This window comes from Erpetoichthys calabaricus, chromosome 2 (genome assembly GCF_900747795.2).
Source record: "Erpetoichthys calabaricus chromosome 2, fErpCal1.3, whole genome shotgun sequence".
NCBI classification, from domain to species: domain Eukaryota; kingdom Metazoa; phylum Chordata; class Cladistia; order Polypteriformes; family Polypteridae; genus Erpetoichthys; species Erpetoichthys calabaricus.
The window spans coordinates 189,628,575-189,916,932 of NC_041395.2; the positions used below are offsets into that span (position 1 = coordinate 189,628,575).

Here is a 288,358-nt window from a genome sequence, read left to right on the forward strand (position 1 = left end):
TGTATGTGACAGTAATTGTAATATGATTTTTGTTGTATACAGTTGTTGTTTTGAAATGTTTTGAATGCTGTTCTATTAATTTTGGTTATGTGTTAACGCGTTCAACAGCCTTTCCATGTGGTTTTCTTTTGTTAATAGTAGGAATCACAGAACTTAAATTATCACTTTTTATGTTCTCTGTTTAATATTTCAGGTATGTTATTTTTTATTTGTATATTGAGCTATGCGTGGTTATGTATGTCATTGCAATTTAGATTGAGCGAGTATTCGTTGTGTTACTGTGAGAGGAGGAGGAATCACAGAGCTTGAATTGTCACTTGTTATGTTCTCTGTTTAATATTTCAGACTATTAATAAAAAAAAGAAAATATCAAGAACTAAAGGGTGTTTGCATTACTCTTTCATGACGGTTTGTACAGCACGTTGTATATATATCGCAACACAGAAGCTTTGAGGGTTAACCAAATCCAAAGGCCAGAACACAACAGTGCAGCGCATGCGGTGGAGACTGGTTACAATAGCACTTCTTGAGCATTGGAAATGCAGTATGTAAATAAAATGTGTTCTTACGAGTTTAGTTTTGTTTGACTTCATGCCTGTTTTACTTTGATTGGAATTGGTAGCTAAGTTTATTTTTGTTAGTTTTAGTTTCATTTTCATGCTCTTTTCCCAGGTTAGGTCAGTAGATAATCACCTGTGCACTTCTCAGAAGGACACCCCTAAAATGATGTCAAAATAATATTTAGAGGTCAAGGAGAATTTATTCAAAATCTAAATCAAAGTCTCATAATGACAGCCTTGGCTGGTAAAATTGATTGTTATGTCATTAAGCATATTATTTATTATTCATAGTATCAGTTTATGTTAGTGAGTCAGTTGTAGTGTACATTTAGTCCAGGGTTATCCCAAAGTTATTTCATTTTTAGAGCATATTTGTGGTAACAAGACTGTCAGGTTTAGCGCTGCTGCAGAGTGCACTTGCACAGCATAATGCAGCAGTTCAAAATTAGTTGTGAAAAAAATAACTGCTTCATGGGGCCTGTGAAGGGGAACAGAATTGGGTAGTACCATAAAACCCCTTGTGAGCAGGTCATACGGAATTAGTACATTGGCGAACATTATAAAATAAATACCTGCAGACATTGAATAGACTGTTGCAGACACCAAAAAGCAGGCGTATTTAAATACATACATTTTATCTATTACAAAGGAAGTAAATCATAAAATGTATACAGAGTATGTCTTGATTTTGACTGAAGTATAGCATTGTAGTGACTCAATCATTTAATATATAAAACTGATCAATTCAAAGTATCCTCTGGCTTATGGAAAAAAGGGATTGCTTTATACATTTAACTGCTATTTATTCTTCAATACTTCCAATGCTGTTAGTAAAGTACACTTAAAGCACTTTCAAAAATGATGTAGGAATTCTTCCATTATTCATTACTATTGTTGATCAGCTAATTTTGAAAAAACTTTTTTTTCCACAGCAAACATCCTGTTTTCACCTGTGACCTTGTTCACTGAATATTTTCCTGAAAGTGTGTCATGTGGCTGGCTTAGACATACATTTTTTTTTTATTATTCCTCCACACCCTATGCTGTTTTGCGAACCCTGCATGTAGCAGGAACATTTACGCATTTCTACTGCAAATGTCCAGCTCAATTTGCTTCTGACATGTAATGTTACTTACTCTTGGCACTTCAGTTGGATACATTAGCTGATCATAATAAGACTATTATGAGTACTGCCACCAAATATATAATGATGGTGCCTGTGTGCTCACTCAGTCACTGCTGCGCTGTGTCATTGGTCATACATGTCGACTCAATGTGCAATTAACCACACAGCATGGTAGTAGTCAAAACAAAGCTTGTAGGAGCCATCCTCCTCTCCTCACAGAGTCAAAAAAATGCAAAGCACTTCCACAGGTACAGTAACTCAGAAACAAAAAGACACGGATGCCACCGTGCTGTGTAGCTAATTGTGCATGCTTTCCAAAGTGCAACTTCAAAAAGTGCTGCTTGGCACAGTTATACAGAGCACAAAAAACTGTAACTATGTGAGCATAATGATATTTTTGTTTTTATTTTTTGCTACTTAGTTTGTGGCCATTTGCTTTATTTTGTTTGTAGTAAATATATAAAGTTTCAGATAAAGTCTCTGGTGATGCCAACTGCCAGTCATCCCACAATATTCCATTTAAGGCACTGCTACACACACACACACGCACGCACGCACACACACGCACACACACATACATCCATCCATCCATTTTCCAACCCGCTGAATCCGAACACAGGGTCACGGGGGTCTGCTGGAGCCAATCCCAGCCAACACAGGGCACAAGGCAGGAAACAATCCCGGGCAGGGTGCCAACCCACCGCAGCACACACATACACACACACACATACATTGAGGGATTTAATTCAGACAAAATCTCGGGTGATACTGGTTGCAAATCACCCTGCAACATTCTGTCACTATGTAGAGTGATCTCAAATGACTGTCACTCTTAGGAAGTCTCTGTGTAGAGTACTATCACCAGAACTAACAAACATTTGGATGTTGATGCGACACACGTAAGCACAATCACTTTGGTTATGGGTCTACCTTCTAATCAACATTGTCTTATTTCTTCAGCTTTGATAATGCTGGAAAGCGGCAATCTTCCCAAACTAAGAACTAATGTTTACTTCAATCACACAAGACAGATTGACTAAGTATAGAAATTTAAAAAGCAATGTGGGAATGAATAAAGTATAAAAATGGCCAAATAGAAAAAGATATAATAGAAAATAAAATTGTGAAGTCTGGATCTATATACTCCTCAAAACGTTTACTGAAAAATTTGCACTGTCAGGAGTGGGTGCTGTCCTGGGCTGCATTTTCATTAGGTAATCAATGTTATTCATAGGTTATGTTCTCTGACATCCAGATGGAATAGTCACACGTGTCTTGATATGTGACGTTACTTCCTATGTCATTGCTATGTTCTATCATCGCTCATTGGTTCCTCAGTCACATTGATGTTAAAATTTTCCCTTGAAGCTTCAGGACAAGAGAAATTGCACACAACTTATTGGCTGGTTAGCCTTATTATGGATCACCCGACACAGCGTTTTTGATTTCTGTACCACTTTTCTTCCCCAAGATATAAACTAATTGAAACAACTTTTTATCCATACTTTTTTCCATTCTCAGGATATAAACTAATTTAAACAACTACTGGTCCATACTTATTTTCCATTTTCACATTATAAAGCAATTGAAACTGTTGCCTTAAGGTTATAAATTACTGGTGCAATACAGAAAGAATTCGAGAATTAAAATTAAATATAGGGGTAGCACGGTGGCGCCGTGGTAGCGTTGCTGCCTCGCAATTAGGAGACTTGGGTTTGCTTCCCGAGTTCTCCTTGCGTGGAGTTTGCATGTTCTCCCCGTGTCTGTGTGGGTTTCCTTTGGGTGCTCTGGTTTCCTCCCACAGTCCAAAAACATGCAGGTTAGGTGCATTAGCAATCCTAAATTGTCCCTAGTGTGTGCTTGGTGTGTGGTGCCTTGTGGTGGGCTAGCACCCTGCCCGGGATTTGTTCCTGCCTTGCACCATGTGTTGGCTGGGATTGGCTCTAGCAGACCCCCACCACCCTGTGTTAGGATATAGCGGGTTGGATAATGGATGGATGTGAGTAGGCTGCATGATAATCTATAACAGACCGATAAAAGACTAACTATATTACAGATCTAAATTTGTGCATTGCATGTTTAAATGTTAATGGCATTATTCAAATAAAAAAAAATGCTTCCTTTGAATTGCCTAGTTTAATTTTTAAATGTACTATTTTGTTTATAATAGTCCCAAAGCACTTAAACCAGTTATGCAATTTGAGTGGTGTGAAGTGCACTTGGCCGCAAATGGAAACTGTATATATGAACAACACGGGGAGAACATGCAAACTCCATGCAGGGAGGACCCAGGAAGCAAACCCAGGTCCCCTAATGCAAGGCAGCAGCGCTACCACTGTGCCACCATGCTACCCATATAAGAACATACGTTGGAAATTTTTTTAAACCTTGTTTATATGCAAAGATATATTGTGAATTTTGCAGTCAAAAAGAAAGCTATAGCTACTGCTACTGGTGGGAGGGCCTAACACTGAATGTCACTCCTGCTGATTAGAATAAGTGATTGCATAGTTGAACCAGCAATACACATCAGTGTTATTTGAAAAGACTGTATATTGTATATCTGTATTTTGAGGCTATGGAATTATTTACTATATATTTTATGCAGTAAGCCTTCATTGAATTTTGCTAGGCTGTTATTTGCACGAGTGCAGTCTATTGAGCATATAAAGTAATATTTGAAAAACTTAAAGAACATCATCTAGTATAGTGTTTGGGTAAATGTATTTTACCAAAAGAGTCTTCTTGATAGTGTGATGGTCAAAAACCTCTTTAGTGCAACTTCTTTTACTCTGCAAACTTCTGATTCACCAGTGCCTTTCCAAGATTGTCTATAGTGCAAACACTTAACAACACACCAGATGCTGTTGGAGTGTAAAATGCACCAGAGATTCTCACCTTGAAAGGAGGCTCCAGGAGTCGAAGGATAGGCAAACAGTATTATTAGTTTTATTGCAATAAACAATAAGGTGGACTCAACCCTATCAAGCTGAGATGAGCCCCGATCAAGCCAAAAGTTACATCATATATAACCATTTCTTATCACCCTGACCTCGCTAGCAGCAGCTCATTCCCTGCTTACCCTGACTCCCTATTCTAGCTGGCATCTTTCAGGCCGTCCTTGTAGCCACCAATATTTCTCATATCTTGTCATTCCGTATCATTCCTTGCCACCCTTATTTCCTGGCCGGCTCCCAATTGGTATGTGTTCCCCCTTTTCTGACCTCGGGCTGACTCTATTCATCTTTCACCCACTTCTCCATTCTTTGGGTTATGAGATATTGGTAGCTCCTTTCTGATCTCATTAAAAAAGAAATATGTCATATGCCTTAGTTGCTTAGCATACCTAATTTATGTAAAAGTTCAGACTAAGTTTAATTCTCATAAAAGGTCATATTCAGTTTGCATCTACTTGTGCTAATACTTGACTTTTTATTTTCCATAATGCAAACCATTTGTGCAATGGTCAGGCATTTCTTATACCATGTTAACTTGGCAATATATGGTTTCCAGCAAATAAAAGTGACGTTTTCAATTCTATAGTCATGATATGCCAAGGGGTCTGTGCTGTCCATTAACAATATTTTTATGCAGTGGTGTAAAACCCTGATGTTCAATCTGAGCTCTCGATCTGTCGGATTTTAAGAAATGGACACCCCATGGCTAATCCAACAGCATTGTTAAAAGCAAACTGACTCTTAAGTATTGAATGTAACCACAAACATCTGTGTGAAAATCTTTCTCACAAGGACTAGACCAAACTTTTCAATTTTTAAACTGAGTTGTTTGCATTTAACTGGCAGATCCTCAATTAAAAAACATTTTCTCTTTTTAAAATCTCACTAGTGAAAAGAGAACAATATGGACTATTCTGTTGTTGCAAGGATAATAAAGAGGTCAAATGCAGTGAATTATTGAGGTGTGCAATTGAATCTATGCAAAATGTTTCTGTTATACAATATTTGTACAAATATTGTAATGGCATATTGTACAGTATATTTTAAAAATAGCAATAGGCTTGCTTTCTAATCATTATTTGTGGTGTTGGTTTAAAAGCTCTATGTAGTACATGAGCACCCGTTTCAATGAGAGTTTCAAGGAAGGGACACCCTATAGTTGATCCTAAGTTTCTGAAATGTGTTTTTTTTCTTATATTTTTGCATGACTATGAATGAGTATGTGCTGCTTAGTTTTAGTTTAATTGTATTTACTACCTTCTATAATTAATGACTAACTTCATTAAAGACATGTCTTTATAATTGTAGCTATGTTTACCCAAAATTAGCAAAGTTCTGCAGCTTTAGATTGCTTCATGGTATTCTGGCAATAGCTTGACGTGCTGAAATGATCCCACAGACAATATCTTCGTTTTTTAAAAGCTTTAGTAAAATTTCAAGGTTTTTAAGTGCAGCAGTATATCTTTAAACTTGAGGAGCCAAGACACTGCTTTTTTCAAGAATAACCAGTGTGAAAAGTAGGTCATTAGTTTATTGATGGGCTTGGTTACTTCTTCTACTCATGTTAACTGCACAGATTTTAATTTCTGGATTTTTTTTTGCCCACTCACATTCTGGCTTCAATAAGAAACTTGGACCCTGTGACCATGTGCTGCTTCTGATGAAGCTTTCTATGCTTAACCTTCTGGATACTTAATTTGTTGGATTTGGGGCAGATGTAACATACTTCCACTATGAAGGTCATGAATGATCTCTAATCACTGCGCTTCTGTTGGCAACAAAGGTCTTAAATTGAGTGTTTTCATTTGAGACGTATTTTAGCACTGAGGTGCTATCAGTCCAAAATGTAGCTTCTTGTAGGGATATTTGAAGCTCACCTTTTAGCATTTTGTCCATGTTGACTGCCACAACAGCTGTTGTCTGCACCAATCATGTAATCGTGACATGCTTCAATGGTACAACTCTTGACTTGCCCATCAAGAATGAACAATGTTTTTCTCCTTCTTCATTAGTCAAGAGAAGGTATGTGACAGGTTCATATCCATCTTCACTGGCATCTGCAAAATGGTGCATTTGTACTTACCTTATGATTACAGGTGCAGGTTTTTTGCATCTGTAGTAACTGTAAGTAATCCATCCATTTTTTCCATTTCTGAATGTGTTTGAGTTCCACTTCTTCATCCCACCCACATTTATCTTTGAACAAGTCTCTTAAAATAAGTTTTGCTGGCAGTATAATGCGTGCTAGAAATCCAAGGGGGTCATAAACTGAGCTAAGAACAGACTGAATAGCACGCCTTGTAGCAGGCTTGTTTTCCAACTTTATCTGAAATTTGAAACTGTCTGTTTCTGTGCACCTTTGGATGCTCAGGGCACATTCTGTGGGAAACAGACTGTGGCTCAAGTCTTAGTCGCTTTGTTCCAGAGCTCTGTCTCTTCAGGAACAGACAATAAAACTACTCTGTTGTTACTCATCCACTTGGTCAGGTGGAATTCCCTCTGAGGCATAGAGCTTGAAGGTCCTTTGCCAGCTTTATTTCTTGCTGTTCTGTTGCCACTGACTTTAAGCAGTTATCTACATAGAAATTATTGAGTACAGTGTTAACTGCTTCCTCAGGAAATGTTTCTCTGGCATCTTCGGCTGTTCTACGCAAAGCATAAGAAGCACAATTGGGTGAAGTGGCACAAAAAAGATGTACTGTCATTTTAAATTCATCCAAGTCTTTACTTAGGTTACCTTCAGGCCACCACAGAAAGAGTAAGATATCAGTGTCTTTATCTGGGACTTTAACTTAGTAGAATATTGATTTAATGTCTGCTATTAATGCCACTTGCTCCTTTCTGAATCTTGTAAGGATGCCAATGAGTGTGTCAAAATCAGGGTCTTTTAACAGTTGTTCATTAAGCGAAGTTCCATGGTAGGTGGCTGTGCAGTCAAAGACCATTCAAATTTTATGTTTCTTTGGATGATACACACCATGGTGTGGAATGTACCACACCCTGCCTTCATTGCAATTCAGGCTTTTTTTGGGTACTTTGACAGTGTATCCATTCTCAATAATGTCTTTCATGAAGGCTTTATAGTCTTTGTGGAAACCTGAATTTTTGTTCAGTTTTCTCTTAAAAAAAGCTTGCTTAGACAGTCAACAATTGTTTTTCTTATGCAGAAAATCTTATATATGAGATTGTTTTTATAGATAGATAGATAGATAGTGAGAACGCAGAAAAACATTATTAACTGTAATGTTTATAAGTCTAAATTGGCCCTAGTGTGTGCTTGGTGTGTGGATGTGTTTGTGTGTGTCCTGCGGTGGGTTGGCACCCTGCCCAGGATTGTTTCCTGCCTTGTGCCCTGTGTTAGCTGGGATTGGCTCCAGCAGACCCCCGTGACCCTGTGTTTGGATTCAGCGGGTTGGAAAATGGATGGATGGATGTTTATAAGTATCCATCTGTCCATTCATTTTCCAACCTGCTGTGTCCTGGCTGCAGGGTTGCGGGGGTCTGCTGGAGCCAATCTCATCAGCACAGGGCACAAGGCAGGAGGCAGACACCGGGCGGAGAGCCAGCCCGCCACAGATGATTATAAGTATTTAACTCACAAAATACCAATAACTGGATTTGTATTAATCATGCTGCAGAGAACTATATGATTTTATCTGCATTTAGATAGGAAATGAATTATGTTTATGCACAGAATATGAGACTGATTTAATTTTTCTATGTGTAAGTGCTAACTTTCTGATATTAACAGAACACCCTGTGATATTATAATTCAATGTGATCTTTCTTTATTATTGTTTAATATTATAAGAAAACAAGTTACTTATGAATTAATAAATAAGAATTATTAATCTAATCAAACAAATATAATCTAATGAAGATATAAAAATTAAAAGAATGTAATCTCTTTATTATTAATGCAATGAACTTTGAGAGAACTGCTTAGGGTGGGTTGTAACTGAGACGGGCACATTCTTTTAATTATGTAGGTGCCTGGTACTGCTGTTGTTTTTCTGTACTCCTATGTCATAAATTTAAGATGTCTCCTAATCTATGGAGACCTCAAAATGAACTCTTATGTTTTTTTTCTGTTCTCTCTTTAGCTAAATGAACAAGCTAGGTGATAAAAGGAGGACCTGTTGTTTTTTCTTGAGAGTCTGCCCACATTCTCCAACAGGGCAGTCTCACAGTTTTTTTTACTCACCAAGAATAAAGAACAAAAGAATAAAGAAATTGTTTTTTTATTAAAAATTGGTTTTAGACTCCCGTTGTTGATTTCGACTTCAGCGCTCACAGTTTTGGTGCCCCGTGTGAGGACGGAGACGGCCAAGCGACTCCTTGAGCGAGATCGTCCAGAGGACCGGTAAAAGGACCGACACCGGCCGGGTCGGTAGGACCAGATCCGGAAAAAGTTAGGACTGGCCTTCCTCGGGCGAATCCTGCGTAGGGAGCTCTTGACCTCCTCTGATTCTTCCTGAAAGTCGAGTGAACTGGGAACTTCCAGACGGGAGGAAAATTCTTGGTGAGTACCTGGGGTTTTCTTGACTGGGAAAGATAGTCTTAGCCGATTAAGGCGCCTCCGGACGGAAATAAAGGTGCCAGAATGTTAGTGAGTACGCCCCTAGGAATTGAAAGAGATAATAAAGAAAGAAGGGGTTGGAAGAACAGAAAGTAGAAAAGGAGCACTTTTGATCTGGGCGCCGAATAAGTGAGGTGTTGTGAATGCTTAGTTAGTACGCTCCCTGGAATGGGATGGAGTCTTTTACCGGCTCGGAAAAATAAAATAAGGCGGGGAGTGGGAAGAATAGATAAGTGGGAAAACACCTCACGGGCGGGACATCAAAGCACTGTTGCGGGAGGGCGAGACTCTTTGCTAAAGGTCTGATTGTATCCTGAACTCAATGGGTCACTCAGGGAATCGATCACCTAAACAGCGGTAACTAGTGGCCTTCGGGTGAAACTGTCAGTCCGCTAATCAGGTTGATCGTCCCGGGGGACAGGAGGGACCGGGAGTGAAGCGACAATTGAGGCTGGTTTAGCAAAAAGTGTGGAAAACTCACTGGCCATGGGGAAAACGAATAGTGCAGTTAAAGCTGCTTTGGGAAAACAAAAGCATGAATCCACGTACTCATCTGTGACTGAATAAAGACAAATTGAACTATTCCTGTCTTCCTCGGCTGTTACTTCCACAGTTTATTAGACATGTGAGCAGTTCCCCTTCTGTCGGAGAACCCGAGTGAAGGTGCGAATTGCAGACAGGAATAAGATCGGTGACCGGTGAGCACAACTGCTTTACCGTCCGGGATAAGTATTGGGTTTCGTAACAATAAGAGAGCCTCTTGGAATGAGACGGAGTCCTAAGTAGACTCGGAATTAGAAGAGAGAGGTGGAAGTTTAGTAAAAAGGGAAAGTACCTCCCGTTAGGGGATTCGCTAAAGAAAGAAATTGAAAAACAGGGTGTGAATGAGGAGCCTCTGTGCGGAGGATTGTTTTCGGAAAACGTGCCAAGGAAAAAAAAAAAAAAGCGTCTCTCTGAGATGCTACATAGAACTGAAAACAGGCTTAGATTAAAAAACAAAAAGTGTAAACTGTGGAATAAACAGAGCGGGGGCAGGTGGCCAGAAGGCTCTGGTGATTTGAGTGAAATACTGGAAGTTAGGAAGATTGTACATAGAAATGCACGAGGGTGCTGTAGTCGAGAAAATGAAAATGTTTGAAAGATGGGAATTGATAATTAAAGATAGAGCCCTGAAAGCTATGCAGAAGTGCAATGAGGGACTGCAAAACCAAATGAAATTTATAGCAGAAAAAGAAAAGTTGTTATTGATAATGCAAGAACCGTCCCAAAGGTCTGGCAAAGAAAGGAAGAATAAGTAAATAAAAATAAAATAAATAAAAAGGAGAAGAACAGATTATGCCTTGATTTAGCGACAGCATGCGTTTCCCCTCCCTTTGAGGACAATAGTCCGTCACCACCCCTTGGAACAGCAGGAGGAATTAATGAGGGAGAGGAAGAAGATGGTCCCGATGATTTTTAAAATTAACAGTTTCAGCCAGAGAGGGATGAAGAAGGGGGAAAGGAATGCATAATAAGCCCCGATTCTGACCCCTCAGGGTCAAACATGAATATGAAAGGATGGAATTTTAAGCACCATTAATACAAGTGACCATTTCGCAATATAATGTACAACACCCTGACTCAGATTAAAACCGTCACATCTTGATTGTGAAAAGAAACTGGGATCTGCAAGAATTAAAAGAGGTGGTGCAGGAATTACTGAACCAGTTCATGACGGCGGAGAAACAGTTAGATGACATGAATAAGCCAAATGCTGCAGAATGGATTCAGGTCCTTAGATGAAAGCTAATTCCAGGCTGGAATGATGTGAGAGTGCAATGGAATGGGACTCTGGGACGACAGGGGGTTGAGAGTGGCCAGTTCAATATTTGGTGGACAGTTACAAGCACAAATAAATGCAAAGTATATCAGCCCTCTAATGCCCAGTGAACTTTATTAGACAAGACTTGATGGCTCGCCTGTGCCTTTGCATCTCAGTTACGGAAAAGGGAGTGAAGGTCACATCAGAACAACACACTGTCCTTTGACCGACCACCACCATTACATGATCTTATGCTGCCTTGAATGTTCATGTTTTTCTCAAAACAGCAAAAATCTATGCTGTCCTGGGTTCCTCTTGGATTACAGTATTTAAAATCTTTTTACTGTATTGCATGATTTTTGGACTGTATTATGGTGAAGTCTGGCTCTTGAACTTTTTAGCTTCTGCTGTCAGAAAAAGAGACTATTTGCATAATGGACTGTTATATCCCAGCAGAATTGGCTGGAGCAGTATCTCTCTTGTTACAACAACTGCTTTTCTTCTGGAGTGGTTCTATCCCACATATCCCCATTGCTAAATCTGCTTGCTTTCAGTGGCATAATGTGAGACAATGGGTATTAGCATGTCAGGAAGGAGAGGATTGGGAGTATGTGGGACCTAATATTTGGTCCACCCCAGATAGAGATGTTAAGAAAATTGCAGTAAGACGAGTTGTACCTGTAACCCGATCGCTCTGTCATTTACCTTCCACCTCTCCACCTACACCCATGCTGTTTACCCTTCAAATCTTTTAGTTAGATTCGCTCCACACATCTCTCTGGGTACAAGGGAAATAATATTTTGTCTGAATAGCTCATGTTGAACCCTTGGTCGTTTTCCCAAAGTCATCCTTCCGTTTACCTTGTGCACAATATCTTTTTTCGCTTGAGGCTGAGGCCTGTATTTCAATTGCTTATGCTGACTTAGTTAAGCGGGGTGCTATTATTCCGATCCAATACTCTCCTATTCTTCTAGTTAGAAAAGGCTCATGACGCTGCTATACACCCTAGGACTCCTATAGTCCCGAATCCTTCCACTATTCTCTCTATAGTCCTGTCCACTGCTATGTGGTTTTCTGTTACTGATTTTGCAAATCACTCTGACTCCCAGTTCTGGTTCGCATTCACTTTTAAAGGGAAGCGTTGTGATGCTGCAGGGATATACAGAGGCTCTGCGTGCGTGCCTGAGTTGTGGCTGTGTGTGCGCGTGTGTGTGTGTGTATGGACAAGAATTAGAACAGAAAAAAAAAAATTGAAAGGTTATTGGCCAAAGGGGGGTGGTGTCCTGGTGTAATATGTAGCTGAGTTGCTTTTATGCTTTGAGACTCGGGAATAATGCGAAGAAGACACAAAGGCTTTGTTGGTCTTCCTAGCGGAAATCGGGCACAAAGTGTTCCGGAAACAAAAGTTGCAACTGAATAAAGAAAAATGAAATACCTGAGTCATGATTTGACTGAAGGGGAATTAATGTGCACAATCTGCAAGGCGGCAAATTATGTCCGTTCTTGGAATGTTAGGATATTGCCGGCAATGGGTTAGAGAAAGAGAAAAATAAATAAATAAATAAATAAATAAATAAATAAATTTTTGCTTAAAAAGCACAGCCACTCCAACATTTAGCGACCTCTTCTAATTTGGCTTTGACTGATAAAATTTCATGGACGGAGCGGGCTGAGAAGGCTGTAACTGATATAAAATAAATTTTGATGTCTGCGCCTGCGTTGACTTCCGGACTAGTCTCGTCCTTTCACTCCGTTCGTGGACGAGAAAGGGGGGTGTATGACTGCAGTATTAACTCAACAACAAGGAAATAGACAAAGACCAGTCGCATACTATTTTAAAATAAATAAATAAAAACTGGATCCAGTGGCCGCTACAATCCCAGCCTGTTTTAAAGCAGCTGCTGTAACAATAGAGACCATATTAGCATGCTCAAATATTGTGCTCATGAGTCTATTAACTGTTAAGGTACCACAAGCTATATATTCCATCTTAGTACAGACATTTGACAGGTGCGCTTGCGGTAGTGAAGTATCAAGCTCACAAGGGGAAAACAAATCCAGTGAGTGAGGGAAATGCGCAAGCAGACATGTGGGCAAAGAAAGCCACCCGGGATTCTACTTCACTACTAACCTCTTTATTTTTTATAACAGAAGGAGGAATAAGAGTCACCAGAAGATGCAGTTTTATTTTCACAAACTGTAGCAACGGGAAAGGAAATAAAGACGTGGCAGAAAAAGGGATCAGAAAAAAGATCCTAAAGGAATTTGGATCCATCCATTAACTAAACATCCTTTTTTCCCAAAAGTTTTCTTTCTAGGTATTGCAAAGGCTGCACATGTTTTGGTCCACCCTTCAGAAGACGCAATGATGGCACAGGTGTAACAATCCTGTCACGCCTGAGGTTTTTCTAACTTTGCTGATCAGTTCTGTAAGAAGTGTACACTATGTCAAAAATTTAATATAGGAAAAGGCTTGCAGGTAAATCTGGCTGTTACACCAAATGCCAGATGGCCCTTTGAACATCTGCAGATAGATAGATTTTTAACTAACTCAGTCTCATGGATAGGAAACTCCACTAGGAACAGGAGAAGTATTTTATGTGGATGGTTGTTCCTTGCGGTTGGACGATGGGACACTCTCCATTAGTTATGCAGTGGTCAAAGGAGACCACTTACTTGAAGCAAATCAAATCTCTTCTAGTTTAAGCACACAAGCAGCTGAGCTAATAGCTCTCACCTGAGCTTGCCAGTTGTCCAAAGGGAAGGTCATAACCATTTACACAGATTCCAGATATGCCTTTGGAGTCTGCCATGACCATGGGGCATTATGGAAATTAAGGGGATTCAAAACTAGTACTGGTAAGCCCATACAACATCAGAAATTAGTGGAATCCCTTCTCGAAGCTATAACAAAACCATTACACCTGGCAATAGTTAAATGCCAAGCCCATACTGGGAAACAAGACCCAGTCAGTCTAGGAAACAAACTGGCTGATCACTTTGCTAAACAGGCTGCCTATAATAACAGTGTCTTTATTCCAACAGACAGATGACAAAGACCCTGATAATCAAATTATTTCTTTACAGAGCGCTGCCACTGACCGAGAAAGGATAAAGTGGTCCTGAGAAGGATCCCTCTCTGATGGCGTCTTGACCCATAAGCAAACTAACAAACCTTTCCTTCCAAAGGCTTCTTTTCCAGGAATGGCAAAAATCGCATATGGCCTGGACCACGCAGGAAAAGACGCTATGACTCAGGATGTCGAGCGACATTGGGAAACCACAGGGTTCTCTGCATATGCTGAACAATTCTGCTGACAGTGTGCCCTATGTCAAAGGTATAATATAGGCAAAGGTACTCAGGTAAGTCCCGCCGTTACCCCGAAACCAGTGGGTCCGTTTGAGCATCTCCAAATGGACTTCATTGAACTAACGCCGTCCAAAGGATATCGATATTGCCTTGTGATTGTTGATGTGTTCTCCCGGTGGGTAGAGGCTTTCCCCTCTAAACATGCTGATGCAAAAACTGTGGCTAAAGCTTTAATAAAAGAAATTATTCCAAGATGGGGAATACCACAGAAACTGCAGACTGATAACGGTACCCATTTTGTGAATTCCGTAATAAATGAGCTGACTACTTGGCTCCAGATAGATGTACATCATTACTGCAAATACCACCCCAGAGTGGAGGTATTGTAAAAAGGTGCAATGGCACCCTAAAGTCAAAATTGGCAAAAATTTGTGAGCAGACAAACTTAACCTGGCCAGACGCTCTACCCCTGGCCTTGATGGGGTTGAGAGGAAGGACACATCGGCAGTTGGGACTGTTGCCATTTGAAATTTTAACTGGACGTCCCATGCCCGTTGGCATGGTTATCGGAAATGTCACTTTGTAGACTGTGGATAATGATCTTTTCTCCATTCTTACAGGTCTCCGAGCATCCCTGAAGGAAGTCCACGAACAGGTTAACAAGGCTTGGCGGACCAGTCCCCCACCGACGGAGTTCCAGATCCCCCTTGGAACCTGGATATTGGTCAGAGACACCCGAAGGAAACATTGGCATCAACCTCGCTGGAGGGGACCATTCCAGGTGCTATTATCTACACCTCACGCCATTAAAGTCGAAGGACTTCCTGCTTGGATCCACATCTCACATTGCAAAAAATGGCAGTCTTAGTCCTGTTATTAATAACTTTTTCTGTCCTCAAATATGGGACAACAAACTCATGGGGACCTTCCCACACTAACTTTCCAAGTAGGGAAGACCGCCTCATTCCAGATTGACTTTTGTGCCATCGCTCCTTGTGGAACCGGCAGACATGACCAATGGACTAAGCCCGAAAAATATGTGTGTGTGACTGCTGTCTCCACTCATTATGGCAGTAATTGCGAAAAATGGCAGTGGGTATTTGCAAATACAGGTACCTATGACTGGGGTTATCGGCCCTGGAAGGCTCAGCAACATGATCTCAGAACAAGGTTCTCTATTATTAAGGGACATACTAGCGGAACATGCTCACATGATAATTGTAACCCATTAATTATTACTTTAAAAAATCCATCACTCTATGATGGGGGTGTTTACATATTAGGGGCAGATGTCTCTGGAAGAGATCCTCTGGGGAAATTCATTATTCGAGTCACAGCACCAAAGTCCGATTCTGTCACTCCTACCTCCTTGACCTCCCCTACTACTGTCATTCCAGATGACTCCCCATCACACCCTGTGCAGTACTTAAATATTACTTCCTTGTCATTCACCTTTGCAGTTGAAACTGGTTATGGGGACCAGAACCGATGGCTCCAATGGGTTTTTTACTCTGCTAAACAGGTGAACCAGTCAAATTGCTATGCCTGTGCCACGGCCAGACCACACCTGGCCACAACCCCTTTCCCCTTAACTGACCCATTACACCCTGCAGGTCTCTCTTGTGTGTTGCAGCTGTTCTCCTCTCCGACTCCCCCTAAGGACCCCTTATGCACATTCCTACACTACCTCTTCACTCGTCTGATTCAGTTCGTCCAGATAAAACTCGGAACCGTCGGGCTACCCTTGAAATGTTCGATTCTACTGTATATATAGATGGTATCGGAGTCCCCAGAGGTGTTCCAAACCGATATAAAGCACGTGATCAAGTGGCCGCTGGATTCGAATCAATTATATTCTGGTGGTCAACAATAAACAAAAATGTAGATTGGATTAATTATCTTTATTACAATCAACAGCGGTTTCTAAACTTTACTCGCGAAGCCATCGAGGGCATCCATGAACAACTTGATAAAACTTCTCTCATGACCTGGCAAAACCAGATAGTACTTGATATGCTTTTAGCTGAGAAAGGTGGTGTATGTGCCATGTTCAGGGATAATTGCTGTACCTTCATCCCTAATAACACCGCTCCTGATGGCTCAGTAACTTGTGCACTTGCTGGTCTTACTGCCCTTTCTGTAGAACTTGCAGAAAATTCTGGTATTTCCAATCCCCTTGATGAACTATTTGAAAGGTGGTTCGGAGTTTGGGCCGGATGGTGTAAGACTATTTTCACCACTGTCCTAATTTCCCTTGCAATTATGGTTATTTGTGGGTGCTGCCTCATCCCCTGTATTCGCGGCCTCCTTCAGAGGCTAATTGACACCTCTCTCACAAAAGCCTATTTTCTCCATGCCCACAATTTCCAGGACCCTGATTACAACCATTTACTTCCGGAATCCTCACCTCCTTTAGAATATGAGGATACTGTACCCGATGATTGGGTCTGATCATTTTTATGTGCACATTTTATGTGCAAAGGGGGGAACTGAGAACGCAGAAAAACATTATTAACTGTAATGTTTATAAGTATCCATCTGTCCATTCATTTTCCAACCTGCTGTGTCCTGGCTGCAGGGTTGCGGGGGTCTGCTGGAGCCAATTTCATCAGCACAGGGCACAAGGCAGGAGGCAGACACCGGGCGGAGAGCCAGCCCGCCACAGATGATTATAAGTATTTAACTCACAAAATACCAATAACTGAATTTGTATTAATCATGCTGCAGAGAACTATATGATTTTATCTGCATTTAGATAGGAAATGAATTATGTTTATGCACAGAATATGAGACTGATTTAATTTTTCTATGTGTAAGTGCTAACTTTCTGATATTAACAGAACACCCTGTGATATTATAATTCAATGTGATCTTTCTTTATTATTGTTTAATATTATAAGAAAACAAGTTACTTATGAATTAATAAATAAGAATTATTAATCTAATCAAACAAATATAATCTAATGAAGATATAAAAATTAAAAGAATGTAATCTCTTTATTATTAATGCAATGAACTTTGAGAGAACTGCTTAGGGTGGGTTGTAACTGAGACGGGCACATTCTTTTAATTATGTAGGTGCCTGGTACTGCTGTTGTTTTTCTGTACTCCTATGTCATAAATTTAAGATGTCTCCTAATCTATGGAGACCTCAAAATGAACTCTTATGTTTTTTTTCTGTTCTCTCTTTAGCTAAATGAACAAGCTAGGTGATAAAAGGAGGACCTGTTGTTTTTTCTTGAGAGTCTGCCCACATTCTCCAACAGGGCAGTCTCACAGTTTTTTTTACTCACCAAGAATAAAGAACAAAAGAATAAAGAAATTGTTTTTTATTAAAAATTGGTTTTAGACTCCCGTTGTTGATTTCGACTTCAGCGCTCACAATAGATAGATAGATAGATAGATAGATAGATAGATAGATAGATAGATAGATAGATAGATAGATAGATAGATAGATAGATAGATAGATAGATAGATAGATAGATAGATAGATAGATACTTTTTTAATCCCAATGGGATTAATTTTATGTTCTTGTAAATAATTTTGTTACAGTTCTAGTTTACTTTACACAGTGTGTAACAAGTGCTTGTTAACACCTATACTGTTTACCTGCTATGTATTTAAATGATGTGTACTTTTTATTTAAAGTTATGTTGCTGTTTGTAGCTGCTTTAAGAACACTTGGAGTGCCTTGTCTCATGTCATGAGCGATCCCTCAGGATGGCAGTGGTAAAAAGGCAAGCGCAGTCTCCAGCAGGAGTATCTAGTGAAGTGGAGGTTCTCAAAGCACTAAAGTCTTTATCTGAGCATCACAAAGCTTTAGATGAAAAGGTATTGTCTTTTTGTATCTGATCTTTGTGGATGGTTAAGCATTGCTTTTAAATATGTTTTAGGATGGAAAGAATGTAATTAACAATTTGGATTCTTTTTTGGTCTTGTTTGACTATGGTATGCTGTTTTAGAAAGTTCCAGCAAATTATCTGTTATAGCAAATGCATATTGTGTCATGTTAAAATTGTGCTACAAAACATAATTTGGCCTTTCTGCTAGTGTGATAATGAATTTGTATTATTTGTTTAATGTGTGTCTCTCTTTTGTATGGAAGATTATTCAAAAATTTAAAGAAGATTTATGCAAAAATTAAATGTAATCCAACTTGTTAACTACATGACACTGCAATGTAATACATATGCATATGGTGCATTTAACTTTGGCATGGTTTTATTGTCATAAATTAAAAAAAAATAATAAGCCAACCAAATGATAGATTGCTTTTTACTGTGGTACACAGTTTAAAATGTAACGCAAAAGCATTTTAATTCATGTTCATAGAATGTTTGCCATAACCAAAAGCAAAACAAACTTTTTGCATTTCACTCTGAATGTATTATATTTCTTTTCAAGCCATCACGTTAATCATGCCTAAACTGAACGTAACCAAATGACTAATCAGCATCAAAAGTTGGGACAAGGTTTGTCCACAGTTTGAGCCAGAGATGTTCCAAACAAGTGTGTTCATCCAGCACTAAAGATGGAGAATGGGGAGTTGATAACACAGTAGACACACAGTCTTATTGAACAGTTGGAACATGACAGTAGAAATGACAATTGTATTCTCTTCCATGTTGACTTGTTGCTGGAAATGGCTGGTGTAGGAGGTGCAGCAACAGGGGAAGAATTCCCACCTGCTTCAGTAACAACCTTAGAATGCGTTCAAAAGTTGCAGCATACAATTATGCATGTCATTAACTGGGATGTCCATACACCCATGTTCCCCTAAATATGGTTTGTGAATAGTTAAATATGGGGTTGATAGTACTGGCTGTTGGTAAACTTCTTGACATATCGGTCAGGACTATCAGAAGAATGGTACATTATGATATAAGGCAAACATAACATGTTTCATCAACATAAGAGTTTCTTCAGCGAGACCTAAAACATACTTTTCACTGTTTTGGTTAATGTGCTTGCCCTCAGAACACAAATGTTTAGAAATGTAATTTCTTGTCCTTGTTACTTAGGTTCATAATATGTTGCTGCATACTGATTGTATGTTGCCATTAGAGAAAAGGCTGCAGAGAAAAGTTCAGATTGCATATCTGCCCTTTAGCTCTAAATGTTTTGAATTTAACCCCCCAATTACCCACCTTTCATGCTTTTTAATAAATGGCTGCTGCAGTGACCATGCACAAATTACATCCTGGTGTTCTCACAATTGGTTGCATATAAAACAATCCAAATGAATAAGCAAAGGAACCAAACACATATCCTTTACTTATTCCTGTGTAACAGTTTTCTATGAACATATTTAAAATCAAATGTGGAAAATTAGGAATGTTTTTTGTGCACTATCTTATATTAAGAGAAGATTATCTAAATTGTATAATATGGAAATTAACACTGGTAAGTCGCTATTTTATTTTTCTCTAACACAGGTTAGAGAAAGACTAAGAGTTGCACTAGAACATTGTAGTGCCTTGGAAGAACAGTTGACTGCACTCATAAAGAGGTGAGTAATAAACCTCAAATCAAAGTTTCTCCTGCATCTGATATGTCTGACCATTTTATGGTGCCACTTATCCTGATCACTGATATAATGGCAACATCCTGAGGTGTGTTAGTCCAGACATATCATAAATAGATCATGGTGTTATTAAATTTTAATACAGAACAGGTATGCCCATTCATTGTCTTAATTGGATAGCATTAAAAGTTCTGTTTTGCTTTGATATTCCATCTCTGAAAACTTCAATCAACTGTTTACATTCTCCCTTAGAGGAATTTTAATGGCACTCTTAAGTTGTTTTTTTTTTGTTTTTTTTTTAAACCATGAATGAAAGCATAACTCTTGGTCCTCAAATTCTGGAACTGTATAGAAGGACTGCAGCTGAAACCCAAGTATTAGAAAATTAGAACAGTTTTGATGAGAATGGGTCATTCAGCCTAACAAAGCTCATCAAATTGCATTTTGAAAGTCCTGTTTTCTACCACATTACTTGGTAATTTGTTTCATATTTCTATGGTTCTGTGTGAAGAAAAATATTTCTAATATTTGTGCAGAATCTACCTTTAAATTTGTCTGTGCCTCCAAGTTCTTGTTGTAGACCTTAATATAAAATCACTGAGATCCACCATAGTAATTCCTTTCATAATTTTAAAAACTCAAATCATATCTTAGTTTGGAGACCAAAAGTACACACTTTTTCTCCTGATGAAGTCTCTCTAATGCATTAAACATACTTAGCACAATTTCTCTTAACTTGTACTCTACACATCATACTATGTAACCTACCTTCCTAATAGCCACCTTTATTGGTTCTGTACACAGTCTGGATATAGACAGTGACAAATCAACTGCGACTCCTAGGTCCTTCTTATGAGTTGCATATTCAAGTTTTCACCTCCCATTGTATGTTTCAGTCTAGCATGTTTTTCTTCCTGCGGTGGGCTGGCGCCCTGCCCAGGGTTTGTTTCCTGCCTTGTGCCCTGTGTTGGCTGGGATTGGCTCCAGCGGACCCCCATGACCCTGTAGTTAGGATATAGCGGGTTGGATAATGGATGGGTGGATGTTTTTCTTCCTATGTGTATTATCTTACACTTACTTAAATTTCATTGGACAAAGCTGCCCTCCTGTAATGTTTAAGTTGATTCTTGATTATTTGTCATTCTACCTACTTGGTTGGTATCATCTCCAAACATAGCCAGCTTGTTGGTAATATTCTAGAACAGGTCATTATTGAATAATAAATGTATTAAAAGGAGCAACAGCCCCAGCTCTGATTCATAAAGATCATTACTTTTTATCACCTAATTTTGAAAAAGCTCTTCTCACCCTAACCTCTGTTCCCAGTGTTTAAACCAATATTGTATCCATCTACACACTGCACCTTGAATTTCCACAACTTTTAGTTTTATGACTTATCTAATGTGGTACCTTAACAAAAAACATCTAAAAATCCAGAAAAAAATATCCTATGCACCTTTATAGTCATGTTTTTGTTGCTTCCTCATAGAATTCCAGCATATCAGTGAAACACAATCTCCCCCATCTAAGTCAGTGCTGGTGGTGAACCAATATGTGACTCTTCATCTCTTCCTTATTGTTTCCATCAATTTACCACAGTGTTCATTTTGCTTACTGGTCTATAGTTACTTATAAAATGAATATAACATTTGTTATCTTCCTGTTACTTAAGAATTCATGCAGGGTGCAGTTATTTTTTTTTCTCCAAAAATTATTTGAACTTCCATATCCTTCCATAAAATATTTCATATAATCCTCATTGATCTTGAGGATAACCATGAAGAATGTAAATGATTCTTGAAATGTTTTTGAGGACTAAGAGCTAGTTAATGCTTTTATGTCTAAGGTAGTCTTAACTGTCCCTCCAGAACTCCATTCTAAAGAGTCAGATAAAGCATAATTTCTAGTATCCTGTTAATTGCTTTCACAAAGAGACTTATGAAAAACTTCCCATAGTTGGAACTTGCTTGCTGTTTACCATTTTTCAAATGTATACCACATATTATTTCTGCCAAGATGTGTGAAAGACCAGGACCATAGCTGAATATTTAGCTCCTTTAATATTTGTGACTTCTGAACCTGCAGCCAAGCAAACCTCGACAAATTTGAACACTGCTGTAGACTGGGTTGATAAATCGTCTTGAAAAAGTTCCCTTTGAAGCTACACACATTTAGTGTACTGGGTATGTTGTATGTATTTTAGTGTTACTTAAATTGTAGGTACTGGTTACTATATTTATAGTCAATTATATATGCAACTTAACAAAGTGTAGTAATTCAGTCATTTTAAAAATTGCAGCTATCAATTTTAAAAGAGCAAAATAACCTCAAGAAACTGGTTATCAATGATGGAACAGTGGAAGTGAATCACAACACTGGAAGCTTACCAAGCACAAATGGAAATGTAAGGTTTAAGACTGTTTGTTTTAGCATTTGGTTTTCATTTTGGATTTTTGTTTGAAGCAATACTGTACATATTTGGTGCTCTCTTTAAATTTATGAATAAAATATACAATTAGCAAATTATAAGCCATTCAAATTATTTTTAAATGAAAATGTGAATTGTAGAACAGAAAAATGACTCGAAACAAAACGGTGCATATTGTAGCTTAAAATAATCATTCTAAAAGGAAATGTAAAATCTTTAGGTTTGCAAAGTATTTAAACGGTGCTCTAAAACATTGTAATTGAAATCTGCAGAAATCTATAGAAGTACATATTGACTTAAATGAGCTGGTAGCTCAAAGTTGAGTTATAAATGTATAAGCAGCACAAGAGGAAAAATAGTTGTAAAATAGTAGTAGACTGGACATAATTCTGGCACTTATCACTTCAGAACAAGGTATTGTGCTTTAAAAAGGCTGGAGTTATTGATGTTATTTAAAATCAGTACAATTTGTTTTTCTAAGCAATAATATGTATGACCAAGGAGTCAAGGTATTCATTTGCTGTTGTGTTTGAGGTCTGCTCTAAAAGGATTTTAAGATCCTGAAGCACACAATGAATTCACAAAGGCATCCAGAAATCAAAACTATGTATCTTGACAGTAGGAGAATTAATGAAGAGGAACACGCAGTTGCTTAATTTGCATTCCCTGAATGAAGAAACCCCTCCTTTAACCGTCACCTTATCGTGGTGGAGGGGTTTGCGTGTCCCAATGATCCTAGGAGCTCTGTTGTCCGGGGCTTTATGCCCCTGGTAGGGCCACCCAAGGCAAACTGGTCCTAGGTGAGGGATGAGACAAAGAGCGGTTAAACAAACCTCCTATGAAGAAAAACCATTTTGGACGGCGTTTTCCCTTGCCCGGACACGGGTCACCGGGGCCCCACTCTGGAGCCAGGCCTGGAGGTGGGGCTCGATGGCGAGCGCCTGGTGGCCGGGCCTGCACCCATGGGGCTCGGCCGGGCACAGCCCGAAGAGGCAACGTGGGTCCCCCTTCCCATGGGCTCACCACCTATGGGAGGGGCCAAGGAGGTCGGGTGCAGTGTGAGTTGGGTGGTGGCCGAAGGCGGGGACCTTGGCGGTCCGATCCTCGGCTACAGAAACTGGCTCTTGGGACGTGGAATGTCACCTCTCTGAAGGGGAAGGAGCCTGAGCTAGTGCGCGAAGTTGAGAGGTTCCGGCTAGATATAGTCGGGCTCACCTCGACGCACAGCTTGGACTCTGGAACCAATCTCCTTCAGAGGGACTGGACTCTCTACCACTCTGGAGTTGCCCCCGGTGAGAGGCGCCGAGCAGGTGTGGGTATACTTATTGCCCCCCAACTTGGAGCCTGTACATTGGGGTTTACCCCGGTGGACGAGAGGGTAGCCTCCCTTCGCCTTCGGGTGGGGGGACGGGTCCTAACTGTTGTTTGTGCGTATGCACCGAACAGCAGTTCGGAGTACCCACCCTTTTTGGAGTCCCTGGAGGGGGTGCTAGAGGGCATACCTTCTGGGGACTCCCTCGTTCTGCTGGGAGACTTCAATGCTCACGTGGGCAATGACAGTGAGACCTGGAAGGGCGTGATTGGGAGGAATGGCCCCCCTGATCTGAACCCGAGCGGTGTTTTGTTATTGGACTTCTGTGCTCGTCACGGATTGTCCATAACGAACACCATGTTCAAGCATAGGGGTGTTCATATGTGCACTTGGCACCAGGACACCCTAGGCCTCAGTTCGATGATCGACTTTGTGGTCGTGTCGTCGGACTTGCGGCCACATGCCTTGGACACTCGGGTGAAGAGAGGGGCGGAGCTGTCAACTGATCACCACCTGGTGGTGAGTTGGCTTCGATGGTGGGGGAGGATGCCGGTCAGGCGTGGTAGGCCCAAACGTGTTGTGAGGGTCTGCTGGGAACGTCTGGCAGAGCCCCCTGTCAGAAGTAGCTTCAACTCCCACCTCCGGCAGAACTTCGACCACATCCCGAGGGAGGTGGGGGGACATTGAGTCCGAATGGGCCATGTTCCGTGCCTCTATTGTTGAGGCAGCTGACCGGAGCTGTGGCCGTAAGGTGGTCGGTGCCTGTCGTGGCGGCAATCCCCGAACCCGCTGGTGGACACCGGCGGTGAAGGATGCCGTCAAGCTGAAGAAGGAGTCCTACAGGACCCTTTTGTCCTGTGGGACCCCGGAGGCAGCTGATAGGTACCGGCAGGCCAAGCGGAATGCGGCTTTGGTGGTTGCTGAGGCAAAAACTCGGGCGTGGGAGGAGTTTGGGGAGGCCATGGAGAATGACTTTCGGACGGTTTCGAGGAGATTCTGGTCCACCATCCGGCGTCTCAGGAAGGGGAAGCAGTGCAGTGTCAACACTGTATATGGTGGGGATGGTGCGCTGCTGACCTCGACTCGGGACGTTGTGGGTCGGTGGGGGGAATATTTCGAAGACCTCCTCAATCCCATTAACATGCCTTCAATGAGGAAGCAGAGCCTGGGGACTCAGAGGTGGGCTCCCCCATCTCTGGGACTGAGGTCACCGAGGTGGTCAAAAAACTCCTTGGTGGCAGGGCCCCGGGGGTGGATGAGATACGCCCGGAGTTCCTCAAGGCTCTGGATGTTGTAGGACTGTCTTGGCTGACACGCCTCTGCAACATCGCATGGACATCAGGGACAGTGCCTCTGGATTGGCAGACCGGGGTGGTGGTCCCCCTCTTTAAGAAGGGGGATCGGAGGGTGTGTTCCAACTACAGAGGGATCACACTCCTCAGCCTCCCTGGAAAAGTCTATTCAGGGGTCCTGGAGAGGAGGGTCCGTCGGATAGTCGAGCCTCGGATTCAGGAGGAACAGTGTGGTTTTCGTCCTGGTCGCGGAACAGTGGACCAACTGTATACCCTTAGCAGGGTCCTGGAGGGTGCATGGGAGTTTGCCCAACCAGTCTACATGTGTTTTGTGGACTTAGAAAAGGCATTCGACTGTGTCCCTCGGGGAATCCTGTGGGGGGTACTCCGAGAGTATGGGGTACCGGCCCCCCTGATAAGGGCTGTTCAGTCCCTGTACGATCAGTGCCAGAGCTTGGTCCGCATTGCCGGCAGTAAGTCGAACCCGTTTCCAGTGAGAGTTGGACTCCGCCAGGGCTGCCCTTTGTCACCGATTCTGTTCATAACTTTTATGGACAGAATTTCTAGGCGCAGCCAGGGTGTTGAGGGGGTCCGGTTTGGTGGGCTCAGGATTGGGTCACTGCTTTTTGCAGATGATGTTGTCCTGTTTGCTTCATCAGGCCGTGATCTTCAGCTCTCTCTGGATCGGTTCGCAGCCGAGTGTGAAGCAGCTGGGATGAGAATCAGCACCTCCAAATCCGAGACCATCGTCCTCAACCGGAAAAGGGTGGAGTGCCCTCTCAGGGTTGGTAGCGAGATCCTGCCCCAAGTGGAGGAGTTCAAGTATCTCGGGGTCTTGTTCACGAGTGAGGGAAGAATGGAGCGTGAGATCGACAGGCGGATCGGTGCGGCATCCGCAGTAATGCGGGCGTTGCATCGGTCTGTCGTGGTGAAAAAGGAGCTGAGCCGCAAGGCGAAGCTCTCAATTTACCAGTCGATCTATGTTCCTACCCTCACCTATGGTCATGAGCTATGGGTAGTGACCGAAAGAACGAGATCGCGAATACAAGCGGCTGAAATGAGTTTCCTCCGCAGGGTGTCTGGGCTTTCCCTTAAAGATAGGGTGAGAAGCTCAGTCATCCGGGAGGGGCTCAGAGTAGAGCCGCTGCTCCTCCGCATCGAGAGGAGTCAGATGAGGTGGCTCGGGCATCTGATCAGGATGCCTCCTGGACGCCTCCCTGGTGAGGTGTTCCGGGCTCGTCCAACCGGGAGGAGGCCCCGGGGAAGACCCAGGACACGCTGGAGGGACTATGTCTCTCGACTGGCCTGGGAATGCCTTGGGATTCTCCCGGAAGAGCTAGAAGAAGTGGCCGGGGAGAGGGAAGTCTGGGCATCTCTGCTCAAGCTGCTGCCCCCGCGACCCGACCTCGGATAAGCGGGAGACAATGGATGGATGGATGAATGAAGAAAGGACGGTTACAGAAATTTACATGTTACAGAACATGCTTAAATGCTCAATTCAGTATTAAAATGGTCATTAATGTGTTGTGTACCTAATGTAATTTAAGATGGAATTATTTGAAGATTCAAGCAACATAAAGACTGAGAAAGTAACATTTGGCCTGCTTGATCCCAAGTAAATGGAATTGGAATTTATTAGAACTTTTTTTTTCCCCGGGGAAAAATTTGGATTTTTGCAGAAGCTCATCAAATAAATAAATAAATAAACAAAGCAAAAGTTCTGACTTGGCAGTTCCAGTCACAGTGAGGTAGTATGCAGACATATTGCTATAAATGAGCCCCAGTAGCGTTTCTTAACACACTTCTGCTAAATAATGTGCTGGCTGAAAGTACTCCATGTTAGGGTGTCAGAGAGAGAATGTGCGGCAATATTTATAATGCCACTCAGTTTTGTTTTAATTCTCCAGGGGGTCCAGTGTGTATCCCATAACTGAGCCTGACCTTTTAATTAGTTTGTTGATTTGGTGGACCTCTCCTGAAGTGATGTTACTGGCCCAGCACACCACCGTGTAGAAAATTTCAATGGCCATTAGAGTTGTAGAAGATGTGAAGGACATTGCTTACACTAAAGGATTGTAGTTTCATAAGAAAAGTCTCCTCTGATCTTTCTTCTATAGTTCCTCATTGATTTGGAGCACCTCTGGATCCACTCCCTGAATAATGATTGGACATAGGGAGTCTTTGGTGTGGCTTAATTTACTTTAATTTTTTCAGAATATCTGAAGTTTGTATCCTATCAGTTGTTCCCTGGAGAAGGCCTGTTTGTAATGATCTGATGTTTACTTTTTTCAGTTTTTGCTAACCTAATCTTTTAAATTTAAACCTCTGGTAGTTTTACTGCTTGCATTTTCACCATTTCAGGCCATTCATTGTATTTCAAATGATTAAATTTGAAGAAAAACTGGTAAAACTAAGGTGTTCTAAAACTTTTTACCAGAAGTGTAAGTGCCACTGGTCTCTAGTTATCAGATGAAGAGGCACCTGCTTTCTTTGGACCTTGAATCAGTGCAGGATGTTTTTCCACAGCAGCAACAGTTTCAGGAGCCTTAGGGGATAGACTGAATAGGTGACAGAGGATAACACAGAAGTGGTCAACACATGCCTTAAAAACTAGAGGACTGACTCCTTCTGGTCCTGTGGATTTTCCTGTGTGTAGCTTCCTCAGTTGTTTCCTCACTTGTCATCAATTTTGATCAGCCTGTACTGATATTCAGAGGTGGACTCTTCACTGACCATTTCAGTTGAAGCAGTAGGTCTTTGCCAATTTTCTCTCATATACAAAAGAGGTATGCCTTAGATTAACTTAATCATTATTGGTTTAATATGAGTCAGTATTATAGTGCATTGTTATGAGGCTACATAGAGAGTTGGTTGACCTTACGTTCCCCATGACTGTAGAAATCAATGTAAGGATAAATAGATGAATTAGTAACATTTTTAATTATAGGTTTATTGAAAATAACTCTGCTGTTGTCGCAAATTTGCATTTCACTTTAAAGATCCTCTGATGAATCACTCAAGCATGAAGAAGATCTTGCAAAAGTACTGGAGCTTCAAGAGGTCATTGAAAGGCAGAATAAAGAACTTTGTCAAATGAAGGAGAGATTAGCAACTCTGTCAAGAAAAGTAGTAGAACTAGAAGAGAATCTTGATACGGCTCGTAAGGATCTCATTAAGTCTGAAGAAGTTAACACCAAGTTTCAGAGAGACATTCGAGAGGTAAGAACACAACTTATACAAACGAGAACACAAGTGTTCAGTCTATAAAGCTTTTTCTTGCATTGATCAAAATGATATATAGTATTTTGTGTGTTGTCTTAATATACAGTTCATTTAAGCCCAATAGCACGCTGTTTCAGCAATAAGGCGATTGTTTGGCATTTTAAGTGTTTCATCCTTTTAAGGCAAATTTAAGCAATAGTGGCCACCTACCAGTCTCACAGATTCTGAGGCTATGCACATGAACTTGATGTCCTCCTGCAACATTTCTTCCTTCTCTTCACAGCTACACTCAGGAAAGTCTGTGTTGTACTGTTGATGCAACATTTCTTCTATTTCTGTTATTGACAAGATTGAGTGGCAGCATACCATTGTGCTTTGCGAAGTTGTCTATTTCTTTGTATGTGTTACCAGCCTCAAATCTAGGGAACCTGGGCCAGGTACTAGCCACTGTTGCTACAGGGTGTAGCCACAATGCTATGCTGTCAAAAGCATAAAAGAAGCAGGCAGCAGTAATGAGTCTCAGACCATACTTCTCTGTTCTATTTTTATTCTTATTTACTCAGAAATATATAAATGCTTCAATCTCTGCATAGATCTATGTAACGATCAGTTAAACAATGGTGCATGCCAATTTCCTCTGCAGAACTAATGTGTAAACACATTTACTTTGGTTCAACGATGGTATTATTGTCAGCTATTAATAAGTACCTTATTAAAAACAAATGTCCCCAGAACTCGTTAATTTTCAAATGAAGCAGGCAGTTCTGTATCACCATATGTGGATGAGATATTAAACAAAGCAGTCTGATTATTCAAAGCAGGTAACTCTTTTGCAAGACAGGTAAATACAGTATTTATGTCCTGTAGATAATAATAACAATAATAACCTGTATCAGAATTTTCCAGGAATTTTGCCTTTTCTTTACAACACTGATTTATAGCCCATTACACTAAGCAACAAACAGAAATGTTATTTTCTTTAAAACACTGAATTCTAGCCCATTACATATGGCCCACCAATCATCTATCTAAGTGCAGTCTTCACAACCTGACGTCCATCTGGTTTGCTAGGTATGATGGTATGAGGTATGATGTTGACACCTATTAAAAGATCAATTTCAGAACCTATGAAATGCTGCTGCACGCTTTTTAACTGGCATGTGAAAGAATGAACACATTACACCTGTATTATCCTCACTGCACTGGCTGCCTGTTCAGCTTAGAGTTCATTTTAAGATTCTTTTATTTGTTTTTAAGTCCTTAAATGGGCTTGCTCCGCCCTACCTGGCTGAGCTGCTGCATATGCACTCTCCTTCCCGCTCATTCAGATCAGCTGGTCAGCTGCTTCTGGATGTGCCTAGGACCCAGCGAAAGCACAGGGGGGATAGGGCTTTTTCCGTTGTGGCTCCAAGGCTCTGGAATTCACTGCCGATCCACATTAGACAGGCCTCCTCACTGCCCATTTTTAAGTCTGCTCTTAAGACTTACCTTTTTGGTTTGGCGTTTGATCCTGTGTGAGCAGTTGATTTTTCTCTGTTTTAACTCTGTTTAGTTGTTTTTACTATGTTTTAAATTAGTTTATTTATTGTATTTTATTTACTTATTTATTATTTTGTTTTTGTTTAAAATTTATTTTAGCCTATGTTCAGCACTTTGGTCAGCGGCTGTTGTATGTAAAGTGCTTTATAAATAAAGTTGACTTGACTTGACATGAATGGTAGACGCACATCCTCAAGATATTGTATGTCTATTTCTCGATGTCTCCTTGTTGAGGAATATTTTCTCTTCCCAGTGCAATAGAGACCTTTTGCAAATCAATATACTCATTATCATTGAGACCACAGACTTGTAAAATCTGATAAGATAGAACATTTAGTTGGCACTTTTGAATCATCATTATGATTATTTACAGTGTGCAGGAATTCTTGAGTTCGTCTTCCATGAAGGTTTAACCGTGTCTGAAGATTTTCAGTAAAAATTGTTAGTGTACTCCCAGAGTCTATAACGGCTAATGTTTCTACATATCTTTCGCTCCTCTTAGATTTTACCTTATCAGGGAGCACATATGTAGTGCATATTCTTCTCCGACCCCAGTAAGGATACAAGTTCCCTTCTCAGTTTTCTCTTCAGTTTTCTCTTCAGTTGTTGTTGCCTCACTGGAAGTAGTTTTAGTGGATGTTGCTCCATCGTCTTTTTTCATGTGCAAGATGTCTGGGTGCTGCAAAGAACATATCTGACACTTCCTTCTTTCTTTACAATTCTTACCAAGGTGCCCCTGTTTGAGATAATGAAAGCATAAACTTTTAGATTTTAGAAAGTGAATTCTGTCTATATGTGGCAGTTCTTTGTTTATCCTACATTCAGCAAGAGCATGCTGGCCACTGCAGAATACACAAGGCTTTTTAAATGTACAGACAGCAGTTGCAGTCTTTTTGACCAAGGTTTTTCAATTCCCCTTTTCAGCAGCATTGGAAATACTTGTAGTGAAAATACGTCCCCCTCTGGCCACTCTTCACAGTAGACTTACCCTTGTTGGTCTTTTCTTTTTTCTCTGTGCTACCTTGTGGAACATCTCCATAAAAGGGATCCATCATCATTTTAGCCTATTGATGCAGAAAGGTAATTAGATGATCAATACCTGCCCTTCTGTCTTCCCTTTCTTTAAGTTCTTGGCTCAGTTTCGCCATTTATCTCATAAAGAATATGGGAGCTTCGGGAGTATTATACAGATATTTGGATTGTTGTTGAATGCGTCACGGCTCCGTGCATTGGCCATGGCCTCCATACAGCTATCTAGAAAGGTTGCATAGTTTCTCAGGCCCACTCCATCATTCTGCTTTATTTGAGGCCACTTCAATTCTTTATCCAAGTATGCATCAGCTATGAATATTTGGTCACCATAGTAACTTTCAAGTTGCTTTCTGGCCTTTGCATAGCCTTGACATGTGGGCAATCGTGCACAGCCCTTAAACATTTCCTAGGCAGGACTCTGGTACATTGGATTAGGTAATCTAATTTATCTTGAGGGTCCTCAAACATATCGCCTACACCGTGATTAAAGGCCCTAATTAAATCTGCATAAGCCAATGGGTCGTCTGAAAATAAAGGGACCTGTCTGTGTGGTACTTTATCATGACGTGCAGGAGATTAATTTTGCTTTTCTCTTTGTTAAGCAAACATTTTAGCAATTTCAACAACTGTCTTCTGACTTTCAGCAGCTGCTTTGTAACTTTCAGCAACTGCCCTCTGACTTTCAGCTTGATTCTGCATGAGCATATCCACCAGATCTTGTCTGTAACTCTGCAAGTTGGCAGCTGCATTAATGGTAGGTTGTTCTGATCATTCCTGCTTCCCTGTTTAGACTCAAACTCTCGAAGACTTTTTAGAATTCTATTGAGTGGTTATCATTTGATTAAAACTGCCGAAGAGGGTGACAGTGCTGCAGTGCCTATCTCGGATAACGAGCTACATTTACTGTTGAGAATGTGCTTCAACTGAGAGGTTTGTGGAACTCTGGGATCTGTGTGATCTCTACCTTGTAGCTGTAACTCTTTGAATTGATTAATAAGCTTTTCGTCAGGTGGATTTGCTAAAAAACATTTTGCATCTGCTGTTGTAGTATGACTACATTCATTCCAAATCTTAAGAGTTTTCTACAAACACCATTTTCTGTTTTTTAATTGTGCTTTCTTTACTTAGCATAGATATTCTTCCATACAGCTCCTCAGACTGGCTTCCCATCTCACGAAAGGTTTCAAACAGCTGTGCTATGTTAGTGAAATTTTCAAGAGTGTCTTATGATTTCAGCCATAAGATTGGAGAGTAAATCTTACCTTTCATTTTATGGTCTTTAAGGTCCTTGAGCACATTCCCTGTAACTTCACTTGAGCTATGCTTGGACATTGACATCTTCACAACAGCACAATACAGCATGTTCCAAGGCAAGCTGCTTCTTAGCAACAGCTACGTCACAATCAAGATGATCCAATAAAACAGACCGCTTCCTTACAGTCAGGTAAAAGCACAAGCGATCATTCATGATGCCTTATATTATATCTCAGTCTCTTAAATCTCAAATTCAGGTACAGCAACCTTGCTTTCATTTACGATCATGCAGAGATAGAAGATAAGAGCACAGTGCCTTGCAGTAGCTCAGTTCTTTTTCTTTTGTTGATGAGTTCTGGAGCACAAGTTCTCAGATGGTAGTTTCCAATTTCAGTTCAATGTATTTGGATGGCAGTTTTCTGACAGAAAATTGTAGCTGCGTTTTCCCAAAATTACCAAAGTTCTGCAGCTTTAGTTTGTTTCATGGGATCCTGGCAATAGCAATAGCATTGAAATTATTCCACAGACAAAATATCTTCATTTTTTAAAAGCTTTAGTAAAAATTCAAGGTAAAACAATTCACACAAAAATAAAGAAAAAAATGATATAGGAAGGAAAAGAAAAGTTTTTGTTTAAGAAAAGTTCTGTTTAAAGCTTATATATTGTCACGCTTGGGTCACAGAATTGCACAGGAAACAGAGGAGGTTGAAGATACTGGAATTTTATTCAAACACTGCAAACAAACATTTGTCTCTTTAAAGGGTTTCAGACGTGCTCCCTGAAAGGAAAGAGTTGACACCTCCGTTTGTCAATTAAAAGTAAGCACGGGGTTCTTCTTCGGAGGAGGAATATGAGCCAGGATCAGGAGAAGTCTGAGAGAGAGAAGGAGAAGCAAACAATCAATTTAACAAACTGAAAGAAGCCCATACAGGCTTTTTAAGTAGGCGGAGCACCGCACGAGCGGCATATTACGCGACAGAGCCGCCAGAAAGGTAAGGAGGAAGGTAGTCTGTCAATGTTTTTCAGGGGTTTTCCCAGAGGCGTCTGTATTCTCTGCAGCTCCGCAGCTCACAATATCTTGTTTCATTCTTTAAGTTTGCTCATACTGTATATCTATCCCATTTACAAACTGCAAATGGGTCTTTCAGTCCATGCTAGCTATAAGCCTATTCCAAAACACACTGACTTAATTAACACACTGTATTGCAGATATAGATCATATTAACTTATAGGGGGTGAAAGGCTATATCATAAAGTATAGCTATGAAAGAAAATTGTATTCTATTCAGATTAAGCAAATACTAATTTGACTTTAACTTACAGCATTAACTTTCTAAGATTGGCTCTTACAATAATGAACAGTATAGAAATGAAAGTCATACAAAATAATCTGTGTTAGGATATAGCAGGTTGGTGACTGACTGACTGACAAAATTATCTTCTTTTAGCTGCTCCCGTTAGGGGTTGCCACAGCGGATCATCTTACTCCATCTCTTCCTGTCTTCTGCACCTTGCTCTGTCACACAAATCACTTGCATGTCTTCTCTCACCACATCCATAAACCTCATCTTAGGCCTTCCTCTTTTCCTGTTGCCTGGCAGCTTCTCCAAACTGTCCAACCTGAGTCGTCCCTCTAATGTACTCATTTCTAATCCTGTCCATCCTTGTTACACCCAATTTAAATATTAGCATCATTAACTCTGCCACCTCCAGCTCTGTCTCCTGCTTTCTGGTCAGTGCCACCATTTCTGACCCATATAATAAAGCTGGTCTCATTACCATCCTGTAGACCTTCCCTTTCACTCTTGCTGATAACTGTCTGTCACAAATTACTCCTGACACTCTTCTCCATCCATTCCACCCTGCCTGCACTCTTTTTCACCTCTCTTCCACAATCTCCATTAGTTTGTACTGTTGATCCCAAGTATTTAAACTCATCCACCTTCGCCAGCTCTACTCCCTGCATCCTACCCATTCCACTGAATTCCCTCTCATTCACACACATGTATTATGTCTTGTTCCTACTGACCTTCATTCCTCTCTTCTCTAGAGAATATCTCCACCTCTCCACGGTCTCCTCAACCTGCTCTCTACTCTTGCTACAGATCACAATGTCATCAACAAACATCATAGTCCAAGGGGACTAACCTGCAGGAAATCTTTCCCATCTTGGTCCCTCTGTCTAGCCAATCAGTACAGGTCCTTTTCTCCCTCCTTAGAGTCCCACCTCTCATACAACTCACCATATGCCTTTTCCTTAGCCTTCAGCACCTCTCTCTTCACCTTGCACCTTACCTCCTTGTACTCTTGTCTACTTTCTGCATCTCTCTGACTATCCCATCCTCTTCCTCTGTATACTCTCTTGTACTTCCCCATTCCACCACCAGGTTTCATTTCCTCCTTCCTCTGTCCAGATGTCATGCCAAGCACCATTCTTGCTGTCACCCTTACTACTTCTGCTGTAGTTGCCCAGCTGTCTGGTAAGTCTTCAATGCCATCCATTGCCTGTCTTACCTCCTCCCTAAACTCAACCTTGCAATCTTCCTTTTTCAACTTCCACAACATGATCCTTGGCTCTGCCCTCACTCTCCTCCTCATTTTGATCTCCAAAGTCATCCCACAGACCACCATCCTAGGCTGTTTAACTACACTCTTCCCTGCCACCACTTTGCAGTCTTTAATCTCCTTCAGATTGACTCTTCTGCATAGGATATAATATACCTGTGGGCATCTTCTTCATCTCTTGTACATCACCCTATGTTCCTCCCTCTTCCTAAAATATGTATTCACCACAGCCATGCTCATCCTTTTCGCAAAATCCACTATCATCTGACCTTATTCATTCTTCTCCTTGACACCATACCTACCCATCACCTTCTCGTCTCCTCTGTTCCCTTCACCAACATGTTCATTGAAATCTGCTCCAATCACCACTTTCTCTCCCCTAGGTATATTGTCCATCACTTCATCCAACTCACTTCAGAAATCTTCTTTCTCATCCATCGCACACCCAATTTGCAGGGCATGTGCAACAGCATTCATCATCACACTTCCAATTTCCAGCTTCATAATCATTTCACTCTTTTCACTTCCAAAACACTCTTGACCTACTGTTCCTTCAGAATAACCCCTACCCCATTTTTTCTCCCATCCATCTGGCTTTACTCCCCTTCCATTTAGTCTCTTGCATGCACAATATATCAACCTTCCTTCTCTAAATCATATCAGCTAACTCTCTCCCCTTACCAGTCATACTGCCAACATTCAAAGTTCCTACCCTCAGTTCCACTCTCTTTACCTTCCTCCTCTCCTTTTTCTTCTGGACACGTTTCCCCCCTCTTCTTCTCCTTCTTCAGCCAACAGTAGCTCAATTTCCACCAGCACCCTGTTGGCTAAAAGTACTAGTGGCGGTCATTGTTAACCCGGGACGCAACCGATCCAGTATGGAAATATGTATTGTTGTCCGCATGTAGATTTGGCAAAATTTTACACCGGATTCCCTTCCTGACGTAACCTTCCCCTTTTATCCGGGCTTGGGACCGGCACAAAGAAATACACTGGTTTGTGCATCCCCCGTTTATTCTAAATAATACTGCAACTAAAATTCCCCTTGGGGACTAATAAAATGTATTAAAAAATACTAAAGGGGAAAAAAAGTTGTCAAGTTCCTTAGAGGTAGCATATCTCATTGTTCATTAGGTTCATGATCTCTCAGGCCATAACACTGTGCTATGTTTCCTCTTTAGCCTGGTATAGAACAGGATTGGAGGTGCTGCTTAGTTGCCTGTTATTAAGCATAACTTACCACAGTCCTCCTTGGTTCACCTGAAACTAAATGAAATAACTTTGGCTTGCCAAGTAAGCAAGACTTACTTGCTAAGATGGCTTTGTGAAATACCCCCCTGATCATCTCCCTTTGATTGCAATAGCTCTTAGAGTCGAGAGTCATCACCTTCTAGCAAGATATGTAGTCTAGCCTTACAGGTATACTTCAGCTGGCCCAGTTGGTCCAATAAAATGGCTCTCCTGAGCAGGGAGAAGATGGGAAAAGGAAGGAATCAACACGAGTTGAAAGTGGCAAGAGAGATGTAGGAAGGAGGTGGTGCAGAGTTATGGAATTTTAAGTACTTGCTTGTGGGCATCTGTGAGAAAATTTCTAGTGTTTACCTAACTAAGAATTTATAATTCTAATCAACTGCTGAGAAATGGAGACAGGAAAGGTTCATGAACCATGCCACAGAAAGAAAAGTGTGGCCTGGAGCAACATTGTAAGCTTCATGTTGAAGATGCCATTGGACTTTGAGGGTACTGTGGAAGAGAGGAAATTAACTATGTGAATTGTATTTTGAGAAAGACCTGCAAAGACTATGAATGAAGTAGCTGAGCACTTTTAGTAGAAGGAACTGTAAAAGGTCTGTTCTGGAAAAAAAACTGGAAGTATGATCATATGAGGGAAGATCGATAACCAACTCAATAAGCTTTTTTAATGAAATTTGCAGTGAAGAAGAAAAAGAAAATGTATTTACACTTTAAAAACTGTTTTCTGTAATTATATTTTTGAGGTTTCATATTAAAGTTTACATAGTTAAATATTTGCTAATGCATTGTTTTTGTTGCTTCAATATTAATATTACTATTTGTTATTTAATGATTTGGAGTGTTTTATTTTTCAGTTATCTGAAGTAGGAATTCTTAAAATGAAAGCAGTTTAATTAGGACTACACCAACTAACGGATGTTAGTTTGGTTATCCTGTTACGTGTTCTGTATGTGTACATTGTTTTCGTTAACAAGGAGTAATGCTAATCATATTTTGAGATATGAGGATGGTCAAAATGAAGATCAAAGTGCTTGAATCAATGTTGCACTACACAACTTCTAGTCTTTTGGAATGTGAGACTTGCTGACTGTAGTTGCTGATATTTTCACTGGACTCTGTCAATTTACACAACTGAAAATCATTGGCCATGTCAAATTTAGAGACTGCGTGCCAACCTACCATCACAGTCATGCTCAACCCTTTTTGTGACAGCCAATAATGCTGTAAGAAGGGTTAAGAGATATACTGAATTTGGTTGCAATCTTGACCCTTTTTCCATTCTTTCATAGTACATAAAACATGAGAAAATCAAACGAGCCTCTTTTCTGTTTTTGAGGTTCAAAACACCTGCATACCTTATTCTTGTTGCTGTATTTTATGCATTGTAACTCCAGATGAGCGTTCATATTTTGACAGCTCTCGTGCATAGAGAGCCCACCTCTATGACTAACAACCTAGAGCAAGTCCCAGTCTAGCTGGAGTGAGTCACTGGGTATGTCACACTACACAAATAACCTTCATGGGAGCGCACTGTCGACTGTCTCTGACTTGCTAAGATTATGTACATTTGTAAATGAAGGCTATATCTGTTCAGACATGGTGCTAAAGGAAGGCAACACAGTCTCTGTTGTTTTTGTGACTTTTGTTGGGAGAAGGATGCTAAGGATAGAGCTGCCAGGCAAGAGAAAAAGAGGAAGACCTTATGGATGTGGTGAGAGAGGACATGCAGGTGATGGGTGTAACAGAACAAGATGCAGAGGACAGAAAGATATGGAAAAAGATGATCCGCTGTGGCGACCCCCAAACAGGAGCAGCCGAAAGAAGAAGAAGTTTATAAATGTAGTTCATTGTTTAACTTGTAACCATGCAGACTTATTGCAAATAAGATACTCAATGCTGAATGGACTGTCTACAGAGTTTTTAGCTACACATCTGATTTCACCAGAGGATCAGCACTAGATCAGCAGTGCACACATATACCCCTCAGTGTGACCAGGGATGTAATTGTGCAGGAAGAGGTAGTTGCAGCCAGAGTGCAAGCAACAATAGTGGCAGAAAGCAGAGTCATAGAGCTGGAACTCTTCTCCACTTCAGAAGACTGGCTTTTGACTATCACTAGCTAGATCGCTATGCAATAAAACGGATGAGCTTTGATTACTTATGGGCCAGAGGTTTCCAAGCTTTTGTTGGTTTGTGACCCCATCTTGAAATCTGAGCTTTTTCTCAACCCCAGCTATTTGAAATATTGACATTCACTTCCTATTAAATACATTATTTCATGTTTTTTTCTATTTTTAAATATTTTCTCGCAAACCCATTAGCATATCAGGTGACCACAACTGCAGTTTTGACCCCAAGGGTGGGAAACACTGTTATAGGCTCTGGAACTGACAATTCATTTGCTTCGGTGTTTTACTTTACTGAGGCTAAGCTGACTGACTTAATTTGTAAGGAGGCTGTCAATTGTCCTGGGTACAATCTTTTTAGAGACGATTGATGTTATGACCAATGGAATAAACATAAACGTGGCAACCTTTCTTTATCAACAAGTCTTGGTGCACAGATGTTAAAGTGCTGGGTAAAAGCTACTCACCTTATGTGGAATTTCAGACAATTAATTGCCAACCTTTTTACCTCCCTAGAGAAATCACATCTGTCCTTCTAATTGGAGTATGGTAGCACCTCAATCACATAGCACTATTGCAGTGCAGCTTTTAGCTGACCATGTCTTAGCTACTGAGAATAAATATTTGGATTTCGTAGATATTATCTTGGGTGACTTTAATAACTCCACCTTGGTATCTGAGCAACCCAAATACAAACAGGGAAATGTGCAACCAGACAGGAGAAACTCTTTATCACTATTACAGCACTAACTAACTGATAATAATAATAATAATAATAATAATAATAATAATAATAATAATAATAATAATAATAATAAAAGTTGCATTTGCTACACATGTAGTTGCATGTGTAGCTAATCCAATTTCACAAATCCAAGATCGAGTTACATACAGAGTAAAAAAAATAATAATTACACAGAAGACAAACATTCATAGAAGAGGAAAGTTTTCAGTTGAGATTTAAAGGTGGAGGAGCAATCTCAGAGAGACCGAGGAAGACAGTTCCAGAGTTGAGGGGCTATAGCACTTAAGGACCTACCTGCCAGGGTGGAGAGTCTGGTGCGTGGGACAGTAAGGAGATTACTGCTTGAGGAACTGAGAGAGTGACAAGGAGTGTATGAAGCTATGAGCTGAGTGAGGTAGAGGGGGGTAAGGTTATATAGGGCTTTGAAAGTGAGAAGCAGAATCTTGGATTTAATCCTTGATGGAACTGGTAACCAGTGAAGCTGAGAGAGAACAGGGGAGATGTGAGCAGAACACTTTGTGTGGGTGAGGACTCTAGCTACAGAGTACTGAATGGACTGTAGCTTCTGTATAGATTTTGCAGGGAGGCCACTGAAGAGGGAATTACAGTAATCAATACAAGACATTATGAAACAATGAACCAGAGTTTGAGCATCATTTAAGGACAAAAATGGACAGAGTCGAGTACTGTTACGGAGATGATAGAATGAAGTTTTAGACAGAGACTAAATGTGTAACTCAGTTAAGTGATAAATCAAACAAAACACCAAGATTTCTGACAACAGAAGCAGGTTGTCATCAACAGAAACAGAGATGTTGGATGCCTTAGAAAGTTGAGAGTTTGGGCCTTCCAGTAACACTTCAGTTTTATTGCCATTAAGTTTGAGAAAGTTATTTGCCATCCATAGCTTAAGATCAGTGATGCAGTCAGTGAGTGTGCTGGGAGGAGAGTCTGTATATTGTCTGCATAACAGTGGAAGTTAAGCCCATGTCTGAGAATAATCTGAACCAAAGGAAGGATATAAAGTAGAAAGAGTAATGGCCCAAGGACTGAACCCTGAGGGACACCACACGACACAGGTGAGGTGAAGGATTTATATCAGCCGAGTGTGACAAACTGTTGCTTAATAGAAAGATATGATGTGAGTCATTGTCACTCCATGAGCCCTTTTGTGAAACTCTGGCTGTGTTCTGATATTTCTTGTCCCTTCATATAGACAGAAATTGAAATCCTCTAAACTAGAAATAAAAATGGCACATTTTTATTTCTGGACTAGTGGACTAGTGGACTAATGGACTAGTGAAGCTGTATAGCTGTATATGCAGCTTACAGGTCAACTGGATTCTATTGTCTGGGAGATATTCAGATGCCTCTAATGGATTAGATGAGTACACACACATGGTTACTTCTTACATAAGTTTTTGTCAGGAAACCTGTATTAGAAGGGAAACAATTATAAAATACTAGCTGTGTAAGCCAGTGCTGTAAAAAGCCCAGGGTCCTGGAAACTATTGAAATCGTCAGAAAAAAAACTGAAATGTAGACATGTCAGGTAATTGAAAGGAACTACTCTGGGCATCTCTCTCCTAGAAGAATTTGTTTTGCCAACATGCTGGCCTTGCTTGTGCATTAGCGGCGGGAGGAAAAGTAAATGGGATACTGTCGATGTCAGCGGCTAAGTGACTTTGTCTTTCTTCTGAGGTTTCGTTTTGCTGACATGCTGGCCCCCCTTGTGTTATTAGTGGCTAAGCGAGTCTTCTGTTTCCTCAGAAGTGGAGTCCTTACCCCGACTACACCTCTCACTTCTGGACCGGACAGACAGACACACGCATTTCCACACGTAGACATTTATATATAAGACAATAATGACAAACCATGTTTTTCTAAAAATCTGAGAAAGTTAAGAAAAACTAAAGAGGAAGCTTACAAAGTGGAGTCAAAAATGTTTGCAAAGAGGCTAAATATTACCTAGACAAAGCCATTAAGGATGCCCAAAGTAAACCTGAGGGCAAGCTGGAAAAGAGTTTCTCCACAAACAACTGTTTGGCTGCCTGGAATGCTTCAAAAGTGCTCTCTGGTTACATATGCAAGCCATTCACCCCACCCATAGCTACAATGAGCAGTTGAGCAGTTTTTTTTATTAAATACTAGCTGATTACCCAGTGGCTTCGCTCACTGAGTGCAAGGGAATGGCTTTATACACAGAAGTTCAATATGGTGTCCCACAGGGCTCAGTACTGGGACCTTTACTGTTTTCACTTTACATGCTTCCACTGGGATCTCTCATTAGGAAACATAATGTTAATTTTCACTCGTATGCAGATGACACCCAGTTATACCTTTCATTTAAATCAAATGAAGTTTCTCCAATGTTGTCTTTAATTAGTTGTGTTAGCGAATTAAAGGAGTGGATGAATGAGAACTACTTTTCTTTAAATACAGATAAAACAGAGATGTTAATTGTTGGAGGGAATGATGCTGATCACAACCATATTTTGTCATCATTTAACTCATTTGGAATCCCAGTCAATTTTACTGAATCAGCCCGCAATCTAGGAGTTATCTTTGACTCTAGCATATCATTTAAAGCGCATATTACAAAGTTGTCCAAAACATGTTTCTTCCATCTTAAAAATGTTAGGAAATTAAGGCGCTTTTTAAATAAACAGGATTCTGAGAAACTAATTCATGCATTTATCTCTAGTAGGATTTACTACTGCAATGCGGTGTTCACTGGATGTTCAAACTGTTCTTTATACAGCCTCCAGTTAATCCAAAATGCGGCTGCAAGAATTATTACAAGAACAAGAAAATACGAACACATAACTCCAGTTCTTAAATCCTTACACTGGCTCCCGGTTAAGTTTAGGGCAGATTTCAAAATCCTTCTTTTAACATATAAAGCATTAAATGGTCAGGGTCCGGCTTACATGTCTGAACTTATCATGACTTACAAACCTGAGCGCACATTAAGATCTCAAGATGCCGATCTGCTTATGATTCCAAGGATTAATAAAATAACAGTGGGAGGTCGAGCTTTTAGTTACAGGGTCCCTAAACTGTGGAATGGTCTGCCTGCTACTATAAGAGATGCCCCTTCGGTCTCAGCTTTTAAATCCCGGCTGAAGACTCACTACTTCAGTTTAGCATATCCTGACTAGAGCTGCTGATTAACTGTATAGACTGCATCTCTGTTGTTAGTCATTAGCACTTAAACATAAGTAACATGACAGTTATAATTGTATAATAACCCTCGCTTATTCTGTTTTTCTTCTCGGTACTCAAATGTGGCACTTGGTGCCATGGCCCACCTGCCAAGTTGTTTTGCCTGCCTAAGGAAAAGTCATCCCAGATGGAGGATCGCAGGAATCGTGGGAAAGAGGGGTCCTTTCATCGGATTGGCTGGCCCAGCACTGTTTCAGCCGTGGAATGGCCAAATGGGGGAGGCAGCTTGAAGGATGAGGTCTCCAGGACTCTACACAAATCCAAATCTTATTATGGGATATATCATCTACTGTTAAATTCTGCTCTGTACTTCTAAAATTTATATTTTTTATTTCTTACTATATTGAGGAATTGTTCTGTTCTGTGTACTGCATTGTATTGTATTGACCCCCTTCTTTTGACACCCACTGCACGCCCAACCTACCTGGAAATGGGTCTCTCTTTGAACTGCCTTTCCCAAGGTTTCTTTCATTTTTTCCCTACAAGGTTTTTTTTGGGAGCTTTTCCTTGTCTTCTTAGAGAGTCAAGGCTGGGGGGCTGTCAAGAGGCAGGGCCTGTTAAAGCCCATTGCGGCACTTCCTGTGTGATTTTGGGCTATACAAAAATAAACTGTATTGTATTGTATTGTAAAGGAAAAAAATAAAATATAGTATTTATAAAATAAGTCTGTTAATTGCCAATTTTACGGGCACCGTTCTCATTCCCTACCACCTTCGCTAATCATTCTTGAGGCAGATTGAAGAGTTAAGTGCTAGATTAAGTGAAATGTTAAAGAAAACGTACTAAGTAATTGCAACACAAAAACTAACAATCAGTTTTAACGTGAACAGATGCCAACGAAAGAGAAGCAGCGGGCCACTAGGGTGGAGTAAAGAACAGCTGCTCAGGAAGCAGCAAGCACATCAACCTCTGAGAAAACGAATGCTAAACGTACAGAGAAAGAGGATGAAAACTATGAATGCTCAAGTGTATTCACTGTACGTTATCGTGCAGTGCGCCGTTACTGGTATTTTGATAAAAGAATTTGAACAACATATAAGAAGCGTATAAATTATTAAACAGTAAAATATTAACATTTAAGAAGTAAAGATACATTGAGCACTACTGCAGTGCTTTCGGGTATACTACATTTTTTATTTGCCCATTACGTGCATAAATGTATACATTTTTTGGTGTACCTACCCGAGAACATGCGACATATAACTGACCGTGGGAGAGTTCATCTGCTGGTGTCCCTCGTGGAATAACTGGTAATGTTTGAAGAAAATCTCCTGCGAGTAAAAACGACAGTACCTCCCATTATTTTGGTAGGATCTCTGAGATCTTGCATTGTTCGGTTCAAGGCTTCATAAGCTCTTTTATGTGCCATGGTGCACTCATCCCAAACTATTATCTTTGAATGTTGCAAGACTTTTGCCTTTCCAGAGCCCTTGCATATGTTGCAAATTGGACTTTCGTCGTGAGTGAGGTTTAATAGTAATTGCAACGCCGAATGTGCTGCACAGCCTCCATCTAATAATGTAAAAGTGATTCCCGATGACGCTACAGCCAGAGCTATGTCACCATTTGCTCTCTCGGCAAGAATCAGGTTTATTAAGAATGTTTTTCCTGTTCCTCTGTGGTCATACGTAATTTCCGTTTCAAATGCTCATACATAATTTCCGTTTCAAATGCGAAAAGAATTTTATATATACAAAATTGCAAAAGTGCCAAAGTTTTAGGCAGGTGTGAAAAAATGCTGTTAACAAAGAATGCTTTCAAAAATGGAAGTGTTAATCATTTATTATCATCAATCAACAAAATGCAGTGAATGAACAAAAGAGAAATCTAAATCAAATCAATATTTGGTGTGACCACCCTTTGCCTTCAAAACAGCACCACTTCTTCTAGGTATACTTGCACACAGTTTTTGAAGGAATTCGGCTGGTAGGTTGTTCCAAACATCTTGGAGAACTAACCACAGATCTTCTGTGGATGTAGGCTTGATGATGTTGAGATCAGGGCTCTGTGGGGGCCATACCATCACTTCCAGGACTTCTTGTTCTTCTTTACGCTGAAGATAGTTCTTAATGACTTTGGTTGTATGTTTGGGGTCGTTGTCCTGCTGCAGAATAAATTTGGGGCCAATCATACGCCTCCCTGATGGTATTGCATGATGGATAAGTATCTACCTATATTTCTCAGCATTAAGAACACCATTAATCCTGACCAAATCTCCAACTCCATTTGCAGAAATGCAGACCCAAATGTTCAAGGAACCTCCACCATGCTTCACTGTTGCCTGCAGACACTCATTATTGTACCGCTCTCCAGCCCTTCGACGAACAAACTGCCTTCTGCTACAGCCAAATATTTCATATTTTGACTCATCAGTCCAGAGCACCTGCTGCCATTTTTCTGAACCCCAGTTCCTATGTTTTCGTGCATACTTAAGTCACTTGGCCTTGTTTCCAGTCAGAGGTATGGCTTTTTGGCTGCAACTCTTCCATGAAGACCACTTCTGGCAAGACTTCTCCGGACAGCAGATGGGTGTACCTGGGTCTCACTGGTTTCTGCCAGTTCTGAGCTGATGGTACTGCTGGACATCTTCCGATTTTGAAGGGTAATAAGCTTGATGTGTCTTTCATGGGCTGCACTAAGTTTCCTTGGCTGACCACTGCGTCTACAATTCTCAACGTTGCCCGTTTCTTTGTGCTTCTTCAAAAGAGCTTGAACAGCACATCGTGAAACCCCAGTCTGCTTTGAAATCTTTGTCTGGGAGAGACCTTGCTGATGCAGTATAAATACCTTGTGTGTTGTTGCTGTGCTCAATCTTGCCATGACATGAAACTGTCTTCCACAACCTCACCTTGGTAGCAGAGTGTGGCTGTTCCTCACCCAGTTTAAGCCTCCTACACAGCTGTTTCTGTTTCAGTTAATGACTGTGTTTCAACCTACGTGTGACATTGATGATCATTAGCACCTGTTTGGTATAAGTGGTTGATCATACACCTGACTATAATCCTACAAAATCCCTGACTTTGTGCAAGTGTACCTATAAGAATTGATGCTGGTTTGAAGGCAAAAGGTAATAACACCAAATATTGATTTGATTTAGATTTTTCTTTTGTTCACTCACTTTGCATTTTGTAAATTGATAACAATAAACAATCATTATTTATATTTCTGAAAGCATTCTTTGTTTACAGCATTTTTTCACACCTGCCTAAAACTTTTGCACAGTACTGTATAGATTTGAAAACCAACCACCCTTCCACCACTCAGGGCATCAGTTCACCTGATGTATCTCTCCTACAGTTCAACTGCACCACTCCTCTTGGCAATTCTGAAAATTAAGTCCAGTTGGTCTTCCGGAGACAGAACTGCCCTAACGCTCCTGGTCCAGATAACATCTTTCCATCTACACTAAAGCATTGTTCTGATCAGTTAGCACCCAGTATTTACAAAAACTTTCACTCAGCTGTTGACTCAATGCAAAGTCCCTGCCTGTTTCAAAAAATCCACAAACATTTGTGTATCTCAGAAGAAAACACTTAATTTAAATTATTACAAGCTAGATGCACTAACCTCTACACTAATGAAGTCATTTGAATATCTGATTCTTCAGCATCTCAAATCTGTCAAACATTATCAGTAACTAAAGACAAGAACTACTAGTCATAGAAACAGTTTCTTTCCTACTACAGTCACTATAGTTAAACACAGTCTCTGATTCTTCAGTCTCTTCCTGATTTCCATTCTCCTCCATTCAATTTAAATTATGTGAATTATTATAGGACTTACCTAATACATTACAGAGTGTTTACTGTATATAATGTTGTGATGGTGTCACATATTTTATACTGTGTTGTTTAATGCTATGCACCTTGTTATGTGAATGGATGGAACACCAAGAGAGGTTCCTAGCAACTGTGACTTGCAATAAAGTTAAAAGTTCAGTTCAGATGTGGCATGGCCTTCAACTTCACACTTGAGAAGACAATGTATATGTGAAAACAACAGTGATGTGGGAGCACCTGAAAAGAAAACACATAAATACACTTGGGGATAAATCCAGTAGCACTCTCAAAGTGGGCTTCTTCTTAGTAGTTCCAAATCCACATCAGACAGTGCAGAATCCTAGTCATCAACAATAAGCATTACTTACTGAGTACAAACTTATTCTACAGAGTATTTGTTTTGACAACTATTGGCCAGTATGAGATGCTGTACTGTAAAAAAAAAGTGCATAACATTCACTTTATCAGGCTGTCTCTTCCACCGTCTAGCACAGTGTTTCCCAATTTTGGCCCCGGGGACCCCCTGTGACTGCAAGTTTTTGTTCCAACCAGATTCCTAAGTAGTGACAACACCTGATAGCACTGATCTCATTTAATTAGCTGGTATTATTTTTGTTTTATTCGACATTCAGAAAAGCACAGCAGCATGATTTTTGCTTTTATAAGACATTTAGAAATAGTTCTGCTTTTGCTATAGATTTAAATGCTTAACTCTCTTTTGTTGATTTCATTATATTTTGCCCTTTGTCTGGGCAGTTTTTCCCCTTCATTGTATCTTATTAATGACAATTAAAAATGAGCAGAGCAGACACGCTGGCAAACAACACTGAATAATCAAAGGCTGCAAGTACTTTAGCATCTGACCCACTAATTAGTAAATAATGGATTAATTAAACAATTACAACATCTAGAAAAGTAGAATGAAAATCAAGATGAAAATATTGTTAAAAAGAAAAAAATTAATTATTCCCATATAACTGCTTGGTACATTTTAATATTATATATATAATATATATATATATTGTAAAATGAAGAGACTCAACACAGAGATTTTGGGAGCGGTATTTACCCATCTGACTTTCCTTGCGTTGGGTGTAGTGTGTCGAGTCTTTGTTTTGTTCTGACTTCCGTTCTCTCCAGGAGGTCACCATCCTGCCGGCTACGCCACTGTAAAATGAGGAGACTCGACACACTTAAAAAGGTTTGGGGCAGCCACCCGTATATTATTCCTGGCTGCAAAAGAATCTTTTTTAAGTACAGACATGTTCTCTATACCGAGTCCGAAACAGAACTGACTATGGTTTGTCAAGATGGCGGTTTTAAGGGATAGGACAGGAAGAGATTTAAGGGAGCTGGAAGTGATGATCTTCATTAGTCAGAGTAGGTGCCGGAAGTGATAATCTTCTAGGCACCGGAACCGGAAGTGATGTCTGCTGTTCTAAATCAGACAGGTTTTCCTGCGGCTGGTCTGTAGAGATAACAAGAGAAGGTTTAGTGCACCCCACCACCCCATGGCCTGGCATGGAATTATCTTTACTTGGTCCATACAACTTCTTCCTAGTCGCACATGTGTGACATGCCCCCCCCCCCCCCCCTCAGCCCAGACCCATCGGGTCGGGCGTACCTGCCCGAGAAGTCGTGGCATCGAGAAAGGGCATCGGCATTGGCTTGCAGTACACCACGGCGATAAATGACTGAATACTTATAAGGCTGCAGATCCAAAAACCATCTCGTGATGCGTGGATTGGACTCCCTATGCAAGGCCATCCACTGTAAAGGCACATGGTCCATCACAACAGTGAATTCATGCCCCAAGAGGTAATATCTCAGCTGAGTAATCGCCCATTTAATCGCCAAAGCTTCCCGCTCCCCTGCCGCATACTTGGTTTCACGATCCAGCAGTTTCCAGCTCAGGTACATAATGGGGTGTTCAACTCCATTGACACTTTGGCTCAGCACAGCTCCAAGACCTGTGTCCGAAGCGTCCGTCTGGAGGATGAAAGGCATAGAAAAGTCAGGCGCTTTCAATATAGGAGCGGACATAAGGGCCATTTTCAGGTCACTGAATGCAGCCTCTGATGTCTCATCCCATACCACATGATTAGGTTTCCCCTTCCTTGTGAGGTTTGTCAAGGGCGTTGCTCTCTCAGAAAAGCGGGGTACAAACTGGCAATAGTAACCCGCTAAGCCGAGAAAGGACTGAATCTGCCTCTTGGTCATCGGACGGGGCCAATTCAAAATTGCATCTATTTTAGAACACTGTGGTCTCACCATACCCCGGCCCACTAGATAGCCTAAATATTTGGCTTCAACCAACCCAAAGAAACATTTCTTCGGATTAATATGAAGACCAGCTTTTGCTAGTGACCGCAATACAGTTCGAGTGTTCATCCCATGTGTTGGAATAGATAACAACGTCATCCAAGTAGGCAGCACTATATGAATTATGAGGACGGAGCACTTTGTCCACCAGATGTTGGAATGTTGCAGGTGCCCCATGTAATCCAAATGGGAGAACACGATACTTCCAGTGCCCACTAGGGGTGCTAAACGCTGTCTTTTCCTTAGCTGAGTCCGTTAAGGGAACCTGCCAGTACCCCTTAGTCATATCTAAAGTAGTCAAGAATTTAGTGTTACCTAGCCGCTCGAGGAGGTCGTCCACTCGCGGCATCGGATAGGCATCGAATTGGGAGACTTGTTTAAGCCGACGGAAGTCATTGCAGAACCTCCAACTTTCATCAGGTTTACTGACCATGACAATGGGACTGGACCAGGGACTATAACTTTCCTCAATCACACCTAGTTCCAGCATTCGTCTGATCTCCAGCTCCATTTCAGTCTTTTTTGCTTTGGGAATTCTGTATGGGCGTTCTCGGACTATATATAACCCCAGGTTTCATCACAATGTCATGCGTAATCAGGGAGGTCTGTCCTGGATTTTCACTTACTACCTCAGAGACAGACAGGATAACTACTTCGAGCTCCTGTCGTTGTTGGCAATTCAGATTATCTCCGAAATTAAGGTTTAATTTATGAGCAAAGAAAGAACAGGGCTGTCCGGAGGAGGGCTCGAGATCCCTGTCCTTCCACGGTTTCAGCAGATTGACATGATAAATCCGCTCGTTGGGATGACGATTTGGTTGTTTCACCAAATAATCGACCAGTTCCTTCTTCTCCTTAATTTCATAGGAGCCTTGCCAATGAGCCAGTAATTTAGAATGTGAGGTAAGAACTAAAACCATGACTCTATCTCCCGGGCGGAACTCCCGAAGAGACGTACCACAGTTATAGCATCGGACCTGGGCTGCTTGCGCCTTTTCCATATGTGTTTTCAATATAGGTCTGATTTTTTCAAATCTATCGCATAACTGTGTGATATATTCCAATACATTTATAGACGGGAGGGCCTCTTCCTCCCAACCTTCTTTTAAAATGTCTAATATGCCCCGGGGTTGTCGTCCATATAGTAATTCAAAAGGCGAGAACCCCGTGGAGGCTTGTGGGACTTCCCGATATGCAAAAAGGACGAGGGGGAGGAGCTAATCCCAGTTCCTTCCGTCCTCATTGACTACCTTACGTAACATTTGCTTGAGAGTTTGATTGAACCTCTCTACAAGACCGTCGGTTTGAGGATGATATACTTTTAAATGTTTTATTTGAAGTAGCTTGGCAGTCTCTCTGAAGGTCTACGAGGTAAAAGGCGAGGTAAAAGGCGTCCCTTGATCTGTCAGGATTTCTTTAGGGATGCCGACACGCGCAAATACACCCACTAATTCCCGTGCGATAGCTTTTGTAGTAGCTGAGCGCAGTGGAACAGCTTCTGGAAACCGGGTAGCATAATCTACCAGGACCATTATATATTTATGACCTCTGGCTGAGTGTTCTAGGGGTCCTACTATATTGACCAAAATACGCTCAAAAGGGACATCTATTAAGGGTAATGGAACTAGAGGAGTACGGTCCCTCCAAGGAATCTACCTCAATTGACACTCCGGACAGGATGTACAAAAGTGGCGGACATCCTCATTAATTACGGGCCAAAAGAATCTGAGCTTAATTCACTCAAGTGTCCCAAATGGACTCCCAGGAGATGGGTATGTGCTAATTCACAGACTTGTCGCCGGTAAGTCCGTGGTTTTAACAACAGTGACCTCATTTTCCCCTCATGGTCAGCTACCCAATATAACAGATCATTATTTAACACAAAGTGGGGGACCTTGTGGCATTGGATATAATGTGCGTTGGCCATCTATCAGAACGACTGCATTCTTTGCAAACTTAAGGGAGTCGTTGTTCCACTGCTCCCTTTTAAATGAAGCCGGGGTCTGCCTAAATTGAAACTGCAGGAGTGTGAGGGGATTGGATTCGAAATCAAGGGGCGGGGTTTCATCCTGAGTCGACTCCGCGCTTGATGATGACGTTTGTGGCTGAGACGTCCCGGGTGTTTCCCTGTCATCACCAGAGGCTGAACTCCGCTCCCCAGCTGGCTGTAAACATGGCGTGGAAGAAGTTGAGGGCGCTGATTCCGCGTCCGTGACTAGACCTAGTGATTTTGGGGAAGAAGCATCTGTGCTACCGCTTTTAATGTCTACCCAATCTCTGCCTAATATCACGGGGAAGGGAGGACTATCCATCATCGCCACCATCAACTTTTTTAATACGCCGTCCTGACATATATAACACCTGGCGGATTTATAATTCCGGACATTCCCGTGAATGCAGGTAATGCGGGTTTTAATCTTTAACCATTGTTGCAGTAGTACCAGATGGTGAGCAACAATAGAAATGTTACTGCCGGAATCAAATAAAGTTGTAGCTTTAATTCCATTAACTAACACTTCTCCTGTATGTGTGAAGGCCAGAGGGTTAGCGAGTGAACACCGTGCCTACCCCCATATCACTCCACAAACCCCGTCGTTGCTTCATGGAGCCGGCCGACGCGTCCCAGGCTCCACTCGAGTACGCTTCGCATTGTAGCTCCAAGACTCTATGTTAGGGACGCAAGTATGCCCGGGTTCACACGAGTCCCGTTCTGATACTCCCAAGCCGGTTTCTGCCCTGAGGAGCTCTATAGCCTCGGCTAGCGAGACCATATCAGTAAAGCCCCAGGCCGGCTGAGCTATTTTTTCAGGTAGGGCACAGAGCAACAAGGCGTAGGCTTCCTGCTCCGCTATTTGATGGCTTGATTGTTTGTGTGGTTGTAACCACCTTACCACTTTAGCCCATAAAGCCATGGCCTGCTTTTTCACTGTTTGAGCCGGTTTATAGGTCCAGGCCAGCCTGGGTTTCTCCCACTTTTATCAAAAGGCTTGCCTTTTGTGGGGTATTTAGGGGCAGTCCCCATACTCAAGAGACCATAATAAGTCCTCGATGTGTTCCCAAACACACCAGGCTCTATCCTGTGGTTCCTGTTTCTACTTTTCCCCAGACCTTTAACAGGATGATGGGTCGAAGCATACTCGAATATTCCCTGAAACGCCCCGACCGACCCCCACTCAACAATTCGGGAGCGGTACTTACCCATCTGACTTTCCTTGCATTGGGTGTAGTGTGTCGAGTCTTTGTTTTGTTCTGACTTCCGTTCTCTCCAGGAGGTCACCATCCTGCCGGCTACGCCACTGTAAAATGAAGAGACTCGACACATTTAAAAAGGTTTGGGGCAGCCACCCATATATTATTCCTGGCTGCAAAAGAGTCTTTTTAAATACAGAGATGTTCTCTATACCGAGTCCAAAACAGAACTGACTATGGTTTGTCAAGATGGCAGTTTTAAGGGATAGGACAGGAAGTGATGTAAGGGAACTGGAAGTGATGATTTTCATTAGTCAGAGTAGGTGCCGGAAGTTATAATCTTCTAGGTGCTGGAACCGGAAGTGATATTTTTCTGGGCGCTGGAACCGAAAGTGATGTCTTCTGTTCTAAATCAGACAAATTTTCCCGCGGCTGGTCTGTAGAGATAACAAGAGAAGGTGTAGTGCACCCCGCCACCCCCTGGCCTGGCGTGGAATTACCTTTACTTGGTCCATAGAACGTCTTCCTAGTCGCACGTGTGTGACAATATATATATATATATATATATATATATATATATATATACAGTGGAACCTCGAGATACGATCACCTCTGTATATGAGAAATTCAAAATACGAGGAAAGTATGAGCGAAAAATTCAGATCTAAATGCGAGCATTGGCTCGCGTAACGAGCCACGAGCCAGGCTGTGGGTATAGCTCTCAGCTTAGCGAGGGGGCGTGGTAGCAGTTGCGAGCCGCGATCTGCTGTGTCTGCGTTTCTCACTTAAGTGCACAGGTGGGAAACTGCCCACATCCATGATTTGTCCTGTGGCTGATGGGCTGCAGCTGCCATGTCCTCCCCGCATATATAGAGAAGCGCGAGCCGGTTAAGGGGGAGAAGAAGTAAAAAAAAAGAGAGGAGAGAGAGAACGGAGGTTGCAGCAGGCAGGCAGGCAGGCAGGCATGCAGGCAGGCGGTGCGGGAGAGCGAGCGAGCGAGTGCAGGCTCGCGTGTAGCTGAATAGGCGAGCCAAACAGCTGAAGCAGGACGGTGTAGAGAAGGTCAGCTGCATTAAGAGTGTCTCGCCTGTTGCAGAGCCCGCAGGTGAGACGCTAACAGCGAAGAAGCACCGGGGATTGTCATCTGTTTTTTAAAGACTGCATCCTTTTGACGTTTTAACCTAGTGTTAAAGGATTGTTATTCTTGTGTATTTTAAACCACCACTTCACAACTGTTTTAAGGATTATTTATTTAAAGATTTATTGAATGCTCTACTGCACTTTAGACACCTGTTTTGATTCTTTTAATAATCAGTTATATTATTTACCAGTGTTATTTATTAAAGGTAGACTACAGTATATATAATTTATCAGTGTTATTTGTTAGGAAAATTGATTTTTATGTTAATATATTTGGTGTGCGGAACGGATTAACTGGATTCCCATTATTTTCAATGGGGAAGTTTGTTCTAGATACGAGAAATTCGCTATACAAGCTCAGTGCTGGAACGAATTAAACTCGTATCTAGAGGTTCCACTGTATATATATATATATATATATATATATATATATATATATATATATATATATATATATATATATATTACCAAGTTTTCTAATTTCTATATTGTTCCCAAAACACAGAACTTGGGAAATAACACATCGCTTCATTAGTCCAGGAGTCCAATTAAAAACAGAAGCTGGTTGGGGGCCACAGGACCAAGGTTAGGAAACACTGGGCTAGCAGATAAATTCAAACAAGGCAAGTCTAGGCAACTTTTATTGAAGTTTAACAATGGGTTTCTACTCTTTGACATCCAGGTTTGTTGAGAAAAGCTTTGAAAGAATAAATCTAGACCTTATCATTTTCTGTGATGCACTTTTTTGACAAATTTAATTTTTGAGCATGTTTGTACTGCTGTTAGTAAGGAGAGCATTGTGCAAGGAATAATGCTTTTCATTTCTAAACCAATGCTTGTCCTTAAAGAAACATGGATTTTTTTTAAATCTTTGATTAGATAACAATTCATTAACAAAATATTTTTAGTCACATCTCTAGTTCTAATTGAAGTTATTCTCTGATTGAAAACTACTGAAAACCTAAAAATCCCATTTGTTTTGGTAACACTTGTACCCATGCCACAAACTAAGTAAACTGCAGAGTGTTACAAGTGTTTGTTGTGGACAGCAGTCATGGTTGCCAGTCTTGGCTTTGTGAGCCACTGCTCTTTATAATTATCATTATTTTCTGTTTCATATTTAGACATACCAGCAAATTACTCAGACAAGTTAATGTGACTAATGAGACATTCAATAGCATTTAGACATGAAACAAATAAAAACCACAGCTGCAGATTTGAAATGGATTACTACTATCAAATCAAATCCAATTAAATCAAAATATACTGTATTAGTCACATACAAATTATACATACAGTACAATATGTAGTAAAATGCAAATTTTCAAGGCTATCATTTCCTTAGTTCACAAAGTTATACTAGATGAGGATGGGAACACATTAAATCAGACGTGTCAAACTCCATGCCTGGAGGGCCGCGGTGTCTGCAGGTTTTCATACTAACCCTTTTCGTAGTCAGTGACCAGTTTACACTGCTAATTTATTTCTTTTCCCCTCATTTTAATAGCCCTGGTTTTAAGGATTCAGTCTTCTGAATTTATTAATTTCTTCATTAAAATGACAGCCAAACACAAATGAGATGTGAAACAAGCCAACAGATGACCAGCTAAATTGCGTGTTCAAACTCCAACCAATTTCACTCCAACCAGTTTCTTAATCAGATGCCAAGTGTTGCTGTTACTTAAGCCTATTATTTAATTCTGTGGCCTATTGCTGCTCTCATTCTACCACAGCAGACATTTCCAAAAACTGCTAATTTTCTGCTTTTTCTAAGAACACAGTCAAAATGTTCTGGTGAGCTGAGAGATCAACCATACTGAGACCTTCACATTTTTTTATTTTCAGATATTGTGTGATGGGCACAAATGAGCTGGGGGGTATTTTCCGTACGTCGCTTAAATCATCTGAGATCAGATGCCTCATCTTGGATGAGTTAATGCCAGTGAAACTCATCTGGGATAAGTCGGTTTTTCAAACGCAGCCATGTAGTAAATTAGTTTAGCTGGATCTAATCATACGAGATGAATGCACGCGCCCGCGCTGATTGAAAAGCCCATATATATTAGCTCTTAGCACTTAAACATAAGTAACATGACAGTTATAATTGTATAATAACCCTCACTTATTCTGTTTTTCTTCTCGGTACTCAAATGTGGCACTTGGTGCCATGGCCCACCTGCCAAGTTGTTTTGCCTGCCTAAGGAAAAGTCATCCCAGATGGAGGATCGCAGGAATCGTGGGAAAGAGGGGTCCTTTCATCGGATTGGCTGGCCCAGCACTGTTTCAGCCGTGGAATGGCCAAATGGGGAAGGCAGCTTGAAGGATGAGGTCTCCAGGACTCTACACAAATCCAAATCTTATTATGGGATATATCATCTACTGTTAAATTCTGCTCTGTACTTCTAAAATTTATATTTTTCATTTCTTACTATATTGAGGAATTGTTCTGTTCTGTGTACTGCATTGTATTGACCCCCTTCTTTTGACACCCACTGCACGCCCAACCTACTGGAAAGTGGTCTCTCTTTGCACTGCCTTTCCCAAGGTTTCTTCCATTTTTTCCCTACAAGGTTTTTTTTGGGAGCTTTTCCTTGTCTTCTTAGAGAGTCAAGGCTGGGGGGCTGTCAAGAGGCAGGGCCTGTTAAAGCCCATTGTGGCACTTCCTGTGTGATTTTGGGCTATACAAAAATAAACTGTATTGTATTGTATTGTATATTGAGTATAGAAAACATGATCAGCAAGTCTTTGATAGGCTGTAACAAAATGACGAAAGAACTGGCGCATTTATTTTTTTCACACAAGCTCTGTGTGTGTGTGTGTGCGTGTGCGTGTGTGTGTGTGTGTGTGTGTTAGTTAGTTAGTTAGTTAGTTAGTTAGTTAGTTAGTTAGTTAGTTAGTTAGTTAGTTAGTTAGTCGAAGGATTTCAAGATTTAATATGCACAAAAAAGCAGCCCAAACCAGAAAAGACGGCTGGCAAAAAGTGGCCAACAAATTAAACGCTAAGTAGTGTGCATTGTGCTTACTGAATGCAACGTTTCATTTCCTATGTGTCAGAGTAATTATTATTTAATATGTGATAATTCCAGATCAAATGTGAGCACAAGGAGAACACAGGAACAGGTTAAAGTAAAGTACAAGAATATACTTCCATCCATCCATCCATTTTCCAACCCGCTGAATCCGACCACAGGGTCACGGGGGTCTGCTGGAGCCAATCCCAGCCAACACAGAGCACAAGGCAGGAACCAATCCCGGGCAGGGTGCCAACCCAACGCAGAACAGAATATACTTCAAACTGGTAAATATTGGTATATAACTATTTAAAGAATTGTTGACATAAAGAATCATATATAATGTAAAGAACATTAATTTTAAAGCTAATAAGAAGGCAGACAAGCAAAAAACAGGTGGAGGTCCACGTGGTCCAGACCTAACCCCTGCAGAAGAGTTGGCTCTCCAGCAAAATGTCCATTGCCCTGTTTCTGAGGACATTCCAGGGGGAAGCTCCTCCTCAGAACCAGTGGCAGGATGCAGTGATCACTTCATTTCAGGTAAAGGACGATCATTGCATATATTTGTCCTGAATTTGTGCCATAGGTATGTTCCACATAGCCCTCTGTTGGGTCAGTTGCAGGGAATGTCATATCCCTAGAACCTGTGTCTGACCAACAAGATATTGGCGAAGGTAAAATATTCGATGAAGACACTGTGTCTGATTATTCATAAGGAGGAGAGGTACATTTTCCAAATCAAACTCCACTCTGATAAGTCCCATGTGCCCCTATCACATTTGGAAACCCTGGGTAATGAGAATGTTAGGCTGATTGTGAGATTCTTTATGGAACTGTGGGTGTTTTTGCCTGTGTATTACCTACCTGCAATGGCATGAAACACCTCTTTTATTGTCTTCACACGCAGGTGTCCAGGAAACACTATGAAAACCTGAAGGAAATATTTCAGAGCCAAGCAGACTTTACGAATTGCCTGGCAAACTGCACTTTTAGATAGATTTTCCGCAAGTGCCGCTTGCAAAAAACCTCAAAGCAATGCATACTGTCTGTGTGGTTGTGAGAGCCCAACTTTGCCGAGTTTGACTTCGAATATAAGGTCCTAATAAATTTTTGAGGTACAATATTCCCCCTCGGCTAAAGCGGTAACTTTCGAAAAGAATTTCCTCTGGGAGCAATAAAGGATCTTGCTGATTGCGCAAAACCCTCTCTATAGGAAATTCTCTTCTTATAATTTGTGTACCAATATTAATTGGTCACTCATTCATGAACGTCGAAGCCATGACTAAATGAATTCCATGCATGGACACTGATTAAGTATGTGAGTTAATCCTTGTTTACATAGAACAAACCTGCTCCGAGCAGGTTTGAGGATTAGGATGTGTTGCTATGACAACACATCCAGCAAGAATTTCAAAAAACCGACAGATCCAGGATCAGGCCAAATCGTCAACAATTGCATCCGGCTAAACGAGTAATCCACGTATGAAAAATACCCCTCTGGTCATGTGGTGGCTTGTTTGGTTTCTCATTATTGTTTGGCTGCTAATTATGGAAAAAGAAACAACTAATGGACCTGAGTCAAGTTAATTAAAATTAAAAAATAAGTTAATTAGCAGCAAAAAATGGTCACTAATTAAGAAGATGGTTAGAATGAAAACCTGCAGCCACAGTGGCTCTCCAGGAACGAAGTTTGACATCTGTGCATTAAATCATTACAAAAGACACGACCTAACAACCAGTCCAGTTAACAGTGTTATTTTTAATGAAGTTAAACATTGGAAAGAACCTGAGGAAAAGAAATGTTCTTTTGACCCTCTATGCATTTCTCTGTGTTTTGAAGTGATAAGAAAATGCAATTGTTATGTTGTATCACTCCACCTGATGAGCCTTTTTCCAATACAAGAACCTTTAGTCAGAATACCAAGAATCAAAAACCACAATGAAAAACAATAATCATGACTGAAAAGAAAAAAAAAAAACCTGATTGTATGGCCTACTTGAATTCAAAGTGAATACCACTAAAGGGATTGAGAGTTTTTACCCACTGAGGAATAACTTGAAAGTGTGATCACTGCCCTATTTATATGTAGCACAAGGTGATGTCAAAGATGTGATGGTCCCGATCATATGATCAAAGCTAATATATTACAGGATCAGGAAAAATTAAAATTAACTTTTATATTTTGGCTAAACATGCAAAATAAACATCAGGGGCCTCATGTATAAACGGTGCGTACGCACAGAAATGTTGCATACGAACCTTTCCACGCTCAAATCGCGATGTATAAAACCTAAACTTGGCGTAAAGCCACGCACATTTCCACGGTAACTCATTCCTTGGCGTACGCAATTTATCCACCCGGTTTTGCAGACTGGCGGCACCCAGTGTCAAAGCAGTGCTACTGTTCCTGTGTGGTTACCGTTTCTTAGATCCACATCCACGGCGGCGGCTTAATCAAATACACTGAAATTAACCGCATATCGTTCATAAATTTAATGCATCTGATTGTAATTAACCTGTAACAATATAATGGTCCACAGAATGGTCAAACTTCTGTTCCTGTGTGCTCATCCTTTCTTTCTTAGCTCCACATTCCTGACGCGGCTTTATAAATATACTGAAATTAACTGCATATTGTTTATTAGTGTAATAAATCTGATTGTAATTAACCTGCTGCAATATAATGGGCCAGGGAATAGCCATAGTATTCCAAATACCAGAACTGCTTTAGCGTTGTTACGCTCACTGCATCTTGTTCTTCTTTTTGCTGTTCCCGTTAAGGGTTGCCACTGCGGATCATTTTTTTCCATATTACTCTCACTGCACCACTCGGAGTATTTATATCACTGTATCTGAGTGTGAATCACAGCAGCAGATGATCGGAAAGAGAATTATCGGTATACAGTTTCAAGTACACACTACCTCAACCACGGCAAAAAGCGTCAAACCCTTTCCTGTACGGACCTCGCGTTTCAGAAACAGTTTCATCCCAAGAACTCTAAACGCACTCAATCACCTCACTGTAAACTTGCACTACAGTTATAATATTGCACAACCTGCGCTACTTTATAAAGCGCGTATGATGACAATATCATTTTTAAGATGAAATGCAGCAAAATATGTTGCTTATAGTATACAGATAAAACTTTAACTTCATTTAAATAATCTGTATTGCTAATAATTAAACATGTGAGGACACGGTGCTGCAGCGCTAGCTAGTTCACGGATAGCTCCTGCCTTGCGCTGTATTCTTGCTGGTGCTGATGCGACACTGGAAGGATAGACGAATAGAATAATTAAACATGTACTACGAAGATATTTCAATGTTCCTTAAAAGTTTTGAAGAATCGGCATTCTAAGCTTACAAATGGCTTCACGTCTATTACAGAGCTGATTGTGTGGCGATTGGAGAAAGAAAAGTATGGACAGGAATTGGAGGTTAGTACGTTTGAAAGAGACAGTACTTCTGTAATAAATTATTTCATCGAAGGTCACACATGGTGCAACAAGCCTCTTGCGTGAGATATGAACAATCACTGCGCCACCGTGTTCCCATGTTTAATAACATGCTTTCATTCCTATCATCATGAAAATGATATCACGTATACATCTCAGTATTTTAATTATTCAGAGAGCTGTAATATCTCGAATGTAATGCATTCTGTGTCCTGTCGGAGAAAGAGAAAGAACGGAAGCACGTAGTGATTCACACACATAGAGCACATAGAAGATCAAACACAGAAAAAAGCATTTAACATGCTACTTGAGAAACTACGGTAGTAAAATAAACGATTTTAAGAAATTTCGAGATTAAAGTTGACATTTCGTGCTTTTTCCCACTGTGTGCCTATGTTTTTTGTTTGTACCCTAATACGCTTTCATATGACACTCAGACGGTGGGCTACAACTCGCCTTTTCACAGCGACTTTGATATGTGATTTCTTTTTTATTTCGGGCACTGTGCGACTTTGTGAATTTGATCTTTCGAGTTTTTCCGACACTCTGTCACTCGATCAACTTTCTTTTGTTGATTATACCACTGTTTAAACCAACAAATAGTACGTTTTTCCTTTGCCTCCACTTGGTATTCGCTGAAATTCTTATATTTTCCCCTGTGCTTTTCACATTGTCTTTTCTCAGAAGGCTATTTATATTGATTTGCATATTCAAAGAGGCGTAATTCTGGGAGGAGTTGGGGCGAGACAGAAGGCGCGTGCACGTGCGTTACTTTTCACCCAAATTGGGATTTATGTAGTGGAAGAACGTGAAAGTATGCGTGCGCACAGATTCCTGCATCTGGATTTTTCTGTGCGTACGCACAATCCCGCTTTTGTGCTTACGCCATGTTATAGTGTGAGTTCTACGCACGGCGTTATACATGAGGCCCCAGGAAACAAATTCTGCATGTACAGTATAGAATAACAAATTACTGCATAAAGGTGTGTGAATATTACATGTTTATAATACTTTTAATTGCATTAAGAAAAATGAAATGTATTTTGAAGCAAGTTTGTAAGCAAGTGATATCCATACATGTTCAAACCTTTAAAATCCAGGTCAGTGATCATACCAGGAAGAGAATCTATCCTGACAGCATTAGGTACACGGCAGAAGCCACTCTTGGCTTTCCACTCTTTTGTAACTCTTAGCTCCAGTAGAGTATTTGGCCCCATCATAATGCCTCCAAGTCCTGGTTCTACATATTTTATACAAGGAATGGCCCCAGACCTTTAGACAAAATGCAACATTAGGAAAAGAGAACCTGAGTGAAATACCACAAATATTTTTTAAATAATTATTTTATTTATTCAAGGATCAAGTTATCCAATGCTCCTATCACCCATGTGAAAAACTAATTGATCCCATAGCTTCACAGCTTTGTTGCAGAAAGAACATTTAGCAGTAATAATCACAACTACAGTAAATGCCTTCTCTAATTTGATATATACAGAGCTGCTTTTAACTCAAATACATTGATAGGCTTGTAAGTATGAACAGCTCACTACAGGTTCTGCCACAGCATCACTATTGGGTTCAAGTGAGGACTTTGACTGGGACACTCGAAAACTTTTATTTTTTTTCTTTTGTCTGAGCCATTCAGTGGAAGACTTTCTTTTGTGCATGGATCATTGTCCTGTTGTCCAATTATGATTGAATTTCAGGTCCCAGACAGATGACCAGAAATGGCACAACTTTCAATATGTGGAACCCTCACACTAGTGGTGAATGGGCCCTAACTCCAAAAAAACAAACAAAAAAGAACATATTTAGTGTTTGGCTGCATTCAGTTTTGGATGTTGTTGTTGACGTATTAAAAAAGTAAGCCTGTCTGAACAAGTGCAATAAACACACTTAAGCATACATTCATACTGCAGCTAAAAGTGAATCTGTTCTGATTTTTTTTTTTTGAATGCTGAAATTATTTTTGGCAGTAATTCAGATCTAATATTGTAGAGATTTGTTTTCTGAATGTGCACTGTCAGCACAAAAGAAATAAAAACAATAGTGTCCCGCATGCAACCTAAAAGACAAATGCTGGTTGGTACACTACTTAAAGTTACTTCATTCCAGGATGTCTACAATTTCATCAGCTCACAATTATTTTTGCATTTTTTTCAGGTATACCTTTATGCTTGTGATTGAGTCTCATTACACAGTGCACATTTATAAGTACTAATCATGTAATAACTACCGTTAAACTATAAAAGCAAAGCCAACATAGACCACTACTAATGTGATCCTGACACATCAGCGTAGTGTATTTCAAACCCACCTACCTCTTAGATGAATGTAGAAGGTTTTCAAATAAATGTTTTTCAGAGGCTAAATTAAATTAAACACATGCTGTGTGCATGGTTAATTAATTGCAATTTGATGGGAAAACTGCTGTGCCATTGACATAATGTACATTTTGAAACTAAACTGTTTTTATTTACTTATTTCTGTTCAAATACTGAATCTCATTTATTTCTACCCGAGCCTGGGGCTGACAGGTCACATAGAAAATTTTTATTAATAGGACTGTGGTCATAGTCAGTGGGAAGGGAAGCCTTTTCTATCGAGCTCACCACCTTATGTGATCAGCACTGTGGATGGAACTGGTAGCATTTTATCAGCTCCTGCTGTGGAGAAATGTTCTGTCTTCAGAAAGGCAGTCAGAATTTAGACTTTATTGCATAGCATAGGAAACAATTGCAGTGTACATAAAGCTGTCTCAGTTCATGAAATGAGCCTGGTGGTTTGGGCAGGGTTCGTTTTTATTTCAGTTCTAATCACAAAACATCTCCATTTTGTACAGTACATATTTCTCATGATATAATGACTTTGTGCTGTACCTGTTTTCATAACAATTACCTTGCCTGTAAAATTCTTTCCCCCAATAATCATCAATCTGTTCATAACAATCATTAGGACTCAAAGGTCATGCTTGCTGCCTGGCCTGCCATATAGCCATCACCTAATCATGTTTTATATTCCTCACATTCTCCCATTCCTAATATTGAGCTAATAAAAATTGGAGGCCCTTTAATTGATCAGTCTTCATCATTAAGTTGGAACCAAGGTGACCCACATATGAGAAACTGAAATGTTCAATTAGCTTGTTGCACCAGCATCCAGTAAGACTAAAATCCTAGGCAGCTATACTGGTAAGTGCAGCTCTGATAAGGGCTGAGCTGCTAGAGCTGAATGCAAAGGGCTGTTTTGATAATCAACTCTTAAACTCTTGTAAAGCTCGATTTTAGCTAACACAACGCAGCTTGGTTTTATGTTGATCATCTAGAACGGGGTGCCCACACTTTTTTGGCTTGCGAGCTACTTTTAAAATGACCAGGTCGAAATGATCTACCTACATTAGAAATTATATATATATATATATATATATATATATATATATACTGAGTATACTTTATACATAAAATATATGTTATTGTACCTTGCATAACTGAATAACCCTTATGGCACAATAACAAATCAATACATTTATGGTCACTAAAGTATTTGGATTTAATAATGTTCATGTGGGAAAAGGCTGACTCGCATAAATAAGTAGAGCCGAATAATGCAGTCAAGGAGGTAGCACATTTCCTCATGTTTGGGTACTTTTCCTCTGTGAGTAAGTTCCAAAACTGTCCATGAGCCCCGTACTTCAGCTGAAGGTCATCCTGTAGTGTCAAAATCTCATCCTCCACTGTAGAGGAGTTTTAGGTGAAACAGTGTTGCAATTTTTGATGTGGGTGAATCACCCTCAACATCTTCCCTAAATGCAGCATTTCTCAACCTTTAAGTATTTGCTACCCGAGTTTTCATAACAGTTTAATCGCACCCCCCTAATGTTTTTTTGAAACCCTAGAAAAATTTATTCCTATATTTTTTGCTGCCGATACACCGCTACAAGTTTAAAATTTTCCAACAAATAGCGAATTTACGCCACATATGGCAACATTCGAGCCCCCTTTTGCTTCGGTGTGTCTGCCTTTGCTTTTGAATTCAGCTGAGTGTAAAATGATGGCTGTTCGATTAACTGCGATTTTAGTTCCCTCTCCTTTCTCTTTCTCAAATCGCTTTTCGGAAGTAAGTCAGTTTTGTAGTTTTTATGAACAGTTCGAAAGTGCCTTTCCACATTTTCCTTCTTTGGAATATCAATGATAGATTGACAGATCAGACAAACGCACTTCGATTGTGAGAAAAAAGAATCATCTTCCAATTCCACATCCAGCCCATACCACCCCGAACAATTTTTTTTAAATCCCTTCTTTAGTTGATATAAATTGGAAGGCTAACTAGATCACTTAGATAGCTGGAGTTTTGCAGTAGCTCACGCGTTTGATCGTGCATGCGGGATGACCAGTGTGTTAGAAGAAAAGAGATCTCAGACTGGCCGCCCTGTATGTCAATCAAATGGCAAATGCCATAGGGAGGATATATGATAGACTAACATTTAAAAAAAAATTTTTTTGAATGCAACGCGATCTACCTGCACTACCTTTCCGATCTACCGGTCGATCGTGATCGACGTATTGGGCACCCCTGATCTAGAATATTCATAAGCCTTAACAACATACAGTTATGAAATTTAAAATTTTTATATGTTTAAAGTGTTTAGCGCTAGCATGCAAGTTTACTTAGTTTACTTTAAGTTTAAAGGCCTTGAAGGTTTGCAGAAACTTGTTTGGTCTTTTAACAGCCAGAAGGCCCAGCAAGGCCACCATATCTTGTGGACAAATTTAACATCTCGCTATTATAAAAAAAAATCCTAGAGAAAGATTAGGGATACGAGACATGATCTTCACGTGAAGATCACGGAAGACACTTAAAAGACCTGCGAGGCGAAAGAGATTGGCCACGGAGCGTCTCACGGGAACCTTAAACATGAAACTTTGTGCCAAGAGATTGACCCAGGACCGTCTCACGGGGACGTAGAACATAAGATTCTTGCAAGACGCGCCCTACTTACAACCAATATCAAATAAAACCATGGGCAGCAAAACACTCAGTCATGTAAAGGCTTTGAGCACACACAGATCCAGAGCTCTCAGCGCATATAAAGCGTATAAGGACAATATGTTATAGCTGAAACATCAACGACTAAGCGAAGAAGAAAGAGCAGCATGGAGAAAACAGACCCAAAAGCGTTGGAGAGAAAAAATGCAAAAAAGAAAAAAAATAATCTAGGTGCAAATTCAGAATATAAGGAAAGTAATAATGAGCCCGAAACAACTGGATTTGAAAAAAAAGCACGTCCAATCGGGCTCAGAATTAAAAGACAAAGAGTAAAAGACAAAGTAGAACTTCATAAAGACGTTCAAAAACGTTGGCGCTATACTCATGAAGAGCAGGTTAGAGATTATGAAAGCACTGGAATTCGAAAGGCTCAAAAAAAAAAAATGATGGCGTGATACACATGTAGAGAATGGTAAAGAATATGAAAGCAGTAAAATTCGAAAGTATTGTAGCGTCCCAGGTAGGTTGAAGCCTTTTTTTTTTTTTTTTTGAGTGACTGCTAGGTTCGATTGAGGGAGGGCGGAGTACAGCACGGAAGACTGACAGCAGGGTATTGATTGTTGCGGTAAGGGGAGAGGGTGCTAGAAGGTTATGTTTGGGGTTACGAAGTCGATGTTCTTTTTCTTGATTGTTCAAGTAAAACTTTTGTGAGACTTTACTACATCTGTCTGTTTTTTTTTTACTTCTTCTCTTTTTGAGCTGGATGCGGAGGTCGCTACAGTATCAAAAAAAGATAGTAAAGATCGCGTTAGCACAAACGAAAGGAAATTATTACTCGAAAAAAGGGAAAATAATCATCACAGACCAGGTGTAATTGAAAAAATAGCAGGACAAAGCAAGGTCAGAAATAGAAGACAAATAGTATAAAATAAAGTAAAACGTCATAAAGAGGTTAAAAAACAAGGGGTCCAAACACATGCAGAGCAGGTTATAGATAATGAAAACAGTGGAATTCAAAAGACTCAAAAAAACGTAGGCGCGAAACACATGCAGAGCTAGATACAGAATATGAAAGCAGAAAAAAAACGAAAGTGTCAAAACAAAGAAAGTAAACATCGCATTAGCGCAAACAAAGAGAAATTATTACTCGGGGAAATAACAAAAAGGCGAATAGAGATTGAATATATGGACATACAGTAGATGATATGTCTGAAGTGTGTAAATATTGTAAGGATTTTTAAGTTTAAGTCAGAGAATTTCAAAAACGGGGTTTACCTGACATGCATTTACTGGGTACTTTGCATAAAAAATTAATTGACTGCTGATGATGCAGATCGTTTTGTCTGTGCTGAAATTCCAAACAGAGAAACCCATCCTGAATTATGGTACAAAATAATTAAACACATGTCTCACGGACCTCATTTAAAAGATTCAGTATGTTGGGACTCTAAAGATTCCAAATATTGTTTTTAAAGAAGTTCTGAAATAAAGGTGAAACTAATGAAATAGCTACAATTCAAAGAAAAAAAAATCTTAAAAGTGTGTATCTGGAAAACCAAACAAGAGGGATGGCGAGCGAAGCGAGCAGGGGGCAAAGCCCCCTAGTTTTATTAAAGAAAGAAACATCCTCTAACAGGACAATTCAGTAATGAGGCAAGAGAAAAGCTGTTCATTGTATCTTTAAATTACTCCTCAGCAAAATGCCTTGGAGGGAGCATTCTTCAGAGGCAGTCCATTACAGCATGGTCAGAATGGTCAGAGAAACAGAATAGAGGTTAATTTTATAAATTGTTGAATTTACATAGTGTAAATCAATGCACACATTTTACTCTGGTTGGTTCATTGGTTTACACCCAAGTGATTTATTTAAAATAAAAGTTTATTATATTATATTCTGGTTCTTCTTCTCATACCTTTTGAGTTGAGCTACCACCCCTGAAATTTCTGTGCATATAACAATTGTCCATTCTTGTTTAGAGGACATCTGCTGATTTCTTAGTCATCACTTAGTCAAACTTCAGTGAATTTTGTATATTACATCAACCTTTCTTCTGGTACATTCTTTATTTACTTGACCATCTCAGTATTTTCCTATACCAGTTGTTGTTCACTTGACCTTTATCTGGTTTCGTGGTGTGCCTGAACAGGTTTCTGATATTTTTTAAGCCTTTATGCTATTTCTTTAAGATGAATGCTATGTTACACTAAATTATTCTTCCACAGTTTCAAGACCAAAGCTTGTTTACTCAGCTCCCTAAAAACACAGTGTTTTGGGTTCAGAGAAAAAAAGGTAAGTGAAAAGCAAGTAGGCCACATTAAAAACAAAAACAGTGGCCTGTAAAATAATAGTGCCTGTCTAAGCCACGTAAAAAGATGTCAAGCAACTTTTTTTAATAATCAATAGTTCTAAAACCAATAACAAGGCATATTGATCCTCGATTTAAACCTCAACACTCCCTCTCCCCCGATGATTTAAATTTAAACATAATCTTTAGTAGGGTCGCAATGGCTTGTTTTTCTAGGGTGTTTTTTTTATTTTTCTTATCATAATGGGACTCTGCTTTATATACTAGCTAACTTGCAGATATTTCTTACTCACTGTAACAAAATACACAGGTCATAAACAGTTAGGGCACCTACATGATCCCTGTATATTTGGCAGATTTTAATTTGAAAGAAAATCAAAAAAGGAATAGTGATATTGTCGACTCTAGACAAGAGTCAAAACATGACTGCCCCAAGATGGCATTGGAACATATTTTTCTGCACTGCAAGGCAGAAGAGGAGGGTTCAGGAGGGCAGAAGCAGGAAGTGATGTCATTGAGGTTCACTCATCTGTTCTGTAGAAGGAGGAAGAGAAAAGGAATTAGGCAACATCGCAAGAGTGAAATTACCTTTGAATGAGCCCTGAAGTTGTTCCCCATTGCCTGGAATGTCACACACCACGACTCAGCAGCTTCTCATTGTTTTGTTTTGATTAAAAAAGTGCAATATATTTATTTCTGTTTTCAAAATGTAAATCATATTTTGGGGTGGCTTTTTAGAGGTCTAATGAGGGGGCCCTTTGGCTCTGGAGGACCTCCTGCATTGTTGGTGTTGAGATCACATCCACTATGCCAATGACAATTGGATGTTATTCCTTGGAATAATTTGGTAAGGAGAACAGTCTAACATTCCTTAAATCATGACAAGTCTTCCAGGTCCTCAGGCAACAAAGCATCCCCTCACAATCACACTACTGCCCCCATGTTTTATTTTAGGTATGATGTTCTGACTGTCAAACTCTGGATTAGTATTTACACCAGACATAGTGGGGCCTGTGTCTTTTTATTGTGTTTATAGAGTATTACTCCAAAAAGCTTGGGGATTATCCAGGTTTTAATTGCTTTTGGGTAGCAGAGGTTTTGAACTTGCTAATTTCTCATGAATGCCATTTCTACTCAGTCCTTTTCTTATCATGAAGTCATACACACTGAACTTATCTGGGGCTAGAGAACCCCATGGCTCCTTGGATATTTAATTAGGACCCACCCTCTTTGATTTCTTGAATGAGCCATCGCTGTCCTTCGTATAGTTTTGGCAGGCTATCCTTTCCAGGGAAGAATCGCCACCATTCTAACTTTTTATCCATTTGCACATAATTATGCTCACTGTTACCCTTTGATTGAGGTATAGTGTTCTTGCAGAAACCTTGTGGTGAATGCTGCACTCTTCATGGTAATGATCAGCTTCTGGTGAGGTTTAGATTCAACAGGCCTGGATGCAGTTAGGTGTCTGGCTCAGTTTTTTAAGTTGAATTATCAAATGTCATCTGTTTGAGTGAATAACTAAGGAGGTGATTACCTTTTCACATGGGCAAGGCAATACAGGTGGCAGATAACTTTATTAATTAGACATACTAAGTATCAGTTTAGAAATGGTGTTATATATTTGCTGGAGTATGTTTTATGTAATATTACATTTTGTTTAAAGATCTGAAGCCATTTATGGTGATATTGCAGACTCAGGGAGAACATACATACTTCTCACAGTCTAGTGACTGATGTTGCAGTCAACCAAACTGATTTGGATCATTTAGTTTAGTTCATTGAAAATATCCATGTGATTTATTCAATAGTTTATTAATTGCATTAATATTTTTCCCAGATCTACATTCTTTTTACTTATAAACAAGAAACCTGATTGAGATAAATATCACATGTACAATAATGAAGTTACATAAAAGAATATTCCTTTTAGCGTTACATGCATGTATACTTTGAAAAGAGAACTTCACACAATTGTGATAATTTTGATTCATTGACAGTTGCATAACTGCTGAATGAGGTGCCATTTAGGACATTCATTAAATATGCAATAAAATGCATGCACTTTATAATTAAATGAAGTTCATAAGTCAGCTGCTGGAGGTGGGAGTTGAAGCTACTTCTGACAGGGGACTCTGCCAGACGTTCCCAGCAGACCCTCACAACACGTTTGGGCCTACAAGGCCTGACTGGCATCCTCCCCCACTATTGAAGCCTACTCACCACCAAGTGGTGATCAGTTGACAGCTCCGCTCCTCTCTTCACCCGAGTGTCCAAGACATGTGGCCGCAAGTCTGACGACACGACCACATAGTTGATCATCGAACTGGTGCCAAGTGCACATATGAACTCCCATATGCTTGAACATGGTGTTTGTTATGGACAATCCGTGACTAGCACAGAAGTCCAATAACAAAACACCGCTCTGGTTCAGATCGAAGGGCCATTCCTCCCAATCACGCCCTTCCAGGTCTCACTGTCATTGCCCACGTGAGCATTGAAGTCTCCCAGCAGAACGAGGGAGTCCCCAGAAGGTATGCCCTCTAGCACCCCCTCCTGGGACTCCAAAAAGGGTGGATACTCCAAACTGCTGTTCGACGCATACGCACAAACAACAGTCAGGACCCGTCCCCCCACCTGAAGGCGGAGGGAGGCTACCCTCCCATCCACTGGGGTAAACCCCAATGAACAGGCTCCAAGTCGGGGGGCAATAAGTATGCCCACACCCGCTCGGCGTCTCTCACCAGGGGCAACTCCAGAGTGGTAGAGAGTCCAGCCCCTCTCAAGGAGATTGGTTCCAGAGTCCAAAATGTGCATCGAGGTGAGCCCAACTATATCTAGCCGGAACCTCTCAACCTCGTGCACTAGCTCAGGCTCCTTCCCCTTCAGAGAGGTGACAATCCACGTCCCAAGAGCCAGCTTCTGTAGCCGAGGATCGGACCGCCAAGTTCCCACCACCCAACTCATACTGCACCCGACCTCCTTGGCCCCTCCCATAGGTGGTGAGCCGAGGGAAGTGGGGGACATTGAGTCCGAATGGGCCATGTTCCGTGCCTCTATTGTTGAGGTGGCTGACCGGAGCTGTGGCTGTAAGGTGGTTGGTGCCTGTCATGGCGGCAATCCCCGAACCCGTTGGTGGACACCGGCGGTGAGGGATGGCGTCACGCTGAAGAAGGAGTCCTACAGGACTCTTTTGTCCTGTGGGACTCTGGAGGCAGCTAATAGGTACCAGCAGGCCGAGCAGAATGCGGCTTCAGCGGTTGCTGAGGCAAAAACTCGGGCGTGGGAGGAGTTTGGGAGGCCATGGAGAACGACTTTCGGACGGTTTCGAGGAGATTCTGGTCCACCATCCGGCGTTTCAGTAGGGGGAAGCAGTGCAGTGTCAACACTGTATATGGTGGGGATGGTGTGCTGCTGATCTTGACTCAGGACGTTGTGGGTCGGTGGGGGGAGTACTTCGAAGACCTTCTCAATCCCATTAACATGCCTTCCAATGAGGAAGCAGAGCCTGGGGACTTGGAGGTGGGCTCCCCCATCTCTGGGACTGAGGTCACCAAGGTGGTCAAAAAACTCCTTGGTGGCAGGGCCCCAGGAGTGGATGAGATACGCCCGGAGTTCCTCAAGGCTCTGGATGTTGTAGGACTGTCTTGGTTGACATGCCTCTGCAACATCGCATGGACATCAGGGACAGTGCCTCTGGATTGGCAGACTGGGGTGGTGGTCCCCCTCTTTAAGAAGGGGGACCGGAGGGTGTGTTCCAACTACAGAGAGATCACACTCCTCAGCCTCCCTGGAAAAGTCTATGTGGGGGTCCTGGAGAGGGGGGTCCATCAGATAGTTGAACCTCAGATTCAGGAGGAACAGTGTGGTTTCTGTCCTGGTCGTGGGACAGTGTACCAGCTCTACACACTTGGCAGGGTCCTGGAGGGTGCATGGGAGTTTGCCCAACCAGTCTACATGTGTTTTGTGGACTCGGAAAAGGCATTCGATCGTATCACTCAGGGAATCCTGTGGGGGGTACTCCGAGAGTTTGGGGTACCGGACCCCCTGATAAGGGTTCTTCAGTCCCTATACAACCGGTGTCAGAGCTTGGTCCGCATTGCCGGCAGTAAGTCGAACCCGTTTCCAATGAGAGTTGGACTCCGGATTGGGTCACTGCTTTTTGCAGATGATGTTGTCCTGTTTGCTTCATCAGGCCATGATCTTCAGCTCTCTCTGGATCAGTTTGCAGCTGAGTGTGAAGCGGCTGGGATGGGAATCATCACCTCCAAATCCAAGACCATGGTCCTCAGCCGGAAAACGGTGGAGTTCCCTCTTAGGGTTGGGAGTGAGATCTTGACCCAAGTGGAGGAGCTGAAGTACCTTGGGGTCTTGTTCACGAGTGAGGGAAGAATGGAGTGTGAGATCGACAGGTGGATTGGTGCGGTGTTCGCAGTGATGTGGGCTCCATATCGGTCTGTCATGGTGAAAAAGGAGCTGAGCCGTAAGGCAAAGCTCTCAATTTACCAGTCGATCTACACTCCTACCCTCACCTATGATCATGAGCTATGGGTAGTGACCAAAAGAACGAGATCGTGAATACAAGCGGCTGAAATGAGTTTCCTCCACAGGGTGTCTGGGCTTTCCTTTAAAGATAGGGTGAGAAGCTCAGTCATCCGGGAGGATGTCAGAGTAGAGCCACTGCTCCTCCGCATCGAGAGGAGTCAGATGAGGTGGCTCGGGCATGTGATCAGGATGCCTCCTGGACGCCTCCCCGGTGAGGTGTTCTGGGCACGTCTAACCGGGAGGAGGCCCGGGGAAGACCCAGGACATGCTGGAGGGACTATGTCTCTCAGCTGGCCTGGGAACGCCTCGGGATTCCCCTGGAAGAGCTAGAAGAAGTGGCCAGGAAGAGGGAAGTCTGGGTATCTCTGCCCAAGCTGCTGCCCCCGCAACCCGATCTCGGATAAGCGGAAGAGGATGGATGGATGGAAGTCAGCTGTCATGTTGTGTCTGATACTGTTTGGATATAAATGACTGACACACACAGTCTTGTTAGTGGTTAAAATCTTATCCAGACTCTAACTGAGACACTGTTGTCGTCTTGGGAGACATAAGCACTCAGTGTTGCTCCCTCTGTTATTGAAAAGAGAGATGGCAAATGTTTCTATAGCCTCACCTTTTTCTGGATATCTGATTGTTTTCACATTGCTCCTCCAATTTATTGTGTTGTAAGAATTACTTGTGAACGCTTTTTCAAATCACTTCTGTTGTTTTTGTCTGCTGCCTTCTGACTCAGCAGTACAAGAAAAAACCCTACATACTGTATAATATACTGTTTGACTTGTCTTGATGCCTAACTATGCAAGATGTTATGCTCTTTGACCCCCCCCCCCCTTTTTTTTTTGCCATTTTAGACCTAAAAAACCCTACTTTTTAGGCAATTGTTGAACCATATTTTGTACAGGAAATAACAACCTCTTATGATAAAGAGGAAACCAATAGGTGACCTCAACAAAAATATTTGGAAGGACTTGAAGTTATGCATGCCACATTAACTGACCCTAGGGATTTTCCTCCTATGAGGGGTCAATGTAGCCTCCTTTCACAAAATTTTTGAAAAAATAGAGATCAGTATAACAAGGACGCTTAGTGTTGTTTTATGCCATTTAAAGGTTGTTGATTAATATGATGGTATTTTTGATATTTGATTCTTTACTGGTGGTCCTAGCCCTACAAGAGCCACTCCTAGAAGGTTAAATATGACAAACTTCAGACATAAGCATGTAGGGTATCGTTTTAGACAATTTCAAAATCAGTGATTACAAATATGACATTATTTTTGATTTTTGTTCCTTTAATAGGAGAGTGAAAAATGAAAATTTTCTATTACAATTGAGAATATTTACTTCTTAAACATTTAAATTGAAGTACATATTTTAATATTTCAAATATTTGACACAACTGTTCTTGTTTGTCATGTACTACTACCACATTAAGTAAATTACTACATTTGTTATGAACACCCTGCATTAGAGAGAGAGGCTTACGCTAATTTAGACTTTTAAGTTTAATTTAGTTTTGTGTATTGCTCTGCACTGAGTACAGACTCCTTCATACACTCATGAAGCTCCTTCTATATACTTTGCGTCTCCAGTCCTGACTAGTCCATGGCTATGCGAGGTCCCCCTTTCTTCACTATACAGTATAGTGAATGTTAAAGAGCATTGCTTTCGCTTACGGCCACACCAGTGTGAATGTGTCTGATCTCGGAAGCTAAACACACTTGGGCTCGATCAGTACTTGATTGGGAGACCGCCTGGGAACCCCGAGTGCTGTAAGCTTTTAGTCATTAATGTTGTACTTAACCTAAGCATCAGTGTATTAAAGTGTTAAAACGCATCTTTATCTTTTCTATTGGAAGCATGCTCCCCCTTTCTTCACTATATAGTGAACGTTAAAGAGCATTGCACTCGCTTACAGCCACACCAGTGTGAATGCGCCCGATCTCGTCTGATCTCAGAAGCTAAACACGCTTGGGCTTAGCCAATACTTGGATGGGAGACCGCCTAGGAACACCGAGTGCTGTAAGCTTTTAGCCATTAATATTGTACTTAACCTTAGCATCAGTGTATGGCTTTAAAACGCATCTTTATCCTTTCTATTGGAAGCATGCTCCACCTTTCTTCACTATATACTGAACGTTAAAGAGCATTGCTTTCGCTTATGGCCACACCAGAGTGAATGCGCCCGATCTCGTCTGATTTTGGAAACTAAACACGCTTGGGCTCGGCCAGTACTTGGATGGGTGACCGCCTGGGAACCCCGAGTGCTGTAAGCTTTTAGCCATTACCATTGTTCTTAACCCTGGAATCAGTGTATGTCTTGGAAACGCATCTTCATTCTTTCTATTTGAAGCAGGCTCCCCCTTTCTTCACTATATACTGAATGTAAAGTAGCAGGACTTTCACTTACGGCCACACCAGTGTGAATGCACCTAATCTCGAAAGCTAAACACGCTTGGGCTCGGCCAGTACTTGGATGGGAGACCGCCTGGGAATCCTGAGTGCTGTAAGCTTTTAGCCATTACCATTGTTCTTACCATTGTTCCCCTTCTTATGACACCCTCACACCGTTAGTCTGCAGATGTCCCCTGTGTGGTTTCCACTCTGGTTCAGTTGACAGTTCCTTCTCTAGACATTAACTAGGCTTTTCAGTTAGGCCAGAGCATTATAATATTCTTCTGTCTTATGAAGGAAGTTAGTGCAAGTGTTAAGCTCCGACCACAAACGTTACAGCACAGTGGTAGCAGAGTGGTAGTGAGGTGCATTACTTATGTCGTATTGATATGAGTACACATGGCTTTAAGACAGCTAATACACTGGGCATTTAAAGTCACAACTTCCTTGATTTTTTCAGTCGTTTATTAATTTGATTTGAAGTGAAAATTAACTAAGCACAAGTGTGTTATATAAAAATGTGTTTCATAAAAGGTCACTATTGACTGTTATATTTGTTTAGTTTAACATTTAGAATACGAGAAGAGCACAGTGTAGAGTGTGAGCATTTTGGGGAAGAGTGTATCTTTGTAAACAGCACATCAGATTGCAAGGACTCTTCTCCTCATTCACAAATGCATATTGAAAGAAACAATTCCAAGGCATTAAAATGTATACAGTATATAAATATAAATTATATATATATTACATTATACACAGTTCAATTGTGCTATGCATCACAGTGAAATCTAAACACAACCAAAAGTACCTCTACCAGTACCACAGTACTGAGAGCACGCAATGTGAGCATTTTGTTGTATGACACTGACCTTTTCTCCTGATGGAATATTTCCATGAGCTTGGTAAAGAAGCATGAGGATGGTTTAAGGGAGATTTGGTTGGTGCCTATGGCTTTATTGGTATCTTAAGGGTTGAGAAAGGGAGAGTGGGGAAAGAACGGTGAATCTTCTTCTTCTTTCTGCTGCTACCATTAGAGGTTGCTACAGCGAATCACCTTGTTCCATATCTTCCTGTCCTCCACGTCTTGCTGTGTCACACCCATCACCTGTATTCCTTATCTCACCGCATCCATAAACCTTCCTCTTTTCGTCCTGCCTGGCAGCTCTATTCTTAGCATCCTTTTCCCAATATACCTAACATCTCTCCTCTGCACATGTCTAAACCAACGCAATCTCGCCTCTCTGACTTTGTCTCCCAACCGTCCAACCTGAGCCGACCCCCTAATATACTCATTTCTAATCCTGTCCATCCTCGTCACACCCAATGCAAATCTTAGCATCTCTTAGCAACTCTGCCACCTCCAGCGCTGCCTCCTGCTTTCTGGTCACTGCCACCATCTCCAACCCAACTCCAACTCCAACTCTAACCCTAACACAGCTGGTCTTACTACCATCCTGTAGATCTTCCCTTTCACCCTTGCTGATAACCATCTGTCACAAATTACTCCTGACACTCTTCTCCACCCATTCCACCCTGCCTGCACTCTCTTTTTCTCCTCTCTTCCACAATCCCTGTTACTCTGTACTGTTGATCCTAAGTATTTAATCTCATCCACCTTCGCCAACACTATTCCCTGCATCCTCACCATTCCACTGAACTTCCTTTCATTCACACACGTATTCTGTCTTGTTCCTACTGACCTTCATTCCTCTCGTCTCTAGAGCATATCTCCACTTCTCCAGGGTCTCCTCAACCTGCTCCCTACTATCGCTACAGATCACAATGTCAGCAGCAAACGTCATAGTCCACAGGGACTCCTGTCTAACATCGTCTGTCAACCTGTCCATCACAATTGCAAATAAGAAAGGGCTCAGAGCCGATCCCTGATGTAATCCCATCTCCACGTTGAAGGCATCCATAACTTCTACCGCAGACCTCACCACTGTCACACTTCCCTCGTACATATTCTATACAACTCTTATATACTTCTCTGCCACTCCTGACTTCCTCATAAAATACCACAACTCCTCTCGAGACACGCTGTCATATGCTTTCTCCAGGTCCACAAAGACACAATGCAACTACTTCTGGCCTTCTCTATACTTCTCCATCAACACCCTCAGAGCAAACATTGCATCCTGTGGTGCTATTTCTTGGCACGAAACCACGAAATCATCACCTCACTTCTTAACCTAGCTTTCACTACTCTTTCCCATAACTTCATGCTGTGACTCATCAATTTTATCCCCCTGTAGTTACTACAGTCCTGCACATCCCCCTTATTCTTAAATATTGGCACCAGTTCACTTCTCCACTCCTCAGGTATCCTCTCACTTTCCAAGATTCTATTAAACAATCTGGTTAAAAACTCTACTGCCATCTCTCCTAAACACCTCCATGCTTCCACAGGTATGTCATCTGGACCAACAGCCTTTCCATTCTTCATCCTCTTCATAGCTGTCCTTACTTCCTCTTTGCTAATCCATTGCACTTCTTGATTCACTATCGCCACATCATCTAACCTTCTCTTTCTCTCATTCTCTTTATTCATCAGCCTCTCAAAGTACTTTTTCCATCTTCTCAACAACAACATTTATTTATACAGCACATTTTCATACAAACAATGTAACACACCCTCCTCGCTTATGAGTATGTTTCCATATTTATCCTTTATGACCCTAATCTGCTGCACATCTAGCCAATCGGTACAGGTCCTTTTCTCCATCCTTAGTGTCCAACCTCTGATACGCCTTTTCTTTAGCCTTCGCCACCTCTTTCTTCACCTTGTGTCTTATCTCCTTGAACTCTTGTCTACTTTGTACATCTCTCTGACTATCCCACTTCTTCTTCGCCATCCTCTTCCTCTGTATACTCTCTTGTACTTCCCCATTCCACCACCAGGTTTCCTATTACTCCTTCCTCTGTCCATTTGTCACGCCAAGCACCCTTCTTGCTGTCACCCTTACTACTTCTGCTGCAGTTTCCCAACTGTCTGGTAACCCTTCACTGCCATCCAGTGCCTGTCTCACCTCCTCCCTAAATTCAACCTTGCAATCTTCTTTTTTCAACTTCCACCATTTGATCCTTGGCTCGGCCCTCACTCTCCTCCTCTTTTTGATCTCCAACGTCATCCTACTAACCACCAACCTATGCTGTCTAACTACACTTTCCCCTGCCACCGGTTTGCAGTCTTTAATCTCCTTCAGATTGACTCTTCTGCATTGGATGTAATCTACCTGTGTGCATCTTTCTCCACTCTTGCATGTCACCTTATGTTTCTCCCTCTTCTTAAAATACATATTCACCACAGCCTTGCCCATTCTTTTTGCAAAAATCCATTTTCATTCCTCTCCTTGACAGCATACCTACCTATCACCTCTTCGTCTCCTCTGTTCCCTTCAACAACATGTCCATTGAAATCTGCTCCAATCACCATTTCTGTCCCTTGGGTACATTGTCCATCACTTCATCCAACTCACTCCAGAAATCTTCTTTCTCATCCATCCTACACCCAACTTGCGGAGCATATGCACTAGCAACATTCATCATCACACCTCCAATTTCCAGCTTCATAATCATTACTTTGTCTGACACTCTTTTCACTTCCAAAACACTTTTGACATATTGTTCCTTCAGAATAGCTCCTACCTCATTTATGCTCCCATCCACACACCATGATAGAACAATTTGTATCTAACACCGATCCACATGACCTTACTCCCCTTCCATTTAGTCACTTGTACGCACAATATATTAGCCTTTCTTCTCTCCATCAAATCGGCTAACTCTCTCCCTTTACCAGTGATACTGCCAACATTCAAAGTTCCTAACCTCCAGCTCCACTCTCTGTACCTTCCTCCTCTCCTCTTTCCTCCAGACAAGTCTCCCCCCTCTTCTTCTCCTTCTTTGGCCAACAGTAGCCCAATTTCCGCCAGCACCCTGTTGGCTAACAGTACTGGTGGCGGTCGTTGTTAACCCGGGACTTGACCGATCCAGTATGGAAATCTGTATTGTTGTCCACATGTTGAGCTCCTGTTTTGCATGAAAGCCATTATGGGCAATACTTCCTCAATGACCTTCCATGCCAGATCCTTGCATCTGTTGGTGAGGCTATTGGAGGCTATGTTCTCCCAGACAACCAGTGCTATGGCAGCCAGAAGAATTCCAGTGTGTGGCAGTGTTTGATATTTGATTTCCAGATTATCTCTCTTAGTGTACCTTAACAAACCAAGTGATGTCCAAGTAAAGGATTACAGAGATTCTCTCTTGATCCAGCTGCACTTCTTCCAGGGAGATAGGAGCAAATAATGAGTCATAGAGCTGACTTTGGAATGTTGCTAAGAGTCTTCTTTACCTGGACTAGAGCAAGGTGTGGATATCTGGGATCTCATTTCTACTTTGCATCCAACTTTGTACATACCTAATTACTGAACTGATAGTGTCCAAAATCCCAAAGCCCAGGCTTAGGTGGAAGGGTCCAATTTTTCCAGTACTGTATGAAGCACCATGAGAGCCTCAACCAAGGTAACCCATTAACAATTTGTCCTGTGGTACCACTCTATACCAGTTTGAGCCTTGGGTATGTCAAGTCTGCAACAAAGTGGTGATTGGTGATTGAATAGCAGATGATAAAAAAGAGGGCTGAGTCGAGCATGGAGTACTCGGTATGCATGTACTTAATATGTACGCCTTAGTATATTTAGGAAAACCCATGTAGTGAACATGTAGACTCCACATGGATAATGACGAGTCAAAGAATTTGAACCTAGGATGTTAAATTTGTATGTCAATGTTGACAACCACTATGTCACCATGTAACATTCCTTAAAAATATTAGATAGGAATGTATATTAAATATTAAAAACTTTAATTTTTTTCCATTGCTTTTTATCTTGATCTATCTTGTATTCTAATTTGTCCTTAAGTTACCAAACAGATGAGCTTAAATTGCTCCTCTGAGGTGAGACAACATGGGTGCAAACTTGCCTAGTTTTGTTTTTTTGCTGTTATTTTTCAATGTGTAAATCTCTGTAAGTATGACAAGATTGTCTTCTGGGGAGAGTGCTATATATGAATTAATTTACATATATTCTTTTAACTGTTTAATGTTTGTAAATATGTGCATTGTTTTCTAAAAGGAAAATGATTATTAAAAAATGAATATTTGGCACTGTAATGCAATGGTGTAATCCGCAGTGATCACTATGAATCAGTGTATCACTTTGATCTGTGTATTTAATAATTCTTGACCTTGCATAAATAGCGTGCTTATGTAGGATTCTTTTTGCTCTCATTATTATGTTACATCAGCCTTTGAGAATGTTTTCCAGAGATTTCTAACAAATGGGGATTAAACTCCTAGTTAGCCACAAATCTACTTTTTGTACTAAAACAATGTAATCAGATTAGATAAACTGTATTAATCCCATAGGGAAATTCAATGTTATCTTAAAGTTAAAAAAAAAAAAAAAGTGCTACCATACTCTGGTACTTGAGAACCCCACTACAACTGGACCACAAACATGTTGCAGTGCTGAGCTACTTAATCCTGGGACTTTTGAATTATGACCCTTTGTAGCCCCTCAGATGTCTGCATGCTCTCATAGCACTTGAACAAGCCAAAAGTTGGAGTTTCAAGCGCACCTAACCTAATAGTGAGAGAGAGAGAGAGAGAGAGAGAGGAAGCATTATGACCGTTATAACATCGTTCATCCTGCTGATATTTATTTGTTGGTCTCCCAGCAGAGCCTCATGAGGACTGGGCTGAATGATTCTCTAATGCAAGCTAAGTATAATATTATTTGTTTTGTGATTTGATTGGTGGTGGTTGTCTTGCCATTGTGTCTTTCAGACAGCACTGTATGTAAGTGGAATAACTTTAACATAATCACTGAACCCGGCTCATTTGTGGAGCTAACATTCACTGGCTGTGGACGTGCATGTTAAATTAAAATTGCAATCTATAAATGTGCCTGGTGTGAGTTGGCCTTTTAATCTAGTTATGACTTTAGCATTGTTTCCTGCCTTACCCAGCAAAACTATAGGCATGAGCTCCAGCTTATCACAGCCCTGGAACAGGTAAAGCTGTATTGGTATTATATCAAAATATACATTTCATCTAATAAACCTAGTTAAAACACAAACGAAATATGTGATAATCAGCAAATCAAATATTTTTGTTTCTGACAATGCAGGGTGCCAAGAGTTGGATATTTCCTTACATTGCTACTTAGTTTGCAGAGCTATGAACATAACACCACTATAGAGTACCTGGTGCTGCAGATTTCTATCCCATAGACACCTGGGAGAAGCTAAACATTGTCTGTACACCACTTCTAGTAAATATGCATTTAGCTTTGAGGCGCCACTACAAGAAATTGTCCTTTTGCATTTACATTTTTTTGCTTTGGAAATGTTTGTATAATAGTGACTTACAAAACAGGTCAATAAAATGGATTAAATCAGGACATTTTTAAAAAACTGACCACTACAAGTGAGGAGCTCAGAACAAAATAGAAGCGAATTATACTTGGCCAGTCATCAAAACCTAACCATGCCATTATCAGCAATACAGAAGTTCACTAAACAATGGAGACTTCCAACACTTCTTAAATACATTGAGAGAGTGAGATGTTCAAATGAAGGTGTACAACTCATTTCACCAGCTAGAAGTTACACATGAAGAATCTGGATATCTGTCACTGTCATGCTTAAGTCTAGTACTCCTTAACTTGTCAGTTTAATGACAGTGGGATTTATACTTTTGATCTTAACATTCTAATAAGACTAAAAACTTGAAAAACTAAAAATAAAAAATACTGATTACTATGCTATAGTGGTTAGTGCTACTGCCTCACAGTTCAGTTCCTGGCCTGTGTGGAACTTAAATGTTCTCCATGCGTCAGCCCTAATCCAAAATCCCCCCATACTCCTGCAATTTCCCCATCCCCTTCACCAATAAATGCCGGTTGGCTTTACTGCCCTAAAGTTGCCCTCTGTGGATGTGTCTGGTGATGGACCAGAGTCCATCCACTGCAGGTTTTGTTCTTGCGTTACCCTCAGTGCTTTTGGGGTGGCTTCTGGTTCTTCACAATCTTATAGCTGACAAAACAGGGTTAGAAATTAGATGAATGATAAGATCAATGATTAATACAGTTTAATCTCTCTAAAATAGTTTGGATGTACAAGTCTGTGAAGCTATAGCATCTGGCCAATTGTACTTATTGTTTGTGCATTTCTAAAGCTTACCTGCCACATTGGGAGGCTGGAGGAAAAAATACTGTGAGGCATGCAGCATGAAATCAATCTGACTGTGCATGACTGGTAAACGCTAAGAATGTTGGGAGGCTTGTCAGAGTAATAATGAGTAATTGACTTGATTTCACTAGAATAAGATTTAAAGCAGGATAATTAAAGAACCAAGATTAGGGCAATTAAAATTAATTACTACTTCTGTCTTCCTGATCCTTTTAAAAGTCTGACCAATCAACATTCACACATAATTTACTGTGAGAAACAGGAGAATTCTTATATGCATATTGCGGCAGCAGCTACTGTAGACTGTTATTCATGAGAGGCCCCAACAGTCTTGCCGCAGAGGCCGCATTTTATATAATTGTAGCAATCACAATGATTGACTGCTATTAAATCTTTCCCATTCTGCTTCTCTTCTTGGTGGCCTGTGTTGGCACTGCCAATTTTGAAAATGCTGCCTCTCCTGATCTTCAACATGGCATTGGAGGTGATGTGTCAATGCCAGTGGTGAGCCCAGTAACCTTAAAAAGGCTGGGTGGACAACAGTCCTAAGAATGTTGAACTACAATCTTCGTTCTCTCTTTTCTGTGATGTAGATGGTTTAAAAAAGGAAGTCATCAAAAAATAATCATTCTCTGTACATATTTTGTGGTGTTTTTTTGCATGTCATTTTAATTTAGCTATAATGTAACAGTCATATTTTATATTATTTTGAGCATGTCAGTGGAACTGTTATTCCTAACAATGAATAATACTGAACCACATTCCAGAAACTTTTTTTAGCAAAATCTGCATTACTTTGGATGTTGAAAAAAGAACCCATGTAGATGAAGGGAGGATGCAAAAAACTTCCCACGTGCCACTGCAAGTGTCCAACTGTCCAAACTTACATTTAATCCCACAACTCTGGAGTTATGACTCAGCACCACATTATTTACAAATCTGCTTGCACAATTAGAAGGTCACCACAGGATTTAATAAATATATGCCTGCACAACATTTTCTTTTATGTGTGAATTTTATTAATGACAAAACCCCCAGAGAATTAAAGACAAGGCAGTCAAGTTAAAAATGACATTTGTTTATTGATGGCTGGATGATCCATTTTGTAGGAACAACCTCAATTCTCAGAGCAGTGTACAGTAAGAGCAGAACACATACGGTCTTAAACTGTCATGTCTCCACACCACATACTACATTCAGTAAGAACACTCTACTCAGGGATCTCTCCACTCAAGTATAGCATATTCTGGAACATTTTTTTTAAGCACAGAAAAACAAAGTGTGGGAAAGGCAAACTGTATGCGGGAAAAATTAAATCAACACAATGACAGAGTACATTAAGTTTGTTGCTTAAGTTTTACACTAGACTATTTTTTTTCTTGTTGACTATAACTGACAGTCTCCCTGGTACTGAAACTGTACACTATAAACTGATGGAAATGATAGCATACATGTTGTGAAAGTCAAGCCAGAGAGTTTTACATGTGAATGAGTCTCTTCCGCTGCATGAGATGCCACTCTGATTGGGCTGAAAGATCAAACCATTGTCTTCATCAGAAAACCACTTTAAGTGACAATCAGTGATCACAATTAATTGATTGTATTAATGAATGTTAAGCTTAAACTGAAGGATGCCACATTATATTTAAGAGTGGAAAAGTAGACTACCAAAATCAAAGAGGGATTTTGAAAACTTAAGGAATTAGGTGATCAAGGTGTTATACCAGCTTTATGTTCTGTGGTGGTGCCTGTGATTTGAATTTGAATGCTGATTTACACATCAACGATAACAGGGAAGGAAGGCGGATTCTGTGTGAATGAGAATGTTCTTCATTCAGTGTCCAAGAGGCCCAATTTGCACAGTATTTGTAAGGGCTTTACACACCTTATACAGATTGTAGTTGTTTACTTCTTGAAATGCAGGGGGACCCCATTCTGTGACTTTTCAAAATATTGGTTATGTGTCATGTGATTGAGCACTCTGCGTTTTTTGGGTAAATTCTATAACAGTAACAGTACAAGTGATTTGTTTGTTCCCTCTGGGATGCAAACAGTTAGAATGGGAATGCCCCAAACATAAGCAAAAAGACAATTTTTGAATAACTTCCATGTTCAGATACCAGAAATACATATGCAATACTGGACATATACAGCTGAGGAGGAATGTCTCTGTGAGAAAATCTGAGAACAAGTAAAATTTGAGAAGAAAACAGAAGAGACTTGAATGTATGACCATGGCTAAGTGGGTTATTTAGAAAGAGGGTTGCAAAAGAAAAAATGCAGAATATTTATAGGATTAAAGAATCATATGGGAGACGGACAAGAACGTAGTTTTATGAGGTAGGCTATGAAGAACATGTTTACAGAGCTCAAGGGACAAATTTAACAACAGAAATGCATGTGTGACACCAAACACAGACAAAGGGAAGACTAGCTAAAAGCTAAATTGCAAAATATAAAGCTGTTTCAAGAGAATTAAATATTTATGACCAATAAACTTCTCAGGTTTATCTCCCCCCCCATTGATGAAAAGTTGAGTCCCTGTCCAACAATGTTTACATTTTTGCATATGTATTGGGACAAATTACATCTTAGTTAACTAACCAGCTCTACTTTGGCAATATTTTAGCTTATATGCTCTTTTCTAAAAAGTAAACTATCAGCCAAAAGCTCTTTTGTAAAACACTCTTAACACAATGTCATTGAGTGTTATGACCACTGACAAACTCCACTGAAACATTTGGCTGCACAGTGAGAGGTGACAACCAAGCCACAAGAAATGCTACACAAAGCTGGGGGAAATTAAAATGGATACCTCATTGTCCTAGCCATACTCCATTGTGTGTTGGCTAGAACACACTACATGTCACTATGAATGTAGCAGATGGTCATCTCAGTATCTGAAGTGCTCATGTTTAGCAAAAGGTTAACTTGCCAAATTTTATGCCATTTAAAAAAAAAAAAGAAAGAAAAAAATCTGACATCAACAAAAAGAGACAGCATGTTGTCATACTTTCAGTTTGCTTGAAGAGATTGCCAACAAATTAGGGATTCTTGCATATTGTAAGGCCTGATTGTTGGATTCAACCATATCCTACCCAATGCTGTTCAGTTCTTGTAAGGTGACCCCGGTGAACTGTCGTGAGTTATCTATGGCATGTTAACGCATAATTCATTCTTAGCAAAGGCAGTCCAGTTAAGATATTTGGATTGTTTTAAATGAATCACTTAATAACTCAAGGTACATTTATAACATAAAGAATGTTACTGTGACTTTTTTTAATTTGCTCATATCAGAAATGATAAAAAAGAAAACCCAATCTTGTCAAGATGGAGTATGGCTGGGAAAATACATGTTTTAAAGAAGCTAGTACTCCAGAATTTGGACCTAAAACTTGGAAACAACCTTTTAATGCTTTGCAGGCTTTTCTGAGATGACTGAGAAGAAAGATTTGCAAGTATTACTAAAGTGAACTGGTCATGACATAAAATTACTGACCCTATAATTATAATGGCTACAATACCTAACATTGTTATTTTTTTTAATAAAGTAAACAGAAAGGTCGCTTTTAAAGTGGGATATTGTGAAACCTAGCAAACCCAGAATTTAAATTTGACATTTCTGTCGAGATATCGCTGATGTTTGAGTCTGGTTATCCTGAAGCCCTGTGACCCCAAACAGCAGTGTAACTAATTAGAGCAAAGGTGTTCAACTCAGTTCTTGCCAGTCTTTTAATTAGAAGCCAATTACTGCTACTAATGCAACATCCATTTTTTGGCTTTACTTCTGTTTACTCACTTGTGTTCTGAACCCTTAATTGCTTAAACAGCTTAAACAACAATCTTAAACAGCTGCATTCAGAGCCTTTAATTGCTTGTTTTTTTTTTTAACAGATGCCAATTAACAAAGAGATTCAAATAACAAGCCTCAGATACCCATCTATTTATTAGTCCTATTTGCAGCAATTTGTTTTGTCCAACTTTCATTTCTATCAAGAATAGGGAGAGGAAAAGTGAATATCTGAAAAGGTAAAATCTGAACTGGTCCACAAAAATTGTCAGAAAATGGAAGGTCTACAATATTAGAATTGTCCGATGCGGCAGAATGAGAGCATTAAATAGTCCTAGAATCACATGATGTTTCACTAGCAGAAAAAATGTGTTGAGGGAAAATCTTCAGCCACTACACACATTCCAGAACTGAATTTCATACTTTTGCATTTAGGAAACCTGCAAAGACACGGCAGATCATAAGACAAGAAGGGATTTTTCTCTTTGTAGCAGAAAACAAAAACTTTTTGTTTAGTCATTCCTTTTTTGTGCAGTAACTAGGACAAATGTACTTTTTTCTATTTGTGTAATATTACTCCATAAAGATGAGATGCTTCTGCATGCTACCCGTATAATTGTCTGCATATAAACATCTTAGAATAACATTGCTGTTAAAACCTTTCCAGTGGAAGAGAAGAAATACAGTAGTTTGCAATGGGCTGCTGCATTCACATTTTTATAACTGTTTTGAATGTCAAAAAGTTAATGGCGATAAGGATGTCAACTGGACTGCACTTAGCCATCATCACATTAATCATTTAGTAAGAGACAACAGTTTGATTCCTTTTAAGGTTTTAAGGCCACCAAAGTAATCAGGAGTTATTACACAAAAATAAAACAGCTTAAATCATTAAACTTTATAAAATCTCGCCCATTTTAGCACATTATCAATACATGATTAAAATCTCTTGTTTTCACCCAAAATGAAGATCAAAAGGATTTATTTGTACAACAGGAGTAATGTGCTAAAGAGGTTTTTTTTTTTTTTTTTTGAAAAAAGAAAAAGAGCATAAAAATGCATCATTAAATCCCCTGTGCTGACATCTTTGTTCCCATATTGAAACATTAGTGTGTCAGTAAGACATCGGTTTTAACCCTGAGAAAGCATCTCTCACTGAGATTCAAGCCACAATAAATCCACAAGAGATTTTGCACATGTGTACAGTATCAAAGAACTCAATTTCCACACAAAATTCAAACAAAAAAAGAAAGTCCTGTCTGGAAACTTTAAGTGTACCCAATTAAAGAAAAACATATATAAAAACAGATTCAGAGCAAGGTTATACAAATGTAAAACAATACCAATTTTAAGGCCAAATCATTTCTTTGAAGTGCAGTGGGGTTGCTTTTTGTAGTGTGCACAAAAAGGGACACTCAATATTTCTAAAAACAGTTGGGTGGGAAAGACACAGGATTTCAATGTCAGGAGCCAAGAATGAAAGGCAATAAAAAGAAACCATAATTTCTGTGTTGATTATAGCTTCCTTGTATTCAGGAATTGATAAAAAAATCTCTGAAGAGTATGTGTGCTTTTCAACAGGGTGAACCCTGTTGCTTTAAACAAAAGAAAGCCTCTCACTGGCTTCTGTGGAGTAAGTGCCTCTACTGGGGCATTTCTCTCAGTGCTCCCCACTACAGAGTATACTGCTGAACATAAACAGATGTTTCAGCGAACAATATTTGACCTTACTATCAAAGCAAAATAGGTAGATTGTAGGTAGATGGATTAATTCAATCCTATGACAGGACAAGGACAAGTCTAGGACTAGGAGTATTACAGGTAAAAAGTCATTTAACTTGTTAGTATAATGCACAGCATAACTTAAAGTGATTGCAGATTTAAAACAAAGAACATTTTAAACAATGACCTGTCCATAATGCTGTTAAAATAATTTTTTGAATAAAACCAAAATAAAAACAATTAAAGTCTTACTTTAGTGACTTGAGACCAGAATGTTTGGACAGAATCTTATTATTAGGCTGCAGTTTGTTCTCATAATTTATAATTAAATTATGTGATCCACTTAAAAACATTCTGATCACATTTTACTGTCTGTTATTTTTGGATATATATTTTTAGCACAAATAATCTCTGTTTAACAGATTTTTTCTTACATTTTTAAATTAAGTTTGTAGGTTTGTTTCACTTCCATGGTATTTCACAACCTGGAAGACGCAAATGAAGTCATTGTGGGCTCATAGTCTTGAGAACATTGAGAAGTGCTATGGTGACCAGTCAATATCTTTGCAAGCTGGCCTTACAGACGAGTATTTTTGAGTAGCAATACTTGTCACCAGAGTCAACAGACTTCTCAACAATGCATCAACCCTACTGTCTTAAAGACAGAGCATATGGGCACCAGAGATGACAAGCTCTGGTACTAGTTTTGATTATATAGTCATTAAGGACTTTAGTGATTTTAAGATGTAGCCACTGACTTGGCTACCATTTTTCAATTATGTGACTCATGTAGTCCTCGGTAGGCAGACGTCCTTGCTCTTCCGTTTCTTCCTGGGGGAATTCTTCATTGGAACGGTGCATCCGCCGTTCTTCCCGATTCTTTATTCTCTGTTCCATGCGATCCAGCTGTCTCTTATACTGATACCGCTGTTGAAAGAGGTCTTTAGCATAGTCATACAGTTGCATGTCAAGGTCATTAAGTTCCTCAATACGTAGTATAGTGTCATTATCCACATCCACACCTGCTGCCCGTGTGCTGTTGTACTGCAAGAAAGGCCGGATGAATTTCAGATTGAAGGTCCTCTCAAACAAGTACTGGGTTTTTCGTTGGAACTCTGTTAGGCCAAAAAAAGCCATGTCTTTCAGATTTTTCTTTGCACTTTCCAAAAGAATCTGGGCCCGCTTTTTTTCAGGAATAAAGGACATATTATAGCATCCCACCAAACTGAGGTCAGCCAGCATTCTCACCTGTCGATTGTTTGCAAGATTGTAGGGACAGTCCATGAACTGCTGCAAAGTGCAGCCAGACCAGTCTGTACCTTCATAACAAGAGGGCAGCTCTTCTGGGGTGGGGGTCCGTCCATCACACATGTGGAGTGAGGTCTTCCACGTGGCCCCTCGCTGGACATGCCTCCATTCACTTAAGTAACGTGAAACTGGGTCTCTCAGAAGAGTGATATAGTAAAACTTTCTAAAAAGACAAAAAGGAAATGTGATTAGTTATTTAATGTTAGTTGATATACAAATACATACATACATACATACATACATACACACACCTGATAGAAGTGTGTACAATAACAAGCTGAATAACATATTCACGTTGTTTAAGTTATTTTAGGCCAATTTTTCTTTGGAAAAATTTAATTTTGAAACAATACATTTATATGAGCAACAATTTTCCAAAATAGTACACATCATGGTATTGATGAATAAACCCAACATATGGAAGCAAAACCTTTTTGTAGTAAAGAAGTGCTAGGTTTTTGTACCGTGTTAGTCATTATGAATGTAGTGAGAAGTCAAGTAAAATGACACCTTTTATTGGCTAACTAAAAAGATTACAATATGCAAGCTTTTGAGGCAACTCTGGCCCCTTCTTGCCTGAAGATGGGGCCTGAGTTGCCTCGAAAGCTTGCATATTGTAATCTTTTTAGTTAGCCAATAAAAGATGTCATTTTACTTGACTTCTTACTGTAATAAAGAAGTAAATGCAAAGTAAATACATGTCTAGCCACTCTACAATAAATGCAGGATTAAAGGAGTGCTAATGAAAAGGTTGCTCTCCCAACTGTTTCTCCCACCTCAGCAGAGCACTTCTCAAGCTCTGTTAGAGTGACTATTTGGGTCACCTCCCTGACCAATGCCTTTCTTACATGGTTACTTAGTTTGGCAGAACTGCCAACTTCAGGAAGAGTTCTGATGGTTCCATTCCAATTCAAAGCTTTAGAAATAGTTTATGCCCATGTCCTAATTTATAACTTACCACAATTTTTCACTGGACTTCATGGCTTGGTTTTTGTCCTGACATGCACTATAAATTGTGGGACCTTATATACACACGTGTGCCTTTCTAACCTGTGTCCAAATATTTCAATTTGCCACAAGTGGAATCCAATCAAATTTTATACACATCTCAAGAATAAAACAGGACGCAACTGGCCACAATTTGAAGTGGCTCAGCAAAGAGTCTGAATACTTATATGTAGATTTCAGTTTTTGATTTTTTTAAGTTCGCAAACCTTTCTAAAAACATAGTGAACATTGATGGGCAAAAAGGGAAATGAATCTGTTTAAAATAAAGTGTGCAGAGAATGAAAGTCTACACATATACATATAGTATATGTGAATATCATTTCTGTGTGAATCATATATTGGGCAAAATGACTTCTGAATAAGATTGTTAGCCACTTCCCCAATGCTTATAATACTTCACTTAATTTTCAGTTGAGAAAAAGGCGCATATGTTGTTTGTCTGGTTCTTAAGTATGAAAGAAAACAATTAAGATGAAGAATATTTTTAAAGACGATTTAGAATTTTCACATGGCAGCTAATACAAATAAATGTCACTTCTGCCCAAACCCATACACTTTGTTTTCACTTAGTATATAAAAAATAGGAAGTGTATATAAATAGCAAGATTAAGTTAACCCTTACAATATATTCAGGTCAAAATTGACCTAGTTTTGTGTCTAGCACCCTAAACTTCATCTGTTCAGGATGAAGCTTTGTCACTTTTCTTGAAATTAAAGAAGAACAATTTGTACAGTTTACAAAGAATGGTGTACCGTTGCATGTCTTTTGGGTCACTTTTGAACCACCATTGCCTTTAATGGATTTTCACTGCAGTTATAGTAGTTTGTTTATTCACCATTCATAAAAACATCCTAAAGGTTATCTATGAATCTCAGAAATGTGAAGGCTTTAAGCAAAGTAACTTTACAAAAAGTTTTATGTTTATAACCCATAAAAAAAACATCATTTGTATTAGAGGTTAAGATGGTCAATAATATATAATGAGTTGCAGGCAAAATATCTGATGGCTGGGTAACCTAAAAGTGGTGTCCATGTAGGGTTAAAAAAGATAGCCTTGAATCAGCATTTGAAGACATTGTAAGGGTTGTGTCATATTCCTCCTTTGAAGACAGAAGAGAAGTTAAGAGTGTTATATGATTTTACCTACTTTTTTATTATCCAATGGGATAGAGGCTACATATATACACACACACACACACACAATTTAAACTCCTCCTATTGTTCATTATTGTGTGCTTAAATATGAGAAAAACTTTATCAATAATCTAGCTGATATACTTAAGTTGAACTGGTGTCAGAGATTCAGTGGATTCACTGAAAGGTGAAGAAGTTTTACTGGAATAGCCTACAGGAGAACAGTGAATTCAATCTACAGCAAATATCCACATTTTTTAAAGCCCATCACCAGGTGCACCCCAATGCCTGGAAGATAACCTGGGTGTCCCTCCAGGTCCAGCTCTAAACAATGTCTCTATTTCTCTCTCTCTCTTTCTCTCTCTCTCTCCTTCCGTCTCCCAGTGGCTATTAAATGTTTTCCAAGTCTTGCAAATGTATTCTGCAAATCCTATTACAAACAAGAGGAGAGGATCAAAATATACTTTACTAATCTTGACCTTACTGTCCATTAACTGGACATTATAAATAATTATGTATGATGAAAATGAGACTGTAAAGACTGTACTTCACCATCTTCTAAAACTATTAGCTGTGATGCTCTATCCTGATCTATTATGCCACTGTACTCACAAGGACACATTAGCACATTTATTCACTGTTATTGAAGCCATCACCCTGAAGTTGTGTGTTTTTTTTTTTTTTATTCTTGGCGTCTGGTATGTTTTATCTTCGCTGTTAAATTTCAAGGTCCTTTCCTCATGTTTTACTATTTATTCTTTAATTCCATCCATAAAATTCTACTGGGTAACATTGTTGCAAAGATTCTTCTGATGTCAAGGTAAGAGGTTTCTAAGCAGATGCCTCTTTGACATTTATCTCTTGTTCATGTGGAGGTTTCCATGCGAGTTATGAGAATTTCCAAAGGAAGCTATCAAAAAAGGAGGAAGGAAGGAAGGAAGGAAGGAAGCTATCCTAAAACATAAAACACTTTTCCAGTGGAGAAAACAATGTGGTCAGAAAGACCAACTCCACTAACTTTGGATATATTTTTCAATCCCCTTTTCCCTACCATTTTATTCTCTTTTGTAAATTGCTTCTACCTCCCATCCTCTTTGTATCTTTACTTTTTTAGGACAATGAACATACTCTGGGCTAAGAAATTGGATGGATGAGTTGGCAATAAGAGAATTTTTGATGCTATAAGTATTTGATTTATCTTAAATTCCTGTGTGGGTGCAGAATTTTGCAACAGTGAGGTTAACATTTCATATGGATGCACTTTAAATACCAGTCTCATCAAAAATAGTTTCAGCATGTCCCAGTACACTGGGTGCAAATAATTCCAACAGGATGGGAAAAGCTACCTCCATTTTATTGCCCACCATGCAGTATATAGATTCCAGCAACTGAGGTTTTCCTTAATTAAGGAATCACTCTAAAGTAGTCAAAATGGCTCAACTAATGCAGCCTCCATTTTGGAGCCAGTCTTAAACCTGGATAAATAAGGAGGGTTGGCGTCAGGAAAGGCATCTGGCTGTAAAAATCACGCTGAAACCTATAAAACCTATAACCCACAATGAAGTAGGAAAAGACTAATAGGAAAAAGAAGTCGTCAAAATGGCTCGACTATGAACAAGCAACAAGACAGCAACCACTGAAGGGATTTTTTAATATACTGTATGACACGAGTAAAGTACATAAGGAAGGAATAATCAACTTTATTTTAAAAACTTATCTTTGGAGAGTGCATATTGTGAACAATTTATATTTTAAAGGTAGCTATCCGAAAATGGAGACTTTGATTGCAACACAAATAACATTCTTAGGGTCTCAATCTATACTAATAAAAGGCAAAGCCCTCACTGAATCACTCACTCACTCACTCACTCACTCACTCACTAATTCTCCAAATTCCTGTATAGGTGGAAGGCTGAAATTTGGCAGGCTCATTCCTTACAGCTTACTTACAAAAGTTAGGCAGGTTTCATTTCGAAATTCTACGCGTAATGGTCATAACTGGAACCTCTTTTTTGTCCATATACAGTAATCCCTCGCTACTTCGTGGTTCACTTTTCGCGGATTCACCACTTCGCGGGTTTTTAAATACAAGTGATTGCCCGCCTAAGTTATGTTCCAGACCCATCAGCAACAGGAGAAAATCCGCGATATAGAAAGACCATATAAATAAACATTTTTATAGTTCAAGCCTTAAAATACCCATCCCACATGCTTTAAACACATGTAAACTTATAAAACACACTTTGTTAACACATATGATATGTGGATGTCGGGCTAAGGATATGAGTAACATCTCACTATTATAAAACATTTTAACTTCACGCAAGACAAGACAGTGAGACAGTAAAATAGGTGCTGTACAGGCTTTTAAATTATTGACACGCAGAGTGACAAGCAGCACAAAGTCCACTTCTCCTTAGCGTTCATTCAGCTCCCCACCCCCTTGACAATGCGAAGTGGCAGGAGCATACTGCGCTTCCGGGGAGGGGGGTTTGAGCTAACGTGCGTTCAGCCCTCACACACCCCCACTCCTCCTCCTCCTTCCGAACGCGCAGAGCGACAAGCAGGCATTTTGGCAGAAGCAGCACAAAGTCCATTTCTGCTCAGCGTGAGTTCAGCTGCCCCCCTTCACAAAGCGAGTGCAGACACATCGACGTCTGATCGCTGCGTGCAGTGTGCAGTGTTGGTCTGCGGTGTTTAAGAATGTAGAAAGTGTTTAAGAGCATAGGAAGTGTTTATAAGAGTGTGGGAAAGGTTAACAAGAGAGTGAGAAAGGTTTATAAGAGTGTGCGAAGGGTTTATAAAGCCTTAAAATATGTATAAATAATAAAATAAATATAGGTCGCTACTTCGCGGATTTTCACCTATCACGGGGGGCTCTGGAACGTAACCCCCGCGATAGGTGAGGGATGACTGTACTGTAATGGAGGAGGCGGAGTCGCGTATCGCGTCATCACGCCTCCTACGTAATCATGTGAACTGAAAACAAGGAGGAGCCCCAAAGAGCGCTGAAGAAAACATTCTCCGTCAATTCCCACACCCCCCCCGCCCTTCCGCACATCACGGCATTTTCGTTAATGAAGTGACGCAATACTCCAGCTCCACCTTCTTCACAAGTTCATTCACCAAATTATTTGTCAATTATATTTCACAGTAAGAATTTACAGCACGACTCGAACGCGGGAACGAAGGTAAATGACGTTAATTGTTGAGTGTCTTTTAACACTAGAATTACCAGAGCCTACGAAAAAACTCGTAAATCCGTCCCACCTTAAATCGCGTCTTAAATCCGTTTGCACCTCTCCGCCAGAGTCCTTTGTCATCTAAATGTGCTGATAAACAAAAACTACTAGCAGCCAGCTATTCCATCCCCCCACCGACTTAGAATGAACTTCTCCTAGCTCAAGCCTTGCCTTGATTTGATTACCTGGGATTGAAGTGGAGTTTTAGAGTGGAAATAATTCTAGCGTTATTTGGAATACACGCATTTCATGTGTGTTCCATTTCTATAGTAGGCTGTGCAAACACATTTTTAAAACAGAAACGTTTTTCATATTCTAATAGTAAATGACAAAATGTAGGCATAAACTATATAACGTATGAAGCCTGAAGTCCATATATCAAAGAAACACTTTCACAAAAGGTACAAATAAGAGAACACGTGCGCTGTCATTCAAAAAATTTAAAAAAAAAAGCCGCGTTAAGCATGCCACATTGACATTCTTACTACAACCGCCGCAGTGGCGTAATGGTATCAGCTCCTGACTGGGAATCAGAGGGTGACGAGTTTGATCCCGCACGGCTCCACTTCGAGAAATGAACTGCTCTTATTCTTACAATTTTAGAATAACAACATAAATTTGATTTCAGTCTGTAACAGCCGGTGTAACTTATGATACTGGTAAAGGTTAGCTTTTTTTTTTTTTTTTTTTTTTAATTCACTTTTCATTCTCGCAGTCACATTCAGAATCAATCCATACAACCCCATCTGACACAGCTGGTTTCACATAAATAAAAGTGCACTTTTATTCAAGACTATAACCGAAGAATAAAGAAAGCAAGTTATAGTTGGTGGTTGATACGACAGCTTGCGTGGTGCAATGTTAAGAACTGCTGATTTCCGATCCGTGCTATATAAAATCATCACATTCAAATACTAACAGTTCCCACACACCCAAGGTCCGCCATTCCTACATTTACGACATGTGTACTTGTTGCAGTGTACACACCTCTCTGTGCTATGGTTCCTATTACAGTGAATGAGCACCTGACACTGTACTTTCTTCCCTGGGGGAAGCTGAGGTCTTAGAACGGAAGTTTGTTGATGCTGTATCATCTTTTCTTTTTACATCGCCTTTTCCTGTAAGAAGCGACGACGAAGTTCCTCTGCAAGGTGAGCCATGAACACTCTTCTTTTCTCAGTGGACCCCGTGCATGCCTTATACAGTACGTGTGCGTTCATCGCTGCTAGGTCAAGGATGTTGTAGAACACAGCAACCGGCCACCTGCGTGTTCCTGTTTGCACTGAACAAGCACGCGCCTTCTGGTCCATGATGTCAACGCCACGCTGGGGAAAAAAGAAAGACAAATATATGTGACATTTTGAAGAAATCATTTTATCACCAGAATAGCACCAGAATACTTCGTCACACTAATATTTTTTTCATTAGCATACCTTCATGTGGTTGTAGTCTGTGACCGTGTTTGGTTTTTTTTTTTTTATCTTGCCCAATCTCCACATCATGGTGCATTGTGCTGAGAATGCAGACAGACTTCATCTTTTTGGGCACATACACTGTCAGCATGGCACTGGGAGATCTAAACACCAGCGTGGAGAATTGTTCGTGTACTGAACTGACTTTAGCTGCAGGTGGAAGTTCCCGTCGCACTTTATTCATGGTGCCAAGCAGAGTTGTATTGCGGTGTAGCAGTCTATTAGCCAGCGAAAGTGACGTGAAGAAGCTGTCTGTTGTTACGGTTCTGCCTTTTTGGATTGCGGCAGATTTGGAGACAAAGTACATGTGCAATGCCACTCCTTATTTAGGAAAATATCCCAGTCGTCCCACGGGAGAAAGACTTTCCGAGTCTGTGGTCATAAAGCTTATGGAGCCATTTCTGGACAAAGGCAGAACCGTAACAACAGACAACTTCTTCACGTCACTTTCGCTGGCTAATAGACTGCTGCACCGCAATACAACTCTGCTTGGCACCATGAATAAAGTGCGACGGGAACTTCCACCTACAGCTAAAGTCAGTTCAGTACACGAACAATTCTCCACGCTGGTGTTTAGATCTCCCAGTGCCATGCTGACAGTGTATGTGCCCAAAAAGATGAAGTCTGTCTGCATTCTCAGCACAATGCACCATGATGTGGAGATTGGGAAAGATAAAAAAAAAAAAAAACAAACACGGTCACAGACTACAACCACATGAAGGTATGCTAATGAAAAAAATATTAGTGTGACGAAGTATTCTGGTGCTCTTCTGGTGATAAAATGATTTCTTCAAAATGTCACATATATTTGTCTTTCTTTTTTCCCCAGCGTGGCGTTGACATCATGGACCAGAAGGCGCGTGCTTGTTCACTGCGAACAGGAACACGGAGGTGGCCGGTTGCTGTGTTCTACAACATCCTTGACCTAGCAGCGATGAACGCACACGTACTGTATAAGGCATGCACGGGGTCCACTGAGAAAAGAAGAGTGTTCATGGCTCACCTTGCAGAGGAACTTCGTCGTCGCTTCTTACAGGAAAAGGTGATGTAAAAAGAAAAGATGATACAACATCAACAAACTTCCGTTCTAAGACCTCAGCTTCCCCCAGGGAAGAAAGTACAGTGTCAGGTGCTCATTCACTGTAATAGGAACCATAGCACAGAGAGGTGTGTACACTGCAACAAGTACACATGTCGTAAATGTAGGAATGGCGGACCTTGGGTGTGTGGGAACTGTTAATATTTGAATGTGATGATTTTATATAGCACGGATCGGAAATCAGCAGTTCTTAACATTGCACCACGCAAGCTGTCGTATCAACCACCAACTGTAACTTGCTTTCTTTATTCTTCGGTTATAGTCTTGAATAAAAGTGCACTTTTATTTATGTGAAACCAGCTGTGTCAGATGGGGTTGTATGGATTGATTCTGAATGCGACTGCGAGAATGAAAAGTGAATTAAAAAAAAAAAAAAAAAAAAAAAGCTAACCTTTACCAGTACCATAAGTTACACCGGCTGTTACAGACTGAAATCAAATTTATGTTGTTATTCTAAAATTGTAAGAATAAGAGCAGTTCATTTCTCGAAGTGGAGCCGTGCGGGATCGAACTCGCCACCCTCTGATTCCCAGTCAGGGGCTGATACCATTACGCCACCGCGGCGGTTGTAGTAAGAATGTCAATGTGGCATGCTTAACGCGGCTTTTTTTTTAAAATTTTTTGAATGAAAGCGCACGTGTTCTCTTATTTGTACCTTTTGTGAAAGTGTTTCTTTGATATATGGACTTCAGGCTTCATACATTATATAGTTTATGCCTACATTTTGTCATTTACTATTAGAATATGAAAAACGTTTCTGTTTTAAAAATGTGTTTGCACAGCCTACTATAGAAATGGAACACACATGAAATGCGTGTATTCCAAATAACGCTAGAATTATTTCCAATCTAAAACTCCACTTCAATCCCAGGTAATCAAATCAAGGCAAGGCTTGAGCTAGGAGAAGTTCATTCTGTCGGTGGGGGGATGGAATAGCTGGCTGCTAGTAGCTTTTGTTTATCAGCACATTTAGATGACAAAGGACTCTGGCGGAGAGGTGCAAACGGATTTAAGACGCGATTTAAGGTGGGACGGATTTACGAGTTTTTTCGTAGGCTCTGGTAATTCTAGTGTTAATACTGTGTAAGCATACATATTAACACATGTGCAATTAAATGTGTGCATTTACGGGGTGATTTCTCAGGCTTAAAAGCTCGCCTTTTATTAAAAAGGTAAATGTAAACTGTTTTCATTCTGAAGGGCACAAACCACGTTGGATTTCAGCCGTTAAACGCGCAAAAATGTTGGTACACCAGATAAATAAGCGCAACATATTATCAGTTGTATTGTATGCTTACAATACATATAGAAATGTGTTAATCGTTAACTAATAGTATGGGATGGTGTTTTTCGACTCAGCTACAGATACCGATGTAGATCAGAACTGCTTTGGAAAAATATGAACGCCTTGGGGCCGATCTGGAAGAAGGTAGCGCAGCTCCTTGATTTAAACGATTCCATGTTTTGGTGGGTTTGCGTAGCTTATTGTCAATATCTTTACACCTGTTTTTAAGACTTATTGACTGAAACGGGCTTTCACGAAAAAAGTTAGGGTTTTGCTACAGGATACACCCTCCACAAGTTAAGGAAGTAAAAATAAAGGTATATATTTCTGTTTTATTTAAACCTTTTAAGTTCGTATGCATAGCCCCATTTGGCTGTTTTAGTTTTTTTTTTTTTTGTTCTTTCTTCAGTAATATTTAATCTCCTTAAAGAAAAACAACATATGCATTTTACTTTTTTTTGTATCTCTTTAGTAATATTTTAGTGTAAAAGGATAACCAGTATTTAAACCTTTTATGTTACTTTATAAAGTTATTTTACACAATGTTGAAAAATTAATAAGAAAGCTACATATTTTGGCAGCTGCTGCTTTAATTTTCAATGAAATGAATAATGCTCTCCAAGAGAAAACGTCAATGAAGAAGAAACAGTTTGCACTATCTAAAAAGGAGAAACCCTCATTTATAAAGGTTTGCTGCAGATGACTTAACTGAAAATAAATGAATATTTCCTATGTGTATAATACATATTTATCTATTTGACTTATGCCTTTATTCCAGCAACTTGCAACATCTGAGGTACAATTTGTTACATTACTTTTGTTTTTTGCAGCACAAGCAGGTGAAGTGACTTCCTCAGGGTCACACAGTGGTGTCAGTACCAGGATTTGAACTGACAAGCTCCAGGTTTGCTGAAATATTACTGAAGAAAGAAAAAAAATGAAAACGGGCAAATAGGGCTATGCATACAGATGTCCATCCATCCATTATCCAACCCGCTATATCCTAAATACAGGAGCCAATCCCTGCCAACACAGGGCACAAAGCAGGAAACAAACCCCGGGCAAGGTGCCAGCCCACCGCAGGGCGCACACACCCACACACACCCACACACCAGGGACAATTTAGAATCGCCAATGCACCTAACCTGCATGTCTTTGGACTGTGGGAGGAAACCGGAGTACCCGGAGGAAACCCAGACAGACACGGGGAGAACATTCAAACTCCACGTAGGGAAGCGAACTCGGGTCTCCCAACTGGCACCTTTCACTGCGCCACCATGCCACCCGCATACAAACTTAAAAGGTTTAAATAAAACAGAAATATATACCTTTATTTTTACTTCCTTAACTTGTGGAGGGTGTATCCTGTAGCAAAGCCCTAACTTTTTTCATGAAAGCCCCTTTCAGTCAATAAGCTTCAAAAACAGGTGTAAAGCTAAACTTGCAACACCGCTATTCAATTACACTTGCCTAACGCCTCTCCTAAGGAGAGATACTGTGGGATCTGGGCATCAGTCAAAGCACCAATCACAGGCCCGATTAGAAAGCGGGAAGCTGTGATTTGTCGTCTCCCTCCCATGTAACAATCACAGCCCGTGTTACAACGCACTATGTATGTATGTGTATATGTATATGTGTGTGTGTATGTATGTGTGTATATGTATATATATGTTGATATGTGTATATATATACAGTAATCCCTCGCTATATCGCGCTTCGCCTTTCGCGGCTTCACTCCATCGCGGATTTTATATGTAAGCATATTTAAATATATATCGCGGATTTTTCGGTGCTTCGCGGGTTTCTGCGGACAATGGGTCTTTTAATTTCTGGTACATGCTTCCTCAGTTGGTTTGCCCAGTTGATTTCATACAAGGGACGCTATTGGCAGATGGCTGAGAAGCTACCCAACTTACTTTCTCTCTCTCTCTCTTGCGCTGACGTAGGGGGGTGTGAGCAGGGGGGCTGTTCGCACACCTAGACGATACGGACGCTCTTCTAAAAATGCTGAAAGATTATGTTCACGTTGCTATCTTTTGTGCAGCTGCAGCTGCTTCCTGAAACGACATGCTGAATGGTGCTTTGCATACTTAAAAGCACGAAGGGCACGTATTGATTTTTTTATCTGTCTCTCTCTATCTCCATCTCTCTCTCTCTCTCTGCTTCTGACGGAGGGGGTGTGAGCTGCCGCCTTCAACAGCTTTGTGCCGCGGTGCTTCGCATACTTAAAAGCCAAACAGCCCTATTGATTTGTTTGCTCCTTTGAAGAGGAAGATATGTTTGCATTCTTTTAATTGTGAGACTGAACTGTCATCTCTGTCTTGTCATGGAGCACAGTTTAAACTTTTGAAAAAGAGACAAATGTTTGTTTGCAGTGTTTGAATAACGTTCCTGTCTCTCTACAACCTCCTGTGTTTCTGCGCAAATCTGTGACCCAAGCATGACAATATAAAAATAACCATATAAACATATGGTTTCTACTTCGCGGATGGCTCTGGAACGCAACCCCTGCGATGGAGGAGGGATTACTGTATGTATATATATATGTGGATGTGTATATGTATGTATGTATGTATATATATATATATGTATATATATATATATATGTATATATATATGTATATGTAGATATGTGTATATATGTATATGTATATATATGTTTACATAACCTCTTTAACACACTACTTCTCCGCTACGAAGCGCGGGTATTTTGCTAGTCTTTTATAATTGCTTTTTTTAATCTATGCTTTGTGGAACGCGGCTGGGGGTGGTACCCAGTCGGGACGCCCAGGAGGACCGGAGGAGGGCTTGCACCTCCTCCAGACCACGAGGGGGCGACCGCCCTGGTTGCTTTGGGGGCCACGGGTACCGAGCTTTGAAGCTCGACCCTGTAGGGGCCCGTGGTCACCGCCAGGGGGCGCCCCGATGCCTTGGCAACCCTGGGCCTCAGCACTTCTGCCAGACCAGGAAGTGCTGGGGGGAAGAGAAGCAGGGACACTTGCAGTGCTTCTGGGGATGCAGCCGGCACTTCCGCCACACTGGGGCGTGTTGGTGGAAGAATTCGGGGAATCACCTGGAGCACATCCGGATGCATATAAAAGGGGCCGCCTCCTGTCATTCAGAGCTGGAGTTGGGTGAGGAGAAGGACGAGGTCTCTGGAGGAGGTAAGGAAACGGTCTGAAGAGATAAGGCATTGTGTTGGCCAGGAGTATGGGGACTTTTGGGGGGTTTTGAGGTGCACTTGTGTAAGTTATATGTATAATAAATGTGTTGTGGATGACGTCAACGTGTCCGCCTGTCTGTGTCCGGGCCAAGCTCCACAACTTTATCATTCAAAGAGATCTCCAAAGGGGAAAGAGAGTACTTAATCTGTTATCTCATCTGGATGTTTTTTAAAAGTCATTTGAGTATTTATGTCACCATCATGACCATTTATTGCAGATTGCCAATTAAAATTTCATGTCATGATGTGCTTCCTGCTTTAATGTTTTAACTGAATAAACTCTCCAGAATCAAATGAAGTTTTTGAAGATTTCTAAGACCTAGATTATATTCACAAAAAAGCCCATTTTAAAGAATAAATAAGGTTGACTCTTTTGAGACATGCCTTTTTTTCTTTTGATTGGTGCCGTGTCCAGGGATTGATTCTGCCTTGAGCCCTATTGTAGGCTCCAGCTTCCCTCTGACCCTGACCTGAATATTCAAGTGAGGCAAATGAATGGATTTTTTTTTTTGTCATGGGTGTATGCCGATTTATTTTTTTTTAGAAAGACTCACTTGTATTTTTTTTTTTTTGTTATTCAAACTGTGGAAAACTAATAATGTATGAACATTCTATAAATTATCATTTTGAAATTTATGGTGCCATTCAAGCAACTAATTGAATGCATTGCTTGGTCATACTGTTTGCAATATTTGTTACACTGTAGACGTTGTTTTTCAGTAGCACTCTTATTGTCACTTCCTACTGACAGCTCAAAATTCTAATCTGACAGTGCAGAATCTGAGAGATCAACAATAAACAAAACATCTTGTTATGAAGTGAGAGATTTCCCTGCAGGTTGGAGGAGATCGTTTAAAGGAAATGGATGGAGATGGATGCAAAACAGAAGTAACCAGGAAGACAGAAGATCTGGCACTAAATCCGAACTGCTACTCAATTTGAAAATCATTAACTATTTTAAAGATCAGAACCCCTAATGACTCCTACAATTTGTTGGTCAGATGTCCCAGTGACAGCTCATTCATTGGCCACCATGGCAATATCAGCATTTCATACCATGGTCTGAGAGAGATGTACAAATATACAAATAGAGATTAAAAGTTAAAAAAAACAACATTATCAGGTAGAAAGTACACCTAGTATATTTATTATAACATGCAAAGATGCATGTTTTCAGAATCTTGTGAGTAAATTACTGAATACTTTATAAGAGGACTAAACCTTACAAATTATAAGATGTGACCTTTTGAATTACTTCTGCATGTTTACCAGGAAGACATGAATATTATTTGAACAGCAAACCCTAAATCCTTCTCAGAGTTTGTTCCTTGTAAGTTGACATCACCCATCTTATGTTTAAAATCAATATTCTTTCGTGCTTCATGTATTAGTCCATAGTTGTCGACACTGAATTGTATTTTTTAAAGTGTTTTTCCAGTTTTGAAAATTAGATACAGTATTTTGTTCCAGGAATACTGTATGAATATGTTAAACATTTGAAGAAAGAAAAAAAAAAACTTTCAAAAGGTGTTTTAGTTATGCAGTAGTACAGACAGAGATTTCAGGAGCATAGGGTTAACCATGTTTGACTCTATTTTGTTTTTGCGTGCTGTGAAAAATAAAATGTAATGAAAAGGACTTTATCCTTACAATAATAGAAATCTGGAGAATGGACTCCAAGTGGCATTATTTCTTAGAATGAATGTATCATCAGGTTGTGTGCCAGTGGTTCACTTGTCTGATAAGCCACAGATTTCAGCATGGAATTCCTTCAAATACAACGCCTAAAAGCATACTTGACTTAACCTACTGCAAGATTTTTAGTATCTTTGGTCTTGATCATGGGTTACTTTTTCCATTGTTCATGCCATTATAGTCCAATGCCATTATATTCTTAAAATTTCAATGAAATATCCATTCATCCATCCATCCATTATCCAACCCGCTATATCCTAACTACAGGGTCATGGGGGGCTGCTGGAGCCAATCCCAGCCAACACAGGACGCAAGGCAGGAAACAAACCCCGGGCAGGGCGCCAGCCCACTGCAGGGTGTGCGCACACACACACACACACACACACTAGGGACAATTTAGGATCGCCAATGCACCTAACCTGTATGTCTTTGGACTGTGGGAGGAAACCAGAGCACCCAGAGGAAACTCACGGAGACACAGGGAGAACACGCAAACTCCACGTAGGGAGGACCCAGGAAGTGAACCCGAGTCTCCTAACTGCGAGGCAGCAGCGCTACCCACTGCGCCAACGTGCCGCCCTCAATGAAATATATATTTAAAAATGTTGGCATTGGGTATGATCTTTTGTCCAAAGCATAAACAATGTTTTGGCCCCATATCTTGACTTGTCTTTACCTCCTGGAAGACTGTTTAGATTTAAGAGCAATGTACAAAAACAAAGAACAGATGATCACAAACCAATTCACAGCCAATGGATCATATGTTCAGTAAGGAACTTTGACAGTTAATATGTCATAGTTTTTAATCATTGCCCAGCAAATTGTTTTTCGGGCAAAACAGTAAAGACTAATGAAAACAGAGTGCTGCAAGTTGAGGGCAGGAGTGTGGGTAATAACAGCCAACAGTGCTGAAAATTGTAAATTTTCCTTTTTCATTTTACAACTGCATGCTGGCTTCCAAGACCATGGAAAGTGGCCACACTATATATATTTTTTCCACATTAAACAAAGTGGACAGGGATAGTTCACTATACTGTGCATACGGGTACACTGTGCAGAGACAAACAAATCCAAACAAGAAGGCAGAATGGATGTCACGAAGATTCTCAATAAACTCTCACATGGAATTTATTTTAATGTGGAATGAAAGTTAAGTGTTTGTGCTGCATTCAGGAAAATCTTTCATGGCATACAATTAATACTTTTAACTTTCATGTACTGAATACATTTTAACTTGACATCACACAATTTCTGAAATTTAAACGTTCAAACTAGGGAGTGGAGCAGATAAGTAGTTTTCATTTTATAGACAAAAGGCAAACAAATCTAACAAGGTGCATAAAGATTTGTTTATGGAAGAAACAAAACTCTTGGGAATGACTATGCATATAAGAAATTCTCATTTGAGTTGCATTCTAAGGAATTATATATCCTATATAAACACAGAGAATGAACAACAGATTGAAAAAAATCTAACAACAGTGAAATCCTTCAAACCATGAAACACATACAAAAAACTGAATAATTGGGTCTGACTGACATACGTTTCAGAATGGAAGATGACAAAACGGTTTTCCCCTCCGAAATGCTATTTCACTGTATACAGTAATCCCTCGCTATATCGCGCTTCGACTTTCGTGGGTTCACTCTATTGTGGATTTTATATGTAAGCATATCTAAATATATATAACGCTGATTTTTCGCTGCTTCGCGGGATTCTGCGGACAACGGGTCTTTTTACTTCTGATACATGCTTCCTCAGTTGGTTTGCTCAGTTCATTTCATACAAGGGACGCTATTGGCGGATGGCTGAGAAGCTACCCAATCAGAGCACGCAGTTAAGTTCCTGTGTGCTGATTGGCTCAGCGCCGGAGCACAGAATTCAATTCTGCTGCGTTAAACAGGAAGTCTCGTCTCGCTCATTCAGCATCAACGTGCTCCTGCTACTGCTTCAGGGGCCGTGCCCAAGCACCAACGGAAGATGCTAACGATTTCCGAAAAGGTAAAAGGTTTGGATATGCTGAAGGAAGGGAATAGCTACACCGCTGCAGGACACCATTATGGAATCAATGAGTCCACGATTCTTTTTTATTTAAAAAGGAGGAAAAGAATATAAGATCTACGGCCGCAGTGTCCTTTAACCAGGGCACAAAACGAGTTGTAAGTGGATGTAATAAGGTGGTAGTCCAGATGGAATCTGCTTTAGGGATCTGGATTGAAGACTGCCAGAAGAAGAACAACTGCGATGCTACGCAGTCGCCTGAAGAGGCTCCTTTAGAAGAGCTGTAATGCTCTCCTTTGGTGTGCAGTAAAATTAAACTCCTCGTTATCGCCGTGTCATTGTTGGTGAGTAACATAATTAATTTTCTATGTACAGTACTTATTACATGTACATAGTTTAGTGTCACTGTACACACATTTTACTGTATACAATTTTTCTTGCATTGTACGTATTTATTGCTGGTGGCCTGCCTGTCGTAATGGCTGTAACATATGTGATATCGGAGACGCTCGATATCTTTAAAATAATATTTAGGTTTTACTGTATATAAGCAGTGTGTTTACATACATAATTTCAATGAATCTTACCAAATATCTAAGAGAATACAAAGGGTTTATGCTGTATAATTGTGCGGGAAATGTTTATAAGAGTGTGGGAGAGTTTATAAGGGCTTAAAATATATAAAAATAACCATATGAACATATAGTTTTTACTTCGCAGATTTTCACCTTTTGCGGGGGGTTCTGGAATGCAACCCCCGCGATCGAGGAGGGATTACTGTACACCATTTAGCTTTTTGTAATGTGATTTATCAAGATTAAGCTCAATAAGTAATATGGATAACTTCCAAGGATTTAGGTCTCTTAATGCTGGCAATGCAAAGTTCAACAAACAATATCATAGAATTTAAGAATTATCAACCTCCTATTTATTAAGCCAAGTTTGTAGTAATTTTTAGCTCAACATGGTTACTCACTCATATGACATCATTAGGTAATGTATGGGTACAAAGACTTAACCACTCGCTGTTGTTACTGTGTGCACCCTGAGACAACACCAAGTTACCAAGGAAACAGTAGGATTTTAGTTACTTTCAAAACTCGACTTGATGTTATTGTGAAGGACTTAACACTAGAATCCCTGAAGCCTATGAAAAAACTTCTAATCCCAGCCCACCTTAAATTCCTCCGCACCTCTCCATCAGCGTCTTTTGTTTTGTAAATGTGTCGATCAGCACAAGCAGCAAGCAGCCTGTTGTCCCATCCCCATCCTTGAGGGAGCTCAGCTTGGGCAAAAAGTTCTCCCAGCTCAAGCCAAGTCTCCTTATATGCGTATGATGTGCCTGGTGTTGTATAGGGTAAATAATACAGTATATCGTTATTTGCATTTCATTTGTGCTACGAAGATCTGGGTAAGTGTAAGATGAAAGGAAATATGAGAAATGCAAGAAATGCTGAAGACACACCTAAAGCAGAAACCTTTTCCATGTTATACTAATAATGATGTGAAGTGTATAATGTGTGAAGACTTTATTCCAAATAAACATGTGTGCTTTTATTCAAAAATATAAACAAAGAAAAAAAAACATTCAATTTACATGTTGCTGTCAATGAGTTACAAACCCAAGCTCAAATGTCAATTGACAGAAGGCTAAAATGTATTCTTGGATGGTGCAGAGGTAAGAACTGCTGCCTTATAACCAAAAGGATGCTGGTTTGAGTCCTGGCGTTCCACGTTTTGAGTAGTGAGCTACTATTATTATTATTACTATAATATAATAAAAAATACATTTGATTTGAGTTTGTAACACCCGGTGTAAATTTTGGCTACTTGTAAAAGTTAGTGCTTTTTTCTTATTCAGTTTTATTCTCTCAGTGACGTTCACATGGTACAACGAACTTGCCATTTCCTCTCTGAGTTGATGGCATTTATTTCCATTCTTTTCACAATAGCAGCGCTGTGGCTGATGCCTGCTCGGAACTATTTGTTGTACTGGCAATCAAAGATACGATGTCCCGTGACCACTATCAGACTGGACAAAGGCAGGACCGTAACAACAGACAGCTTCTTCACAGCGCTTTCACTGGCTAATAGAATTCTGCACCACAACACAACCCTGCTTGGCACCATAAAGTAAAATGGGAGTTCCACCTGCAGCTATAGTCACTTTAGTAAATGAGCAATTTGCCATGCTAGTGTTTAGATCTGGCAGTGTCATTCAGGCCCTTTAGCTGACTCCCATGCGCACATGTGTGACAAAGGTGAAAGAGCAAACTTCATAAAGAAGACACCACTGACAAGATTTAAACGAAGGGTTTGAGTATCGTGAGACAACAAAACTAACTTTCATGAAACAATGTAGCCCAGAAAGTCAGCATGCTTTGAGATAATCTTTCTATATGTGGCACGTTTATCCAGTAGAATACTATAGTATGCTTCATTAATTGTTCTGGTAAGGCATGTATCACCAAGGTTAATGACCAAGCTATCAATCAGTCAACAATTACTTTTTACACTGTGTTCCACAACTACCACCACTTCAAGATAAAAGGTACTTTTTAAACAGTTATACCATGCAAAGCAACACGTGATAAATGGACCAGATGACAATCAGAGTCTTTATACTTGGGATTGACAATAACTGCTGGCAAAGGACAATTTAAGTGTTTTTTCAAATGAAACAGTCAAAACCATGATAATGTATTGCTCCAATTTGTTTTGTTCAATAGCCTGTTTCCTGAATTATTTTAATTAAATATACTTATTTTGCAAACTAAGCCAAAAAATAACATTATTTAAAATTAGCATATTCTGGCAGGCCATAGATTTGACAGAACTTGGAGGTGATTTGTATCTGGGGAAAGCGATGGATACAAGGTTTCCATGTCCTTCAAGAAACCTTGCTGTAACTGCTGGCCATGTGCGACTGCTGATAATTTATAGAAAAGCTTTCCAGCAAAAACGTCAGTGCCTTTTAACAATGACTGTACTTTATTAAAGTCCTTCTATTGTGTTAGATAAATTTAATTTTGTTCTTGTAGAAAAAAAGTGAATTTGATTTTAATTAACCACAGAATATGCACTACTCCTTTCACTCTTTTTTTTTCCCTATCTTGCAATGCCATACACTCTCTTTATAGGTTGTAGATGTGAGAGTCTCTATTTTCCACAGTGTGAAAACCACATTAATTAACAATTTCTGGTCTTAATGGCAAATAGTATAAATGTATATAAAAATGGGCCCCAACCTTACTCACAAGACAAAGAACAGCCCAATGGGTAACATAATGTATGTGAAAATAGACACCCTGGTGACAAATGTCTCTGCTCAAACCTCAATGCCTGACAGTGACTCCCCACTCTGTGTACAGTAACTGCTTATCCAGAATGAAACTCACCAAGTGTACAAAGTTGCAATGGGGCATTGGCAGGATGCTGGCATTATTTTCCCAAGCCACCAGTTTTCAGCAGGTAGGTGAAATAGAGTGGCAGATGTGGTTGTGCTACTTATAGCACAGGGAAAGAAGCCTAGAAGAAGCACTGGGTGCAAGGTCATAAAATCACCCTAAGCCAAAAACAGAGAGAATCTGAAGTGTGTGATGGTCTTTTAGAAATGCGTTTTGCTCTGTCATCTACTGACCCAGTGTAACGTTTGTTCTTGTCTTTTGTTTGTTTTCACACTTTGTTGACCACACTTACTGTATTTTATTAAATTAAATCAATGCTTTAGGTTTTTGACATGAGGGAGAAAGATAGTATTATGTTGCTGATTACCAGCACAAATTTTGTAACTGGAGTACAGGAAGCTCAGGGTGACATACAGTTTGAGGCAGAAATTAAAAAAAAAAATCAGCTTTGCCTTTTACACTAGCAAGTATACAACACTGCTCGTCTATGCATAGCTTCTGTTTGTAACACTTTCGTTTTTACAGGCATTCCATTGTGACAAACTACAGTATTCCAGGTTGTGTAACAAAACCTCAATTTCACCTACAGGTTTCCAAGACCCTGCAAATAGATTACGCTTACTAGTTGGTGTAAAGAAGAGTGATATGATCTGAACCACAACAAACAAGGACCACCATCTGTCTGAAGTATTGAATGGGGATGAAATGGTAAGGCATACACCAAAGGAGGAACTGAAAAATGTCTTTTAGGTAAGCCATACATATTCAGTACCTTCTAATAAGATTCCCTGTCAGACAACAGGAATATAATTTCCCACATTCTCTAGTAATTCCCTCTTAATCCAGAGAATTTGTCACCATTCTGGTTACAGAGGATTGATTAGCAAGTGTCATTCTGTAATTCGTCATTGATCTGATTTAATAAATCCCAACCTGGTTGCTCAGTGGAAAGCTGTTTTTTCCAAAGTCAGTACTTGTTATGCAGTTGCAGTGAAAACGAACATTTCAGTAAGTCACAGTCCCCTCATGGTAACTCATTACTGTGTGTCTCTGTTTTATCAGTAAGTAAATAATCAACTATTTCTTTAAGTTTAAAAATTTTAACTTGAAAACTACCTAGGCTATAAATAAATGTTGTCATTTAGAATAAAATATTTTAGCTCTGCTGGTTAGATTTCATTAATTTGTCAAACATTTGTAATTATATATTTGCTTATGGCATATTACTTTAAAGAGATGTGGTTAGAGTTGCTGCTTCACAACTTCATAATCCCCAGTTTCGGTACCAGACTGTATGTGATCTGTGAGGAGCAGTCATGCTCCTGGTGACGGTGCCAGTCTTATGCCTGCTACTCCAGCACTCGTTACACATCCCAAATGCACAAAATGCAACGTTAATTGGTAAGTCTGAACAGGCCTGGTGTGAGTGTGCCCTACGACGGACTGATCCAGAATGGCTTCTTGTGTTAAGTGCAATACTGTGGCACTTGTGACCCAAATTAAGCAGATTAAAAAATGGATAGATGAATAATATGTACCAAAAATTAAAAACGCATGAACTATGTGAGGGATTGCCGGCCATATATTCTGGCCAACACCTCCAAGCTGCCGGATGGAGCCTTGCCTGCAACATAGAGATGCCCCGAGTTCCAGCAGGGCATCATGGACAATGGAATTTTTCACCAGAGCCCTGCTGGATACCATGGGGGCCTCCAGGGGTCGCTGCTGGAAGGCCTAGAGACTATTACGTGCCCTATAACCTGGAAGTACGTCTTAGTCACAGCGACAGGGGGAATGACGTGCTTCCGGGATAAAAAAGAGAACTTTTGGATCTGACCCGGAAGTGCTAAGATGTCACATGGACTGAGGCCGAAACACTTCCGGGTCACGGACTATAAAAGGACCATGGGAAATCCCAGACAGCGAGCTGAGCTGGGTGGAAGAGTGGCAACGCGTCTGGGAGTGGAGGATTGGTTATTGTAGTGATTATTGTGTAGTTAGTGTTTATTATATAATGTGGAGTGTAGAGTGCTTGGTGCACATTATTATTATAAAATAAAGTCATACTGGACTTTTATCTGGTGTCTGGCATCTCGAACAAGGGTTCAAGGGAGTGATAGCGCCCTCTATCTGTTACAACAACTATTTTTTATATAGAACACCTGAAAACTTCATCTAGCTTATTACTCAAAATAAAAGCATTAGATTCATAGCATATACAGAAGTATTTCAAAATTGAGGCAAACTTTTAATCATTACTCAGTTAATTGCTTGAATAAATACATTACTTAGTACAAGGTGGAGACACATTTATTTAAAAGGAAGTAAAGCAAACTCAATTTCCATTTTGGGTTGATTTTGTTCTGTGCTGCTTCAATATGCCCTAATTCTCAGAAGTCTAAATTAAACACAAAAGGTATACTTAATGGATGGATGGATAGACGGACGGACGTAAGAGTCTACATGCATAGGTTTATTTCATGGTGTTGACAGTGTCAAATTTAATCAAGATACACTCAACTTTACAAACCACATTTTTAGGGATGGAAAATAAAACCCTACAGATGGCAGAATCACATCCCATGACTTCACCCCCATTGATTTTCTTACCTGAATTATGCTTACACAGAGGAACTAGTTTGTCTGGATTTTTTGCTCTCTCTGATTTTAATAATAATCATAAAACATTTTATTTATATAGCACCTTTTCCATGCTCAGCGCTTCAGAGTCCCAGAAAGAACAGCAGGGTATATGTAACACTGAATACAAATATTTTTTGCATAGAACACTAAGTACAGATACATACAGGATAATAGAATAAAAGACATTAAACCAGAGTAAAATACTAAATTCAATACTAAAAGAAAAGCCTGAATAAATAAAATAATTTGTGATGCAACACAAACACAAAATTATCATGAACATCTGGACAGAGAGGTAAACTGGAAGAAGGACCAGAATGTCAGGTTAAGTTAAACACCTTCCTGAACAGTTGAGTTTTAAGTTGTTTTTAAAAGAATAAATTGAGTCAACTGATCTAATTAATTCACAGAGTTCATTGCAAAGTCTGGGCGCTAGTGGGGCACAAGAAGATTGCCAGAATCAGAGGACCCTAGTGGGTGAACAGGAGCATAGTAATGGGGAAGGTCAATGATGTAGTCTAGTGCAAGGCCATTTAAAGCTTTGTAGGTTAATAATAGAATTTTATATTCAATCCTGTAAGACACATGGAGCCAGTGAAGGTGAAGCAGTATGGGTGTTATGTGCTCGCTGATGCTAGTTCGTATATGGACTCTTGCAACAAAGTTTTGAATCTGCTAGAGTTGTGATAGAAGATTAGAAGTACAGTAGCACCTGCCAGCAGGGAGTTAAAATAAACAATGCGGTATGTGATAAAGGGATGGGCAAGTTTCTCAGCATTTGAAAAGGACAGGAATGAGCAAACACTGGAAAGTGGTTTATACGGCTGGAATAAGAAAGGGAGGAATTAAAAATGATATCAAGATTCCTTGCATTAGAAGAAGGTCTAATGAGATCATAGTCAGGAGTGACTGAAAAGGAGCTCATTTTCTTAAGTTGTGCTTAAGTGACAATTTGCATGAGTTCAGTTTTGTTGCAGTTTCAAAAGTTATGTTGCAACTAGGTTTTAATTTCACTGAGACAAGTTGTGAGCTGAGAAAGCTCTGATGAAGTTTCACTTTTAACACTAAAGTTGAGCTGAGTATCATCTACATAAAAATGATAATATAGTCCAAAGCTATGAATAATATGGCCAAGGGGATGCATATAGATACAGAAGAGCAGAGGGCAGAGAACGGAACCCTGAGGAACTTTGTGTGTGACTAGTGCCGAGATGAATCTGCTGTTGCCAAGACTAACAAACTCTTGTCAATCAGTCAGACATAACTTAAACCACTTGAGCGCAGTGCCAGAAATACCCAGGATGTTCTCCATTCTGGACAGTAGGATGTTATATGTGACAAATCTTTATTAAATCATTGATTATCTTCAATATGTTCAATTAAACTAACCTAACTTAAACAAAAGCTATAGCTTGTATTACTATGGACAATATTGCTTGCAAACTGCTTTGTGCATAGAATGAATTTGGAGAAATTATGTCCGAGTGTAGGCTCTAAGTAATTATGAAATATCTGCACTATACCAACAATGAAAACTTTGATGAGAATACCATCCAGCACCCAAAATGAAGAACATTTGGGAGAAATACCAGGCGATTGTACTAAAACTTTGGAGCATTTACATTTCTGACCACAATGTCAGCATCAATGAAAATCTCATGGCTTATAAGTGCAGACTGTCAGATATACAGTACTGTGCAAAAGTTTTAGGCAGGTGTGAAAGAATGCGGTAAACAAAGAATGCTTTCAGAAATATAAATAATGATTATTTATTGTTATCAATTTACAAAATGCAAAGTGAGCAAACAAAAGAAAAATCTAAATCAAATCAATATTTGGTGTTACTACCTTTTGCTTTCAAACCAGCATCAATTGGTACACTTGCACAAAGTCAGGGATTTTGTAGGATTATAGTCAGGTGTATGATGATCAACCAATTATACCAAACAGGTGCTAATGTTCATCAATGTCACACGTAGTGTGGCAACCTGGACGGGGCTCACGCCCGGCCTGGACGCCCAGGAAGACAGGAGGAGGGCTCATTCCTCCTCCAAACTGCAAGGGGGTGTTTGCCCTGGTTATATTGGGGGCCATGGGTACAGGGCTTGGAAGCTCTACCCGGTAGGGGCCCGTGGCCACCGCCAGGGGGTGCCCCGATGCCTTGGGGACCCTGGACCCCAGCGCTTCCGCCACACCCGGAAGTGCTGGGGGGAAGAAAAGAGGGGACACCCGGAGTGCTTCCGGGTACGCAGCCGGCACTTCCGCCACACTGTGGAGTGCCGGTGGAAGATTGCCGGGGAGCACCTGGAGCACATCCGGGTGTGTATAAAAGGGGTCGCCTCCCTTCAGACGGAGACAAGACTCGGGTGGAAGGTAGATGATGTCGGGAGGAAGGCAAGGAGGTGACCTGAAGAGAGAGAAGGCATTGTTGTGTGGCCAGGACTTTGGGGTTTGTGGGCACTTGGACTTTGTACATAGTGGAATAAATAAATGTGTGTTGGGTGACATGAGCGTGTCTGCCTGTCTGTATCCGAGCCTCCACAGTAGGTTGAAACACAGTCATTAACTGAAACAGAAATAGCTGTGTAGGAGGCTTAAAACTGGGTGAGGAACAGCCAAACTCTGCTACCAAGGTGAGGTTGTGGAAGACAGTTTCATGTCATGGCAAGATTGAGCACAGCAACAAGACACAAGGTAGTTATACTGCATCAGCAAGGTCTCCCCCAGACAAAGATTTCAAAGCAGACTGGGGTTTTAAGATGTGCTGTTCAAGCTCTTTTGAAGAAGCACAAAGAAACGGGCAACGTTGAGGATCGTAAACGCAGTGGTCAGCCAAGGAAACTTAGTGCAGCAGATGAAAGACACATCAAGCTTATTACCCTTCGAAATCAGAAGATGTCCAGCAGTGCCATCAGCTCAGAACTGGCAGAAACCAGTGGGACCCAGGTACACCCATCTACTGTCTGGAGACGTCTTGCCAGAAGAGGTCTTCATGGAAGAGTTGCAGCCAAAAAGCCATACCTCCGACGTGGAAGCAAGGCCAAGCGACTCAAGTATGCACGAAAACATAGGAACTGGGGTGCAGAAAAATAGCAGCAGGTGCTCTGGACTGATGAGTCAAAATTTGAAATATTTGGCTGTAGCAGAAGGCAGTTTGTTCGTTGAAGGGTGGAGAGCGGTACAATAATGAGTGTCTGCAGGCAACAGTGAAGCATGGTGGAGGTTCCTTGAATGTTTGGGTCTGCATTTCTGCAAATGGAGTTGGAGATTTGGTCAGGATTAATGGTGTTCTCAATGATGAGAAATACAGGCAGATACTTATCCATCATGCAATACCATCAGGGAGGCGTATGATTGGCCCCAAATTTATTCTGCAGCAGGACAACGACCCCAAACACACAGCCAAAGTCATTAAGAACTATCTTCAGCATAAAGAAGAACAAGAAGTCCTGGAAGTGATGGTATGGCCCCCACAGAGCCCTGATTTCAACATCATCGAGTGTGTCTGGGATTACATGAAGAGACAGAAGGATGTGAGGAAGCCTACATCCACAGAAGATCTGTGGTTAGTTCTCCAAGATGTTTGGAACAACCTACCAGCTGAGTTCCTTCAAAAACTGTGTGCAAGTGTACCTAGAAGAATTGATGCTGTTTTGAAGGCAAAGGGTGGTCACACCAAATATTGATTTGATTTAGATTTCTTTTTTGTTCATTCACTGCATTTTGTTGATTGATGAAAATAAATGATTAACACTTCCATTTTTGAAAGCATTCTTTGTTTACGGCATTTTTTCACACCTGCCTAAAACGTTTGCACAGTACTGTAGTACATCAAGTCAAGAAGAGCAAGATTTGGCATAAAGCTTTATGAGCTTTGTGAATCTAAAATGGTTTACATTTGGAATTCATTTCTGTACACAGGGAAAGGGACAATGTTTGATCCAAAATACAATCAGTATGGCGTCAGTACGTCATCGGTGCCGACTTTGATAGATGCTCTGCTGAATCAAGGTTACTGTGTAACCATAGACAATTTTTATAGTTTGCCAGAAATATCTGACATCTTGCTGCAAAGAAAGGCTGATGCATATGGAAAAGTGTGTCCTAATCATTGTGGCATGCCTGAAGACTTTGGCAAAGCTAAATAACAGTGAGGTGTGCTAGTAGCTTGGCAGAAGGGTAAAGTGCTTGCACTGAAATAGAAGGACAAGAAAGAAGTTTTGTCTTCTTAGCACCATACATAATGCAGCTACAGTCACTGTACAGGCAAAAGGCAACAAGCAGGTTATGAAGCCTTGTGCTGTGATCGACTACAACAGCACGATGGGCGGCGTAGATTGTGTGGATCAAGAATTGACTTTCTATCCCGTTATGCAGAGGCAACAAAAGTAATATTACAAAAAGATATTTCATCATCTGGTGAAACTGCATTTGGAATACATTTGTGTTATACAAATGGTGGCAAAAACTGTACTTCAATACAAACATTACACGCTAGGATGTGTGATATTTGCCTGGACACCACCAGTCGGAGAACACATCTTTATCCAAATGCTTCTTTATTTGTCTTTCCACAACACAACTCACAGTCACGCACAACAACACAGTGCCTCTAGCCCCAGTCTCCCTTCTCCTGGGCCTTCTCTCTCCTTGTCCCTGGACCACCTGCACTCTCTCTCCAGGAGCTTCGTCCTGCTCCTGCTCTCGACTCCAGCTCACAAAATATTTAGATAATGGGTCCCATGCCTTGGAACAGGCAGAAGGTCCCATCTGGGATGCCATTGTGATATTTGCCCGGACACCACCAGTCGGAAACCACATCTTTATCCAAATGCTTCTTTATTTGTCTTTCCACAACACAACTCACAGTCCCGCACAACAACACAGTGCCTCTAGCCCCAGTCTCCCTTCTCCTGGGCCTTCTCTCTCCTTGTCCCTGGGCCACCTGCACTCTCTCTCCAGGAGCTTCGTCCTGCTCCTGCTCCCGACTCCAGCTCATTGATTGGAGGGAGGCGGCCCCTCTTATCCTCACCCGGATGAGCTCCAGCTGCTCTACCTGACGTCACGTCTTGGTGTGGCGGAAGCGTCAGGAGAGCACCTGGAAGGACTCCGGGTGACCCTGGAAGGATCGTCCTCCATGGTTGTGGCGGAAGTGAATAAGTCCCGGGCTCCATGAGGCTCGGGGCGCCCCCTGGCGGTGACCTGAGGCCCCAACGGTCTTGAGCCTCCCTGCTCCCCTTCCGTGGGCCTATTCTACTCCAGGGCGGTTGCCCCCTCGTGGCCCGGAGGACAAATATGCCACAACCCAGCCCTTCCAGGCGTCCTGGCCGGGTCTGACCCCCAGCCATGTACGACAGATGCTACACTGCTATCTCCTCAGAAATTCCTCGATCTCAAGAGAATCTTGAAATCCTGATATTGGCTTTGTAGCCTAAATGTCCGTCTAACACACCTCATGGGGACTTTGGAACCTAGCTGTTCGCCGTTCCCCTGATCCCACTTCTTACGCCAGTGTAGTCATGTAACCATAATGACTAAAAAATCCGATCAGATACATATTTAGAAGTTTTTTTCAGTCTCCTCTTTGCTATTTCAAAGCCTAATCTATACATATTTTCAATCTACTTAACACTAGAATTACCAGAGCCTACAAAAAAACTCGTAGATCCGGCCCACCTTAAATCGCTTCTTAAAACCTTTCTCACCTCTCCGTCAGCGTCTTTTGTCATCTAAATGTACTGATAAAGACAAGCTGCCAGTAGCCGGCTATTCCATCCCCCCAACGACTTAGAACGTAAACAAGCTTTTCCCAGCTAATGCCTTGATTGATTATCTGGGAGTGAAGTGGAGTTTTAGAGTAGAAATAATAAGATTGTTATTTGGAACACGCACATTTCATATGTGTTGCATTTCTACAGTAATCTGTGTAAACACATTGTTAAAACAGAAACGGTTTACAATATTCTAGTAGCAAATGACAAAATGTAGGCATAAACTATACAGTGATCCCTCGCTATATCGCGCTTCGCCTTTCGCGGCTTCACTCTATCGCGGATTTTATATGTAAGCATATTTAAATATACAGTGGTGTGAAAAACTATTTGCCCCCTTCCTGATTTCTTATTCTTTTGCATGTTTGTCACACAAAATGTTTCTGATCATCACACACATTTAACCATTAGTCAAATATAACACAAGTAAACACAAAATGCAGTTTTTAAATGATGGTGTTTATTATTTAGGGAGAAAAAAAATCCAAACCTACATGGCCGTGTGTGAAAAAGTAATTGCCCCCTTGTAAAAAATAACCTAACTGTGGTGTATCATACCTGAGTTCAATTTCCGTAGCCACCCCCAGGCCTGATTACTGCCACACCTGTTTCAATCAAGAAATCACTTAAATAGGAGCTGCCTGACACAGAGAAGTAGACCAAAAGCACCTCAAAAGCTAGACATCATGCCAAGATCCAAAGAAATTCAGGAACAAATGAGAACAGAAGTAATTGAGATCTATCCATCTGGTAAAGGTTATAAAGCCATTTCTAAAGCTTTGGGACTCCAGCGAACCACAGTGAGAGCCATTATCCAAAAATGGCAAAAACATGGAACAGTGGTGAACCTTCCCAGGAGTGGCCGGCCAACCAAAATTACCCCAAGAGCGCAGAGACAACTCATCCGAGAGGTCACAAAAGACCCCAGGACAACGTCTAAAGAACTGCAGGCCTCACTTGCCTCAATTAAGGTCAGTGTTCACGACTCCACCATAAGAAAGAGACTGGGCAAAAAACGGCCTGCATGGCAGATTTCCAAGACGCAAACCACTGTTAAGCAAAAAGAACATTAGGGCTCATCTCAATTTTGCTAAGAAACATCTCAATGATTGCCAAGACTTTTGGGAAAATACCTTGTGGACTGATGAGTCAAAAGTTGAACTTTTTGGAAGGCAAATGTCCCGTTACATCTGGCGTAAAAGGAACACAGCATTTCAGAAAAAGAACATCATACCAACAGTAAAATATGGTGGTGGTAGTGTGATGGTCTGGGGTTGTTTTGCTGCTTCAGGACCTGGAAGGCTTGCTGTGATAGATGGAACCATGAATTCTACTGTCTACCAAAAAATCCTGAAGGAGAATGTCCGGCCATCTGTTCGTCAACTCAAGCTGAAGCGATCTTAGGTGCTGCAACAGGACAATGACCCAAAACACACCAGCAAATCCACCTCTGAATGGCTGAAGAAAAACAAAATGAAGACTTTGGAGTGGCCTAGTCAAAGTCCTGACCTGAATCCAATTGAGATGCTATGGCATGACCTTAAAAAGGCGGTTCATGCTAGAAAACCCTCAAATAAAGCTGAATTACAACAATTTTACAAAGATGAGTGGGCCAAAATTCCTCCAGAGCGCTGTAAAAGACTCATTGCAAGTTATCGCAAACGCTTGATTGCAGTTATTGCTGCTAAGGGTGGCCCAACCAGTTATTAGGTTCAGGGGGCAATTACTTTTTCACACAGGGCCATGTAGGTTTGGATTTTTTTTCTCCCTAAATAATAAAAACCACCATTTACAAACTGCATTTTGTGTTTACTTGTGTTATATTTGACTAATGGTTAAATGTGTTTGATGATCAGAAACATTTTGTGTGACAAACATGCAAAAGAATAAGAAATCAGGAAGGGGGCAAATAGTTTTTCACACCACTGTATATCGCAGATTTTTTGCTGGTTTGCGGATTTCTGCGGACAATGGGTCTTTTAATTTCTGGTACATGCTTCCTCAGATGGTTTGCCCAGTTGATTTCATACAAGGGACGCGATTGGCAGATGGCTGAGAAGCTACCCAGCTTACTTTTCTCTCTCTCTCTCTCTCTCTTGCGCTGACTTTTTCTGATCCTGACGTAGGGGGATTGAGCAGGGGGGCTGTTCGCACACCTAGACGATACGGACGCTCGTCTAAAAATGCTGAAAGATTATCTTCACGTTGGCTACTTTCTGTGGAGCTGCTTCGTGAAGTGACATGCTGCACGGTGCTTCGCATACTTAAAAGCACGAAGGGTATTGATTTTTTTATCTGTCTCTCTCTCTCTCTCTCTGCTCCTGACGGAGGGGGTGTGAGCTGCCGCCTTCAACAGCTTTGTGCCGCGGTGCTTCGCATACTTAAAAACCAAACAGCCCTATTGATTTGTTTGCTCCTTTGAAGAGGAAGATATGTTTGCATTCTTTTAATTGTGAGACTGAACTGTCATCTCTGTCTTGTCATGGAGCACAGTTTAAACTTTTGAAAAAGAGACAAATGTTTGTTTGCAGTGTTTGAATAACGTTCCTGTCTCTCTACAACCTCCTGTGTTTCTGCGCAAATCTGTGACCCAAGCATGACAATATAAAAATAACCATATAAACATATGGTTTCTACTTCGCAGATTTTCTTATTTCGCGGGTGGCTCTGGAACGCAACCCCCGCGATGGAGGAGGGATTACTGTATAATGTATGAAGCCTGAAGTCCAAATATCAAAGAAACACTTTCACAAAAGATACAAAAAAAAGCCACCGCCAAAAAAACCCGTCTTAGTGTGAGACATTGACATGACTTAACTATCACTGCTTCCGTGGCGTAACAGTATCAGTCGCTGACTGGGGATCAGAAGGTCATGAGTTCGATCCTGCACAACTCCCATTTGAGAAGTGTTCTTATTTTCACTATTTTAGAATAAAATGATACATTTGATTTCAGTCTGTAACAGCCGGTGTAATTTATGATATTTGTAAAGGTTAGCTTTATTTTTTTAAAATTCACTTTTCAATGTCTCAGTCGCGTTCAGGATCCATCCCTACCGTCCCCCACCTGACACTGCTGTTTTTACATAAAGACGCGCTATAGTTCTGCAGTGTATCACGATACATACGACCGCGTGTTTTTTTCCCCCAGTATTGCCAGTCCCCACGTGTTGCTGTATGCTGTTTCTTTTGTACTCCAGGACATGCAGAGGAAAGCATAGTAAAGAGCAGTAACTTCAGCGCTATATGCAATCATCAGACACTCCCCATCTAATGCTGTTTTCACATAAAGACGCGCTAAAGCTCTGCAGTGTACTTGTGACTGCATTGTCGTACCAATGCTTGCGAACTGAAGTGTCTGCATGCACTTTTCGTGGCATTATATGTGTATTTTTTGAGCATGCCCATGTAGCTCAAACACAGGAACATATGTTGATGTAAAAGTATAACAAAACAAGTGCACTTTTATTCAAGACTATAACAGAAGAAAAAAGAAAGCAAGTTACAGTAGGTGGAATGCTAAGAACTGCTGATTTCCATTCTGTGCTATATAACTGTTAACATTTGAATCTGATGATTGCATATAGCGCTGTCTGATTTAGTGTGCGCAAGAACATGCAGGTGGCCAGTTGCTGAGTGCTACAACACACATTTTAAAAAAAGAAAGAGACAAATATATGTGACGTTTTGAAGAAATCATTTTATGACGCGAATAGTACCAATCAGAAAACATCGTCGAAGTAATGCAATATTATTTGAAAACGAACAGCGTCAGGTTGGGTGTGAAGTTATACTGGCGCTGTTTGAGTCAGATCAGAAGCTGAATAAGCTGAAAAAGCTCCTGTTCTGACTCTAAGTAAAAAAGCATGAATTAATCAACAGAAATAACCACGATTGACATTTTAAAGTTAACGATTTACAGTGCATACCAATTTATAAATTCAATGTCCGTTTGAGGAAAAAAAACCCACTTTCCTCAAAGCTGGGAATCGAACTCGCGTCTCTGTGGCACAGTAAGGCAGTGGTGCTCCAAGTCAGCAAACTGTCCTTATAACTTATTTTTTCAAGATCCATAACACACAGACAGACAGAGCACTGCGTAATACAGAGACAGACAGGCAGAGATATACAAATAAACAGGGAAGGCACATGTACTGAAAGAAAAAAAAAAATCAACATGTGCGTTGTTTCTGCAGCACTGAATAAGCTCACCCACTTTAACATCACCCCTCCCCCGATCTGACTCTCTAAGTAACAGCGCAAGTGCAGACACAAATCAAGTGCATGTGTGTACTATATAATATTAACAAAAAGAGCAGCTTACTACTGAAAACGGCAAATATAGAAGTGAGTGGGGATCGAACCAGGACTCTTGATTACACTTGGTTTGCGTCTGTACTTGCGCTGTTACTTAGAGAGCCAGATCGGGGGAGGGGTGATGTTAGAGCGGGTAAGCTTATTCAGTGCAGCAGAAACAACGCGCATGTTGATTTTTTTTTCTTTCAGTACATGTGCCTTCCCTGTTTGTTTGTATATCTCTGCCTGTCTGTCTCTGTATTACGCAGTGCTCTGTCTGTCTGTGTGTTATGGATCTTGAAACAAATAAGTTATAAGGACAGTTGTTCATGTTAATTGCAGTCTCAATTGTTAAAAAAATATTTTAAAAGGAGCATCCCACATGAAAATATAACGATCTCATTAACTGACAGTGCATACCAATTTACAAATTTTATGTCCGTTTGAGGTTAAAAAGAAAAAAAAGAAGTAACACTTTATCCTCAGCGGGGAATTGAACTCATGTTTGTGAGGCAGAGAAAAGCTACTCGGTCTGAGAGGCAAATCTTAGCGCGCTACGCCACGGAAGCTGTTATATGGTGTGTGAAGCTTCTGTGGAAGTGTTTATTTGATCTTAGGAACTCAGGCTTTACACATTCTATAGTTTATGCCTACATTTTGTAACATTTATTACTAAAATATGAAAAAGTTTCTGTTTTAGCAATGTGTTTACACAGATTACTGTAGAAACGGAACACGCATGAAATGCATGTATTCCAAATGGCGATCTATTATTTCTATTCTAAAACTCCAGCAGTTCAGTCACTCCCAGGTAATCAAACAAGGCATGAGCTGGGAAAACTTAGGGAACGTTCTGCGACGGTGGGGGATGGAATAGCCGGCTGCTCGCTGCTCCTCTTAATCGGCACATTTAGAAGACAAAAGAGAGGTGAGAATGGTTTTAAGGTGGGCCGGATCTACGAGTTTTTTCGTAGACTCTGGTAATTCTAGTGTTAATGACTTACGTTCTCCGGGTGATAGCTGCGGAGCTGACTCACGCAATTAAGCACAACCTAAGCTATAACAGAGCTGATTGTGCATAAAACCTGAACCATGATTATGTTTTTTTTTTTTTTAATTTAATTATTTGTGTAATTGTTAGTGCTTTTGAATTGCTGTCCAACAACATAGTAGTCCAAACAATATATACTGGTTTTCCAAAATGTTACAGCAACCCCCTTGGGGGGGTGTTTGGTGGTTGTTGGGTATAGTTTCTCTTACACAAAACTGTTCAATAAACTAAAATAATTTAATATGCATATGGAAATGATTTCTAAAATTGATTTTTTTTAGAAATGAAACACTGAGTTATTTCTGTTTTATAGAAAAATATTAATATGTTTGATGAAAATACAATAATTTGCAAATAAAATGCAGTTAATTTCATTTAAAAATTTCATTTAATTTGATTAATTGCAATTAAAGTTTTTAGTAGACTAGCCGCCTTACTTAGAGTTTTTTTAGGGGTCACAGAATTAAGTTATGACATTGTTTTCTTTCATTTTATGCAACAATTACTGCGATTTTACTATTCAGCATCACTATTTAGTTCACTTTCTAGTCATCGGAGTTTGCAGATATCTCCAAAGATATCTCTCTATGGTTGCTGTATTTGCTCATTTATCATGTTGTAAGACCCTTTTTTGGCTTTGAGTTTGATTTTTGCTTTCCTTTAAAATTGATGATAGATAGGGCAGACTCCAAGTAACAATTTTTTTGCTGTTTTTCTCGATGATTCTTCACCAACTCCATCCCCATCATTCTTAATTAGTTTCTTTTTGGCAAACTATAACAATTGCTTGTGACCATGTTACTGAAGACCTATAACCTTTTTTTCTGGATCCAGGTTACCTTGGCTCATTAGGACTCAATCTACAGTACATGCTTTGTCTGCATGCACTGAGAAGGCTTGACATTTTCATAGCTCTAATTATGAGCTGTACAACAGGGGTGTCATAGACATAAAAATCTCTGTGGCTGTAACTAGGATTATTTGCTCTTTGAGTCTCTTAAGGTTTTGAAATTATAATCTTTTAATGCTATACTGCAGAGATACAGAAGCCTCTAAGTAGACCTTGGCAGTCACATGAGATGCCTGCTACCAGTGAGAACTCTTGGCTTGTGCCAGAATATTTTATTCTGTATGTAACATTCTGTCACCAGGAAAACTAACCATCTGATATGTGAAGATGTTAATGAAATACTAGGTGGCTGGAACCATAGAGTCTGGTGACACTGCAGTGAACATTTTTTTTTACTGATTGACATTTTTCTTTCACAATAATATTCTTGAAATACATTGGAATATGAATAAGCAAAAACATAAATTATGTATCAACAAATGTGATAGTTTTCCGAGGATATGCCATAAGGAAATGAGGCTCATGATGGACTGGTGTTGCTGGGATATCCCCTGGCATCCTGTGACTCTGAACAGGTCCTAAAATGCTATGTCACTTATCATAAAAACACTGCTGTGAAATATTTGCCACTGTGATCTTTGTGTGCTTGTGAATTGTTGTGAACAGTGCAATGTTCAACCCCTCACATTCATTAAAGATTCCCAATCAACTCCAGAAGATAAACTGCCAGCTAATCCTAAAGTTGTGATGCTTCATCATGAACCACCTAAATTTCAAGAAGGCCAGAACAAATATTTCAACGAAGTAAGCTACATTCTATAGACTGCTATCAGAAGCCACATTAAGGATAACCAAGCAGAATCCAGAATAATACAATTGTGCAGGTGGTGAAAGTCCCAGGTGAAACCAGACAACCTGCACCATTACCACTTTTATTGATTGTAAATTTGCTTTAACACATTTAACAGCCAAAGTATTTAAGATAAAACAGATAATTAAAAAGAAACAAAAAAGTGATGAATACAGGAAGAGAATTAATGATGAGTTCAGTTAAACACAGTAACTAGCCTCATAAACTGGGAAGAAAACCTGTGGTTGCATAAAGACAGAGATGGAAAAGAAGCCTTAAAACGGGGATAATTTGTTTGAAGCTCCAAACGTATCCACTAGATGGCACTACAACCTAAGTAGCGATCATTATTCAAATTCATAATTCCTGCAATGCGTTTGCTTTATGAGACCTGCAAAAAAGGCACTACAATTAGAGAGCTTAGACAATGGGATTCCTTTTAATGTGCAGAAATTGTGCTGCTATAGCTGATAAAGAAATATGTTTATCATATCGCTTTATTTAAAATCAATAAAAAAATTCTTAAGATAAGGTTATTTGATGGTAAATTGTGAACTTAAAAGTTTTACTTCATTCATTGTCCAAAGCCATGTAATAAAAATCAGGGCAGTGAGGGACTAGAGCTTAACCGTGTAGTGCTGGGTTCAAGGCATGGGGACAGGTTGCAGGGCACATTTACACCATGCCAATCAATACTCATATTTTATAGAGTGTTTTCTATAGTGAAACACATGGCTCTGAGGCTAACGATCTGCGCTGGTATCCTGAAGGTTGCTGGTTCGAATCCCCGTCACTACCAAAAGAAATGCTACTCTGCTGGGCCTTTGAGCAAGGACCCTAACCTTCAATTGCTCCAGGGGCACTGTACAAGGCTGACCCTGCGCTCTGACCCCAAGGGGTATGCGAAAAACCAAGTAATCTCCTTCGGGATTAATAAAGTATAATAAAATAAAAATAAAAAAAAACTACCCTAAAAGGTGCTATAGAGTTGTTTCCATATTTCTGTGGGAAATACAGGTTTGGTGAAATGAATAAGGAGGACTGGGCTATATTATCTTAAACATTCAGCTCACATGGCTCACAAGTTATTTTTACACACATTTCTCTAATCTCTCCCAGCTTTTTCTGCTGTTTGCTGTACTTACAGTAAAATCCAAATTTAATACCTTTAGTGAAGGCCTCTAGAGTTTATAGATCCTAGAAGCAGCAATGTTTGAATTTCTTTTAACCAAATACTTTCAAATAAAGGTGAATGGATAACTTTTATTGCCCCTTACACTTTTAACTACATTATCAACTGATTTCTAAAGCATCTAATGATGGTGCTAAATGGAGTAAATGTTTGGTTTATGCTCAGGTATATTATCAGGGTTGTGTTGTAGAAAAGCTCATAAGTGAGGTAATTTTGAAAGGCAGTAAATGAATTTGAGTTATTGCCATGTCAACTGTCAGTACTACCCAGAGTCTTGATATCTAAATTATCATCTTGCAGTCTTGGTCTACTTTACAAAGAGTCTTATAGAATAGTGTCTAATAAAGGCTTTACTCTTTTTTTACTCAGTTTTTACCTACTACATTCAAGGATGATGCAGTTTAAGGAATACTCTTTTATGAGCTCCTCTTTAGACAGTTTTGTAAATGAAAGATTATTTTAGAATTGATTCTTTCATTTTCTCAAATCCTTGTATAATTATTAATAGTTGCTTATTTGGTAGAGGGGAAGGAAAGCAATTTACTGTACATCCTTCAGCTAGATTAGTCTACACTACAGCTTTCACTCCCAAAGACTAGCTGTCAACATGCAGACTGGGAGGCCGGGAAGATGAGACTTTCATGAAACGCCCGACTGATCAGATCACTGGGGCAAAGTAACGCCAACCTGTCTTCACAGGTGGCGCAGTGGTAGTGCTGCTGCTTTGCAGTAAGGAGACTGTGGAAGATTGTGGGTTCGCTTCCCGGTTCCTCCCTGTGTGGATAGCGCTTTGAGTACTGAGAAAAGCGCTATATAAATGTAATGAATTATTATTATTAAGGGGGAAAGTTGGGCAGGCTTCTTGGCAATTTGATAAAACCAGGCTTGTTGTGTTGCTCTCTTTAACATCACTCTCATTGGGAATAAAGCCAGAGAGTGTCTGATCACAGAACAGTGAAACGTTTCTTTCAAGACATGCTCATTAGGGAATCTGTAGGTATCATTTACTCAGAACAATGCCTTATGAACAACTAGTACAAAAAGATGCCACTCCGGTTGTTGCCTGGAGATAATGACTTCAAGTTCACAGAAAAACAGCAGACTAGTTATTTATTGAAAGCAGCCTGGCAGACATATGTGGGCACCTTACCTGGCTCGTCACAGGCACAGCTACATCAGCAGGCCAAAGCCGCACTTCATTCAGAAGCTATTTAAGGTGGCCTGCTCCATCTTTTTGTTGTTGTGCACAAGCTAAGCGCCCTGAAGCCCCTGCTTTCCTGCTGTTTTAATCACAGGTTTTCCATCTAGTACTGTAGATTCAGAGAATTCCTCCGTGATTCAATTTAACAACTAACAACCCCCCTTCACAGCACACTGGAGGGCCTGCAGTTAAATTGATGCTACCAGTTAAGAGAATGCCAGCCTAAGCAGATCTTCCAGAAAAGCAGATTTACAAGGCTCACGGAAACCACATTAAACAAGGCCATTAGAGTGAAATATTTGTGCACAGTAAGGTAATCACAAGGCTTGAAATAGATGAATTTGATACAGCAGGTAAGACTGGCCCGAGTTCCTAAGGGAGTTGCCACTGTGGACAGCAATGACTACTAAAAATCTGAATGGATTTTTGCATGGTTTCTGCTTAAGAGTCTTTGTGAGGGTTAGGCCGATACTGGCTGGAAACCTTTAAATGGGGCAAAGGTTTAGTAGTGATTAAAGAGAGTCTTTTAGTCCCTACAGAGGGCAGTGCCTCAGTTGATTATGGGCACTCTGAAAAACTCCAGACAGGCCATAGTTATAAGAGGTTATTCAATTATGGAAAAACTGCAAAGACTATTCAGGCAAACAAATCCTTGGAGGGCTATCCACTTTGTCAGAATCTAAACAGTAGCAGCCACTCTCTGTGTATAGTTTGCACATTCTCCCAACTAAGTGTATTTTCTTCTGGTACTTTGGGGTTCCCGTTTGGTAAACTGGAGCCTCCGAACTGGCCCTGTTTGAGCGAGTGAGGTCCCTGTGACTCAGAATTGGATAAAGCTGGATTAGAAGGTGGAGGGACAGATTTGCATTATAAAGCTACACAACTCTTGAAATGTTTGAATTACCTTTTGCATCACTGTGCTTAGCACACATTACATCTTTGGAAGAATGGTGTTTTAGGGACTTATTCTTAACAAACAGGACATCCGCTATAAAAATACTGAAGAGTGCCATCAATTTTCCCAAAGAGGTGCAAACAAATCCAACCTAAGGTATACCATACTCCAACAGGTTAAGTGAGCACAAAAGACTAAATATTTTCAGAAATCTCCATGGCATCAGCAAATTTACATTTCTTACAGATAACACTTAAAGATTCTGAATGACAAAAAATGGGTTTGTATATTCATGACGGAAAGCAGGAAGCTCTTTGATTCATCTAGATGCCACTAAGAGTAATTCTGTGAGAAACCGGGCCACTCAGCTATTTAAAAACCAACAGAAAAAAAAGACAAAATGGTCTTCTACATCTCTCATCCCAAAAATGTGCAACTTAACTTAACTGTCACTTCTAAACTGTCCTTTGTGAGAATGTGCATTAGTGGGTCCTATTATTAACTGGTTTGTTACACAAAGCTGACATTTTCCTAATGGTTCTGGGCTCTGGTCCACGGAGACCCTGATTTGAGTCAAGTGGGGATGAGAAAGGACTCTTGGGTTCAGGAGATATGGGTGTAACAAAGAGCAGTCTTCACAGAACTCGGCCATAAATTCCCAGTTTTCATTTCAGACACCTTTCCTAACTGAGGTAAAATTCAGCTTTAAGCCACTTCCCCATTAGTAAATCCCTTCACTCTGACATGCCAACCAGGATTCTAAACAACACACATTTTGCAACCCAGGTTTAGAAGAAAATGTATAGCCAAAACTTGAATAAAAGGGGAAGCAATTAAATGTTCATATAATATATGTCTTTGCATATACAGTATGTTCATAAATGTTCATATAACAATACAACTCCCATAACAACAGGGAACAAGAATAGATAGAAGTTTTGAGTCAAACAATTAGTTTGGCTCAACTTCTCTCTCTTGGTATTAGATGCACTAAGGGGTTTTTGGCATTACTACCCCCAAATTACATATCCAAAATAAACAGTTAACTCTGAGTAAGAGTAGTGAGTACAACACTCCAAATTTAAAGTATTTATATTACTATCCACAAAACTGGATTTTAGTACAGTACAAAACCAAGACATTTTATGATGAACAACCTTGGAATCAATTTTCTTTTATGCCCCAATCTGTTATTATTGGGCCAAGTTCAGATGACATATCCTATATCATTGCAAAGTTATACTCTTTGGCACAAGGTGTCCCCCCTGTTTGGACAATTGAAACAATCTCTCAAAGCTAGTATTGCAGTTGCAGTTATATTTTTCAGAAAGAATACCATCAAGTAGTACTGTAGATGGTGTAGTAACACAGTTTTGTTCCAGCTCTGCTTCAAGACAGACAAAGGGTTTTTAAGTAATGAACAGAAATTGGGACACTTGTGCAAATTCTTTGCTTCAACTTGTAAGGCTTAATTTACTTTAATTGCTGTGGAACTTTTGTAGGTTGTAATCTATGAGTTGTTCCCTGATGAAGGGCCATTTGTAATAATATGAAATTTCCTTTAAATGTAAACCTCTGGCAGTTAACTGCTTCCCTTTTTAACATTTTAGGTTATTCATTGTATTTCAACTGACTGATTTGAAGAAAAACTGCGTTCTAAAACCTTTGACCGGTAGTTTATATATACAGTATTTAATTAGTAAAAATGTACAAATAAACATACTTATCCAAACTTTTACTTTCAAAATAATTTTTCAATAATTTTTCAAGCCAGTCCCAAAAACAATTTCTGTTCAGCAATATACACAGAGAAACCTTACTTTTTGTACAATTGATTAGGGTTTTATTGAGGTTGTTCATCCATCATCTCCTTCATTCTGGTGCAGTTGCCTCACAGAAATTGTTTTCATTTATTTATTTATTGTTGTTGCTTTTTCCTTTCATTTTGTGTCTGAAATAAAGTACATACATACATTTTCATACCTGCTGCTTCCAGTGCTGGGTTATGTGGCTGGGGACAATGTTATTGCTAGCAGCCCTGGACGCAGGGCAGGGAACTATTGTGGAAAGGTCCGCAGACAAAGCAAGCCACACAAACCATACATACACCTAAACCTGTGTTTGTCAGCCATTTGTAGGGTGCAGGTGGCCATCGTTTGCTTGCAAGCACATAAAACTTGCTCACAGTTATAATCTGCCACCCCAACACGGAAGGAATCAACAGAGCTTTGTCAGATTTTTTTTTTATCCCATTTCTAATTGCTCTTGCTTCAACACCCCCTCTCACCTCTAATACCCACTTTGATTTTATTTCCCTTTGAAATCACACACATTTCTGCCTTCCTGGAAGAGAGTTTGAAGTGATTAGAAATACTGTAGGTCTATCCCTTTGGGGTGGGGAAAGAGTCATTATAATGTGAACAAGTCACTAGCCTAAATGGCGCCCCCCCCCCCCCCCCCCCCACATATAACTTTGAGAGGCACAATTTACATCATAACAGTGGTACTGTAATAAGAAAATGAAAGAGCACTACAGTGGAACCTGTCTCGGTACACGTACAAATCGGTTTACGACCACAAAGTTTTCCAAACTTTTGCCTCGGTTCACGACCACACACTTGGTATACGAACAAGCCAGTTTCCCTTTCGGTTTGTACATGTTCAGTCTCTCCCTGTGCATTTCCTGTGCAGCGAGCAAGCAAGAGAGAGGGAGCATGACACACACACACACAGGCGCGCGAGAGAGAGTCGCACACACACAGGAGCGCGCGAGAGAGAGGCGCACACACACAGGAGCGCGGGAGAGAGAGGCGCACACACACAGGAGCGCGGGAGAGAGAGGCGCGCGCACACACACACACACACACACACACAGGAATGCGCGCGAGAGAGGCGCACACACACACAGGAGCACGCTACAGAGAGACACAGACACAAAGGCGCTCCAGGAGAGAGAGCGAGCGAGAAAGGGAGGACTGGACGCATAAGGTAGAGAAGGCTTGTTTTTGTTTTCAGTTCTATTTACAGCGATCGGTTCGTAGCGTGCATTGTTGCAATGTTACTTTTCTTGGTGGTTTATTAAATTACGGATTTTTCAAATGTTTATTTTTTTTCCCTGTGCTTAAAACTCATTAAAAAAAAAAGTGTTTTTAGCGAGCGGTTCCTAGCACTATAGCGCGAACTATTGCAGTGTTAGCTTTCTCTGTTGCTCAAGGTTTTCTCAGTGTTTTTCAATGTTTTTACATTTAGTTTACTATTACGCTGTGCATTCTATGGTATAATTAACTACATTTGTGCTTAAAAACTAAAAAAATATATATTTACATACAGTTCGTACGGTCTGGAACGGATTAATTGTATTTACATACAATCCTATGGGGGAAATTGCTTTGGTTCACGACCTAATCGGTTTACGACCAGAGTTTTGGAATGAATTATGGTCGTGAACCGAGGTTCCACTGTACTCGGAAAACTAACATGACCAATCATAGACAACAATACATCATTGTAATGTTGTGAACCTCAGCTGTCCAATGGTAATGAGTCGTTCACAGTATGTGGTACAAAATTGGCAGGATCTTTGATAAAAGGATATTCTCTCAGCTGTGATGTGTTGCTTTCCTCTGTATATGTGGGCAAATTGCATATTTTACTAATGAAAGAAAGCAGACAGTAGGGAAACATATGCTTTATTTAAAAGATGACACATTTGGGAATGTAAAATCATTATTAATGCTTTTGATTGACTTATGGGTTTATTGCAACATACACAAACAACTTTGAAATATGGTGATCTCAGACATAAGGGGTTAAGAGAGAAGAAAACACACGGAAATCTGATACAATGAAAATGAAAGGAACATATCATTACAGAAATGTCTGTTTGTGCATGTAATGAAGTATGTGCTGACAGCTCTAACTGCCATGATAATGAGGGTAACACCTTTTAAAAAGGTGCTCCAAAATTGTTTCTGATGTCAAGTTGTCCGATTCTGAATACAATTGCATGAGGATTCCCTCCATGTTGACTAGGTTTTCCCTTCTGCCTTCTAAAAAAGCATTTCTTTGACTTACTGGGACCTCTACAAGGGTATGAATGAGTATGAGTGAAGGCATTAATGTGCACTGAGGAGTACAACGTTGATTTCAGCCATGTGTCCATTGCTGTTATTTGAAAAAGCAGATAAAAAAATATAGGTGGGTTTGGAAGAATCAGAAAAAACATTGATGACCTGTAGGAGTTACAGGAAACAGAACAACAAGGGGCTGACTATTCTACAGCCACTACTGTACAGGCTTATATTTAATTTTGCACCTTTTAAATAATTGGGTTAATTAGGAATCCAGTGAGTTGCCTATATCCCTCCTTGATATGACCTCCCTACATCTTAAACTTTAACAGGACAATGCCATTTGGAAGGTGGACTTAACATACTGTAAGTTACTGGTATACAGATTCTTAAAAAAAATTGCTTAGAACTACTGCAGTCTTAACCTTACAATGCTTTATATTCACACCATGGGGTTACGGTGGCTAAATATCTTGGTCTGCCAGCCGTTTGATTTCTTATGTATTTGGATCATTGGACCATCAAGGTTTATGTTCTCCATAATCGGAAAAACTCCACAGTTTTTATATTCTCTCTTGCATTGGCAATAGGAGTGTGGTGTATACTATATTTTTTAAATTAGTCTCAGCATGTTATTTTTTAGTATTATTTTTGAGCTTATCAATTCCTGGTCCCCTTGAGATAGATATATTAGCATTGATTATTTTTCATTGACATCTCTTATTAAAAAAAAGTCAGGAATTAAAGAAAATCAAAGCACTGTTCTCAACATATTCAGAATTCTGTGTATATTTTATGCATGGAAAACCTGAATTGAAAAAATAAATGGTAGCTGTTGTTTTTATAAAGACAACAGAGTTATTGCTTTTATTTACCTCTGTTGTAATACTCTTTTCTTTCAATATACTGTACCTTAAACATACTATATATAAGCAACATGAATTTGTACACTTCAACTGTTTTTGTATAAGATTCATGTAGTTACAAAGGTGGAAAAAGCTAAGTGGTGAATGGAGTTGATTATGCAATCTCTGTTGTTCTTGCCATTGAAAATTTCAGAATTTATTCAGAATTAACATTCTGACACAGCAAAAAAACAGGAAAGATTTATTGATGTTCATTCTTTGACCATTCTGAAATGGAAAGAAAGGGTGCATTAACACATGAATAAACAGCCTTTTCTTTCTGTCAAAATACACTATAGAACATCTTTTCCAGGAGTTCATATTAAGGTTCCACTCTGAAAAGAAAATCCAAAAGAAATAACCACCACCAAGGATAACTTGATAAACCTCTACAAGGGCAAAATGTGTCATGAAGTGGACCATGCTCATTTACATTATAGGGTGCCTGCATAAAAGCTTCTCTCTGGTTTTATCTGCCTGCAAAAGCTATTAGTTAGGATACTTTCTGTATCACTACCAAAGTCTTGAAAAGCCTGTAAAATTCTGCATTTTGTCTTTTAATGCTTAATATCATTCATGCAGTAAAGAACATGTTGAATCCTCAGAGAATGTGTCACAATATTTTGAAATGTATCTTTTTTTACTTTTTTTAATAATTAAATAAAACATAAAAGCACTACAGTTAAGTACAAGCCAACCATAAATTCGTACATAACAAAATCTTAAACTAAGCTCCCTAATTCTTCCTGAACATTATGCTCTCAAAGAAACAACTGATCATCTTAACAGTTAACAAACATACAAGCACTTTAGGGGCAGCATGGTGACACAGTTTCTAACCTCTCCAGGGTCCTGGATTCATTAATAGCTTGACCACTTTTGTTCTGTAATTTACCCATTCTCCTTATGACTGTAACAATTTACTCAGAGCGATTCTGTTTTCTTCTACATCACTAAGCCATACAGATTAGGTTGATGGTCAGCTTTCATACAGCCTGGTATAAGTGTTGGATTTCTGTGTGCTCGAGTGTGTCCAATAACAGATTTTTTTTTCTTTTTTAACCAAAGTTGGTTCCTTTTCTTTGTTGTTGTATTCCTTGTGTCATACTCACCTTCTGAAATATCTCCCCATTTTCTAAAATATTAATTCGCTGAATGATTTTAAGGAGATAACGCATATCCCATCAGTACTGGGTGCAAGGCAGAAACCCACACTCATTTATACTGGGCCAATTTACAGATTCCAATTTTCAAACTAAAGAACATGGAGAAAAATTCCATGCCATGGAAAGAACATGCTACCTTCCATGTAGGTAGTGCCTGGGCTGGGATTTGAATCTAGCGCTCTATACTTTTGAGACAGGAGTGCTTCTGAGTGACTCTGTAATAAGAAACTTCGGATCAAAAAACAGACCAAAAAAAGAAAATAATTTATTAACATATACTGCAATTCAAAATGTTCCAGTAATTATGAAGTTATTTGAAATGTTGTTCAGGGCGTCCACAATATGAGATTAAAAACAACAACCGCATAGTCATGTGCATAAGCGAGAGCATGTAGCTATAAGTGAAAGATTTGTGGCATCATTTAGTGTCACAGTTTTTCCCCCTCCCTTTTTATCATTGCTTTTGACTGGGTAAAAAAAACCCAAAAAAAACAAAGTTAGGTTTTGAGCTGTGAATTATCTTCTTTTTTGCCATTGCCCATTAGCAGGTAACAGTTAAATAAGCAATTAAGGAATCTTAATAAGCAAACGAACAATAATGAAGTATGTTACATCACTAGAACTAAGTTGTCTCTAATTTGAAGAATTGGCTACAATGTACCTATAACCGAGACTGAAGGCCCATTGTAATTATGAGAATGATCAATGTTTAGTGGCTGAGGCTGCAGTTTTGAGACTGCCATACTATATTATAATGGTGAAGTAGGAGCTACGTTCTTAGATGAAGATTGTTAGTTACCAGTCTGTCTACATCCCTATCTTCACCTATGAGCATGGCTCTGAGTAGTCACAACAATGAGGCTCATGGGTTAGGATGCTGGGCTCTTTTCCAAGAAGCTCAGAAATATGGGAAAGACCTCAGAGCAAAATGAACAATATGGGAATGAGGATCCTTAATCCTTAAGTTTTCCAAGTTTTTGTAACTCAATTTACATTTTGTATTAATGCATATTTTTAATGATAAAATGTTGCAACAGGGGCAGAATTAGGCATGTCCAAACTGTGCACCTGCACAGGGCCGCCAAATCCCAGGGGCCGCCACGCCAATATATATTGAATATAAAACAGAAAGAGAAAATAACGACACAGCTGACGGCAATGTGGCCGAAAAACATTGTGTTTCTTGTTAATTAGTACACTGTATTTACTAATGTCGCTAGAGTCGGAGCAGTAAGCTATATGTAGTATTATAATGTTCTGCCGTAATGAGAATATCATGGGCCACCACTTGGTTTTCAAGTTATGGACACGCGCATATAGAAGCGTGTCATGAGCACGAGGCGGCTATGCAGTGACCGCAACGGACGTGGCCATCCGCTGTGCATAAGATACCATATTGACAGGGCCGCCCCTGGTTGTAAGTTGGCTGGACATGAAGGTGAGAATTTCACTGTACACGGTACACATTACAGTACTGCTAGCAATAGAATGAAATCACTTAGTATGCATTGCTTTGTTTGCATGTCCTTCAACAAGCCCTGAGGGAATTTGAGAAAAAGGTGGAGACTTTGAGAAAAAAGTATAAATAGGAGCTGCATGCAATCATTAGTGTTCGTCTTTGTCTCATTGCTGCTGATAAATGTGATGATGGTGGATAGCAGAAAGTGACAAAAACTGATGATACAATGATATCAAGAGTGTTCACCTTGCAAGAACTTTTTTTCCCTCAAAATGAAATGCCTTGGGCCTCCTGTATTCTTCATGAACCATAGCTGCAGTTCTGGTTTGTGGTAGAGTGTTGAACTGATTGGCAGTACATAATTACCTTAATCCTGTTGGTGACACGGCCATTTCTGGGTTTCACTCACAGTTTAAATGCATAAAGTGGCTATTAAACATGATGCTGGTGAGAAGTAGAGTACACATATACTTACAAAAATACCCAGAAACACACAAATGGAGCAATCTGCTCCAGGACAAACAGTGAATCAGAGGCAACCTTGTGCTTTACAGTCCCACATCTTACCCACAAAGCCATACTTGTGCGCAATATAGACGTGTGGACATACTTACATAGGGTATACATGCCTGTTCAGGTTAAATATTTATAAACAATATTCTTTTCTGTTTTAAGTAAGCAGCATTTGGGCATACTGTTAAAATTTAAAGCCCTTTCAGCAAAAAGCATTTTTAAGTGTTTAGCAACAATTAAATACCTATGGATATATTCTCTTAATATATAGTGTTGCCTCTGATTTTGCTCATTAGAGACATATCAGACACCAAAGAGTAAAAGCATGCAATAAAAATAATAGCCAAAAAAAAAAAATAGCCTTCCTTTAGAGATAATTAATTAGTTTCATGCTGTTTGTGTTTTCTGTCCTACAAAGCTGCTAATTTTTAGGATTATTACACACAAAGACTTGATGTGCTTTGATTAGACTTAACTACTTTGGGAATGAAAGCATATTGCTGAAAAACTGACTGTATGTATGTTATCTGCTCCTATGTACTGTCAGAGCATCTCTGCATGACATTCTCTCCAACTGTGCTTATTTGTGAAGGCACTATATTAATCAAAGCCTCCTTGAAATGCTGAGTGAATTTTTTAGTTGAACATAAAGCTTGGCTAAAGTTTCCAACAGCTCAGCTCACCGCAGCCCTATCAAATACCTGTAAACACCTCTTACTTGATTCCTGTGGAGCCAGCTATGTGTGAAACGCACAGTATTTTTAACCCTGCCTACAGGCCTACTGACTAGCTGCTCAGGAAAGAGGATAAATTAAGTATCTGAACAGCTGCCTGCATCATTGAGGCTTTGTAAACAGAGCCCAGACAGCTCTCTAAAGAACTTAAAGCTTAAGGAAGAAAGGATAAAAGGATCTTCTAGAGGCCATGTTTTCGCAACTCATTACACACATGGCTATTCCAGCATGATATAAATAACTACTTACTGATTTTAGAAAACAACTGTTTCACGTTAACATATTCAACAATATGTTGACAGAAAATAATTATCGGAATGGAAAAAAGAAATCTCTGAAAAATGGCATCTCACTCTTTGTTAGAAGCAAAGTATATTTTAAGGACCTGGGCACAGATTTAAAGATAGTAGCACTGGATGGATATAATAAAACACAGAAATCAGAACCATTGCTCTCTGTGTGCAGATTCACAAAATCTTCAATTCCTTATGCCTACCACTTGAATACAAATATATATACTATAGTCTGCACTGTTCACTCAATAATTGACTGAGGGGTTGGCCTATAGGCTCCCATGCTGGTAAATTAATTTCAAATCAGATGCCATTTTCTCTTCCCAACACCCTTATGTCCTAAAGCAACCTCAGTAAGCTATATGTTCTCATTCCTCTTGGTTTACTTTGCTGCTTTCACATGCTAGGCCACATTAATTGTCCTGCCAAGATGCTATGACTTGTACTTTAATGATTCTTTCCCCCACAATCAATAATTCATTTTGAACACCATCAACACAGAGCTTTTAATATATCTTATGCATGAGTGTGGATTCAGCCCTAGACAGTTTTCTTTGGACAAATAAGGCATGATTTTTTTTTTATTTTTTGCAGCTACAAAAGATTGCCTTCTATCACATGTCACCTACATGAAAGCAAACAGATGTTACTGTCATATTATCTCTCAAGCCAGGGAGTTAAAGGACTTGAGACTTACACCACATCTCCCACCCAAAATCCTTAACCTCAAACTGTAGATCTGAAACTCCTGAGCTCTCCTCGGGTGAGTGCGTAAGTGATTCTTGAATACAAGTGACGTGACCCTTTAAAGTTTCCTCGAGATACAGCAAAGTAGATTACTGTGGTAACCTGAATTTAACCTGAAACTTCAGTTTACAATTCCAGGTTAAAAAATTGCATGTAATATAAGAAGGCTTAGATGAGGAGAGCTCCACTGTCACAAAACAACACAGGATGTGTCCTTACATGAGGTACACTGGTGATCAGCGAGTCTTTTCAGTGAACAAAGACAGGGTGCTGATTGGGGATAATAAACTCTGTAAACGTAAAGGCTGCCTAAAAAGGCATCCCTATAGATATAGAGTTAGAAAGACACCCTAGAGCAGATAGCAACTGGTGGTCACCAATGGGAATATCAATAAATATCAGAATTGGTAGGCAGCCCATGAATGCAGGAGTCACAGGAAGACACTCTGAACTTGATATATTTGAAGTAAACCCCAAACCCAGAAGTAGAGTTGAAACAAAGTCACTGGGACTTAAATTGCCACCTCTTCTAGAGGAGGGGGGAAAGGGGTTACTCTGAAAAGTTGGTACATTGGTAGCACAGCCAAGTAGCCAATCAGCAACACAGTGTTCAGGTGCAAGTAGCATCAGGACAGTTAGGTTTTGTTTGTACTTGTCTAATACTTTTTAAGTGTCAATCCCATTCTTAGGTCTTTGTTTTTTTTTTAACACAATTACTGTACTTTGGCTTTAGGCTTTATTATTCTTGGTCAAAATACAATACAAACAATACAATTTATTTCTAGCATAGTAATCAAGCTATATAAAAGCATTTGCATATATTATTACTGAATATATTTTGCTGATGGATTAGAGAACTTAAACTATTTAGAGACAGTACAACTGTACAAACCCTTTTTTTTGGTTATTAACAGGAGCTAAGCCAAGTTAAGCAACTTTCTTAGAGTAGCTCAGCGATTTGGAATTGTACACTAAACTGAAAAGTTTGAGGTTTAAAGGTTAGCCACTACTCCATCTTGCCTGCCTATTAAAACTATACAGTTAGGTCCATAAATATTTGGACAGAGACAACTTTTTTCTAATTTTGGTTCTGTACATTACCACAATGAATTTTAAATGAAACAACTCAGATGTAGTTGAAGTGCAGACTTTCAGCTTTAATTCAGTGGGGTGAACAAAACGATTGCATAAAAATGTGAGGCAACTAAAGCATTTTTTTAACACAATCCCTTCATTTCAGGGGCTCAAAAGTAATTGGACAATTGACTCAAAGGCTATTTCATGGGCAGGTGTGGGCAAGTCCGTCGTTATGTCATTATCAATTAAGCAGATAAAAGGCCTGGAGTTGATTTGAGGTGTGGTGCTTGCATGTGGAAGATTTTGCTGTGAACAGACAACATGCGGTCAAAGGAGCTCTCCATGCAGGTGAAAGAAGCCATCCTTAAGCTGCGAAAACAGAAAAAACCCATCCGAGAAATTGCTACAATATTACGAGTGGCAAAATCTACAGTTTGGTACATCTTGAGAAAGAAAGCAAGCACTGGTGAACTCAGCAACGCAAAAAGACCTGGACGTCCACGGAAGACAACAGTGGTGGATGATCGCAGAATCATTTCCATGGTGAAGAGAAACCCCTTCACAACAGCCAACCAAGTGAACAACACTCTCCAGGGGGTAGGCGTATCGATATCCAAGTCTACCATAAAGAGAAGACTGCATGAAAGTAAATACAGAGGGTGCACAGCAAGGTGCAAGCCACTCATAAGCCTCAAGAATAGAAAGGCTAGATTGGACTTTGCCAAAGAACATCTAAAAAAGTCAGCACAGTTCTGGAAAAACATTCTTTGGACAGATGAAACCAAGATCAACCTCTACCAGAATGATGGCAAGAAAAAGGTATGGAGAAGGCGTGGAACAGCTCATTATCCAAAGCATACCACATCATCTGTAAAACACGGTGGAGGCAGTGTGATGGCATGGGTGTGCATGGCTGCCAGTGGCACTGGGACACTAGTGTTTATTGATGATGTGACACAGTACAGAAGCAGCCAAATTAATTCTGAGGTGTTCAGAGACATACTGTCTGCTCAAATCCAGCTAAATGCAGTCAAATTGATTGGGCGATGTTTCATGATACAGATGGACAATGACCCAAAACATACAGCCAAAGCAACCCAGGAGTTTATTAAAGCAAAAAAGTGAAAAATTCTTGAATGGCCAAGTCAGTCACCTGATCTTAACCCAAGTGAGCATGCATTTCACTTGTTGAAGACTTCAGACAGAAAGGCCCACAAACAAACAGCAACTGAAAGCCACTGCAGTAAAGGCCTGGCAGAGCATTAAAAAGGAGGAAACCCAGCATCTGGTGATGTCCATGAGTTCAAGACTTCAGGCTGTCATTGCCAGCAAAGGGTTTTCAACCAAATATTAGACATGAACATTTTATTTCCAGTTATTTCATTTGTCCAATTACTTTTTAGCCCCTGAAATGAAGGGATTGTGTTAAAAAAAATGCTTCAGTTTCCTCACATTTTCATGCAATCGTTTTGTTCACCCCACTGAATTAAAGTTGAAAGTCTGCACTTCAACTGCATCTGAGTTGTTTCATTTAAAATTCATTGTGGTAATGTACAGAACCAAAATTAGAAAAAAGTTGTCTCTGTCCAAATATTTATGGACCTAACTGTATATGCACTCGGATAGCGAAATACCTGTTTAATGAAATGGGTACAATGGTAAGTCGGTCTGTTTCAATCATGCTAATGAAATTATGCCTGTGTGTAGACACTGGACATTTTGTCGTTTTATACAGAAAGAAGATTTTTTTACACACATTTCTTTCCCTGAGTATGTATTCAATCATCAGTTTGTCTATACAGTTTGCAGCCCAGTCAGACTTTAAGGCTATGTCCACACTGCTGTTTTTAAATCAAAATGATCTCAATCCACACAATAACTCCTGTCCAGATGAAGGTACCTTAGGGATTTGAAGACTGGCTGCTGGATAAACCATCCTCGCCATCTGAAATTGACGTAACATCAACCCCGAGTTGTTCCGCTCAAGTAAGCTTCACCCTCGTGCCTCGTAGGAGTGACGTCGACACCGACGAAGACCTCGGCATGTTTTAGCTACGCAGGCGGGGGTTCAAGGCTAGAACACCTCCATCGGCACAGGCGAGCATCTTGACCCAGAACCGGTTCAACCCTCTCCACGTCCCCAGTTTGCCTTCAACCCCGGGTGATGTAATCGTGGTAGGTGATTCGATTGTTAGAAACCTCAATATCGCATGCCCTAATCGGAAATCTTTTGTTTCTTGTTTTCCTGGTGCTCGTGTCCGAGATGTGATGAGACGTGCGCCGACAATCTACGAGAAGCACAAAAAGAGGGCAGTTGGATCCGTTGTATTACACGCCGGCGTGAACGACGTAAGGCACCGACAGTCAGAAATTCTCAAGGCTGACTTCACAGCACTAATTAAAGACACGAAGGAGAGGACCCCATTGGCAAAGATCTTCATTTCGGGTCCACTACCTCTCGTCAAACCATCAAATGAATACTACAGTCGTCTGCTAGGATTTAACAACTGGCTGAAAGGCTTCTGCGAGAACCAAGACATCGTGTTCATCGACAACTGGGACCTTTTTTGGGAAAGGCCGCGTTTCTTCAAGCGGGATGGCCTGCATCCGAATAGATTCGGCGCTCGGGTCCTCTCCGAAAACATCGCTAAGGTAATTCGTTTATCTTGACTATCTCGTTCTACTCTTAACCCCTTCTGTAATGCTAGTGCTGTGCTAGGACATGATAATTGCTTAACAAAATCTTCCGTAAAAGTGCACAACATTAATAATCTAGTAACCAATCTCAATGCATGTAGAAAATCTAGGCAATACGGCACAAAAACCAATAATTTAATTACAATTAAACAATGAACAATGTATTAAAACTATAAAAACAGACTATAGATTAAATAAAAAATACACACAGAGCGGCGCTAACAAAAATAACTCATATCAATAACGCACATAGTATTCATCTCTGCCCCTCCGAAACATTAAATATGGCACTATTAAATGTTAGAGCTTTAACTAACAAGACGTTTTTAATCAACGATCTTATTAGTGATAGAAAAATTGATTTTATTGCACTAAGTGAAACGTGGCTTGGCTCTGATGGCGCGGCTGTTTTAGTCGAATCTGCGCCTCCGGATTACAGTTTTACTTGTGTGGATTGCCAAGGAAAAAGAGGCGGTGGCCTAGCAAACATTTACTCAAGCCGGTTAAAGTGTAAAGATGTCAGTTTTGGTAAATTCAAGTCCTTCGAGTATCTCGCCATTGTTATTCATGGAGATTCTCACATTCTAGTATTATCCGTGTATAGACCTCCTAAGGCTGTTGCATGATCAGAATTTCTATTATTTCAGAAAAGAGTGAGCAGTCTTAGGGCTTGTTTATACTTCACGCTAAGAACGCGTACGCATCATGGCTGCCATGCGTTTCCAGCGATCGTTTGATGTGTTCTCTGAGCAGGTCCTCAGAAATTAACGGCACGCGTGCACGAGTTGCAGTACCAGCAAAAAGTCGGGGGGCGCAGTGTGATAAAAGTCGGAATGTGAAGTCAAAGTCTCTGTTTACTATCTGCATGTGACAGAAAGCCGCTTTGCGGATCCTACGAGATCAGTGTGCACGCTTCGATGTTTGATGAATGGTTCGAAGTGGTGAAGCAAAATGCCGACATACAGATACATTCGTTGTGCTTTTATATTCAAGCGTTGCATATTCCCGATCGTAATGACACAATACATTTTAAAAGTCTCACACACCGTCTTCTGTGCCGTCATTTTTTCAAGGGTTTCCTCCAGTACTGACAGCAGTGGCAAACAGCAATAGATCGCCACACTGAGCACATTAAATGTATGATATTCCAACTCTCTGCTCATTTAGAATCCTTAGATTTATACTTGAAATCACTTTCATGATGAAATGCATTGACGTATGTATGTTACAGTTTACAGATAAATCGGTAATTTAGTTTAAATAATGAATACTGTTAATAATTACACACATGGGGGTGACACGGTGGCAGAGCGTTAACACTGCTGTCTTGCAGGGAGTCATGTCGCTGATATTCCCTGCCTGGAGTTTGCATGTTTTCCTGCTGGGTTTCCACAGTGGGCTCCGGTTTCCTTCCAAAGATATGCAGATTTGGTGACACTAAAATGACGCCAGCATGTATGTGTGTGCTCGTATTCACCTTGCAATGAGCTGATGTCTCGTCCAGGGATTGTTTCAGCCTCGTGCCCAATGCTAGCTGAAATGGACAAATCCCTGGACTGATGGATTTAATCATTAAACATCCTTTTCAGAGATATTGCGGTAAGGTGTTATCAGAATTTAATGGGTGTTCCAGGCAATTCACAACACAGCGAAGCCGAACCTGCTCTCACCATGATAATATCTCGCACTGCCACCTGGTGGATTCCTCCAGATTTATGTAAAGTACGCGCGCAAGTATAAACAGTACAACGCTTGCGTAGCAGAAGCGTCTGCTGCAGCAGGCGTCGTGTGAAGTATAAACCCGGCCTTATAAGCCAAAGACGCCATGCCAGTGTTTTTAAAAGCATCTGACTCTAGAGAGCATTTTCAGAAGTATCCATTTTTGTGATTTGAAAATGCTGGTGTAATGTGAATGAAAGGTGAAGTCAGAGACAAATTTTGGAGTTTTCAAACAAAAATATAGTAGTGTGCATGGGTGCTTAAGGCAGCAGAATACCACTGTCAGCAGCAATGAGTACAAGGCAGAACCCAAAACCTGTGAAAAATGTGCAGGGTATTACTCCAAATACATTTCATGAAAACTATGTTCTGAAATGACTTTAACATCCAGCCCACTTTGTTTTTCCGTAATGTGTGGAATAATAGATGCATGCAAGAGAGTGGATGCTAGAAATTTGACGGCGTTGAAATGTCATTTTGAGTATTAACAGTTTTATTTCTGCTTGGCAGTGTATTCATCCATCCATCTGTTACCAACTTTCCTCAGTCCTCATGTTCAGAGTTGTAAGAACTACAGGCTAACCTGGCAAGACTACTTGTAAGTAGGGATCTGACCCTGGATGGGTGCCACAAAACTTGTATTTGGCAACTGAACCCACATTACAGTCAAATTTATAACAGCATCATTGAAATCAAAAAATGTGTCTCAAATAGGGTGCCAAATTCAAGAAATAAACTATATTTTTTATATAGCGAACACCATGTCAAAATGTCACTTTCATTTTTTGTCATTTTCTCTTGCATATGCATTTATCAATTTTTTTTCCACTTGCTCAAATACTATGCAAGTTACTTGACATGCCATAGAAGCAACTTACTTTGATTTCCTTCACACACAATTACATTAATAACAGTTGGGAGAGCAAACAGAAATGGAAATGGCCATAAAAAAGCTGCAGAAAAGCCAGTTTTATCTACTTCAGTGCTTTTACCATTACACACACTGTGAAACTCGCATTTCTGTTGCACAGAGGCCAAACTGAAAAGAATAGTTCTTCAATTGCTCTGCCGAAATTGACAGAAGCTCAGAACTGCCCATTGCTTCAATTTAAAGTATTCTTCAGTCTCTAGATTTTAGTGCACTCTTTTGAAATGAATATCACTTATCATTCATCAGAACACGGAGAAACTTCTTGAGGGAGAAAATGTACACAGAATATTATTGTACATAAGGTTTTTATTTATACCTAATATTTTCTTTGGTTTAAAAATGTATAGAATAAAAAGAACAATGCAGTGCAGTGAGCTGACAGTAGGATCAAAGTGCAATGAAATGTAGTACAGATATTCATGGGAGGCAAATTCAAAGATCACACACTTTACTTGCAACATAATTTGGCAAGAAAATGTCTTGAGGGACAATAAATGACAATCACAGTTTTCAGCTCAGTTTAATAGTGTTAGTGTCCTTTTTAAAAAGCAGTACATTATCAGATTTTCAGCAAAGTCAAAGAAATCGATGCATATACAAGTCTCTTTCTTTTGCAGCTTAAGATCGAGGCAAAATACCAAGGATACTACTTCCCTCCAGTGTCACTTTGGAAATCTAGTTTCTATATATGAATGTAGAAAAAAAGGGAGATCTGAAAAGATTCAGATATAATTAGGTACTGCTGTCATTATTATGAACAGACACTGAAGAGAAGCTCAGACTACAAATTATGGCAAAGAAACTACACGGGGACAGTCATATAGCAACTGAATTATTTGTTGTACAGCATCTTATGTTAAATTCAGTAGTTGGAGTAATAGTATGCTAATGATTACTACTGAAAATAGTCTGGATTGATTTATTGATTTGCACTGAAGGATAAAAATAAATAAGACAATATTGATTTATAATAATTAAAGTAGTAAATAATTGAACAAATGAATGACAAATTAAAAATGCAGATTCCTGGATATACACATTGTAGCGGTTTGAAGAAGACCCAGCTAAGATTCACACCGCCTGTTGACGGTGATTTGTTTATTTATTTTTTGGTGGGGACCCCAGGAACGCACCCAGCTTTGGCCCGACTCACGCACACACCCTCACAGAGTCAAAGAAGCAAACGACAATAAAACAGAAATTGACAAATTTATTAAATAACAATAAGTAAAATCTAACTACACAAACTAAAACTATCCCACCCCAGTTCTCTTTCTGGTGAATACACAATAAACATGACCTCAGAAACAACAAACAACTAACAAAAACTACACACGATGAAGTCCATAACAAAGTCCCTAGGAAACGGCAACCAATGTAGTGATATAATGGAGACTGAATAATCCAGAGATCAGCTCGCTGTAAGTAAATGTAAAGAACAGTCCTACTGGTATATCCTGATGATGAAGAGTGATGGGATCGGGAGTGCTCCTTCTCCGAAGGTCGACAAACAATCCAATTCAATCCTCACACAGCAGGCAGACACCAGACAGTCCAAACACATGAAAAAGAGATAATCCAGAACAAGAATCCAAAGACAAGGAACGGGAAGACAAAACAGACGGGTAACTACAGACACAACATAGCCTCCCCTCTCTGTATAACTGTCCTCTTTTTACAACTTGTGCTGACCTTCTTGTTTCCAGCAGCCCCTGCACCCTTAGGAAACATCCAATCAGAGCCACTGCAGGGACTGCTGGGAGATGAAGTTTTTACTCCCTGGTAGCACCGCTACAATCCCCACCCCCAGGCTGTGGTGTACTGCCGAACCAAGGCTTGACGTTAGTGATGTTTACTGTGTCTACCTTTTTGGTGCCCGGCAATCCCCACTCTACAGGACAGGTCACAGGACCTTTTCTATGTAGTGTCTCAGCCTTTCCAAACCATTTTGGACCCAGTTTGGCCATAAATTTGTCAGAAGCTTTGGAGAGGAGATGAGTCCTGATCTAGACTTCCTCCCCAACCAAGAACTGTACAGGCATATTTCTCTGGTTGTGCAACTGGGATTGTCTGGACTGAGACATCATCATCATCCTCTCCTTCACCCGTTGTGTACTATGCTGTACCCACAACCTCGTGCACCGTAGAATTCAACACGAACTGGAGCTCAGCCAGCCACCTAGTCCACTCCTCATGGTGGTCTCCATAGAAGGTTGTGATCATCACCTTCAGGGTCCAATTCACCAGCTTGGTGCGATTCGATTGGGGGTGGTATGTTGTCATCTTCAGGTGGACCACCCCTCACTGCTTTCAAAATTCTGTAGCTACCAAGCCAGTAAACTGCGGACACCTATCTGTGACAATCCTATTGGGCACCCCCCATCGGGTGAATATTTCGTCATCCAGGGTGGAGCCAATTTTCTTGGCTGTAGTATTAGCCATGGGGAGCTCCACGCACCTGGTGAAATAGTCCACAGCCACCATCAGCTAGGTCTTCTGGTCTTTACTGATAGGAAATGGTCCCATTAAGTCCACGCCTAGGCACTCCCCTGATGTGGTGATGGTCACTGGCTGATGTTGTCCTGAGGGGAGAAACCAGTGGGGTTTTATATTGCCGACAGGTAGTACAAGTCTGGACACGGGAGCAGACATCTTTGTCTCCCGTCAGCCTCCATGCCACCTCCAGGATCTTAAATAGCGTTTTGGTGCATCCGAGGTGACCACCAATCGGACTGTCATGGTAGTATTGTAGGAACTGGGGCGCATAGGCCTCGAGTACTGCCAACTGATAACATTAATCCCGGTCTTTGGTCAGAACACAGCAATACATGGCCCCTTGAAATTCACTATAATGTATGCAGTCATGTCTCTTCCCAGAGCCCTCCCTCAGATCCCTGACATACTGGACTAGCAGTTTGTGATTGAACAATGTCCTACATGTTGTGGGTAAGATCAGGCCAAGGGTTAGAAACCAACATCAAACATACCACAGGTGCTGGCTTATGCACCAGGGACAGCACAACGGGTACAACGTTAGCAAAGCCCTTATGATAGCTTACCCTGAACAATTGAATGCCCAGATCAGAGCCTGGTGGTAGGTGTAGATTTCAAATATCGTCCCCTCCAGGAAATTGGTGCCACTTTTTAACGCCCCATGCGACAGCGAGGCATTCCTTCTCAGTGGTGGAATAATTGTACTTGGTGCCCTTCAAAAAAAAAATCTTAGCTGGGTCTTTTTAAGACTGGTACAAGATGGATGACTGAACATTGGACTTTAGAATGAAATGTGATTGGAATGCAAGTTGACTGACACCAAGTAAAAAAATGAATAATCAAATATTAAAACATTATATGTTTTCTAATAATATTTATATTTCTACCTTGCACCCAATGCTGCCATTATAGGTTACAGCCAATAAATAACCACGGAATTAGACTGAATGGGTTAAGAAAATGGACAGATGTATTTAATTAATATTCAATAACCAAATGAATGATTAGAGAAAAATTAAAGTATGAATTAACAGTTAATAAAGATTACATTTTGTTGTTTTTTTTTCTTGAGTTGTATTTACTAATAACAACATTCTTTAATTACTGTATGTCATAGTTTGATAATATGTGCAGTCATCTGTAATTAAAGAAGAAAAAATAATATGTGATTGTTAATATAATTTATTAAAGGCACATATGCCCACATGGTGTCTTTCAGACTTTCCTTTTATTTACAGTGTGGAATTACAGTTAAGATTTTTTTTCCTTCAGCTGGCTTGCTGTTAGTGTGATGCTTCTTTTTATGTTTAATGTGTACGCTCTGCAAGAAATATTTTGAAATAAAACAGCTCTTAAATTTGTCCAATCCCAAATTTTCACTTCCAAAACAGTAAAACTAATGTATCTTTCAGGTTACTTTTCTCAAAAGTACTATGATTTGAGGGGTGACATTAGGCCTACTAAAAATTGAGTAAGAATTTTAAACACTGAAATTTCCTTGTACAATGATGCTGAAGAAATGCCATAAAATTTTTAAAATACTGCCAAAGCTGGAAGACAACATATAACAGATGCTACAAAATGAAGGGTCATTTCTAGAACACCCTCAATTTCCAATTATGTACGGATTTTCCTTGAAGAGGATGACAGCTGTGAGAGGACTAATACTTCAGTTATTCATGGCAACTGATACATGGCACATCTGTCTTTGTGAGAAACTTGTAATATGGTTGAGAACATCTTGCACTTTTTAAAATTCAAAATCTAAAATGTGTTTTGGAGGGTCTAGTGGCATATTGGTTAGTACTGTGTCATAACTCTGGGATCAAATCCTGCCCTGATCATAGTCTTTACCGAGTCTGTACAGTTAGGTCCATAAATATTTGGACAGAGACAACTTTTTTCTAATTTTGGTTCTGTACATTACCACAATGAATTTTAAATGAAACATCTCAGATACAGTTGAAGTGCAGACTTTCAGCTTTAATTCAGTGGGATGAACAAAACGATTGCATAAAAATGTGAGGCAACTAAAGCATTTTTTTAACACAATCCCTTCATTTCAGGGGCTCAAAAGTAATTGGACAATTGACTCAAAGACTATTTCATGGGCAGGTGTGGGCAAGTCTGTCGTTATGTCATTATCAATTAGGCAGATAAAAGGCCTGGAGTTGATTTGAGGTGTAGTGCTTGCATGTAGAAGATTTTGCTGTGAACAGACAACATGCGGTCAAAGGAGCTCTCCATGCAGGTGAAAGAAGCCATCCTTAAGCTGCAAAAACAGAAAAAAACCCATCTGAGAAATTGCTACAATATAACGAGTGGCAAAATCTGCAGTTTGGTACATCCTAAGAAAGAAAGCAAGCACTGGTGAACTCAGCAACGCAAAAAGACGTGGACGTCAACAGAAGACAACAGTGGTGGATGATTGCAGAATTATTTCCATGGGGAAGAGAAACCCCTTCACAACAGCCAACCAAGTGAACAACACTCTCCAGGGGGTAGGCGTATCGATATCCAAGTCTACCATAAAGAGAAGACTGCATGAAAGTAAATACAGAGGGTGCACTGCAAGGTGCAAGCCACTCATAAGCCTCAAAAATAGAAAGGCTAGATTGGAGTTTGCCAAAGAATATCTAAAAAAGCCAGCACAGTTCTGGACAAACATTCTTTGGTCAGATGAAACCTAGATAGATAGATAGATAGATAGATAGATAGATAGATAGATAGATAGATAGATAGATAGATAGATAGATAGATAGATAGATAGATAGATAGATAGATAGATAGATAGATAGATAGATAGATAGATAGATAGATAGATAGATAGATAGATAGATAGATAGATAGATAGATAGATAGATAGATAGATAGATAGATAGATAGATAGATAGATAGATAGATAGATAGATAGATAGATAGATAGATAGATACTTTATTAATCCCAATGGGAAATTCTCAAGATCAACCTCTACCAGAATGATGGCAAGAAAAAAGTATGGAGAAAGCGTGGAACAGCTCATTATCCAAAGAATACCACATCATCTGTAAAACACGGTGGAGGCAGTGTGATGGCTTGGGCGTGCATGGCTGCCAGTGGCACTGGGACACTAGTGTTTATTGATGATATGACACAGGACAGAAGCAGCCGAATGAATTCTGAGGTGTTCAGAGACATACTGTCTGCTCAAATCCAGCTTAAATGCAGTCAAATTGATTGGGCAGTGTTTCATGATACAGATGGACAATGACCCAAAACATACAGCCAAAGCAACCCAGGAGTTTATTAAAGCAAAGAAGTGGAAAATTCTTGAATGGCCAAGCCAGTCACCTGATCTTAACCCAATTGAGCATGCATTTCACTTGTTGAAGACTAAGCTTTGGACAGAAAGGTCCACAAACAAACAGTAACTGAAAGCCGCTGCAGTAAAGGCCTGGCAGAGCATTGAAAAGGAGGAAACCCAGCATCTGGTGATGTCCATGAGTTCAAGACTTCAGCCTGTCATTGCCAGAAAAGGGTTTTCAACCAAGTATTAGAAATGAACATTTCATGTCCAGTTATTTAATTTGTCCAATTACTTTTGAGCCCCTGAAATGAAGGGATTGTCTTAAAAATTGCTTTAGTTGCCTCACAATTTATGCAATCGTTTTGTTCACCAAACTGAATTAAAGCTGAAAGTCTGCACTTCAACTGCATCTGAGTTGTTTCATTTAAAATTCATTGTGGTAATGTACAGAACCAAAATTAGAAAAAAGTTGTCTCTGTCCAAATATTTATGGACCTAACTATATGTCTTCTGCATGTTTTTTGTCTAGGTACTTTGGCTTTCCTCCCAAATCTCAAAGATGTGCATTAGATGAACCAGTGGCATAAACTTTGCCTGTATGAGTTTGTGTGCCCTGTACTGGACTATCACCTTATCCAAGGTTGCCTTCTGTTTTGCAATGCTGCGGGGACTTTGGTCCATTGACACCATAAACTGGAGGATAGAGGAAAGGAGAGTGTTTGTATGGGAATCTCTATAAATTGCAGTTTCTTTGTTCACAATCCATTATTAGTGTTAACTTAGAAAAGTTAAATACTACTTAATACAAATAGTCTAACCTGCTTAATCAGATTTAGGGTAGCAGGGATGAGAGGTGACCTAGACAGCAGTTTGTTCATGGGAGGAGCCAACCCAGAATGGAGATCCAGACTTTCTTATGACATACCCACAGACACGCTCAAACTCAGGCCCACTGAGTCATCTATGAAATTAACACAAATCTCTTTACCATGTGTAGATAAACCCCTACAGTGTCCAGAGAAAAAGCCATGCAGGCAGAGGAAGAAAGTGTGCACAAGGAAAGCGACAGGGCATAGGATTTGCCTCTGGAAGGTGGATCTGTAAGGCAGCATCACTAACTACTGGACCACCAAATCAACTCTAGATTAAATGTACACATTTGAAAAAAATCTCCCAGCAGAGAGAATGGTCCCCCAAATAAAGGCTGCTGTAACAGACAAATTATAATCAGCTGAGAGGACTATACTGCCTAAAGTCACTATTCAGATTAACTCTTTTTCTTCTGTCATCATAGTTACTTAAAGGAAAAATCCTGCATTGCATAGAGAAGCTTGGTGAATTGGGAAACATTTGTCACATCATCTGTTGATTATGATTTTAATAAATCACTGCACATAAACATTGTGTTCAAATGAACTGAAAGAAAAAAAAAACAAACACTTTAAGGAAGGAAAAAAGGCTGACAAAGAATATTATGAAGGACAACCAAGCTTTGTTGTTTATATGTTTGTTTTAAAAGCTTTATTTTAAAATCAGATGCATGGCTGACACTGCCGGGGCTCTTAACAGAACCATTAATGAAAACTCATTCATACAGAAGTGTCCTTCAGAAAAATGTCACAATATGGCTTTAAAATGGCAAGCTGGCCACTCTTAATGTGAGCACCAATGCATAATAATCTGTTACAAGTGACTGACCAATTCATTTTTATTACAAAGCAAATTACTATAAATGAATCAATCACTGCGCTCTAATTAGCTCAAGGCTCTTCTCTGAACTGTTTAATGAAGTCCAGCTTAGACAGAAAGAAAATAAAATGGCCATAAGGACTACAGAGTTTTTCTACATTTTAGTAATTTGCCTTACCCTGTAATACTGATTTATGTAGATGAACCAAGCGTGCAGGAATTTCCTTCATTAACAAAAGTACAGTACTTTGTGTAGACTTTGTAACAAGAGACGAAGAGTTATACTATCATCCAAAATCTTACATTTATCTCTACGGCAATAAAAAATACATGCACCGCTTTATGACTGTGAAGCAAATAAACTGAAGTTTATATTCAGAATGATACATGCCTGATTAACTGGTTACTCTAAACTATCCTAGTGTGCGTGAATGTGTGTTTGAATATGCCTTGTGATGGATGTACTGGCTCCTTATCCAGACTTTGTTTCTACCTTGTGCCCAGTGCTGTTGGCAGAGACTCCACCCTTCATGATACGAAACTGGATTATATGCATTTGAAAAAGAATGGATATATTATATTTGGTTCTGGTATATTCAGATACAGCAAGTACACTCTATTTCTTCCTAACTATCCCAAAACCTATGTATACTTTTATCATTTGATTACGCTCACATAAAAGACTATATTAATTTTATTGTAGGTGTATTCTTTAATGCAAATTATAGTGCTACTCTACATTTACAGAAGTCACAAAATGTGTTACTATATGTGGCTGTTGAAACCAATTCAACTCATGCCTTACATGAGAGCCATCTCTTATTTGCTGGAAAGGTTCAATTCTACAGAAACCTCTGAATTATTACTCAAATTCAGTACACCGATTTTATTTTAGAAATGTACGAACAGTTCGGATGATGACTTTTTTGTGCAGTTAATTAATTAAGGAGTCCACCTACCCATTGTCAAACCAGTTAAATCCATTTCAGGGTCATGGAAACTGATTAATACTTACTTTCTCATCTTTTTAAGTAATCTAAAGTTATTAATCAGATTTGTAACTAGGATCACAATTGCACTTGATACAGAAACATCTTCTAAATACATACAGTTTTAACAAGGTCGAATGCCTGCTTTCTTTGCTTTTAAACCTGCAAAGCACCCGAAGATAATTTGATGCTTCAAAAAGCTCTACAGAACAAGCCACAATGATAGCACATTTAACTTAGTAGGTCATACTTTAAGGAACGCTGTCTCCTTGTGTCAGACTATGAGGCTTCACTGACCTTAATGTTCAAATCGTGGATGAAAACAACAGTTTCCAGATTATTCTGAAACAGTTTTCAGAATTTCTGTTATCACTGTATTTTAGTTTTCATTTAAACTGTAGTTTTATTTCCGGCTGATTTTTGCTCTGCTGTGCTATCTACCTGCATTTACTGGAAAGTCGACTCCCATGTACATTGAAGACTGCTGTTTTACATTCTGACTTAATGCCAAGATGTCTCAAAAGTTCCCTATCCTTTACCCTGCCTTTGAATTACTGTGCATTCTACCATGTTTTATTCTGTTGCTTTGTTGTGTATTTTTGAGTGTTTTATAAAGCACCTTTGATCACTGACTGCTGTGACATGTGATGAACAATAAAGACTGACTGATTGACCAGTTACTTTGACAGCTATAGAAAATGTGAAAGATGGAGCGTTTTCATCAATAGGTGCTTTTAATAGGAGCTTCTTTAAGATATTTTCCTTGTGTAGCTTGTGCCTGTGCTTTTTTAATGGGTTTGCTGTTATGGCTACACTTTACAAGACTAGCTTTTTGGAAGATTTATTTTTAAGCCATGTATTCTTTTTTTGCAAATTACAGTCACTTTTGACGTGTAGACTCTTGCACACAAGCACAATAATAAGTTTGCCATTTTTCACACAGCTTCACATTTTTTAATAGTTTATACCAGTGCAATATATATTTTTTACTTTTTAGACACTTTTATTGAAGTGTTAAAGTAAACAATGGGTTTGACTACAGTTTTATTTTTTCAGTTTTTTTTTCAGTGTTATTTCAGTGCTGTTAATTCAGGGCAATTTCTTCTGGTTATATTAATAACCAACAGGGTAAGGTGCAAGATGTATAGAGGCTGTTATTAAACAGCATTAAAGAAATATTACTATACATGTTCTAGTTATGTTTAAGACACCATTTGAACTAATATCCTGGTCAGGATGGTTTTTGCTTTGCTCTTGTGGATACTGTAATATTCTTTATCATATTACTTTAGTGAATACCTGTCTAATTGATTGAGAAAGAAAAAAACTTTACTCTGTGATCTTTCACATTGTTGGATGATTTGTTGTTACATTATGTTTAATTGCCTTATCGATTGCTAATCTAGGATTGCAAATTTCTTAGTTATTACATCTTTTCACTTGTGGCAATAAACTTTTGTTACCTGTCCTACTACACTTGCTGAACATACAGGCCCTAGCCTTATGTTACTCGATTATGTTTAACTCTGCTTTAAGTTGCTTTGGATAAAAGTGTCTGCCAAGCAAATAAATGTAACTATACTAAAATAAACGAAGATGACAGAGATTAGATAAACTGATAAACAGATGAGACCTTAGGCCTAGACAATGCTTGGTAACGCCAGCATTTGTATCGCACAGCTCAGTGTTGGCTGATGTATATATCATGCAAAAGTCAGGCTTTGCATGACTGAGGAACTGATTTAAGGCCAGGTGAAGTAGCAAATTTCCATACCCAGACAAACTCTATGTGGTGCTTGCATATTCTCCTTTTTGTCTGCATGTAGTTTCCTCTGGATACTCAGATTTTCTTCTCACTTACCCAAAGATGTGCAGCTTAAGTTACCTGACAATTCCAACCTGGCTCCAGTGTGAGCGTGGATGTGTGAATGAGTGGGCATTGTGATGAACTGCCTCTCAGTCTTGTACCCAGTACTGATGGGATAAGCTCTGGATATTTAATCCTGAAATGGATCAAGTAGATTTTAGTATGGTGCATTATGTTCCTTTCAAATCTTAATTTCTTGTGGGACAAAATTTCAAAAAAGAATTCAGAAACGAAAATATCTTCTGAATAATCTATAAATATTTTCTAAAGGCTACTGCTCACACAGTGTTACTTAAAAATAATGTTTTGCTATTCATGCAATTTTCAGACCATAATCTGCATTTGTAAAATCTATTAACTTCTTAATACCACAACTTCATGGGAGTGGCACTGTGGCCAGCACTGTTACTCTATTAATCCAATAGTGTTTTTGTTTCCCTCCCTTTGTGGAGTTTGCATCCATGTTCAAGTGAATTTTCTTCGGGTACTCCTTTTTTCCAACATCCCAAAGAAGTACATATTTGCTTAACCTACTGATCCCTTGGTTAGACCTTTATGAGGGTGAGTGAGCATTGTGATAGATTAACATCCTGTCCAAGGCTGGTCTAACACTACAACCAGTGCTGCCAAAATTGACTCCCTTCTGCAATGCGGAAATTGGATAAGTGAGTTTGAGAAATGTTATTTCAAAGTTGTAAATCCTCACCTCAGGTCACTGGTTGATTATCAGCCTGCTTGTACTTAAGACTGTAGATGTAAATCAATAGGAAAGACATTATATGTAGGCTTTCTACAACAGTCTGGTATGCTTTTCACACTGGGGCATTGCCAGCTTCAACACATGTTGGGTGCTTAGCAAACCCTTCCCTGTTAATGCCATTACTTCAACATACTGTATGTATTAGATGGAAATGCGGGAGGTGGGCCCCCCCGGCGGATAAGAGATGTTACAGTCAGAGAGAAGGTTTTTTTTGCATGGTCACCAATGCATGTCAGAGATCAGAATAAGAGGAAGATGCGATGGGCTCTCAAAGATCAGAGGCTGAACCCCTGAGAACAGGAGGTAAAGCTAAAAAACACCAGTGGTTTACACTGTCATACAGTTTCATGCTTCTTGCCTTACAACTAGCTGAGCCAGCCATCAAAGTCCCCTGAGATCTGAGCTAGTGGTGCTGAACACAGTACTACTGTTGTACTGAATAACTGAATATTGGAAATGTTAGGAAATGATTAGACCTACAAAAAAGAAAGAAAAAAAACTCCATAAAGAATACACCATGATAAACACTTAATGGGAAGTCTTGCGGTGCCAGATTTGATTCTCGAATGAGAATGCATGACTGTGTAGCACCTGTTAAAAAGTGTGTAGTGAATAATGGTGAAATCCTGTGTTGCAAAGCTTACACCCAGAGGGCTTCTTCTTAAAACATCCACAAGTCCCTTCCCTAAAGACCCCCCCCCCCCATCCCCCCAATTCCTCCACTTCATGCGTTTTAAACTGCAGTTAGGGATTCAGGGAGAGACCAAACGAAACTGAAAAAAGACGCAGAGAGAAAATATACAGCTAAAATTGCTGTTGTCCATTCAGGAGCTTAGTACCACAAGGTGACTGAAACTTAAATGATTAATATGTACATTTTAATCAGCAAAGGTGATGGTTACTTGGCTGCACGAGTTTGAGACGTGCTTCTGTCTGCTATATCGTCTTTCTGTCATTTTGACTATTGCATCATTGTGTGTCATAACGATAAGCATTGTGATCTATATGTTATGTGTTAAAACACTGTGGCTATTCTGGCATGGCATATTGGCATTTTCAATTAGTAATCTTAACTTCTTTTAGTTATTTGTTTAGACCTTCAGTCAGAAGGTGAATGCTATTGCAGCTTGTAATTCTTCTGCTGATATTGTTGGGCAGATTTGTTTATTTGGGTGTTATAAGTACTGAAATCTGCATCTCCTGTGGCTGTCCATTATCAGATCTCTTAGTGGAAGTCCTTTTGACGAGGTGTGACACACTTTTTACTTACAATTCATATTTTGCAATACATAGTTTCGCGAACATACAGTAGCTGCCAAATCTTCCAAGTTAACATCGACTCCTACACTATCATTGTAATGCTGAGCAAAAGAGAAGCGCACACAGCACCTGCAACAATGTATCATTCATGTTTGATGTCTTTGAATGTCAATATATAATCTAAGTGCAAGGGAAGGTTTTAAACAAATGTTTAATGAGGGTCTTTTTAGTAGACTTTTCAGCTGTACAGTTTTGGAAAATGACTGACTGACTGTTTGTGATAATTACAAGCTTACTGTACATCCGATCAGGTTAAGAACAGCACCTCTGGACTTTGCAGTAGAAAATCACCACCCCTAGTTTAAGCACTTCATGAGGTGTTGGATTGGTTTAGACATGTGACACTCAGTGAGCCGTCTAACTGTTTCCACCCAGTTTTAAGTATAATTCACTCATGGTGGTGTCCAGACATATATTTTATACATTAGAGAAGAGAATTATCAAGCAGTAAGAAGCTTTGTAAATTAGTAGCAGAGCTATAAATATGATTCAGTATTGGGCAGGAAGTCAGTGTTGATGAACCATAATAGAAGATATATGGTCACAGTGCTTACATAAAGTCAAAAAAAAAAAAAAAAATGTCAAAGCGAACTTTATTGTCATCTCAACCATACACAAGTATACAGACAGACGAAATTGCAAAGCTCAGGGTCCACAGTGTAACAACATGAAGTGCAAATAATAAATTAAAAATAAATTAAAAATAGAATTAAAATTAAAATTTAAAATTAAAACACAAACAAGACAAGACATTATTCAAAGACAAGACAAAGAAGTAGCAGCAATATTGACATGTAGTAAGCAATATGAACATTGATGCAATGTATGGTATGTGCAATCTAGATACATAAAAATAGTCAATAGATATGTAATAAATAAATATAGATAATACAGAAATTATCAGTGTATGATAATAGTTGTTTATGACATGTGTAAACAATGACAGGTCAGAATGTTTCACAGCAGAAGGATATCAAGAATGTCAAAATACTTAAAGGTCAGTATGAGATTTTCAGTTCTTTTCTACATGCACACTCGTCTTTGCAGGAAAGCGGCTTGCATGTATAAAAGTTCTGTTTTTAGATGTGGTTGAGGCAGTGTGGAAGATCTCAGGGGGCAGCATGGTGTTAAGGAGTCTGACAGCTTGGGGGTAAAAACTATCCTGCAGCCTGGCAGATCTGGCTCTGATGCTGCAGTATCTTCTCTTGGATGGCAGAAGTGTGAAAAGTCCATGTGAGGGGTGTAAGGGGTCCTACACAATGCTACAGGCCTTGCGGACACTGTTTGAAAAATATGTCCTATAGCGATGGGAGAGGCACCCTAATAATGTACTCTCCTGTCTTCACTATCCTTTGCAGGTGCTTGCAGTCGGATATGTTGCAGCTGCATACCTGACGGTAATGCAACTGGTCAGAACACTCTCAACAGTGCCTCTGTAGAACATGGTGAGGATGGAAGGGGGAAAACACCAATAAAATAAACCAATAAACACCAATTGTGGAGTAAACTTACAACAGAGTGACACAGATGGTATCAAATAGACAACCTTAGTTTTATTCAACTAGTTCATATGAATCTTCTCAAATTTAAAATTTCACAATAGCAAAGTTGCCTCAATAGTTTCCAGTCAGTAACAAAAATCCTTCTCTCTCAATCCATTCATTTAGCCTTTCCATTTTTTATAATGTAGGCTTGAAGTGGAAAAAGTCATTAGGAAAAAATGAGAATGAAATGGTGAAATACACCTGTGGCACATTAAAGGCCAAGTTATTTAGCCATGCAGACGTATGGGAGGTTGGGTAAATGAATAAATAAACAATACATTAATATATTTAAGCTTTAAAATGTTTCCAATACACACTTTACTATCAATGACTTCTTGGAACAGTGCATACACAGATTTAAGCTGTTAGGAGTCAGTTTAAATGTCACCTTGATTTCTGTCACTTTGCCCCCAAGGGCCTGATACACTACTACAGCTTCTGACATCCACTGTATCTTGCTTTTTTTAATTAAAAAAAAAAAAAAAAAATCACTTGTCTGATCAACCCTGAAGTACAATCCCAGCATACTTATAGTTGAGTTAAAAGTAAACAAAAAACACAAAACAAAAGCAATCAATAATTAACATTGCACATACACTGTTTTTCCTGCTCGCGTCAAATGTGGCCCAGGCGTTACGTGGTCATAGATATGACCACACACAGGTTACTCAATTCCTGCTTACTTCCCAAAGTCACACTGTTAGCCTCAGTGGTGGGTCTCTTTTGGTCTGGTACTGGTACGTTTAAGTATGTACATGAGTATGGCCTTGTCGTGCAAAGTTGTTTCCTAACCTACAACTGTTGCTGCCAGGATAGTTTCCAGCTTTCTGCAATAAGTCACTGCAAAATGCCAGATCCAGAATGGATGTAGGGATTAACATAAACAGTACTAGCAACTTTAATTCTCATTGCAGGTGTATAGTTTATGGAACTGTATAACGTATCTTTTTTTTTTTTTTTTTAATATTCCCTGTGTTCTGAAAGAGAACAAATTTTAATCTACATTAATGATAAAATGCTTGCTAGGGTTTTACAAAAAATTAAAACAAAAGAGTAACCTGACTGATGCGATTTATACATATTTTGACAAAATTGCTGGATGTCTGCATTTATCAATACAGAGGCAAAATCATGGACTAGGTATAATTGGAAAACTTATTGCAAATCTCCACATCTGTCAGACAACCAAAACTTATAAAGCACAGTCAATTTAATGAAATTATGTTTCAGTTAGGCTTTAAAAATTTTAAATGAGATGCTTTGATTTGACATTCACACCAGCAATAAACAAAATGAAAACACAATGCTAAAATGTAGTAATTATTTATGACACTGCTTTATGTTACTGTAAACTGACAATCAGCTCAGAATAGTTTGCTGTGTTTAACACGTGTAAGTTATTGTGATGAATAAAACTGCAAAGCTTTCATTAGGTACACACATTCCAAGTTACTACAAATAATGACAACTGATTACTAAATCAAAGCCCGTTATTTAAATGGAAATAAGTTGTCTTGAATCTCTTCATTATGCTTTATATTGTAAGTTAAGATTATTTTAACAATGTATGGAAACAACAGCAGAGCACTAATAGCAAATTACAATTTTAATGCCATTCAATACCGATTTAGCAAATAATATAATTACCATGGGCAAATAAGCCAACTACTCTACATATTTTTAAGAGGAATGAAGTAGGTCAGATGATACTGGATTTTGTAAAAAGGATGGACATGGCTGAGGTGAATACTTATTTTAAGAAGAGGGAGGAACATAGGATGATGTACAAGAGTTGAGGAAGATGCAAACAGGTAGATTATATCCTATGCAGGAGGGTCAATCTGAAGGAGACTGAAGACTGTAAACTGGTGGCAGGGGAAACTATAGTTAGGCAGCATAGGATGGTGGTCTATAGGATGACGTTGGAAATCAAGAAGAGGAGGATAGTGAGGGTACAGCCAAGGATCAAATGGTAGAAGTTGAAAAACGAAGACTGCAAGGTTGAGTTCAGGGACGAAGGACTGTAAGACAGGCACTCGGTGGCAGTGAAGAGTTACCAGACTGCTGGGCAACTACTGTACAGCAGAAGTAGTAAGGGCGACAGCGAGAAGGGTGCTTGATGTGACATCTGGATAGAGGTAGCAGGAAAAGGAAACCTGTAGATGGAATGGGGAAGTACAGGAGAGTATACAGAGAAAGAGGTTGGCAAAGAAAAAGTTTCAGATAGATGCAGAAAATAGACAAGAGTACAAGGAGATAAGGTGTAAGGTGAAGAGAAAGGTGGCAAAGGCTAAAGAAAAGGAGTATGATGTACCGATTGGCTAGACAGAGGGACCGAGCTGGGAAAGATATGCAGCAGGTTAGGGTCATAAAGGATAAAGATGGAAAAGTACTCATAAGCTAAAAGAGTGTGTTTAGCAGATGGAAAGAGTACTTTGAGAGGCTTATGAATGAAGAGAACAAGAGAGAGAAGGTTAGATGATGTGGCAATATTGAATCAGTAAATGAAATGGATTAGCAAAGAGGAAATAAGGACAATTATAAAGAGGATGAAGAATGGAAAGGCTGTTGGTCCAGATGACATACCTGTGGAAGCAAAGAGGTGTTTAGGAGAGATGGCAGTAGAGTTCTTAACCAGATTGTTTAATGGAATTTTGGAAAGTGAGAGTATATTTGAGGAGGGGAGAAGTGCACTGGTATCGATTTTTAAGAATAAGGGGGATGTGCAGAGCTGCACTAACTATAGGGGGATCCAATTGATAAGAAATATCATGAAGTTATGGGAAAGAGTAGTGGAAGCTAGGTTAAGAAGGGAGGTGATCATTAGTGAGCAGAAGTATGGTTTCATGTCAGGAAAGAGCACCACAGATGCAATGTTTGCTCTGAGGGTGTTGATGGAGAAGTATAGAGAAGGCCAGAAGGAGTTGCATTGCATCTTTGTGGACCTGGAGAAAGCATATGACAGGGTGCCTTGAGAGGAGTTGTGGCATTGTATGAGGAAGTCGGGAGTGGCAGAGAAGTATGTAAGAGTTGTACAGGATATGTACGAGGGAAGTGTGACAGTGGTGAGGTCTGCGGTAGGAGTGACAGTTTCATAATACGTGGAGGTGGGATTACATCAGGAAATGGCTCTGAGCCCTTTCTTATTTGCAAAGGCGATGGACAGCTTGACAGATGAGATGAGACAGGGGTCCCTGTTAACTATGATGTTTGCTGCTGACATTGTGATCTGTAGCGATAGTAGGGAGCAGGTTGAGGAGACCCTGAAGATGTGGAAATATGCTCTAGAGAGGAGAGGAATGAAGCTTAGTTATATGGGTTAGAGATGGTGGCAAAAAACAGGAGACAGAGCTGGAGGGGGCAGAGTTAAAGATGCTAAGATTTGTATTGGGTGTGACGAGGATGAATAGGATTAGGAACGAGTACATTAGAGGGTCAGATCAGGTTGGACAGTTTGGAGACAAAGTCAGAGAGGCGAGATTGCGTTGGTTTGGACATGTGCAGAGGAGAGATGCTGGGTATACTTGAAAAAGGATGCTAAGGACAGAGCTGCCAGGCAAGAGGAAAAGAGGAAGGCCTAAAAGAAGGTTTACGGATGTGATGATGGGGGTAATAGAGCAAGATGCAGAGGATAGGAAGATATGGAAAAAAATGATCTGCTGTGGCAACCTCTAACGGAAGTAGCCAAAAGAAGAAGACTACGTATTTCTGAGGGTTTAATTTTTTGCTGGGGAGTCTTCTTTGTCATTGATTGTTAATTTTAAGACATGTAATCAGTATGACAGGGTGGGAGCAGTTCTTCACTACATAAGGTAACAAATGTTTTTGATTATTGGCTTTGGCAAAACTCATCTTTTTAGAATCAAATATTAAATTGTTTACATATCTTATGAATAAGTTCTTTGCAACCTCAAAGTCACCGTTTCTATGACCTTCTAGATATAACAGTAGTATTCAGGCATTTGTGAAGTTAAAATGGCATCAAGTGGAAATTTCATAAAACTAAAGAAGAACAAATACCCCACCTGCCTTAGTACTGCCATATATGGTACTCTCAAAAACAAATTGTGTTATTTCATGAAAATATTGTGTTATTCTGCAAAAGTATTGCATTGCTTCTTAATGATTACCAAGTGCTTTTTTAATCATCTAGTGACAGCTCTTGAGAGATTAAGCACATGTGTAGCTTGCAATTAAGTGACAAGAACTGAACAAAAGTTACAGGCATAAATTTACTTTTAATCATGTTAAAGTTTAGTCGGATGTTTTAACATAGGCAGAGTGATAGTGCAAAGCTAGAATTATAGCCTCATAGCTTTAAGGTCTGTATGTTCTCCCCTTGTATTTATGGATTGATTAGTATAACTGAGTGTGCTTAACTGCACATGATTATTATAATTTTTTAACACTGCATACTAGAAAAGTAGCAGTAATAGTTTTCAATTAACAAAATACGTTTAGTCCTTCATGTACAGTCAAATAAATAACATCCATCCCCATTTATTGTTCCCAAACAGAGCCCCTGAAGATCTGACTTGCTTCAAAATATCTATAGCAAATATCTGATGCTCTATTTACAGGGTTCGGTTACTGGATTGCATGCTGCACACTTTTTTCAGACTGCATGGGCATGTTCCAGCAGTCTAGTGACAACTGTTGAGAAAGAGGTTAGCACATGTGCATCATACAATAAGTTGAGAAGAACTGAACAAAAGTCAGAGGTACAGTATATATTTAATCCTGTATGTGCTGAGGGGTAAATTTATTCTGCCCAGTTTATGTTTACAGGGAGCCAATGATTATTGCAGTAGCACTAGGGTTAAGGCAGAAAACAAACAGTGGACAGTTCGGTGATCTTTTGCACAGAACAATCACATAGCCAATCAGAAAACGAGTGTTGCATGCACTCCACTAACAAAAACCTATAAATAATCAGTTGACTTTTAATACTGTTATTTGCAATAGATATTTTGAGACAGTGTAATTTGGTGGCCGAGCAGCTAGTGTTCATTTTCCCTAATCTTTGTATTTTTAAATGTCATTATTCTAGTTCAATGGAAATTGTAGCAGGTTTTCAGAGCTGAGTTGGTACTTTAAATAGCATTTTCCAGCGCAATTATCTCCCTGCAAGACCGCGCTCTTCCTTTGCTACAAAGAAATGTTTTCTAACACACAAAGGCTGGACAGGCTGCTGATGTATACTAATGGCAGAATTCCACTTATGTTTGCCACCCTTCCAAATCAATACATGACCTTCAATTCACTCATAGAAAACACTACCAGAAAAGCTGGAGAAAAAGGGTAAATATTTTACACCTGTGCTTGTTAAAAATTTCTAAACTCTAAAAAAAAAAAAAAAAAGTACCCATTTCTTTTTGTAAAGCAACGCTGCTTTTGAAGTTTGATCGCTAGTATACTAACATATGAATATTCCAGTTTGATAGTGTAGGGTGGTGCACATATCAGACAGGATGCCACTAACTGCTGGAAGGCCATATTACTAGATTCTTAGCTGGAGTTATACTGTAAATGTAATATAAGCCCCAACACCCCCACTGTCACACAGTGACATTTTGAGATATGTTTGTTGCTGTGGGAAGATTGCCTACTACCATATTTGTTGACATTGACTAAGTGAAAGTAACATTTTATAAATTAAACTATTTGACAGTCATCCTTCCTCTGGAGAAACTAGATGCACAATCCTAGAATGGAACATCTCATAAGCTGACAGCCACCCAAATCCTGCATGCATTTCAGTCAAACTTGGTATTGTACACAATTTGGAAAAAAAAACAGTAGTGAAAAAAGATTATTTGTGCTTTAAAAACACATGTATGAACTGGGAGCCTCTGTGTGATCCCGAAGCCTATTTAAACACAACTTATCCACTATAAGGCTGCTATAGTTGATCTGCTCATTTGGTTTGCATAATGTTCTGTTCTTCTCTCAATGTCCCATATATGATTCACCCAAAACCTTGCAACTGGGTGGAAAGGGGCATAGTACTTAGTTATATGAGTAGAGGTCAATACTTACCACTATGTCATTTTCTGTAACAGCTAAATGGTGCTTCTTTCATGCTCTACTGCTACTTTTTTGGTAAGATGAGAATTTTCCTGAAAGGACTTGTGCTGAAAAATGACTATATGTAACCAACATCCTGCGTTTTTTAAGTAGAGCTATGAGTGCAAGAACCAGGACTGATCATAAGTAGGAGATGATCCATGACAGGTACTAACTTTAAGTGTGCATTTACTGCTACAGTTCTTACAGATGCCAGCAGTCAAAAGGCATCCAAGTAGCTGGGAAATCATTTTGTACAGTAGCTGAAAAAAATAAAATGCATGCTTACTGAAATCAGCATTCCTCTTTCCATGCAAATACACATTTATGTAGGTGGAAAGAAGTGTAATGCGGGGGCAGACTTGATTGTAATATCTATAGAATCTATATAGATATTTTATTCACTGGTTGCTTTGTAGCTATAAATAAGTAAACATTTTATGGAAAAAAATTAATAAATGTATACTGTATGTAGGGCGGCACGGTGGCACAGTGGGTAGCGCTGCTGCCTCGCAGTTGGGAGATCTGGGGACCTGGGTTCAATTCCCGGGTCCTCCCTGCGTGGAGTTTGCATGTTCTCCCCGTGTCTGCGTGGGTTTCCTCCGGGCGCTCCGGTTTCCTCCCACATTCCAAAGACATGCAGGTTAGGTGGATTGGCGATTCTAAATTGGCCCTACTGTGTGCTTGGTGTGTTTGTGTGTGTCCTGCGGTGGGTTGGCACCCTGCCCGGGATTGGTCCCTGCCTTGTGCCTTGCGTTGGCTGGGATTGGCTCCAGCAGACCCCCGTGAACCTGTGTTCGGATTCAGCGGGTTGGAAAATGGATGGATGGATACTGTATGTAAGTGCTTGTGAAAATAAACACAAACTTTTCAGAATTTATTCTGTTTAAAAGAAAATTATTTTAAACTCGAAGCTGTTTTTATATTTTTTAAACTGCATTTTATCTATAATGAAACATTTGTTTCCAAAACTGGGTTATTAAAAATAACAGGTCTGACTTTGCAATCAAGAATGCTGGTAATCTGTAAACCAGAAACAGACAAACTGCACAAAACAGTAAAGGGTTACATAATAAAAGCTATCATGTATAGAAAACTAAATGACATTTGACGTGCCAAGTTAAAGAAAAATACACTTGCACTTATTGCACAGTTCAATTAAGAAACATTTTTTTCAGGCAGCCTAAAATGGGCCATTAGAATCAAAGCAGGCCTTAAAAGTCAGGTTTGGAGACAAATAACAGCAAAGAAACTTATAAAAGTAAGTAAGTTTTAAAACAGATGAAAATATTGATAAACAATTTTGTAACACTTTGCTGTTTACTGTGCTTCCCCCTACCCACCCCTGCTAAATGCATGTCATAACTGCACTTAAACCTCAGTTTATTTCTATGAAGAAACTAGTTATTTATGTGCAGCCTCCAGTATTTATATTGTCTACTTTAAAATTAATGCAAAGGTCATTTCAGAGGCTTCAATATCCTTTTAAAGTGTTCTCATTAATGGATTTGGTTTTGCCAATACATTATATAAATGGAATCCACTCTTGATTGTTAGTGGGATTCACCGGTAGTTTCAAACGACAAATCAGGGGCTTGACGTGTGCCTTTCTTTCACATACCCTTCACCACCAGTCTCAGCCGATCAATGCTATACATTTTACTGTGAAACCGAATCCATGCAGCCAATTAGCCATCTTTAAATAAAGCACAGACTAGACAGATTAGCCAGGATTCCAAGTACAGAGCCGTCTCCCTTTATTTTTATTCTTTTTGAAAAATGTCTGTTGTCAGTATTTTTCAGGAGTGTTAACCAATGTGTGCGGAGATAAGGTAATTATATTAGTAGAGACACAAGGCTTGACAGAACCTTAATGATTAAAGAGAAAGACAAAATATCTATTCATTGACTGAAACTTTAAAAAGCTTATATTATTTAGTAAGATCCACGGACAATGATGTGAAATTCATTTCTTAAAAATAAACTGCATATTCTATACTAGCATGAGGCTTAAAAGATTATTAAAAAAGAAATGCTGTATAAAATCCTAAGTGACTTTTTCGATTAAATAAAGCAGAAGAAACATGCAACTATCTCTCTTTAGCCTGCTTAGCCTTTACAGCTGAAATAGCAAAAACAACATATTGTAAGAAATCTATACAGATAAAATGGAGTCAATCTAAAATTCATTGTTACACTGAGGTCTTTTCAAAGTTTTCTATAAATTTAATGCAGCGGGTTTCAAAATGTTTAAATACATGTTTCCTTACAATACAATACAATACCATAAACAATACAATTTATTTTTGTATAGCCCAAAATCACACAAGAAGTGCCGCAATGGGTTTTAACAGGCCCTGCCTTTTGACAGCTCCCCAGCCTTGACTCTCTAAGAAAATAAGGAAAAACTCCCAAAAAAAACCCCAGTAGGGAAAAAAATGGAAGAAACCTTGGGAAAGGCAGTTCAAAGAGAGACCCCCTTTCCAGGTAGGTTGGATGTGCAGTGGATATCAAAAAGAAGGGGGTGAATACAATACAATACACAGAACAAAACACAAGTAATCCTCATTACAGTATAATAGTAAAATAAAAATATTACAAGTACACAGCAGAATTAAACAGTAGATGATATCACATAATATGATTTGGATTTGTTTAGAGTCCTGGAGACCTCAGCCATCAAGCTGCCTCCCCCAATTGGCCATTCCACAGCTGAGATAGTGCAGGGCCAGCCAATCCAGTGAAAGGACTCCTCTACCTACCTGACGATTCCTGTGACCCACCATAGGAGATGACTTTACCTTAGGCAGGCAAAACAACTTGGCAGGTGGTTTCCTTAACATTAGAATCCCTGAAGCCTACGAAAAAACTTGTAGTCCCAGGTCACCTTAAATTACTTCACACCTCTCCATTAGCGTCTTGTTTTGCAAATGTGTAGATCATTACAAACAGCCTGCTATCCTATCCCCCCACCAACGCAGCTCAACTCAGGCAAAAAGTTCTCCCAGCTCAAGTCTGTTTGTCAGGGTGTGAGGTGCCTGGAGTTGTATAGGGTAAATAATATATTGTTATTTGCAACACAGGCATTTCATGTATGTTCCGTGTCTACAACGATCTATGTAAATGTAGGATGACAGGAAATGTTGAATAGATAAGATAAGATAGATAGATAGATAGATAGATAGATAGATAGATAGATAGATAGATAGATAGATAGATAGATAGATAGATAGATAGATAGATAGATAGATAGATAGATAGATAGATAGATAGATAGATACTTTATTAATCCCAAGGGGAAATTCACAAACCTAAACACATACCTAAAACAACCTTTTTTCATGTTATAGTACTAATGAAAAAATTTTGACATTTAGTGTATTATGTGTCAAGACTAAAGTCCAAATTTCAAATAAACACTTTCACAAAAGGCAACCGCCTGGGTGATGCAGGGGTAAGAACTGCTAACTCATTATCAAGAGGTTGCAGGTTTGATTCTGGGTGCTTCCTACATTTACCGTTTTGAGTAGTGAGTTGCTCTTATTCTTATTATTATAGAATAAAAACATACATTTGATGTGAGTCTGTAACAGCCAGTGTAAATTCATGGTACTTGTAAAGGTTAGCTTTTTTTTTGTTAAATTTAGTTTTATTCTCAAATATTATAAATTATTTTCAAATAAAGAAGTACTATAACGCAAATGGGGAGTTGCTGAAGAATTTAAGGTGGCCCGGGATTACGAGTTTTCTCATAGGCTTCAGGGATTCTATTGTTAAACATTTACTTTATATACAGTATTTATTGTTGCTATGTATGTGTTTCTTGCCTGTAAAGTCTAAAACTCACGCTGGTACATTTTTTTGCCATCTGGTGTATTTAACCACTAAACATTGAACAAACTACAAAGAATCACAATAGAAAAAGAATTCTGAGATTCAGTGCTTAGTACAGTATAGATAGATAGATAGATAGATAGATAGATAGATAGATAGATAGATAGATAGATAGATAGATAGATAGATAGATAGATAGATAGATAGATAGATAGATAGATACTTTATTAATCCCAATGGGAAATTCACATTCTTCAGCAGCAGCATACTGATACAATAAATAATATTAAATTAAAGAATGATAATAATGCAAATAAAAATGTATACTGGAAAAGTGTACTCTTGTAACAATGGTGTTTGTATAGTAAACAAAATGTAACATCTCTCGAAAATTTTAGCAAAAGTTAGTGTGACAATGATAGATTAATTTTCATTTTCGGTTGTTTAGAGGTCTTCAAGTTACATGTCCGTGTTGCAAGTGCCATTCAATTAATGTTAACTCAATAAAATGCACATTGTGTACTACAACACCGCACTACGTTCACTGATATCATTTTAGATCTGTTGCTTGAAGGAGAAGGACCAATAGTCTGGTCTTTAGGAAACCATAGTTATAACCCATCAGTTCACATGGAAAAGGATAACATCAGCTGCCATTTTTTAAATTACTTTGTCAAGTAATTATTTTTGTGGGGTTTCTTCAGTAAAAATTTGTGAGCAAAATGTAGTATTTCAGAATGATTTAAGGAGTTCTCTCACAGACCCTGATTTGGATTGAGCAATCTGAGGGATAGAAGCAACAATCAGAGACAAATTCCACCAATTTGTGATGGAAAACAAAGAGGCAGTTGGACAAGCCTAAATTTTACTTGACTTGTCAGCGTACACAACATTTCATTTTGAGATTTCATACATCATTTATAAAAAAAAGCATTGAATGAGATATTCAATCCAAAAATATTTTAAAGCTTTACTGATGGCACTGTTTATCTGACAAAGAAGAATTGGACTGGCAGAATCCATAACAAAGGCAGCACATGCCATACATGACTGCACACAGTCTGTGCTATATTTAAATTTACTATGTGCTGAGCCTAATTATATTCATCTGTGGGAGAACACTCTCCATCTGCTATGCTCTACTGTTTAAAATAATGTCAATTTAAAGATTCAGTTAACAAAATTTAGTTTTTTATTAAAAACGACATCAAAAAATCAATGTACAAAAACAGTCTCTCACTTAAATGATAACAGAAGGTATTCTCAAATGTAAATGAAGAAAATTGTTTTCTCAGAAAAGAAATGCACTGAATGAACATTTTTGTCCACAGAAAACCCTATTTAGTGTAAACAACAACCAGTAACATTTCTATGTGATATACTGATAGATTTTGAATAATTACTACTGAAACATGGTTCTGCCAAGTTCTACTTCTGCAATAAAACACTTGTTTAGTGGGAAATAATAGTAAACAAGCTTTTATAAGCATGACCAAAAAAAACATAAAAAAAACAAAACACTTTTATGCTTATAGCCATATGAAATATACTCATAGCCTCTAATGCTTGATGGTCTAATCACCGAGATCAGCTTCATGTCAACTATTCAATTAGCTAATTATGAGGCAGCTTATTATTATTTTTTAAAATTAATTCAATATAAAGCATTTTTTCTTAATGAATCTAAGAAAGATGCATCAGCAAAACCATGTTATGTATAAGCATTTATCAAGTTAATTCAAACAGTCCCTTCAAATGGGAGAAACACGTGAAGACTAGAAAATTGCAACTCAGGCTACAAGCATGGACATATAAATTAGTAGTGTCCAATTTTAACAGCAATAAGGCTTACTTCTATACCATGCATACATAATCATGGACATTAGAACAAGAAATAAATTTGAAAAGAACTTGCCTGAAAATGATAGTCTAAATAATAGTCACCATAGTGTGGCATCCAGGGTGCCCACAGCCATGGGAGTCCTCCTTTTAACAGGACATTGTTAGTCATAAGCAAGGATGGATTAGGGTGCATTAGGACAACAGTTATTGGAGCAAAACAGTACATAGTTGTTTTATTCAAATATTAAAACAGTATTCAAAAATTGCAGTACAGGCAAATGTCTTTTTCACTAAATAATGCATAAAAACATTGTTATGTGGAAGTTAAAAATCCTATAAACAGATCCAAAATAATACAATAAACCCATGAATAAAATCAAAGTTCTTCCTGATCCATGTGATCATCCTCCTTTTGTCCTAGGTCACTCCTGTGAGTGTAGGTGCATTGAATAACCTGTGGAGCATTAATGAGGGATGGCTGTGCCGATTGCTCTCCTGCACATGAACAATCAGCCAATTTAAGCACTCTGTGGCTACCTGTCTTTTCCGCGCACACCAACACCCATGGAATCAGAGTGGCACTATTCTTGAAAAATTGCTGCACCCTCCCATCCCACGCAGGGCTGCAAACGAAAAGACCACTGGCAGAATTTACTCAGGAATAAGCTGTCCTTCTCATTGCCCTGGAAATAGAAGTGTCAGTGTGCCAAATTTACATTATGTGGAAATAAACCCTGATCACGGCTCTGTGCAAAAAGAAGCCTCATTAACTAATATTGCACTTTTTAACACGAGATCTCTTAATGGCAAAGCATTGGTGCTGTCAGAAACTCATCACTGACACCAAACTTCATATTCTGTGTTTAACGGAAACTTGGCAAAAACTGAACGAATTTACGTCTCTCACGGAGGCGACTCTACATGGTTTCACTTTTCACACAGAGCCTCGCAACTCAAGGCAAGGTGGTGGGCTTGCAGTAATTGTCAGAGCAGACTTAAACATCAAACGAATCCCAATTGACTGTTCATTGTCTTTTGAGTGCCTGGCTCTTAAACTAATAACGGAATCAGGTCCTGTCTCACTCATTGTTCTTTATCGTTCCCCAAAATACAATGCATCCTTCTTATCCGATCTGATTGAACTTTTTACTCTCAGAGAATTATCCTTCTTGGTGATTTCAACATTTATATTGACACCCCCACATCTAAACTGAGAAATGAATTCCTATCCTTACTGGACTGTTTTGACTTGACACAACATGTTGATTTTCCCACCCACTCTGGTGGTCATATATTGGATCTGATCTGCATCTGTTGCCAACATTTATAGCACTGATTTGGGACTCTCTGACCATAAAGCAGTATTTTTCACTGTCTCACTGCCTTTCCCTCCTCTTACCTGTATATTACAAATTTCTTACAGAAACCTTAAAAATATCTGTCCCTCTATCCTTTCTGGATCCATTTCTGATCTTTTACTGTCTGCACCTATTCCGTCAACACTAGATAGTCTTGTTGACCACTATAACTCAGCCCTTCATTCAGCATTAGATAAAACAGCTCCTTTAAAACATAAGGAGGTTTCCTTTAAACGTTCAGCTCCTTGGTATAATTCAGAATTGCGATCTATGAAAGCAGCTGGCTGACACCTTGAGAGAATGTCACGTAAGACTGGCCTCACTGTTCATATCCAGGCTTTCACTGACCACCAAAGAGCTTACAGAGAAGCACTAACTTCTGCCAAGAACACCCATTATGGCAGAATAATAGAAAGTGGCCACAATAACCCAAGGGTTTTGTTCTCTGTAGTTAATAAACTACTCGAACCCGCATCTGGCCCAACTACCTCTTCTACTGAAGTCTGTGAGGAATTCCTCCACTTTTTCCGTAACAAAATTAAAGATCTAAATAATTCAACTAACATAAATACATCATCTGGTTATATCTCTCCCTGTTTTCCCACTCCATCCAGCTCTAAATTCTCACCAGTCACATCTGCATTTGTTAATAACCTGCTTTGTAAGATGAGGCTGACTATTTGTATACTGGACCCCCTTCTCTGTCATGATGCTCATGTAACCTGTATGTGTGTGTGCTAGACCAATAATGTTGTCTGTTAGGCTTTTTTTTCTCTGAATTCACTGTTGTAATCTTCTTTATTTATTTATCTGGTTTGTACAATGCTATATACTGTATACCCTGCCATTCTTTCTTATATTCTGTAAGTGCCTTGAGCATGGGAAAGGTGCTATACAAATAAAATTTATTATTATTATGCCTACCAATCTTGCCATGGCGCCCAGACACACTTCATCAGATACAGGTTTATAAGAAGAAGATTCTCCCAACACCATTTTGACATTAGAGGTTATTGAGGTAACTTAGAAAAGTTGATTTCAAGTTGGTCAATCGGCAGGAGACAAAGAGTACTGATAAGAGAGGATTGCTTCATGTGGGGCTATTGTGATTAGTACTGTTCATAATTTTTTTTTGCAATACCTGCATGAAATCCAGCATTCTATATGTCCTTTTTGGGGGTTTTGGACATCTATGACTTTGGATTTGAGGTCAGATTTTGTGTTTAAGGCTTTTCTGAAGAAATAATAATTTATTAGTGCTTAACAGTAATGCCATTTTTTTTCTTCTAGGTGCTGCCATTTTTCATAATAAGTTATCTCCATTGTAACGTGACCCAGAATTAATCAGAATGCTTGACGATTCTGACATCACCAGTGGGGTATCACCTAGGAGTATCTGAGGAGGGAAAAAAAAAAGCAAAAAAAAAAAAACAAAAAAACAAACACATTTATTTTGTGGATAAAAAAAATATATTTTGTGACTTTTCAAACATTTTTGCCTTTCTAGTTATAAACATTTTGCTCTTTTCCCTGACTTTTGATTTTTTTTTGGCTATATAGAAAAATCATTCTGATTTTGACCTCGGCTTGTTTATTGATTTTGTGCATCTCCTAGTCATTTTATGCTTCTTACTGTCTCTTGTGAGATAGAGCAGGGGTTTGACAGTGTATCAAGCCTCTTAGGGGTCTATCCATAGACATTTACTTTTTGAATTTATGTTAATTATATCAATTCCAGTATAATTAGTAAACTTATGAAATTTACAGATGACTAGAAAATTGTAGGACTAGCAGATACTGCGGAAGCAGCAAAAAAAAAAAACCCAAAAAACTAGGAAACCTTCAGAATTGTTAGAAAAAACAATTTAATGTAGAACAAACAAAGTGCTGCACTTCTGTAAATGGGAACATCAGTAAGCATAAGCATGGGAGTAGTAGCAAAGCGGAAGCATGGAAACACATGAAAGCGGCACCTCACACACACACACACAGCTTTTTACAAGCACCAGAAAATAATTTTTGAAAACTAACCAAATCCTCAGGTAAGTTCAACTACAGTAATGAGAAGAAGTAACGAAGAGTGTGAAGTTGATCACCCAGTGGATGGTGAAAGCTTAAAGCTGACAGTCTCATAGTGATTCAGCTGAACACTGGAAACACTGAAGCTATTGCAGAAAGTAATAAAGATGAACTTGGTGCTAAACGCCTGTTGCATCTATTCTCTGCCCATCGAGGGAATGTTTATATGTGTGTCCTGCAACACAAACAGTTTACGTTTTCCAACCGACAATACAGACAGCTTCACCTGCTAAAAATGCTTAGTTAATTTAGAGTTGGTTGGGAAAGTTAGTCTCATCCACTACGGGAGATGGACGTCTGAGATGGAACTCCGCTAGCAGCAGTGTTATTATTTTTTTTTTTTTTTCATAATTATAATTCCGAGGTATCCTGTATTTACTCAACCCGGGGGGTTCAATTACAGTATATACACGCATATATAAGCTTGAGTGGCAGAAAAAAAGACTCTGAAAGAAAAGGAAAAAAACAGCTAAAGCCTCATCCAAATCTAATCAAATGTCAAGTTTAAGCTCAAGCTATAGCCTTCCAGAGACTGACCTGGAACAGATAGGTGAAAACACAGATTTCCCGGGATTTCTTGAATGTGCAAGTGATTTGGGCCAGGATAATTTGCCGATTCCAGAAGGCTCAGTGAAACTGAAAATGGCCTTAACTTCCATGTTGTCATCTACCCCTCGCAAGCTAATAACATTGGCTGCAGCTGGGCATGCTACTTCAACCGCAGAGTTTGGGGAAGATCGAAAAGATCTGTCCGAGCTGAAGGCAATGATTGCCGCAATGGCAACCGGAGTGGCCGCAATGGCCACCGTTCAAAACATAAAGGAGTTCAAGGATAATATCAAGAAGGATATAAATGATATAAGGAAAAAAAGACATAAATGATATAAGGAAAGAAATAAAGGACATACAAGACAAATGAGAAGCTATTTCAGGATATTAAAGACCAGGAGCCTCATGCATAACGCAGTGCGTAGAATTCACACTAAAACATGGCGTAAGGACAAAAGCGGAATGTTCATATGCACAAAAAAATCCAGATGCATAAATCTGTGCTAACGGCAACTTCCACAATCTTCCGCTACGCGCCTGCTGCCACTCCCCAACTCCTCCCAGAATTACGCCTCTTTGAATATGCAAATCAATATAAATAGCCCTTAAGCTCAGCGTTCTGTGAAAAGGCAATGGCAATAGCATGGGGGAAAATAGAAGAATTTCAGCGAATAACAAGTGGAGGAAAGGAAAAAGGTACCATTTGTAGGTTTAAACAGCAGTATAAACAAAAAAAGGAAGTTGACTGAGTGACATAGAGTGTCAGAGAAACTCGAACGCTCAAGTTCACAAAGTCGCACAGTGCCCGAAATAAAAAAAGAAGTTGTCAGATATCAAAGTCACAGTGAAAAGGCGAGTCATAGCCCACCGTCTGAGTGTCATATGAAAGCTTATTAGGGTACAGAGAAAAGAAAAAAAAATAGGGACACAGTGGGGAAAAAAGTTTGAAATGCCAACTTTAATCTCGAAATTTCCCCTTTCATTACGTAGTTTATTTTGTCATTAAAGTAGAACATCATAAACTTAATCTTAAAATCGTTTAATTTACTAGTTTTTCAAATCCTATCGTAACTAAAGTAGCATGTTAAATGTTTTGTTTTGTTTGTGTTCTTCTATGTGCGTGAATCACTATGTGCTTCTTAAATGGGCTTTCTCTTCCTCCGACAGGACACAGACTCCATTACATTCGTGATATTACAGCTCTCTGAATAATTACAATACTAAGATGTAAACTTGATATCATTTCAGTATTCATATCATATCAATTAAAGCATGTATTAAACATGGGAACACGGTGGTGCAGTGATAGTGATGAGCTGGCACCCTGTCTATAGATTGTTCCTGCCTCCTGCAAGATGCTTGCTGTGCCGTGCGCGACCTTCGATGAAATAATTTATTGCATCAGTACTGTCTCTTTCAAACGTACTAACCTCCAATTCCAGTCCTTCCTTTTCTTTCTCCAAGTACCCAATCGCCACACAATCAGCTCAGTAATAGATGTTAAGCCACCTGTAAGCTTAGAACTCAGATTCTGCAAAACTTTTAAGGAACATTGAAATATCTTTGTAGTACATGTTTAACTATCCTATCCATCTATCCTTTCAGTGTCGCGCCAGCCCCAGCAAGAATACAGCGCGAGGCAGTAACAATCCCTGAACGTGGCGCCAGCACCTTGCTAGCGCTGCGACACCGTGTCCTCACATGTTTATTTATTAACAATATAAATTTAAATGATATTAACATTTTATCTGTATAATGTAATAAACATATTTTGCTGCATTTCATCTTAAAAATGATATCGTCATCATATGTAAATATGAGCTTTATAAAGTGGCTCAGGTTGTGCAATATTATAACTGTATTGCAAGTTTACAGTGAGGTAATTGTACTTTTAAGTACAAACAGTTCTACAAGGAGCATTTGATGGACTGATTGATTGCATTTATAGTTCTTGGGATGAAACTGTTTTTGAACCGCGAGGTCAGTACAGGAAAGGCTCTGAAGCGTTTGCCGTATGGGTGCAGTTCAAATAGGTAGCATGGCTGAGGCAGCGTGTGCTAGATGCTGTATACTGACAATTTTCTTTCTGATCAGCTGCTGTAGTGCTGTAATTCCACACTCAGATACAATGATATAAATACTCCGAGTGGTGCAGTGAGTGTAATATGGAAAAAGATGATCCGCTGTGGCAACCCCAAATGGGAGCAGCTGAAAGAAGAAAAAGGAGGAGGTGCAGTGAGAGTAACAACGCTAAAGCAGCTATGGTATTTGGAATAGTTTGGCCATTCTGTGGACCATTATATTGTTATGGGTTAATTACAATCAGATGCCTTAAACTAATAAACAATATGCGGTTAATTTCAGTGTATATGATAAAGCTGCGTTAGGGATGTGGATCTAAAAAAAGAAAGGGAAACCACACTGGAACAAAAGCACTCCTTTGATGCTGGGTGCTGACAGTTTGGAAAACTGAGCGGAGAACTTGCGTACGCCAGGGTTTCAGCTAGTGTGAAAATGTGCGTGGCTTTACGGCAAGTTTAGGTTTTATACATTGCGATTTGAGCCTGTAAACGGGAGAACGCAACATTTTTGTGCATACGCACCGTTTATACATGAGGCCCCAGGAAACCCATTTAAATAATCGTTTTGAGGCAGCCTTTAAAGGTATGCTAGAAAAAATTGAGGAAAAAATACAGAAAAATGCATCTAAATTTGAGAATTTGCTTAGAGCACTTGGTGCTCAGTTTGAAGACATTAAGCAAACGTTCACGACTCGTATTAAAATAGCGGAACAACTGGCATCTACCGCAGACAAAAAAATCAACAGCTGCAAATTTCTGAATGCAAAGTGCTTGGAAGATGGATGCAGAAGAAATAATATCAGAATCGAAGGTCTGAAAATCGTGAAAGTCCAATCCAGTGAAAGTTGTAGTTGAACTATTCTCTAAATCAGACACTGATATAGCAGCAGCTTATCGCATACGTGGATCAAATACCTCAAAGCCTAGGACTTTCATCGTGCGCTTTGAAAAATTACAGTTTAAACAACATACAATGTTACTTCTCAGACATAAAGAAGAGATTATATTTGAAAATAACCACATTTGCATTTTCCCTGGTTTCCCACCCTCAACAGCTGCTAAACGTGCCGTAGTTTACCGCATTAAACAGCGCTTACGGAAAGCCGAGATCAGATACAGTCTCTTGTATCATGCCAAACTGAAAGTGGACATTCAAGGCAAGTTCTACATTTTTACTTCAATGGAGGAAGTAGAAAAAGAGTTAAGAAAACTGATCCCAACATTTTTTGAAAGACGGTCATGAGTTGCATCGTGTCCTAGCATGGCAGAGAAGATATTAACTGTTGTAGGACCCATTCACAATGAAAACTCGTTCCGTAATTATACATTCTATTTCATTATCTGCCATTTTTTATGTTTTAATTACAATTATATGAGTGTATGTATGTATGTGGATTTTTTTTTTTATTTTTAATTTTTTTCTTTTCCTTTATAGTAGATTGTTTAACATCATACCCTTCGTTCATTGTATTAGGGCTTACTATCAAATGTTTTCCGCCTATTCAGATCTACTGTTTAACATCATTCCCTGGGTTTACTCTCTCAAACTGTTTAAGATTACATTTTATTTTTTATGTTTATAGTATTTGGACTGAATTGTCAATAGATCTCTGTATTTTAAGATTGCAACAAATCACGCTACGAACCGCTCGCTAAAAACACTTTTTTTTAATGAGTTTAAAGCACAGGGAAAAACATGAACATTTGAAAAATCCGTAATTTAATAAACAACCAAGAAAGGTAACATTACAACAATGCACGCTACGAACCAATCGCTGTAAACAGAAGTGAAGTGGAGGTTAAAATCCAATAGAAATCTTAGATAGGACTCCTATGAAAGGGGGGACGACATCTGATACTGCAAAGACAATTACACAGTTTTTAAATGACCACAACTTATCAGACCCCTGGAGGTTTCTTAACCTAAACTCAAGAACATATTCGTTCTACTCACCAGTGCATTATAGCTACTCAAGAATTGATTATTTTTTTATAGATAATAATTTCCTGCCTATGATTAAATCATGCAAATACGACACAATTGTTATCTCTGACCATGCCCCTCTAGTCATGGAGCTAAAATCATTAAGCCCCTCACACTCACCTCGCAGATGGCATCTTAACCCTCTTCTATTGGCAGACGAGAACTGCACAGAATTTATATCCAAACAAATCACCTTCTTCCTAGAGACAAACACACCCACAGAGGTTTCAGCAGGAACACTCTGGGAAACTCTAAAGGCCTTCTTAACAGGACAGATTATTTCATATCTTTCCCACAGAAATAAATTAGAAACCAAGAAAGTGTCAGAGCTAAGAAGCGAAATTACTAGAATAGATGAAGAACAAGCCAGGCGACCAAGTGAAGCTCTTCACAGGAAAAGTCAGGCCCTGCATACAGAACTTAACATCTTAACAACTAAAGAAACTGAACAACTTATTTACAAGTCACGACATCATTACTATGAACACGGAGAAAAAGCTAATAAGCTTTTAGCTCAACAAATTCACAAACAAGAAGTTCGCAATGCAATACCAGTAATCACCAACACAAATGGAGAAGAAATTATTGACCATAAAAATATAATGCACGCATTTAGAGATTATTATAAATCCTTATATTCTACTGAGCTCAAAGAAGACAACATACAATCTAATGCATTTCTGGATACATTACAGACACCACAAATAGATGTTTTAAGTGCTGAGGAACTGGATAAACCTCTGACGCTAACAGAATTACTAAATGCTATAAAGTCACTTCAAAGCGGGAAATCAGCAGGCCCTGATGGTTTCCCCATAGAATTTTATAAGAAATTCTTCACTCAGCTAGCTCCCTTCTTATTGGCAAAATTTACAGAAGCTAGAGACAACCAAATACTACCTCAAACATTTCGTCAAGCATTAATCACCGTCTTTCCTAAACAAAATAAGGACTTGTTACAATGTGCATCATACAGACCAATTTCACTCCTGAATAATGATGTTAAGATACTTTCAAAAATTCTAGCTAGAAGGATGGAGAAAGTGCTGCCCTCGGTAATATCACAGGATCAAACTGGATTTATTAAAGGCCGACACCTATCTTCCAATCTCTGACGCTTGTTTAATGTTATATATTCACCAGCAAAATCAAACACCCCAGAGATATTACTATCATTAGACGCAGAAAAGGCATTTGATATGATTGAATGGAACTACCTTTTCACTGCATTGGAGAAATTTGGGTTTGGCCCGAATATTTGTGCATGGATCAAACTACTGTATACCAATCCAGAAGCTTCAGTTTGTATTAATAACATTTGCTCAGACTACTTTAAGCTAGAACGTGGTACCAGACAAGGATGTCCCTTGTCGCCACTGCTGTTTGCAATTGCCATTGAACCACTGGCGGTTCACTGTCGAAATTCTTTTCAGATAAAGGGGATTGTCAGAGAAGGACTGGAACAGAAAATTTCTCTATATGCAGATGATATGGTTTTATATATATCAGACCCAAAAAACACTGTCCCTGCAGTTTTAACAGCACTAACGGAATTGCAAAAGATATCTGGTCCTAAAATTAATCTGAATAAAAGAATACTCTTTCCAGTGAATTCACAAGCATATAATATTAGATTGGACACCCTACCTTTTACCATAGCAGATCATTTTAAATACCTAGGGGTAAATATCACAAGTAAACATAAAGCTTTTTATCAACAAAATTTTGCCGTCTGTATGGAAAAAATTAAGCAAGACTTGCATAGATGGTCAACCCTTCATCTCACTCTAGCCGGAAGAATTAACGTTGTTAAGATGAATATCCTTCCTAAACTTCTTTTTTTATTTCAAAACATTCCAATATATATCAATAAATCGTTTTTTTTAAACAGTTAGATTCAACAATAACCTCATTCATTTGGAACTCAAAACATCCATGTATCCAAAGAGCGACTCTACAAACACCTAAGGCAGAAGGTGGCATGGCTTTACCTAATTTTCAGTTTTATTACTGGAAAGCAAACATACAAACTATAAAAACCTGGACATAGACACAAATAGATGAACATACACAGCCTTGGCAGTACTTATTTATATTCCTTGCTTTGTACCCCAATAAATGCAAGTTCGTAAAGTTTGATTTGTTTTTCAAGGACGTTTTTCACATTGTTTGCCATTGTTTTCACTATTGGCTTCTCTTATATCAAACTTTTTTCTTTCCATTCTGCATGAAAACATGATTACAAATGTTTCTCGCACTTCACTACAAATGTAGTAAGAAAAATATAATGGAATACAGTACACCCCCAAATTTCGCAGGGGTTACATTCCTAGAGGATCCGAGAATTGTGAAAAACCGCAAATTTTGGATGTGGTTAAAAAATGCCTATTTTTATAGTTTAAACCCTAAATATGCCCCCAAAACACTTAAATTTAATTTCAAACTCATCTTAATAAATTACCTAAAGAAAAGAATATAAAGGTAAACCCGTATCATGCACAGTACTGTACTGCTATGTCTCCCGCAGTGCTAGAATGTAAAATACCGATGTTACGGCTATATATACTGTAATTCATGCAAGTGTGTTTTCATTGCCAGAAGCCTTAGAAGGTGCAGGGCGTTTCGATGGCATCTTGGGGCTTTAAGCCTTAAACTGCCACATACTTGGGGGTTAATGCATCCCTGGACGCCAAATACTTTTTTGCTGCACTTTAAGTAAACGTTACAATTTACAAAGAAAAAGTGAAATTTTAATGGAATGCATTTTGTTCATGCAAAGAGCATCATAATTACTGCAACACTGATAATTTTACACACTGCTAATGAACTGTAAAAACTATTTTAAAAACTACTGGAACAATATGTACAAGGTGTAACTGACGCAATGGATGAAATCACCGAGCCAACTGAGCTTGAACTGGCTGCACGCAAGCACACAGAGGTAAGCGCTGATGCTGGCAGGCTAGTCTAATGCAGGGGCTCAATCCCAGGGACAGTGAGGCTGCAGTACTGCAGGATGTCACGCTGGGGTCACAGAATCACAGGAGATTGTAGAGATAGGAACTTTATTCAGACACTTCAAACAAACATGTCTCTTTCAGAAGTAAAACAAGCTCAGTATGCAGTTTGTTCTCATTTAAAAGAATATGCAAACATCATAGTGGAGCACAACGGGAGCGGGACCCCCAACAGGAGCAGAGGATGTCTGGGGGAGGAGAGAGAAACAAAACAATCAGCCAAAAAGGGCAGGTGCTGTTCAGGCTTTTAAGTAAGCGTAGCATCGCGTGAGAAACATATCACGAGACAGAGCAGCTGCAAGTAAGCCCAGCAAGTAAGGGAGCAATGTGAAGGTAGTCTATCAGAGTTTTTAAAGAGGGTTTTTTTTGAGGAGTGTCCGTGTCTTCTAGGGGTGTGTTCAGCCCCCCTGCTCACAAGGGGCTGGCAGTGGTCATGAGCTCGCTGCTCAACGAATGTATGGCACTGACTGATCAGCTTCTGCGTGCTCGCAAATGGCACTGGGAAATGACTATAGCCGGTTGTGGCGGTTTAAGGGTTCAGAGGAACAAAACAAAAAACACAAGAATACTCAGCTGGAGATGCATCACAGTCAATCAGCAGCAAGGAGAAATGAATAATGCTGTATTGGTCCAGTGCCACTACGATTCACACCGTCGAGAAGATGGTGATTTATTTTTATGGTGGAGATTCCAGGGACGCACCTAGCCTTGGCCCGACCCGCACTCACTCACAAACAGAGACAAAAACAAAGTAAACCGGTAATCAAACAGCAAATAAAGAATGTAATGAAAACAACGATACCACACCTGTTACCCTTACGGCGATTACACATTAAATACAACAAAGCACAAAGAAAACACACACGGTAAATCATGAAAAACATTCATGAAAAATGGGAACGGATGAAATGTAATGATGAAAATTGATAGTCCAGAGATCCGCACTTTGAATGGGAATGTAAAGATAGTCCTACCGCTAGTTCCTGAAATGGTAAAGACAGGTGGACGGGTTCAGGAGCGCTCCTTTCTTTGCAGGATGGACATGAATCCACTTACAGTCCTCATGTACACAGGCAGACGGCAGACAATTCAGATGCCAATCATGAAACGATCCAGGACAAAACGAGTAAGTACAGGTAACCCAAAAGAAGGCAGGCAGAGAGACAGGAACTTGAAACACAAATTACAAAAACATTTTTTTTGTTTATGGTCACCAGCCCCCTTTTTAAAAGCCGCGCTGACATCCTTTGATTCCAACAGCCCCAGCGCCCTCAGCAGAAGACCAATCAGAGCCACTGCAGGGACTGCTGGGAGTTGCAGTTTCAAATTCTATTGGCGGAGTGGAGGATATTTGTGGTTTCCGCTAACAATTACTATATAGGTTCTAAGGAAAAAATCTGCGAATGACTGAGGTCGTGAACTCAGTCGCAAACTCAGTTGGGGGTTCGTTGTTAGCTACAATTTCCTAAAAAAAACCTTAAGCTAATAATAATATGGTTCAGGTTTGGGGGGAACAACAGATAATAAGTGTTGTCAGCAGAGGTGAATTGGAGGACAAGCTCAGAAATGTTGCTTGAAACACAACTGGATATACTATATATTTAGGCTATGAAGAAAATCTAGGATAGCATCATAGAATTAGTGTGTCAATTGAATGGTTGTTTCCTCAGATCTCCTGTAGATTCTGGACTTTTACTATTCATTTTGGGTGCTTCACCTGAGTGGCATAATTGGAAAATCCCTACACTTCACACACACACACACAAAAAGGTGCTTCTTGAAATGCAAAAAGAACTGATGAAAGTTAACAAGTTTATTTTTACACAGGGAGTTGCTGGTTGCACCACTACTACTTGTTTATTAAGAAAAAAAAAAAAAGCGAGGAAAAATTAAATGCTGTTGAGTGAACAGTAAGAAAGTATTCACAGCGCATCACTTTTTCCACATTTTGTTATGTTACAGCCTTATTCCAAAATGGATTAAATTCATTTTTTTCCTCAGAATTCTACACACAACACCCCATAATGACAATGTGAAAAAAGTTTACTTGAGGTTTTTGCAAATTTATTAAAAATAAAAAAACTGAGAAATCACATGTACATACTTTGTCGATGCACCTTTGGCAGCAATTACAGCCTCAAGTCTTTTTGAACATGATGCCACAAGCTTGGCACACCTATCCTTGGCCAGTTTCGCCCATTCCTCTTTGCAGCACTTCTCAAGCTCAATCAGGTTGGATGGGAAGCGTCGGTGCACAGCCATTTTAAGATCTCTCCAGAGATGTTCAATCGGATTCGTCTGGGCTCTGGCTGGACCACTCAAGGACATTCACAGAGTTGTCCTGAAGCCACTCCTTTGATATCTTGGCTGTGTGCTTAGGGTCGTTGTCCTGCTGAAAGATGAACCATCGCCCCAGTCTGAGGTCAAGAGCGCTCTGGAGCAGGTTTTCATCCAGGATGTCTCTGTACAATGCTGCAGTCATCTTTCCCTTTATCTTGACTAGTCTCCCAGTTCCTGCCGCTGAAAAACATCCCCACAGCATGATGCTGCCACCACCATACTTCACTGTAGGGATGGTGCCAGATTTCCTCCAAACGTGACGCCTGGCATTCACACCAAAGTGTTCAATCTTTGTCTCATCAGACCAGAGAATTTTCTTTCTCATGGCCTCAGAGTTCTTCAGGTGCATTTTGGCAAACTCCAAGCGGGCTGCCATGTGCCTTTTACTAAGGAGTGGCTTCCGTCTGGCCACTCTACCATACAGGCCTGATTGGTGGATTGCTACAAAGATGGTTGTTTTTTTGGAAGGTTCTCCTCTCTCCACAGAGGACCTCTGGAGCTCTGACAGAGTGACCATCGGGTTCTTGGTCACCTCCCTGACTAAGGCCCTTCTCCCCCGATCGCTCAGTTTAGATGGCCAGCCAGCTCAAGGAAGAGTCCTGGTGGTTTCCACTTATGGAAGCAGCAGAAATTTTTCTGTAACCTTCCCCAGATTTGTGCCTCTAAACAATCCTGTCTCTGAGGTCTACAGACAATTCCTTTGACTTCATGCTTGGTTTGTGCTCTGACATGAACTGTCAACTGTGGGACCTTATATAGACAGGTGTGTGCCTTTCCAAATCATGTCCAACCAACTGAATTTACCACAGGTGGACTCCAATTAAGCTGCAGAAACATCTCAAGGATGATCAGGGGAAACAGGATGCACCTGAGCTCAATTTCGAGCTTCATGGCAAAGGCTGTGAATACTTACGTACATGTGCTTTCTCAATTTTTTTATTTTTAATAAATTTGCAAAAATCTCAAGTAAACTTTTTTCACGTTGTCATTATGGGGTGTTGTGTATAGAATTCTGAGGAAAAAAATGAATTTAATCCGTTTTGGAATAAGGCTGTAACATAGCAAAATGTGGAAAAAGTGATGCGCTGTGAATACTTTCCAGATGCACTGTAGGCCCTACATAAACAGCTGTGTAGATCTGCAGGATTTTCCTGCATACCACTCTTGTAAGAGCTATCATGGCAGGTAGCAGAATTATATTTAGACAGAGAACTTTGTAAATGGACAGCAACAATTTGCCTATATGCAGTCTCCTTCTACTGGAGTTTGATTCAAGCAATGTGTCAACTGAAGACTTGGCCTAAAGGGTGATCCATCTCTGTAATAATCTTTATAGGCTGGAGCTGGAGATTTATGTATTATCCAGTTGTTTCTTAGTAATAACTTGATGAATAATAACTTGCTGAAGTTAATTGTTACTCTGTAACTTAGAAAACAGAGCTGTGCTCTATGAGAAGTGCAACTAAGTGCAATAAAAGGATTACAAAAAGGAAGAGGTCTTAATTAGTGACTTTTTTTTTTAATTATGACTACTAGGTTCCACTTTCAGACTTACTGTTATGGCTGCATGTTCATTTAAGGAGCCAGCAATGAGTATGCAAATTAAGAGTAAACTTGAGAAAATGTGTGGGCCCGGGTCAACTTCCTACCAAATTTTCATCATGAAAATGGAAACAGTTCTATATATTTATTTGCCACTACACTAGAACTGGATCTGTGTGATCAAGATAGCCAAACAGATCGTCTATGTCAGGATTATCTTGTGTTCACACTTCAATATACAGACGCACACTTTATGGTATTCATATTATCTTTAAGTTCTGTGTATATACAGTTAGGTCCATAAATATTTGAACAGAGACAGCTTTTTTCTAATTTTGGTTCTGTACATTACCACAATGAATTTTAAATGAAACAACTCAGATGCAGTTGAAGTGCAGACTTTCAGCTTTAATTCAGTGGGGTGAAGAAAACGCATAAAAATGTGAGGCAACTAAAGCATTTTTTTAACACAATCCCTTCATTTCGGGGGCTCAAAAGTAATTGGACAAATTAAATAACTGGAAATAAAGTATTCACTTCTAATACTTGGTTGAAAACCCTTTGCTGGCAATGACGGCCTGAAGTCTTGAACGCACGGCGTTATACATGAGGCCCCAGGTGACTGACTTGGCCATTCAAGAATTTTCCACTTCTCTGCTTTAATAAACTCCTGGGTTGCTTTGGCTGTATGTTTTGGGTCATTGTCCATCTGTATCATGAAACACCACCCAATCAATTTGACTGCGTTTAGCTGGATTTGAGAAGACAGTATGTCTCTGAACACCTCAGAATTCATTCGACTGCTTCTGTCCTGTGTCACATCATCAATAAACACTAGTTTAATATTGTTTTTTTGTATCAGTATGCTGCTGCTGGAGTATGTGAATTTCCCCTTGGGATTAATAAAGTGTCTATCTATCTATTTATCGTCCCAGTGCCACTGGCAGCCATGCACGCGCAAGTCATCACACTGCGTCCACCGTGTTTTACAGATGATGTGGTATGCTTTGGATAATGAGCTGTTCCACGCCTTCTCCGTACTTTTTTCTTGCCATCATTCTGGTAGAGGTTGATCTTGGTTTCATCTGTCCAAAGAATGTTTTTTCCAGAACTGTGCTGGCTTTTTTAGATGTTCTTTAGCAAAGTCCAATCTAGCCTTTCTATTCTTGAGGCTTACGTGTGGCTTGCACCTTGCAGTGCACCCTCTGTATTTACTTTCATGCAGTCTTCTCTTTATGGTAGACTTGGATATCGATACGCCTACCCCCTGGAGAGTGCTGTTCACTTGGTTGGCTGTTGTGAAGGGGTTTCTCTTCCCCATGGAAATGATTCTGTGATCATCCACCACTGTTGTCTTCTGTGGAGGTCCACGTCTTTTTGCGTTGCTGAGTTCACCAGTGCTTGCTTTCTTTCTCAGGATGTACCAAACTGTAAATTTTGAAACTCGTAATATTGTAGCAATTTCTCAGATGGGCTTTTTCTGTTTTCGCAGCTTAAGGATGGCTTCTTTCACCTGCATGGAGAGCTCCTTTGACCGCATGTTGTCTGTTCACAGCAAAATCTTCCACATGCAAGCACCACACCTCAAATCAATTCCAGGCCTTTTATCTGCTTAATTGATAATGACATAACGACGGACTTGCCCACACCTGCCCATGAAATAGCCTTTGAGTCAATTGTTCAATTACTTTTGAGCCCCTGAAATGAAGGGATTGTGTTAAAAAAATGCTTTAGTTGCCTCACATTTTTATGCAATCGTTTTGTTCACCCCACTAAATTAAAGCTGAAAGTCTGCACTTCAACTGCATCTGAGTCGTTTCATTTAAAATTCATTGTGGTAATGTACAGAACCAAAATTAGAAAAAAGTTGTCTCTGTCCAAATATTTATGGACCTAACTATATGATCTACAGTGTATTTTAAGGTTTTCGATGCATTGTAATGAAACTCTGTACTTTTTTTTAGGATTAGTGAATTTCTCTCCATCCTTTCATCCTCCATCTCCTTTTTCTGAAATATCTATTTGAACCACTTTCATTTATTTTTAAAGTTTTGCTTTGCTTTATTTTGAACCAATAAAGTATCTTTTTCTTTTTTATATTAAAATTTCCTTTGTAAAGTAAGTAATGGTGGAAAAAGACCCCATATAAAATGCACAAAAAAACAAATCTGATTTATTCAATAAACAACATTAAAAAAACCACAACATACAGTATATAAATGAGTCATACATGTGAATAGTGGCTTTCTCCAATATTGGATTGAATCAACAGAAATTACAGTGACATTTTTAAAATAATAAAGTGCTTTTGACTACTTGGGAAGAACTGTCTGGATTGTAATAATTTCCAGAAGGGTCATGTGCCATTTTGAAAGGAGAGAAGTAATTGTATTACTGGCCCTATAATGTCTGCTTCTTCCTAAATCTGTAGAATAAATGTCTTAATGAGTATAATAAAATTCAGTACTTGGTTTACTTCAGTGATATGTCACAGAAAAGGATTAGGACATTTTTAAGAATATTTGACATTCTTTTACCATTGAATTTAATTTAATATGGCTACTAATGTAAATTTAGCCGTTTAAAAACAAGCCATTGAAGAAACCAATTTTAGGTTTTTAAAACTGCTACTTTCTTTTTTCTGAGAACTCTTGGTTTTATCCTTTGTTTCAGAGATCATTCACAGCTCTTGAAATTAAGTAAACTGTATCCCTTGACAATTTATACATTTGCTTGTCAATTACTACTCTGCTTTAATTCCGCTCCAAGCTGGCAAGCTCCCTCAATCCCTGCACAATAACTTTGGCTGACTTTATGATTTGTGCTCAGAGACTACAAACATTTTGATTAATTTTGCTTTTCTCTAGGTCAGTAGACAAATGCACTCCATCTGTTGTTTAGAACACAAAACATAACTGTTCAGTATATGTAGCTCATGTTTGACTGTAATAATTTCTATTCTTTTTAGGTTAAGGTAAATGGTGAATAATCCGACTAAAAAAAAATTCTTTAAGAAAAACATTAACAGCATGCCACAGCAGGACAAAAAAGTGACCCTGCTGGGTGAGATAGGTATACAGCTCATTACTTTTTCTGGAATTACTTGAGAGTGTGATTTAGGCACTGCTATAGCGTTTATCTAATGCCAAACTGCTAAATGTAATATTGCAAAATGCATCATACAGCAATGCTGCAACATCTTGTAAACAGCACCAGTACACATTGTTATTATGCAAGTTTAAACCCTTCAAAAAGTGTGCTGCAACAGTAACTCATTGATTTTTCAAACATGCTTCAGATGAAGAGGTTTGGGCAGAGACATAAAGAAACCAAATCAATCTTGCCCTTTACAAAGCAACAGAAAATCAGGGAGATCATTACATAATTCAAAACCTAAACTCACTTGGATTGGGCTTGCACCGTGGTAACACTGCAGCCTTGCAAAAAGGAGAAGGTTTAAGTCCTGAAAACTTTCTGCATACAGTTTGCATGTTTTCCCCATATATGCGTAAGTTTCCTCCCACAGTTGAAAAGGCATTCAGGTTAGATGCTCCAGCTTCTCTATGACTCTGAATTACAGGGTTTGGAAAACATATGGCTTAACTCATATAAAGATGTTGGGCAGAGCTTCTCAATGCCCTGGTGTCAAATCAGAATAGAAAACAAATGAGGGATAGTGACATGTAAGACAGACTAAAGAAATGGCAACTTGACTACAGGATGCTTAGTTTAAAAAAATGTAAATGTGGAAATACCACCTAAAACACAAAAGACAAAACAATGGCTTGCAGACAATTTTTGATAGGACACAAAAAGTCTCAGACGTATCTTCAGTGCTATAAAAGCAGGGAACCACAAAAAGTTGGATAGGTATACTAAAATCTATTCTGGTAAAAAGGTTGGAACCAGTGGCCTCATGTGTAGGCAGTAACAACTATGTGATTTTTAGGTCCTTGAGCTTACAGGTTTTTTTTTAAGTTAAAAGACAAGTCCATAAAAAGCAGAAAAAAGTGAAATCACATCATTTGTAGTCACTGGATTAGGTAGGAGTTAGGAATTACTACTGAATGCATTAGAACCTAAAATCTACATAGTGATCTCATGATGCAGACCTTGCAGGAGGAAAAATATGTAGCTACTGGGCATTCAAACTATGAAAATATGGGTTCCTGTAACACTAAAACAAAAACCAAATGGTAACATTTACTTTTTGTTGCAATGCTTTTTTAACTAATGTTAGTTATTTTTATTTATTTTTTTGTTTATGATTGCTATGCTGTTGTTAGGAAATGTTAACTAAAAGTGTGTTGTGTGACATCACAAGGTACAAAGTTCAGCATCATACAGTTCCTGACTGCCCAAGTTTATGGTACAACAAAAAACACTTTGTGTATCTGTTTGGCTATTCTGATTCTTTGGTTTTGAATACTTTTCTGTCCCTGATTACGATTTATATCTGTTGTTTTTGCCAGTCCATTGTAGGTTCCCTTCTGCACACACCAAAATTGGGACAATATGGAATCACCACTTAACCTGCTGCAGGCAAAACTTAGTATTGGGATTAAACCCCACACAGACATGATGAGAACATGCAAACTACACACAGATAACAGCTACAGCAGGATTTAAACTCAAGACACTAGACCTGGGGACAGCTAATCTAACCACTGTTCTACCCCCAGTTTGACCTTGCTTTATGAAACAGTTGAAAGTTGCAGAAATACCTTTTAAAGCAAATCTGCCATCATTCAACTAAGATGTTCTGAAGGCATGTTTTCACACTTTAAATAGAGAGGCAGATGTAGGGTGCAACTAAGTTTTGAGCCAAAATATCTTTAAGTTACTTTTGGTCTGAACAACAACAACAATAATAATAATAATAATAATAATAATAATACATTTTAATAATAATACAATGACAATGTCCATCATGATGACAGCAATAGTGTAATGCGTGTACAAGTAAAACTGAATTAATAACAAAAAATCTGTCTCAGTCACTAAAGTAACAAATATGCATTACATTTCTGATAAAGGGTAATTTGTTTAAAAATCTAAGATATTCTTCATTATGAATTTAATGATATGTGAAGAAAGTACATACTGCATATTTTCATACTGCATATTTTCATACATACTAAAAACTCAACAATTACAAAAAGCTAATTCCCCAGTATACAATATAGACATTTAGTTCCTCTGTGCTGCTGGTTATGGTTGCCTCTGTCAGTCAGAGAATAGAACTGTCTGTGACCAGTCTACTACTGAGCTGATGGTAAAGCTTCACTTTTTTGTCACTACAGAATTTGTACTTTAATGAAGAAAATAAATGCAGTCTGTTTATAGCACAATAAGATCTTACTTGATTAAAAGTCAAATTGTTTAAACTTTTGGCTTCCTAAAAAGGTGATCAACTATATACCAAGGTTTCAGAAATGTTTTACAGCTTTCCAAGAAAATTCATTCAATTTGACTTGAATAAAAGTGGTGGTTGCAGGCACAGTGGGTAGCACTACTGCCTTTTAGTTTCAAAGGTCCTGGTGCATTTCCCAATTTGTGTTTGCAAAGGCTTCCTATTGCTTTGTGTAATTTTTCCTGGTAATGTTTGGGTATGTGCTTCAATGTGCCTTGTACCTTCCACAACAACAGCGATCAAGTAATGGAAATATGCAAGCTCAGAAACCCAATGAAAGAATAAGTCATTTGATTGTAAGCGATAAAGAAACAAACATATAAACATTTTTTTTTCTTTATTACAATCTGAAAACCAAGAGCCTATGGAAGGTAAAATGTTAAAAAGATTTTGTATTGGGGCTAATGACTAAGCATTATCCCACATTTTCAAAGACAATATCAACTGTGCAGCTACTTTAAGGCTATTATCCCTAACAAAGGCACTTGACCTGTGACTTTCCCACTCATACCAAGCCCCCCAACGGCCCCCAGCACCCAGAGGTTCATCCTGACTGTTTCCATTTCTAGAACTTAATCTTTCCTGAAAACTCAAACACATCTAAAACAGACTTCTGTGCTTGGCCAATTTACTCTTGCAAGAATTCTCTTTAGAAGAATCTTCTTAATTTGTGTTTACTTGTAATCACTGGGCTTTGGGACTCTGAAGAGATCTTCTGTACACACTAACCAAGATGACCCCAAGAACAAACACCTGAATAGAAATTAAAATGCAGCATTGCTTATCAGGGGACTTTTAGCAATTCCGGTGAGGTGGAATGTACAGTAAACACATCTTATTCCAGAATAAGAAAAATGATTAACAAATAGTGTAGTGTAAAATTACATTCAACAAATTTAGAATGGAATAGCTGTTAAAATCACTCTTTGGCATCACATATCCTGCTAAAACTATGCTACATATGTTCAAGCATAGGGGTGTTCATATGTACACTTGGCACCAGGACACCCTAGGCCTCAGTTCGATGATTGACTTTGTGGTCGTGTCGTCGGACTTGCGGCCACATGTCTTGGACACTCGGGTGAAGAGAGGGGCGGAGCTGTCAACTGATCACCACCTGGTGGTGAGTTGGCTTCGATGGTGGGGGAGGATGCCGGTCAGGCGTGGTAGGCCCAAACGTGTTGTGAGGGTCTGCTGGGAACGTCTGGCAGAGCCCCCTGTCAGAAGTAGCTTCAACTCCCACCTCCGGCAGAACTTCGACCACATCCCGAGGGAGGTTGGTGACATTGAGTCCGAATGGGCCATGTTCCATGCCTCTATTGTTGAGGCAGCTGACCGGAGCTGTGGCCGTAAGGTGGTCGGTGCCTGTCGTGGCGGCAATCCCCGAACCCGTTGGAGGACACCGGCGGTGAAGGATGCCGTCAAGCTGAAGAAGGAGTCCTACAGGACCCTTTTGTCCTGTGGGACCCTGGAGACAGCTGATAGGTACCGGCAGGCCAAGCGGAATGCGGCTTTGGTGGTTGCTGAGGCAAAAACTCGGGCGTGGGAGGAGTTTGGGGAGGCCATGGAGAACGACTTTCGGACGGCTTCGAGGAGATTCTGGTCCACCATCCAGCGTCTCAGGAAGGGGAAGCAGTGCAGTGTCAACACTGTATATGGTGGGGATGGTGCGCTGCTGACCTCGACTCGGGACATTGTGGGTCGGTGGGGGGAGTACTTCGAAGACCTCCTCAATCCCATTAACATGCCTTCCAATGAGGAAGCAGAGCCTGGGGACTCAGAGGTGGGCTCCCCCATCTCTGGGACTGAGGTAACCGAGGTGGTCAAAAAACTCCTTGGTGGCAGGGCCCCGGGGGTGGATGAGATACGCCCGGAGTTCCTCAAGGCTCTGGATGTTGTAGGACTGTCTTGGCTGACACGCCTCTGCAACATCGCATGGACATCAGGGACAGTGCCTCTGGATTGGCAGACCGGGGTGGTGGTCCCCCTCTTTAAGAAGGGGGATCGGAGGGTGTGTTCCAAGTACAGAGGGATCACACTCCTCAGCCTCCCTGGAAAAGTCTATTCAGGGGTCCTGGAGAGGAGGGTCCGTCGGATAGTTGAGCCTCGGATTCAGGAGGAACAGTGTGGTTTTCGTCATGGTCGCGGAACAGTGGACCAGCTCTATACCCTTAGCAGGGTCCTGGAGGGTGCATGGGAGTTTGCCCAACCAGTCTACATGTATTTTGTGGACTTGGAAAAGGCATTCGACCGTGTCCCTCGGGGAATCCTGTGGGGGGTACTCTGAGAGTATGGGGTACCGGCCCCCCTGATAAGGGCTGTTCGGTCCCTGTACGATCGGTGCCAGAGCTTGGTCCGCATTGCCGGCAGTAAGTCGAACCCGTTTCCAGTGAGAGTTGGACTCCGCCAGGGCTGCCCTTTGTCACCGATTCTGTTCATAACTTTTATGGACAGAAGTTCTAGGCGCAGCCAGGGAGTTGAGGGGGTCCGGTTTGGTGGGCTCAGGATTGGGTCACTGCTTTTTGCAGATGATGTTGTCCTGTTTGCTTCATCAGGCCGTGATCTTCAGCTCTCTCTGGATCGGTTCGCAGCCGAGTGTGAAGCGGCTGGGATGAGAATCAGCACCTCCAAATCCGAGACCATGGTCCTCAGCCGGAAAAGGGTGGAGTGCCCTCTCAGGGTTGGTAGCGAGATCCTGCCCCAAGTGGAGGAGTTCAAGTATCTCGGGGTCTTGTTCACGAGTGAGGGAAGAATGGAGCGTGAGATCGACAGGCGGATCGGTGCGGCATCCGCAGTAATGCGGGCTCTGCATCGGTCTGTCGTGGTGAAAAAGGAGCTGAGCCGCAAGGTGAAGCTCTCAATTTACCAGTCGATCTATGTTCCTACCCTAACCTATGGTCATGAGCTATGGGTAGTGACCGAAAGAACGAGATCGCGAATACAAGCGGCTGAAATGAGTTTCCTCCGCAGGGTGTCTGGGCTTTCCCTTAAAGATAGGGTGAGAAGCTCAGTCATCCAGGAGGGGCTCAGAGTAGAGCCACTGCTCCTCTGCATCGAGAGGAGTCAGATGAGGTGGCTCGGGCATCTGATCAGGATGCCTCCTGGACGCCTCCCTGGTGAGGTGTTCTGGGCACGTCTATCCGGGAGGAGGCCCCGGGGAAGACCCAGGACACGCTGGAGGGACTATGTCTCTCGACTGGCCTGGGAACGCCTTGGGATTCTCCCGGAAGAGCTAGAAGAAGAGGCCGGGGAGAGGGAAGTCTGGGCATCTCTGCTCAAGCTGCTGCCCCCGCGACTCGACCTCGGATAAGATGGACATATGGGGGGAAAAAATCAAACTAGAAATTCTCATTGGCTATTTTATTAGTGATGAGTGCTGCTTGACAAATCCAGCATTTTAGGTTTAAATCCCACACCCAGATGATGTCCATTTGGTATCTGCACATTCTCCCTGTGTCTGTATGGGTTTTCCACCCGTATGCCGAAAGACATGAATACTAGGTTAAGTTGAGACTTCAAACAGGGCTCTGTGTACATATGTAGAATGAGCAGTGTTATCTAGTTTTAAGATATTTTTTAATTTTAGTTATTTTATAATTATTTTTAATTTTCACCATTTTCTGGTTTTAATTTTCTAGTTTTTGTTCTTTTTTTGTTTGTATTTAGTTTCAGTTTTTCAGTTGTTAAACTTTTAGTTTTTGTTACATTTTATTAGTTTTGTATTACTCACTAAAAATGTCCACAAGGGCACAGTTTTGCAAGTATAAAACAGTTTTCTTTATAGTCAGATTCTGAATCATTCACGTTATACCTGTCAACTTAATACATACAATTTAACTACCTGTGACAGAACTCCATTTTCTCCTGACAGTTCAGCTTCTAGTACAATAAAAAAAAATGCAAGATTCGATTAATACAGGTGCTCTAATGTCATGTTTCTTTAACCTGCAATAAGCAAATGGTTATGTATTTCAAAAACACTTTTTTATTTTTGAGATTCCTGTTGCGAACAGAACAGCAAGATCACCATACACATATACTTGAATATGTATTTTTGATTTCTTCTGATGCCAACTACATGTCATCTATTCATTTCAAAACGATGAAAGTTTTTTTCAGGGAACTTTTACTTTGCTTTTGTTTTTTTTTTTTTAATACTTTTTAAGTCACTGCTTGAACTGTGTTAATAGCAACAATCGCAGAAATCAAGAAGAAAGTTTTTCCATGTACTGTATATACTGCATTTCTACAAATATACCATTTACATTAAATACTGAACATCTGTTATAGCAAAATCTCTCATCATTCACTTAGTAAGCAGCATGCAAAACCTGGTGCTTCCTGCAAACGTAAACTGGTAGGTTGAAATTATCAACACATACATAAACAGATTTTTGGCAATTGAGAATGCTTAATGACAAACTTCTAATATCCAGCTATAAAACAATATTTGCAGTTATGCATACTCAGTAGGGCTGCAACTAATGATTACTTTGGTAGTCCAACTAATTGTTCAATTTTTTTTTCAATTAGTCATAATTATTTCATGCCTGACTATTTTGAAGCCTGAGACCTGTGGTTGCACATCCTGTTCTGGGCTCCAGTGCATGTCTTACCTCATCTGCTCACGTCTGTCCACCTGTGAATGTCACCCTGATGTCTCTGCATTAACACGATTAAAATTAATAATAATCAAATTAAAATAACAGCCAGTGAAACATATGAATTTGAAAATAATCAGATGTTTTTGTATCAGTGTGACCATCACAATAAAAAAGAAATATATTAAACAATACAAACTAAACTGCACATAGTCTTTAAACAAAAAAAGTGCATTTAACTTAACCAAAAAATACATTGTTAAAACAGAAATGTTTTTCATATTTTAGTAATAAATGACAAAATGTAGACATAAACTATATAATGTGTAAAGATTAAATAAACACTTTCACAAAAGTTTCAAGGGTGATACAATAGCTTCCGTGGCACAGCGGTAGGAATTGCTGATCATGAGTCCCCCGGTTCGATCCTGACTGCCTTGTACATTTACCGTTTTGAGTAATGAGTTGCTCTTATTGTTAATATTATACAATAAACACATAACATTTGATATGCATCTGTAACAGCCACTGTAAACGTATAGTACTTGTAAAAGTTACCTTTTTTTTCACTTTTATTCTCTCAGTCACGATCACAATACATACTACCGCCCCCCCAGGTATCTGACGCTGCTACTTTTTATCTGAAACTGGGAATAACTGTAGATGTGAGTGGTATTTTGAGACAATCGAACTGGAAATTCTCTGATCTGGATGGATAAAAGTGGACACACAAACCCTGGCGAATCTGCCTTATTCGTATCTCATTGTCACTTGATTTTTTTTATTCAGTTTTATTGAGTGTTCCTGCTTATGCTGAATTAGTATGTACCTTATGACCCGTGATGTCAAAGCCACACTGACAAAAAAACAGAGACATATGTATATTTGATATTTGGAATTATTCATTTTATGTCCTTATAGTACATTTCGGAAAACATTGTGGCACGGATGCAATATTATTCATATTCAATCGCGTACCTTGCGGTTGTAATCAGTGACCGCATTCCTCCCGCCCCCTCCACCGACCTTGCCCAGCCTGCACAGGACTCCAGGACATGCAGAGGAAAGAATGTTCCTCTGCAAGGTGAGCCATGAACGCTCTTCTTTTCTAAGTGGACCCCGTACATACCTTGCACAGTACATGTGCTTTGATTGCCGCCAGGTCAAGTTTGTTATTGCACAAGCAACCAGGCCATTTTGAAGAAATCATTGTATGACCTGAATAGTACGAATCAGAAAACATCATCTCACTAATGCAATATTATTTGAAAACGAACAGATTGGGTGTAAACTTATTACTTAGCTTTTAGTTAGCTTTATTCATTTTTATTTTCTCAGTCTTGTTCACACTCTCCCTTCCCTTTTGATCTGACCCTAACTAACTAACAGCGCCAGCATAAATTCTCAAGAGACGGCGGCATCACAGCTCCAGGATGCTTGCGTTTCAGATGCTCAAGTATTGCAGTGGTGCTGCCATGAAAAGAAAGCTCCACTTTGGATAATCTGCATTCAACCTTTTTTTCTTTTTCGGTGAAGTGCACCCACACTTTAGAAAGTTTCTGTCTCAATTTTTTTCCATCTCTTTCCCCCTCTTCTATCCGACTCGCCATTGCAACCACGTTTATTTTCCTCTACATTCTTCTTCTCCTCAGACGTTCTTTCTTCATTGGAAGGACTGTGTGCAGTCTTGACAAACAATAACAAACGATACTGCCCCCAGACGTTCATGTAATGCATTGCAGTTACAAAAACCAGGTTCTGTTTATGACGCATCCACAATAAAAAATCCGCGTCGACGATTTTGTGTATTTGACGTCGTCGATTACGTAGACTAATCATTGCAGCTCTAATACTCAGTCCACATTCATATGGGGAGAACATGCAAACTCCATACATACACTGATCAGGCTAACAATCAAACCTGTACTAATGGCACTGTGTAAAATGAATAATAATAATATACAGCCAAAAGAATACAACAGAAATAAAAGTAAAGGTGACATTAAAAACATAGGATACAAACTAGTATCAGACATTAATAAATATTTGAAAGTAAAGGTTTTGAACTAGAGTAAGAAACAAGCATGAAAACAAACAAGAAAGCCATGAATAAAGAATAAAATTTTTGTAAACTTACTAGTAAAAAATCTTGCTGTTGCAATCACCCATGATAATTAGATAACAAACAATGAAAAGGACAAGAGTGGATTTGATTTCAATATCAGTTTTACAACTATATGCTGAACAGAGATTAACCTTTCAATGACTATTCGTTGCTAAAATTCCGCACCGCTGCAAAGTGAACACTCGGACGAAGATCCCCTGTTAAAAACTTTACAATATTGTGTCAGCCTAAATATATTACAATTTTTCCAGTCCATCCATTTGCTATCAATAAAGCTTTTAACATGGAGATTTTCTTCATGACAGCATAATAGAATGGATTGTGTGACAGTGCACATCTCACAATAAAACATTTTTACTAATAATCTGATTAAAACTAAACATATATGTGTAACTTCTACTAGGTTATCGACTGCACACTATGCAACTGCTTAACATGTCACTGCAAAGGTACTGTCAATAACAAAGCAATATTTGTGGGAAATAAGGTTAAATGGCTGAAATTCTTACATTCTTTGGCATATAAATGTAACATTTTTTCAGTCAAAATACTCACTGAATTTGAAATGTGAGGGTGGCTATTTAAACGTGACAAAATCTCCAGGTCTATAGTTTTCAAACTATTTGCTGTATTTTTCAATGTAATGTTTGGTATGTTTTAATTGAAGTTTAGCGAAAGCTGTCTGCCATTTGCGGACAATGGAACATCTATGACTGACAGTTAATTTTAGTGAATGGAATTCAATAATAATAATAATTCATTACATTTATATAGCGCTTTTCTCAGTACTCAAAGCGCTATCCACACAGGGAGGAACCGGGAAGCGAACCCACAATCTTCCACAGTCTCCTTCCTGCAAAGCAGCAGCACTACCACTGCGCCACCTGTGAGGACATTCATGGAATTCATGGAATAATTCACTGACAAGTGATAAGGCTTTGGTATTCCCTGTCAGTTCTAGAAAGGAAAGCTGACTAATGGATGAAAAGGCCAATGAAGTTTACAGATTCAGATGCCAGCAGCAAGCCATACTTGTGAAAGTGCACCAACCAAATTTACGACTGTGAGATTTTTCAATATTATATAATAAATATTCTGGAAGCTGAATTCTCACATGTGCATTATTCACAAACACTAGTGTGGTGAAAATCAAAATAAAAATTACAAAACCTAATTTTGCTTTCATTTTTATTTGCCTGTTGTTGTTTAGTTATAGTTTTCAATCACTTTTTCATTTTTATTTTAGTTAATAAAATGATTATATTTTAGTTAACGGGAATAAGACTGTGTGAAAGATTGTTTCCAACCTTGCTTCCAGTGCTATGAGGATGGACTCTGGTCCCCTGTAACCCTGAATTATATTAAGTGGGTTGAAGAATGATATATTTTGTTTTTTTTGTTTTGTTTTTGTTCTTGTTCTTTATTTCGCCTTATACGATTTCTCATATTAGGAATTTGTTAGTTTTCACATACCCCTTGGGGTCAGAGTGCAGGGTCAGCCATTGTACAGCGCCCCTGGAGCAATTACAGGTTAAGGGTCTTGCTCAAGGGCCCAGCATAGTAGGATCTCTTTTGGCAGTGACGGGGATTCAAACCGGCAACCTTCGGGATACCAGCGCAGATCCCAAGCCTCAGAGGATATATTGCATCATTAAGCCACAATATATAAAAATAAATTTGATATACTAAAGGGTAGACTGAAATGGATCCGTAGCAGAATAAACTATGGCACAGAATTGCTCACATTGAGCCTTTTTAGACATTATTACCTTGACAGTATGCTTTTATTTGAAAAATCAATTCAGAAGGAATGTCCTCCAATCATGACAACACCATGCAAATACCTGAAGGAATGGATTCCAGATGAGAAATAAAACAAGGCTCAATCACTATCAAGTGCCAGTGTCAACATGTGCACTTCAAATTAAAAAAATGAAATAAATGGCACATTCCATTAATAGAATGCCTGTATCATAGTTTGTGGCCAGAATAAAGTGACACACAGCTAAGTCTAGAGCTTGTAAGCAATAAAAGAAATTCCAACTTACTAAAGACAAACTGGTAGCAGGAAACATTTCAGCTAAAACCATTAAAAAACACTAAAGAGATAAAAATGTTACCTCCTCTAAAAGTATAATTACAAATACAATGATCCAATCCAGTTTTGGTTCAAAAACCTTTCATCCTAATCAGCAAACTTACAGCAGTAGGCAAGAAACTGAAGAGTTAATGGCCAAAGTCTTTTTTTTTTGCTGACACCTTATAGAACCAATTTTTCTGACCTTTATTTTGGCCTCTCTGCTTTTCTCTTCAATGAAATGCAACTCCAACTAAAACTGGCAGCAAGGTGACTCATGTATTGACAGCTGGACATGCATATTTGACAGTAAATTTATTCTGCCTCACTTCGCGCTGTCCATGCAACGCGGCCGCAGAGAGCTTAAACAACTCGGCACATCCACATAAAAACGACAAGGGGTGAGCTTTCTTGAAGGCTTTTACTGGATGTACCTCATTGTAAACTGAAATATATACAAAAGAAACATAGAGGTATATACAGGTGTTCAACCAAAGACAATAAAGAATGATTTACAAAGCAATACATAGCAGACAGTATACGTACATTAAACAATAAAGCTTTAAAAGACACTTACAAGGTGAGTGATTTCCACGGTTGGATCAAGACAAAGAGAAGCACGTAGACTAAGGTTCAAATTGCTGCGTACCACAACTAACCAGACCCTATATATATATATATATATATATATATATATATATATATATATATATATACCCTAAAGATATGCTTCGTACATGACTGAAACAAGAGATAAAGGGGTGCCTATGTGAGACACATGGGGTGTATTGTATTCAAATGTTTATTATGGGACCTACGTGCTTTACATGAGTTTCATAGACTTTTATAGCACCACTATGAATGTGGGATGTGACTGACAGGTGTGTTAATAAATAACAAGATGAAGAGGGAGCACAGCTTGACAAATAACAGCAAACAGCTAACAACATATGGAGCAGAACAATATCATTTGATAATTCAACAAACATACGGAACAGCACTTTTGAATCCAAGTACACAGAGGAAAGGTGCAAAAGGTTTTAACACTAATACCAACAATGGAAACGCCGTTAATATAACAAATGACAACATACAGTATGTTAACTTTATTCAGAATGAATGCAAATCATACAAGTGGACTTTCAAATGATTAATTTTATTTTGTTGTATATACTCTGCCCTGGGTATGACATTAAATTGCATCCAGCCCTGCAAGCGATCCTCCAACTTGCAGGGAAATCATGGGGGTTGGTGGCAGGATTGGCACTCCAGCCACTGTAAAAAAAAACTTCACACAGCTCTGCTGCCTCATGGAGGGGATGGGGAAAGCCCTCGGGAGCCCATCCCCAGAAGAGTCGAAACCGTCAGAAAGCCAATGAGGTCAGGCCTGTTGGGGATCAGAACTGGTGTGGTGCTGAGGCGTCGCCCATTGCACGGCAGCACTCGGGTCCCAGTTTGAGGCGGCCCATCCGGGTAGGTGCATGGAATGTCTTGTCTCTCCGGTATGATGATCATCTTCCTCTGCTGTTGGAGGAGCTGCGTAAAGTCTGCATGTCAGTGGCGGCTTTCTCTGAGGTGCGCAGACCAGGGACTGGCCAGATCTCTGTAGGTGGATACACCTTTTATTGGTCTGGTCGCTCTGATGGCTGTCATACTTGGGGAGAAGCTGTTGCTGTAGCAGATTGGCTTCTTCCGATGGAGTCCGATTTCACTCCTTTCAACGAGTGTATTATGAGACTCAGATTATGGCACTCCCTGGGTGGTGTCTGTTGTCTCCCTCACTGGGGTCGAAGCATACACTGAGACATTTTATTCACAACTTCGCTCGGTGGTTGATGGGTGCCCACGAGGTGACACTTCTCCAGTTATGGGTGACTTTAATGCAACCACTGGCACTGACAGGGCTAGCTATGAGGATTGTCTCGGTCCCCATGGGTCTGGTGACCGTGGTGAAAGTGGCTCAATGTTCCTTGACTCTGCAAAAGGTCAGGGGCTATGAATCGCTGCATCCTAGTTCCAGCACCCTGAGCCACATCACTAGACTTGGTACTCCAATACTGGTGGTGCAGTGAAGGAGATCGATCACATTCTCGTGGGCGGACACTGGAGGCTCTTGCAAAACTATAGTGTCTACTGAAGTGCCCAGTTTGTAAATTCTGACCACAGACTTCTTGTTGCTACTGTGAAGATCCAGCTTAGGTCCAGTAGGTGGGAGAACTACCATGACAAGACCCTGAAGGTTGCTGAGGGTTGTGTTGGTGATACTGGTGTTCCCAGAAGGAGGTGTTGCATCTTGCAGAGCACCCTGGATATCATCAAGAGGAGATGCAGTCCACAGCTGCACAGAGACGATGACTGGACTCCTTTGGTACTGTGTCTTTCTGGAGCAGGGGGTCTCCAACCTTTTTTCCCTCCTGAGGGCTACTTTTACAAAATGAAAATGGCCAAGAGCTACTCATGTTTTCTAACGTTTATTCTCATACCCTTTTCAACCCAAACAAACTGAATAACTTTGTTTTGCCTGAACATTTACAAAATGTTGGTGTCCACAACTCACATTTTGCATTAAAACATCACAAAAAATATTTAGTTCACCTGCAAGTGAATGTTGTATGTCTGTATGCATTTTCTAGTGTATCTCACACCATTGAATTAAAACATGAATGCTGTCAAAACAAAACAATGCAATTGCAAATACACAGATATTACTTATTCATTTGTCATTTTGTTACATGTCACTGTTTCACTTCACAAGAGTATTCATATGTCCAGTTGCATGAGTGATGTGTTTTTTAGTTAGTCAGATGACTGGCACTGCATGGAGTCAACAAGAGAGGTGTATGGTGGAGTGTAGCCACTTAGGTTCACTCTTATTGAATCATTTAAATGTTCATCTGTCAGTCTTGTTCTGAACTTTGATTTTATGACATTCATGTCAGAAAAGGCAGACTCACAAAGGTATGTAGACCCAAAAAAAGCAGACATTTTCAGAGCTGCTTGGTGAAGATCCTTATAGTTATCTGGCTCTACCAAGCTCCAGAAGTGCTGAGAATGCTGTTGAGACTTTAACTGCACATTATTTGAAGGTTTACTAATATATAATATATAAAATCCAAAGTCTCTCTTTTCTGCCTACTTTTCACGATAGACCTACTTAACGGATTTAGATCAGGTTTTTTCTATAATTTGCTTGAATATTCCGGTTGATTTTGTGACTTCTCTCATTTCGCTATGTATCATAGTTTGCTTGCGGTACCGATTTATTTCCGCAAATCCGAGCTCCACGCAACGGGCCGAGGGGAGAGGCCTTCCTCACTTAAACACCAGCTTCAGGGCATGTTCCTTAACTCCGCTTAGCTAGCGAACGAGAGAACAATTTAATTCAACTTTGTTTGATATTTAAAATAAAAATTTAAAACTTGATGAGTTTGAGTCCGGATATTCTCTTAAGTGTATACCACATTGAAAAGATAGATTGCAATTCAGAATGTGGATCGTGATTTTGTGTTAAAAGGATCATGATACGATATTCTGGAATGATCGCCTGCCCCTAATTTGACTAATCAAGTTTTCAAATTTATGTAGGGTTCATTAACCCTTTGACGAGCTACTTGGAAAGGGGTTGCAAGCTACCAGTAGCTCGCGAGTGACGTTATGGAGACCCCAGCTCTGGAGAATCCCTGGGTACTGCTGGTTTGACTTTGTGTCAAACAAGCAGTTGCTCGAGGAGTCCTGAATGAGGCATATTACCTGCATTGTGAGGGAGAATCAGTTATGGCACTACGGTCATCTGGCGCGATTCCCCGAGGGTGATGCAGCTTGCAGGATCCTCATTGTTGTGGATCCGAGTGGCTGGACCAGGCCAAGGGGTCACCCACATAACACCTGGCTGCGGCAGATAAAAGGTCACTTCTGGAGGGTGGGACTGGACCGCGTGTCTGCCTGGGGGTTGCCAACCGGGATCCCAGTACCAGCGCATGCTCCCCAACTTGACTTGTTGTATATAACAATAATGAGAATAACCATAATTCTGCAAGGGTCTGCCTTACTAGTTATACAGGGTGTGCCAAAATGAAGTACCACATTTCTCAAGGTCATTGCACGAGGTAGGGGTCCTTCGCTAGGTGATCCCTTGTAGTTTTCAGTCAGCAACATGCCTTTGTCCGTTGCACACAGTGCTTTCGCCATCGAAGCATTCTTCAAAAACAATGAATCAATCATCAAAACGCAACATGCCTTCCAAATGCACTTCAGTATTCCTCCTAACGGTGACATCCCAAATCAGAAAACAATTCTTCAGTGGGTGGCTAAATTTAGATAGACTTGTATAACATTGAACAGAATATCTCCAGGCCTTCCTCGGACTGTACGAATGCCTGAAAACATCCAGACTGTAAGGGCATCAATTTTGTAGTCTCCTAGATGTTCAGCGCGCAAAAATGCTTCTGCCTTAGGCATTTCTGACATGTCTTTGAGGAGGATTTTGCATGAGGACCTTAATTTCCATTCATACAAAATGATGGTAAGTGCAGAACTCACTGAGAGACACTGGGGGAGCTATAGAGAGTTGTGCATGAACATTCTGCAATCCATTCATCAAGATGCCACTGTCATGTGCAGCGTTGAGGCACATTTCCATTTGAATGGTTACGTAAATAAGCAAAATTTTCACTATTGGGCTGAAACCAACCCTCATGAACTTCATCAGAGACCCCTGCACAGTGAGCATGTTACAGTTTGGTGCGCCATTGCAGAATTTGGCATTGTAGGCCCTTACTCTTTTGAGGAGAGGGGAGAAATGGTCACCGTCACTTCAGAACGTTACATTGAAAAGCTAGAGAACTTTTTACGGCCCAAACTGGAAGAAATGGATGTGGTGGATGCCTGGTTTCAACAGGATGGAGCAACAGCTCATGCGGCACAGAGATCCATGCAAATTTTGCGGGAATGTTTCTGGGGAAGCTGATCTCTGTGTATGGTGATGTTGGGTGGCCTTCACGTTTGCCTGATCTTGCTCCGTGTGATTTCTTCTAATGGGGCTATCTCAAGTTGAAGGTATACACACACCAACCTCAACACCTTGAAGCCCTCAAATCGCCGCTATTCCCCTTGAAATGGCTGAACGAGTCATAAGAGCATTCAGAAATCGTCTCGAAGAGTGTATAGCTAATGATGGCCACCACCTTGAAGACTTCTTTTTTAAAATACAGTGAAAAAAATCTACCTTGTATACCCTTTCTTGTGTTGTACTGAAATGTATTTTATCTTGTAGAGTTTTTGTAGAATAAATGTTTGAAATGTGGTATTTCTTTTTGGCTTACCCTGTATTATTACTGAAAGTTGCACTAATCTATTTTGTTGACAGTTTCAAATTGGCAAGAAATACAAAGTAAAGAAATTCAATAGGGTGACAATATGGGTAGTGGTTCTACCTTATAGATTGAACATCCTGGGCTTAGATCCTACACAATTTTACCATGTCTACATAGGTTTTCCTTTGAGCAACTACAAACTCGCATTACGTGAATACAAATGTGGTTATATACATGAGTAACACCTGTGATGAACTGGCGCCCAAGTCCATGGCTGTTTGCTGCCCTACACCCATTAGAGGTGGGATAGGTTCCAGACACCCTTGACTGGCTAGAGTAGGCTAGAGTAGGTTTGACAGTTTCCAGTTAACAATAGCAACCAAATTCTTTCTATTCACTCTAAGCTATAATTTAATATACAAAGCTGCAATTCCACATATTTAAAATTTCTCCACCAAATTTTGCACAGAATGCCTATTTGTACAGATAAGACTATAGTCAATATTTAATTACAAAATTTAGTTGGCCCCCCCATCCCAGTCGTAACAGTGTACCTCTGCCTGTGTTCATCTAGTATCTAAATCTAAACTGTTAAGCCTATTTCCCCATATTTTGAACAGATTCCACACCCTGGGCAGAATCTGCTTGGTGGCCTCACTTTAGGCAGTGCCAGGTTTTTCTGTTAGTAATTTTAAAAACCTGCTGTGATTCTCAGGCCTACAGTCAATTCTCAGCTTTGTCAATATCTGTGTATAACTTACATGTTCATGTGTGTTTTCTCCAGTGTATTCAGCATCACCAATGGCATTCATCTTATATTAATTTGTGGCTCACAGTTGGTAATATATGAGCAAGTATGGGTTTGCACTGTGATGGATTGGCTCATCTCATTCATGGATGGTTTCTGTATTATATACTATATATAACACTGATAGAACAGGCTAGAATTTGTGACACTGTATAGGATATGTTCATAACAAGAATGGACAGAATTAAAGATGAAATATGTATAAAAATAAGCCAAGCCTGTTAAGCATTAATATTTTTATTCATTATCAAAAACTGTCCTTTGTGATGAAGTTTGCTTTACAAGGAATTTTATGTACATCTGAAAAGCATTAATAGCATAATAGCATATGAAGAACCAGCTATTTTAGTATCAAAACTATCAGTAATCATGGATTCAATTAATATATTGCCTTTCACCACAAAATTTTTTAAATAGGGAGGAGTATAAATTAATGTTGACCATTCCAGAAAAACAATTTGTGTTATTTATTTAGTTATCATTTGTCTTCAGTAGCACATAACAAGGTGAAATCCATCCATCCATTTGACAAAAAGGTTTAATATGATCATGAAACTTATCACTATGAGGTATAGTCACAAAGTTCTACAACTGTCTGTGATGTGTAGCATGAACATTACATGTGATGATATAAGCTCTATCTAAAATGTCTAGCATTTGGTCACTCACACATAATCAGAAGTTCTTTAATATATGTAGAGCACTAAGTAAAAAAATACCCACTTTTTAGCAATTCAGCAACTGAAACACTACAGATGTTAAATCAGGCACACTAAGACCAAGCACTTAGCCTTAGTTAGTCAGTTAGTAATTGTCCAACCCGCTATATCCTAACACAGGGTTACGGGGGTCTGCTGAAGCTAATCCCAGCCAATACAGGGCGCAAATCAGGAACAAACCTGGGCAGGGTGCCAGCCCACCACAAGGCACACACACACACACACCAAGCAGACACTAGGGACAATTTAGGATCGCCAATGCACCTAACCTGCATGTCTTTGGACTGTGGGAAGAAACTGGAGCACCCAGAGGAAACCCACACAGACACAGGGAGAACATGCAAACTCCACGCAGGGAGGACCCGGGAAGCGAAGCTTTCGTTCATATAGCACCAGCAATTCAAAGAAGGAAGATGATGATATCCCCTGAAAAGAACATCTGGTAACAGCCACAAATTAAGAGTGAGAAACCATTCATACACTTTCTAGAGCTGTTCTAAAATGCAACATTTTTCTTGAAAGAAGCCACAGCATATCACAGTAGATCTCAAACTGTAAAATGCTAGGTGAATATTCATTTTTTCTCTCTTTGTTCATTACAGCATTTCATGCATTATTTTTCTGTATTCAGTTCCATTTATCCTAGATTTATAAGCATCCACTTTAACAAAGACCTTCCACTCCTAGACTTGATTCACTGCCTTACTAAAACTTTATGTTCCTCATTTTTGCTCTAAAAATAAAAGTCATATCAGATGTGGTTAATATTCTCTCCCACAAACTGCTTCTGTACTCTCGCCACATATTCAGATTATTTAAACTCAGACAGAAGTGTGACATATTTCAGTTTTGTGCTTGTGATGCCCATTATAAGCATCTAATTCTCTACTGCTGGATAATTTAATCACAGAGTATTATAAACCACTAGACATCTGCAGAAACACTTTGCTTCTGTAAAGTCTACATCCACAGAATTGGGTTAGTGGGCATACACTGGGATCTCAAGATGCAGCTCTACATACTACTCCAAACATGAATAAAACCATCATGAAAGGCAAAGGATTTAGTTGTAGAGAACCAAAACTTCAAAATATTGTACCTACCAGCGTTACGGAGGGATCAATTTAAGGATCTGAATTAAGGATGACGATTTATTATTTTAAGCACGGTGGAGATGTTTTAGAGCTACTGCTAGGCCTATCCATATTTCTCTATAATAATTACACCAATTGTTTGATAGGCAATAAATTCTTTTCAAAGATGTTTTGCACCTGGATATCCCACGGTGCCAGCTGGTGTACCTAGGGGGATGGATATGTTGTCTCCAATAAAGGTCCCATTGCCAAGCCTTTGTGCAAAGACAGTTGGTACTGCATTGTCAACTTTTTGTTTATTATTTTATCCATACTGAATTTATAAAAGAACGTAGCTTGCCAAGTTCACAAGAACATTTTCAAAAATGGAATTTAACTGAACTTAAACATTATTTAACTAGTTTTTTTTTATAGTCTACACATGGTTAAAGAATAACTGAAAATGATGTTGTGTCTTCAAGAAAAACAGTAAATGCTTGGCTAGTAGGAAACAATCTTAATACATAATTCGCTAGCCTCCTCACTCACTCACTCACTCACTCACTCACTCACTCACTCACTCACTCACTCACTCACTCACTCACTCACTCACTCACTCACTCACTCACGTCCGTCCGAAGCCGAATGCGCAGTCGCCTTCTGCGCAGCTGCCTGAAAAACCTTACGAGACCGACATCGCGGCAGACGGTGGATTTACGGCCACGAAAATTCAAAGAGAAAGGCGACTTCGACCGACATCCAACCCCAACATCGCAGCAGGCGGCGGATTTACGGCCGCAAAAATTCAAAGAGAAAGGCGATTAAAGCTCTAGAGGCCTGAAAGGCGATTTCGACTACAGCTCAAGGCCTAATTACGCATTCTAAGTTAATTACGCATTCATTCAATACACCTATATCAGGTTTGTGGTGCTTATACTTATTACTATTCCACTTGTGCCCATTTCATCTTACGTTATCGAAACGGGCTCTTTGTCTAGTTTATTATATAGCACTGACGGTGACTAGGCTGCTGCATTCATAAGGAATGCTCATGATATGATCAGCATTGCAGTAAATGAATGTGTTATCAGATTATTAAGATAACTAGCCATGTGCGCCCAACTACGTTGCACGTGTTAAAGTTGTCTGTGAAGGGTTCCCTGTTTAAACGCGGCTGCCAGTCATGAACTGGGCCCTTCGTCGCACAGCATTATGATTTTTTATAAGGGAAACAAAATATACAAAACAAAACCCTTTGACGTTGATTCGATAGGAACGGCCTACTCGGAATCACTGTCCGAACAGTAATTATGTGGTGGTGGAGGAGCATTTCTGCTTCTCTCCGTTCACAGTCTGTCTCGTTTTCATGATGCTGTCATTTCCTCTCACGATCTCTTCTCAACCTTTCTCCAATCTCGCAGGTTGCTTTGTGGCAATCCAAAGAGTAAGGAAGAACCAATGCTTCTTTCTTGAACTCCAAACGCCGACTGATGGAAAATCACAGAAGTGTGTCCGACTTATATACTCTGACTGCCGACTCCAAGAAGTGGGTGAACATTCGATTTGGACGAAGTGCTGCCAACGACGGTCGATAGAAACACAAAAAACCACAGTCTCAACAATGAAGCAGGTGTTGACGCCAGATCTACAACACAAAGCACGGTGTCGACGCCAGATCTAAACACAAAGAGTGCTATCGACAGTGTTTGTAAACAAAAGTAACAACCAAGGTGTTGTGTATTCAGCCAGTACAAACAGCACGTAGTCTCCTTTAGTTCAATCCTCTTTAATCACCACACTCCAACCTCATCCAACGATCCTCCCCCTCTCTTCCTCTCCTCTCCATCACTACTGCCCTCTACTGAACACAGCAGGAACACCACACAATGCAGTGAATTCGCGGACAAACAAAGATCAAGATCCAAATGAAGATTATATATAAAGATAATATGCTTAGTAAGCATGTGCAATCTTTGAGAATGAGTGATAAAATATTACCTATGCAAAAATACAAATACTCAAGACCAGGGATGCATTTGCTTCATTTAATGGCTTGACCTACTGTAAATGTTTGGAGAAATAAGGTGGATAGGTCTGGTGAGCCTTGTTGGACTGAATGGCCTGTTTTCATCATAAATGTTCTAAAGTTCCGCATTCACAGAGGGAGAATTCTGTTACACTATGGCATTTATAAAATTAAAAAGTCTGAATAACGTAAGCTGCCCTAATTCTTGGAGTTCATAAGAAATGTAAATGTTTACTTCATTATGTAAAAGTAAAAAATAAATAAGAATAGTTGCATCAAATTTGAAATATTAAAATGTATGCTTCTATTTAAATATTTAAACATTTCCAATTATATTAGAAATTTGTCATTTTTCAGACTGTGATAGATGTCTATAGACCAACAAAGGATCAAAAATAAAAAATAACATCATACTTGTAATTATTGACCTTGAAATAATCTATAATGATATCTCACATGCTTATGTTTGAAATTTGTAATTTTTAACTTTCTGTGAGTAGATCTTAGAGCAAAAACCAATAAGGATCAAATATCCAAAGGATTATGATACTTGTCATCAGAAACCCTGAAATAGCATAAAATGACAATCCACATACCTATATTACTGATCAACACCCACCCCCATTTTTTTTGAAGTTTTATGAAAAAGAGTCAATTTGACTCCTTGTATTCCACTATGGGATGAACCCCTTGGGTTGGCTGTTGTGACATGCACAACTTTTAAGTTGTGATAATTTGTGCTGCAGACACGTATTGGTTTACTCTTTATCATAATTTCCTGCACAAAATATGGTCTAGTGGGCCAAAATAAGGGGAACCTCATTTTGCATAACTAGTCATCAAGATAAGCCAATATGCAGGGGTTCTCTCATACTGGTAAGTCAGGAGGCACTGGACAAATCATTCATAAGTAATTCTTATGAACATAAAAATTGATTCAATGTTCACTTTGATAATGGCAAGGCAAGACAGAAAGAGAAAACTTAGACCTATTGCTAAAGGATGTTGTAACTTGAGAGAAAATACAAATATTGTGGTATATTGGTATTTGCACTCTTAGAAATAAAGGCACCAAAGTGTTTTTTTTAGATGATGCCATAGGGGAACTATGTTTGGTTCCCTAAAGAACCATCCTTATGAAGGCTCAAGAAAGAACCTCTATTGCTTTAGATTCATAATAGAGTCCAAAAATAAGTATGAATAGATTAAAGATTGGTGAAATATGAACGAGTTCATGATTTTAAAAGGGCTCTTGCTGCATATAATAGTACAGGCTAAGTTCAGATTTCCTTGATCTGTTAGTATCCTTTAATGTAGTTTACTATACATTAAAAATTTCTGTTTTGCCCACGTTAGGAAACTTTTCAAAGCCCAAAGAATGAAATGGGTGTTTGTCAAGCAATGTTTCTACTAGAAACCACACAACCCAGTAAAGTGTCAATAAAGATTAAATAATTTTACAAGTGTGGGGGCACTGTATCTACTCCTAAATATGTCCTACTGAGACAGAAGACAGGAGGAGAACACTATAACAGAAGGTCATTAAGACACATAAGAGAGGACTCTGTCCAATTAATTTTCAAACTGGACATTTTAAAATAATCAGTAATAAGTAAAATATGTAGCACACCAGAGAAGGCATTAGCTATATAATAAAGATACATTTCATCTGATGGGAATTTTTAACTGTAATGAGTGTCAGACGTGCCAGTTTTGGGTGGCCAGTCTTAATCAAATTTGTAAAACTTGTAAACCTTGAACCAAAGATAAAAAAAGAAAAGGAAATGCAATAAGAACAATAAAAAATATTGCAGTTTTAGGTAGTTCACTTCAGCTATTGCCTCTCTATCACAGCTATACTCTTTCTCAGTTAATGAGCAGGTTTTTGCATTATATGGGATAGGACATTACTTCTGGCCTTGAAGCATGACAGCTTACAAAATCTCCATCTAATGTCATCTTATTTTTAATTTGAGAGAAGTACATCCTTCATTAGCTGGTCTAGCAGCTTCCAGCTTCACCTTGGCAATAAATCTTACATTTCTTACCTTTAATGTAGCCATTCAGGACCAAGTGCAGATATTCCAAGACATCAGCAAGGTGTCAGTGGGGGGTGGGGAGGGTGAGAGAGAAAGAAAGAGGGAAGAATTTCAATTAGATTTCTAATTCTGGCAGAACGCTAAGGGAGCTAGTATGATTTATCAAAGTTATTGCTTTTGCTGGTAATGAGAAAACATGTCACACACTTCTCCAGGAAAGTGACCCATAGAAAAATCACATTCCACTGTCCTTTTTTCGGTAATTAAGCTGCTAAAACTGCTTTATTCACTACTACAAATCTCTGCCAGCCATGAAAGCTGGAGCTCTAACAAAGGAATAGCCCCAAGGCCAGCAACAGGGACTTGAGGCACATGGTTTGCATTGTAAAGACTGGAAGATGTGGAAGGAGTTATTCATTGCACACAACCTACTGACAAGCCAGGGCCAGTATAAATGACCAGCTGCTTACACCATATATAAAATTACATCACCAGTATAGCTATCCTTTAATTTTGGAAAGGGTTGAAATGTAAATTGCAAAAAATTGCTTTGGTGAATCTCTTGGTTTAGAGTTGCTTCAAATTTTTTTTTTTTTTTTTTACAATGGGTATTGTTTCGTGCTAAATTATCTATGGTTAAACAACAATATTTTTTTTAATAGGCTTTTTGCTCATGTGGTGAAACTGGGTAATTGGAAAAACTGCCCATTCACGTCTGTTAAAATTGTTTATTTATATACACACACATACAGAGATATACTGAGGTTTCTGAGGTTTTCCTCCCCCAACGAGACGACATGCTGTAGCGCCGCAGAAACAACTACAAGTCGATCAAGATCACGCTATAAGCACCTGTCGTTGATGGGTGATGCAAGGAACATTATAAATGCAGAGAAGAGTATAACTTGGCCACTGACCTGGCCCTGACCCTACCTGTTTGCTGTGTCTGTGTATAGGAGAGTGATAGATCCAGCTAAAATAAATAACTGTGCTGTTCCTGTTTCAAGTGTGATAAAGCTGGTTTTGCTAAAGGACTGAGACTTCATTTTTTTTCACTGTCTTGCACCCCTCATTTTTGGGGTGCAAGACAGTGACTCAAGCGTGTATCTCACTGTATTCTATACATAAACTGCAATTTCAGATTAATTGTCTACATGATTGGCTGACTAGTGATTAAAATGAATCCAAGTCAGGCAGACATGACTGGGCAAGCTCATAACCATGACCTGAAACTGCACTTTTAGTGCAGAAGGTCTTGAAACAGCCAGAGATGGTCTATAAACTTTTGCTGCATCCCAGCCATGAGAATGGCAGTAATGGCATTCTGAATATCTCAAGCTGAACAAAACTGATGCAGAATTCAAGTGAATAAGTATGTTCCTCTTTGTTCAAACTAAAATGTAATTCTAATTTAAATGCACTAAACGGCTTGAGTGGCTATAATATACGAAAACCCTAAATGACTATTAATGTTTTGGCATTCTCATGTTGATGGCAAAATCCTCAGAGAAACTGTAGTAGGAAAAAGTATAGTTTATAGAGGAGTCTAACAAACTCTATAATGAAGAGCAGTCTGCTGCAGTCATTTGTATTGTTGCTCACTTATCCCCAGAGCCTAGGCTACTTACACTATTTCCATAATACATACTTAACTGTTCTATTCAGTTTTGTCCTTGATTGACATTGCATTTTGCATGTAATATGGTATTGCAGCTGGAAGGAAAAACATAATTTAAAACAGTGAGCCTTTAGTCAATAGAAGATCTCATTTTAAAACTAGCACTCCTACTATAAACTTTGCGTAACCGAGAATAGGAAAAACACATTTTAATTCAGAATTTTCAGCCAAAGAGATACTAAGCACCAAAGACATTAACCCCTGTGTCCCACAGAATCACTTCACTCTGGTTAACCTGAACAGCCAGTTGGCTTGCACATATGCTAATACACACTTTAGCTCATCATCTCTCACTCTGCCTTGATTTTTTTCTTCTTTTTCAACTGTACCAATTTCCTTGGTTGGATTTGCAATCTTTTAGAAGAATCTGACATTCATGAGGTCTTTCTCAAAGTAAAAAACGGACAAACTTCATGCAATGAACTTCACTACAGTTTACGAGTTAATTTCTATGTACACACCAGAGAGTAGGTCATAACACCAAAATGACCTCCATTTTCATCAAAACTGAACAAGCTAGAAGTATCCAATAGGCGTGTCTGTTGGACAAGGTTCAAGTATCTTAAGAGACTAATGTTAAAACTACATACTAAATATTCCCATTCCAGATCCCACAGAACAGGTTTTTAAAGCTAGAAATGTAAGCATCCATTGACTAAATCCACATATTTCACTTTCAGGATTTTAGCAAGCTAAAGCCTATCTTGGCAACAGAACGGGCAAGACAGTAAACAAAGGGGCAAAAAAGGGTGAACTCTTACTAACAAAAGCCAATCTACAACAGCCTAACAACCTAAAACACATGCCATCTGAAAGTAGGAGAAAACTACCCAAAATAAACCCAGATAGACACCCCAGCTGGCCAAAGTGTGACCCCAGTCTCCTGAACTTGTAAGACAACAGCTGCAGTACTCTCCCACTAAATGACAATTAATAACTGATACAGACCGGATATTCCAAGTTCTAAGGTGTCACAGACTGGTCACAGTCCTTATATAGGATCATTTGTTAAATTAACGGGTGGCGCAGTGGGTAGCGCTGCTGCCTCGCAGTTGGGAGACCTGGGGACCTGGGTTCGCTTCCTGGGTCCTCCCTGCGTGGAGTTTGCATGTTCTCCCCGTGTCTGCGTGGGTTTCCTCCGGGCGCTCCAGTTTCCTCCCACAGTCCAAAGACATGCAGGTTAGGTGGATTGGCGATTCTAAATTGGCCCTAGTGTGTGCTTGGTGTGTGGGTGTGTTTGTGTGTGTCCTGCGGTGGGTTGGCACCCTGCCCGGGATTGGTTCCTGCCTTGTGCCCTGTGTTGGCTGGGATTGGCTCCGGCAGACCCCCGTGACCCTGTGTTCGGATTAAGCGGGTTGGAAAATGGATGGATGGATGGATGTTAAATTAACTGACATAACAGATATGAATTTAGACCAGGCACGTCAAACATGCGGCCCGCAACAGAAATCTGTGCGGCCCGCATGACAGATCCTAGTTAGCACTGAACTTGTACAAAATGATTATTATCGTCTGTGATTGAATCATTCTGCATCTTCGGTGTTACTTATTGACTTTTCTTACTTCTGCCTTCTGACAAAAGCGCGTTTTCCCATGGCATTATGGTACCGGAAACATCATCTGCTAGTATAGCCACAAGCCTTGTCCAAAGTTAACACTAGAATTACCAGAGCCTACGAAAAAACTCGTAAATCCGTCCCACCTTAAATCGCGTCTTAAATCCGTTTGCAGCTCTCCGCCAGAGTCTTTTGTCATTTAAATGTGCTGATAAACACAAGCTACTAGCAGCCAGCTATTCCATCCCCCCACCGACTTAGAACGAACTTCTCCTAGCTCATGCCTTGCCTTGATTTGATTACAGTATCTGGGATTGAAGTGGAGTTTTAGAGTGGAAATAATATAGCGTTATTTGGAATACACGCATTTCATGTGTGTTCCGTTTCTATAGTAGTCTGTGCAAACACATTTTTAAAACAGAAATGTTTTTCATATTCTAATAGTAAATGACAAAATGTAGGCATAAACTATATAACGTATGAAGCCTGAAGTCCATATATCAAAGAAACACTTTCACAAAAGGTACAAATAAGAGAACACGTGCGCTTTTATTCAAAAATATAACTGCACAAAAAAAAAAAAAAAACGCGTTAGCATGCCACATTGACACTCTTACTACAACCACTGCGGTGGCGTAATGGTATCAGCTCCTAACTGGGAATCAGAGGGTGGCGAGTTCGATCCCGCACGGCTCCACTTCGAGAAGTGAACTGCTCTTATTCTTACAATTTTAGAATAACAACATAAATTTGATTTCAGTCTGTAACAGCCGGTGTAACTTATGATACTGGTAAAGGTTAGCTTTTTTTTTTTTTTTTTTGTAATTCACTTTTCATTCTCGCAGTCGCATTCAGAATCAATCCATACAACCCCATCTGACATAAAGATGCGCTACAGGTCTGCAGTGTACCACGATGCATACTACCGCCCCCCCCCCAAAAGGGTTCTGACAAACAAACGCTGGCGAAGCTGCCTTCTTCGTATCTCACCGTCACTTGAAATCAGCAGTTCTTAGCATTGCACCACGCAAGCTGTCGTATCAACCACCAACTGTAACTTGCTTTCTTTATTCTTCGGTTATAGTCTTGAAAAAAAGTGCACTTTTATTTATGTGAAAACAGCTGTGTCAGATGGGGTTGTATGGATTGATTCTGAATGCGACTGCGAGAATAAAAAGTGAATTAAAAAAAAAAAAAAAAAAAGCTAACCTTTACTAGTATTATAAGTTACACTGGCTGTTACGGACTGAAATCAAATTTATGTTGTTATTCTAAAATTGTAAGAATAAGAGCAGTTCACTTCTCGAAGTGGAGCCGTGCGGTGTCGAACTCGCCACCCTCTAAATCCCAGTTAGGAGCTGATACCATTACGCCACAGCAGCGGTTGTAGTAAGAGTGTCAATGTGGCATGCTAACGCATTTTTTTTTTTTTTTGTGCAGTTATATTTTTGAATAAAAGCGCACGTGTTCTCTTATTTGTACCTTTTGTGAAAGTGTTTCTCTGATATATGGACTTCAGGCTTCATACGTTATATAGTTTATGCCTACATTTTGTCATTTACTATTAGAATATGAAAAACGTTTCTGTTTTAAAAATGTGTTTGCACAGACTACTATAGAAATGGAACACACATGAAATGCGTGTATTCCAAATAACGCTATATTATTTCCACTCTAAAACTCCACTTCAATCCCAGATACTGTAATCAAATCAAGGCAAGGCATGAGCTAGGAGAAGTTCGTTCTAAGTCAGTGGGGGGATGGAATAGCTGGCTGCTAGTAGCTTGTGTTTATCAGCACATTTAGATGACAAAAGACTCTGGCGGAGAGCTGCAAACGGATTTAAGACGCGATTTAAGGTGGGACGGATTTACGAGTTTTTTCGTAGGCTCTGGTAATTCTAGTGTTAATGAGCCGCAGCGTCACAACTGAAGTGCTAGGCTGCAGCAGCGGGCAGCAGGGGTGGCCTTAGGCATGTCCAAACTGTGCACCTGTACAGTGCCGCCAAATCCCAGGGGCCGCCATGCCAATATATATTGAATATAAAACAGAAAGAGAAAATAATGACACAGCTGACGGCAATGTGGCCGAAAAAAATTGTGTTTCTTGTTAATTAGTACACTGTATTTATAAATGTCGCTAGAGTCGGAGCAGTAAGCTATATGTAGTATTATAACGTTCTGCTGTAATGAGAATATCATGGGCCGCCACTTGGTTTTCAAGTTACGGACACGCGTATATTGAAGCGTGTCATGAGCACGAGGCGGCTATGCAGTGTCTGCAACGGACGTGGCTATCCGCCGTGCATAAGATACCGTATTGACATTGCCAGGCGAAGGGGCCACCAATTCTTTCTCTGCCCAGGGCCGCCACGAGCCTACAGCCGCCCCTGCTAAGGCTACACTACTGACTGGGCTGCTGAGACTGGCCACTGGGCAGAACTGACCATCACGAGTAGTAATAGCCTGCATATTTTCACGTTTTTTTTGCTCTAGTTTCATGTAATTTTGTGCTAGTATTGCAACGAACAGTTAGTGCAGACTACAGCTGAAGATCTGAAGTGGACGCGAGAAGTTGGTGAGTTGTTTATTAACATATTTTTGTGATTTTGAGTTTGTAAAAGTATTGTGGGTCAGGTGGCTTTTTGCATATCGGCTTATTTTACAATATAAACTTTGAAGTAAACTTAGTAAAATAAAATTTGATTTTTGTAGGATTTGTTTTCCAACTTGAATTACTGAACAATGAATTCAGTGAGCAATTTCGTGATTTCAGTTCACACAAACAGGGCATTGCGCTGTTCTCTTACAACGTTGAGAATGCGCCTGAGAATATCCAAATGGAATTGATTGAAGTGCAGTCAGATTCTATTCTGAAGGCAAAATACAACGAAGTTGGTGTGTGCCAGGGTTGTATGCTTACCTGCCACCCTCGTATGTGCAGATCCGTAAGTTGGCATTGAGAGTACTGTCAATGTTCGGAAGCACTTACCTTTGTGAGCAACTGTTTTCATTAAAGAAAGCTACCAAAACCCCACATCGCTCAAGACTTACCGTCGAGCACCTTTCATCCCTCATAAAAGTTGCAGCTGCACAAGATTTCAAGCCTGATATTGACGAACTGGTTACTAACAAAAGATGCCAAGTGTCGGGACAAAAGAAATAAATCTCACACTGTAAGGCTCCTATATAAGCAATGAATATAATATAATAAGGACCTAGCTAAGAGGCTAAGACTCTAATTCTACACTGTTATATGGTGCCTGTATGGAAATAAATTGCTTTTCTTTAAACTTTAAACTTTAAGTGTTACATTTTTTAAAGTTTTCAATATTGGAAAGAAAGCTACAATAACTTTGTATAATAGTATAATAGTATTTGTTACAGTGCGGCCCGCTGACGCATGTGTGGCAGTCAAAGCGGCCCACCAATGGTAGTGAGTTTGACATGCCTGATTTAGACAGTGTTATTAGTTTTGAGCAGTAAAAACCTGGATGAGCACAGGGTGTCACTTTAAGATGAACAGGTGTGAATGATGAGTGGAGAATTTATTGGTTCCTCGTAGTTTTTAAGTTAACATATTTTCAGATGGTCTGAGTCATGATTGTGAGTATGGGGTTTGCAAATAAAGGTACAAAGACTACCCCTCTATGTTAAATTATCATAAGAGTTAGAAAGACATATAATGGGAATAAGAAATGAGTAATAAGAGAAAAAGCGTTAATGACCAGGCAAAAGGAGACATTTTACCTGCTTGGAAAATCACACGGTAAATGGCCATTTCATTTCTTAACTTAGTTCCATAATCCAATGTGCGCTTAAAAAAAACAAAAGGAAGGTCATCATATTTCACAAAGTTCAAATTGTGTTAGTGGGTGCTTAATGTTTACCCAGTGTTATTGTTGTGATGTGAGATTTTACATATAACTTGATGAATATTTTGTACTGTATATCGTTATTTGTAATTTAGACAAAGCAGTGTAATTTAGTGTCCCCCCCCCCCTTTAGGAATGGGACTGTTTGAATTTTACGACAGGATTTGGGGGATGTGTGTTTTAAACCAGTTTGGCAAGTGTTTCTTTGCTAAAGTCATTTCTACCCCCACAAATGGGCTAAGGTGTACTTTAATATATGGTTTGGGGACAGGTGTTAAGATGCTCTATTTCCCCCATTGGTCTGAAGTATGGCTGTTTGGAATTGGCTTGGTTCAGAAGCCTTTAAGTTCCATGATGTGCTATTGGCTCTCGGGGTTGGACAGAACATCTATAAATGTATGTGTTTAACCTCAGTATCTCTCTCTTACCAACCAACATATGATGAAGAAGAATCTCTCTTGCTAACCTGTGATGATGAAGAGAACACAATGAACAGCACAGCTCAGCAGCCATTTTGAACAGACATGTGGCTGAAAGCTGAGCATCAATGATGCCTTAACTAGAGACATTTAAGTAACCAGAAGACTGTGTGCCACCTGAACTACATATCATCATTTAATCAGGTTGTATGGGTGCCAATATTCAAATGTACTTTGCATTTTGTTATTTATGAATATTATCAATAATACTAATACATTGTTTAAACTGTAACTTAACTTCTGCTTGTCTTTTACTATATCTAATTGCCTAAGGTTATAGATATAGAAGGGAAGGTGGGGATAAGTTATATACAATAATACCTTATAAACAGTGGCAAGTCTGTGAGATTAGGCATTCTAAGGCTACATATTAATAATACAATAGTGGAAAGTAGAGCAATATATATTACTCTACCAAAACAAAACAGTTATAAAGTGGGAACTTGGTGGGGAGAATAATAAAAAAAGGTGTGTGTTAAGAAGATATCTAAAGCATTTATAAAATTCTAACGTGGCGCTAGGTTCCTGAGAGTCACCTGAGGGTACTATATACCATGTCTGGACTTGCTACCTTTGCTGCAGAAAATTCCTGAATGGAGACTGAATGTCTCACATGCTGTAGATAAGGCTGATGAAATAACAAACACTAAGAATGTTATTTTATGTGATTATTTCATGGGCATTTCTCCTAAAAGCAGAAATAACTGTAAAGCAATTCCAAATAAATGGCACCTAATAATACCTAATGTAAGGGTATTCAAGCTTTTTTGATGCCAGTGGCTAATAAATGCAATTATATATAATCATTTGCAAAATCATGTTCACATATCAGATAAACAATGAGCATCTGTTTCTGGGCATTGAGAACCTGGATGTGCAAAAACGTTTTGCTTTGTAACCCATAAAGTCACATCAGACAAAAGAAAATAAAAATAGTTACAAACTAAAAACCATACGCTTCTTTTGCATCTGTAAATATTTACACTTTAGTCGGCTATGTGACGTTCATTAAGCTAAAATTAAACCAAGAAAGCAGAGTGATGTTTATTTACAAAATATGCTTATTCACACAAGTGACGGGATGTACATTTGAATGTGTAATAACAACACACATCTCAGTTCAATTCATATTTTTTATTACGTCAACAGACAAAAAGTGTGGCAGCAGGGTTTTATAGAGAGACCAAGATATTTTAAAACAAAGCTGACAGGAACCTAGCCATGTACCAATAAATGAACAACATAATTTAGATAAATGTTCAACAACGTGATATTTCAGATCCCTTTATGGGACACAACAGATTCAGAAAATGGGTGGATGATATTTACATACCGAATAACTGGCATATTTCATAAAATACTTATATATTGTTAACTAGTATCTTTCTTAGCAATGGACAGATGGCAGTAAAGCACATAAGGATAAAGATCTTCCATGCTATTTTAAAAACAACAATTCATGCAAAGCAAGCCAAAATGAACACACTTTTTCCTGAAAAAATATGCATCAGTGATAAAATTTTTTTATATCTCTGTATTATAAAAAAAAATCCTGCAGAGAAACACTAGGGCGTCGAGACGTGATCTTCACGTTAACATCACGGAAGACACTTAAAAAACCCACTAAAGAGATTGGCCATGAAGCGTCTCACGGGCACCTTAAACATGAGAATTTGTGCCAAGAGATTGACCCAGCACCGTCTCGCGATGACGTAGAACATGAGATTCTTGAAAGACACACCTTACTTACAACCAACTCAGTCGTGTTTTGGCTTTGAGCACACACAAATCCAGGGCACTCAGCGCATATAAAGCGTATAAGGACAATACGTTATAGATGAAATGTAGACGACTAAGCGAAGAAGACAGCAGCACTGAGAAAAAAGACCCAAAAGAATTGGAGAGACAAAAAAGAAAAAAGAATAATCTAGGTGCAAATTCAGAAAATAAGGAAAGTTAATATCAGCCCGGAACAAGTGGAATTGAAAAAAAAAGCATGTCCAATCCAGATGTTGGCGCTATACACATGCAGAGCAGGTTAGAGATTATGAAAGCAATGGAAGGCTAAAAAAAAAACAAAAAAAAAATGTTGCCGCGATACACATGTGGAGAAAGTTAAAGAATATGAAAGTAGGAAAATTAGAAAGTATAAAAAAAAAAAAGAAAGTAAAGATCGCAGTAGCGTAAACAAATGGAAATTATTACTCGAAAAAGGGAAAATAATTACCATGGACCAGGTGTCATTGAAACAAAAGCAGGATAAAGCGAGGTCAGTAATAAAAGACAGTAGAAAACAAAGTAAAACATCATAAAGAGGTTAAAAAACAAGGGGGACAAACACATCCAGAGCAGGTTAGAGATAATAAAAACTGGAATTCAAAAGCCTCAAAAAAAAGCTGGCACGAAACACATGCAGAGCAAGATACAGAATATGAAAGCAGAAAAAAACGACAGTGTCAAAACAAAGAAAGTAAACATCGCATTCACACAATGAAAGAGAAATTATTACTCGGAGAAATAACGAAAAGGCGAATACAGATCGAATATATGGACATAGGTGATATGTCAGAAGTATGTAAATATTGTAAGGCGAGAATTTCAAAAACGGAGTTTACCTCACATGCATTTATTGGTTACTTTGCAAAAAAAATTATTAACTGCTGATGATGTAGATCGTTTTGTCTGTGCTGCAATTCCAAACAGAGAAACCTATCCTGAATTATGCTACAAAGTCATTAAACACATGTCTCACTGACCTCATTAAAAAGATTCAGGACATTAGGACTCGAAAGATTCCAAATATTGTTTTTACTTAAGTTCTGAAATAAAAGTGAAACTAATGAAATAGCAACAATTCAAAGAAAAAAAAATCTTAAAAGTGTGTCCGGAAAACCAAACACGGGGGTTGGCGAGTAAAGCGAGCAGGGGGCAAAGCCCCCTAGTACTCCTAAAATGATGTTTTTTAATATGTTACTTAACCCATGTACTTTGTAGTGGTAGCCAAGAGAAATTCTTACTCTCATGTTTGCATGCAGAATGCAGAGAAATAAGTTTATAACTAAATAAGAAGCAACAGCGATCATTTTTGTACAATGGTATATGATGTGAAAAACGTTCATGGAAAAAAGGGGGAAAAAAATCTCACATTATATGTATTACATAACTTACAAATCCATTATTCCAGTCATTATGTTCAAAAGATGCAAAATGCTAAAATATGCTAAATTATTGTCATATCATTACTTCTGTAATTATTAGCCCACACATAAACAGGCAATCTAAAACCTAATTGGATTGACATTTTGAACTGCATACAGGATTCTTGACCAGCAAATGAGAGTGAGAGGGGTGCCTTGAAAACCTTGTTCCATGAGGCTTTATTTTTTTGAGGTAGATATACTGGTAGTTATATTCACTAATCATGGCGGTTAAGAGTTGCATGTTAATTGCCACATGCACATAAGAATTTAATTGCATTCTGTAGAGGTGACAAAAATGACACTATAAACCTATTTTAAGGTGCACACCTATCCTTTTAAGGTGAGATCAAGCTCAGAAATAAAAGCGAAACTAGTGAAATAGCAACAATTCAAAGAAAAAACAAATCTTAAAAGTGTGTATCTGGAAAAACAAAAACGGGGGTTGGTGAGTAAAGCAAGCAGGGGGCGAAGTCCCCTAGTTAATTAAAAAGAAAACAAAAAAAAACAAGGCTTCAATATCCTGGATTCCAGTGCACTCTTCCTGTGTCTGTGTGTGTACTAGGGAATCCATTCCCGGACAGGTTTATCCATTCCTGGGAATTCGGGAATCCACTATAAAATCAAACATTCAGATGTACAGTGGATGTCTTAAGCAGTTCTGCATTGACAAAATAAATGGACCAATTTTGCCTACCCTTTTGTCCCAGAAGCATTTGACACAAGGTTGTAACTAGCTCTGAATGGGACAAAGTTCATCGCAGAGTCCACTTGCACACACAACCACATTTATTCACACTACTGATCAGTTTGACAATCTTGAATCTATTTAATTCACTGTAAATCAAACTTGTCTGCAGACTTTTGTGTAGGTGGAGGTCCCAAACATTCAACACAATGAAAAAAAAAAAGTGGAAGGGCTGTTTGAACAAATGAAGAGTCAAAATCCAGTGCCCACATTTAACTCTCAATTCCCTAAACTTGACGGCAGTTCACTGATATGAGCTAGGCACACAAAGCATGCCCCACAAAAAAATTAAGGCTTGTGATGTTATAAAGTGGTTGTGTGGGGTTGGGTAATGTTAAAGGGCTAAAGTATGTTACCGTATTTGCACTGAATATACAGTATGATACTCAATTCAATATATAAAAAAATATACAAAACAATATGCACACAAGTATTATATAGATTGTAGGAAGGGGGTTTACAATATTGCTTTAAGTATTTAAAAAATATATATATATATTTGCTGCTGTTAACAAAATATCAATCTGCATTAACAAAGTAAGTGTGTGTGTGGAATCTAAAACTAGTAGCTGCTGGCTTTTTGTTTTTTTCCCTCACTTATTCCACAATATCTGACACCAGATACAAGCATAGCCATTGTACACACAGATATTTCAATACACCATACTTTCGTGAACAGCACAAACACACAAATTTATGTTATTAATAAAAGTTTTAGAAACAGCACTACAAAGAAGTGTAATTTCTCCTTGACTCACCAGTTTTTCGAACAACCTCTTTATTTTATTATGAAACTCAGTATTTAATTATGTTCTGTATCTGCAGTCCAACAACAGATAAGGCTCTGCTCAAAGATCCATGGTGGGGACTCATTAATACTGCCATCCTAGCACATTTGATCAAAAATAAACAAACAAAAAAAACTATCACCAACTGCTGTATTCACATAATGCATTACTGTCTCTGTTAAATATCAACTACCCAAAGAGCTACACCTCAATCAGACTGGCCAGCACAGCTATAGTATCCTCAGGAGGCTATAGTACATTTCTCTCACATAAATTAAATCTACATCATATCATTTATTGGCTGTTAGCCAGGATATTGTACTTTGTGTTGGTTTGATTTGAGGTCTGGTGCTCCATTTAAAGCAGATCACTGAAGAACTGTACAAACCAGATTGTGACTTTAAACTTTGCTTAGTTGCTGTCATTTTGCAGCTTGGTTTAATGCTGCCTGTCAACAACACTTTCCTTGACAAAATTATATTTAAATATATGTTCTTTAAAGCCATGATTGCAATCAAGACACATTTCCACCATTTTGCAAATGTTTATAATTCAGCCGATTTTAATATCCGAATGCCTATTAGCTAATAGTACCTTTCATATCTCATCCTATTGAAAAAGTGTGTTATAAAACAATTAAGATCAATCAGTATGTTTCCTTTGAATTGGATTAAGCAGGATTGTTTGTTATTGTCACATATTGAGAGAGCCCAGACTATGTGATATCATTGAAGATTTTAGATCTGCTTTCCTACATGTGGAGCAGCACAGCAGTTTGTTGGTTAATGTTGAGGCCTCACAGCTCATTATAATCTTTGTGGGTTCTTCTGCAGATTCTCATTTCCAAAAGAAATGCAAGTAAAGGTATATGTCAACTGTAAAATAGTGCATTGTGAATGACTTTGAATGTGTGAGAACACACTGGTGTCCCATTCATAGCTGGTTTCTGCCTTGCACCTGATGCATCTCTGAACTGGTTTAGCTGGATTCAGAAATGGATGAATGGATGGTTATTACTGTTTTATCTTTTCAAAATGTAACTTACTGAATAAATACCACCGATGCTGTTCTTGCTGCAGCACTTATCAGCTTTGTCTGTCAGTTGATGTAAAAAAAAAAAAATTAATTGTTCTCTTATTTCAATCTGAGGCCATGACATTTGCAAGTTTCATCCAGAGTTTCAATAAATTGCAAATGTAGGCCTGGAAATGTCAGGAAAATCAGTCTGAGGTACAATAAAAAAAAAAAGCCAGAGACAAAACAAACTGAACTAAAAAGAAAACTGTAGAAAAGTGAGAAAAATACCTAGAAACTGATGTAACAAGCATGCACAAAAAAAGAGCACTATAAGCCCAAATAAACTCATCGCATACAGCACAATTACTGTCAACTACAGAATAAAGATGCAGCCTTGAAACTTTTCCATTTCCTCGGGCCTTATAGTAACACATTTTGATTTGATGCCTGGACTCCCACCATTATTGGCAGAAGCAAGTGTGTCTCACTTTTAAAGTAATTCAACTGCAAGAGACTTCATCTATCTTATCCTGCTGAAGAGATGACATCAAGACTAAGTGAACTCAAAACAAAAAACAGTGATTCATGTGTTCGTGACAGGAAACAATGAGAATCTACTGAGTACTTTGGAATTAAATATGAAGCAGTTTGAAGCAATATCCAGCCCTAATGAAATGGTACAAACATTGGTAAATCCTCTTGAAAAGTCTCTAGATTGGCAGCTGGGGACAGCTATGCAATTATTACTGGGACTTAGTGGTTAGCCAAGACTAAAGCCTACTAAACTTGTGATTGCAACAAGTGCTGAAGAAGGAGATGATTTATCTGACTTGAAGTTTCTAAAAGGCACTGCTTAATAAAGTGCAATATGAAAAGAACAAGGGAGAGATGGTTTTAATGTCAAAGAACATAAATTGCTTAGTTGTGAAAAGGGGAACTCTTTGAAATGGAATTCTTGAAGATGGATATTTTCCTATTTAACTATCTGTATAGGACTACAGTTTCACAAAACCTTTCAGAAATCCGAAGATGTCCAAGGATTGAATGGCAGAGGTTGTCTTTATACTATCTGAAGAGAATGCGTAGTGTCACATTGATAATGCAAACATGAAAATGGGTTGATTAGCAAATCTATACCCACTGCTCATTTTCTGAGCCTTTATTCTGATAACAAGACCATATAATGCTTACCTTAAAACATCAGCAATGTCTGTTTTATATACTGTAGTTTCCAATTGGACACGTTTCCTTCTTATGTAAATTACAAACAAACACTTGGGAAACACATCTGCTTCAAAATATGATGCACTTGGTAAAAATAAGATAAACAGGGCAATGGTTATAGCTGAAACAACTTTGCTTCCTGCTGCTTTCTGGCAATAACAGCAATTCCTATCCTGTTACTGCCATTTGATGTCATTATCCTGGCCTGGTTGCAGCCTGTCTGAAGTGACTTTAAACATTTCTTTAATCAATTTTCTGAAGGGCTTTTCAAGTGTTCTCAGGGTTTAATAAACTGCACAGAAGTCCTTGAGACCTTCTCAGCCAATTAGAAAAACTGAAATGAAGAGTCAAAGAGAAAAATCAATCAAATTGATACTCATTTTTTTTTTAAATCGGAAACTTTTCAGTTTAATAGTATATGCCATGTTCATGATTATTTTAAATTGTGTAGCACAGTAAGCAGAATTTATTAAAAATAGTAAATAATAAACATCCTTCAGAGTCTTTAATAACCTGTGGTGATGTGTTCAAGTGTGAGGACGGCTGCATGGAAATGATGAGAATTGCACGGGCCAATGTCACTAGAGTTATGCCATCAATATGCTGTCAGTGCAGTTTATGCAAGTATTATTTTGTCCAAACAATAACATCAGATAGTCATCTATAATTCCATTTTAGAAACCCAACTATTTGTATAGATAAAATCATAAGCAGTTTGTTTGCCTATCTGTTTGATGACCAATCATGGAAAAGTGGCTAAACCCATTTTCACTAAATGTCCCATTATTTGCTGTTGTTCCAATGGAAATATACATTACAGTATATGGAGTATTGGGGGGAGGAGTTATAATGGGGGGGGCAGGGGGGGTAACCCAATAACCAAAGCCTACATAGACACTACAATTCCCATCAGGCAGCAGTAAAGTACAGGGGCTAATGGCAGGACACCATTATCAGAACACACAAAGCTTTGCAATGGCCAATACAGAATTTCATGTGATGGTGCACTTAGAACATTTCCATGAAAAATAATTTGGATAACTGTTTTATTGTCTCACTGGATTATAGCCTTTATCTAAAATTACATTATTTTTTCCAATCATAAGTTGTGGTGAATGGATATACATTTCCAAAACACAATTTTTAAACTAGATGTTTTTCTCAGAAATATGTGGGTCCAAAAGGGGTGTACAGTGTTGCTAAACCCATTCATCCCTCAAAAAAAAACTTTTAAAACTCTAAAACATATTTTTTTAGTGAGTGTCTTGGTTGCAAAATCACATGTGAAACTAAGTTTTATATATTTTTTGTGAAACTATATGTAAAAGGAATCTTGGCTGTTTCACTCACCACTACTTATTAGGTTGTAATGTTAAATTACACAGAACAAAGAGGGTCAGATTAGGCCAGCACTCCGTGTTGGTCAAACACGATGATAGGAATTTCACTGTGCTGTGTACATGTGACAATACCTATAAAATTAACTCCTGACACTAATTTTTTATTAAAGACAAACTTTATAATTTTGAAAAAACTAATGCTATCATATACCTGCTTTTTATTACAATTGTGTCAGAGATAAGCCATGATGAAACAGAATTAAACCATGTGTGGTTTTTTTTTCAGTGCATGCCAAGGTGAATAAAGTAGAAAGAGGAGAGTATTAGTAAATTTTACTGTCTCTTGATGGTGGACACTTATGAACATCAACTTTATCATGAGGCACTTATAATTTTAGGTTTTGATGCCAATATAGCAATGTGGTCTGTAGCAGTTTTAAACCAAGGTTGAATGAGATTACTGAAAGCCATCACTGGTGCAATTGCCTGTAATAATACAGAGACCTGCAACCGTGTCTTTGAGCACCTGACTTCCCTGGGCCCCCTTACAATAAATACTTTCCACTTTCCATGGATACAATAATCAACCTTAGGCCATTAGACAAATATACCTGGGCAAAGCCAGGTACTTAGGCTAGTATGTAATGAAAACCTGTTGAATTCATAGCTAATAACTTGAAACAAAATTTCCAAAAATACTAAATAATACTATTTGCTAAAAAATAATTTATTAGATGGGTCTATCTGCCAGATGTATGAATATTCTTCATTCTTTCCTTTCAATGGCAGCAAAATGTACCCAGTAGTAACTAACACTACAAGAGTCCAAAATCAGCTCAAATTCTCAAACACAGTGGTTTTTTTAGGGTTACAAATTACCCACACAGTACTTACTTATACATACAAAGAAGATGATACAGTAACAGTGTGGCCAGAAATGAGGAATGTTTCAGATGGAGAAACTTTTAAATGAAAACTAAAGGAGGTGGAGCCATGACTACAGCAAAAGAGTTATCTAGTTGAATATTCATGCTAACCTACTGGTTGAAAAAAAATTGTATACAACAGTATTACAGCCTACCTAACTCTGGATCATAAATGAAGCAGCTTGAATTGTATGCATTATGAATGCAAACTGGTATTGCACTGCAGTCATTCCACTTATAGGCCATTGACTAGGAGACTTATTATTAATAATGTTTATTCTTTTGCTACTGTTACCTTTACAAAATAAGAATTGTTCTCTTGGAGTATGAGGATATCAAAAGATTCCTGGGGCTGCCACTAAATAATGAAGGCAGAACATATGTCAAACTTTGGTGAATTCACTTTAAGTGGCCAAAAACTGCAGAACTTTCAACTAACACAGCCTTGAAAACAAGTTAAAGCAGACAAGAGAAATGACTATATTCATGGAAGAGAAAAAAAAACACCTTTATTAGATGCTCTGCTTCTTTTTAAACCTGTCTTTCCCTTTGTTTGGGAAGAAGACCTTTCCAAAGAACTCCCCACAGCAAGTTTGAAGTTAAGCAGTTACATCTAAAACCAAAAGAAGAAAAGACAGGACTGAATTCTACTGACTGCCCTCATAAAAAGGGGGATCTGGAAGATCCAAGCAACTATTGGCCAGTAAGATTAATGTGCATCAAAGAAAAATTAATGGAAGGAATTATTAAGGATAAGAATAAGCAGCATATGGCAAGTACAGGAATTTTTCTGAATAGTCAGTATGGGTTCAGAACGGGGAGGTCTGAAAATCTAGAGTACAGTACACCTTATGGGAAGGATTTAGGAGTTGTAGTGGACTCTATCAACTTACAGTGTTCAGAAGCCATTGACAAGGCAAAGAGAATATCCATATTACTAACCGAGAATGCTAAACCGGATGGACGCAGGGACATCCGGCCATGGGCCGTAGCCGCAAAAAGACGTACTGCGCAGGCGCACCAAGAAATGAGGCTCCGCGAGAGGCGGACGCGACCACAGAAAAAAGGAGTCAAACGCAGGCGACGCACAGCGCCGCACAAAACCCATTGCACACGAAACTAGCACACAAAAAAAAGAAGCCGCTCGCGCACACCTGCAAGCCACCCCCCCCCCCCCCCCCCCCCACAGGCACCGGACGGGACACACACAAAGAGGACAATTCAACAAGCCCCTGGGACACAAAAAAAAGAACCCAAAACCACCCCACCCACCCTACAAGCAACGGACGGGACACACACAAAGAGGAGGATTCAACAAGCCCCTGGCACACAAAAAGAAAGAAGAAGCTCGCGCACCACCAATCCCCCCCCTCCCGCTCAGACACCGAAAAAGCACACGGCGCCGCACGAATCACAATGCACACGAAACGGGACCCACACAAACAGGAGGATTTAACAAGCTCCTAACGCAACAAAAAAAGAAGCCGTGACCGCCACGCCAGGCCCATTAGAGACGAGACATGGCACACGAAACATTCACAACAACGACGAATCAGACCCACAAACACACTAACATCAATAAGAAGTGACACCCAAAGCCCCATTTCTAAAGGAACCGTCCATATTAAACATACGTCATCTCAACACCTTCACACTAGGCAGCATAGATGGATCTCCTTACAATAAAGCACTATTAACCGTTCAACTGCAGAAAAGGCTCCATATTAACAGTGAGTGCGATCCTCCTTATTACTTATCCATATTTCGCATGCTGAGGAACAAACAAGTCATGAATACACGCTCACGGGTACAAAACGATTCGGCTCGGATAACGGGACCAAACACACGAACCCGCATGAAAAAAAAAATACACGGCGGCGCATCTGCATTACATCCTACAAATGTTCATTTGATTTTGCATCTACCGGAGTAAATATCAGGTCATCAAAAGGCAATGACCCATACTGCTTTCGCGTATGTGGACAAATATTACATCGCATTGGAACAGTGCACCCTGAAACAAATCAAGAACGCAAATATGCACAAATCACGTCGGCACCTACAAAGCGCTTCTGAAACCGCGGAAGAAAAAATGTCTCGGCTCCAAAAACACATGTCACTCCTTATTCCAAATACCGGTCCCAATCACAGAAACATTGGTATCCACTATGACAATTCACAGTAACAATGCACGTGACATCCGTCCTGCCACACTATTAATTATAGATGAATGTACAATGGCATCCAGTCACTTACTCAACACCATTGATAAACTTCTACAAACGTTGATGAATAAGAATATTCCCTTTGCGAGAAAGGTACTTTTATTAGGATGAGATTTTAGACAGTGCTTAACTATTACTCCACTTACAATCCGCTCAGCTATTGTTCAGTTCACCTTAAAATACGCGGACAATTGGCATTGCGTTGATGAATAATAATATTCCCTTTGGAGTAAAGGTACTTTTATTAGGAGTAGATTTTAGACAGTGCTTACCTATTTCTCCACATGCCATGCGCTCAACTATTATTCAGTCCACCTTAAAATACGCGACGACGTCATATAAACAACACGAGACCGAACTACAATACATATACAGGCGCGAGACCTAATTGGTGATAATACTAAGAAACGAACAGTCCGCATATTAAAAGTGAGTTAGATCCTACTTATTACTTATCCATATTCCTCACGATAAAAATCAAACAAGTCATCAATTCACGATCACGGATACAAAACTAGACGGCTCGAGTAACGGGACCACAAACACGAACCCGCATCAAACAAAAAAATTCACCTCGGAGCGCTTCTAAAACCGCGGAACAAAAAATGTTACGCGAACAATTGGCTTTGCTTTCTAAAGATACACTTGGTACAAAACATGCGATTTCCAGATTCCAATATAACAATTGGTTATTACAACTAGAACATTGTACCGTCACCAATACAGATGGACTTCACCCAGATATTATTACAATTCCTCAACCCAAAATCTGCGACGACTTACTTACGGAGATATTTGGAACAGCGGGCTCATTAGACCAAATGCCCCTTTTAACACAACGCACTATATTATGTCCAAAAAAAAACAGGGTTTATCCAATGGCACACGTTTAGTCGTCAACACCATGACACACAATGTTATTCAACCAACAGTTCTTACAGGGTCACATTCTAACAATACTGTTCTCATTCCTAGAATTGACCTTTCAAGTTCTGACCTAGAATTACCTTTTACATTTAAACGCAGACAGTTCCCCATTAAACCTGCATTTGCCATGACCATCAACAAATCACAAAGACAAACCATGGCCAAGGTTGGCATCTACCTCTCTGAGCCCGTTTTTGGACATGGACAACTTTATGTTGCCTTCTCACGTGTTCGACGTTCATCTGACATTAAAGTTAAAGTTATAAATGCTCCATGCCAAGGAAGACTCATTCAAGGACAGGACACCATCTTTACTACTAATGTTGTGTACAAAGAAATATTCCACTAAACTATTACTCTGTGCCAAACACTGTATTTTTGGCTTTCTATATGCATCAGCCATACCTGCACACTGTACTATATCTAATTCATTCATCTCACTCTTTGTCATGCCCCAACGCCAGGGGTTGGCGAGCGAAGCGAGCAGGGGGCGGAGCCCCCTAGTTAGGTTATATAGCACAATGTGTGGAGTACAAGTCCAAGGAGGTTATGGTCAAGCTTTATAATTGCACTGGTGAGACCTCATCTGGAATACTGTGTGCAGTTTTGGTCTCCAGGCTACAAAAAGGACATAGAAGTGCTAGAGGAGGAAACTTGTGAAGGGTAAATTTTGCACAAACATTATGAAGTTTTTCTTTACACAGAGAACCATAGACACTTGGAAGAAGCTACCAAGTAGCATGGTACACAGTAAGACTTGAGACTTTCAAAGTTAGACTTGATGTTTTTTTAGAAGAATCAAGTGGATAGGACTGATGAGCTTTGTTGGGCTCCTCTAGATTTTTCTAATCTTCTAATAACTTGTGGGAATGTTGCTATGACTGAACTGATGACTCTGCCAAAGCTTGTTACTGAAACTAGGAAAGAAGGATTGATTTTTGTTTGTCTCTTTAAATCTCTTTTCTATAAAAGTCTATAAAATAAAGTGCAGTCTGATGTCCACTTTTACTCACCATACATTATATACAGTGCTTTTTTATTTGTCTCTTTAATGATTCTATTATTGTTCATGTTTGACACTGAAGGCTTTTAGGTCTTTAACCAAAATCTAATATTAGATAAGTGGTACCTTAGTAAACATGTTACACTTTTTTTCCCCTTAACCTAATTCATTGATTGAATTTAAGGGCCCTATATAAGCTTGCTGAGCTGATCTAGAAACCTAACAGCCACTGTTTAACACATTAATCATTAACACTAGAATTACCAGAGCCAACGAAAAAACTCGTAAATCCGGCAACCTTAAATCCCTTCGCACCTCTCCGTCAGCATCTTCTGTCTCGTAAATGTATCGATAAGCAGCAAACAGCCTGATAACCCCCCCACTGCCACCATCTCAGAACGGGCAAGAAATTCTCCCAGTTCCTGCCTTGATTGATTATCTGGGACTGAGCTACCCAGAATTGAAAGGGGAAAAAATTTGATATGTGTTTTGTGTCTACAATAATCTATGTAAACACATCGCTAAAACAGAAACGTTTTCATGTTTTAGTGATAAATAACAAAATGTAGGCATGAACTGTATAATATGTGAAGGCTAATGGCCAAATATCAAATAAACACTTTCACAAATGGTGCAAGTACAATACAGCTTCAATGGTGCTGTGGTTAGAACTGCCGACTTATAATCCAGAGGTCATGAGTTCGAAACCAGCTCCTCAGAAAATTTACCATTTATAGTAGTGAGCTGCACTTATTGTTCATATTATACAATAAAAACACACATTTGATTTGCGTCTATAACAGCTGATGTAAATTTATAGTACTTGTAAAAATTAGGTTTTTTTTTTTCACTTTTATTCTCTCAGTCACGATCACCATACAACATCCCCCCCAACCCCCCACCCCCCACGCTCCATAACTGATGCGGTTACTTTTTATCTGAAACTCTGTCTGAAAGTACAATATTGAGTGGAAAACTTGACTCCTCCCACACATCAATAAATAACAGAAAGAGAGTGACGTTTGAACATAGTCTTTAAAAGGAACATTTTTCATGCTCCTAGGCTTTTAAAGGACCTTTTGAATTTTGTTCCTCCACAAACCAGCCTGGTGTGTTTCTTGTGAAAATCTCCCAGAAGGGTAATAATTGACAAACATTCAGCATGTATACCTTCACAGAATTTGCATGTACTTGAACCTTCTCAGCATCTGCTCACCTTAACTGTCTTGAATTACTCTTTAATTTCAAATCCACCCTGAACAGGACATAGAAACATGGAGATAATGTTATATACTGTGAGTACATAAAGAGAGTCATTAAATGCTCAACAAAGTACTCAATTCTTCGAAAAATCCTTCACTTCCATTCTACTTGTTTAACATGCCGGAAAACATGTTCAAATGGGCAGATACCAGTCTTGAAGGAGATACAAGAGACACAACGAACTTGGCTACCATAGTGATGTACAGAAAGGCTTCTATTAGTTTTAGGTTTAAGGAGACAGGAGCTAGCACCTGACATGGCATAATGCAGAGAACAGGTTCTTGCTAAAAATTTGAAAAGCTAGATGTCATGAAAGAGTGCTGGGGGTCCTATGTCTCCAAGCCACAATATATTTCATTTATAATATTTCCAATATAATTAACAAAAAGTTTATTACACTCATATAAACTGTTCATACACAACCTGTATATTGCCAAATGTAATGGGACGCCTGCCTTTACACACACATGAACTTTAATGACATCCCATTCTTAATACATAGGCTTTACTATGGAGTTGGCCCATTGCAGCTATAGCAGCTTCAGCTCTTCTGGGAAGGCTTTCCACAAGGTTTAGTAGTGTGATAATGGGAGTTTTTGACCATTCTCCCATGAAAGCATTTGTGAGGTCAGGCACTGTTGTTGGACAAGGAGGCCTGGCACTCAATCTCCTCTTTAATTCATCTGAAAGTTGTTCTATTGGGTTGAAGTCAGTGCTCTGTGCAGGCCAGTCAAATTTCTCCACACCAAACTCACTCATCCATTTCTTAATAGACCTTGCTTTGTGCACTGGTGCACAGTCATGTTGGAACAGGAAGGGGCCATCCCTAAACTGTTCACACAAAGTAGGGAGCATGAAGTTGTACAAAATGCCTTTGTATGCTGAAACATTAAAATTTACTTTCACTGGAAGTAAGGGGCCAAGCCCAACCCCTGAAAAACAACTCCACACCATAATCCCTCCTCCACCAAACTTTACACTTGGCACAATGTAATATATATATATATATAAAAAATTTTCTTCTTTACTTTTTACAAACAGGTTCATAAACACTTGAAAATTAGGTGAGCAGTTACTTCAAAAATGTATTGTGTTCTCATGGAATTAAATTGACATTACAGTATTTCCTTTTGCCAAACAATTTAGAACATTAGAACACTCTAGACGAGAACAGGCCATTCAGCCCAACAAAGTTCACCAGTCCTGTCCACTTATTTCTTCCAAAAAAACATCAAGTCGAGTTTTGAAAGTCCCTAAAGTCTTACTGTCTACCACACTACATGGTAGCTTATTCCAAGTATCTATTGTTCTTTGTGTAAAGAAAAACTTCCTAATGTTTGTGCAAAATTTACTCTTAACAAGTTTCCATGTCCCCGTGTTCTTGATGAACTCATTTCAAAATAACAGTCTTGATCCACTGTACTAATTCCCTTCATAATTTTAAACACTTCAATCATATCACCTCTTAATCTTCTTTTTCTTAAACTGTATAGGCTTAGCTCCTTAAATCTATCCTCATGATTCAACCCCTGTAGCCCTGGAATCAGCCTAGTTGCTCTTCTCTGGACCTTTTCTACTACTGCTATGTCTTTTTTGTAGCTTGGAAACCAAAACTGCACACAGTACTCCAGATGAGGCCTCACCAGTGCATTATAAGTGGTGAGCATAACCTCCTTGGACTTGTACTCCACATACTGTTAGCCTTCTTAATGGCTTCTGAACACTGTCAGGAAGTCGACAGCTTACAGTCCACTATGACTCCTAAATCCTTCTCATAAGGTGTACTCTCAATTTTCCGACCTCCCATTGTGTATTCAAATCTAACATTTTTACTTCCAATGTGTAATACTTTACATTTACTGACATTAAATTTCATCTGCCACAAATCTATCCAAGCCTGTATGCTATCCAAGTCCTTCTGTAATGATGTAACAGATTCCAAATTATCTGCTAATCCACCTATCTTGGTATCATCTGCAAACTTAACCAGCTTGTTACTTAACCAGCTTGGCACTGGATCCAGGGGAGCAGCCATGGGATGCACATTACGTTCCCCGAAACACTTGGTGACAGCCCCCCTGGGTTGCATCGGGACCACAATTATGTTACACTGGAGCTCATCCGTGTTGGGCTCCGTGGCCACCGCACTGTAATGCAACTACACTCGGAAGTGCAGCCTAATTAGGCCAATTACCAACTGGAACACTTCCGGGTGGGCTATAAAAGAAGCCTGCAGCCACTAATCAAGGCGCCAGAATCGGGAGGAGGAGGACGAAGCTGCCTGGGAGGAGTGGAGGATATTTCTTTTATATTCTGTTGGTGTTTTGGGACTGTGCTGTGGCTGGGGAACATGGGGAAGATGTGCCCTCCAGCTGAAGAAAAATAAATTTGTGTTTTATTTTACGTGTGCCTCTGTGTCCATGTGTGTCGGGTTGGGCACCAAGAGAGTGCTTTTGTTACAATATATTAAAAATAGCAGTGGTCCTAGCACTGACCCCTGTGGAACACCACTCTTAACATTGGCCAGTTCTGATGAGGTTCCTCACACCATCACCCTGTGCTTCCTGTGTCTGAGCCAATTCTGCACCCATCTAAAAACATCACCCTTAACTCCAACTTCTTTTAATTTGATGCCCAACCTCTCGTGTGGCACCTTATCAAATGCTTTCTGAAAGTCAATATAAATAATATCATATGCTCCATTTTGATTGTGTCCTTTTGTTGCCTCCCCATAGAATTCCAGCATGTTAGTAAAACATGACCTCCCTTTTCTAAACCCATGCTGACTGTTCAGAATAACTCCTGTCCTTGCCAGGTGTTGCTCAATTTTATCCTTCATTTTTTCCAGTAATGCTTCCTTGACAATTTTTGCCACTTGCCACTCCCAGTCGTCCCATGGGAGAAAGACTTTCCAAGACTAAAGTCATAAAGCCGTTTCTGGACAAATGCAGAACCGTATAAACAGCTGCGTAAAGTGCAACAGAAGCTTCCACCTGCAGCTAAAGTCATTCACGCACTGAAGTAGTATTGTACATGTACTTTTTCAGCAAGCCCGTGTCGATCAAACAATAATAATAATAATTCTTTGCATTTATATAGCGCTTTTCTTACAAAGAGCTCAGCAATTGCAGGTTAAGGGCCTTGCTTAAGGGCCCAACAGAGCAGAGTCCCTTTTGGCATTTACGGGATTCGAACTGGCAACCTTCCGATTGCCAGTGCAGATCCCTAGCCTCAGAGCCACCACTCCGCCTCACAAACACAGGAAGCTCTGCAGTCTACTTGTGATTTTAAGCTGTAGGAAGATACGTAACATATAAATGTTTTTCATATAGAGACGATCACAAACAGGACTTTGCACGATACCATGGCGAGCTCTGTAAGCCCTGCTGCTTTGTTGAAGGATATGTGTGTGGCAGATTCACAGGCAGAATGATGCACAACCTCTTGCTGCATTCAAATGGTGCCACCTTTTGTGTTCAAAATAACGATATATTATTTACCCTATACAATTCAAGGCACCTCACACACAGATAAACAGACTCGAGGTGGGAGAAGTTTGTGTACGATTAAAGCTGCGTCGGTGGGGGGATGAGATAGCAGGCTGCTTGCTCCTTGTGCTGATTGACACATTTGCAAAAGAAAAGATGCTAACGGAGAGGTGCGAGAGAATTTAAGGTGGCCCAGGATGATAAGATTTTTCGTAGGCTACAGGGATTCTAGTGTTAAATAATCTTGCTTCTTTCTATAAATAACATTCATTCCATCATAACCTTAGTTCTTCTAATAATGGTCTGTTAATTATTCCAACAGCTAAGCATAAAAGAAGGTGTGAAGCAGCTGTTAAGCACCAAAAATCTGGAATACCTTACCAAAAGAGATACGCCAGGTTAACACTTTGGAATATTTTTAACAAATCCTAAAAACACACTTTTTTAGTATGGCTTTTTCACAGATACAGCACATTTAAGTTTTACTCCTAATAGACTATACATGCACAGAATTATCATATTCTTCAGGGATTTATACAATCATTGCTAATCTCTGATTCTCTCTGCTTTCTCTGTTTTTTCTCTGGTGGGGTTTTGTGCCACCATCAGCTGATCAAGGCATGAGACTTACTGCGGTGAATCCTCTGGAACAAAGCCTGGAAACAATGAAGAAGGACTTCATTGTTGTAGAATACCCAAGAGTGGCTGAGTGGTCTTTTGGCCTGGAAACCCTGCATATTTTGATTTTTTTCAGCTTAACTACAGTTTTTTTTTCTCCTGTCCTCTGACTACCTGACCTTATGTGTGTGTGTGTATTTATATATATATTGTTATGTAAGCTTGTATTGATTTATTTTTTTCATTATAATTGCTTCTCTTGTAACTATTTCTTTGAAATCTTGTAAACAATTTTCAGCTATATTCTGTGGAAGAAAATAAGCTATAGAAATAAATGTTATATTACTTGAAAGCACATACATCGTCAGTGTCAGTAAGTTTTATAATTTCTACCTCACTCTTTGGATAAACTGATATTTTGGCTCTGTTCTGCCCATAGCTGTTCCCTTCTATGCAGTCACACACTACCTTGATTCTAGACAAAATAAAATAAAACTAAAGACCAATAAGCCTGAGGTTTACAGTATCAGGCAAGTGATTTGTGTGTTTGAGTCCCATATACAGTATGTGATGTAGAGAAAGTTTTTTTTTAAAAAGCAAACCTGACAATAATTTAACAGAGCAGCATATGTTTGCTGGGTTAATGATATAAAAATGGCCACTGTGCGACTCACTGTGTGCAACTGCAGTCTTAATCTTATGTGTATCCAAAGTTGATGATGACAACTTGGCAAATGCCTGCTGTATTATAAAAAAAGAAAGTCTCTTGAAGTCAGGTGACTTTAAATTAGTCAGCATCTGTCTTTACTTTTCATAATTTCTGCAGCTGAAAGCCTTCTTTAGAACTGCAAAATTACCCACTGAACTTGTTTGCTAACTTTTTAGTAGTGGCAGCATCAGCAGTAAACAGATGTTTGAAACTGTAGGTGTCGCTTGGTACATTTCTTGATGTGAACAGATTCAAATTTGGTCATAATTCAAAGCTGCATGTGTTACTTTGTAATTGCCAAATGTTTTTGATGCAATATAACATGTTGTTCCTGTAGCTTTCAAAGAACATTTCGTGATATGCCTCATACAACTTACACAGCTGACACATGCATGCTGTTTTATATACTACCTAAGGGCTGAAGGTGGGAATATCAGTTTCACATCACTACGACTGAACTTGGATTTAATACAGTATGGTTAACTGGTCACTATTTTGGCCTGTGTCGTGCAATATGTGGTAGATGATATTGTAGTCTGCCTTGACTGTTTTATGTTCTAACTTGTGCTTTACTTCATACGCACTCAGGGCACAGGTAGGGTATGTTGAAGTGACCATGGTGTTACTGTGAGCGCCCAGTTTTTGCTGGTCAAAACATTTGAATCTATTTTCAAAATAGGTGAGAACAGTTCTAAAATACTTTCAAAGAATATTAATTGTTGAGTAGCACAGACATGACCTTTGTGCTTCTGATTCCTCTCTGCCCTGTCTGATCATTTTCCAAGGAAAAAAAAATGCATGGTCACATTAACTTATTGTACATTTAAACACAAGAGTCAATAATTTATTATGAAGGCAAAAGGAGCTGTGTGCAATAGAAAAGTGTGTCCTTGAGGTGGGGAAGGGAAGGGCAGTGTCTTCCTATTATTTATTACATCACCATGAATTTAAATAAGTTGACAGCTTTCCAACAAGGAGAACCCCTATGCCCTTGTCTTGCACTTGTAGAAAAAGAAGGGCCATGCTAATTAGTTTTCTGGATTCATTGACTCTCTTTTGGAAAGCAATGCATTTGATCTTTAGAAGGTACAGGTACACTACAGCACCCTAGGCTATTTTATGACATAAATCAATGTTTGGTCATACGAGTAGTTCAGTTTATTACTTGCCATGATGGAAATACTGCTGCTTTACTTACATTTAATCAGTTTATAGGTTTAACGATTATTCTGCTGATCCTCTACATTTCCCAGTTTTCCACCACAAAAATGCAGAATATTTCCTTTTCTTTTAACAAAAAAGATGGTATGTTCACCAGCATCCTTTCCCTACAACCAATAGAGTCAAGGCAATGAAACCTGGCAACTAAAGAAGTTACTTTATAGCACAATGTTACATTTTCATTATATTTAGATCTAAATATTAAAACTTCTCATGCATTACAAAACTCTTAATGACTGTATTTTAAGTGACTTCTGATGTTGTTCATCACAGAAGCCAATCATTTAGAAATGCACGATGAAAAAAGCAATTCTTAATTCATTTTTTTTTTTTTTTTGTAGTTTATTTTAATAGTTTTCACACACAAATCAATTTAAGGAAGAAAAAACACTTGTAATCCTAACTACTTCTGGATTGTGTCGTCACTGTTGTTGAACAACCCTGCACAACTGCTTGTTATTTTTGCATGGATCTGTATCCCAAGCTTTTGTCATTCACTGCATCAAATCCCATGATGCAATATTTTAGTGGTGTATGTGTGAGTGTGTGTGTGCGTGCGTGTGTGTTGGGTGGCTGTTACTATAAATGTGACAGCCTTAAATATACACTGAATTTATGTCAGCATAGCACTTGAAGGCCATCCTACAGCTCTTCTGCATTCCAATTTTCTTACCTATCATCATTCTTCCCCCTGCATGTTCTGCAGAGCTTGGAGTTAAGATTTATTCCATAATCATAAATATGCCTTCTGCTGTTAACAAAGCAAACTAATTTTCATAACCTGGACAGATTTTGTGTGTGTATGTGTGTGTGTGTGTGTGTGTGTGTGTGTGTGTGTGTGTGTGCGCGTCTCAGAGAGAGAGAGAGAACAAACTCTTTTCTTCATTCTGAAATTTAAGAATAAGGAAGAAGATGAAATAATGAAAAGTGCAAACAGTGTCACAAGATCTGCTTTGCCTGCCTTCCTCAGGTGCTCTGTTTGTGAACGACACAGACAAAGACTAGTGACAGGAAGTATAAAGTATCTTAACACAGAAAGGATGTTCCAGTGTTAAAATGGTGAGATAACTCTTGAGCAAGTGTTAGCAATAACCATGTTTGTAACTATAATAATAACTGTTTGTCTGGCTCAGTGGGCATTAAAAAGAGACCATTGGACACATTCTAGCATAAACAGAAGCATTAGGGTAGGGCTCATTATTACTAAAGAAATATTGTATTAAATCCGATATACTTAATCTTTGTTTAAGGAACTCTTGCAACTCTGTTAGAGTCTCAGTAGGTCTAGAAATATTATTTATATTAGATGTTTAATATAATTTGTTTAGATACAAGGAAAGCACTGTTGCAGGATTATTTATGCAGGTATTGTAAGTGCATTACAAACTGGTCAATACCCACATTCCACATTTATTGTCAATCTACAGCTAAAATCCTTAAGGTAAGACACACATTTTTTGCTCAGAATCTCTAATCATGCTTGTTTGAGATACAAAGTTTCTTTCGCCAAATCTTGAGTAAACAAGTTGATTGGGTTAAAAGGTAATTTGCTTAGAAATTTTATTGGTGATGACTGGGTTAACTAAAGGTAACACATTGTAAAGAATGAGCTTAGCCTGTATCCTCCTCCAGGGTCTGATGTAAATGGTACATGGGGTAAGGAATTAAGCACTACACATCAGCCTGTGCTATCTGGACTTTCACCAGTAGCCAAAAGAAAACCACAACATATCAGATGACCCATGATATCATTCAAACTCTGCCTCTTGTCCCTCCACTTCTGGAAGCATAAGAGATGATGCTTCATCAAGCATCATTTGCAACAAAACCCTTGAGAAGGTATTGCCATGACTATTTATCAAGCATTGAGAATCAAAGAGCCTCTCAACCACATCAACAAAAAAAAACTTAATATTTTATTTAAATATACTACTATGCATGATATTTATTTTTAATATAAACCCCAACAAAAGCAAGCACAGATATATTCATTTCTACAAACAAATAAGAATGCTTGTCATTTTCATTGATAATACTGGGATACAGTGCCTGCATGGATATCTGCCAGATAGGCTGGGAATTGCAGTTCCATTAAGACAGCCCGGCTGGGTCCCATGGACACCGCCAGGGGGAGCTGCAGGAACAGACTGCCCCTACTTTAAAGAACTTCCACCTGACCCAGAAGTGCTTCCAATGTGTAGTGCTGTAACACTGAAGTACACCTGGGTCTTGCATTAAAGAGCTCCAACACCTCACCTCAGGTAGTCAGCACTGAGAGGTAAAGGATGAAACTCACCAGGAGGAGTGGAAGAAGAAGAAGAAAAAGAGAGGGAGAGAAGAGAATTTTTTTGGTGCTTTTGTAAAATATACAAAGTCTTTGGTGAAGGTATTTGTTAAAATAAATAATTTGAAACCTGGACTTGTGTTGGTGTGTTTGAGGCTTTGGAGATTAGTGGCACCTCCCCCACAGGTCACAACAGTCACATCAAGAATTTGCCCATTCTTAGACTGTACTTTATGCATCAAAGTAGAAGGTAAACTCAGGATCAATGTATACAGGAAGCCAACATACACACCATTCCCTGGAACATACATTAGGAGTCTTCGAAACATACTACCATGCAGACCATATTCCAACATACCAAGCTTTCACATAAGAAGAAATAAAACTTTTTCACCCAAAGGACCCGGTCCCACTTTATAGGTAGTGAAATGTGGTATACGCTGTGTGGACAGAATTGCAATGAACTGTACAATGGGGAAAAAAAGCAGCCAATGGTACAACACAGGTGAGCAAATACATGAGGACAGGACTCTGCAGTCTTCATGCACATAATAGCAGCAGGGAATTTCTTTGAAAATAAGGACCGTCATGTTCTACTCAGAGAAGATCGCCTGTGTGAAATAGGTACAAAATAGGCAATTTACATGAAGAAAGAACGGCTGTCACTAAGGAAGCAGATTATGACATCTGTCTCCATCTTACAATAGCATCATCTTTGGGCTTCCAAGTTGCATAAATTATATGACAGATCAATTACGAGCTTGATCTTGGATTTGATTGATAATTAACATTTTATATACTGAGGGATAAGCCATTTCTACCAAGAACTGAAAAGCCACTTAGATAAGCGGTAAAATGTTTTCCACAGATAAGTTATTCTGGTCACCTGGATATCAATTTAACTCTTGATCTTGGACCACTGGAGGACTGAGAATATTCAAAGAGACGCAGACAAATAGAAAACAAACAGCAGACTGTACTATGTTTGACACATATATCCTGTATGGACTGTTCTGAAGTCTCGCATCATCAGGCGCATTACTTAAAGGTGTTCTATAATTAGGCCAGTGCTGTACGTTTCTTATTTTTAGCACTTAAACTGAAACAAATGTGTTTTCCAGTAAGTCACTGACTGTGACTGCTCTTTTTTATCTTTAGCCAAGTTAGAAGTTTTCTTTCTTTTTAGTCAGTCTCGTGTATTTGAGAGGAGGGTTGTTTGTCATAATATATATATTTTGAGTTTTAGCAAAAAGCCATATTTCTTCTTGGGGACAAATAAAATTCCATCTATTTATCTTGCTAGTACCTGATCACAACAAGTAATCCACTTGATGTGATAAATTTGAGTAGAACACTGTGATATGTGTATATTACTAGCATTTGAATAAACATTTCCTTTTTCACCTTGCACAAGATGTAGCATAACAGTACATCTAAGTAGCATTTAGGTGTATTGCCTATTGCCATAGGCAAGGTCACCTTAAGAAACAAGATTATATCAACCCTTGAAAAAGAAAATATGGAGCAAACTACACAATGGATTCTGATTCAAAGCAGACAGTATAATTTGAACATGGCAAAAAGCTATGCGAGTTTCTGGTCTCCAAGGTTGTTAACAAATGAGGTCACTCCTTTACTAAAGTAGGGCAGCATTTTAGTTTTTCTGTTCTTGGCAAGCTTCAGACATCCTGGGTGCAAGCACTGAATATTTCGTTAAAGATGCAGATGCAGTACGTGAATGTGTTTAAAGTTTCAGATCTGAAGACAAGACAGATTGAAGCATATTCACTATAAGCAATTTGGCAAAAGGCCTACAATACTTTTAAATGTTTGGTTGAGCACTCAGTTTAAATGAGGATAAATACTTGTAATTCATATGTGATCCAGTACATTCCTGACTTCATTTTATACAAAAAGGCAAGTATTGTATAAACAAACCAATTTCAGCAGGTAAGAAGAGTCTAAAAAGGCATGCATATGAGTAAAGTCTTTTAATTCATATAATGACACAGGTTTAACCACAACAGTGACCACAGCAGTGGTATCATAGCATTTTTATAAGTACAGTTTTTATCAACACATGGAGCAGGAACCTTTGAAATTTCACAGGTCATTATAGAAACCAGTTATGAAAATATAGTAGAGAAGAGTAAAAAAAAAACAGAAACCAGGGCAACTGATGTATATTGAAAAGCAGTGTTAATGTATCTTCTGTGAATAGGGCATACCACACCCAGAATATTACTGCGGGAGTTACTATCTTTTAAGTAATGCAGCCATGCAAATATTCTGTTCTTTGGCAAGCATTGCAGCACCTTCAATGTAAAGAAAACCAGTAAATAATGTTCTGCATTTTAATCACCACGTCCCAAGAGCCAGCTACTGTAGCCAAAGATTGGACCGCCAAGGTCCCCGCCTTCGGCCACCACCCGACTCCCACTGCACCCAACCTCCTTGGCCCCTCCTACAGGTGGTGCGCCCATGGGAAGGGGGACCAACATTGCCTCTTCGGGCTGTGCCCAGCCGAGCCCCATGGGTGCAGGCCCGGCCACCAGGCTCTCGCCATCGAGCCATCACGCTGTTTCAGTTCGTAAAAATCTAATAATTCTAATAATTTCTGCTTATATTTCACATTATTTGTAGTGATTACCGTTTCAATCCAAAAGAAAACACTTTCTTGTAAAATTGTGTTTTGATGTGACAAAAGCCAAGTTACTAGTAAAAGCAGTGATTGATCTAATGGAAGAATGTTTTTCTTATGGAAAATTGTGTGTAGCATATTCAAGAGTAAGAAGCTACAGTGACCTGATCATATTATCACTACTTATTATTTGACTGGCACCTTTATCCAAGCTGACCTGCAACATCTGAAACACAACTGATTACATTTCTTTTGTTCTTTCCAATTGGAGCACAGGCCTGTGAAGTGACTCATGGGCCACACAATATCAGTAGCAGGATCTGAACCTACTGGGTTTGAAGTCCTTGGTCCAAATCCTTAACCACCTTAACCAAACTGCCTACCAATAATATTAGCCCTTTGTTTTAAAAAAAAAAAACAAAAACAAAAAACAAAAAAAAACTGTCTTAAGAAATTTCCTGGGTGAAGCTAAATGACACCAACTAGTAATCTATATGAAGCATTTAAGTGATTTTTTGATAGATAGATAGATAGATAGATAGATAGATAGATAGATAGATAGATAGATAGATAGATAGATAGATAGATAGATAGATAGATAGATAGATAGATAGATAGATAGACTTTATTAATCCCAAGAGGAAATTCACATACTCCAGCAGCAGCACACTGATAAAGAACAATATTAAATTAAAGATAATAACGTGGATCACATTTCGGCTGCAGTCTTTATTTTACAGAATTACATGTGATTAAGTGTCAATGGTATAAATAAACATGAAAGAGAACATCTCAGGGCTTCTAATTTAATTTCAATTTCTAAATCATATAAAAAGTAGCAAGTTCCTTCTTGAGAATCCTATAAATCTGTTGTTTTTTGTGTCTCTTACTCTTATTTTTAAATTTGCGACAAGCTTTCTAACAAGGGCATGCTCTTCTTCCACTGAGATGCACAGTCATTTGTGCATGTTCATATATATGTGCTCTGTAGTTCATTATTTTTTGTCTCACCTAACTAATCCATGAAAAGTAATTTCCAGTGGCTTTGCTGTTCTGAATACACTGCAGCAAAGGACAGCTTCTCCTCTGCAACAGTAACACCTTAAGGTCAGCTCCCTGTCTGATAGCAATATTTGTGAAAATGATTCCATCAGCACCTTTGGCAGAACACATGGGAAGCCCAAATAAGTTAACCCAGCATGGACTTGAGCACAACTTCTCAGGTGCGATTTTGCAAGCGTATTTTTAAATAATTGTCATTATAATAATTAGAAGAACATACAGTAATCCCTCCTCCATCACGGGGGTTGCGTTCCAGAGCCACCCGCGAAATAAGAAAATCCGCGAAGTAGAAACCATATGTTTATATGGTTATTTTTATATTGTCATGCTTGGGTCACAGATTTACGCAGAAACACAGGAGGTTGTAGAGAGACAGGAACGTTATTCAAACACTGCAAACAAACATTTGTCTCTTTTTCAAAAGTTTAAACTGTGCTCCATGACAAGACAGAGATGACAGTTCTGTCTCACAATTAAAAGAATGCAAACATATCTTCCTCTTCAAAGGAGTGCGTGTCAGGAGCACAGAATGTCACATAGATAGAGAAAACAATCTCTAGCAAACAACTCAATAGGGCTGTTTGGCTTTTAAGTATGCGAAGCACCGCGGCACAAAGCTGTTGAAGGCGGCAGCTCACACCCCCTCCGTCAGGAGCAGGGGGAGAGAGAGAGATAGAGAGAGACAGAGTTTGTTTTTCAGTCAAAAATCAATACGTGCCCTTCGAGCTTTTAAGTATGCGAAGCACCGGTGCAGCATGTCGTTTCAGGAAGCAGCTGCACAAAAGATAGCAACGTGAAGATAATCTTTCAGCATTTTTAGACGAGCGTCCGTATCGTCTAGGTGTGCGAACAGCCCCCCTGCTCAATCCCCATACGTCAGGATCAGAGAAAATCAGCACAAGAGAGACAGCGAAAAGTAAGCAATCTAGCTTCTCAGCCATCTGCCAATAGCGTCCCTTGTATGAAATCAACTGGGCAAACCAACTGAGGAAGCATGTACCAGAAATTAAAAGACCCATTGTCCGCAGAAATCCGTGAACCAGCAAAAAATCCGCGATATATATTTAAATATGCTTACATATAAAATCCGCGATGGAGTGAAGCCGCGAAAGGTGAAGCGCGATATAGCGAGGGATCACTGTACATCAAAATTAGAAATTCATCATTCTCCTAAAAGTCTTCAAAAGCCAAATGCTGACAGAGCCAAGCTGCATCAAGCAATACAAGACAAACCCAGTCTGATTACTCAAGTGGTATGATTAACTGTGAAACCCAGTTATGATGTCTTTAATCTTTCTAAATGGAAAAAAATAATAATAATTTACTGACTTCCCATTCTCAAAATTTTGTTAAACACTAGGTGTGCTGGAAATTTCAGCAGCTGCATCTGAGACTGAAGATTACATTTTTGAGGAAAAAAATTATAAAAGCCCATTTTAGTAGCCCACCATTGGTTCATTTACATTATCTAGTACTGATTGCTCCAATACTACATCCCAATGCAGGCCCTTTGTAATTCTGCAAAATTTCTTGGCAATTCAATGAAGTTTCATTGGGCTGGAAAACACTAAACCTGAATATGTAATTTTTTAGTAGATAAATACACAATAATCCAAATTTCTATTCAAACAAGGAAACATACAGCATATTATGAAAAATTCTACAAGGGACCTGAATCAACTTGGAAATCATCTCAAAATGTAATAAATGAGAGTAATTATTATATGACAGTTTAAACAAAATTGTTGTATTATGCACCTTTTTCATACATAAAACAAATATTTTTTTTTTCTTTAAACTGTCATACCCACTGGCTTTAACAAGTTTAATGGCCTTCAGGGGCAGATGAGTCACTGCTTCTATGTAAATGGATGGTCTTTTTTTTTTTTTGAACATAAAATATTCCAACTTTATATGCATTATCTATTCATTTATATCTACAGTATGATGGTATTACAAATCAATTCTTAGTCATTTAAGAATGTTTTGACATTATAAGTAACTGCCTTAATAGATTTAGAGTATGTCACATTTATATATTTTTATTATTTAGTAATGTGTAAGTTTCTGTGTACAAATTTTGCTGAAAGCTTCTATGTTACTAATCCTGTGCACCTACCTGAAGGGATGATATGACTTTTGCTAAGAGTATGCTTGAAATTACTAGGAGGAAAAATTATAAATATGTCCAATAGTTTTCTGTTGTTATTTTTTTTCCTTCATGACTAATAAAAAGACAGAGAGTATTGTATGCATTTCTTAGATGTATGGCTTAAAGAAATCTCTCTATTAAAAAAAAGCAAGGCTGGAAAGCAAAAGCAAGGCTACAATATGTGATCTTCTCGGAAGACATTTAAAAGACTCGCGAGACAAAAGAGACTTGCCACAGTGCGTCTTGCGGGGACCGTAAACATGAGACATTGTGCCAAGAGACTCACCCAGGACTGTCTCGCGATGATGTAGAACATGAGATTCTTGCAAGACACGCTCTACTTACAATCTATCAAATAAGACAACGGGTCAGCAAAACATTCAGTCTTGTGAAGGATTTGAGAACATACAGATCCAGGGTCTCAGCGCATATAAAGCGTATAAGGACAATACGTTATAAATGAAACATCGACGAATAAGCGAAGAAGAAAGCAGCGCGGAGAAAAGAGACTCAAAAGAGTTGGAAAGAAAAAAGAAAAAATAATCTAGGTGCAAATTAAGAAAATAAGGCAAGTAATTATCAGCCTGTAACAAGTGGAATTGAAATAAAGCACGTCCAATCGGGCTCAGAATTAAAAGACGTTCACAAATGTTGGCGCTATACACATGCAGAGCAGATTATGAAAGCAGTGCAATTCGAAAGGCTCCAAAAAAAAAATCGTATGCGCAATTCAAATGTGGAGAAAGTTAAAGAATATGAAAGTAGGAAAATTAGAAAATATACATAAAGGAAGTAAAGATCGCAGTAGCGCAAACAAACGGAAATTAATACTGGAAAAAGGGAAAATAATCACCACAGACCAGGTGTCATTGGAAAAAAAAGCAGGACAAAGCGAGGTCAGAGATAAAAGACAAGAGTAGAAAACAAAGTAAAACGTCATAAAGAGGTTACTAAACAAAAGGGCCAAACACTTGCAGAGCAGGTTAGAGATACTTCAGGATAGGTTTCTCTGTTTGGAATTTTAGCACAGACAAAGCAATCTACATCATCAGTTAATAATTTTTTTTTTTTGCAAAGTAACCAATAAATGCATGCGAGGTAAAACACGTTTTTGAAATTCACTGACTTAAACTTCAAAGCCTTACAATATTTACATACTTCTAACATATCACCTATGTCCATATATTCAATCTCTATTCACCTTTTAGTTATTTCTCTGAGTAATAATTTCTCTTTTTTTGTGCTAATGCAATGTTTACTTTTTTTTTTGACACTTTTTTTTTTTCTGCTTTCATATTCTGCATCTTGCTCTGCATGTGTTTCGCGCCTATGTATTTTTGGGGTCTTTTGAATTCCCGTCTTCATTATCTCTAACCTGACAAAGTCATTAAACACATGTCTGACTGACCTCATTTAAAAGATTCAGCATATTTGGACTCGAAAGATTCCAAATATTGTTTTTACATAAGTTCTGAAATAAAAGTGAAACTAATGAAATAGCAACAATTCAAAGAAAAAAAAAATCTTAAAAGTGTGTCCGGAAAACCAAACACGGGGGTTGGCGAGCGAAGCAAGCAGGGGGCAAAGCCCCCCAGTACTCCTAAAATTATGTTTTTTTAATAGGTTACGTAACCCATGTACTTTGTAGTGGTAGCCAAGAGAAATTCTTACTCTCATGTTTTCATGCAGAATGCAGAGAAAGAAGTTTATAACTAAATAAGAAGAAACAGTGATCATTTTTGTACAATGGTATATAATGTGAAAAACGTTCATGGAAAAAAGGGGGGAAAAAATCTCACATTATATGTATTACATAACTTACATGTCCAATATTCCAGTCATTATGTTCAAAAGATGCAAAATGCTAAAATATGCTAAATTATTGTCATATCATTAATTCTGTAATTATGAGCCCACACATAAACAGGCAACCTAAAACCTCCCTGGATTGACATTTTGAACTGCATACAGGATTCTTGACCAGCAAATGAGAGTGAGAGGGGTGCCTTGAAAACCTCGTTCCATGAGGCTTTATTTTTTTGAGGTAGATATACTGGTACTTAAACTCACTAATCATGGCGGTTAAGAGTTGCATGTTAATTGCCACATGCACATAAGAGTTTAATTGCATTCTGTACAGGTGACAAATATGACACTATAAACCTATTTTAAGGTGCACACCTATCCTTTTAAGGTGAGATCAAGCTCCTTTGTGATAATCCATTATGCTTCCTTTTGTGTGTGCTTTTTTAACACTGTATACTGATTATTGTTTCTAGATCAGCAACGTAATTATATACAATATAATGCTGAAAAGATGTCAGTCATATAGTTCTTCTTGAAAGTTTGTGAACCATTTAGAATTTTCTATATTTCTGCATAAATATGACCTAAAACATCATCAGATTTTCACTCAAGTCCTAATAGTAGATAAAGAGAACCCAGTTAAACAAATGAGACAAAAATATTATACTTGGTGATTTATTTATTAAGGAAAATGATCGAATATTACATATTTGTGAGTGGCAAAAGTATGTGAACCTCTAGGATTAGCAGTTAGTTTGAAGGTGAAATTAGAGTCCGGTGTTTTCAATCAATGGGATGACAATCAGGTGTGAGTGGGCACCCTGTGTTATTTAAAGACCAGGGATCTATCAAAGTCTGCTCTTCACAACACATGTTTATGGAAGTGTATCATGGTACGAACAAAGGAGATTTCTGAGGACCTCAGAGAAAGAGTTGTTGATGCTCATCAGGCTGGAAAAGGTTAAAAAAACATCTCTAAAGAGTTTGGACTCCATCAATCCACAGTCACACAGATTGTGTACAAATGGAGGAAATTCAAGACCATTGTTACCCTCCCCAGGAGTTGTCGACCAACAAAGATCACTCCAAGAGCAAGGCGTGTAATAGTCGGTGAGGTCACAAAGGACCCCAGGGTAACTTCTAAGCAACTGAAGGCCTCTATCACATTGGCTAATGTTCATGTTCATTAGTCCACCATCAGGAGAACACTGAACAACAATGGTGTGCATGGCAGGGTTGCAAGGAGAAAGCCACTGCTCTCCAAAAAAAACACTGCTGCTCGTCTGCAGTTTGCTAAAGATCACGTGGACAAACCAGAAGGCTATTGGAAGAATGTTTTGTGGACGGATGAGACCAAAATAGAACGTTTTGGTTTAAATAAAAAGCATTATGTTTGGAGAAAGGAAAACACTGCATTCCAGCATAAGAACCTTATCCCATCTGTGAAACGTGGTGGTGGTAGTATCATGGTTTGGGCCTGTTTTGCTGCATCTGGGCCAGGACGGCTTGCCTTCATTGATGGAACAATTAATTCTGAATTATATCAGATAATTCTAAAGGAAAATGTCAGGACATCTGTCCATGAACTGAATCTCAAGAGAAGGTGGGTCATGCAGCAAGACAACGACCCTAAGCACACAAGTCGTTCTACCAAAGAATGGTTAAAGAAGAATAAAGTTAATGTTTTGGAATGGCCAAGTCAAAGTCCTGACCTTAATCCAATTGAAATGTTTTGGAATGGGTTTGGCTCCAGCAGACCCCCGTGACCCTGTGTTTGGATTCAGCGGGTTGGAAAATGGATGGATGGATGGATGGAATGGCCTGAAGCGAGCAGTTAATGTGGGGAAACCCACCAACATCCCAGAGTTCAAGCTGTTTTGTACGGAGGAATGGGCTAAAATTCCTCCAAGCCGGTGTGCAGGACTGATCAACAGTTACTGGAAACATTTAGTTGCAGTTATTGCTGCAAAGGGGGGGTCACACCAGATACTGAAAGCAAAGGTTCACATACTTTTGCCACTCACAAATATGTAATACTAGCAAAATACCCGCGCTTCGCAGCGGAGAAGTAGTGTGTTAAAGAGGTTATGAAAAAGAAAAGGAAACATTTTAAAAATAATGTAACATGATTGTCAATGTAATTGTGTTGTCATTGTTATAAGTGTTGCTATACACACACACACACACATAAACATATATATACATATATACATATCTACATATACACATATCTACATATATATATATACATATACACATCCACATATATATATATATATCAACATATATATATATATATACACACACATACATACATAGATACCCACACACACACACATATATATATATATATATATATATATATATATATATATATATATATATACACACAGACACATATATATACATATATATTTACATATCTACATATATATATATATGTAATTGTGTTGTCACTGTTATGAGTGTTGCTGTCATATATATATATATATATATATATAATATACACACACACACACACATAAACATATATATACATATATGTACATATACACATATATACATATATATATATACATATACACATCTACATATATATACAAATATATATATATATATATATATATATATATATATATATATATACACACATATCACACACATATATATATATACACATACATATACACACATATACATATATACATATACATACATACACATACATATATATACACACATACATACGTACATACATACACACACATATATATATATATTTACATATCTACATATATATACACACATATATATACATATCTACATATATATACAAATATATATATATATACATATCTACACATATATACACATATATATACATATCTACATATATCTAGACATACATATATACATACATACATTGACATATATATATATATATATATATATATATATATATATATATATATATATATATATATATATATATATATCAAATGAATGTGAACCTTTTGTAGGGTCTGTCCCTGAGACTTATTAATTGTCATTGCGAAGCAGAGCCTTAGTGGAAATTGGAGGCGTTTGAATTGAAATGGGAGATCAGAGGGTATAACGGGGATGTGAGGAATAAAAACTCTCTCCCCTGAGCCACCGCCAGTAAAAATAGTTGCCTGAATGAGGTTCTTTTGCAGACACGTGACCTGAAGTCTCGTGCCGTCACAAAGTTTCAGTGGCTGTACGCAAATCCACAATCGGTTTCATATTGTTTTCTTACGTTAGCAATTAGGTAATGTGTTTTTTGAACAGGTTTGATTCATTGAAGTGATCACTCCTGCTGCGTTCAGTCAGTTCACGTGAGCCGCTCTCTTGTGTGATGTTGCGATGTCCACGGGTTTATTTATTGTTAGTTAAGACCCGGCAGTTAAAAGTTTCTTGCTACAGCAATATTAACTCTGTCACAAAGTGATCCAAACTGTCGTTTATACCTCGTGTCTTCTCATTAAACTTGTATCTCGCGAATATGGCATTGCAAACGGCAGCGGGTCAGTTCACGTGCTTACATGGGAGGCGTGATGACGCGATATATTTTGATATATATCAAAATACCCGCGCTTGGCAGCGGCGAAGTACTGCTTTAAAATTTTTATTAAGAAGAAAAGTAAACCTTTTTAAACTGAGGGAAAATGACTCAATAATTATTTCTTAAGGATCTCTTTGTATATCATATTGTCAGTTCACCCTTCCGGTTGTAATATGACCAAGCTGTGTGCTGAGCTTACTCTTCAGCATGAAATCTAACGTGGTTTGTGCCCTTCAGAATGAAAACAGCACTTACCTTTTTAATAAAAGGCGAGCTTTTAAGCCTGAGAAATCACCCCGTAAATGCACACGTTTAATTGCACATCTGTTAATATGTATGCTTACACAGTATTAAAAGACACTCAACAATTAACGTCATTTACCTTCGTTCCCGCGTTTGACTCGTGCTGTAAATCTCTTCCTTGTTTTCACTTCACGTGATTACGTAGGAGGCGTAATACGTGATGACGTGATACGTGACTCCGCCTCCTTCATTAGACTATATGGACAAAAAACAGGTTCCAGTTATGACCATTACGCGTAGAATTTCGAAATGAAACCTGCCTAACTTTTGTAAGTAAGCTGTAAGGAATGAGCCTGCCAAATTTCAGCCTTCTACCTACACGGGAAGTTGGAGAATTAGTGATGAGTGAATCAGTCAGTCAGTCAGTGAGGGCTTTGCCTTTTATTAGTATAGATTCGATCATTTTCCTTAATAAATAAATGACCAAGTATAATATTTTTGTCTCATTTGTTTAACTGGTTTCTCTTTATCTACTTTTAGGACTTGAGTGAAAATCTGTTGATGTTTTAGGTCATAATTATGCAGAAATATAGAAAATTCTAAAGGGTTCAGAAACTTTCAAGCACAACTGTATGTATACCAGAGGGCAATATAGAGTTCCATGCAAAAGTTTGGACACCGCTGGCAAAATTACACATTTTGTTGACATTTGAAGTAAATGGCAGCAATGCACCTAATGCTTGTCAAAACTACAGTTAATGGTGGGGTTCGGGGAGGGGGTAAAACAACACATACTAATACATTAATTCCTTCATACTGTATGTAACATTACAGAGAATTATGGGATACAAGATTTCTTTGATTGTAAATATAGTTTGTTATTATCTGATTAGAGGGTATACTGGTCTGAGGTTTTACATTGCAGGGGGCATAACTTCCAAAATCTTAAACAAGTAAGCATAATTCAGGAGCAACATCTACCTCAGACTTTGTAGAAGCATCATGGCCTCATGCAGAGTATAGCAACACCATGGAGGAAAATCTATTGCAGACATCAGGAGGGAGACAATTCCCATTTTCTGCAGGACACTTATTCAAGTCATATTACCAAACCAAGCAAAAACAAAACCAAAAAACTGTTGGAGTAAACCAGTCAAGAAAAGCTTTTATCATTGTGCCTCACCTTGAGAGATCAAGACCTTTGCAAAATTCACCTTGGACAAGCTGAAGTGTTTAAATGTGTAATATTTGTATAGCCATATTCTTAAAAAAAAACAAAAAAAAAAACCTCAAACCTTTCATTTTTGCCAAAGGTAATAGACTTAGGCACTAGCGCTTTGAGTACTGAGAAAAGCGCTATATAAATGTAATGAATTATTATTATTATTAAGCACTTAACTGATGTTTGTAAAGTACCTGAGACTGATGGACAAAGCTCACCTCTTCTCAGTTCCCATCCTGGTCCAAATTCCAATAGTATAATAAAAGTGTCTTAAGTAAATAATTACCAAGATATTTTGATAATGACTACATTAGTTTTAGAAATAAAGTCAACCACCACAGAATGTCCCAATGTGAAAAGGTAGTCTCTGTCTCAGATACATTCACACTTCATGTTAACTGTTGAGAAGGCTATATTGTCAAGAAGAAATTTTTAAAAACTTGATGTTCAAAATTTACAATGCATCAGAAAATTTGGAAGAGAGCAATTACATTTTAACTGAACTATAAATAAAGAGCTAGCAGGTGTTCAAACTGCAGACTATCTTAATGTGATTTTTTTTAATGCTCTGTAAAAGCCTTCTGTAAAATGCATTTTTGATGGGCAACCCTCCCAGCACAAACCCCACACATAACCTTGGTCCAATATGTACACTGTTCAAAATTAAACTGAGGTTTTTGAAAAATTTTGAAGATACAGATAAATGTGGGTTTTAAATTCTGAAAGATTACTTGATCTTGAAATTTATCACCTTAAATGCAGCAATTTATTTCCATAAGCGCATTCCTGTTGAAATCCAATAAGTCTTTGTGGGAGATTATCATTATAGGCCCACAATGGAAACAAATAATAGACTGTCCTGAGTGCTGTTTAGGGGAAAGGAGTGTTAAATTTCTTGACTCCTTACGAAGCTGTAATCCAAGAACCAACATACCCCCCCCCCCACCCCCTACTGGCACAAAGGACCCCAGCCTTTAATCAACAGCATAAAGACAAATGAAAATGTAAGAGGTTTAACTCTGTTTCATAAATAAGCAGATAGATTAGCTGCCCTGCCATCAAATGAAGAACAAGTTCTCTGCTAACTACAGTCTACTAGACTTATCACCACTGAAATACCTTCCGATTGCCAGTTCGAATCCCGTAAATGCCAAAAAGAGAGACTGCTCTGTTGGGCCCTTGAGCAAGGCCCTTAACCTGCAATTGCTGAGCGCTTTGAGTAGTGAGAAAAGCGCTACATAAATGCAAAGAATTATTAATTATTATTAAAAGCATCTAACAGTTGAAGGAATCTGACAAGAACAATCAAAGGATAATTGACACTCAGATTTTTGAAGAGGACAAATGTGTTTCTTAAAATAAATGTATGTATGTTATATACGTTTTATATGTATGTTATGTATATATCTGTTACTGACATTTGACCCATATTGGTAAAGAAAGTCATGCCAGCATGCACACAGAGTTTTCAAACACAATTTATACTCTTATAACAGACTTTTAACATTGCTTTACACTGCAGTGCCTAACATGCCTTTCTGCTTCCAATATTTGAATGCATTTATCTGCATTTTTCTAAATGTTTAAACTGCTACTGCAGCTGATGAATGCAATGTAAAACAAAGTCTCAAACATATGAATACGAACAGATGTCAGCTACAACTATACTGAGTCGCTCTCTAACAAAGTGCCTTTCACTGAGGTCCTGGCTCTTTTTGTATTTTCAAATAACAGTAGCTGCATCTAAAGCTACTCTAACACCCTGGATCTGTGAGAGAACATTTTCTTTCAAAACTCCACTGACAATCCAGCAGACCTGTTCTTACATTTCTTTCCATTCTTCTGTATAGGCTGCCCTCTGTGTTGGCTATTGAAAATGCATTTCAAGGATGTCTCTGAGCTTCTCAAAGCTGGCGTCTCCTGAAGTAATATTACACTCCTTGCCCAGAGGCTAGCTGGGATAATGGAAATATTATAAGTCCAAATGAAATACAACTAATAAGAATTTGCTTACTACCTGCTTCAATAAAGGTTAGTGAGTATAAGAGAATGATTAATCACTAAATGGAATTTACAAGTGAAATGTGTAGTACTAGGGTGTAGTACCGTGTTAGCCATTATGAATGTAGAGAAAAGCCAAGCAAAATGACACCTTTTATTGGCTAACTAAAAAGATTACAATATGCAAGCTTTCGAGGCAACTCAGGCCCCTTCTTCAGGATTGCCTGAAGAAGGGGCCTGAGTTGCCTCGAAAGCTTGCATATTGTAATCTTTTTAGTTAGCCAATAAAAGGTGTCATTTTGCTTGGCTTTTCTCTACAAGTGAAATGTGTAAATGTGAAAAACTATATATACATTTTTACTTCTTTCATTCCCTGCTGTCTAGAATCCAAATGAATGGATATTATACCTCATGAAAATAAGGAATTTATTTTAAATAGTTGACCAAACAGGGAAGTAAAAATTAGGACAAACAGCAGAAATATTCAGTATCAGTGCCAAGAATGGATGGCCTGAAATACAGTGCATACAGAGACACAACATAAACTTGTGTTTTAAATTTCATATTTACTTATATTTTGTATTATGTTAACCATATTTTGATGAAGTAATTATTTTCTCTACTTGATACATTCAGTATTGCTTGCATGAAAATGAAAGCACAGTATGCCAATAATTCTGAAAAAATATGAGCACATAACCTACAGTTTTCAACAAAATAGTAAAAGAAAACCATTCATGTGATTGAAAGTAAAATTATTTTATTACTTGACTTAAGAATCAATCAATAGAATAGGACAGCTATAATTTTCACAGCAAAAAATGTGTTTACTGGTTAAACCTTTTTGATGAATTATTATTAAATATAAGCTTGTTACCCAACAAAAATATATTTAGAGATATACTATAAATACATTATTTTGTTACAGAAAAAAATGCCCATCAGAAGGAAAAAAAAGCCACACCATTTACACAGACAGGGGTTACCCAGCATATACTGAATTAGCACTGGTAAATAGTAATTTTGAATTCCAATTATTACCCCCTTCTTCCAAAGTTGGCACAATGATGGACCACTATAAATGACCTGCAGTAGCTTATCTTTTTAAATAACGGGACTTTACCAACTGTCTCTAATTTGCCATCTGAAATATTTTACCACTGGTCAGATATTTAATAACAAAAGAATACAAAGTCTAACTAGTGACCTTATTAGTATTCCAGCTTTTTGGACAGCAGCTGACATGAATAATGGTTGTTTAAACCGTAAGAAATGAAATATTTAATTAATAAAAACAAATGCTACTTCACAGACTGAACTTCACACACTGACTTGAACTTTAATTAATGTGTTCCAATTCTAATAATGAGAATTAAGCTTTGAAAGTGTTCATTTGGTTTTTCCAAACTATTTGCAAAAACTACCATAGGCCTACTCTATTCAAAAATGAATGGCTTAATGCAGTCATTCATAAGTGATGGGGCACAAGACGTTTAAAAGCCTATCAATTACACAGTATTTCTGTTCACAGGATTCTCTTCAACCTGCATGAATGCAAAAGAAAAGCACAATGGCTTCTTATAAACTTACCTTGTATGACCAAGTGTGACATGATATTTTCCATGTGTTTTTGTACAGAAATGTTGTATGGATAGTAATTTGCTGCTTTCATCTTCTAAACAGGGATGAACTGTTCATTGGAATTACCAAAATAATTCCCAGTGGGCTTCCCTCTTCCTGAGGGTCATGCTTGTCTGGCTACTGACTAAGAGACCAAATGAGTGAGAAAGAGAGAGAGAAACAGACATGGCATTAACAGCCCTCATGACATCCTCAGTGCACCCTTTCAATTACATAATGCTAATAAAGCCCTGGGCAGTTCCCAAGTGCCCCAACCTAACTACCTAGCTGAAGCAAAGAAGAGAGAGAGAAAGACGGGGAAAATCTAAAAAGAAACGTCAGAGGTGAAAACTTAAAAGAATTTAACAACATGTAAGAAAAAATAGAGATGTATGAGTGTGGGACTGCAGCAAGATCCAAGAGTAGAAGTGGTCCGCTTATTGGCCTGTTTTCTGTGACAACTTAAAATGGTGCATAAGCCTAGATACTTCATTAGAAAGTTGAAATTAACAGCAGCATCAAAATATTTATTAAGCAGCAACCATTGTGGAGAATAGCAAGTTGAAAGGTTTTTTTTTTTTCTTTTTACTAAATACAGACAAAATGACAGGATATAAACAAAACATACAACACAAAAGAACTGATTAGTAACTTGGTATTAACAAGACAATATCATAGTTGTATGGTTCTATAATTTTATCTCCTCAACTTCATGTGGCCAATGATGTAAGCTATTGTATGCTCTATATTACAGGAATGAAACTTTCAAACAACTGAGGAGTGGAGTTAACATTAGTTAGCTGGCAGACTAAAACTTAACTTTGTACATCTGCTCTTAATTGTTTTGTCAAGGATCAGTCAAGTGCTGCATCTACAGTGCAGTAAGCATAGCTGGTGAGAGCAGCAATATTATCAGAAAGAGTCAGGGGTACAATGCAGCATTTGCAAAACCTGTGTTTTTACGTCAGTCAGTATACTATACTACTGCTTTACTTAATGAACAGTACAAACTGCGTAATGAGTACATGCACTAATGTGGGTTGCTAGGATGGCTGGTAACCACCTTCTATCTAAGTTAATGGTCATATTCTTAAGTTTAAAAAATAGAAGACAAAAAAAAAAACATGTTCCTTTTTATGTCTCAGTAGCAGACTCCGTCCCACAGTGCAGGAGCCAGATGCTGTTTGAAGTTTAGATATTGTTTTCTTATTTTAAACTAGTCTTTGAGATACTTTTTCTAGGAATCTATACATATTAATAAAAGGCAAAGCCCTCACTGACTAACTGACTGACTGACTGACTGACTGACTGACTCATCACTAATTCTCGAACTTCCCGTGTAGGTGGAAGGCTGAAATTTGGCAGGCTCATTCCTTACAGCTTACTTACAAAAGTTAGGCAGGTTTCATTTCGAAATTCTACGCGTAATAGTCATAACTGGAACATGTTTTTTGTCCATATACTCTAATGGAGGAGGCGGAGTCACGTATCGCATCATCACGCCTCCTACGTAATCACGTGAACTAAAAACAAGGAAGAGATTTACAGCACGAGTCAAACGCGGGAACGAAGGTAAATGACGTTAATTTTTGAGTGTCTTTTAATACTGTGTAAGCATACATATTAACACGTGCAATTAAACGTGTGCATTTACGGGGTGATTTCTCAGGCTTAAAAGCTTGCCTTTTATCAAACGCGGGAACAAAGGTAAATGACGTTGTTCACTGTCTTTTAATACTGTGTAAGCATACATATTAACACATGTGCAATTAAACGTGTGCATTTACGGGGTGATTTCTCAGGCTTAAAAACTCGCCTTTTACTAAAAAGCTAAATGCAAACTGTTTTCATTCTGAAGGGCACAAACCACGTTAGATTTCAGACGTTAAACGCGCAAAAATGTCGGTACACCAGATAAATAAGCGCAACATACTGTATTATCAGTTGTATTATATGCTTACAATACATATAGAAATGTGTTAATCGTTAACTAATATTATGGCATGGTGTTTTTCGACTCGCGCCTTGATTTAAACAATTGCATTTCTTGGTGGGTTTGCGTAGCTTATTGTCAATATCTTTACACCTCTTTTTAAGACTTAATTTTAAAAGGTTTTCTTTTCTTAATTAAAATTTAAAAGCAATACTTCACCATTGCGAAGCCCCTCTAGCGCTGACGTCCGAGGTTTGATTACCGTAAGCGACTGCAGTGAGTGTGTACGCCTGATGAGCCAAGAATAAGGGGGAAAGACGTGTCGCGTACTCTTTGCATTATTTGACAGTAAACTATTTTCAATCATTCTATGATCTGCTTCTCACAACTGAAGGCACCGTGGCTGATGTTACGTCACTTGCTGGCCAACCATAAGCGTTACCTGGTAGGTAACCAGCCACTCACTTCACTCCCTTACGGGAATCGAACCTCGGACATTAGCGCTTCAGGCAAAGCCCCTAAAATTGCGCCACGGCGTGTGGTTCGTTTATTTGACAACATGTAGATCGGGGTAATTACATTCCGCGCCACGGCGTGTGGTTCGTTTATTTGACAACATGTAGATCGGGGTAATTACATTCACGGCATTCGTAGTCTGATTCACAATCTGATTGTATGGGTGGTTACCTACCAGGTAACGCTTATAGTTGGCCACCAAGTCAGGTTGAAGTGATCACTCGAGTGAAGGCAGCTTCACAAAAAAACAGATCCTTAACAAACTGTTATTAGTATATTTTCCCTCAATTTAAAAAGGTTTTCTTTGCTTCTTAATAAAAATTTAAAAGCGGTACTTCGCCGGTGCGAAGCGCGTGGATTTGACCGACTGACACATACAGATATATTCATGAGTGCAGGTACTTCAGAAAGAAAGCACCGTGTAAACCTAAAGTTTAAATTAAGTTCATAGACCTACAAAAGGTTGCCATTCATTTGAGGCAAGATTGCTTTTCTTCTGTACAACTATACGTTGCATTCTCAAGAGTGTGCTTGCACGGCTTCGGATATAGATAGATATATATATATATATATGTATGTATGTCTATATATAAATATGTAAGCTTATAAGTACTGCCTTACTTCTCTTTAAGAAAGGAAGATGTAATGATACTTGATTTAAACGATTCCATGTCTTCCTGGGTTTGCTCAGCTTATTGTCAATATCTTTACACCTTTTTTTAAGACTTATTGACTGAAACGGGCTTTCACGAAAAAAGTTAGGGCTTTGCTACAGGATACACTGTCCACAAGTTAAGCAAGTAAAAATAAAATATATATTTCTGTTTTATTTAAACCTTTTAAGTTCGTATGCATAGCCCCATTTGGCTGTTTAATTTTTTTTTTCTTTCTTCAGTAATATTTAATCTCCTTAAAGAAAAAGAACATATCCATTTTACTTTTTTTGTATCTCTTTAGTAATATTTTAGTGTAAAAGGATAACCAGTATTTAAACCTTTTATGTTACTTTATAAATTTATTTTACACAATGTTGAAAAATTAATAAGAAAGCTACATATTTTGCCAGCTGCTGCTTTAATTTTCAATGAAATGAAAAAACCTCTCCAAGAGAAAACGTCAATAAAGAAGAAACAGTTTGCACTATCTAAAAATGAGAAACCCTCATTTATAAAAGTTTGCTGCAGATGACTTAACTGAAAATAAATGAATAGTTCCTATGTGTATAATACATATTTATCTATTTTACTTATGCCTTTATTCCAGCAACTTGCAACATGTGAGGTACAATTTGTTACATTACTTTTGTATTTTGCAGCACAGGCAGGTGAAGTGACTTCCTCAGGGTCACACAGTGGTGTCAGTACCAGGATTTGAACTGACAAGCTCCGGGTTTACTGAAATATTACTGAAGAAAGAAAAAAAACGAAAACGGGAAAATAGGGCTATGCATACAAATGTCCATCCATCCATTATCCAACCCGCTATATCCTAAATACAGGAGCCAATAAGTAGATATGTATATATACAGTATATATATATATATATATATATATATATATATATATATGTGAATGTATGTATGTATATATGTATGTCTATATTTTATATATATATATATATATATATATATATATATATATATATATATATATATGTAGATATGTAAATTTGTATATGTGTATATATATATATATATATATGTATATGTGGATGTGTATATGTATATATATGTATATGTAGATATGTGTATATGTAGATATGTATATATATGTATATGTATATATATATGTTTACATAACCTCTTTAACACACTACTTCTCCGCTGCGAAGCGCGGGTATTTTGCTATATATATATATATATATATATATATGACAGCAACACTCATAACAATGACAACACAATTACATATATATATATGTAGATATGTATATATATATGTGTCAATCTATCTATGTATGTATGTCTAGATATATATATATATGTAGATATGTATATATATGTAGATGTGTATATATGTAGATATGTAAATATTTATGTATATATATGTGTCTGTGTGTGTATATATATATATAAATATATGTAGATATGTGTATATATATGTAGATGTGTATATATGTAGATATGTAAATATTTATGTATATATATGTGTCTGTGTGTGTATATATATATATAAATATATGTAGATATGTGTATATATATGTAGATGTGTATATATGTAGATATGTAAATATTTATGTATATATATGTGTCTGTGTGTGTATATATATATATATGTGTATATATATATATATATATATATATATATATATATATATATATATATATATATATATATATATATATATATATATATGTGTGTGTATGTATACGTGTGTGTTTATGTATGTGTGTATATATATGTTGATATGTGTATATATATATGTATATATATGTGGATGTGTATATGTATATATATATGTAGATATGTGTATATGTAGAAATGTATATATATGTTTATGTATATATATGTTTATGTGTGTGTGTGTGTGTATATTATATATATAAAAGACAGCAACACTCATAACAATGACAACACAATTACATTGACAATCATGTTACGTTATTTTTAAAATGTTTCCTTGTTTTTTTTCATAACCTCTTTAACACACTACTTCTCCACTGCGAAGCGCGGGTATTTTGCTAGTGACTAATATTTTGAGCACTAACAATTTAAAGAATGGGTCTATGCTAAAGTACAGAGATGTAATTAAATTTAGCACATGGGTTCAGTTCCCTCGTGAGGTAACTAAGGTACATCTGCTTTTGAAAACTTTTCAGGCCTTAAGATTGTTCAGGCCACTGGGTTTGCAAGCTTCATCCATCAAATGTATCAGTTCTTGTGTGCTCAGCTCTCCCTAAGCTATTGCTAACTAACAGTCTATGTCTGTGTTTTTAAGGAAAGCAAGTCCAGTTTTCTGATTGCACTAAGTCTGTATTTGTCAGAAAATCTGTCAAAACAGTGGTTTCAAGGTTCACCTGTTAATATAGAACCTAATATTAATTAAGATGCCTTTTTCTAAGTTCCTATGTACATACCAGACCTTTTGGAATATTAATTAAATTCTTGATGAGTTCTGTTAAATACTGGAAGTGCTCTAACATTCAAGGCTGTAGTTTGAGTTGTTAAGTGCAGACACTGAAGATGATTTACAATAATAACACAATAGCTTCAATTGTGCTGTGCCTCTTACAAAATGTAGCCACTCAAAACCTTGTGAAAGTATGACATTCCATAATAACAATGTTTTTATCTACTGCTCAATAAGAAATAAATATTAGTGCATCCCATTTGTAGCTTATTTATTTTTGGGGCTAACACTGAATTTTGGGAAAGGACCACTGGTGTCAGCACAATATATATCCATTATTTAAAAAACAGAAAAAAATATGAGCATCTATAGTGATAGAACCAATATTAACACACACTTCATACAACAAATGTGCTACCACTGATCCACTACCAATTATTACTACTGACCCTGAACTTACTGTAACACTTCCACAGCATAGACATTTAAAACCTCTCTAAAATTTGGTTCCAAAAGTTACTTTTGCAAGCAGATCTAACAAAGACCAATGGTTGCAAAAGTGCCATCTAGTGGTATACGTGATTTCACTGCACCCTTTAGCATTTAAAGAAATACCTAGAGATGGGAAAATGATACTGAAGTGTCAAAGCTTGTTGTCAGTCAATCTGAAGCGTAGTGAATCTAATCACTGTGTCGAAGCTTGTGTCAAAGCACTGCTGTCACATGACCCATGACGTCATCACTGCTTCACAGTGCACTTCATTGATTTGACAGCTTTGGTGCTAAATTAACAGGTAGCCTATATCAGGGGTTCTCAACATCAGTCCTGGGGACCCACTGTGGCTGTAAGTTTTTGTTCCAACCAGTTTCTGTGTTTAATTGGACTCCTGGGCTAATTAACTGAACTGTTATTTCCCAGATTCTGTGTTTTTTGGGAAAATTAGAAATTAGAAAACTAAGTTTGGTTAAAAAATGAGATATACTGTATATATTAAAATGTACTAAGCAGTTATATGGAAATAATATATTTTTTTTCATTTTAACAATATTTTCATCTTGATTTTCATTCTGCTTTTCTGGGTTTTCTAATTGTTCAATCCATTAGTGGGCCTGATGCTAAAGTAGTTGAAGCATTTCATGATTCAGTGTTGTTTGCCTGGGTGTCTGCTCTGCTCGTTTTTAATTACTTTTAAACTGCACAGAGAAAGGGCAAAATATAATGAAATTAAATCCCTAGCAAAACCAGAAATATTTCTAGATGTCTTATAAATGTAAAAATCATGCCTCTGTGCTTTCTTAATGTAGAATAAGAGAAGAGAAAAAAAATACCAGCTAATTAATTGAGATCAGTGTTATCAGTTGTCACTGTTTATGAATCTGGTTGAAGCAAAAACCTGAAGGCACAGTGGGCCCCCAGGACTGATTTTGAAAACCCCTGGTCTACAGTATATAAAATGCATCACTCTCATTCAACAATGTTGGATTGTGAGGAGAGAGAGATTTGGAGAGCTTTTGTGACAGATGCCGACTAACAGCGGGAAACGGCGTTCAAAAGTTTGGGAGCACTTTGATCTCATACCACCGGATAAGGTAGAATATGTTGCCTCCTTATGGTCTACATTTTATGTTCTGATTTGAATTTTATTCTTACACTGTTAAATGAAATGATAAAATTATTGTGTCTCAATTATACAATACTGTGTAGGTGCAGTGTTTGCTGTGCACCCAAGAGTTGTCTTACAACAATAACACGTCATCCATTGTTGAGACACCTGCATGATGATAGTCCAGCAGAGCAAAGCAGCAACCCTGTTGTTGCTGGAAACCCTGACAGTAAGTTAATTATTTCTCCAAATTAGGATAAAATGTGTATATATAAATATACCTAACAATAAAAATATATATTCATAAAATGTATCATACGTAACCTTTATACTATCTTATAGGTACATGAGAGAGCCACAACTAGCAAGATCAGAGGAACCCCTCACTTACTGGCCAGCACGCAGGACTCTTTATTCTACATTGTGGAAAATGGTCTCAAAATATCTATGCATTCCAGCAATCCATGTGAGAGAATATTTTCCAAAGCTGGGGAAGTGGTGAGCCAGAAGAGGAGCCTACTGAAGCCTGCCACAGTAGAAAAGATATTATTTTTGAATAAAAACACGTGAAGAAAAATCCCTATGTCACCTCACTTCTGTTTATTAGCATTCCTTATGTACCATATCCACATTACTAACCGAGAATGGTAAACCGGATGGACGCAGGGACATCCGGCCATGGGCCGTAGCCGCAAAAACACGTACTGCGCAGGCGCCCCAAAAAATGAGGCGCCGCGAGAGGCGGCCGAGACCACAGAAAAAAGGAGTGAGCACAGAAAAAAGGAGTCAAAGAAATGAGGCGCCGCGACCACAGAAAAAAGGAGTCAGCACACAAAAAAGGAGTGAAACGCCAGCGACGCACACAGCGCCGCACCCATGGGAAGCAACGTAAAATTAGAAATGAGGCGCCCATAGCACACAGAAAAAAGGAATCAGACGCCGGCGCTGTGTGCACGAAGCCCATGGCACACGAAACGGAACACACACAAATAAGAGAATTAAGACCCACGACACACAAAGCCCCCCTGCAGTAACTGCAATAAGAAATGAGGTGACGTGCCCCTAGAACACCAAAAAGAAAGGAGTCAGACGCAAGCGCCACATAGCACACGAAACGCTACGCACACAAAGAAGAGGATTCAGACCCACTACACACAAACACCCCCTCCACTAACAAAGATAAAAAAGTGAGGCAACGCGCCCCTAGCACACAAAAAAAAAGAGGTCAGACGCAAGTGCCACACAAACCCATTGGACACAAAGCGGGACAGACTACGGACATAGCACAAAAAACATACACAAAAACGAGGATTCGGACCCACGACCACACTAACATAAATAAGAAATGAGACACAAAGCCCCACTAGGGTTACCACTTTTAATACAGAAAAATAAGGGACGCATACTGTAGCGGGGGCCACATCCCAGTGCCAACACTTTGCAGACTCTACTTAAAAGACCCGCCCTCCTCACTGGGCAGTTAAAATGACCAATCAAACTAACGATGACATCAAGTATTACCCAATCAAAAGTAGGAAAGGAGGCATCTTCATAAAATGCGTGTGAGATGATTTGCATGAGACGCTGCTTTAAAAAAAAGGATAAAAAATTACGGGACAAAACCCTTCCCGTATTGATTCAAAACGGGACGCGCAATTTCATTCTCAAATACGGGACGATTCCGTATTTTACAGGACGGGTGGCAACCCTGCCCATTACTAAACGAACCGTCCGTATTAAACATACGTCATCTGAACACATTCAAATTAGGCAGCATAGGTCGATCTCATTATACTGATCCACTATTAACCGTTTAACCACAGAAACGCCTCCATATTAACAGTGAGTGCGATCCTCCTTATTACTTATCCATATATCTAACGCTGCAGAACAAACAAGTAATGAATTCACGATCACAGGTACAAAACGATACGGCTCAAGTGACGGAACCAAACACACGAACCCGCATGAAAAAAAAACAATACACGTCAGCGCATACAACGCGCTTCTGAAACCCCGGAAGAAAAAATGTCTCGGCTCCAAAAACGCAAAGCTCAACTAACACATTAACAGAAACGAGCGCAAATGGACAGACACAATGAACGTACACGCATACAGCACGCGTCTCAAAGTGCTGCATCGAAACAGGCAAGGGTTCAAAACGAAACACCTCGAGTCTCACAGATACAAAAACGGCAGCGAAGGGACAAAATAAATAAACGCAATTCATGAAAATTCATTGGGATTACTGAATGTCATTTACAATCATTATCATTCACTTAACTTCCCTGAAGAAACAACTGGCAATACAAGTAATGAATTTACACGTTATTGTCAAAAGGGTCAAATTAGACTGCCTCCTTTACATTCATATCCTGCATATCTACAGAAGCTTCTAACTGACGAAGTACCTGAAAGTGAAAACTTTATGAACTGCATTAGATCCTACAATAGTTCATTTGCTTTTGCATCTAATGTCATCCAGTCACTTACTCAACACCATTGATAAACTTCTACAAACGTTGATAAATAATAATATTCCCTTTAGAGCAAAGGTACTTTTATTAGGGGGAGATTTTACACAGTGCTTAGTTATTGTTCCACATTCCATGCGCTCGGCTATTCTGCAGTCCACCTTAACATACGCAGACAATTGGCATTGCTTTCAAAAGAGTTACGGAGATATTTGGAACAGCAATCTCATTACACCAAATACCCCTTTTAACACAACAAACTATATTATGTCCAAAAAATATTAATGTTGATCACATTAGTAACCAGGTCATTTCATTACTTCCTGGAGTTGCACAGCTCTTTCTAAGCTCTAACAAAATTGACTCTGATGACGACAATGACCATCTTAATTTCCCCTTAGAATATTTGAACACTATTAACCCAGCCGGATTAACACAACACAATCTTAGCCTTAAAAACGGAACAATAATCATGCTATTAAGAAACCTTAACACTAAACAGTATTTATGCAATGCTACACGTTTAGTTGTCAACACCATGCCACACAATGTTATTGAAACAAAACTTCTTACAACATCACATGCTAACAATACTGTTCTGATTCCTAGAATTAACCTTACCAGTTCTGACCTGGAATTACCTTTTACTCTTAAACGGCGACAGTTCCCCATTAAAACCAACCTTGGCCATGACCATCAACAAATCACAAGGACAAACAATACACAAAGTTAGCATCTACCTCTCTGAGCCCGTTTTTGGACATGCACAACTTTATTTGCTTCCTATATGCGTCATCTACACCTTCACACTATGCTATATCTCATTCATTCTTCACGCTCTTTGTAATTTCACAACACCAGGGGTTGGCGAGTGAAGCGAGCAGGGGGCGGAGCCCCCTAGTTATTCCCTAAACAACTGGTGAATAAAACTAAAGTTATAAACAGAAATAAAAAAGACTAAACAAAACAAGACATGTGGGTGTTCATCCAACCCCATCACCTGCTGCAGGAAATATCTCTGGTATGTCTTTTAAGTCCAGTGTTTTGGATTCAAACTTGCTTTTTAAAAAAAAAAAAAAAACTCTCTAAATTCTAAATCTGCTTGAAATGAACCTTCAGACATTTTAGCCATCATACTCAAACCAAGTTATATTTGTTCTTAAATTGAATCTGGAATGTGTCTTGTGTTTGCACATTAAGTCTGGTACAGTGCCAAAGTCTCTTCTAAGAAATAAATTCATTAGTTAATGTCTAATGTTTGGGTATTCATTAAAAAATATAAATGGACAACGACCTTAGCAGAATTAAATGAACACAGACTTTTCTGACCTTTTACTGGTGGCATGAGACTGAAACAGTGAGTGCTGCTTCACTTGTGCTCTTGAGTATTTGCCTTAGCCTTAGTTAACCACCGTATGTCGCTGTTCATGCTGGGGCTAGGGCTTCAAATCTTTTTTGGCACAAGTAGAAAGAAAGCCTCAAACTTCATGAGGCTTCATTTTCCCATCACTAGAAATACCACAACAAAAACTGATAAATTTTTTTATATGCTATTTACTCTACTTACTTTATGACATAATAGAAGGCAATCATGACCAGAGCTGTACCATGAAAAACTATGTGAAAATTGTCTGTAGAAAAAAGAAAACTTACATTACTAGTGTCTCAGTCGTACGATCAAAATGTGCATTTTTGCTAAAATATTTACTTCTGGAATCATCAACGTGCATATAAACAGGAAACGTTAAGCCACATGGAAAAGACTTTTTGAATTGAAGATCCGCCTTTCCACCACATGCATTGGTCAAGAATCCTGTCCTAAACTCAAAAAGTTAATCCCTGGAAAATTAGTTACTTTCATATGATATTTAAACACATCAGGCAAAATGATTTTCAATATTTAAAGTGAATTCTGACAATTAATTCTGTAATGTCTACAGGTGGTTTGATTTCAGACAGCTTTTCAAAAATGAAATTACAAAAGAGAAAAATATTTGGTCTACAGAAATAGTTGCTGCTTGAGAAGTCTTAAGAATTTTTACCTATATCAATTTAGTTTTTTCATCATCACATTAAAATAAATAACAGCATGAGATAATAGCAATGAAAAAACTAACAAATATATCGTCTATCTGATTGCAGCAGAATAAATGAGAGACATTTGGTGGGGTATTAACTATAATAAATATTGTAGTGTGCACTCTGATGGTGTTGTTTATGGGGTTAGCCACACTGGCTTTAGAAGGTCATACTTTTTAGCATTTTTATCTTAGACAAAATAACTCCCATGTTTCTTAAAAGGACTTGAAGAAAATGGAACAATGTTAGTTTTTACCCAACATAAATGGATACTAAGTTAATTTAACACACATCAGAATGACTGATGATTCACTCATTCATCCATCCAATCTATCTACCAAAACCCACTTATCTAGAGAAGGGTTGTAGGGAAGCTGGATCCTGTCTCAGCATGCACTGGGCACAAGGCAGGAACGATCACTGGGTAGGACTGCTGGTCCACTGCAGAGTGAACATACTCACAAATAAACACACACTAAGACCAGTTTAGCATCGCTAATCCAGCTAACCCCCACATCAATAAATTAAAAAAAAAATTTGCTAAAAAAATATGAAGAACTTCATTAGGCCTGCAGAGCAGATTGTTACCTGCTTTTCCAGTTTAACATTCTACTGATCTTCTTGTCATAGAATCTTTGATAAGGCTAATGTAATAAAAATTGGGCACTTTATTTGAATTCATTGAATTACATAAACTTAATTATTCTGTTTCTAGATTTGGCTTTGCCGTTTGGACAAAAAAGCGGGCACCAGATGTCGTTCTTTATGTTTAAGTGGTCAGCATCTATTGCACATGCGCCAGTATGTGTGGGTGTGTATCTGTGAGTTTGAGGGAATTTGTTATAATATGGACAATCTTTAAAAGTCTGCTTTAAATGAAAGCTTCTGGCAGCAGCAGAGGTCAAACAAAATGGAGGGTGGGTGGGCTTCTCAAAAAACCAAAACAACCCCAGTAGATTCTTTTGGGTATTTTTGTCTAACTTTAAGGAATATGTCTTTGGCATTGTTTGAGATGTACAAAGCTCAGGGCTTAGACTGACAGGCTCAGCAGGGAAGCAGCCCCTACAATTCTCTCATGAAGAGGGGGATTTATTTTTTCCCAGGCCAATTATCCAATTGGGAAGGAGATGGGGGTGGGGGCAAATGATGCAACTTTTCTCTTTTTGACAGTTGGGAGTGAGAAGAAAAAAAAAAAGTAAAGTGTAGGCAATCTTTAAACATTGCATTCACCCTATTATTTACATAATGTTTTAAAGATGCTACAGGAGGCTGACATGCTGACCCTGTTGTTTTTTTTTATTACAGTGTCCTGTCTCATGTCTGCAGTTGCAGGTTTTAGTGCCGATATACTGTATTACAATTTGTAGCTTTAAATTGATAGCAGTGATGCTTTAAATATACATTTCCATATATCAGGAGAAAAGTTCAGGTCTAAGCATATCTTTTTTAATAGTACTTTCAAGTTTTGAATTGGAAGACAGATGACCTTGCCTCATTTCAACTTTTAGGGCAAATACCTTTTAGGATATGAAACTTTAAATCCCTACAACAGGCTCTGCACACAATCTCCCAATTGATCACATCTGACACCAAAATGTATAACTGAATAAAGCCTCTGAAGTTCTTGCCTTTTTTGTGTGGAAGCAGGAAGTATATTTAACAAGTTGAACACAGGAGATTCTGTACAAAAACTAGAGCTAAACTACACTGCTCTGAAATTTCACACAATTTAATAAAGGATTGAAGGAATTGGGAAAGCAGTTTTGTTGAATACTGTTTTAAACCTCTGTAGAAAACAGCATGATGCTTGCTTACACTCCTCAGCATCCAAGTACAACACAAGGCCACATTGGCGGTTTAAGACTGGAAAAGGTACTGAGCCTGGAACTCACTGAAACATATCAGCGAGCCAACACACTAAACATAATTATGTATAATTTGAGTTTCATGCAAACTCTAAAGAGGAATAATACTTTAGAAAAGGTCTCAAAGAATCTGTCCCCTTCCTCTGGTACCCTGCAGATAAAAACACATGCTGGACAATTGTATGGGCACCAGTGTGAAGAACCTTAATTTAATATGACTAAAGTATATTTCTTTTATTTCATAGTAAAAGAAAACAACATGGTCAAATAAAACTAATATAGCATAGATTCAGATTAGTAGCTATTACCAATAATAATAATTAAAAGGAAATAAGACTTCTCAAAAGGCTAACTATATGTATATTTTTTATAGCCCAATAAAAAAATAATGACAGATATTACTACATCCCATGTAATGTATAAATAATGAAAGTGGCATAATTCACACTTAAAAAAATTCATCCTGCCATTTTGAATTCTGCTTGCTTTGGTAACTACCATTTTATAAAACAAATATTTAATTTAAACATACATTAATATAGTATACAGTAATCCCTCCTCCATCGCGGGGGTTGCGTTCCAGAGCCACCCACGAAATAAGAAAATCCGCGAAGTAGAAACCATATGTTTATATGGTTATTTTTATATTGTCATGCTTGGGTCACAGATTTGCGCAGAAACACAGGAGGTTGTAGAGAGACAGGAACATTATTCAAACACTGCAAACAAACATTTGTCTCTTTTTCAAAAGTTTAAACTGTGCTCCATGACAAGACAGAGATGACAGTTCTGTCTCACAATTAAAAGAATGCAAACATATCTTCCTCTTCAAAGGAAACAGAGAGGAAAGCAAACAAATCAATAGGGCTGTTTGGCTTTTAAGTATGCGAAGCACCGCCGGTACAAAGCTGTTGAAGGCGGCAGCTCACACCCCCTCCGTCAGGAGCAGGGAGAGAGAGAGAGAGAGAGAGAGAGACAGAGAAAAACAAAGTCAAAAATCAATACGTGCCCTCTGAGCTTTTAAGTATGCGAAGCACCGTGCAGCATGTCGCTTCACGAAGCAGCTGCACACAGAAGGTAGCAACGTGAAGATAATCTTTCAGCATTTTTAGACGAGCGTCCGTATCGTCTAGGTGTGCGAACAGCCCCCCTGCTCACACCCCCTACGTCAGGATCAGAGAAAGTCAGCGCAAGAGAGAGAGAGAGAAAGTAAGTTGGGTAGCTTCTCAGCCATCTGCCAATAGCGTCCCTTGTATGAAATCAACTGGGCAAACCAACTGAGGAAGCATGTACCAGAAATTAAAAGACCCATTGTCCTCAGAAATCCGCGAACCAGCAAAAAATCCGCGATATATATTTAAATATGCTTACATATAAAATCCGCGATAGAGTGAAGCCGCGAAAGGCGAAGCGCGATATAGCGAGGGATCACTGTACTCTTGATTGATAAACTCAATGCATATATATATATATATATATATATATATATATATATATATATATATATATATATAATTTAAAGTAAAAAAAAACCAAACACTATATAAAATATACAAGCAAATACAGTACATACATAAGACTCTGAGAGGCTCTCCAGCTGCTAAAGAGTTACGTAGCCCAAAAGCGGAACCAGGCGATTGAGCACATAATGGCAAACCACTGGTGCAAGAGGGAGAGACAGTCAAACTTACACTCAAACTTACAATGGGTGTGGGACCTACAAATTATAATGTGTGAAGAGAGAAACACTAGATGGTGGTACATCTTGCACACACTGAGGACATCTCAAGTAACATACCTTTGAGAGGGATGTCGTAAGAACCAATAGTGCGAATTCGGTACCAATATCCTGAAAACATAATGGCACCAGATTTTTTAAATTATAACCAGTACTGAGAAATTTAGTACTGTACTCATGTATGACTGTACTCTGAGAGGCACAATAATACATGATAAAGACTGATTAAAAACAACATATAAAAATTACTCACTGTGGTAATGATAACAGCAGCAGTTGACATATCTGGAAATGCTTTTGTGTTCAGAAAAGAGAATTTCATTGTGCAAAAGCAGGAATCATTCTACTTATTTATATATAAAAAAAAAGCAAAACCATACACAGACTGATGTTATTGTCACTTTTATCCCATTATGTAATTAGTTCAGAAACAGGTTTGTGCATCCTTTGATAGCGACATAACGTAACCGATCAAATGATGTGTAATCATTTAATTTGTATTGTGACACATTTATTTGTAAAAGGAGATGAAATTAGAACAGTAATTTTTAATACTGTCCTACACAGCCCCAATAAATAAAAAAGGCGTCTCATTCAATCTCAAGTGTAATGAGCACTTCTACAGATGCCTATCAGTCCAAGCAACTGTCCATTTTCTAACCGGTGTATACAGTTCAGGGTCGTGCAGGGATGAGACTCACACAGATCAGCAGTTACACATATAGGACAGTGATGCAGGACTTGTGGGGCAAAAAACAGTTGCAACAAGAAAGCATTATGGCTATTTGGCATGTCTACCTACACCAGTGAGAGTGAAGACATGACATGCACATGACATTTGTTACTACCAAAATAAAATTTATTTAGTATTTGAATGTTTCAAAGAACAAGGCACATCTCCTTATTCATACAACATGCACCATGTTAACAGAAATGCATAATAATAGAAACTTGCAGCTAATAGGACAAGCAAAGCAGCATACTGCATAGCTACATGTAAATCTGTACATGCTCAATTTGTGTAATTTGTTTGGCATTTGAAGACAAACTAATGTTCATTAGAATAATCTAAAAGTGAAAGCATTTATTATATATTTGAATGGTACGAAGAATGTAATGCTGCCTCATAGTTATAAATATATTGAGTACAGGTATTAACAGCCCAAGTGATTTTCATATTCTGCAGTTATACACAGTCATAAGCAATAACAAAGTCTAATCACTCACACAAAAAAAACCCTTGAAAACAGCACAAAAAAATGTTTAACACGAGTTCTGATATAAAGGATTCATATGAAAAAGGATTCATATAAAAGTTTGATTTCATACAGGGAACTTTAAATTCGTAACAAATGTAAAAAAAAAAAAAAAAAAGGGACAGATTTGGAAAATTAGAGCACCATGAGTTTCTGACATTTGAAATTTGAACTTATTATTACTCTTTAATATTTTTTAACCAGCTTGATGATGCAAATGTAAACCTTATAATAGGAAACATTACAAATTTAAACAATGTGTTCACTGACAAATAAGACATTAAAAGTATGCCGTTACAAAAATTCCTAGTTGTTTTATATGGAAATATCTGGAATTATCTAGCAATTTCACTAATTCAATGAATTTGCATATTTAGTTTGGATTTAAAATAGTAGTTTTCAGTTATTGGACATGCTAAGAAAAATTAGGTAATTCATGACATTATTTATAAACCCTATGCTGAAATCCCCCCAAAATTATGAACCCTATTGTACTAAAGAAAAAGGCACAATATTGTTCACGTCAATCAACAGAGGCACTTTAATGAAAGGCCACTGAATGGAATTTCTGTTTTTGTTAAGGTATTGAGTATTATAAAATTTTACTGGTAATTGGTGTTGAATACAATAACTCTGGTATTGTGACATCCCTACCTGGGAGCAACAGAGCAAGATAGGAAGGGTAAGGAGTGAAAATGCAGAAGATTCAGAACCAGGTCTACATTATAGGGTAAAGGGGCACTGGAGCCCAAATCAATACCAGCAAATTCAAAGCAGGGTTGAATTCTACCTTGGACAGAAGTTCATTGCTGAAAATTTGAAATTGGCAAGAAAGAACAAAAAAAAAATCTATACCATATAATAATCATTTCTTTTAAGGGGACATTTGAAAATTACCTAAAAAGTAATATTGGTTTTGCAATTTAAATAAACACTCTTTGGGCTTCAAAGGCTATTTGAAATCTTTTAGGAATTTTGCATGATTTCAGGGGTGGGAAATTCAAAAGACCCAATAAAACTTGTCCTGTACAACAGTAAATACTGTCAAATCTCTGAAAAAAACATTTAATTTACCAAAAAATACATCATATCTACAATCTGCATCTGGCCAAAGTCAAAATATACTGTCAATAGCTATGAAATAAGGTGATAAAGTCTTCTGTTTTGAAAAAAACTTAAAGATAAATGCAGTAGTATGACATTGGGAAAGGCAGATTATTAATGTGTTTACTAAACTGAGAATGACATCCATCTTACTAAAAGGATAAGTGTCTGTTTGTTGCTAGGTCTCTGTCATTCCAAAAGATGGCACATCACAAACATTAACACCGCTTTTACAAATCCCACACCAAATGGCATATAACACAGACATATACATTGCATGGTACACTGCAAAGTTTAACACTAAGATCTACCTTGATTACTGAGATTTCAACTGGTCTAATATGGATATCACAGCTAGTATGAGAAGAAAATAACATGTCTGCACTTACCAGATTGTTGCTGTAACCACAGAATCGCTTTCTGTAGTACTGCTTCACACAGCACCCCAACAAATATCACAAATCTTTATCACATTGGACCTCTTTGGGGTTTTTTCATCCCCGTTTCCAGGGCATACTAGCTATTCTACCATTGTGTAGCCTTCATCTTATAGTCTTCATCTTAGTGGTTCCAGCACATGAAAAGATAGGTTCCTTGATTATGTTCCACACTAATCATAGTTTAAACTGACCTGGCATGCTAATCCAAAATAAACCCAGGCATTTAATGTTCCCAGGATTTGAAGAATGATGTTAGTTTAATAATAAGCTAAATGAAATGTTACATTTCCAACAGCTGTGGTAAATGCCCTAAAGCACTTGTGGGGCTTTCGACACACAGTGTCAGCAAAGTTTATTGTCACGTGAAGAGCCCCTTCGGGCTGGTTTTGCAAATCCAATGAAATTAATCAGTTGTGACAGGAAAAATTCCAGAGTTGACAATCCCATGATGTTCTTTAGGAATGCTTAGGATATCTTCTTTTTTCACTCTCTTTGCTCTGCATGGCAGACTATTGTGCCAGTACACTACACATTCCCTGATATTGACCTAATAACCAATATCACTCTTCATCCCTTTTCCCACCACCTTGTTCAGGACGAACACTTTATGAAGGAATTATATTATATATATTGCATATCTCAACTAAACACACCCAACAACCATTGTGAATAAATGTCACATGTGATGTGCTTTTTCTAGTCTCTCAGGGACACTGCAAACTGCTCCAATAGTGGCTGCCTGCCATCAAGTTAACCACTCAAGGAACATGGTACTAATTTTGTTCATCATTGCATTTTAATTGCAGTGAAGACATTACAAAGCCCACTGCTGTATCCAGCCAATATTTAAAAGAGGAGAGTTAAGCAAAAATGCCAGGGCAAAAAAAAAATTAAATGAAGAAAAATGGGTCTAGATAACATGGATTTATTCTTTTTACTTTAATGAGCAGGCAGAAAATTTCTGTATTAATGAAAATAATTTTAGTAATGATCACTGAAAAAATGATATGGTGTATCTGTTTTCCAAAACAGTACAGGCAGAAGTAACATAAGTTAGCAGCTATGTCTTCCTACTGCAGCATTTGTCTACATTATTGCTATGGAGGATTTAGCCCCTTAAAATGTATTAGTAATCAAGAGCAAAAATTACTCTCTTTTTCAGTTTGCATGAAGCATTTTACCAGAAGTTGCTCACACTGGGGTTAAAGTAGGAGCTTTCTACCCAAATGCTCCACTTGTCTTACCCTCCATTTTTTCATAATTTGTGTAATTTGCCATCTGGTAAAATAGTTCAGGCAGAAAATAACATAAAATAGCAGATTCTCCCATCCCCTTTGCTGAAAATGTCCTTGAGATAAATAAATGTGCTCTGAACAACAGAGAATTGCTACTAATGTGGAACAGAAGGGCTATACTGATGTCTTTTGTTTGTCATACATCACAGAAAATGTGTGTTGGTTTCAGTGCTGTTTAGGACAGGTGCTAATTATCATCTGACAGGTTGAGCCACATGTTTCAGTGCCCAAGATGTCTTAAAATATTGTAAAAAAAACTAGAAAGTCCATCTCAACCTAGTGAATAAAAAAAGATAAAACTGGTCCTAGAAGCAGAAAACTCTAGTGAACAAGAAGAGCATTCAACAGCTGGCATTTACTGAGCACATCAGAATAAATTTACAGATGTTCTGAAAGTTGCCATATAAAGAATGATGATGATCATTAAGAATTATGATGATTTATACTCATACTGCTAAAATGAAAAACAGGCAGACATGTGAACAGTTCCTAATGCTGTGCCTATTTTTAAATCAATATATTCCTGATTGCCCATCTATCTCTCTACTTATCTTTTTCTTCATTATTCATTATTAGTTTAAGAAAATAACATTACAATAAGTATGGCACAAAAAATTTGAACACACATCTGCAGACTACTGGAGGGCAATGAAATCAATGTGTAGCTATCCTTCAAAGACACTGAAACATCTAAGAGGTAAACAGAGGCCCAGAATGATCACTTAAGAACAACATTAATACATGTTTGCCAAATTCAAAATAAGAATTTTTTTATGATAAACTGAATTGGAAATTTGTTTTCTATTGCATTACAGTGCATGGATTGAATGTTTTCAAAGAGCTAGCAACAGTATTATTATATAGCAGATTTTTCACTACATTACATACAGTTAGGTCCATAAATATTTGGACAGAGACACCTTTTTTCTAATTTTGGTTCTGTACATTACCACAATGAATTTTAAATGAAACAACTCAGATGCAGTTGAAGTGCAGACTTTCAGCTTTAATTCAGTAGCTTGAAGAAAACGATTGCATACAAATGTGAGGCAACTAAAGCATTTTTTAACACAATCCCTTCATTTCAGGGGCTCAAAAGTAATTAGACAAATGAAATAACTGGAAATAAATGTTCATTTCTAATACTTGGTTGAAAACCCTTTGCTGGCAATGACAGCCTGAAGTCTTGAACTCATGGACATCACCAGATGCTGGGTTTCCTCCTTTTTAATGCTCTGCCAGGCCTTTACTGCAGAGGCTTTCAGTTGCTATTTGTTTGTGGGCCTTTCTGTCTGAAGTTTAGTCTTCAACAAGTGAAATGCATGCTCAATTGGGTTAAGATCAGGGGCCTCATGTATAAACGGTGCGTACGCACAGAAATGTTGCGTACGAATGTTTCCACGCTCAAATCGCGATGTATAAAACCTAAACTTGGCGTAAAGCCACGCACATTTCCACGATACCTCATGCCTTGGCGTACGCAATTTCTCCGCTCGGTTTTGCAGACTGGCGGCACCCAGCGTCAAAGCAGTGCTACTGTTCCTGTGTGGTCAACCTTTCTTTCTTAGATCCATATTCCTGACGCGGCTTTATAAATACACTGAAATTAACTGCATATTGTTTATTAGTGTAATGCATCTGATTGTAATTAATCTGCAGCAATATAATGGTCCAGGGAATAGCCATAGTATTCCAAATATCATAACTGCTTTAGCGTTGTTACTCTCACTGCACTTCTTCTTCTTTCAGCTGCTCCCGTTAAGGGTTGCCACAGCAGATCATCTTTTTCCATATTACTCTCACTGCACCACTCGGAGTATTTATATCACTGTATCTGAGTGGGGAATCACAGCAGCAGCTGATGGGAAAGAGAATTATCGGTACACAGCATGAAGCAGACGCTGCCTTAGCCATGGAAAAACGCTTTAGAGACTTCCCAGTACGGACTTCGCGGTTTAGAAAAAGTTTCATCCCAAGAACTATAAACGCACTCAATCAGTCCATCAAGTGCTCCTTGTAGAACTGTTTACTTATAAGTACAATTACCTCACTGTAAACTTGCACTACAGTTATAATATTGCACAACCTGCGCCACTTTATAAAGCGCGTATCTACATATGATGACGGTATTCATTTTTAAGATGAAATGCAGCAAAATATGTTGATTATATTATACAGATAAAACTTTAACTTCATTTAAATAATCTGTATTGTTAATAATTAAACATGTGAGGACACGGTGCCGCAGCGCTAGCTAGTTCAGGGATTGTTCCTGCATTGCGTTGCATTCTTGCTGGTGCTGGCGCGACACTGTAAAGATAGACGGATAGAATAATTAAACATGTACTACGAAGATATTTCAATGTTCCTTAAAAGTTTTGAAGAATCGGCGTTCTAAGCTTACAAATGGCTTCACGTCTATTACATAGCTGATTGTGAGGCAATTGGGTATTTGGAATAAGAAAAGTAGGGATAGGAATAGTACGTTTGAAAGAGACAATACTGCTGTGATAAATTATTTCATCGAAGGTCGCGCATGACGCAGCACTACTCTTGCGTGAGATATGAACAAGCACTGCGCCACCGTGTTCCCATGTTTAATAAAATGCGTTCATTCCTATCATCATGAAAAAGATATCACGTATACATCTCAGTATTTTAATTATTCAGAGAGCTGTAATATCACGAATGTAATGGATTCTGTGTCCTGTCGGAGAAAGAGAAAGCCAGTTTAAGAAGCAGGTAGTGATTCACACACAGAGCACAAAGAAGATCAAATACAGAACAAAACATTTAACGTCCTACTTTAGTTACAATGGGATTTGAGAAGCTAGTAAATTAAACGATTTTAAGATGAAGTTATGATGTTCTACTTTAATGGCAAAATAAACTACGTGATTAAAGTGGAAATTTCGAGATTAAAGTTGACATTTCGTGCTTTTTTCCCCACTGTGTGCCTATTTTTTTGTCTGTACCCTAATAAGCTTTCATATGACACTCAAACGGTGGGCTACGACTTGCCTTTTCACGGCGACTTTGATATGTGATTTCTTTTTTATTTCGGGCACTGTGCGACTTTGTGAATTTGAGCTTTCGAGTTTCTCCGACACTCTGTCACTCGATCAACTTCCTTTTGTTGATTATACCACTGTTTAAACCAACAAATAGTACGTGTTTCCTTTGCCTCCACTTGGTATTCGCTGAAATTCTTATATTTTCCCCCGTGCTTTTCCCATTGTCTTTTCTCAGAAGGCTATTTATATCGATTTGCATATTCAAAGAGGCGTAATTCTGGGAGGAGTTGGGGCGGGACAGAAGGCGCGTGCACGTGCGTTACTTTTCACGCTGATCGGGATTTATGTAGTGGAAGAACGTGAAATTTTGCGTGTGCACAGATTCCTGCATCTGGATTTTTCTGTGCGTACGCACAATCCCGCTTTTGTGCTTATGCCATGTTATAGTGTGAGTTCTATGCACGGCGTTATACATGAGGCCCCAGGTGACTAACTTGGCCATTCAAGAATTTTCCACTTCTTTGCTTTAATAAACTCCCGGGTTGCTTTGGCTGTATGTTTTGGGTCATTGTCCATCTGTATCATGAAAGGCCGCCCAATCAATTTGACTGCATTTAGCTGGATTTGAGCAGACAGTATGTCTCTGAACACCTCAGAATTAATTTGGCTGCCTCTGTCCTGTGTCACATCATCAATAAACACTAGTGTCCCAGTGCCACTGGCAGGCATGCATGCCCAAGCCATCACACTGCCTCCACCGTGTTTTACAGGTGATGTGGTATGCTTTGGATAATGAGCTGTTCCACGCCTTCTCCATACTTTTTTCTTGCCATCATTCTGGTAGAGGTTGATCTTGGTTTCATCTGTCCAAAGAATGTTTTTACAGAACTGTGCTGGCTTTTTTAGATGTTCTTTAGCAAAGTCCAATCTAGCCTTTCTATTCCTGAGGCTTATGAGTGGCTTGCACCTTGCAGTGCACCCTCCGTATTTACTTTCGTGCAGTCTTCTCTTTATGGTAGACTTGGATATCGATACGTCTACCCCCTGGAGAGTGTTGTTCACTTGGTTGACTGTTGTGAAGGGGTTTCTCTTCACCATGGAAATGATTCTGCGATCATCCACCACTGTTGTCTTCCGTGGACGTCCAGGTCTTTTTGCGTTGCTGAGTTCACCAGTGCATGCTTTCTTTCTCAGGATATACCAAACCGTAGATTTTGCCACTCGTAATATTGTAGCAATTTCTCAGATGGGTTTTTTCTGTTTTCGCAGCTTAAGGATGGCTTCTTTCACCTGCATGGAGAGCTCCTTTGACCGCATGTTGTCTGTTCACAGCAAAATCTTCCACATGGAAGCACCACACCTCAGATCAACTCCATGCCTTTTATCTGCTTAATTGATAATGACAGAACGATGGACTTGCGCACACCTGCCCATGAAATAGCGTTTGAGTTAATTGTCCAATTACTTTTGAGCCTTCATAATTGCCTCACATTTTTATGCAATCGCTTTGTTCACCCCACTGAATTAAAGCTGAAAGTCTGCACTTCAACTGCATCTGAGTTGTTTCATTTAAAATTCATTGTGGTAATGTACAGAACCAAAATTAGAAAAAAGCTGTCTCTGTCCAAATATTTATGGACCTAACTGTACATGGTAAATATCTGATTGGTTAGACGGACGGACCGAGATGGGAAAGATGTGCAGCAAGTTAGAGTGATAAAGGATAAAGATGGAAACGTACTCACAAGAGAGGAGAGTGTGTTGAGCAGATGGAAAGAGTACTTTGAGAGGCTGATGAATGAAGAGAACGAGAGAGAGAAGAGATGGGAGATAGTGAATCAGGAAGTGCAACTGATTAGCAAGGAGGAAGTAAGAACAGCCATGAAGAGGATGAAGAATGGAAAAGCCGTTGGTCCAAATGACATATCTATGGAAGAATGGAAGTGTTTAGGAGAGATGTCAGTGGAGTTTTTAACCATATTGTTTAATGGAATGTTGGAAAGTGAGAGGATGACTGAGGAGTGGAGAAAAGTGTACTGGTGCCGATATTTAAGAATAAGGGGGATGTGCAGGACTGTAGTAACTACAGGGGGATAAAATTGTTCAGCCACAGCATGAAGTTATGGGAAAGAGTAGGGGAAGCTAGGTTAAGAAGTGAGGTGATGATTAGTGAGTAGCAGTATGGTTTCATGCCAAGAAAGAGCACCACAGATGTGATGTTTGCTCTGAGGATGTTGATGGAGAAGTATAGAGAAGGCCAGAAGGAACTGCATTGTGTCTTTGTGGACCTGGAGAAAGCATATGACAGGGTGCCTCAAGAGGAGTTATGGTATTGTATGAAGAAGTTGGGAGTGGCAGAGAAGTACGTAAGAGTTGTACAGGATATGTAAGAGTGAAGTGTGACAGTGGTGAGGTCTGTGGTAGGAGTGACGGATGCATTCAATGTAGAGGTGGGATTACATCAGGGATCGGCTCTGAGCCCTTTCATATTTGCAATGGTGATGGACAGGTTGACAGACGAGATTAAACAGGAGTCCCCATGGACTATGATGTTTGCCAATGACACTGTGATCTGTAGGGAGCAGGTTGAGGAGACCCTGGAGATGTGGAGATATGCTCTAGAGAGGAAAGGAATGAAGGTCAGTAGGAACAAGACAGAATATATGTGTGTAAATGAGAGGGAGGTCAGTGGAATGGTGAGGATGCAAAGAGTAGAGTTGGAGAAGGTGGATGAGTTTAAATACTTGGGATCAACAGTACAGAGTAATGGGGATTGTGGAAGAGAGGTGAAAAAGAGAGTGCAGGCAGGGTGGAATGGGTGGAGAAGAGTGTCAGGAGTAATTTGTGACAGACAACTATCAGCCAAAGTGAAAGGGAAGGTCTATAGGATGGTAGTGAGACCAGCTCTGTCATATGGGTTGGAGACAGTGGCACTGACCAGAAAGCAGGAGACAGAGCTGGAGGTAGCATAGTTAAACATGCTAAGATTTGCACTCGGTGTGACAAGGATGGATAGGATTAGAAATGAGTACATTAGAGGGTCAGCTCTAGTTGGACGGTTCGGAGACAAAGTTAGAGAGGTGAGATTGCGTTGGTTTGGACATGTGCACAAGAGAGATGCTGAGTATATTGGGAGAAGGATGCTAAGGATAGAGCTGCCAGGGAAGAGGAAAAGAGGAAGGCCTAAGTGAAGGTTTATTTAGTGAGAGAGGACATGCAAGTGATAGGTGTAACAGAAAAAGATGCAGAGGACAGAAAGATATGAAAGAATATGATCCGCTGTGGCAACCCCTAACAGAAGCAGCTGAAAGAAGAAGAAGAAGACATATATGTTAAATATCACAAATACTGCTACAAGTGGATTAGGAATGATTGAGGTTTCAATACTAGTCTGCAAATTCACTATGGTTTGAATATAGGTCAATCACAAGACATATGACCAGTCAAGGCAGAGGCTTCATGACATCACTGTCAATTAGTCTTGGCCTTGGTATATCTCAGATAACCTATATCAGGGTGTGTGCTTAAAGTGTGATTTTTACAATGTATTAACACCACAATTTGCACAGATTGATGGGAGTATATCTTGTCAAGGGTTGAGTTTTATTCTTTATTGGAATTCACTCACTCTCCTCTTTACTGCACCTGTTTAATCTAAATATAACAGTTTTAGAACCCCATCCTAAACACACATCCAAAAGACAGAAATGAACCACAGACAGGTGGTTCAGTCCATCACAGAACACATTCATGGACATGGTGAAAATTTGAAAATCCTACATTGATAGTGACCAGGCTGGGATTCTCCTAAGGCCATGAAGTAGATGTGCTGACCACTATGCTGGCATGTTACCCTTCTTAGTTAACAAAAGAACATAAAATGAATGATAAACAGCAATTTTGGATGCCTATTAATAGGAATATAAAGACAACCTACAACGGGTGTTTCCATATTGGGTTCTGCAAAACATGAAGGCACATTACCATTGCTTATCACTTCAGACTTTTGCAGCATTAAGTTTTTTGTTTCTTTCTTTGATTAAGCATCATGGTGAAGAAAGCTCAGCAGAGACTTTATTTCCTGAGAGTCCTCAGGAAAAATAACATGCCCCAAAAACTGCTGGTGACCTATCACTGCTCTATTGAGAGCAGAGAGCACAAGAAAACACTTCAGTGGATCGTAAAAGACTGCCCAGCAGATCATCGGCTGCTCTTTACCGTCTCTGGATGAACTGCACAGCTCTCGCTGCACAAAGAATGCAGAAAATATCTTAAAAGACTCCTCACACTCCACTCATGATGTGTTCCAACTGTTGCCATCAGGCAAAAGATATAGAAGCATCAAAACAAAGACTAATAGACTAAATAACAGTTTATATCCTGTTGCTATTAGGGCACTGAATGCCACCTAATCACCTCCAATGCAGCAGTGCAATTGATGACATCTTGTGCAATAGTGTTCATGTGCAATTAAGGTCTTATGTTGAATGTTTGTGTTCTACCTTATTTCTTCTTATCCTTTCTTATCCTTTTGTAATTATATAAATTTATATTTTGACACCGCAGGGACTGCACCTAATTTCGTTGTATTTGTTACAGTGACTGATTCTGATTCTGTAAAGGGTGCACATTGTCCGGGGGCATCAACTCCAAAATTAGAAGTGTCAAACCATTATCATGTCCTTGCGGAGTTGGAAGGTGTCTCTGATGATTCTGAGGTGGTAGACACAGATGAGGAGCCCCAACGAACCACCTCAAAACCATTTCTCAGAAAGAGAGATGTAGTGATAGTTGGGGACTCAATCATTAGGGGGATTGAAGCGCAGATGTGCTGCAGAGGCAGAGAGTCTCACATGGTGTGTTGTCTTCCGGGTACACAGGTAGGGGACCTCCCTGGAAGGGTGGATAGGCTTTTGGCCAGAGCAGGGGTGGAACCAGTTGTCATTGTCCATTTTGGAACAAATGACATACTGTACATAAGGGTAGTCTGTCAGTTCTGTGATCTAAACTCAAAAGAGTTAGGTGCCAGGCTGAGGAGCAGAAATGACAAGGTAGTCTTCTCTGAAGTTCTGCCTGTACCACGCAACAGTCCAGGAAAGACTGAGGAGATCTGAAGGCTTAACGCGTGGCTGAAATCTTGGTGCATGGTAGAAGGGTATAGGTTTACGGGGCATTGGGACTCCATTCGGATTACATCTGAACTGGAGGGGCGCCAATGTATTGGGGAGGCATATGAGTAGGCTAGTCGAGGATTATTTAAACTAGGGCATGGAGTTTAGGACAGGCCAGGTAGATCTATGCATGGAGGAACAAACAACGGTGTAGACATAAAAATGCAGAGTACCCTAAGTTCTTGTCTATAAGCCGGACTCATGTATTAGCCGGAGACCAAAAATCATACGAATTTTTAAAATAAAATCGTATCATAGATAAGCCGGACTCATGGATAAGCCGAACATACTATAACCTATAACTAATAGAAGGGAGGGAGGTCAGTGGTCTCACTCGCGCCCATGTAATTTCTTTAAGGGGGGAGAGAGTGTGAGATATTGCCGTCTCTCTCACTCCCCGCATGGCGCGGTTGGAGCGGCCGGAGCGCGTTCTTTCTGCTCTGGGCGTCGCCGAGTCAACACGAGCGCGTAGCGGTCATTTAAATTGTGATTTTATATGTAAGCATATTTAAATATATATCGCGGATTTCTGCGGACAATGGGTCTTTTAATTTCTGGTACATGCTTCCTCAGTTGGTTTGCCCAGTTGATTTCATACAAGGGACGCTATTGGCAGATGGCTGAGAAGCTAGATTGCTTACTTTTCTGTCAATCTTGCGCTGACTATCTGTGATCCTGACGTATGGGGATTGAGCAGGGGGGCTGTTTGCACACCTAGACGATACAGACGCTCGTCTAAAAATGCTGAAAGATTATCTTCACGTTGCTATCTTTTGTAAAGCTGATTCCTGAAAAGACATGCTGCACAGTGCTTCGCATACTTAAAAGCTTGAAGGGCACGTATTGATTTTTGACTGAAAAACAAACTCTCCCTCTCCCTCTCTTTGTCTGCTCCTGACGGAGGGGGTGTGAGCTGCCGCCTTCAACAGCTTTGTGCCGCGGTGCTTCGCATACTTAAAAGCCAAACAGACATATTGATTTGTTTCTTCCTTTGAAGAGGAAGATATGTTTGCATTCTTTTAATTGTGAGACTGAACTGTCATCTGTCTTGTCATGGAGCACAGTTTAAACTTTTGAAAGAGACAAATGTTTGTTTGCAGTGTTTGAATAACGTTCCTGTCTCTCTACAACCTCCTGTGTTTCTGCGCAAATCTGTGACCCAAGCATGACAATATAAAAATAACCATATAAACATATGGTTTCTACTTCGCGGATATTCTTATTTCGCGGGTGGCTCTGGAACGCAACCCCCGCGATGGATGTATAAGCCGGACTTATGTATAAGCCGATATTCTATTTTTTCATTTTCATAACTTTTTTCCTTAGATAAGCCGCGGCTTATTGACAAGAACTTAGGGTAATATAAATTCTAAGCCAACATTTAAATGTAGAAGGAGTAGCACATTAAAAATAGCTTACTTTAATGCTAGAAGTATCAAAAATAAGGTGAGTGAGTTGAAGCTGTATGTAGCAGAGCATAATCATAATACTGTATTATAGCAATAACGGAAACCTGGGTAAATAACAAAGATGGGGATGAGTGTAACATAGACGGATACACATTTTTTAGGAAGGATATACAGAACAGAAAAGGAGGTGGGGTTGCTGTTTATATCAAACATAATTTAAATGTAAGTCCGCTTCATTTGGATGATGAGCCTCATCTTAGTGAGGACATGTGGCTTTGCCTGGTAAAGAGGTCTAATTTTTAAAAGTGTGTTATAGACCATTCAATTCAGACAGTAATTTCAACACGCATCTTTTTAGCTTTTTAGTTTACAGGGAAATATTATATTCATGGGGGACTTTAACTATCCAAATATTAACTGGGATAAACTTGTAGATGGAGGAGCGTAAGAGCAGGAGATTTTAGAAGTAATCAGTGACTTTTTTTTTTTAACACAGTATGTTAAAGCACCAACACAGGGTGAAGCCTGTCTGGATTTAGTATTTTGTAATAATCAGAATAGCTTTGAGGGTGTAGAGGTGATTGAACCACTAGGGTCAAGTGACCATAATATAATACAATTCTCAGTATTTTGTAGGAGTGCAGATGCAAACACTAAAATTGTTAAGTTGAACTTTGGTAGGGCAAATTTTGACCAGATGCGACAAAGTCGAAGGAGGATACACTGGGATAAGCTTTTAAGTGTGGAGACAGTTGAGGAGCAGTGCAACAGGTTTAAAAATGTTTTACATGTAATGAAGGAAAGATACATACTTAAAATTGGAATTAATAGGAAATTTTTAAAAACTCCACAGTGGATTAATAAAGATTTAAAAAAAGAAGCTGCAAAGGAAAAAAAAACTGCTTTATAAAGGCATATAAGACTAATGACTGCAAAGTGAATCTTAGAGCGTATGAGAACATGACAGCAACCATTAAGAAGAATATCAGGGAGGCTAAAAGACAGTTGGAGAGAAATATGGAATATAAGGCGAAAGAAGTCCCTAAGAGATTCTTTCATTATTTTAGTAGTAAAAGAACAGTTAAGGAGGAGGTGAAGTGCATCAGAAATAGTAAAGCAGAACTAAAAGATACAGACAATGAAACAGCGGATGCCCTAAACTTACATTTTTCTGAGGTCTTCCCAAGTGAGCAAGCGGATAACCTCCCACAGGTAAACGGGACTACTAAGGAGGTACTGAGGGATTTGGAAATTGTAGAGGGAGAAGTACTGCTCAGATTAAATAGGCTGAAATCAAATCACCAGGACCAGATAATATTCACCCTCAAGGTCTTAAGGAGGCTAATGAGTATGTGTATACAGATGTTAGCCGACTTGCTGACCAACCACAAGCGTTACCTGGTAGGTAGCCACCCATACAATCAGATTGTGATTCAGACTATGAATGCCGTGAATGTAATTACCCAGATCTACATGCTGTCAAATAAACGAACTACACGCCGTGACGCAACGTTAGGGGCTTCGCCTCTAGCGCTGACGTCCGAGGTTCGATTCCCGAGAGGGAGTGCAGTACAGTGTGTACGCCTGATGAGCCCAGAATTAGGGCGAAACACGTGTCGTGTACTCTTTGCATTATTTGACAGTAAACTATTTCAACCATTCTATGATCTGCTTCTCACAACTAAGGGCATCGTGGCAGATATTAGCCGACTTGCTGACCAACCACAAGCGTTACCTGGTAGGTAACCACCCATACAATCAGATTGTGATTCAGACTACGAATGCCGTGAATATATATATATTAAGCTTAACATGCATCACAGGAAAATTAATTAAAGGAATTATTAAGGATAAGTTTGAGCAACAACTGGCAAGGACAGGAGTTATTAGGAACAGTCAGAATGGGTTTAGAAGAGGGAGGTCGTGTTTTACTAACATTCCGGAATTCTATGAGGGGGCAACAAAAGGATATGATCAAAGTGGAGCATATGATATTATTTATCTTGACTTTCAGAAAGCATTTGATAAGGTGCCACATGAGAGGTTGGGCATCAAAATAAAAGAAGTGGGAGTTCAGGATGAAGTTTTTAAATGGATGCAAAATTAGTTCAGATACAGAAGGCAGAGGGTGATGGTACGAGGAACCTTAGAATGGGCTGATGTTAAGAGTGGTGTTCCACAAGGGTCAGTGCTAGGGCTGCTGCTATTTTTAATATATACAGGAGCATCTCAATAAATCAGAATATCATCGAAAAGTTAATTTATTTCAGTAATTCAATTCAAAAAGTGAAACTCATATAGATTCATTACACAGAGTGATATATTTCAGGCGTTTATTTCTTTTCGTTTTCATTTTTTCTTTTCATTTATGGCTTACAGGTAATGAAAACTCAAACTTCAGTATCTCAGAAAATTAGAAAACTACATAAGAGCAATAAAAAAAATAATAATACAGAAATGTTGGCATACTGAAGTATGTCCATGTACTTGGTCAGGGCTCCTTTTCAATGAATTACTGCACCAATGCGGCGTGGCATGGAGGTGATCGCCAGTGGTACTGCTGAGGTGTTATGGAATCTCAGAATGCTTTGATAGTGGCCTTCAGCTCATCTGCATTGTTGGGTCTGGTGTCTCTGATCTTCCTCTTGACATTTAGGTCAGGCAAGTTTGCTGGCCAATCAAGCACAGTGATATCATGGTCATTAAACCAGGTATTGGAACTTTTGGCACTGTGGGCAGGTGCCAAATCCTGCTGGAAAATGAAATCAGCACCTCCATAAAGCTTGTCAACAAAGGGAAGCATGAAGTGCTCTAAAATTTCCTGGTAGACTACTGCGCTGACTTTGGACTTGATAAAACACAGTGGACCAACACCAGCAGATGCCATGGCTCTCCAAATCATCACTGACTGTGGAAACTTAATACTGGACTTCAAGCAACTCGGATTCAGTGCTTTTCCACTCTTACTCCAGACTCTGGGACCTTGATTTCCAAATGAAATGCAAAATTTACTTTCATCTGAAAAGAGGACTTTGGACCACTGAGCAACAGTCCAGTCAGTTTTCTCCTTAGCCCAAGCAAGGATACATTCTGTGTGTGGTGGCTCTTGAAGCACTGACTGCTGCAGTCCACTACTTGTGAATCTCCCCCAAATTTTTGAATGGGCTGTGCTTCACAATCCTCTCAAAGCTACGGTTATCCCTGTTGCTTGTGCACCTTTTTATGCCACATTTTTTCCTTCCACTCAACCTTCCATTAATATGCTTGGATACAGCACTCTGAACTGCCAGCTTCTTTAGCAATGACCTTTTGTGTCTTACCCTCATTGTGGAGGGTGTCAATGACCGAATTCTGGACAACTGTCAAATCAGCAGTCTTCCCCATGATTGTGCAGCCTACTGAACCAGACTGAGAAACCATTTAAAGGGTCAGGACACCTTTGCAGGTGTTTTGGGTTGATTAGCTGAGAGGAGTGTGACACCATGAGTCTACAAAATTGAACTTTATCACAATATTCTAATTTTCTGAAATACTGAATTTTGCGTTTTCATTATCTATAGGCCATAATCAGCAAAATGAAAAGAAATAAACACTTGAAATATATCACTCTGGGTGTAATGACTCTATATAATATGAGTTTCACTTTTTGAATTGAATTAGTGAAATAAATTAACTTTTCGATGATATTCTAATTTATTGAGATGCACCTGTATAAATCATTTAGATAAGAATATAAGTAACAAGCTAGTTAAATTTGCAGATGATAACAAGATAGGTGGATTAGAAGATAATTTGGAATCTGTTATATCATTACAGAAGGACTTGAATAGCATACAAGCTTGGTTAGATTTGTGGCAGGTGAAATTTAATGTCAGTAAATGTAAAGTATCACACATAGGAAGTAAAAATGTTAGGTTTGAATACACAATGGGCAGTCGGAAAATCGAGACTACACCTTATCAGAAGGATTTAGGAG

The 288,358-nt window shown here is 39.0% G+C and overlaps 1 protein-coding gene and 4 pseudogenes across 1 annotated transcript; 4 read left to right on the top strand and 1 right to left on the bottom strand.

Moving 5' to 3' along the window:
* The first annotated feature begins 72,257 nt into the window (after positions 1 to 72,257).
* Positions 72,258 to 72,366, top strand: LOC114647485 (uncharacterized; annotated as a pseudogene).
* A 131-nt stretch (positions 72,367 to 72,497) lies between these two features.
* Positions 72,498 to 72,616, top strand: LOC114647482 (uncharacterized; annotated as a pseudogene).
* Positions 72,617 to 72,744: 128 nt separating this feature from the next.
* LOC114647434 (uncharacterized) lies at positions 72,745 to 72,863 on the top strand (annotated as a pseudogene).
* Positions 72,864 to 72,991: 128 nt separating this feature from the next.
* LOC114647486 (uncharacterized) lies at positions 72,992 to 73,100 on the top strand (annotated as a pseudogene).
* Positions 73,101 to 81,300: 8,200 nt separating this feature from the next.
* Positions 81,301 to 215,587, bottom strand: LOC114646635 (heparan-sulfate 6-O-sulfotransferase 1). The gene is made up of 2 exons (XM_051922069.1): positions 215,504 to 215,587; positions 81,301 to 87,221 (listed from the first exon to the last, which is right to left on the bottom strand). The coding sequence occupies exon 2, from the start codon at positions 87,119 to 87,121 to the stop codon at positions 86,513 to 86,515; it is 609 nt and encodes a 202-aa protein (XP_051778029.1). The 5' UTR covers positions 87,122 to 87,221; positions 215,504 to 215,587; the 3' UTR covers positions 81,301 to 86,512.
* Positions 215,588 to 288,358: the final 72,771 nt, after the last annotated feature.

Excerpts from the sequence above, each read along its gene's own strand:
- LOC114646635 (XM_051922069.1), bottom strand. The coding sequence starts at position 87,121 with ATGTGTGATGGACGGACCCCCACCCCAGAAGAGCTGCCCTCTTGTTAT.